This window comes from Colius striatus, chromosome Z (genome assembly GCF_028858725.1).
Source record: "Colius striatus isolate bColStr4 chromosome Z, bColStr4.1.hap1, whole genome shotgun sequence".
Lineage (NCBI taxonomy): Eukaryota > Metazoa > Chordata > Aves > Coliiformes > Coliidae > Colius > Colius striatus.
In genome coordinates this window covers 87,854,816-88,127,948 of record NC_084790.1, presented here as the reverse complement: position 1 = coordinate 88,127,948, position 273,133 = coordinate 87,854,816, and the positions used below count along the sequence as shown (strand labels likewise).

The 273,133-nt window shown below is 49.6% G+C and overlaps 3 protein-coding genes across 7 annotated transcripts; 1 reads left to right on the top strand and 2 right to left on the bottom strand.

Moving 5' to 3' along the window:
• Positions 1 to 13,190: 13,190 nt before the first annotated feature.
• On the bottom strand, positions 13,191 to 19,772 carry ST8SIA3 (ST8 alpha-N-acetyl-neuraminide alpha-2,8-sialyltransferase 3). The gene is made up of 4 exons (XM_062018995.1): positions 19,594 to 19,772; positions 17,115 to 17,237; positions 14,002 to 14,559; positions 13,191 to 13,473 (listed from the first exon to the last, which is right to left on the bottom strand). Exons 1-4 carry the CDS (start codon positions 19,770 to 19,772, stop codon positions 13,191 to 13,193), a joined length of 1,143 nt encoding a protein of 380 aa, XP_061874979.1.
• A 59,750-nt stretch (positions 19,773 to 79,522) lies between these two features.
• WDR7 (WD repeat domain 7) lies at positions 79,523 to 230,676 on the bottom strand. 4 transcript variants are annotated; one of them, XM_062017940.1, is made up of 28 exons: positions 230,557 to 230,673; positions 217,163 to 217,334; positions 215,898 to 216,004; positions 213,668 to 213,746; positions 212,959 to 213,133; positions 211,083 to 211,159; positions 207,828 to 207,947; positions 207,485 to 207,630; positions 207,206 to 207,308; positions 206,146 to 206,287; positions 205,406 to 205,654; positions 204,108 to 204,328; positions 203,037 to 203,232; positions 201,691 to 201,905; positions 193,821 to 194,590; positions 192,814 to 192,902; positions 187,197 to 187,315; positions 184,916 to 185,039; positions 176,911 to 177,024; positions 153,546 to 153,767; positions 132,991 to 133,177; positions 122,131 to 122,248; positions 121,220 to 121,369; positions 120,506 to 120,588; positions 113,268 to 113,367; positions 84,948 to 85,052; positions 82,329 to 82,533; positions 79,523 to 81,247 (listed from the first exon to the last, which is right to left on the bottom strand). In XM_062017940.1, the coding sequence occupies exons 2-27, from the start codon at positions 217,319 to 217,321 to the stop codon at positions 82,330 to 82,332; spliced, it is 4,374 nt and encodes a 1,457-aa protein (XP_061873924.1). In that variant the 5' UTR covers positions 217,322 to 217,334; positions 230,557 to 230,673; the 3' UTR covers positions 79,523 to 81,247; position 82,329. The 4 variants fall into 4 exon arrangements, with proteins under 4 accessions (XP_061873924.1, XP_061873927.1, XP_061873925.1 ...); XM_062017941.1 differs by lacking the exons at positions 79,523 to 81,247; positions 82,329 to 82,533; positions 84,948 to 85,052 and adding an exon at positions 111,299 to 111,453 and having other exon boundaries at positions 230,557 to 230,676; XM_062017942.1 differs by lacking the exons at positions 79,523 to 81,247; positions 82,329 to 82,533; positions 84,948 to 85,052 and adding an exon at positions 112,090 to 112,127 and having other exon boundaries at positions 230,557 to 230,675.
• A 5,462-nt stretch (positions 230,677 to 236,138) lies between these two features.
• Positions 236,139 to 256,950, top strand: TXNL1 (thioredoxin like 1). Of its 2 annotated transcripts, none has more exons than XM_062018581.1 (8): positions 236,139 to 236,330; positions 238,359 to 238,455; positions 240,099 to 240,272; positions 245,845 to 245,967; positions 246,323 to 246,392; positions 247,547 to 247,719; positions 249,955 to 250,059; positions 256,776 to 256,950. In XM_062018581.1, exons 1-8 carry the CDS (start codon positions 236,233 to 236,235, stop codon positions 256,803 to 256,805), a joined length of 870 nt encoding a protein of 289 aa, XP_061874565.1. In that variant the 5' UTR covers positions 236,139 to 236,232; the 3' UTR covers positions 256,806 to 256,950. The 2 variants fall into 2 exon arrangements, with proteins under 2 accessions (XP_061874565.1, XP_061874564.1); XM_062018580.1 differs by lacking the exon at positions 256,776 to 256,950 and adding an exon at positions 256,231 to 256,766.
• Positions 256,951 to 273,133: the final 16,183 nt, after the last annotated feature.

Below are 273,133 nucleotides of genomic sequence, written 5' to 3'. Positions count from 1 at the left end.
GCGCTGTCGGGGCGCGGGGGGGCGCGGGGAGCGCAGCGCCGGGGTCCCGCTGGGCACGGCCGGCCCGGCGTCACGCAGCCGGTTGCGCTGAGCGGCGGTGCCGGCGGCACGGCACGCGTGGCGCGGGGAGCGTGTGCCGCGGGCGGACGGCGGGACTGGTGCGTACGGGCACAAAAGAAGCCTGTCCGTCCACGGCAGGCTCACGGCTGGAGTGGTGCCCTCCGTGATGCGCCCACACGCGGACAGACACGTCCCCCCGAGAAACGCCCGTGTCGCGGCTGAAGGGCAGCGGCAGCGCATCTCTGCTCCCGGGCGGCCGAGCCACAGCCCGGAGCTGTCCGCGGGCGGCCGTGTACTGCTCAGTGTTTGCCCTTGCCGGACCCCTGCGGAGTGTGGCTGCGGAGCTGCGAGCTGCCAGCCCCCCGTGCCGGCCCCGGTGGGGGCTGCCGAGACCCTGCGCCCCATCCCACAGCCTGCGGGGGTCCCGGGGGAGGTGTGGAGCGGGGCTGAGAGGGAAGGGAAGGGAAGGGAAGGGAAGGGAAGGGAAGGGAAGGGAAGGGAAGGGAAGGGAAGGGAAGGGAAGGGAAGGGAAGGGAAGGGAAGGGAAGGGAAGGGAAGGGAAGGGAAGGGAGAAGCCTGCGGGGTCCCGGAGGGGCCTCAACGGCAGCCGCAGCCTCGGCACACGGTGTGGTGTTGGCAAGCAGGCTGGCAGTGGGCAGGGGAGCCAGTGTGGGAACAGGATCCCCCAGCATACAGCTGGCAAGCAGGCCTGCTGTGGCCAGGCCCTGTGCCCTCTGCACACCCGCCTGCAGGGCACCTGTGTCTTAGGAGTCATTTTGGTTGGGAAAGCTCGTTGAGCTGCTGCAGTCCCAGCCCTCCCCTCACCCTGCCAATCCCAGCACTGACCCACAGCCCTCAGCACCTCAGCCCCACGGCTTTGGGATCCCTCCAGGGCTGGGCACTGCCCCAGCTCCCTGGGCAGCCTGGCACAGGGGTGACACCCCTCTCAGGGAAACAGTTCTGCCTCAGCTCCAGCCTCAACCTCCCACACGTTGAGGTGTGCTGGGCTGTGCTGGGGTGTGCCATGCTGTGCCTGAGCCTCGGGCTGCACGGTGCCGTGCTGTGCCGTGCCAGGCCATGCAGCGGCTCCCAGGCCTGTGCTTCCCTCCACTGCTCCCCCGCTGCAATCAGTAACGCGGTGACGGCAGCGCCGAGCAGTCGTGTCCTTGCGTTTTATGTCATCCTTATCTCAGGCCCTGATAACCATCTCTGTGCTCTCACCGGCCCCTCCCCCACTGTGCTTTTCCAGTAACAAAATGCGGGGGAAAATGGGGGGAAATGTCACCTTTTTGATAGGATCAGCGAGAGTTCGGCATGGGTTGGACACTGGAGAGTAAAACTCTAGGAAGGGAGTTGGGGGAGAAGTGTGCAGGATGGTGTGGTGGTGGGAGCCGTGGGCAGCGAGGGGTGGGCAGCGTGCCTGGGCCTGGGGGCAGGCAGGATGAGTGCTGGGCATCTCTCTGCTTCGGGACATGCAGAAGTACCCTTGGGCCTGTAAAGAAAGGCAGCTGGTGAGTGAAAATGTCTGATTCCGGTCCAAAGATGCCTGTGTTTCGTGTTCCTCTGAGGTGAGCCAGCGTGGGCTGGCAGGCTGCTCTCCAGGAGTCTGCTTACAAACAGACTGTGTATGGCAGCACCCACCTTCCCTGCAGATTGTCACGCTGCACCCCAGAGCCTAACCATCCGCTCCTCTCCACGCTGCCATCGCTGCCTGTCTCTGGGGCTCACCGTGTTTTCCAGGCTGCTTTTCAGCACCAAATAAGTGGGTATACAATCAAGCTCCCTCCAGCCCCAGCTACCCCTGCCTGTGCTGGGAAAGGAAACAGAAAGGAAGAAGAAAAAGAAACCCCTGGCGTGAGGTGCCTTTGTTCAGGGCAAGCTGTGCGTGAAATCTTTTTGTCCTTCCTAAAGGAAGGCAAAAGTTGCAGTTGATTTGGGGAGAAGGGAGGCGAGTGCAGCTCTCCGGAGGCAGAGGTGCCCCAGCGGGGAGGAGACGGGGTGAGCAGAGCCTGACGGCAGCCGGGTGCCGCAGTCTGCTGGCCTCCTCTTCCCCTTTTCCTTTTCTCTTTCCCGTTCCCGTGCCCCTTCCCAGGAGAGCTGAGGTTGGCAGGTACCTCTGCGCAGCCGGCGCCCCTTCCCCTGCTCAGGCCGTGTCACGCAGGTGGGAGCTGGTGGCAGGACACGCTTGTTTAGATCCTCAGCTCCGTCCCCTCGTGCCATGCCTGGGAGCTGCCGTCACTCTCTGACAGAGTGGGAACCATTACCTAAAAATTATGAGTAATCATACTTTGAATTTTGGCTCCGTGAGTTCACAGAGACCTTCCAGCACGTTTCATAACTTAAATGAAATACAACTTTTCGTCAAACAAAAAATTGAACTGCACTGTTTTACTTGATTGTGTATTGATCCTCTTTTTCTTTCAGGGAAGCCAGCTGCAGTCAGTGCTCTCAGCAGGCACCGAGCCCCCCAGTCTGCGAGCTGAGCTGGGCTGCAGTGGGCTCTGTGCCAGTGGGCACCAGGCGGAGCTGCATCCCAGGCAGGGTGGCACGGGGTGTCACAGAAACACAGAAGCATGGAATCATTTTGGTTGGGGAAGCCTTGGAGTCCCAGCCCTCCCTCCCCTCACCCTGCCCAGCCCACCACTAACCCGGGGCCCTCAGCACCTCAGCTCCACGGCTTTGGGATCCCTCCAGGGCTGGGCACTCCCCCACGTCCCTGGGCAGCCTGGCACAGGGGCTGACGCCCCTCTTGCCAGGCTGATGTCAAAATCTTCTCACTGATCAACCCATGAGTGTATAAACTTCAGCACCAAGCACAGATGTAACCAATACAATAGGGTATGTCGTGTGCCTTGTCACCTCTGCCCTGCTCAGCCCAGTGTCCCACAGCCACCCCTTCCAGGGGCTGTCACACAGCCCCCAGCCCCACTGCAGATGGTGCCTGCCAGAGCTCTGCCCTTCTGCTTTGGCATCTGCCACGGAGCTCCCTGAGGCCCCCACCAAACCTCTGCCCCGATGGCTGGCGGTGCTGGGATGTGGTTTGTGTCCCACCAGAGACAGCCCCGTGGCTGGGCCGTGCGGCGGGCAGCAGCGTGGGCATGGCTGGCGGCAGCGGGGAGGCTGCTGGCTGCCTCCATCCCCGCGAGCCGTGGCTGCCCCGTGGGCAGTGGCCTTGCCTGCCTGCACAGCTGCCTTTGTCAGAGGCTTTCCCTCTGCTCCTGGGGGGTTTGTTGGCTTTTCTCCCTCTCCCAGCCTGCAGCTGGGAGTGCTGCCAGGCACACTCACTTTCCCTGGGACAGGCAGCAGAGTGGTGCCTGGGCCTGGGGGGAGGACATGGAGGCTCGCTTGGCCCTGCCACATTTGCCCCAGGCTTTCTTGCTCAGCATCCTGCTTCTTTGTGGCTGCAGCTCCCGTGGGTATTTGAATTTTCATTCCTCTCCTCTTTTGTTCCACAGGGGTTGCACCCTGCAGCACCCTCACTCACCTCTGAGCACGAGGAAGAGAAGGGCCTGGCCCTTCAGTGCTGCAAAACTGTCTGGCTGACCTGCAACACCCTTAAAAGGGTGAGTCCAGGGGTTCATCCCCTGCACACACAGTCCTGCAAACCCTGCTCCCCTGGGTGCAGCTCGTGGCCCAGGCACGGGGGAGCCTTCCCTTGGGACAACCAGCAGGAGCTGGCTGGGGACAGCACACGTCATCTCCACCTGGTTTTAAGCAAATATTGCAGTGTTTTCTCTTGGTATTTGGAAATTGCTCTCGCAACCCGTTTCTCCTCTGCAGAGGGGTCAGGTCCAGCCCCCCGTCACATCTTCACCGTGACGACAGCACAGCTGGACGTGGTCCCAAGGCGGCTTAAACCTGGGCTGGGACTAAGGTTTGCTCATGAGAAGCAGAAACAGCTTTCCTGGTGGTGTGGTTTGTTTTTTTCTCCTCCCAGGCAAGACTTCAGTTATTTAGCAGTACAGACAAGGTTGGACAATTTGAGGTGTTTTCTTCTTTTCCCAGAATGTTGCAGAGAGCAGTTCAGAGGGTAAAACAGCCTGAGAAAGACAAATCTTGTTTTATCAGTGCACACTGGTAACAGGGAAAGCAGTTCTGAGGCTCCCTGGGGGAAGCAAGACACTTCTGGCACCCTCCAGCCCTGGCACCAAGGGGCAGAGAGCCTTCCTCAGATCTGGCAGTGGGAAGATGAAGGAACAGATCTTTCCCACTGATACTCTAGAAATTGTATCGTGGGTCAATAAATCCCAGCCTGGGCGACGGCTGTTGGGCTGCACTTGCAAGGGTTCCCTGAGCAGCTGCCAGCCCCAGGAGCCCCTGTCCCTGGGTGTCCTCACAGGGCAGAAGCAGCAGCTCCCTCAGAGATGGGGAAGCACAGTGCCCACGGCTCAGGGTGCGGGGGGTTCCTGCCCTGTTCTGCGCTGCAGGATGGGCAGCGGGGCTGTGCCGGCGTGGCTGATGGCACGCTTGGCTGGTGAGGGCTGTGGTTAAAGATTAAAACTGGGCCCAGTTTGCAATATTTATCTTGTGAGCAGCAGGGCCCCAGCTTGTTTGGTTTGTGGGAAGCGTTGGGAGAGGGTACCAGCCGTCCCCGTGTGACGAGCGGCGGATGCGCCAGGGCAGGACGGGGGGAAAAGCCAAAGCAAGGACCCACGGCAGTGTGTGCATCCCACAGTCAGGATGTGTCTGAGCCCCTTCCATGCTCCTCACAGCGTCCTGCCTCTCAAATGGAGATTGTGGCACCCACCTCTCTCCTGTGAAGGTGTTATATATTAGTGATGGGAAGCATCAAGCAACGTGGAAGGGTGATGCTTTTTCATTTATATAGACATAACCCACTAAAACATTTCCCAAAGATTAATAACAGGTTGCCCAAACTATTATCCCTGCTCTGGAAACACCCACTGAGATGTACAGGGACATCAGACTGTGCAGCTGATGCAAAAGTGTGGAGTTGTAGATATGTTTTGGTGGTGAGAGCGTCTTGATGTGTACAAGAGAGGGACCTGGCAGTGGTGGCTGAACACGAGCCAGCAGTGAGCCCAGGTGGGCAAGAAGGCCAAGGGCAGCCTGGCTTGGATCAGGAACAGTGTTGGCAGCAGGAGCAGGGAGCTGATCATTGCCCTGGACTCGGCTTTGGTGAGGCTGCACCTGCAATACGGTGTCCAGTTCTGGGCCCCTCTCTGCAAGGACATGGAGGTGCTGGAGAGGATCCAGAGGCAGCTCCAAGCTGGGAAAGCATTTGGAGCACGTCTGCTGTGAGGAAGGGCTGAGGGATCTGGGGCTGTTAAAATTACCTGGAAGGAAGCTGTAGTCAGGTGGGAGTGGGTCTGTTCTCCCCAGTGAGAAACAACAGAACAAGAGCAACAGAACAAACGGCCTCAGGTGTCACCAGGGGAGGTTGAGGCTGGATGTGAGCAGGAATGTCTTTGCTGCCAGGGCTGTCAGGCATTGGCAGGGGCTGCCCAGGGAGCTGCTGGAGTCACCATCCCTGGAGGGGTTTCAGAGCTGGGTGGGTGTTGCACTGAGGGCAATGGGCTGGTGGGTGATGGGGCTGGGACAGAGGCTGCACTCCATGGGCTGAAAGGTCTCTGTCAGCCAAAATAATTCTGTAATTCTATGATTCTATGTGATTCTAAGAGTGACAGAGGCTCTTTGGGAGCTGCCCCATGTTTGTGCTATGTGTGCCAAGAAAACCTCTCCAGAGCAATTTGTGCATCAGAAGGAATCTTGCACAAGCTGCCCCAGACAGAGATGTCCTGAGGTGAGCTTGAATACCACCCACACCCAGAGAGCAGAAACGCCTTGAGAAACGGGCTTTGGCCAGTGCCCGAGGGAGGTGACTTTGCTGGGAGGCCTCAGGCAGCCCTGTCCCTGCAAGGCTTACAATGATGCTACTCCTGCCTCGGCAGCCAGCCTTTGTCTGGAGGATCAGATTGAGCCAAGAAGCACAATATGTGTTGTAGAATGCTGATGGTGCATTAGTTGGAGGGAACCAGATGATGTGACAGCTGATTTCTTGGCTTTGTGTATATGATATTACAAAGAGCTGCTGGAAGCTGATTTAGACATTGTGGTTAGCACCTAAGCTATATTTTCATCATTTTGGGGTTTAGGGTCCCCAAAATATCTCGTAGTGACTATTGTTAGGCAGTAAATGCAGACAACACAGATGCATTTGGCAACTGTTGAGGCTTCAGTAGCAGTTGGAGGGAGAAGCCCCACAGCATGTCAAAAGCAGGAGGAGTGGCCTCAAGTTGCCCCAGGGGAGGTTGAGGTTGGAGCTGAGGCAGAACTGTTTCCCTGAGAGGGGTGTGAGCCCCTGTGCCAGGCTGCCCAGGGAGCTGGGGGAGTGCCCAGCCCTGCAGGGATCCCAAAGCTGAGGTGCTGAGGGCTGTGGGTCAGTGCTGGGCTGGGCAGGGTGAGGGCAGGGCTGGGACTGCAGCAGCTTCAAGGGCTTTAACAACCCAAATGATTCTGTGAGACAGGATGGGAAGGGTGCTGGGCAGCACCAAAAAAATCAGAAACACCACCAGAAAGCACAAGTGAAAGGCAGCTGGCAAGGCAGCTAAAAAGCACCATCAGCGTTTCCTGTGGTGAGTGGTGAGAAGGTGACTGAGGAGAGTTGTTCACAGTGGAAGGAGGTATGGAGAGGGTTCTGCAGGGGTCTGCCCTGGGCAGGTATTTCCATTAGCAGCCATCACAGTGGGGCTGGGAGGGAGAGCATTAAGCTGGTGGTCAGCACACAGCCAGGAGGAGCTGTGAGGGCCACGGGATGAGGGGTGGGAAGGATCCTGTGACACCACATGGAGCAGTGCGAGGGTGCACAGCTGGGAATGATCAACATCCTCTCTGGGGCTGGGCATCAGCGCCTGGGCCTGGGGGACAGAGGGTGTTTTTTAATGTTATGAGCCCAGAAAATATATCTGCAGTGTGGGAATTCACAGCTACACAGAATTGTTACAGTTGGGAAAGACCTTTAAGATCAGGGAGTCCAATCCCTCCCCTCACACTGCCAGCCCCATCACTAACCCACATCCCTCAGCACCTCAGCTGTGTCTTTTGCACATCTCCAGGGATGGGGACGATGCTTAACAACCTGGACAGAGGCCAGTGCAGGGCCAGCAAGATGCTCAGGGCACTGGAGCATCTTCCTTGTGAGGAAAGGCTGCGGGACCTGGGGCTGTTCAGTCTGGAGGAGACTGAGGGGGGAGCTCATTAATATTGACAAATATCTCCCTGGTGGGTGTCAGGAGGTTGGGGCAGCACTTTTTTTTCTGTTGTATCCAGTGACAGGACAAGGGGTGATGGGATGAAGCTGGAACACAAACAGTTCCATTGAAACATCAGGACAAACTGTGTCAGTGTTTGAGTGAGGGAGCCCTGGCCCAGGCTGCCCAGGGAGGGTGTGGAGGCTCCTTCTCAGGAGGTTTCAAACCCACCTGGACACGTTCCTGTGTGACCTGATCTAGGTGGGAGCTGCTTCTGCAGGGGGTTGGGCTGGATGGGCTCTAAAGGTCCCTTCCAACCCCACCATGCTGGGATTCTGTGATTACTGTCAGTCAGTAGATCAGGAAACAACCGCAAGGAAGAAGCAGAGGCAGCTGAGTTGTACAGACTTCCAATGCACGAGAAAACAGTTTATTTAAAAACAATGCATTCAATATTGTGTTTTGGCACACGAGTCAATGTTGCAGGCACAGTCACACCAAAGAACCACATTGCTGCGAGATCCCAAATGAATCGCTGCGCTGCTCTCACAGACGATGCTCACAAGGACACGATACTCTGGCACGAGAGGGGCCAGGGCCTGGGGCTGTGCTGGGGGCTGGGGCTGCACTGGGGCTGGGGTCACACTGGGGCAGGGGCTGCTCCCGCCACAGGGACCCCCGGGATTGCGGCCGAGCTCCAGCTCCGCGCCTGCTGTGGCTCACACCTCGTGAGGCTTTGCCCTTCACCCGAGGCTGTGCCCTGGCCCTCTGTGAACACCAGCCACTTAAAATGAGCAATGCTTCCAGTATGGCCGTTAATTAACGAGTCCTCTATTACAGATAGGCGATTGCTTTTTTATCTCTTCTCTTTTCCTGGAAACAACTCCATCAGGCGTGGAACTGCACAGCCCTCAGAAGAAAGACACATCCACTGCCAGAAAACCTGCTTTTCTCTCAGCAGTCTGGTTTTGCAGCCTCCATCCACAGCCAGTTGCTTTTTGGTGTACTCCCCCATCAAAACCAGTAGCCAAAACGACTTTGTTTCCATGTATCTTGCTACCACTCACTGGAAAGATGCAAGCAATGAAAACACAAACCCAAGGTGTATAAAAGAAGAGAAGGTAAGACATGTGTTTCCACGCTATGTACAGCCCCTCATCACACTGGCTGCCCAGTGGCTTCATCCCCGTGGCCTCAGCCCCACGCTCCTGCTGCCGGTCCCTGCCATGGCTGTGGGGCCTCTGTGCTCATCCTGGTGGCAACGGGGCTGGAGAAAGAGGTGGCAACTTGCCAGTGGCTGTGGGGCTGCAGCAGGAGGTGGCCACTTGCCAGTGGCTGTGGGGTTGGAGCAGGAGGTGGCCACTTGCCCACAGCTGTGGGGCTGCAGCAGGAGGTGGCCACTTGCCAGCCGCCCCCATCACATGGGACGCTCGTCCCAGCAGCCCGAGGCTGAGCAGGGCCTGTGTCCCGCTGGATCCGTCCCCCTGGAGCCAGTCAGGAGGAGTCTGTTGATTTTGCAGCCGGGACTGTTCTGTGCTTACACACGCTGATGGCCTTTGCGCGACGCAGACTGGCGCTCAGCTGTACTCGCCTGTTCAGACGCTCAGGGATGGCAGCGAGTATTTCCCCTGCACCATCAGAAATCCACTCAGGAAGACTGAGGTGAGATGATTCGGGGTCAAACAAGAGACAGAGGAGCCCAGCTGAGCTGAGATCAAATGCAGGTGCCAGTTTCTGTCCCGAGCAGGCAGCCGGCACCTCCATGTGAGGACGCCAAGCCAGTGGTGGGTCACCCCACTTTTGCACAGTGGCCCTAACATCAGCCCCTACAGGGAAACCACGAAAAGAACTCAGGAAGACATGAAAATGGGGCACTGGGGGAGCCCCATCGAGGCCCCAGGAGGGTCCCTCCATGCCGCTTTCCCCGCCGCTCTCCCTCGGCAGGAGCAGAACTCAAAGAGCATCTGAGCAAACGCTTTGAGGCCGTTCTCCACCCTGCGAGATCTCAGACAAAAAATATTGATAGTAAGGAGCAATTTACCTTGGGCTGTATTGTGCCATTGATTTTGGGGCAGAACTCCCCATTAAGATCAATGATTCCGAAACGTTCGATGTGGTTCTGAAAAATCGATGCCGAGTTTTGCTTAAAAATCAATGACATGATCTGGCTCCCTGTCGATAATTCCTCTGTATCCCCGACTCCGAGCCTCTGCAGCCCTTTTGGTGTTTCCTCCCCTCCACTCGCTGCCTCTTTGTGCCTCTGGAAGGTTCCAGCTGTGCTGCCAGCGCCAACCCCGGGACCATGGGGTCCCATTCCTCTCCATGGGCTGTTGTTGGGGGCTGCAGAGTGGGGAACAGGCTGCAGGGAGAACAGGAACTCCAAGCTGGCAGTCATCAGGGAGGGGAATCAATTTAAACACAAAAGAAACCCCTGTGAAACATCTCAAAGCTGCCCCAGAGCGATTCAGGTTTGTAGGTTCAGCTTCTAAGTTTTATCTTCTCTCCTCGGTGCTCCAGAGCGTTAGTTTGAGCAGAGAGATGTGCAGCCAGCTGGGCACGTCAGACCCAACTCCCGGTCCCCTCTCATGGCCCCTGGGGACAGGCATTGTGCTGCAGCTCTGCCAGAACCAGCTCCCCACAAGCCCTCGCAACACCTTCTGCAGGGGGAAATCCACTTGGCCACCAGCCGTCTCTGGGGACGCTGGGGACAGGGTTGGTGGCCCATCCCACACGGATTCACAGCATCTCACAGTGCTCCCACAGCTCTGGGGACCAGAGTCCAGTTTCAGCCTGCAGCCACACAGCGAGTTCCTTGGGTTCCACGCTGCACGTGCCAAGGGCCCGTGCCTCAACAGCAGGAGATGTGCAACTAACCATGTCATCTGAGTCCTGTGTCCAGTTCTGGGCTCCCTGGCTCCAGAGGGACAGGGAACTGCTGCAGAGCCAGCAAGATGATCAGGGCACTGGAGCATCTTCCTCCTGAGGAAAGGCTGCAGGACCTGGGGCTGTTTGGTCTGGAGAAGAGGAGACTGGGGGGGGGAGCTCATTAATATTTACAAGTATGTGAATATATGTCAAGAGGATGGGGCAACACTTTTTTCTCTAGTGTTCACTGACAGGTAGGACAAGGGGTAATGGACAAAAGCTGGAACACAAAAAGTTCCACTTAAAGACAAACTTATCTCCTGTAAGGGTGAGGGAGCCCTGGCCCAGGCTGCCCAGGGAGGGTGTGGAGGCTCCTTCTCGGGAGGTTTCCAGACCCACCTGGACACGTTCCTGTGCCCCCTCATCGAGGGAACCTGCTTTAGCAGGGGCTTGGGCTGGATGAGCTCTGCAGGGCCCTTCCAACCCCCACCATTCTGGGATCTCGCCCAGGTTCAATTATCCCCATTGTAAAAAAGGCCTCCTGGAGAGGTGTGCTGATGGAAATATGTTTGTTTAGGCTAATGAATGTTTACTTGTGGCTACATCTAATTTAAAGTGGTTACATGATGTCAAGGCCATGCAGTAGCCAAGCAGGATCTGCCAGTGCAGTTTCCCATTGGGAGCCAGCAGCCAAAAATTGTGCAGAGCAGGTTGGCCCAGCCTTTCATGCCAATGTAATGGTAACAGTTCACAGCTTGCTGGTTAAAAATGGTCAGTCCCTACATGAAACTGATAAATATCACTAGAACACCTGGCATTAACCACAGGGCAGCCCATGCCACTCGGGTTTGGGGTGACTCTCCTCCCCGGGGGGCTCTTTGCCGAGCTGGCTCGCGGCTGCTGGCGCCCCTTGTCCACGCAGCTCCCGAGCGACCTGCCTGCCCTCACCATCACCTGCTGTGCAGCCCGCAGCGGGACTGACTCATTACTGTGCTTCATTAGCAGAACAATCCCTCCATGCCTGGTTTTGGGCAGAAGCAACCCGTGTGCTCCAGCACTTGGAGCAGGGTTCCTGCTGAACTCAGTGGGGACTGAGCCCACAGCCTCTCGCTGCCCACGCAACACCCGGCGCTGGTGCCCAGAGGGTGACGCCACAGCCTGTGCCAGCGCAGCCCACGAGGCTTGGGGCACTGGGTCGTTCCCCAGGGACACAGGCAGCTGTGTGCAGCAGGGACAGCGTGTCCTCCTGCCCCGCAGCACCTGCACGCAGCACGGCCTCACCCCGCTCCCCGCGCTGGGCTCTCCCGCGCGACGGCGGCACAAGCAGCGAGAGATAACAACAACAGCAACTGCATGGCGTGAGACACCACCACTGCACAGCCACATCTTTATAACAACAGCAGTTAGAGGCTGTGCTCTGCGAAGGAACGGTGCCGACGCGGCAGCACAGCCCGGGAACACCAGTGAGGGAAGCGCCAGCGGGGCTGTGCAGCTCTGGAAAAGCAGAAGCCAGGACATGAGGGGTGACTGAAACAAGGAAGAGAGACACCAGCTCTTTCTCCACCCAAGGTGTGGGGGAGAGCTGGGGACAAGCTTCGGGCCGGCAGCGACCGGCCCGGGGAGATGCTCCGCGATGCTCGGGGTTGGTGGTGTACTCGAGATCTCCCGCCTCACCTCTTACATCTGCTTGTGGGTAAAGAGGCTGAGACAAACCAAGAAGTGCCATTTGAAAGCGTGACTTTAGCCTGGACTTTGCAGCTCCCTTCAGTGTGCAGTCAGCCCTTGGTGTCATTCACAGCAGTAGAAAAAAGGTTAAAATACTGGTAAGGATGCTTGTAATAAGAAACAAGTTACTTCACAGGCTCCTTTATCCTGAGACAATGGCCAGCCTTTTCAAACCACAAATGACCCTAAGGCTTGTCCTCTCTACAAACAGCCTGGTTTTGTGTGGGACAGGGGAAGCTGTGCTTCCCTTTGGCTGCCACCGGAAAATGGGGCCACTGATGTAACAAAGTAAAGGGAGAAATCTGGTAACTCCGTCTCCCTGCAATCCCCTTAAAAACCATCTGTAAACATCCCAGTTCCTGGCTCCTGTTGCCAGCAGGTGGGTGCCCAGCCAGCCCTTCTCATGGAGCAGGGGACAGGGGGTCTGGGACCCCAGGGGCTGCAATGGCTCGTTGGGCTGACTCCCTGGTGCCCCATGGATGGGAACCCCACTGTTCCCTGCGCAGGGGGCTCACCCTCCCCAAGGACCCCCAGGAGAGGAGAGCCCGTGCCAGGGTTTGAGACTCTTTTCACCCAACGTGCCTCCACAGACACCTAATGCTGTTAATCACAGTGGCTCAACCTTCAAACCCAAGGACCAAGCAGTGTCACGAGTGACCTGTCAGACCTGCACTGGATCCAGCCCAAACGGAACCTAACCACCAGGCATTCTGAGAGCCACGTAAAGGCCTGGCTAAGGTACGAGCTGTGCTCTGACCTTCTTCCCCATGTTACTCTTTAAAAAGTGTAAAATTCAGTAAATACAAAAATACACAAGCAGGGACCCACACTGAGGAACTTGCAAGTGACAACGAGCTGGGACCGAGTGGCTTCCTCCATCAGTCACAGCAACAGATGTATGCTGAGCTACTACAGCAACGGGTGCCAAAGAAGCAAAACCTTTTACAGTGAGCACTTCCAGTTCTAACTGGGAAGGAATAGCAAAACCAAGACATTCAGGGCATTTAGTGGGATGCTAAAACGTGAGAGTATCTTAAAACATACTTAAGTGGCATATCTGTAATTGCAAAACATTTCGACCTTGCTGCTGCATGAATAGCATCCACAGGGCTTGGCAACTGCTTCTGCACTGATACCTATGCTCAAACCTTTTGATGAGCAGTGACAAGGGTGACCCAAAAGCATCTGTATGTCATGGAAAGCATTTTGGGGTGGGGTTTGGTTTGTTGTTTTTCGTCTCTTTTTTTTAAAGGGTCGTTATCTGAAGAATGCTGAATTTGGTTTTGGGCACTTTTTAGACAATCATTTGGCACTTTGAGATTTAGGTTCTTAGGCACAATGAGACAAGGTGAGTTTGGCCAGTCCTTCACCATGCATCCTGTAGAGCAGCTGGAACTCTGCAGGCAGCTGGTGGGACTCCTGCCACTTGGTCGTGAACTTTGTTCCCTTCTTATCATAGTAGTGGTAAGGGAGGTCCTCCCTCGTGTTGGGATCGAACCCAAAGGGCCAGAATCCATACAAGTGGATCTCTTCGCATATGGCAGAAGCAAGGGTGTACATGAGAATACCTGTGCTCAGCCGCTTAGGCGACAAGTGCTTGTTCTTCCAGTACCTGGGGGAAGAAAGAGAGGCGCGTTGGTGCTGGGTGTGAGCAGCGGCATGGGTCTGCTGCAAGAAAGAAAGGATGTTACTGCTCGGAGACCATCAGCGCAGACAGCTGCGAGCCTGGACAAGGCAAGGGCTGCTCCTCAGGTCGGTCTGAAACGACAGGGAGCACAAAACACTCCCAGCAGCACCCTGGCAGTCTCTGCTGGCGCCCTTCTGAATGGATTTGGGTTTTTAAGCAGGAGGGGTAGCGCCTGATCCAGAAAGGTACAGTTCACTGGCTCCTGATCACACCTGCAGCTGCTAAAGAGGTGGCAAGAGCCAACCCACCTCTGCTCTGCTGGTGGGCAGCTGCAAAGGAACAACTGCAGTGCTCACTGGAGCAGTAACAACCCTGCACGTGGTCTGAAAACAGGCAGTATTGGGTCCTGCCCTGCTGGACAGTGCCTATGGGGTCAGGCATGGGCAGAAAAACAGTGGCACTGGTACAGAGAGGGGTGTTTCGACAAGTCAAACGCAAGGCAAGAACACTCACCTGTTAACGTGCTGCATTATATTTCCTGGCCAAGCCAACTGGACCTTCAGCTGCCCTCTGTGCTCAACAAAGAAGTCAACCAGAGTCCTCGTGACGGTGGCTGACGTGTGGAAGAAGAAGGCGGGGATCCAAAGGATGGCCCCATCCAGCTTCTTCAAACTCAAAAAGAAGTTGTTGCGGTCCTGGATGGTCAGGAGGTTGTTGTAGTACTTCTCCAGGATGCTGGGGTTGAAGGTGGTGAGGTTGGTTTTCCTGCCCACGTCCTTCTGGAAAGCCTCGGTGGGGGCGAAGTTGCAGCGGAACACGAAGTCGGCCCCGTCGATGTCGCGGCCGCACTGGCTGCCCGTCAGGATGCCGCTGTTGCCCACCACGGCGCAGACGTTGTGGTGCTTGTTCAGCACGGGAGACACGTCGGGCAGCAGCGAGCGGAAGCTGCTGCTGATGGAGAACACGTACTTGTGGCTGGAGTAGTCGTAGTGCATCAGCTGCCCGACGCGCACGCTGCTCTTGGTCAGGGAGAAGTTCTTTATCACGTCCACATGCTGAAGGATTTCTTGCCTGAAACAGAAAAGGAAAGGGCTTTGTTTTTCCCTCCCCTCCTCTTTCTGCAGCAGGGGGATCTACTTTACAGCTGCACTTACTGCTTCCTTGGGTTTGTTGTTAATGCATTAAAAGCCAACGGCATCCTGGGGCACTGAGCAGAGTGTGGGCAGCAGGGCCAGGGAGGTTCTGCTCCCCCTCTGCTCTGCTGAGGCCTCATCTGGAGTCCTGTGTCCAGTTGTGGGCTCCCCAGCTGCAGAGGGACAGGGAACTGCTGCAGAGAGGCCAGTGCAGGGCCAGCAAGATGCTCAGGCCACTGGAGCATCCTCCTGTGAGGAAAGGCTGCAGGACCTGGGGCTCAGGTTCAGACAGGACTAAGAGGGGACCTCATTAACACAAATATTTTAAAAGTGCGTGTCAAGAGGCTGGGGCAGCACTTTCATCTCTAGTGTCTCCAGTGACAGGACAAGGGGTAATGGGATGAAGCTGGAACACAAAAACTTCCACTTAAGCACAAGGACAAACTGTTTCAGTGTTGGGGTGAGGGAGCCCTGGCCCAGGCTGCCCAGGGAGGGTGTGGAGGCTCCTTGGGAGGTTTCCAAACCCTCCTGGACACGTTCCTGTGTGATCTGAGCGAGGGGAACCTGCTTTAGCAGGGGGTTGGGGTGGATGAGCTCTGCAGGGCCCTCCCCACCCCCACCACTCTGGGATTCTGCGAAGCAGTTTCCCGAGCAACATCACACAACTTTTAAAGTAATATAAATAGACAGGAAGGATGGAGCTGGGTGCTCAGCCCGAGCTTCCCAACAGCAGCTGCGGGGGTGTCCTGCCTCTTGGAATCGCATCAAGACTGGGTACCTGCACCCCTGGGCCTGGCACTGGATCTTTGGTGACAAGGGGTGCCACCAGGTATGTGAAGCCAAGCCAAGTGCTTTTGCTGATTTTTAAAGATGTGGGGTTTTTTTCCCTGTTGTCATTAAGGACCTTTGTCACTTGGAACACGTGGCAGTTGCTGTCTCTGTCTATGTAAACATCATTCCTTCAGGTCTTATTTGGGCAAGCATGCCAGCTTTGTTATAGAAGTTATTAGGGAAACCCAGAACCCAAATAAAACCAGCATGGCTCAGGAATCTCCCTGGCAGGGCATAGCATTAGAAAACCAATACCACTTTATTGGTTTATGGAAAACAAGCGACCTTTCCTCCAGCTCTCATCCTGCAATGCCTAAGCATTAATGGAGTCCCACTGGGTGCCCTAATTGTGGGTTGTGCCTAAAGGACAAGTGCAAAGGCAGATCCTGGGGCATCATTAGAGGGGTGGCACACAGAAGGATGAACTGCTGGTGTCAGGAATGAAGCAATACTGAGGGGTGGTCACTGTCACGAGCCTGGGGGTGGTCCCAGGGAAAGGATGGGGCAGGCAAAGGGCCTGGGGTTGGACTGGATGATCTCTAAACGTCCCTTCCAACACTACCATTCTATGATTCTATGATTCTCCTCTCTGTGGTCCATGGCTCCTTAGGGGCAGCAAGCAGTGCTTGGTGCTACCAGAACAACATTACTCATCCTGCTGTGCTGGAGGGTGACCAGAGAGGAGGAGAGAAGCCCAAGCCCTGCCTCCCATCACCGAGGGGCTGCCTGGCTGCAGAGCCAAGGGGTCTGGGCTCCTGCTTCTCAGGTGGGATGTATCAGCCAACTCACACGGTGGTCTCTAAACCAGCAGGTGTTTGTCAGGACAAAACTACAGCCCAAGATGGGAGTAGCTGTCTTGAATGGCTAATTGTTTTTACTGCCTTTCCTAGAATGTTTTATATAAATACATGTATCAGGAAATATACATCTATTTAAAAACTGTGCAAAGTACCTGTTTACTAATCAGGAATGAAAACAAATAAAAGAGGCTGGCCAGAGATCACTGAGTGCACAGCACACTGAGAAAATGCAAAAGCACATCTAATTCCCACCCAGTACCAAGCAGCTTTGAGGAAGCTGAAGGAACCCAGAAACCCCTTCAGGTGCCACCCAGCAGGGAAAGTCATTGCAGCCTGGGGACAGCAGGCAGAAGGCGATGCACAACGAGTGTCTCCCGTGGCTCTGGGCTCAGAGGCCCCCCTGCAGCCCCCTTGCTCTGCCCACACCCTCAGCCAGAGTGCTGGCAGGCAGAGCAGCACGGCACTTGCTCAGAGCTTCCGTGTGCTGGGAAGTTTGTCTGGGAGAGCTTGGGCCCCTGTGAATGTGGCATTTCATGGCTGTCACAGCCTGACTGGTTTCAGGTTTTAAAACCCCGACCATTTATCTCGAAGTAATGACAATTTCACTCGTACCCTGGGAAACTGGGTCACATTCTGTTTGGTAAAATAATGCATGTTGCAGCTTGGTGTCCTGCTCTGAAATAATCAATTCTTCCCAGATAGCTGTAACCATCTGGGGAAATGCTCTGATTCAGCCTTTGTCTCTCACTGCTGGCAAATTACTCAGAGTGCAGAGTATTTAGCAGCCCCTGACTGTACGTGGGTTGATCCCTGGGGGAAGGCACAGCCTGGGGGAGGGTGCAAAGAGGAAGCGCGGGCTCACCTCTGATGGGCGAAGGCTGTACGGTTAAAGGCCCACTTGGAGGGCTTCTCCTGCAGCTCGTGGGTCAGGGAGTTCGTGATGGGCACGAAGGAAGGGTCCAAGAACTTCAGCGCAAACTGGGACCTGAAAATGAGGGCATGGGCTCACGCAGACACACACGGAGGGATGGACCCACGGAGGCACACAGAGACCCCTGCACACACACACATATGGCCCTATGCACACACACACACGTGTGCACACACACACGGCCCTATGCACACACACACACACACGGCCCTATGCACACACACACACACACATGTGTGCACACACACACGGCCCTATGCACACACACACACACATGTGTGCACACACACACGGCCCTATGCACACACACACACACATGGCCCTATGCACACACACACGGCCCTATGCACACACACACACACATGGCCCTATGCACACACACACGGCCCTATGCACACACACACACACATGGCCCTATGCACACACACACACGTGTGCACACACACACACACATGGCCCTATGCACACACACACACGTGTGCACACACACACACATGTGTGCACACACACACACGGCCATATGCACACACACACACACACGGCCCTATGCACACACAAACACACACGGCCCTATGCACACACACACACGTGTGCACACACACACGGCCCTGTGCACACACACACGGCCCTATGCACACACACACACACGGCCCTATGCACACACACACGGCCCTATGCACACACACACACACGGCCCTATGCGCACACACACACACATGTGTGCACACACACACGGCCCTATGCACACACACACACACATGGCCCTATGCACACACACACGGCCCTATGCGCACACACACACGTGTGCACACACACACACACATGTGTGCACACACACACACGGCCCTATGCACACACACACACACACATGGCCCTATGCACACACACATGGCCCTATGCACACACACACACGTGCACACACATGGCCCTATGCACACACACACATGTGCACACACATGGCCCTATGCACACACACACACATGGCCCTATGCACACACACACGTGTGCACACACACACATGGCCCTATGCACACACACACACATGGCCCTATGCACACACACACACATGTGCACACACATGGCCCTATGCACACACACACACATGGCCCTATGCACACACACACGTGTGCACACACACACATGGCCCTATGCACACACACACATGTGCACACACATGGCCCTATGCACACACACACACATGCACACACACACAGCCCTATGCACACACAGACACACACTGCCCTATGCACACACACACGGCCCTATGCACACACACACACACACACACATGGCCCTATGCACACACACACTGCCCTATGCACACACACACACACACACACATGGCCCTATGCACACACACACGGCCCTATGCACACACAGACACACACTGCCCTATGCACACACACACGGCCCTATGCACACACACACACACACACATGGCCCTATGCACACACAGACACACACTGCCCTATGCACACACACAGCCCTATGCACACGCACACACAGACGGCCCTTTGCACACACGCACACACAGACGGCCCTTTGCACACACGCACACACAGACGGCCGTTTGCACACACACACACACACACCCCCCTACGCACGGACCCGCAGCCCGTCACTGTCCGTGGGCGACCCGACGCGTGCCGGCCGCGATCAGCACCACGGACAGCGCCGGACGCGCCGCGCCCGCAGCCCCGCACGGGCCCCACCGCGCTGTACCCGGGTGTGCCCGGGTGTGCCGGGGTGTACCGGGGTGTACCGGGGTGTACTGGGGTGCACCAGGCCGTGCTGGGCTGTACCAGGCAGCACTGGGCTGAACTGGGCCGTGACAGGCTGCGCCGGCCTGCACAGCGATGTACCGGGCTGTAACGGGCCGTCCCGGGCTGCACCGGCTGTACCGGACTGTGCCGGGCCGTCCTGGTCTCAACTGCCATGTACCCGCTCATGCTGGGCTGTACAGAGCCGTGCCGCGCCGTGCCGGGCTGTGTCGAGATCCACCGGGCTGTGCCGGGCCGTGCCGGGCTGCTCCCCAGCTTTCGGTTCCCACGCCCGGCCCGGGCCCTCCCCTGTACCGCGGTGCCCGGAGGGGGCCGTGACGCCCCCCGCAGTCCCCGGGGCTCCTCCGCGGTGCGCGGGGCCCGGCCGGAGCGGTGCGGGGGGAGCCGCGGGCGAGGGGCAGCGCCGGGCTCCCGGGCCGTGGCCGCGGGGCCTTGCGGGGCCGAGCCGGGGCCGTCCCGAGGGGCGGCGGGAGGGGAAGGGGAGCGAGGGGAAGGGCTGCCCGCCGTGCCATGCCGTGCCGTGCCGTGCCGTGCCGTGCCGTGCCGGGCCGTGCCGGGCCGGGCCGTGCCGTGCCGTGCCGTGCCGGGCCGTGCCGGGCCGTGCCGGCCGTTCCGCGCCGCGCCCTCACCTGAATCCCGCGTGGAACATGTACATGCGGGGCCCGCCCGGGCCGGCGGCGCGGGGCGCGCCGAAGATGTTGTCCTTCTTGAGCGAGACGTAGCTGATGAGCGAGAGGATGAGCAGCGCGATGCTCAGCATCACCAGCCCCAGCACGCTGGCCACCCGCACCATCTTGCAGCTCCTCATGCCGGAGGCGGCCCCGCGGCTGGGCGTGTGCGGGGGGCGGGGGGGGGCGGCTGCCGCCGGGCTACATGGAGCGGGGAGGGGGGAGCGGCGGGTGCGGGACGGCGATGGGGATGGGGATGGGGATGGGCCCCGCACCGCGCAGCCGGAGAGAAAATGGAGAGATGGAGCGGCAGCGCGAGGAAATGGCAGCCGGGAGCCGCAGCCCCAAGCGCGGCAACCCCGGCAACCAGTCCCAGCAACCAGTCCCGGCAACCAGCCCCTCTCAACCAGCCCCGGCAACCAGCCCCGGCAACCAGCCCCAGCAACCAGTCCCGGCAACCAGCCCCTCTCAACCAGCCCCGGCAACCAGCCCCGGCAACCAGCCCCGGCAACCAGTCCCGGCAACCAGCCCCGGCAACCAGCCCCGGCAACCAGTCCCGGCAACCAGCCCCGGCAACCAGCCCCTCTCAACCAGCCCCGGCAACCAGCCCCGGCAACCAGTCCCGGCAACCAGCCCCGGCAACCAGCCCCGGCAACCCCGGCAACCAGTCCTGGCAACCAGCCCCGGCAACCAGTCCGGGCAACCAGCCCCGGCAGCCCCGGCAACCAGCCCCGGCAACCAGTCCCGGCAACCAGTCCTGGCAACCAGTCCTGGCAACCAGCCCCGGCAACCAGTCCCGGCAACCAGCCCGGGCAACCAGTCCCGGCAACCAGCCCCGGCACCCCGCAACCGCGGCGGGCCTGTGGGCAGCCCCGATGTGCCCCTTCCCCGACAGCCCCCCAACCCGTCCTGGCTCTCCTCAGGGCTACACAACCTGGCATCCCTAAGCTAGCGCAGCCCGACGTTCTTGGGGTGCTTCTGACAACCCGAAGGGGACCAGAGTGTCCTTCCCACCCACGATAACCCCCCACCAAATACCACCCCGGACTGGGGGGGGGCCCAGTCTGGCGATGCCCCAACAGCCCCGGTGCCACCGTGACCCCTGGGCATGGAGGGGCTGCACGTGGCGTCAGGGAGCAGGGGCTGCTGGGGACCAGTGTCTGGAGGGGTGCCGAATGTGCTGCTGCCCCCAGCGCCGGCCCACGGGGCCGTGGCGTTTCCCGGTGACACCGTGGGTTGCCGTACGGTGTGTACGGTGCCGTGGCAGCCCACACCACAGCCGGCGCCTGGGCAGTGCCAAACGCCATGCAGGCTCTGAAGGCCTCTTATTCTGTAAACACCTGGTGTTTAGGGCACACTACCACCTGAAAGACCCTACCAGTGATTAAACTGCCCCATAAATCAATCACACAGCAATTTTCATGAGGAGTCCAGGAGAGCCCGACTCCTGCAGTCTGAGGAATGTCTGTGATGGACGTGACTTCTGCCTGCTGCAATCCTTTCAGTGTTTCTTCAAGCTATGGGGGTTTTTTTTCTTCCTTTCCTTATAAAGCTTGCCCCTATAGACAGCTCTGCCTCTGAGCCCTGAGTTCATAGAAGTGCCTTATAAATAATAAATAGTGTCTTTGTAGCACCATCCTTGCTCTGGGCTATAGCCTACACGCTCTCCATGCGTGAAGCTCTCTTTGAAGAAGAGGAACACGAGGAGCTTGCAGGGTTGGGGTTTATATCACAGCGTGGTTCTTCAGCCTTCAGTGGGAGCTTTGGCCTGAGCACAGCCTGCAGGACTACATCCCAGTCTTGTGGGGTGCCTGTGGCTTTGGTGCAGAGAGAAAAGGCTGGGAGTGCAGGAAACAGCACTGCTTCAGCACCAGAGCTGGTTACTTTACATGACTCTTCACGTGGTTTTTGTTGTTGTTGCCCTCGGTGTCCCCAGGATCAGCGTGTCCACCCAGGCATCCAAAACCTTTCACCTTCCAGTGGCTTGGAAATCGATTCAATAACACTGAACCTTCTTTCGTGTGGTTCCTGACTGTGTGTCCTGGGGCTTGGTACAAACCCCAGGGCCACAGCCTGTACATCTCTCGTGTCACACAGCTTTCTGCTTCCCTTGCACCCCTCAGGCAGACGAATCCCCATCTGCACAGAGCTCCCAGCCGCCTCCATGACAGTTTCTGAGCCAGAACAGCGTGTTTATTGCCAAGGGGCTGCTGGACAAGCGGGGTTTTGCCCCACCTGCAGCTGTCCCACAGCACACTGTGTCACCCGCTCATCAGAGGCTTTTTGTCACAGAAAGGCTGGGTGGGCCAGGCAGAGCAGAGGCAGATGAACCTTGTCAGGAGATACTGCCTGGGCAGGGCTTCCATGCCAGGGGAGGGATGTGTTGGCAATGGCAGGACAGCGGGAGGAGCAGCAGTGCTCCTGTGTCACTGCTGCTGGGGACAGATCAGCTGGAACAGCGTGGAGCTGCAGGAGGGTGGTCAGTGGCATGCCAGACCTGGCTTTTGGACCCATTTTACTCTCTTATTCTGCACAATGCCTGTGCAAAAGAGACCTGAGAGGCCATTGAAAGGGTGCTTTGGCAAGAGATGTTCAAAACCCACGCAGTGTGCCACAGCTGCTGTCCTTCTGGCCCTGCTGTGAGCCTCAGCCCCAGCAGCACCATCCCCGGAGCCTCTGCATGCCAACAAGTTGCAGTGGAAACAAAGGCAGTTCTTGCTTCAGATTCTTCAGAGATAGCAATATGTCAGGAGCCCCTGGAGAGGCTGAAAGTAAATGAATCAGTGCTAGAAAGTGAAGGATATCATCCGCGCTGAATGGTGAAAAGGAGTCCTGAACAGTATCTTCATTGATTTTCCTGTAATTGACACAGAAGCTCGACTTGCCCGAGGCTGCGGGCGAGCGGAGTGGGGAGGCCCAGGTACACAGCTTGCTGCCCTGCACCCTGGCAGCGCTTCTCCTCAGTGAGGTGCCACGTTTGCTTTGTGGGAAGCTTTGAGGGAGGGGGTAGGATCGTACATCAGCGTTTTCCCTGTTCACAGGGTGTTTTGCCAGCTGCATTAGGGACAAGAGGCAGAGCAGGATGTGTCCTCTGTGCTGCTGGCAGATCCTCGCTGCTGCTGCAGTAGTGATGGAATCTGGAATCATTTTGGTTGGAAAAGCGCCTGAAGCTGCTGGAATTCCAGTTCTCCCCTCACCCTGCCCGGCCCACCACTACCCCCTGGCCCTCAGCACCTCAGCCCCATGGCTTTGGGATCCCTCCAGGGCTGGGCACTCCCCCAGCTCCCTGGGCAGCCTGGCACAGGGGCTCACACCCCTCTCAGGGAAACAGTTCTGCCTCAGCTCCAGCCTCAACCTGCCCTAGGGCAACATGAGCCCCTTTCCTCTTGTCCTGTCATTCATTGCTGGGGAGCAGAGCCTGACCCCCAGCTCCCTGCAGCCTCCTGTCAGGGAGTGTCAAAGAGAGCTGCTGTGTCCCCTCAGCTGAAAAGCCCCAGTGTGCAGTTCTTAAGTGAATATTTGCTAGGAAACAGAACAGTGGCAATGGCAGGAAATCTGTAGGAGCTGTGGTTTAGATTTGAGGCTCTCCAAGAAGGAATGTGCCCTCCTCTCTGCCTGCAGCTGCAGTGCCTGTGCAGGGGGTGGCTCAGACATGCTCTCGTGCAAGCAGGCGACACCTCGATCACCTGCAAGGCCATGACTGATCATTGCCTGGACATGACTTCTCTCCCAGCACTCAGAGGAGGAGAGTGGCTCAGGGGCTGCTTGTTGTGAGGAGACACGGAGTTTGCAGTGGGTGCAGCAGCTGGGGGACTCGAGGAGAGGAGAGGAGAGGAGAGGAGAGGAGAGGAGAGGAGAGGAGAGGAGAGGAGAGGAGAGGAGAGCTGTGGATGCTGGGCAGGACCAGCCCTCACCAGCCATCAGCCTGTTACCAGCAAACAACATCCAGCAGATGCATCTAAGGTGATTTTTACCGATATTAGAAAAGACTGAAGAGGAGGAGAGATGTGTTTGAAACAGAGAGAGGGCTTCAAGCAGCTGGGGCAGAGCCGTCGTTGCCGTGGAGCAGCACCAGCACATGAAAGAGACCAGGAGCATCGATTGGCCTTTGAGCCCGGCAGAGGAAACTCCCGTTGGGTTGGCTGTGTGCTTAGGAAAGGTTCCCACTTTTTGACTTATTCATGGAGAAGGGACATGGTCTTTTTAACTCTACAGGAAAGCTGTGCTTTGAAGATTTGCCCCCACTGAAACCAGCCTGTTCTGGGCTATCTTTGTGGTTTCCCCTCCATCCTTTGAAGTTGGTGTTTAGGGTGTCCAAGCGTGAGGGGGGTCTTGGTCTGACTGACTGCACCCAAAACAGTTTTAAAGTCTCTTTAAAACCAGGTTTTGTCAGCTTGCTGGTGTGTGAAGAACTATCAGTTTATTCCCAGAAACATTCTCTCTCCTCAGGCACGCTCAGCAGCCCAGGCTGCTGGTTTGCAGCCCTGTATGGACACGGCATTCCCTGGGGAAGGCAGTGAGGTCAGAGCCACCTGCGCTTCTGTCATGCTGCTGGCTAGCCCACCGCCCTCCCCTGGGGCCTAAAGCAGCAGCAGCAGCAGAGGCAGGATGTCCTATGACAGGACAAGGGGCAATGGGCACAAGCTGGAACAGAAGAGGTTCCAAAGAAACACAAGGAATAGTTTCTCCCCTGTTGAGGTGAGGGAGCACTGGCAGGGGCTGCCCAGATGGGCTGTGGAGGCTCCTTCTCTGGTGACATTCAACCCCAGCTGGATGAGTTCCTGTGTGCCCTGCTCTAGGTGGTGCTGCTCTGGCAGGGGGTTGCACTGGATGAGCTTTCCAGGTCCCTTCCAGCCCTTCAGATTCTGTGTTTCTGTGATCCTGTGATCCCGTGAGCAGAGGCAGCAGCAGCAGTAGAAGCAGGAGCCATCTGCAAGGCAGCGGCAGCGGGTCAGCACCGTGTTGGGTGCTGGGACTCAGCAAAACCCCAGCAAGACCTTGGCAGAACCCTGGTGGGACCCCAGTGGGACCCCAGTGGGTCTCTGTCCATCTCAGCACCAAACCCCTGCGGTTTCCCTGAGTCACTCACTCGCCTGAACCAGGGCCCCGAAGGTTTCTGCTGATGCAGCGCCGGGGTAGCTAAATGCTTTGTTGAACGCCTGCCCGAGTGTGCCTAAGTGCTTTCAGCCTGGGTGGCTGCTGAATTGGGTTTCCTGGGACAATTATTTTGCACATAAGTACCCAAAGTCTGCTTGATTCCTTTTCTAAAGTGCTTAAGTTATTTTGCTTTAAAAATCTGGCACTGCATCCTTATCCCTGCGGTCAGACCAGCCCCACATATGTCTTTATTTTAATTATCTCTGCAAAAATGCTTGCTGGACATAAAGGGCACACTTCTCCTTCTGATTTTACTACCTACAGTCTTTTCTTTCAGCCCTCCCTGCCTTCTCTTTCCTGGCAGCACCAGGATCTTGCTGCCTGTCTCCCCATGCATTGCTTGTGTCCCATGTGGGAGTTCAGCCCCAAGCTCGGCAGGAAACAACATCCAAAGCCAGGAATAATGCTGGGGTGCCAGCGGGGAGCGAGTGGTGTGTGTGTGTAATTGCCTCCTCCACTCACTGCTGCCATAAACCCGAGATGAGGGCTGGTTAAGTGGGGCTTGGCAAGCCTGGCAGGTGAGAGTTAGGCAGAAGTGACGGCCCTGCAGTGCCGGGGAGAAGCTGATGCACATGCAGGGGATGGCAGCAGAATGGCAGCAAGGTGGGCTGCAAGCTGTCATGCCCACCCTCAGGTTACAGTGAGAGCGAGGCAGTGAGAGGGGGGCTGTCCCTGGGGCTGGGGGCAACACAGAGACAACTGCCCCATGTCTGGGGAAATTGCCAGCTCCCAGAGTGTTATTCACACCCCCCAGGAATTTAATGAAGGCTTCAGGATTGAGGCTGGTCATCTCTTTTAACAGTTTACTATGTTTAAATTGATCCCACCAGCCAGTTTGTGGCTCTGTAGTGCAAGGTTCCCATGGCTTCTACTGCACCTCCCTCCCCAGGCAAACCAGAGAGATCCCAGCAGGACAAGCACGAGTGGTCCCACGCCAGAGGCTCCTCTCTGGAGCAGAGCAAGAGGCAGCTGTACCCTGACCTGTGCCACTGTTCACTGCAGGCATGCACAGCACCACAGGGATGCACAGCACTGCAGCCATGCACAGCACTGCAGGGATGCACTCAACACTGCAATTGATGCACATAGCACTTGAGGGATGCACAGCACTGGAGTGATGCACAGCACTGGAGGTGATGCACAGAGCACTGTAGCCATGCACAGCACCACCATCATGCACAGCACTGCAGGTGATGCACAGCACCACAGGGATGCACGTGTGGCACTGTGGGGATCCAGGGCACCTCAGCCATCCAGGGCACCACAGGGATGCACAGCGATGCAGGGTGCTGCAGAGATGCACAGCATTGCAGGGATGCAGGGTGCCACAAGCATGCAGTGCACTGCAAGAGTGCAGGACACTGCAGAGAAGCAGGGATGCAGGCCACAGCAGGTGATGCATGGCACTGCAGGGATGCACAGGACCACAGAGATGCAGTGGTATAGGGTACCACAGGGACGTGGGGAACCACAGGGGTGCATGACACTGCAGGGGTGCATGGCACTGCAGCAAATGCACAGCACTGCAGGGATGCATGGCAGCACTGCTTCCCTGAGCTGCTGCTGTGGATGTTGTCCTCAGCCTGCTGTGCAAGCCCTGTGGGCTCCCAGGGCCGTGGCCCTCGGGCAGTGTCTGACTGTCTGCCTCAGCCTGACCTCACCAAGGACAAACAGCCCTGCCATGGAAAACACTGATGAAAGGGCTAAAGCTGGAAGAGTAAGGGAGCTATTAGTGGTGTGCATGCAGCTGAGCTTCCTGCAGATTACTTGTATTTAGACCTAATCCTCTGCATTGAAAAAAAAATCCCAAATCTCTTCATTTTTTTATGGAGTGATTATCGTAGACTCTGGAATGATTGTGTAAAAATTAATCCCGGGGGATGAGGTGGGTTTTGGAGCTGCAGCGTGGTGCTAGCCAGACATGTAAGAAGCTGGTAAACAATCCTTTCTCAGAGCGAGGGAGTTAAGCTGTGGTGGGGCTCCCGTGGGCCATCTGAGCTCTGGGGGCTTATCTGATGGCTTCAGCCAGGGGCATAGGCAGCTGTCTCGCTCATGGGGTGGGCAGGGGCTGCCCCATGGCCACAGGCCTCTGAGAGGACCAAGTGGTCAAGCAGGCCAAGGGCAGCCTGGCTGGGATCAGCTCTGGGGTGGCAGCAGGAGCAGGGCAGGGACTGTCCCCTGTGCTGGGCCCTGGGGAGGCTGCAGCTCCAGGGCTGTGTCAGTGCTGGGCCCCTCACTCACTGCCACAGGGACACTGAGGGGCTGCAGCGTGGCCAGAGCCGGGCACAGAGCTGGGGAAGGGGCTGGAGCACAAGGGGCTGGGCAGGGGCTGAGGGAATGGGGGTGCTGAGCCTGGAGAAGAGGAGCCTGAGGGGAGACAGCAGCACTCTCTGACACTCCCTGACAGGAGGCTGTGGCCAGGGGAGGGAGGTATCAGTCTCTGCTCCCAAGCTACAAGTGAGAGGACAAGAAATATCCTCAAGTTGCCCCAGGGGAGGCTGAGGTTGGAGCTGAGGCAGAACTGTGTCCCTGAGAGGGGTGTGAGCCCCTGTGCCAGGCTGCCCAGGGAGCTGGGGGAGTGCCCAGCCCTGGACGGATCCCAAAGCCGTGGGGCTGAGGTGCTGAGGGCTGTGGGTCAGTGCTGGGCTGGGCAGGGTGAGGGCAGGGCTGGGACTGCAGCAGCTTCAGGCGCTTTTCCAACCATAATGATTCTATGGAGCCTCTTCCAGGGTTTGCGGGGAGGCTGCGATGAGCGCTGCAGCGTGGTCAGCGGGGATGTGGTGAGAAAAAGCCACACTGCTGCTGCCGTGCTGCCTGCAGCACTGATGGGGACAGGCACTATCTGGTGGCCCGCATCCCCTCCCAGGGACAACCCCTCTTTCCTACAGGAGATCTCAGGTTGGTTGTCCTGGCTGGTGGTGCTGGGGGAAGCCCGGCAGCACCCGGGCCCTGGGAGCCCCGCAGCTCCTTCGGCTGCTCTCCCAGCCAGGCTCCGTGGTCACCCACAGGGCTCTGGTTCAAAAAGGTGCTTAAGCACAGCGTCCTGCCGTCCTGCTGCCAAGTGTGATGGATCTGTAACTATTCTGAAGAGATCCATGAATATTGCATGTGGATCCACTTATTGGAGCCCTGGCTGCATGGATGCTGGGTCTGGTTTAATAGGTGGCTGTCAGGAAATGCAAGCAGGAGAGGAATAGCTTGAGATAAGCCCTTTTGGTGCCAGGAGCAAAGGGCTGGTGAGAGGCAGTGAGTGTGGGGCAGGGGCAGGGGAGGCCAGGGGTCACCCGTGGGGCAGAGCTGGGGGCTCACCAGCAGCCCTGGGCCTCTCGGCTCTTTCAAACCTGTTTTTTGCCCCAGCTGTTTGGTTCCCAGCCTTCAAGCAAATTGCACCTGGGTTTGGGAGGGCTACCTGCTGTCAGAGCCTTGGGTCTGGGAGAGCCTGGTGACCACCAGCATGGTCCTACCCTGAGCCATGGGTGAGGGCGAGGAGGGATAGAGGGTACCAGTGCAGCCCCTGTGCTGCAGGGACCTGGTGGGTGCTCAGCTCTGGGGGTTGTGTCCCACAGCTCGGAGGGACAGAGAGGAAAGGTGGAGGAAGGAGAGGTGAGAGGAACCTCAGAGGCTCGCCGCAAGCTTGTGCAGTTTCTGATCCCACGAGTGCCAGCGGCTGCATCCACCCGAGCAGCGCCTCACTCCCGCCTGGTCCCCCTGCTGCTCTGCTGGGGGCAACGGGAGGGCAGCACAGAAGGTTTAATCCTGAGCACCAGTGGGCAGGAGAGGGAGCGTTGTGTTCTTACAGAGGCGGCTGCTGTCCCTGTGCCCTCCACACCGCTTCTCCATCGATTCCATCAGGCTCTGCCAGGCAGAAGCGAGAGCGGAACTTGGCCCCCCCGTAATTAAGACAACCTATGCTAAAGGCGAACTGATGGAAAATAATTAACCCCGTGACAAACACACGATGCTGAGAAGGAGAAATACATAATTTAGGCATCAGGAGGCCGTTATGCAATATTAATTGCAGCCGGCGTGTCTGAACAGCACGACGTGCCCAGAGCTGCGCCCCTCGCCACGGAGCTGCTGAGGAGGGACAGCCTCGCCCCAGAGATGCGTCTGTAGCTTGCCACGGCAGGCTGGGGGGTCTGGCTGCTGTTGGAGGGAGCTGAGGGTCTGCAGGCCCACCGGCCCGTGGTGTGGGGAGCTTCTGCCTGCCGTCCCAGCCCTCTGCCAGGCCCGTGGGTGGAGGCTCCACCAGTCTCATCAATTAAAGCTCTAATCGTGCTACAGGAGCTTTGACCTCCTCAGAGGACCCCTGCCCTTCTTCTCAAAGAAAATGGGATTATTCCTACTCGTGCTGATTGCCTGTGCCTCCTGTGCTGCTAAAATATTCCCCCTGCTTCCCTAGTCCAACGGCTTAAAAAGGCCAAACATGGAACTTCCAGCAGCAGTAACAAGTGCAGCTATTTATTTAAACAGGCACAGAAACAGTAATTGAATAGGCAATTTCTAGAGAAGACTCTAAATGAATGCAAGCAGAAGGTCCACTTGTCTCTGATGATGCTTTAAGGGTTGGATACTGGGTTTAAAAGCTCCTCCAGTGCTTTCTTTTTAACACAAAAGCATTACTTAGGAAACACAGAAATGCCTTAGAGACTGGGATTGTTTGTCACACCAGGGATGGGGATAACAGCAGCCAGAAGCTGGATAATTTCAGGAGGATATTACCATGGCTGCACGGCAGGCAGAGTGTAACCACGTGTGTGCATTGTATGGAGCAGCATCAGACGAGCACTGAAGGGTGGGTGGGTGCCTGGGGGGGCTGTGGCACAGCCAGAGCTGTGGCAAGCAGGCAGGGATGGCTCCGGGCCCTCTCCCATGGCCATGTCCTGCCCTGGTACTCACAGAGAAGGGTATTGTGGCAGCACTGGGGCTGTGGGGCAGTGTGGGAGCTACAGGTCAGCATAGGGGCTATGGGGCAGAATGACAGGTTATGGGGCAGAATGAGTGCTATGGGACAGAAGGGGGGCTATGGGGGAGAAAGGGGGCTACAGGTCAGCATGGGGGCTATGGGGCAGAATGACAGGTTATGGGGCAGAATGAGTGCTATGGGACAGAAGGGGGGCTATGGGGAGAAAGGGGGCAAAGGTCAGCATGGGGGCTATGGGGCAGAATGGGGGGATGCAGGTCAGAGTGGGGGACTGTGGGGCAGAATGGGGGGACTACAAGTCAGCATGGGGGCTATGGGGCAGCATAGGGGGATATGGAGCAGCACAGAGGCTATGGGGCAGCACAGGGACTATGAGGTAGCATGGGGGCCTGTGGAGCAGCACATGGGCTATGGGGCAGCACAGAGGCTATGGGGCAGCAGAGGGGCTATGGGGCAGCATGGGGGCCTGTGGAGCATCACATGGGCTATGGGGCAGCACAGAGGCTATGGGGCAGCAGAGGGGCTATGGGGCAGCAGAGGGGCTATGGGGCAGCATGGGGGCCTGTGGAGCATCACATGGGCTATGGGGCAGCACAGAGGCTATGGGGCAGCACAGAGGCTATGGGGCAGCAGAGGGGCTATGGGGCAGCATGGGGGCCTGTGGAGCATCACATGGGCTATGGGGCAGCACAGACGCTGTGGGGCAGCACAGGGGCTGTGAGGCAGCATGGGGGCCTGTGGAGCGGCACAGAGGCTATGGGGCAGCAGAGGGGCTATGAGGCAGCATGGGAGCCTGTGGAGCAGCACATGGGCTATGGGGCAGCACAGAGGCTATGGGGCAGCACAGACGCTGTGGGGCAGCACAGGGGCTATGAGGCAGCATGGGGGCCTGTGGAGCATCACATGGGCTATGGGGCAGCACAGAGGCTATGGGGCAGCATGGGGGGGCTATGGGGCAGCATGATGGGGCTGTAGGTTGGCATGGGAACTGCAGAGGCCTGTCTCTTGCTCTGCTGATCTCTTCATGTGGAAGCACACAGGGGCTTCATGCACCGTGTGTACAGCCAAGCTGTAAAGGCAAACTGTGTCACTGTCATGCTGCATAATTGCTTGGCCTGGGAGTTGTTTCACCACAGATGAAACTTTTTTATCACGTTGGCTCCGGTATTATACACTCTGAGGCAGCCCCATAATTGTGGGAGGGAAAGACATCGGGTGAAAAATCAATTAATGTTTCCTGTATCATCATCATTAATGGCAAAACTGATAAGAACAATCTTGTTTAATTGTTAGCAGGTAAAAACGGTTTCACAGGAATCTCTGCTGCCATTTACCTCCTGCTTGGAGAGAAAATCCTGAGGACACGACTACCAGGGAGAGCAGCTGTACATCACCCAACGAGGTGCCTGGAGGAAAAGGTCCTGGGGGGGTTGGTGCCAGGGGCTGAACAGGAGCCAGCAGCGTGCCCATGGGGGTGAGAAGGCCAAGGGCAGCCTGGCTGGGATCAGCAGTGGGGTGGCAGCAGGAGCAGGGCAGGGATTGTCCCCTGTGCTGGGCCCTGGGGAGGCTGCAGCTCCAGGGCTGTGTCAGTGCTGGGCCCCTCACTCACTGCCACAGGGACACTGAGGGGCTGCAGCGTGGCCAGAGCCGGGCACAGAGCTGGGGAAGGGGCTGGAGCACAAGGGGCTGGGGAGGGGCTGAGGGAATGGGGGTGTTGAGCCTGGAGAAGAGGAGCCTGAGGGGAGACAGCAGCACTCTCTGACACTCCCTGACAGGAGGCTGCAGGGAGCTGGGGGTCGGGCTCTGCTCCCCAGCAATGAATGACAAGGGGAAAGGGGCTGGAGTTGCCCCAGGGCAGGTTGAGGCTGGAAAGGGGGCAGAACTGTTTCCCTGAGAGGGGTGTGAGCCCCTGTGCCAGGCTGCCCAGGGAGCTGGGGGAGTGCCCAGCCCTGGAGGGATCCCAAAGCCGTGGGGCTGAGGTGCTGAGGGCTGTGGGTCAGTGCTGGGCTGGGCAGGGTGAGGGCAGGGCTGGGACTGCAGCAGCTACAAGGGCTTTAACAACCAAAGTGATTCTGTGAAGGAAGGAGAATACATGGACTTTTATGCAAGTCTTGGCCTCCGAAGCCATCTCCAACCCGGAGTTCCTCAGATTCAGGTTCTGCTGGCTTGCCAAAATAAGACATCCCTTTACTGTGCTCCTCTGAGCTCACCTCTTGTTCCTCACAGCAGCACCCAGCACCACGCCGTGGGCTCCTGGGCAGCTGCTGACATCCATCTCCAACTCTTTGCTTACATTCAGCAATAAGAGGCCAAGCAGGCAGAGCTGTGTCTGTACATTTAAAACCTTGCCTGTTACCACCTGCGACGTCTTTCTGGCTGTTTTACAGCACAGGTAAGCTCAGAGCCGCTTGGGCCCCGTGAGGCAGCTCACTGTGCCTCCATCCTGCAGCCTCCTCCTGCTAGCCACTAAATCAAGGCATTATTTCTTAAATGACTGTAATTTCATTTTCTTAGCCCTAGCTAACGAGCTCTCTGTGTAATGAATCATAAATTACTTTGAGCAAGATCTTTCTTTTACTTAGAATGGGTAAAAAATCGGTGGCGTCTCTGGCCTGTGCCCACACTGAAGTGGATTTTTCCAGCCGAAGCTCGGATGTGCACGAGCCCTAATTTTGCAGATAAACAGCTTCTATTTCATTAAATGAGCTCTGCACAGAATGTTTGTCTTACTTATTTCCAGAAAATTAATTCATGGGGTTTAATCTGTTTAGCATCTGATTAATGGGATTTTTAATCACCTGTAATAATGACAATAAAAGGCTTAAAGTAATAACTGAGGAAAAGGTGTGTATCTGTCTTTGCTGTTCCCGTTGTCCTGACAGCCATCAGTGCCGTGCAACAACTCATGATGTTTGGCAGTGTTTCTTTCGGATCTATTGATCAGGTGGGGGGCGGGGGGGGGAAGGGCCTTGTTTGAATCTGATTCATTTAGCCATCTTTGTGAAATTACCTGTTATCAGCAGAGGTAGTTCTGAGGCAAGCATTGCAGCCTCCCTGAGTCAAGATACATCTGTACCGCTCACTCCCATGACATAAATACCATTAAGCCCATGTCTCCAATAATTAAATACCTGCTGCATGACACCTAAAATCATATCTGTTGTCAGATGTGGCACGGGGCACAACAGTGATGTATTACACAGCGTAAATTCAGAGTGCTGGGGACTTTTGCCTCTGGAATGTTAGGCTGCCGTGCGTTTGGTTCGTGTTTTGTTGGCCTTCCAAGAAGGGGGTGTGTGCAGTGAGCCAGAGCTCACCCACCCAACGGTGTGCGAGGCCTGGCCTGGCAGCGAGGCTCTGCAGCCCAGCTGAAATCACGCTGGAGGTGAGGAGGGGACCCATCTGTCTCCTCCAAGGGATGTAATACACTGGCTAAATCCCTTCTCTGGGGTTGAAGAATGGGCAGGGTGGCCACTGTGGTGTGCCCGGAGGGGCTGGGGACAGCCCATGGACTCAGCGCTGCCGTCCACCGTCCCTTTCCGTCCCTCCTCTGGGATGGCTCTGCTCCCTGGCCCTGCAGGATCAGCCTTTTTCAACTAGGTGCATATAAATATGGTGCAGAAATGTTCCTGAGAAGCAGAAATAAAGGTAAGATGGAGAAGGGGGGGCAGCTGTGTCCATGGCTGAGGTTGCTGGCTGCCCCTCACAGCCCAGCCGGCGCAGCCGCCAGCCGCTGTCCCAACTGGCACAGCCCCAGCCTTCCCCAGCACAGAAACTGCATCTCTCCCCTTTTTGTCTAGCAGAGAGTCAAAGCTGTGTATTTTTGGCTCTGTGAGGGTGAGCTGGAGGTCAGAGGCTGCTGCACTTTCCGGGGAGAAATCAATACCCGCGACCAGCCGCTCTCATGCGCTCCGGGCGGGGGCTGTGGCGGGGAACACGCAGGGGCATGTGCTGAAAAGCATCCTCTGCCTCTCACCGGGCTCCTTCCCTCTCCTGCTCTGAAATTGGAAAGAAATGGATCGATTTTTTACTCTTTTCGGGGTGAGGGGAAATTGCAGAATGAAGATGACTTGAAAGAATGAGATGGATGGGAGTAACTGGAGCTCATCCTCCACAGGGGGAGAAAAATGCAGCACAAATGATGATGTTAGCGATCCATCCTTCAGTCAGGGGTTTTATATGGAGGTCCATCACGGAAGGACCCGAGCGTGGGATGACTGTGGGCTCTGCTAATGCAGGTGCCTGTGCAACTTCAATAATCCCTTGCCAGCAGTGTGGGAGATGCAGCTGCAGCACATGGACTCTCCCCACTGCACCCTGCTCCTGCCAGGCAGCACCGTGGGACACCGAGGGCTTCTGCTGGAGGGTGCAGAGGTCCTCCCTGATGCAGGCAGTGGGTGCAGATTGGGGGTGGCTGTCCCAGGAGGGCAGTAATCCAGCTTTGGTGCTCACAGAAGCATGGCAGGTCCTTGCCAGGGTGTCCCAGGGGTCCCTGTGCCCATAGGACAAACATCCGCACCGGGCTCCAGGGAGACTTCTCCAACCACAGACACCCACCCCTGCAAGTGCTTCTCCAGTACAAAAGGCTGCAGCCCAGGTGGCACCACCACATCCAGGGGTTTCACAACGCCTCCCAAATGCACTTTCCCCCTGTTTTTCACTTGAGAAGTCCCTTTTGCCCACCGAGGACAGGAAGACGTGTTCCTAACAGAGGTGCTCCCAGCTATTTCCACGGATAGCTGTGTCCCAGCCGGGGCTGGTGGGGAAGCCCATCCCCGTTTTCACTCTGCAGACTCTCCCTCAGCTTCCCCAGGGGGTGCTGGGGGGTAGAGGAGCCCTGCAGTGAGTGTCCTCGGGGGGATGCAGCTCCTGGTGCTGCCTCCTGGCCCCGCTTCTGGGGCTGCTGCTGAACCCAGGGACGAGCTCTCCCTTGCAGAGCAGTTATAAATTCCCAGCTTAGCGGGTTTCAAGCTGATTGCCTTTCCTCACGGTGTCTCTCTGTAAATGAGGCTTTTCACAGATGACGGATGGAGCTGCTCCTCCGGAGCATAAATCCTCACCAGCCCAAAGTACTGCCACAACCTGTTTAACAGCCTGGCTTCCCAGCCAGCCCAGAGTTCAACTCCCATGGATGACACAGTGCTCTGATGGCAATTCCTCATCAATTAGCCCTGCCCGCACTGCTGGGCCTCCCTGTCACAGCCTCTGCTTCGGGACCCACTCTGGTTCCAGCCTCAGCTCCTGCAGAAACCTCCCTCTGAGGGTTCCCCATCTCTTCCTCTGGTCAGCCCAGTGACAGCCACCCTGGAAGGATGGGGTTCCCTTCGTCCCTGAAACGGGGTTTGCCTTTGTCTGTCAGGTTTCCAGGAGAGCTTCCTCACCCTCTTCCTCTCTCTGCTTGCGGGCTGTCAGAGGTGCTGCTTGTCGCTGCTGCTGGCCTCTGCAGAAGGCAGCACAGCCCACCATCAGCACTGCAATTGGTCCTGAGGGCCATCTACCCCAATTAGCAACTTCTTGCACAGCACCAAAACGCTCCACCTCTGCTCTTTAGTTTCTCCAGCCTCTGCCCCAGCCATGCTCCTATTACACTGGGCTGTGGGGGACAGCCCAGCCCTGCTCCCTGCCCAGTCCAGCCATCCTTGCAGACCCCAAAGGGATCCCTGTCCCTTTCCACCTCCTCCACTCCTCTGTCCTTCCCAGCTCCTCTATTTTTCATGCCTTCAGCAACACCTCTGGCTTGGGGGGCTCACGACTAATGACTGCCAGCCCTGCTCCTCCCCTTTGTACCCTAAGCGGGACATGAAGATCAGTATTTCTCCACATTATAATTTACTGCCATAATTTAGACAAGTTTCATCTTTTATTTATTCTTGGAGCATCTTTCCCTCTGAGGATTGCAGGGCATTTTCAGTCTCAAGGCCCATTTTTGCAGGCTTTCAGAGAGCTTTCCCTTTGCTATTGGCTTCATTTATTATCTTCATTTCTTCTACTGGTGCACGCAGGTTTTCCCTGGGGTTTCAAATCCAGCTGCTAGAGAGGAACCCTTTACTTTAAGCTCCAAAGCTGCCCCATCCAGTGCAGGTACCATCCGTGGAGCATGGCCCATACCTCACCCATAGATGTTTTCCCAGCCTCGTGTGCAGGACACGACTACAGGCTGTTCCCAACCTGGGGGCTGCCCATGGAGCCACAGGGCAGCACCGTGGGGGAGGACCATGGGGCAGGACCATGGGGCAGGAACACATCACCCACACACGTACAGCTGCTCCTGTGGGACCGTGCTCGGCACAGGGACCTGCAGCACTGCCTGCTTTACCAGACAAACTGCTGTCACGTTTTTCCCACTCTACAAGACACATCAAGCCTGATAAGACTGGTGTGTAAAAGCACCGTAATTGCTTTATAGCTGAAAAGCAAAGCGATTCCGTTCTGTCTGCGCAAATGAAGCCCCTGTCCTTGGCCAAGGCCGAACGCTGTGAGGTGCAGGGCTGGGGGCTGCAGGGGAGTCTTGCTGTGCATCACTCTGGCTAGCACCACCACAGCAGGGTGAATTTGCACATGAAATCGTGGGGCTGCTCTGAAGAGCAGTCAAGGGCTGCTGGGGGAGCCCACGCAGAGGTGCGGCAGGGCCCATGTGTGCCTCAGCCCAGTCTACAGATGGAGTGAGTTGCTGTTGTTTACCTGAGGTCAGTACTCCTGATTTACACCTAGAAGGGTGTTGCCAAAGACAGCGGACCAGAAGGCACCACACTGCATCCTCCCACCCCATAAACACAAGCCTCAGCCCACCCCGAGCCCTTCCCAAGCCGATGCGGACGCAGTGCAATGCTACTGAGGCACCAGCTGATGACTGGAGGAATCAGCTTTGCCAGTGAATCCTCTCACACTTCCTTCTGCAAAACAGCTCCACACGCAAACTTTGCAAAGGGAGCCAAAGGTTTTGTGAAATCACCTCCCTTTTGAAAGGAGAGCTGGTTGTGAGCCCGTCAGCGAGCGAGCCCGCATTCCTGCCGAGGCAGGAGACACAGCCCCGTGCTCATTACGCTGCTCCCAGATGAACAGTAAGTCTCTGGAACAGTACTTACAGCCTGTAATAATATTACTGCTCGGTCTGCTACATGGTCCCTCAGTCATTTTTTCAATTAAAAAAGGACCAATGCTCTATTAACCTTTTGCCTGCGACTCCATTCCTCATACAGCCGCTGGCCCGAGATTGCAAGCCATGTATTAAAAAAGGCATATATTACTGTAAACCATCCCCAAGTTTTCTGTCATTACAAAGATGAAGTATCATTTTTTTCCTTTAAAAAATACGAGACGGTTTCTCACACCCCTCCCCACCCCGAACTCTTTGTTAGCCACGAGGCACATGGCAGCCAGGGCGAAGCCAGCTGTGTCGTGTCCCGTGGGCTACCAGGGCTAGGCGCTGGGGCTTGTGCTCAGCACTGGTGCTAGCCATGCCTCTGACAGCCTGTCTGATATATATTCTGCCTACTAAATCCTTTGGCAGGAGGTGTTGGCAGCTCCAGCATGTATTTTAAGCACATACACCTATTTCCATTGCTGCTGTGTGTAGAGCCCAGGGGCGCCGGCAGCCATCGGGCCCTTCCCAGCAGCCCTGCCTCACGTCTCTGCGGCTGTTAACTGTGTCACTGATGGTTTGGTGAGGGTTTACCAGGCAGGGTTTGGCACACAGGTGTAGGGGAGGGTGCTGCTGTCCCCTGGGGCTGCGGTAGTGCAGTGGAGACCCCGGCGTCCATCCCACACAGGCCAGCACCCGCCCTCGCCAGGCTGCCGAGCACCATGGGTTTAATTTTGTTTCGAGGCTGATTTGTTGCTTTTATTCCCTTCTCAAGGCACTGGCTGCTGGCTGTAACTACACAGACCTGTTAGACAACTGCTCGTATATAACAGCCCCAAACACAGCCCTGCCGATCCATCATCCCTCTGAGCCAGGCCACTGCGGCCGCGGGGCCATCTTGTCCCCGGCACAGCGCAGGGAGACAGTGACAGCTCTCACCAGAGGCCTTGCGTGGGCACACTGCTGCTCTGCAGTGCTGGTGGGACCCTGAGCTCACACCTTGCTGTCATGAAGTCCCCAAAAACCTGGAGCTAATTCCCAGGGCTGATTTTGCAGAGAGCACAGAAGCTGGTTTGGGGCACACAGGTCACGCTGGGTAGCTTTGCCCCTCAGTTTATAAACACGTTTTACCCTGAGGTTGTGTGTGGTTGCTTTGTGCTTCCTACGGCAGCCACAGCACAGATACAAACTCACTGTGAAACGTTGGGGACTTTTCCCTCTGCTGACACGGGAATGTGTGTCGGTGTGCATTCCTGACCTGGGCTTCTCCTTTTTGCTGATGCTGTTACACCACACCTGTGATTCACCCCGTGTTTTAAGGTCTCTCCTTTCTCTTCCTATAAATCTCTGCTGGTCTCCTCTGTGCTGACCTGCACTGTGAAGCCATAAATGTGTTTTACATGGTGTTGTTTGGGTGTTGTGGGGCCGTGCTGGCAGCCATGGGGCTCTGCCAATGGTGTGGGGCCATGTCCCCAGCCAGCCCTGCCATGGGGCTGTGGTTTCCCTGGACAAGGACATACTCTCCCCTCTTTCCCATGTAATTAATGGGTCTGTCCTGTACTGTCGTGGTTTGCCATGACAGCTATTTCTGGTAATGGGGAAGGGGCTGTAAAGGTGGCTCCTGTAAGAAGTTACTTGCAACTCTCCCCGGACCCACTGCTGGGGCTGGGCCGATGAGATGCCTCCACCATCACAGTTTAAGAAGAAGCTGGAAGAGGAGGCTTCCTCCTCCTTCTTCTTCCTTTTTCTTCCTTCTTGTGTCCCTTCTTTTTTTCTGGTGGGTGGTGGTGCAAGGAGTAGGAACAGTGAGAGAAGCAACCATGTGGACTCCAAGGTCAGTGAGGAAAGAGAGGAGGAGGTGTGCTGGAGCAGAGACTCCCCTGCATTCTACAGAGAGAACTGGTGAAGCTGAGATTTGTTTGCATTTCTTTAAAGACCCCACACTTGGGGCCCCATGTTGGGCGCCAAGTCTACCCCGCATCAGCGGTAGAGACTCATTTTGATAATGAGCCCCCATCAGGGGCAGAGACTCATGTTGCTAAAGCTGGCCCCAGACCAGGGGCAGCGATTCACTTCATCAAAGGCCCCAAACCAGGGACAGTGACTATGGCTGGAGGAGGCCGTGTCCCGAGGAAGGGACTCAATATCCACAGCTGTAACTGTGGGGAGGGACCCACGACAAAGCAGCTCATTAAACTTATGCCCAGAAGAGGCCTTGTCCCGAGAGAGAGACCCTGTAACTGCACAAACTGCAACCGCGGTGAAGAATCCACGCCAGAGATATTCACCAAGGACTGTGTCCCGTGTGAGGGACCCTGTGTGGGCAGAAGCTGCAGCTGCTGGGAACAACCCACACCAGAGAAGTTGGTTCAGGACGGTGTCCTCGGGGAGGAACCCTGTGTTGGAGCAGGGGAAGGATGCCAGGAGTCCTCCTCTGAGCAGAGAGAAGTGGCAGAGCCCATCTGTGAGAGACTGAGCACATCCCCCATTCCCTGCCCCCCTGAGCCGCTGAGGGGGGAGGAGGGAGAGATCTGGGGAACAGTGAGCTGGGCCTGGGAAGAAAGGAGGGATGGGGAGGCAGATCTTAAAGTGCTGGGTGTAATTTTCTCATCAACCTACTCCCTTTCTGCTTTTGTTCTGTTCTGTTTCTTGCAGGATAAACTTTCCTACTGTCCTCCCTCAGTCGAGCACTGGAGGCTGTTTTGCCCAGAACCGTAACTGGCAGCCAGCCCTCCCTGCCCTTGTCTCCATCCACAACAACCTTGCTGGTCTTTGTACTCCCATCTCGCTGGGTCCCCCGCCATCCTCACGAGGGTGGGGGTGAATGGGGCACCGAGCGAGAGACTGTCGTGGTGCTGCTGTGCTGGCTGGGCCAAACCACGACACTAACCCATAGACAAATCCCCTCTTTCCCTTGGTGCTCAGTGGCTTGGGTGCTGCTGTTCCCAATTCTCACATCCAATGGAGGATAAGGGGTTTATTTTCAACTACAGGCAACCCCCTGGGCTGCTCCTGCTACCCTGTGCTTACTGTCCCAGAGCACAGCAGCAGCTCCCATGGAGGGAGATCTCTGCTTCCCTCACCCTGCCTGATCTGAATTTAAATAAACCAAAACCATTTGTGCACCAAACCAAAGCTTTTGTGCTCTGGCAGTGACCAGCTCCTTGTTACCAGAGCCTGCTCTTAAGTAAACGTGTACTAGTGAGGCCCAGATGCTCTGGTTTGATTTCCAGGATCTACAAATAATAGTGTACAATACACTCTTTGCTAGAAATTACCTGAAGCTCAGCCCTTCTGAGACCACTTTGCTGTGCAGAAAAGAGACCCTGTTGCAATCAGTAGGCTTTCCATGGCCTCTGACTGTCCACTGGCCATTACTTCCCTGGTTTTGTTTTGCGTACAGTCAATAGAAGCATTCCAGCTGTTTCTGGGTTTAATTGTGGCAGCCGCTGATCAGGGTGGTTTGGTGGGGTTTTTTTTAAGCTCTAAACCTCTCTCTGGCAAGGTTACAGGTCCTTCATTTAGGGAGGAGGAGGCAGTGCAAGACACAGAGGTCTTGAATGAGCTTTGTCCTGGCTCACAGCGGTTCCTAGTTTCTGGAAACATCCTCCCCCTCGCCTGGCCCAGTGCGGTTCCTCACATGTTCCAATCAGGGGCTGGTGGGAACAAATGAGCCAAGAACACTTGGAAAAGATTATATCCACGCAGTGTTGCCTCAAAATGGTCCAGATATTTTGTGGGCATAATATACATACCCATCCCAGCATCTGAGAGTGCAAAAGAGCGGGTCATTGGCAGCATAACCTGGCTTTTGGGCAGTTCCGACACACGCCTGCATCCCAAGCATGTACAAAGTCACTCAGATGAGATGAGAGCCAAACCAGTCAATCCCATGGAGATAACTCAATATGAATATTGCTATTGAGCTTTTGTCCTGCAGTGTCATACTGAAGCTCATGGATCGCTTGTTTACGAAAGGTCTCTGAATTGCAGTCGTTAGTTCTGCGCCGGGCGCGACTGCAGAAGGTTTGCTGGGGGAGGGCAGGGGACAGCAAAGCCAGCTCGGGGAGTTTGTCCACATGGCTTTAATTTGGAGGCTTCATGAAGCTGGCCTCAGGTTAAAAACATCTTGTGATTCCATCATTTTGTTGTTCCTGCAGAAGTTCCCATAGTCTGCAGTGTGGGCATCTTTCACTCTGTTCTTGACAAGCTCAACATGTCAGGCTCCTTTAGACAGTTTCTGTGCAGTGTATTTTTGGCTTGCACATAATTTTTATGGCTATTTTCTGTTCCCTCCCTGATTTCTCAACCTCTCTTTGAGACGTAAGTACCACAACAGGCTGTAGCACTGCAATATCTGTCTACAAGTGCCACATGCTGAGATAGGAGCAGCTCACCTCCTCCTCACCCACCGTGCTCACATTTACCCAGGCCTTCCATTAGCCCATTTTTCCAGAGCAGCTTTTTGGGTATCATGTTCCATTATTTATTTGAGGCTAAACACCTAAGAGCTGGGTGTTTTCCAGAGCTGTTGCTCCCCGGTCGTTTCCCCTGCGGTACCCATCGCCGCAGGGGATGCCTGAATGCTGTTGCTTCGCGAGACCCCGTTGTGGCTTTCACACAGCAGCTGCCACGGGTCCCAAGGCTGTGCCTGGCGCTCACTGGGGCACGTTGTCAATGTGTAATGGCATCGTGTAATGTCTATTTTCATCTCCAGGTCTTCCTGTTTCCCTTCCAGCCCCTCGATGCTCTCCCTCCTCCTCCTCCTCTTGCCGGCTGGGTGCTGCAGGGCGGGCAGAGCCACTGCCCACGGTCACCGTCTCACCTGCTTTTCGTTTCTCACCCTCTCTGCAGCCGTCACGGGGCTGACTGTGAGGATCAATGCGCCTGAAGGAAATTTTATTTACTCTTTCTGCTGTGTGGGGAGACACTGTAGCCAATACGCCTGGCAATAAATTTAATTCAGATGCTTGTGAGGGCTAACAGTGCTCCTGAGAGGAGCAGCCCACGCTGTGAGTGCTCAGAGGGCCCAGAATCATGGAATCACAGGATGGTGGGGGCTGGAAGGGCCCTGCAGAGCTCATCCAGCACAACCTCTCTGCTAAAGCAGGTTCCCCTGGCTCAGGGGGCACAGGAACGTGTTCAGGTGGGTTTGCAAACCTCCTGAGAAGGAGCCCCCACAGCCTCTCTGGGCAGCCTGGGCCAGGGCTCCCTCACCTCAGCACCAAAGGAGCTTCACCATGTGTTTAAGTGGAAGTCAAACCTAAGACTTGTCTTCTTTTAACTTGCTGCCTTTGGCAGCACCTTGCAGCGTGGCGTTTTACACCCCAGCATGACACGGAGCGAGGCGGCTGAGGAGCATGCAGGGGCATGCAAAACCTTTAATAGAAGTTGTTTCCAGGAGCTGGCACCTACCAGGACCCCCACTGTCCTCTCCTGCCCTGGCAACTCCTCCTCTCCAGTGACCCACAGCCCTGGGATCGTGGCCTGGCTGGGATGGGGACTGTGTCCTGGCTGGGGGGCTGCAGTGCCCGGGGATGCCCATCCCGCACCAGCCTGCAGCCCAGGCACTGCCTGGCCAGCTCGGGCTTTGTTTCCTCACGTTAGTCCTACGCCCTGTCTCCTTCGTAATCCCCTCTCTCCATGAGAGCTTATGTGGATTAGCAAGACCCTTTGTATTAGCTGTAAACCTCCTTGATCCCCGAGTGACTCCTCTAATGGGATTGCACCCACCTTTTCCAGGCTGTGGTCTGCAGGGCAGGTGAGATGCCCTCACGGGGCTCAGCTCTGCCCCTCGCTCCCCCCGGCCTCCAGCCTCCCATATCCCTCCTTTAGCTTCCTCACCTCGAGATTTATTATTCTACAGTGATTGTGTTGAATTGCATTTGAAATCAATTAGCACAGGTACTCAGAGATGAATGTTCGTGCTCTGAGAAAAGGTGATGAAAACATACCATTTAAATAGAAATCAATTTCCCTTTCATGTATTTCTTCCTAGCCGCTGCCCGAAATTAATAGTTTTTAGATATTTGTGGGAAAGAGGAGACTCTGCCCTCATAAAGCACGTCCCTGTCCTCCTCCTGCTCCCTGCTCTGCGGGCCAGCCCACCACCACAGCCTTTTATATCCCACCAAGGCAAGGAGGATGTTTTGTTTGCCTGAGCAAGAGCAGCTCTGTCAGGAGCGGCTGTAATTGCCTCCTCCCTCCTCATCTTTTAGTGACATCATTAGCCATTTCTCCATGGGAAACTGTTTAATTCTAGCAATAATAAACACAGGAACTGCAGCAAATGAACCCCAGGCAGCTACAGTACTTGCCATTACCCGGTGGGCTTGATCTTTATCATAAACCTCGATGTACCAATTAGACTAACAATGAGCAGAGCGCCAAAAAGGAGAACAAGAGAGGGATTAAGCAGTTGTCCCTCTGGGTCTCAGGGGCAGCATCAACCTTCCCAGGCACTGCAGGCACCACCGAGCCTGCAGGATCCTCCCCAGGCCTCCACCAACCGTCCGGGCACCCTCGAGAGTGAGCTGCCAAGGTCTGGGGCTGAGTCCACACCTTGCGTCTAGGTGTAATGGCAAGCAGTGCCACTCAGGCCATTTCTTCACCCAAAGCTTGTGGCAAAAGCGAGGGAAATCCTGTTTCTTCAGGGCCAGTGTCTGAGAGTAAAGACAGACAGGCTGCAGGTGCCCTGTGTGCTGCTGGGGCTGCTCTGTGGGACATGGGGGTCTGAGGGTGTGGGGCAGCTCCTGTCCTTGTTCACTCCAAGCCCCTGCACGGCCTCCCCTGTTCCATGACTCTGGGAAGGTGCTTCCATGTCTGCATGACAGCTGGACACCAAGAATGTCCCACTGAAATGAAATGGCTTTTGCCAAAGCTCAAAGGCCAAAGAGTGCATGAGCCAGATAAAAAGAGGCAAAAGTACCACAGGATGGTGGGGGCTGGAAGGGCCCTGCAGAGCTGCTCCAGCCCAACCCCCTGCTAAGGCAGGTTCCCCTTGATCAGGGGGCACAGGAACGTGTGCAGGTAGGTTTGGAAACGTGAGGAGGAGCCTCCACACCAGCCCTGGGCAGCCTGGGCCAGGGCTCCCTCACCTCAGCACCAAAGGAGTTTCTCCTTGTGTTTAAGTGCAACTTTTTGTGTTCTAATTTATGTCCTGTCACTGGACACTGCAGAAAAAAGTGCTGCCCAGTCCTCCTGACACCCATCATTTAGGCACTCCTGTTGATGAGATCCCCCCTCAGTCTCCTCCAGACTAATCAGCGCCAGGTCCCGCAGCCTTTCCTCACAAGGAAGATGCTCCAGTGCCCTGAGCATCTTGCTGGCCCTGCACTGGCCTCTCTGCAGCAGTTCCCTGTCCCTCTGCAGCTGGGGAGCCCACAACTGGACACAGGACTCCAGATGAGGCCTCAGCAGATGTGGCAGAGCAGAGGGGCAGCAGAACCTCCCTGGCCCTGCTGCCCACACTCTGCTGGATGCCCCCAGGCTGCCATTGGCTTCTTGTCCTGGAAAATGGTGGCAAAAGGATCCTCTTCCCCTGTGCCCTGGAACCCTCAAAGAATGATTGTCACTGGGCTAAAGCACCTCTCTCGCATCTCTCATCTATCATTTAGTTATTTGCATGACCATTCAAACAAGCTACTGAACGAACAACCCCAGAGCCCAGCCCAAGCTTTGGACCTTCAGCTCAAACCTCCCCTACATCTGACGCCTCAAAGCCCCGAAGGTGGCTGTGTTTGATGGCTGTTTGCCTTGCCTGGCAGCAGCCCAGGGCACCAGCGCTCTCCCTGTGCTGAGATGCTCCACCTGGGATGGATGGAAGGCACAGTGCATGTACCTCCATTGCATTTTGGGACCCAGGGCAAGGTAGAAGAGAGCGGGGGGGATGTCTCTGGCTCAGTCACAGCTTTTCTGGCAAACCCCTGCACAGAAGCCCAGGCAGGAAGGTGGTGAGCGAGTGTCTGGGTGCTGCCCACAGGCCATTGCAGGCAGCAGGGAGCAAAGCTGAGAGCGTGGAGGCTCCTGCTGTGTCTCCAGCCAGACTGGCATGGAGCAGGGCGCTGCTGCCAGCACAAGCTGCTGTGGCCAGGCACGCTCGTTCTCAGTGATGGAGTTTAGTGTTTGTCACCGCTGGGGCACCACAGTGCCCTAAAACTGAACCTGCCTTTCCCAAGGACCTGTTTCCCCGCTTCCCCTGCTCTTGATGGCAAGGCTGTTTCTAAACTGCCTGTCTGCTGGAGGACCAATACCTTAATACTGTAATCATTTCATTTATTATCTTCTTTGGTCTACAAAATCTAATCCCCAAATTTAAGCAAGCATCTGTCCTCTTCATTTACCACAGAGGCACCAAATTATTGTTCAGCCCTCTGTTACGTCCTGATCCCTTCGATCTAGTTTCCTATCAGCGTTATGATTAATCTCCTCCAACCATTTTTCCCCACCATCTGTTTTACAGCAGGAGCCCTGCGCTTAGGCGGGTTCAAGAGAAGGACCACGCACCCTGGGCCTCCCCATCTCTAATCCTGCCTGTGCCCAGGAGAGCCTCGGCGCTGCTGGACGAGCCAGCTCCCTGGGCTCCTTGCTGCCCAGATGGAGCTGGTGTGGAAGTAGGACAGCTTGGAAGCGGAGGTGCTGCGTGGCTGCTCAGCTCTCTTGGGCAAGGGAAGTGCAAGGGAGACGTGGGTTAATCTGGGGGGAAATGTGGGGAATTTGGCTGAGGGTGAGGATGGCCAAGGACTGGTGCAGGTCTCCTGGAGAGGCTGTGAGATCTGGAGCCTGTGTGGGGTCTGATCGAGGCCCTCAGCATCTGGCACCAAGTCCTGCACTGTAATCACATGCTGTGTGACGATACATCTCCCCCTCGTTTGGGCTCTGCCCCACTGGCTTTGTTTGAGGCTCTCAGCACTGTTTTGAGATGGAGATTCCTTCTCCATTCCCTAGGCTAGACAGTGTCCACACAGTTGGGCTGTCCTGCAGAGACGCCTCAGGACCACCCTTGCCCTTGTGTCCATCCTGCTGGCAGTGAGAGCAGCTCAGGAGGGCCAGACGCTCCGCAGACAAATTGCAGTCAGTGTCCTCACCTAAATCTGCTTCATTCTTTGACTGTGCCTGGGCTTTGTGAGAACACAGCCCTTTAGAGCAGGCCTCTGGCCGCACGGGTCAGGCATAAACACTGTTCACAGTTCTCTGTTTCTGGTCTTCAGGTATTGATCATCTCCTCTGTTCTCCCCACTCTTGGCTTTATTCCTGCCGTGGCATGTTTTTGGCTTATGCCTCTTGCTAGCAGCTCCTTCCAAAGCTTTTCTCTGGCCCCTGGTTTGCCCCCCACTGTCACTGCAGCATCTCTCAATGCTTCCCAGGAGTTCTTTGCTGGCTGGCCATGCCTCCTGGGTTCATCCCCAGGCTGCTGAGGGCGCAGGTGTAGGATGTTGGTGCCTCAGATTTGTGGTGGCTGCATAGTACACATGCAGACAGCCTTCCATATTTTAATCCAGGTGCCTAATTCATCTTCTAACTTACTCCTCTGTATCGTTGTTCCTTAGGTTTCTGTGCCCTTTTGTTTTTAGATACAGACCTTTGCAAAAAGCATATGTTTTTACCTTGTACTTTCACGTGCCTGGTACTCACTGGTGGGCTTGAGGTATTAAACCTGTGTATACACGTGACACCCCGCTGAAAGAAGGTGGCTCCAGGTAGTCAGCTGGGTTGTGTTTATTTGTAGGGGTGTAAATGGCAAATCAGTATCCAAATCTATGTTTGTCCTCCATCCCTTCTGCTGAGGCTGTGCTCAATGCATTTGTTTTCTCCTGGCTGTAACCTCCTTTCTGAGTTCCTGGTTTCCCCCTCTCTCCTCTGTGTTATTTGTTACCAGCTCCAGCCGAGCGCAGACTGGTAGACTCAGAAATCAATTCAGCGCTGGAGCTTCAGTCTCAGAAGAGCTATATGGGAAAGGCCTGCCACCTTCCTGGGATGGCCTGTGACGGAAGATAAATCAGCACAGATTTTTTTGCCAACATGCCATATTTCAGGCTCATAACCAGACCACTATCACCCTCAGGTTTCCTCGGGCACTCCGTGATCTCCGTGCAGCTCCGTGTGATTTATGTTCCCAGGCACTGTCACCAGTTGTACATTTCTAATCCTCCCTCGTATAATTCCTCTTTGCTGCATTTCCTTAATTACCTTCTTTCTGACCTTCCTTTTCCTATCTTCCCTCTCCTTCCAGCTTGCTCTTGGGCTTCCTTGCCCTCGCTTGACTTCTCTCGGTATGCGGTGTGAGCATGGCTTAGGAGCGCCCTGGAGCCCTGGTGCTGCTCAGGTCTGAGGGCAGAGTGGTCCCAAGGCTGGAGCAGAGACAGGAGCAGCTCAACAGTGACATGCAGCAAAGGGTGTGGAGGAGCAGTGGTTTGGGCTGTTGAAAGCACCACAGCAGCACTTCCCTGCGTGTAGATGCCTCCTGACCTCAGCAGAGCGATTTGCCAGCTCTGATGCCAGTAATTCCCAACCACAAAAGCGATGGAGCCATCCCACTTGCCCGACGTGCAGAGGGCCTGGGCCAAAGCCATCACCGCTCCCAGTGCCCTGGGTTTGCCCCTGGGTCTGCTCTGGGATGCTGGATCAAACAAGACAAGTGATAACAGGGAGGGGAAACAGCACGGTGGCCCTTTCCTGATCGTCCGCAGCGAGGTCTGACGGTGTCCTGCTGTGATGGAGATGTGCATCCCAGGGGAAAATGGGGGATTGGCTGGGAGGGAGCAGCAGCTTTCAAACATCCAGGGCGAGCAGCAGGCTGTGTGCTCATCCTGCTCTCCTCACAGTGAGCGTGGCAGGTCTGTGCTGCCTGGCTGCTGCCTCTCCCCAACGCTGGCCGCGTTGCTTGGTTTCGTCAGGATGAGTGTGGTGATTCCCTCTGTGTTCGTCCAGTGTTCATCCCTCAAAGCACAGAGGTGAGGCAGAATCGTTTTCCCAAGGCTGGCTGTTGGTGGTGTGGTATTGACATCGCCAGACTGGCAGATGTGGGGCAGCACCTTTAACCTGCAGCTCTGCCTCAGACCTCCCGTGTGACACTGGCCAAAGCTCCTTGTCTCTCTGTGACCCTCCTTGGCCTCTCAGCTGGTGTCAGCCCTTCTCTGCCTGTGCAAGCAACTGTGCACACTGCAGCGTGGAGCTCATCTTTTGGTGCTTGACCTTGCCTAGGATTTCCAAACCAGTAAAAAACCCAGCAGTGATGGTGTGGGGAGCAGGGGAGGCTGTGGCTGGAGCAGCCAAAACCTGGGCTGGGAGCTGGGCTGGGCTGTCCAGAGCTGCCAGAGCAGCCCTGGGCTGGGCTGTGTGAAAGTGGGAGGCTTCCTCTGATGCTGTGAGGGGGAAAGGACATGGCAAGAGCAGGGGCAAGGGCAGGGCAGGGCAAGGAGGCTGCAGGGTGCTGGGGTTCGGGCTCTGCTCCCCAGTAATGAATGACAAGACGAAACGGCCTCAAGTTGCCCCAGGGGAGGTTGAGGTTGGAGCTGAGGCAGAACTGTTTCCCTGAGAGGGGTGTCAGCCCTGTGCCAGGCTGCCCAGGGAGCTGGGGGAGTGCCCAGCCCTGGAGGGATCCCAAAGCCGTGGGGCTGAGGTGCTGAGGGCCAGGGGTCAGTGGTGGGCTGGGCAGGGTGAGGGCAGGGATGGGACTGCAGCAGCTTCAAGGGCTTCTCAAACCCAAATGATTCCATGATTCCAAGGGCAGAGCAGGGGCAGGGCAAGGACAAAGCACCTCACAGTACAGTGCGCCCATCATCACAGAGCTGGCCAGGGCTGCTGGAGCCAACACGCCTCCATCCCCTCACCACTCCATCCCCAGCTGATTTGGTGCATCTGTGCTATTGCAGTTGTGTTTCTACCCTGCTTTTCTCCCTCCATCACCTCCTGGCTCCAGCTGTGGACAGGCAAAGGCAGAAGAACAGCATGACTCGTGCCAGGTGCAGAAGAGCAGCAGAAGCTGCTGCTCCTCGTAGTCTCGGGGCGGAGGGCACGGGCACAGCACCACTGCTAACGCTGAGAGATCACTGGAACATCTTCTTCATAATTAATAAATGAAAAATGTTACTGCAGCTAATCAATAACGTTGTTAGAGGGAATTGATCGGAGGGGGGAACTCTTTTTGTGGGTACAATTCTTCACCTATTCAGAACAAAGGGCTCCCCCGGGTGCCATCGCGCAGATCGGCGCCTGGGAGCCTGACCCAAACGGCAGAGAACACAGAGCAGTGATTAATTAGAACCTGAGAGAGGGGACATCCCCCGAGAGCCAGGGGAGGGGATGGGCCCAGGCGCGGTGGCCGGCATCTGGGGCGGTCCCAAGCTGAGATGGGGCCCCGCAGTGCTGCAGGAGCGGGCTCCAGTCCTGGAGAGGAGGGTTGCACGCTCTCCTGTGCCATCCCCAGCCGAGCTGCACTGACCACAGAGCCACAAGGGCTCCCAGTGGCAGTGACCACGTTGCAGGGGCCGCCTTGCCTTCCTCCTTTCCCATCACAGACCCAGCCAGGAAGCATCCCCCCTCCCAGGGAGTTTATAGGGTGATAATGAGCATCAAAACAGCCTTGGGACCGACACTCCCAAGGTCAGATGTTTGCCTGGGGAGGTGTGTAATTTGGAGACCTACTTAAGCTGCTGTGTTTGGGTTCTTTATAAGTGGTTTGGTTGTTTTTCCTCTCGGAAAAATTGCGTCTGGGTCATGACAAAGCTCTGTTTTCGGGTCAGCGTTTCGGGGCTCGTTTCTGCTCTTGCTGAAGGCAGATGCTCCTTGACTGCAGCAGGCACAGGAATAGCTCCTCTTCACCTACACGCTTCCCTCCTCCTGCTCACATACCAGCACCCGCGGGTCTGGAGCCTGTGAAGGTGTGAGGGTACGTGGGGACCGCTCACACCTCACAGGGCAACGTCTGTGCTCAAGCCCCTGCAAGCCTGGGGCTTTGCAATCCATTCCAATGTCTCTGTTCATTTTTCAGGTCTTGGTTTCGTGTTGTTTTAATACACACAACGATGAAGCCCTGGCCCAGGCTGCCCAGGGAGGGTGTGGAGGCTCCTCCTCAAGTTTCCAACCCCACCTGGACACGTTCCTGTGCCCCCTGATCGAGGAGAACCTGCTGTAGCAGGGGGTTGGGCTGGATGAGCTCTGCTGGGTCCCATCCCCACAATGCTGGGATTCTGTGATGCTAAGGCTTTATGACTAGAGGAGAAGTGAAGATTTAGGGTAAGTGTGTAGAGCTATAACATGACACGTGGATTTTGTGATGAACCAGGTAAGCAGGACGTGAGAATCTCCTCAGGCATCACTGTTTCACAGGGGGTTGCTGTGCTGTATTGACCCCTGGGCAGGGGGTCTCCTGCTGCCCCCCGCTCCAGGGCTGCTCCTTGGCATCTAGGCCACATTCCTCTGCCTAAAGCCATCTTCCCAGCAGCGAGGGCAGGCAGGGAGGCAGGATCAGTGTCCCAGCTCCCGTGGCACTCTGGCCCCCCAGCCACCCGCTCGAGCCACGGCGGCTGGGAAGCACCTCGGCAGACTTGCCGTCAACCTGGGGGGATCAATGAACAATTAATTACTGTCATCAAGCAGGACTCTGCTTGGGGAAGACAGCACGCTTACATTTATCAATCAGTAATTAGTGGCTCTTGGCTGGCTGGCAGTTGTCTGTCAGCCAAAGGGAGCGAGGCGGCGGGGCTGGCGCGGGGTCACTTTCTTAGCGGTAATTAAGGATGGATAAAACTTGTTTGGAAAAGGCAGGAAGCCTGAACTACAGCTGGGAGGTAAGGGAAAAAAATCCAGATAATTAAGACCAGGATCTTTAAAGGAGCTTTCAGATGTCAAGGCTGCCAGCGCTTCACTTGGGTTAAGTGCCCAGCTCTTGCAAGATCACGAAAGTCCAGGCCTCAAGTTAACTTTTTAGATGTGTGCTGGCTCAGAAATAAGGGAATTCCTTTGCTTCTGCCTTCTCTCCCCTTTTCCTGAGGAAGGGAGCCCAGCCAGGGCCTCGGCCGTGGGTGCATCCTCCTCACCAGGCTGGCGGGTCTCGGTACAGCACCCTCAGCCCCACGGGTCTCCCTTGGCCCCAGGGCTGGAGAAAAACAAACCCATGTGCATTTTTCTCAGCTTGGTGTCCTGGCAGTTACTGCTGGAAGGAATGTCAGCCTTGCCAAGGACTCTTCTCCCTCTGTGGCATCATGAATAAGTCACCATTTAACCGTCTCCCTCCGGGAAGCCCTGACCTTGCCTGTCCCATGGAAGTGACGCTTCACCTCGGGCTTTGTTGGGTCCCTCAGCTCCACACTGAATTGATTATTGATGGTGATCAGTATTGTATCTGCCACAGGTAACCAACCCCAAACCACAGGCTGAACCAGACAGGAGCTGGTACCTTGGTGACCCTGGGATGTGTCTGATGGCAGCCTGGACAGTGAACTGCTCTTTGCAATTAACTCCACCCAGGACAGCTCCTGTAAATCGGTCACAGCTTGGCTAATCAATAAATCCATGATCAATTGCTACCTGCAAAACGTGTAGACAAGGGTCGGTCTCTCTGGTTTACCACTTCCCTTGTGCTGAAGTGGGAGACCAGAGGCTGATGTGGGGAGGGACAACAGCGATCTGAATGCAAGCTTCAGAGAGGATGCAGTTCCTGAGGAGACCGCCCCATTGGTTTGTAGCAACGGTTCCCCCACTGCATTAGGGGCTTTGTTAATGGTTCTGTACCTCCCCTGACTCCCTGAGCTTCTCTTTGTCCCCGTGTCACTGTCTGTGGGGTGATGGGACACGATCCCACCGCAGCACCTCGGGGCACCGCACCCCCCTGGGCTCATCTCTGCAGCAGCTCCCCAGGCCCGGTAGGACCCCCAGCCCGCATCCCTCAGGCCCTGCTGCAGTGTCACACGTGCCTTTGCTGATTCTGGGGCCTCATTTCTCCATCTAACAACTGATTCCGGGAACCTGCTGGTGCCGTAATGGGCTGCTGCCTCGCGGGACTCGCCGGGGCGGTTGCGCTCGGGCTGGCGCTGAGGCAGAGCAGGGGGGTCTGCCTCCGGGGGAGGGAGGGAGGGAGGATGCTGCCGGGCTTTCAGACGTGGGGGAAGCTGGCCAGAGTTGCCTCATGCTCATTAACTGGCTAATTGCGGGGCGTTTGGTAAAGCCCAGGAAAATTTCCTGGAAGCAGAAGGGAGCACCCCAGGTAGAAGCAGCAAGATCACACATGGTCCAGAGAGGTGGCACGTGTGCTGGGGAGGTCTAAAGAGGGCTTGTCCCCCCATAAAGGGAAATGCACTGGCTGAAATGCAGCTTGTTGACGCTGGTGTGAAGAGGGGCGGTCCCCAGGCAGTCCCTGCTTTGGCCAGAAGCACCGACCTGACCAACTGACACTCAGAGAGATTCAGCAGCCTCACGTGCAAACATGGTGTGTGGTGAGAAATCAAGTGGAGGAACAAAAGAGAGTGCTTGGAGAACAAGTCTGATGAGAAATAGCTGAGGGCCCTGCGATTATTTAGCCTGGAGGAGGCTGAGGGGAGACAGCAGCACTCTCTGACACTCCCTGACAGGAGGCTGCAGGGAGCTGGGGGTCGGGCTCTGCTCCCCAGCCATGAATGACAGGACAAGAGGAAAGGGGCTGAAGGTGCCCCAGGGGAGGTTGAGGCTGGAGCTGAGGCAGAACTGTTTCCCTGAGAGGGGTGTGAGCCCCTGTGCCAGGCTGCCCAGGGAGCTGGGGGAGTGCCCAGCCCTGCAGGGATCCCAAAGGCGTGGGGCTGAGGTGCTGAGGGCTGTGGGTCAGTGCTGGGCTGGGCAGGGTGAGGACAGGGTTGGGACTCCAGGAGCTTCAAGGGCTTTTTCATCCCAAATGATTGTCTGATTCTATGACTCTATGGCTGAGCTGTGTGCTGTAGCAGCGCTGGCTTGTCAAGCCCTTCACACTTGTGACTATCTGCTAAGCCAAGTGCAGGGGCACCACTCCCAAAGGATTCAGTTCCCTCTCATTTGATGGCATTACCACTCTGAGACCCAAGCCATCGGGATCTTAGTGAAGCAGCACCGGGAGAGCATCAAGCTCTTGGAACGAGGAGTGAGGATGCTCCTGGGCTTGCAGCACCTGAGCTGCAGGAGAGCTGGGACAGCTCTGTGTGGGACTGCCTGCCTTTGGCACGAGCTGTTCCTGGCTGGGGCAGCCTTGGGAACACTTCCTGAGCAAGGCCACCACTCCTGTGGGGACCTGTCCCTATCCCTTTCTATCTAGGGGATGCCATGAGACGTGGGGCTGGGTGGCACAGGGGCACGGGGCCAGCGGCAGCACCCCGGGTGCGAGAGCAGGAGAGGCAGCAGGAGCTGTTGGTGCTGGTTACCTCCCCTCCAAACAATGCAGGCTTGGCTCATATATTTTTCATCCCAGTTGAGGGTACAGTGTCAGCTGATGACCTTTGTCACACCCCACTGCTTTCTGGGATGTAAATCAGGGGCTTTTTCTTCTCCCCCCTCCCCGCATCTGGACAGATAAGATGGACTCTTACTTGCACGTCTTGGAAGCAGATATTTATTGTAAGCCCACTGCTACTCTCAGCAGGTGGACAAAGATAATACTGTCATTATGTGCTCAGGAAATGCTTTGTAAAATTTGGTAAAGTATGCAGCGGACTCTGGAGCAGATAACATCTGCCTTAGAGGGCTGGAGCTGCTGTAAACAGGGTTTAGAAAAATAGCACCCACCGCTTCTCCACGGGAGTATTGATTTTTGGTGCTGGAAAGGGTCAAATTCAAATCGCTGCCACAAAGAGTGGCTGCATCTCCTCAACTGCGTGTCTTTTAACAAAGAACAAAGTCCTTGTGAGGGGAGGGCGGCAGCCAGGGGCCATCAGCCCGGGCGGCCGCTCGCCAGCGCCTTTCCCACGGGAGCGGCCGCAGCTGCACAGGGGCTGCCCCAGGGACCCCCAGCCGCGCCCCGGGGCAGCCCACCGGAGCATCCCGCGGCACCCCTGGGGCAGCCGCAGCTCCTGCCGGCCACGGCGGCTGGCTCTGAGGCAGCAGTGTGTTTTCAGCCCCCTTACCCCCAGGAAAGCCAGAGCCCTGTCCCGTGCCTCAGTTTCTCCAGCTGTGGATGGAGATAACTCCGTCAAGGGCTTTGCAACCCTCTGCAGAGATGGGCTGGGTGCACGTCTTGCTGCACATAAAGGAGGAGGCTTATCTGCCCTTGTTGCTGCTGCGTTTCACCTGGCAGACAGCTGGTGATGATGACATTTTACTGCTTGGCTCTGAGGAGCAAAGGGTTTTCCTTTTCTTTACAGGTCAAGATGAGCTGCAAGTGTCTGCAGCAGTGCTTGAGACCCTGGGCAAGCCACTTACAAGCTGAGAGAGAGTGAAAAGCTGGAGGAAACCTCAGAGCTGTGTTGTATGACTCAGGGCTGGCTCAGACAGTGACATCTGTACCTGTGTGCAGGAGGAGGCAGCTCTCCTGGGACGAGCCCGTGCTCATGCTGCAAAGCCCAGCAAGGCAGGTGGAGCCCAGGCACCCCGACACTTCCACACCTTCCCCAGCAGATAGTGTCCTGCTCTGCTTCACCCCTGGCAGCTCTGTGCTGCTGTGGGGGCTGTGCCTGGCCATGAGCATGGCTTCTGACCCAGCCTGGGACCCTGGCCCCCTGCTCAGTGTGAGCCTGGAATCAGCAAATGCTCATCTGCAGCACCTCATTCCTCTCGAGGGTGACCAGTTGAGTCTTCCCAGAACTTCTCAGGCACTTCGAGCTTCTCCTGCAGCAAAAGCATCTGGAGGCTGTGCAAGCAGTGACAGAGATAAAGAAAAGATAACCTTCCCTTGCCAGGAGTGAGAAGCCTTGCTGTGGCCTTGGTGAGGGCTCTCAGCCTGGACAGAGGTCCCTGGGAGTCCTGTGGTGTGGGATGCAGCAAACCAGACTGGTGGCACTGGGAGCACTCCTGTCCCCACACAGGGCATTGGAGAGCCGGCCCAGCTCAGTCCCTTCCCTGCTCACCCTTTGATCCACTGCAGTGGGTGATGGCTGCCACAACCTCTGCCCCTGACTGCATTTGGACACTCATATCTGGCCTGGGAGAGCGACTCAACGGTCCCATTCATTCCCCACACTGGTGCAGACCCATCCTGCTGCGGTGTCAACCCAAGCCCCTGCAGCAAAGCATCACCCTCAGCGCAGCAGCCCCGGGGCAGAGCTGCTCCTCTCCACGTGGCACTGGGCTCAGGACCTGCCGAGCTCCTCCTCAGCCTCAGGCTGGGGCTCTGCAGCCATGGCCAGCAGGAGCCCTCACTGTGGCACTGTGAGCAAGGTGAGACCCGGCTGCGGGTCCTGGAGCACTCAGAGAGCAACGTCAGCGGTGGAAATTCACCAACCAAGTTATCGTCCCACAGGAACATCCTGAAAACGTTTCCTAGACGCAGCCTAACGGGAAGCAATATCCTCTGCAGCAGAAAGCAGAATGCAGAAGTGGCACATGCGAAGGCTAATGTTTAAAGTAAAGAATTTTACCCAAAGAACATGTGGCAGATTCAAATCCCCTTCATCCAAACATCATTATTTATTAATTTTCACGTCGTACATACTGTGGGTTTGTCAGAGAGACAGAATCGATTGCTACCTCTCATAAAGCACGAGAAAAGGAAACCTGCTCTGCAGGGTTAGGCTGGAGAGGGGAGGAAAAACGGCAGCGACGGGATCTTACACACCAGGTCCTGAAAACTGAAAGTGCAATTTCAGGTTTTCTGCAAAACGAGAAACGGGAACAATGATGTGATGTGAAATTTAAAGGGAGCCACAACTGGTGCTGCTGTTCTAAGCATGAGGCCAAATCTGGCCAACAAAATGTACTTTCCCAGACCCTGCCTGGGGCTGCAGGGCAGCTCCTTCAGCGCAGGGCAGCACAGCCACTGCATGAGTCAGGGGGCATGGCAGGGCCACAGCCATGGGACCACATGGCCCAGGGACCACAGCATCCCCAGGGCTTGGGTACCACAGCAACCCCAGAGCTAGAGTGCCACAGCATCCCCAGGCCCAGGCACCACAGCATCCCCTGGCAGAGGTAACACAGCATCCCTAGGACCCGGGTACCACAGCATCCCCAGGGCCTAGGTACCGCAGCATCCCCAGGGCTTAGGTACCACAGCATCCCCCGAGCTAGAGTGCCACAGCATCCCCAGGCTCAGGTACCACAGCATCCCCTGGCACAGGTACCACAGAATCCCTAGGACCTGGGTACCATAGCATCCCCAGGGCTTGGGGACCACAGCATCTCCAGTACTCAAGAACTACAGTAACCCCAGGCCTCAGGGATCACATCATCTCCACAGCTTGGGGACCGCAGCATCCCCAGGGCCTGGGTACCACAGCATCCCCAGGGCTTGGGGGTCATAGTGACAGTAGGTGCCACGGGAGCAGTGTTCCAGCAGCCTTCAAGCCAACTACAGGGAGCAGCAACGACATGCCACCACTCCAGGGTTCCCCACCATCCTTTCCCAGCCTCACTCAGCTCAAGGAGGCACAAGCAGCAAAATACAAGCTGGAGAATCACTGTGTGAAAACCAGACATCTGCATCTAATGAAGGTGCAGGAAATGAAGGCTTTGGGGTACCAGGACTGCTGCTGCCCACCAGCCAGACCCCCGTGCACCACACACAGCAGCAGGAGCACGTGCTGTTGGTGCTGGCAGGGATGTGTCCCAAGCTCACTGACACGAAGCCTCAGGCCATTCTGTGTCCCTGGGCAGAAGCCCAGCCCCAGAGGCAGGCAAGGCTCATGGCCCAGCCAGAGCTGTGCCAGCTGGGGTGGGAAGAGGCTCCTGTCCTGCCCGGAGCAGGAGGAGATGATGCTCTTTGTGGTTTCGTGCAGGAGGGAGTTGGAGTCTTCGAAAGGGAAAAAATAAATGTCTTTCCCACTCAATTAAATGTAACTTAAGGCATTGGAAAAGGAAATGGGCTGCCATTTACAGCTTTGGGATGGCAGGAGGGCAAGCACTTGATAACAAAATCGTGACGGGAGCCCATTTGAGCTGAGAGAGGGCTGTTTGTGCGGCGTATCGATCGACTTCTATCGTGCGAGTAATTAACAGCATTATTCAAACTCCACGCTTTCCTAAAGCAAACTGCTTCGTATGATATTTCCAAGTGATGCGTGTTGGCAACGGGCAGCACACGAGAAGGACGAGAGGGAAACGGCAGTGGGGAGGAAATGAGCTGCCAGGCAGGCAGGGCAGTGGCACGGACACACCGAGGGCTGCTCCAGCCCGGCAGTTCCCCTTCCTTTAGGATACTCACCTCTCAGGTGACAGAGGAACTTTCCTTCTGCCCCTGGCTGTGGGTCTGCACCCAGGGAGCCCAGCTGGGAGAGCTGGTCACGCACCACCAAAGCCAAGAGGAGTCCTCTGCAGCAGAAGCTGCCTTCACCCTGTGCTGTGATGTGAGGGACGGTGTCGGTCACACTGTGCTCCATGTTTGATGCTGGTCTGAAGCCCAACCTGCATCTGCCTGCTCCCTGCCTGCTCCCAGAGCACTGCCTGCTCCCTGCCTGCTCCCTACCTGCTCCCTGCCCACTCCCTGCCTGCATCTTAGAGCACTGCCTGCTCCCTGCCTGCATTCTAGAACACTGCCTGCTCTCTGCCTGCTCTCTGCCTGCTCCCTGCCTGCTCCCTGCCTGCATCCTAGAGCACTGCCTGCTCCCTGCCTGCTCCCAGAGCACTGCCTGCCCCTACCCACTCTGCTCACTCTCTGCCTTCTCCTTATCTGCTCCCTGTCTGCTCCCTGCTTGCATCCCAGAGCACTGCCTGCTCCCTGCCTGCTCTCTGCCTTCTCCCTGCCTGCTCCCTGCCCGTTCCCTACTCATTCCCTGCCTGCTCCCTGTCTGCTCTCTGCCTGCTCCCTACTCTCTCCCTGCCTGCTCCCTGCTTGCTCCCAGAGCACTGCCTGCTCCCTGCCTGCTCCCTGCCTGCTCCCTGCTTGCTCCCAGAGCACTGCCTGCTCCCTGCCTGCTCCCTGCCTGCTCCCAGAGCACTGCCTGCTCCCTGTCTGCTCCCTGCTTGCTCCCAGAGCACTGCCTGCTCCCTGCCTGCTCCCTGCCTGCTCCCAGAGCACTGCCTGCTCCCTGCCTGCTCCCTGCTTGCTCCCAGAGCACTGCCTGCTCCCTGCTTGCTCCCAGAGCACTGCCTGCTCCCTGCTTGCTCCAAGCGACAGTGGGAGCAGAAAATCCTTTTCCAGACGCCCGGAGAAGGGCGATCACTCAACTGCATCAAGCAAAGCCCAGGTGGGTCGCCCCAGCTCCCGCAGCAGCTGTGACGGGTGGGTTTAAGCCGTTTAAAAATCCATCTCCCGGCTCGTTATTATGCAGACCAATTTTTCATTCATTGGGAATCCACGGCAGCATTTTAATGTGAGGAGCTCCCTACCCTTGTTTCTCTTCCCCTGAAGAAAAATAGCTTAATTTCTCCGGTTTGATAGATTTTCCTGATCCTTCAAAAGGTAGAAAAAGACTCTTGAAAATCGGTCGTTGAACTATCCACAGGCATTTTATAATGGCCGTAAATAGGTCTATACTGAATAGCTCTCCAGGCATCAACTTGAATGGTGTCCTTGACACTGTTATTATTATCCCCACTGAAAAATAAAGGGAAAAAAAAAAGAAGAAGAAGAAGAAAAGAAAAGAAAAAAGGCAAGTCTAGGAGCCTCTCCACGCTGCAGTTTGTGTGTGTCTGTGGCTGGAAGAGCTCATTTGCCCACGTCGTGTCCCTGCACCCAGAGGTGGGCCAGATGTGGCATTTTTCACTCCCCTGGATTGTCAGAAATCTCGTGGACTCTCACACACTGAGAAAGAAACACAGCCCATGCATGTGAGAAATTCTGCAAACTCTGGAGTAAATGAAGGACAAGAAGGAGAAGTTTGGAGTGATTTGTTTTCTGCCTTTTGCCCCTTTGTCCATTTTCCACTGTCCTTCGAACTCCCGAATCAATTTCCACTGGAGGTTAGCATAGAATCACAGAATGGTGGCGTTGGAAGGGACCTCTAGACCTCATCCAGCCCAACCCCCTGCAGCAGCAGCTCCCACCTAGATCAGGTCACACAGGAACGTGTCCAGGTGGGTCTTGAAGCCCTCCAAGGAAGGAGCCTCCACGCCCTCCCTGGGCAGCCTGGGCCAGGGCTCCCTCACTCAAACACTCAAACAGTTTGTCCTGATGTTTCAATGGAACTGTTTGTGTTCCAGCTTCATCCCATCACCCCTTGTCCCATCACTGGATACAACAGAAAAAAGTGCTGTCCCAACCTCCTGACACCCACCAGTGAGATATTTGTCAATATTACTGAGCTCCCCCCTCAGTCTCCTCCAGACTGAACAGCCCCAGGTCCTGCAGCCTTTCCTCACAAGGAAGATGCTCCAGTGCCCTGAGCATCTTGCTGGCCCTGCACTGGCCTCTCTGCAGCAGTTCCCTGTCCCTCTGCAGCTGGGGAGTCCAGCACTGGACACAATTACATATTTATATGCAAGTTATATTTGTATGGCTTCTCCTGCTGTCGTGTGCCAATGCTCTTTGCTGACAAATAGCTACTGAGCTCCAGCTTTGGGGTGATTATTCTTTGGGGTAACCATTTTATAGCATTACAATACACAGCCGCATTCAGCAGCTGCAAGAAGTTTAGGGCTGTAAAACACAGCTTGGCCCTCCACCACAGGACCTTCAAACTCAACCCCTAAACCTGTCCTTTTAACCTTAGATCTCGTGGGATTGAGCCTTATGTCGTGAGAGGCGCTGTGGAAAAGCCCGAGGTTAATCAGCAAGAGCTATTTTCTCAGAATAAATCAGAGGCTTTCATTTCTTCAGAGACACTGTGATTTTTCCAGCCCACTCGTAAGGCAAAAATAGCGTGCCCTAAAAATGTCACCGTGCACATATAGATCTCTCTGTATCGAAAATGAGCACAGCAATCTGCTCCTTCTCTCCCACAGCAGACCTGGACCTCTCCCCAGGCTCATCCTCTAGAGCCAGGGGGCACAGGACCCCTGGCCCTGTGGGAACCTGCGTGGCCCTGGGGATAGGGACTAGCAGACAGCACAACCCCAGCCCGACTGTCACACCTCCAGCAGAAGGAGAAGGTGCCCGTTGGGATTACCTGCCATCAGGTTGTGCAGAACTCCTTTATTTGGGGCAGAAAGTAGGTTATAAATTGAAAACATGGTGTGAGGTGAGGCTGCAGGTACCTGCACAGATTGGTGCACCCTTAAAACAGGGCTGCAGTTGTAAATGTGCCGCAACACCCAGACTGGAAAGCCAGGACACTCAGGAGACAGCTGAAATCCTGGGCTGTGCAGTACAAGCCTGCGGAGGAGACTCAGTGGCTGCAGCAGCTTCCCCATCCCAGCACGGTGCTCTGACAGGGCCTGGGCTGAGAGGACTGAGGACTTACTGTTCAGATGAGGGAGCCCTGGCCCAGGCTGCCCAGGGAGGGTGTGGAGGATCCTTCCTTGGAGGGCTTCAAGACCCACCTGGACACGTTCCTGTGTGACCTGATCTAGGTGGGAGCTGCTTCTGCAGGGGGTTGCACTGGATGATCGATCAATAAGGGTCCCTTCCAACCCCACCATGCTGTGGTTCCATGAAGGGAGACCTCATTAACACTTACAAGTATTTAAAAGTTGGATGTCAAGAGGATGGGGGGGGCACATCTTCTGTAGTGTCCAGTGACAGGACAAGGGGTAATGGACAAGAGCTGGAACACAGACAGTTCCACCTAAACATAAGGACAAACTCTTTAGTGCTGAGGTGAGGGAGCCCAGGCTGCCCAGGGAGGGTGTGGAGGCTCCTTCTCAAGAGGTTTCCAAACCCTGCTGGACACATTCCTGTGCCTCCTGATCTAGGGGAACCTGCTTCAGCAAGGGGATTGGGCTGGATGGTCCCTAAAGGTCCCTTCTGACCCCACCATTCTGTGCTTCTGTGTTTCTCCTCCTCCCGGGCCTGACACTGCCAAAGCCACGAGTTACGTTCGTCCCTCGGAGAATAAAGAGCAGGGCAGGTTTCTGTGGCTTAATTTCATGCACCAGTTTTTTCCCTCCTCCCTCCTATCCTACTTCAGCATGAAGCACGTTGCTGGTGTTTAAATCCCGGGCCTGTGCCCGGTCCCGGGGCGCTGAGGCCCTGAGCACAGCCGAGGCCGCCATCGCTGCCGCAGCGCGAGGAGCTGCCCTGGCCTCGTCTGGCTGGGTTTTTTTTACCTCTGCGCAAACCATTTAGAAAGAAAACAAGATAGCAAACACAAATCAATTCAATTGTCCTGGAATATGACAGCTTGACTTGTGACCTGCCTCATCTGGTCCGTGACAGCGCTGTTTGCATCCCATTACAGCGGATGACTTGTGCGCTGTTTGTACAGCGCGGAGCTTCCTCCCCGTGACAGCTTGTGAATCATGGCACTTCTCCTCACCAAACCCCTCCAGCTGACACTGGCACACGGCTGTCACCACACAGAGCCGTTTGGCCCTCGGCTGGTGCGGTTTTGGGTCCCGTTCCACTCGCCAGTCCAGCACCCCACTGCCGGAGGCTGCTGCTGGCCACGTCTCGCTCTGGCAGGCTGCTCTGAGGTTTACAGAAGCACCTCAGGACATGATGTACTGTTTCACCTAAAATCTCTGTGAGCATCTGAACTGGCTTTTACAACCATTGGCCCCGAGCAGCCCCTCCAGCCATTCTCTCGGGCACTGACCATGGGTTGGGTGCAACCTCAGTGTGCAAACGCCCGAGGAGGAGAAACTGCCTCAAGCAGAAGGATTTCAGGGCACAGGCCCCAGCTGAAGGGCAGCTTGCACCAGAGAGCTCACCTTTACACCCATGTGGGACCTCTGCTGTTGCTGTGTGCAGGGCACAGGCTGCAGCCCGGCATCGGGGACCAGCTCCTACCTGAGGAGCAGGAGGTGCCCACCTGCAAGAAGTGCTGTGGGCAGAGGAGCTGCCCACCCCCAGCCCTCTGCCATGGCCAAAGCAAAACTGCTGAGAGGCATCGTCTTTGCTGCGAGGCTGAAAGCAGAGACTCATAAATAATGAAGGTTGGCAAGGGATTCTGGAGGTCTGCAGTCCTGCTGAAAGCTGGGCTGGCCTGGAGCCAGGGTGGCTGTCACTGCCCAGAGCCTGAGGTGCTGGTCCCCTCACCTGGATGGTGGCAGAGGTGTCCTTGGGACAGGCTCCCTGGGGCAGGATGGGCAGATGGGTTTCAGGCTTCTCCCAGGAAAGGCTGAGGCCATGGGCACAGAGGCCATCTACTGACGTGCCCATGGGGACAGGCTCCCACGTGCCATGCATGATTCCCTCAGAACCTCATATTCCTCCTGCTGGGAAATGCATAAACAAGTGATGTGCCCAGCAAGCTGCCCTACACCTGACACCCTACATGCAGCTGCTGGGCAGATGCATCCAAATCCATGCATCTTCTAACTTGTTAACTTGCAGTCCAAGAGCCACATTTTAAAATCTGCCTTATTTTCAGACCTCAGGTTGTGCTAGAAACTTCTGCACTTTGCAGAGTTGGATTAGGTTGGATCTGAGACGGGATCCTGACTCCTTCACCCTTCTGACTCTTGTTTCTGAACCCCGCCTCAGCTCATCAGCCTGGGCTGCCCTTCCATAGCTACCAAAGCCCAGCAAATAACTGATAATCACTGATGACCTGACACATTTGAGCTCCTACTGCCCAGCACTGAGACTCCCTCTCCCACTGAAACCAGTAAGCACCAGTAGCTGGTTAATAGAGCCATGCCAGAAGCACAGTAATGAGGTTAAAACTCTTTCATTGTGTGGATGCCTTCAGCACGCAGCAGCTGAGCCTGGGGGATGCTTCACACCACCCACCCTTCCTGCCAGAGTGTGTAAAATAAATCAGTCTTGATTCTATTCCATGCACTATTTAAGAAAATGAATAAAATCAGCTCAGCCCGGGGATGGAGCCAGAGCCCCAGCCTACCCCAGCCCACCCTCCTGAGGCTCCATCACTGACCCTCCTGCAGCCCCTGGCTCAGGGCAGGAGCTCCCCTCGGGCAGGAGCGTGGGTCCATTGCATTGTGGCTCATCCCTGTGCCCTGCTGAGGGTTTCCCTGTTGCTCTGTGGTTATTCTGCACTGCAGAGAGTCCCCCTGGCTGAGGTTTTGACTTTGCAGCAGCTGCTACTCCCTTGGTTCTCATGTTGACTTTTATTCTAAACAGGGAGTTTCTCATTTCCCTCCTTGAATGAGTTCAGATTCTCCTTTAGCTGGGATCCCCACCACGAGGTGACAGCTCTGTCTTTACCCTCCACTCCCTACGGCCTTTCCTGTCCTGCCAGCACCAGGGCTTGTGTGTCTGTGTCTCGGCTGACAGGAGGGAATGCACAATCCCTTCCCTTCCAGAGGGACCCCCTGCAGCTGTGTGCAGCACCAAACCCTCCTGCCCAATAGGGATGGAACATTTTTTCAGTTGCAAGATGCTCACAGACCTTCTCAAAGCTCTTCCTGCACCTTCCTCCTCCCCCAGCACCTCTCCTGGCTCATCCCGGCTCTCACCGTGGGTGCCAGTCTCTGCATTGTTCTTTCCCAGATACGAGCCCAAGCCTTGCATGTTTTTTTTCAGCTCCATTGGCTCTTTAGCTGCTTTTTTCTCACAGCCAGCTTTGGTTTGATTTTAACTCCTGGTCCCTATCATCACGGTGAACCTGGAGTCCCCAGCAGCCTCTGTTACACTCTGCCTGCTCTGTCCCTCCTCCTGTGCTCCCCGTTGTCTGCAGCCTCTGTACTACTTCTCTCTCCCCATATCCTCCTCAGGTCAGCTATGCCTCATGTTTGGTCTCAGATATTTTGCCTCTCTCTGCATCTGACACCTCGTTGGTCAACAGCACGTGGGGATTCTCTGGTCCCACGGTTTCCACCCCGCTGTTCTCCAGTGTTCTGTGGCCCTACAGAGTTGTGGAAGGACAACCAGTGCCCCTGGTCCCTCGTGTGCCAAGCCCTTCGTTTGATTTCCATCAAGCACAACCCAGATTTGCAGCTTCCCCTGCTACAGATTACAGACTTCCCATGGACAAGCTCAAACCTGTCAACTGGCAGAAGCAGCACAGAAAACTCAGAGGGTCCTGGGGGCGCAGGGACCTGTCCTCAGCTCTGCTCACGGTCAGGGCTCAGCTTTTGCACTCCCGTGTGTTTCCCCACGGCTGACACCCCGTCTTTCCCTCCAGCCCATGTCTGCTGGCGCTGTTGTGATGGCCACTCACTGTGTCTCAGGCAGTGGGGGTCTCCAGAGCCGAGAGCACGCTGCCTGGGCCCTGAGAGCCGGCAGCTGGCGAGGGGTTCGCACCAGCCACGAGAAAGGCAGCAACGCTTACCAACAGCCAAGACCCTTCTCTTCCCAAGAAGCTGAGATCTTGTTGCTGGTTTGGGGTTTTTTTTTCCATAGAAAATGCAAAATCAGCTTAATTTTGCAGCAACAGAACTATCCAGGTTAAGAAGTAACCGAGAAAGGCCCGGCAAGGTGAGAGACACCCAGCCCAGGGGGCTGGTGGCCAAACAGGCAACTTCCACCACTGCCTCTGCAAGCCACGGCTTCATCCCTCCCCACAGGCTCTGGTATGTGCTCCAGCCCCCACAGCACGTCCACCACAGCTCATTCAGAGCAGGAACCCTTCCCATGGGGACAGCAGCCCCCCCCCGTCTGTGCAGCCCTCCCCAGGGCTCCACTGACGCTCTCCCTAGAAGTGTTTCTCCCTGTTCTTGCATCAGCCCACAGCTGGTACCAGGCTGTGAATCCTTGCTGGGAGCTGTGCTCTGATGTGGATGCTGATCCAGGCCATGGTGTGCCCGTGGGACGGGCTGCATCCAGTCCCACCCCAGGAGATCCTCACCGTGCTTGTTGTACGCTCGTGGGCAGCATGGCTCTGTGTGTGTGTGTGCAGACACCCGTCCCCAGCCTGCTGGGGTTAGCAGAGAGCAGGCTGAGAGCAAACAGAAGGAAGCACCTCTTTCATTGAATCACAGAATCATTTGAGTTGTTGAAGCCCTTGAAGCTGCTGCAGTCCCAGCCCTGCCCTCACCCTGCCCAGACCAGCACTGACCCACAGCCTCAGCACCTCAGCCCCACGGCTTTGGGATCCCTCCAGGGCTGGGCACTGCCCCAGCTCCCTGGGCAGCCTGGCACAGGGGTAACACCCCTCTCAGAGAAACAGTTTTGTCTCAGCTCCAATCTCAACCTGCCCTGGGGCAGCTGCAGTCCATTGCCTCTTGTCCTGTCATTCATGGCTGGGGAGCAGAGCCTGACCCCCAGCTCCCTGCAGCCTCCTGTCAGGGAGTGTCAGAGAGTGCTGCTGTGTCCCCTCAGGCTCCTCTTCTCCAGGCTCAACACCCCCATTCCCTCAGCCCCTCCCCAGCCCCTTGTGCTCCAGCCCCTTCCCCAGCTCTGTGCCCGGCTCTGGCCACGCTGCAGCCCCTCAGTGTCCCTGTGGCAGTGAGTGAGGGGCCCAGCACTGACACAGCCCTGGAGCTGCAGCCCCTCAGTGTCCCTGTGGCAGTGCGTCTTTCACCCTGTGCCTCACTTCCAGGGGATGCTGTGGCAGTGAAAATGGGGCTCTAAAAGGACCGTTGGCACACATCCATCTGGGCTGCTCACCCCAACACCAACAGCCCTGTGCCTGGCAGCCACCCTTGATGCCCCTGTCCCCGAATCCCTCCTGTCTCTGTCCTCGCCCCCTCTCAAATGCACATGGGGACAGGGGTCTGACACTATCATAGAACCATAGAGTCATAGAATGGTGGGGTTGAAGGGACCTTTAGAGCTCATCCATTCCAACCCCCTGCAGAAGCAGCTCCCACCTAGATCAGGTCACAGGAACGTGTCCAGGTGGCTCTTGAAGCCCTCCAAGGAAGGAGCCTCCACACCCTCCCTGGGCAGCCTGGGCCAGGGCTCCCTCCCCTCACAGTAGCCCCACTGGCAGCGTGGGGGTGGCCCTGGGGCAAGGGCCAGTCCATGCCCCTCCTGCCCCAGCACCCTGAGCACAGCAGACAGTTTAAGCCAACTGGGATTTAGACTGACCCAGAAAGAAGAGGGGACAAACTGAGAGCGCTAAACTGGGCCATTCAGCTGCAAGTCATAAACTTCAGCCTAAAATCTGTCACTGTTCCAAAGGGAGAAGCCCCCACGCTTGGCAGGTGAACCCCTCTCTATCAGCACCCCAGCAGTGACTGAGGCCGGGTCCCCACAGCATGGGCAGCCAGGCACAGTCCCGGGGCTGGCACAGGGCATGGCCCTCACCTCATGCTGCAAATGTCCAGCATAGGGCTGCTGTCTCTGAAAACAAAGCCCAAACATCCTTCCAGTGCCGTTTCACTGCCAGTTGTTCTTTCCTTTTAACCAAATCTGTGCCGGGGTTTTGCAGCCACCGATTTGATATGTGGCTGGGAACTGAATTTCCAGCCTCGTCAATCCCCTGCCTTGCTGGGAAACCTAATATCCCAAAATAAAAATCTATATTTAATACCCTAAGCACATCCAACAGTTGCATAACTCACATCTATCAGCTAAGTACAGTAATGAGTGCTCTGCATTTTTTAAAGCACCCGTTAATTGCCTCCCTCTCCCTTCTGGCAGCTCCGAAGAGCAGACAGAAAAGGCACAAAATGAATCCCACAAAACCACATCTGACGGGCTTGAAAATCTATTTTCCTACAAGGAAATATGGGAAGGATGGGTGATTAATGAAAGGCTGTGAAGAAAAGGTTTTTATCCAGCAGATTAATTCCGACGTGTGTTTAAATCCTTGGTGGGGCTGGGTGAGATGCTGGGAGGCGAAGCCATGGGGGCTCCCGGGGGCTGAGGGGTGGCTGGAGGGGAACCCCATAAACAGGGTGGGGGGGTGAAAACCATCTCTTGTCACTACACTGGACTTCTGTGAGAGGTCCAGGAAGGAAGTCTGGTACATTTGAGCCGTGCTGCATCGTGTTTGCCGTTGGGTTTGTTCGTAGAGGCCCTTTTGTTTCGCAGCACACGTGTCCCAGAACAGACGTGATCTGCACGTCCCCGAGGATGCCCTCGGCTCCCAGAGCTCGGTCTGCAGCACTGATGCTCCTTCAAGGGGGGGGATTTATTGCCTTTTTCCCATGGGAAGAGACCTGTGAGGCTCACAGTGGTGTTGCTGGGGTTGGTTAAGTCAGGAAGGGGTTGCTTTCGTCCCTCACAGGGTGCTGCTCTGCACGGGCAGCTCTGGGCAGTTTGGACAGATTTTGTAGGACTTTTTAATTGCAAGCACAATGTGGATTTACCTGGCAAACCAAATGAGCATCATTAACAAAATGTTGGCTTTTCAGCCAGCTCCTGTTCTGAATGATGCCGTTTTACCAACAGAGAGATATTTTTAACATCCTCCCAGTTTTCACCCTGCAGAGACAAACAACGAGGAGGCAGGAGAATGAGTCTGCCATCTATGGAGGCCAATCATTTAAAGCTTTCATGTTTAGGGAGCAATTAATTATCCAAACCTGCAGTTTTGGAGAAGAAGATATTTAATCTCTTTTAATCCCTGGTGACTCGGACCTCTGACCTGCAACCCGTGACCTTGGGCATCCCCGGGGATGGAGGCGAAGGAAGGAGCATCGGCTCGTAAACAATCCACCCCAACGTAAACCTGGAGAAATCACCCCAGTACTAGGCTGATCTCTGCTAAAATAACAAAAGATGGCGTGATCAGGGGGGTTTTTGTCTCCTATCCCTTTTTTTCCCTGCATCCTCTTGATGCTGCAGCACCCAAGGTCACAGCACAGGGGGTTTCTTCCAAAGCTGCTGGAAGAGCCTGGCCCGTGCCAGACCCATCCCAGTCCCCTGGGGATCGTGGGAGCTGAGGTGTGGAAGGTCTGCAAGAGGAGTGACCACAGGTACAGAGCCAGAGCTGTCACTCCCTCCGAAACAGGGTCAGTACCAGTCGTGGAGGATGGAGCAAATAAGCTCCCTCTGATGGGTGAGTTGTGGTTTCAAGCTCACGAGTTCCATCTCTACTCTTTCCAAACACCTTCCATCATTCCTAATGCAACAGACTATCAAGGAGTTGATGTTAGTCTTGCCTGCAGGCTTATACATGAAGATGAATTGCTGTACATAGCCAAAGCATCACTTCTGTGTGAGAAACAGCACTGGGACACGAGTGAGGAGGATGGGAGCGATGCCTCTGTCTCATGTAAGCTCCCTTTGACCCTGGGGTGGGATGAGCACGTTAACCACGGCACAGGTCGAGCAGGCTTTGCTAATTGATCTTTGGCTGATGGAAGGGAAGAACCTCCCTCCCTGCAACACCTCGTGAGCAGGTGGATGTCTTTGGTAAACTGGAAAGTACAGCAAATTGACACTGGAACAAGCAATCACGGCAGCGGCGGCTGGAGCCGGCTCCGCTTCCTCACGGCGAGCCTTCCCCCGAGGATGTGTGTGCCTGACCCTAAACTTTCCCCATTTTCCAAGCCAATGCACTTGATGGGAGCTCATCTTGCTGCACTGCCCCTGACCGCATCCCCCGCGGGCCTCCCGGGGTGCCACCGCTGGCGATTCAGAGGCGGCTGATTCCGCTTCGCCGGCGCAGGTTTGCCAAGGTGGGCTCTGGGCTGCGGCTTGTCACCCATTGGTTGCCATTCCTTGCAGCTCAGCAGCCGACCCTGCCCGTGAAACCAGTGTGAGCTGGGGTTGGCTCTCGTGGAAGACACGAGCGGGTTCGTTGTGTTTCCCGTTGAACAAGCCCACGCTGGGGAGCTGCTGCTCAGCACACGGCGCTTGAGCCAACGGCTTCCGAAGGGCTTCAGTGAGCTGGCAGAAGTCACCAGGGCTGTGTTCCCATCTGCACGCCACCTGGCACCCCCTGAATGATCTCCGGGGCTCACAGAGGGTTGTGTGGGGCAGCCAGGCACTGCAGTGGCCACACGGAGCCTGGGGATCTGGTGGCTGCCTCTGGCTCAGCCATTGCTCCTTCCAGGCCAGCAAGCACCTGCACGAGCTCAGCTCCCAGGCAGTGGACAAGCAGGAGCAGCAGCTCTGCATACACACACACACACATCCCCTTCTCAGCTCTGCTCTGGGGTTTTCTCTGAAGCTCTAGAAGCAGCAGCAGGCAATGGGCAGACTGAGTGCACGTGGGCTGGGAGCGAAGCAGTGGCTGTGGCACGTGCTCCGTGGGCTCAGCACGGCCAGTGGCATTCAAACCCAAAAGCCCAGTGAGCTGTGTGGGGCAGAGCACCAGGCTGTGCCACACAGGGCTGGGGCTGAGCACCAACAGGGGAACTGATTCCCAAGTGAGTGCGCAAAGAGCTGGGGGTGCTGCACATGAGGAGGCAATTTGTACTGAGGCTGTGCCAAAAATGGCATCTCAGAGAATCAGCCCATTAGAAAAGCCATTTGAGCTGCTGCAGTCCCAGCCCTGCCCTCACCTTGCCCAGCCCAGCACTAACCCCTGGCCCTCAGCACCTCAGCTCCAGGGCTTTGGGATCCCTCCAGGGCTGGGCACTCCCCCAGCTCCCTGGGCAGCCTGGCACAGGGGCTGACACCCCTCTCAGGGAAACAGTTCTGCCTCAGCTCCAGCCTCAACCTCCCCTGGGGCAACTCCAGCCCCTTTCCTCTCGTCCTGTCATTGCTGCCTGGGGAGCAGAGCCCGACCCCCAGCTCCCTGCAGCCTCCTGAGTGTCAGAGTGCTCCTTTTTCCTCTCAGGCTCCTCTTCTCCAGGCTCAACACCCCCATTCCCTCAGCCCCTCCCCAGCCCCTTGTGCTCCAGCCCCTTCCCCAGCTCTGTGCCCGGCTCTGGCCACGGTGCAGCCCCTCAGTGTCCCTGTGGCAGTGAGTGAGGGGCCCAGCACTGAACAGTATCTCCCTGTCAGGTATCTCCCTCTCAGGTTCCTCCCTCTCACCTTTCTCCTGGCTGAGACACGTAGAGTTTTATTTCTGGAAGCAATTTAATGGTTTGCTGATAACTTTGATTGGTTTCGTGTCAGGTTGGCTTTTAATCTCTGCTCTGGTCCGCTTCATTCTGTGCAATAACTGTGCTGAAAGGCTGCTGGTGCAGCACAGCCCACGCTCAGGGACAGGCTCCGTGTGGGGCTCAGCGCCGGCTCCTTCCTGCCATGAGCCACTGGCACCACCATCCCCTGACCAGCACAGGGACAGACAGCCACAGAGGAAGAAAAGCTGTTTGAGTGGAAGAGGTAGCAGAGACATCAACAGCTACAGCTCAGCAACACACAATGAGGTGTCCCCAGCCCCGGGCTGGGTGGGCCCACTGACCCCATCCCCTCTCACCCCCCATCCCCAGTCCCCCTGCCAGCACCAGCACCAGCCAAGACATCATGTGCAGAAGGAGGGGAAAGAAAACCCCATCGTGCAGTCCCTGGGCACACGGATGGTTTCCTTCACTCGGGAGCAGATGCAGATTTCAATCAATGGGATCTATGCTGAATGCTCACAGGCTGCAGGAGCGGGGAGAGGGCTGCTGTGAGATGGATGACCCACAGCAGAGGACCTGGGGAGGTCAGAGGGGACTGTCACCTCCAGATCCAATCTGCAGCTCGTCCTCTCCACCACAGGTTCAGCCTGGGCTCCTGTGGCAGCTCCTGCCTGACTGCAGGCAGCCCTCGCCTGCCCTCTCCCACGGCCCCTGGCCCTGCAGAGCCACCTCACATTGCATGTGGCATGAGCGAGGGTTTCCCTCCAGTCACTGTCCCCCAGCAATCACCCACTCAGCAAAGCATGCCCTTACCCAAAATCTGTCGCCTCTCCTTCTGCAGTTGGCTTTTACCCTGCCCATCTCAGCTGCCTGGATGCCAGAAACCCTTTGCCAAGTCACCCTCCCCAAAGCCCAGCACCAGGTCCTCACGGTGTGACCCTGTGAAGGGCTGCCTGGCCACGCAGGGCCACCTCCAGATGGTTTGGGAGGATTTCCAGGGCTGGAGGCTCCTTCAGCTCCCCATGGCCACCTCCTTCCACTTCTCCCTTCTTTCCCTGCTAGGCTCTGACCAGAAAGCTCAGCTGCATGTGGAACCTGGGCTCAGACCTCCATGGCCCTGGGAAGGGGGCAAAGACAAACTGGGCTGCCTTGCACTTCAGAGCAAGCACTGGGGGAGGTTTCCTGCAGAGAGTATCGCTGTCTCTCCTCCTGAAAACCTTCCAGCCACCCACTGAGCTCCCTGCCTCTGTTGCTGCATGGGTGCTGCAGCCCAAGTCCTCCACAAGTCGGCAGGAGGCCAAGGGCTCTGTGCTCCCAGTGCTGCACAGGCCCAGAGCATCCCACCCTTCCACAGCTCTGTACCTCCTGGAACACCCCTGGCCAAGTGCTCCTGGACTCACTTCTGGTGTGAATGGTGGGGGTTGGAAGGGACCTTTAGAGATCATCCAGTCTAATCCCCTGCAGAAGCAGGTTCCCCTCCATCAGGGGGCACAGGAACGTGTCCAGGTGGGTTTGGGAACCTCCTGACAAGGAGCCTCCACACCCTCCCTGGGCAGCCTGGGCCAGGGCTCCCTCACTCAAACACTGAACAAGTGTTTCCTTATGTTTCAATGGAGCTGTTTGTGTTCCAGCTTCATCCCATCACCCCTTGTCCTGTCACTGGATACAACAGGAAAAAGTGTCACCCCATCTTCCTGACGTCCATCCTTCAAACACTTGTGTTGATGAGCTCCCCCCTCAGTCTCCTCCAGACTGAACAGCCCCAGGTCCTGCAGCCTTTCCTCACAAGGAAGATGCTCCAGTGCCCTGAGCATCTTGCTGGCCCTGCACTGGCCTCTCTGCAGCAGTTCCCTGTCCCTCTGCAGCTGGGGAGCCCACAACTGGACACACAGACTCTTTGCCAGCATCACCTTGGGCTCCTGCAGACCCTGGCTGCGTGGAGCAGCATTTTCCAGAGAAGCAATGTTTTGCTGAGACGGCTTAGCCTGGCCCCAGGTTTTTTTGGCAGAGCTAACAGGAGGCCTTGCAGCCCGCCCTCATAAAAAAACCATTACCCAGGTTTGTGAGCACGTCTGGGGGAGCCCAGGGAAATGCTCTGTGTGTCTCTGCAGGGCGCGCTGGGAATTGGGGCTGGCCCCGGAGCGTCTGCTGCTCACTACGACGGCTCCTGCCCAGCCACCCGCCCCTGGCAGAGCTCTCTGGGCAGTCAGGCCCCCCTCACACAGACCCTGTCTCCTGGGGTTGGTTCTGCTCCCCATCCTCCTTCCTCTGTCCTCCTCCTCCTCCTCCCTGGGCTGGCAGCTGGCAGAACCAGCATTGCGTTTGTTTCTGCAATAAATCTGGGGCTGCTCTAAAATGGATTTTAATCCACTTTTTGGCTAAATTACAAGCACAGGGATAATGAGCAGCCTGTATTAATAAGTTCTCTGTCCTTAAAGCACAAATAAACACTTTTTGTGACTCAGCAGCGGTGCTGTGTGCTGCTGGACGCGCTCCTCTTTGTCTCCGTATGGTTCTGCATGTCATTGCAGTTCATCACCATACAATCCATGCAATTCATTGCCAAACAGAGGTGGCCACAGGAGCCTGGAGGGGGCTGGAGCACAAGGGGCTGGGCAGGGGCTGAGGGAATGGGGGTGTTGAGCTTGGAGGAGGCTGAGGGGAGACAGCAGCACTCTCTGACACTCCCTGACAGGAGGCTGCAGGGAGCTGAGGTCAGTCTCTGCTCCCCAGCAATGAATGACAGGACAAGAGGAAAGGGGCTGGAGTTGCCCCAGGGGAGGTTGAGGCTGGAGCTGAGGCAGAACTGTTTCCCTGAGAGGGGTGTCAGCCCCTGTGCCAGGCTGCCCAGGGAGCTGGGGCAGTGCCCAGCCCTGGAGGGATCCCAAAGCCGTGGAGCTGAGGGCTGTGGGCTGGGCAGGGTGAGGGCAGGACAGGGACTGCAGCAGCTTCAGGAGCTTTTCCAACCACAATGATTCTGTGATTCTATGAATCTCTGCCTTTAATTATCACAAGATACACCTTTAAGATCCTCCTGGAGTAATATGATCGTTTAAAAAGGGTCAGCATTATGTCTCTCATGACAGAAGGGTAGAAAACACCTTCTCTCCAGCAACCTGCAGTGCAGCTGAGTGCAATGGGCAGCAGCGGCAATGGCCTGTGCCCAAATGCCCCTGCAGGGACCCTGTGCTCCTCCCCAGCACTGCCCATCCCAGGTGCCTCGGGTTTGCACTGGAACGATGATGGAGTGACAGCTCAGACGTATTCCTGAGCCATTAGCTGGGCCTGTTGGCTCAGGGCTGGGTCTGGCAGGCTGCTAGAGAAAGCTTCAGCTTTTAGTAAGACATACATGAAAGAAATATCATTCATAGTGTAATCTGGGCTAAATTAATAAATGGTCTCACTTTGCTCCCTCCAGTAGAGAGGGATGAGGGCTGGGGCTGGGGCTGGAGCTGGTTTTCACCAACTGGCTTATGGTTTAGTTTGGTGTTGGTCTTGGCAGCGGAGGGGAGGGCTTGGACTCCATGAGCTTAAAGGGCTTTTCCAGCCAACGTGGTTCCATGGTTCTGTGATTCACAATGTCACAATGCCATCAGAAGCACCTCCACAAACTCCACCAGCACCCATGGTTGTGGCAACCCCAGCTGTGGGGAAACTTCTGGTGTTCCCTTCACCTCAGGCAGCCTGGGACCGGTGGCCCGACGTCAGGGCAAGGGGCTGTGCTCTGGGACAAAGCCACCACCGTGCTTCAGACAAGCTGGGATGCTCCCTCAAACACCCTGTTCTGGCCTGGGCTGAGCATGGGTGGCCCCAGAGTGCCCACACACAGCTGCCATTATTTGTGGTGCTGCTGCCAGCTGATGAACAGGCAACGCAGACAGAAACTAAGAACAAGGTCTATCAGAGTAACAGAAAACATACAGCCAGAGATCTTTGAGATGTTGAAGATGTGCATGCCACAACAGCGCATCAGGTCCCGAGTAGGCTCTTGAAGGGCACTGTGGGCATTCCGTCAGTCACGGCCCCATTGCTCTTCCCCCTCACACAGAAGACAGAAAGCGTGCAGAAAGTGTGCTCTTCCAGACAAATCACCTTCCAGCTTGCGAGATGTGCAGATCCCACCTTCAGCTTGGTGATGGAAGGAGGCATCACTTTCCTTTGGCTGTGTTGTAAACTGGGAGCAGCTCTACAGGACTGAACAAATGCCTGTTTCAAGCCAGTTACCTCAGTAAATAAACACCCGACCCCCTCCTCCCTCCCCTCCGGTTTTTAAGCTGCTCCAGTCTGTTGCAAACAGGTTTCCAGCTTACAAGGACCAATTACAGCGGTGTGTTCTCACCTAACAACCAGCGGTGATCTTCCTGTTCAGCCTTCGCTTCAGAAACCAGATCAGCATTCCAAGAGCTGTGCTGCTGCAGCAGAAAGTTTCACCTTTTAATGTTTCATACAGGATTAATTTTTAATTGTGAGCCATCAGAGACAGAGGGAAGTTCCCCAGGAGCCCTCCTGTTCAAAGAGCACTCCGGGCAGCTGTTGCCATCAAGTGTCAATTTATCACGCTGAGGGCTCTGATGCAGATTTTTACTGACGTTCCTCGTTCATGCAAAAGCGTTCTCACCAGTAAAGTTTTGGTGTTTGACAAAAGCTGGGCAAAGTTCATCCAGTTCCAACCCCATGCCACGGGCAGGGGCAGCTTCCAGCAGCCCAGGCTGCTCCCAGCCCCATCCAGCCTGCCCTTGGGCATGGCCAGGGATGGGGCAGCCACAGCCTCTCTGTGCCAGGGCCTTCCCTACCCTCACAGGAGAGAGCTTCTTCCTTACATCTCATCCAAACCTTCCCTCTGTCAGTTTGGAGCCGTCACCCCTCGTCCTGTCACTCCAGGCCCTTGTACAAAGCCCCTCATCCGTGTTTCTGAGGGTGTTGGTACGAAACCCCAGTGGCACAGATGTTACCAGGTGTGCACCCTTCCCTGCACGCTGACAGAGCCTCAACACAGAATCACAGCACCATTGGAAGAGACCTTTGAGACCAGCAAGTCCAACCGCTCCCCTCACACTGCCAGGCCCATCACTAAGCTAACCCCCGTCCCTCAGCACCTCAGCTGTGTGTCTTTTGAATCTCTCCAGGGATGGGGGCTCCCCCACCGCCCTGGGCAGCCTGGGGCAGTGCTTAACAACCCTCTCACAGTGAAAAACTCCCTCATGTCCAATCTAAACCTCCTCTGGGGCAACTTGAGCCCGTTTTCTCATCACCTGTCATTCATTACTGGAGAGATCAGCCCCCACCTCACTACAGCCCCCTCCTCATGGTTGCAGAGAGGGCTCATGTCTCCTCCCAGCCTCCCCTTCTCCAGGCTGAACATCCTCAGCTCCTTCAGCTGCTCCTCTTAAAGCCTGCTCTCTGGACTCTTCACCAGGGTAAGACCCATCACCAGAGTCTGAACAGCCCCCTTCACAGGTTTAATTTACACACCGAGGTGCTGCCGAGTTTCTTCCAGAGTCCCACGGTTGAATTCTGCAAACCTCTGAGCTGCCACCTGGGACTGAACACCCGCCACAGCCCGTCTCAGCTTGCTGGGTGCTCACCGGTGCCTGTGAGCTGTCCTGTGCAGCCTCCTGTGTTCACAGCAAACCATCACTGCACGGGAAGGAACGGGGCGGAAAGGGACCTTCTGCCTTGGCCCCGTTTTCCTGGCAGTGAGAACAGGGAGCAAGAGACAAGGGCTGCAGCCAGCCAGGAACTCCCTTTTCCAAAGGGAAAGCAAACTCCTGCAGGTTCTCGAGCTTGAGGTGAAGTTCAGAAGATACATTCAGCTTTGGGCTCTGCACACTGGTCGCTCAGGGAGGTTTCTGTGGCACGTAGAGGACAAAATACCTTTGGGTCCTCCAATTTCTGCCGTTAAGGCAGTGGCATCGGAGCAGGTGAGCTACCGTTAAGCACACTGACTGCCTCCCGTGCGTGCTGCTGCTTTGCTCACACATGGCTCATTGACCTGATGGAGAGTTTTGGCTAAAAACATCCCTAGTTGAAACCTGCTGAGTGTGCAGCTGGGATGTCCTGAGCACAGGCACGTTTCACAGCCACGTCCCTCCCCATGGGACGGGAAGCTTTGGTCTTGGTACAGAGGGATGTGCTGCTCTGAGCAGCTGCCTGCCCGGCCCTCGGGGCACCCTGGAACCCCACAGGCTGAGGTCCCAGCTCTGGCTGGGGCACAGCATGGCCGGGATGCCTGGGCAATCCCACCCAGGCAGGGGGACAGGCCATACCCAACCCTTCACATCAGGCTGGAGGTGGATTTCTGAGTCAGCTGCGAGGAGTGCTGATCGTGGCAAGACACACACCGGGTACAACATAACATTATGCTCCTTGGGGAGAAAAAAACCCCCTCTGATCAATACATTTGATGGAGTTTACACTGACCTCAGTGGTGTGGGATTTCAGATAGCTTTGGCTTTAGGCATGAGTGACGTGTTCTGAGGAGCACACCAACCCACACGTGCCGAGGGCAGCCTGGGCCCCGCAGCCCACGGACGGGCTCCCCGTGCCCTGCACAGGGCAGGAATGTGGTGCCAGCACAGCCCAGCATGACCCCAAACAGCCCCTGGGAGAGGACCCTGGTGTGGGAATGCAGAGGAGCCCTCCCTTATGCTTTATCCAACTGCAAGGAGCCAATATGAAGTGCCTGGTATAATTTTTGTGGTATTTTCTTCTGTAAACCTCAAGTGACCCCTCATTGCCCGTATCTTACCCTAAATAACGCTAATTGGGGGACAGATAAGCTCCTTTGCATCAGCCCAGGCACAGTATTGTGTGACAGCTTGGAGACAATCATGCCTATGCAATTAATAATGTACAAGTCCATCACTGTATCTCAATCAGCTTCTCTCAGGCTGGCTCGTTTCCCTCAGTAATGCGTGCTCTTTCAAGCCAGGGAAGGGAGCTCCTTCCATCTGCCCCTTCCTCCGCTCCTCTGTGCCAGGAGCTGTCGGTCCATCCCACCAGTGCTGCCCAGATGCTCCCCAGCCCCTTCTGACGGCCAGCATGGCCACCCTGTCACTAGCCACGTCCCCCCTGGGCCCTGGTGCTACCCCTCCTCCGGCTCCACGTGATGTGGCTCCTTCTGCCCCAGCCCCTCCTTACCCTGGGAACGATCTCCCAGCTGCTGCCATGGATATCCTGGTTGGGCTGTCACATTTCCAGCCGTGGTGCAGGTACCACATTCCCCCACCTCCTCCTCCCAGGGTCACGCAAGACGCTGCTGGCTTTACGTGACACTTCAGGGTGGGTTTGTCACTTAGGTCAGGATTAAACTCACCCTGTGAGGTGTCCTAATCATTCACATCACTCTGTGCTGTATCCACCATGTGAAACCAGCCCTCAGGTGTGGGTTTGCATCCTGCCCAGGATGTGCACAGGCATCTCCAGCCCACAGCACCCAGTTGAGGTGGCTTCCTCCATCAGCATTAAGGCAGAGGGAAATGAGCCAAGCTGAGAGAGGGTGATTGTGTCCAGTTCTGGGCCCCTCAGTTCCAGAAGGACAGGGAGATGCTGGAGAGAGTTCAGTGCAGGGACACAGAGGTGATGGAGTGGAGCATCTCCCTTGTGATGAAAGGCTGAGGGAGCTGGGGCTCTGCAGCTTGGAGGAGACTGAGGGGTGAGCTCATTCATGTTACAAATCCATCAAGGGTGGGTGTGAGGAGGCTGGAGCCAGGCTGTGCTCAGGGATGGACAATGACAGGACAAGGGGCAACGGGCACAAGCTGGAACAGAAGAGGTTACAAAGCAACACAAGGACAAACTTGTTCCCTGCTGAGGTGAGGGAGCACTGGCAGGGGCTGCCCAGATGGGCTGTGGAGGCTCCTTCTCTGGAGACATTCAACCCCAGCTGGATGAGTCCCTGTGTGCCCTGCTCTAGGTGCTGCTGCTCTGGCAGGGGGCTGCACTGGATGAGCTTTCCAGGTCCCTTCCAGCCCTTGGGATTCTATGACTCTCTGATTGTGACCCTCACCCTTCCCAGAGCCGTGGCTGCAGCGCTGGGATGAGCTGGTCCCACGTGATGCACCAAAGGTGGAAGCACCCCCAGCACTGAGTGATGCCCTGAAGGTGGGAGAGTCCCCAGCACTGAGTGATGCCCCGAAGGAGGAGGAGGAGCCCCCAGCATTCAGCACCAGGGCTGCCATCGCCGCGCCCCAGCACAGCCCACTGAGTCCCAACACAGCCGGCAGAACCCACGGGCGCTCAGTGCCGACGAGACCTCGGGCAAAGGGAGGCCGAGGAGCTTCTGAGCAGGTCGTGTAGCACCCAAGCACACAGGCAGATATTTAATTATCCAAAAATGATGCTGCATAAATGACAAAAATATCGATCTTTTGGCATCAGAACGCAATCACGCCAAACCAAAGCCAATTAATGGCCTCCAATGCAGATTTATGGCAGGAAACAGGCACACGCTTTTTCTCTAGGTAAATTGCTTAAGGGATAATCTGGGCTCTAGTATATTTTCATTGCTATTGAAGGAGGAGACGGCAGCAAACACTGAGCTCACTGCCTTCGACCGTCTCCCTACGCAAATCAAACGGTTTGTGTTTTGCCAACCAGAGCACCTGGTTTTTGACATTCCTGTGGCTTCTCCCGGTGACCTTTGGTATTTGTGTGTATCGATGGTGTCTCTGAACCATCGCACAAAAACACCTTGAAGTGTCAAGATTTAAAAATGAGTCTTCTTTTCTCTTTCTCCTGTGCTGCCTGGATTATCTTGGCCTTGTCAAAATACATTCTCTAGTTAGAGGTTGGAAATATTTCCCTCCCAGCTCCCGTGTATTGATTTTCCGAGGCTCTGCCTGTCAGCAGCAGAGGGGAGAGGTGAGAGTTCGCTGCCATGCTCTGCCTCCCGCCCAGCCCTGCAACGCCCACTGCTGCAGCCAAGGGTGCACCCCGAAATGGGGGTCTCACACCGCGCCTCTGGGGGGTTTTTGCTCCGAAGGCTCATCAGGTCACGTCTGACTCGGCTCCCTGGCTCACCCCACGTGGCCCCAGGGCTGCCTCTGAAGGGGAAACACAGCTCCCACCTTTGGAAGACTACATAAATGGCAGATTGCAACCCAAACACTAAATACGGCTGGTAACGCTGCGTGCCATCTCAGCAAAACTGTGCTCAATCCCTTTAAATGGCTTTCGTTGGGGGAATGCAACCACGGGACCAGGGAGGAGCATCCCCAGCACACACCCCTGTTGGTGGGTTTCTGAAGATTCCCTTTGCCTGGACACACCGGTCTGGGAGTTGAGAGGTTTGTTCTCAGCCCCTCATCACTGTCAGTGGTGAAGGCTGAGGTCCCCTCACCATGATCCTGCTTGGATGGTGACTGACTCTCACTCACTCTGGCTGACAAACGAAAGGGAAGATGTCTCTTGCACAGTGAGAAGACTTCAAATCAGCAGCAGGGAATCACACCCCATCAGGCTGATCCCACGACACCACCGCTCGCTTTCATTCCACAAGCGTGTTTACAGGGGAAGTTTAGTGCACACAGAAGAGGGGAGGGGGTTTGCCAGGAGGGTGCTTGGCAGGCAGACGCTTGAGCCCTCCATCAGACATCGAGCAGAGGGTGGTCCTGGCTGCTGGGCACGTGCTGGGGGGGGTATCCATCGAGGACCACTGGCCCAAAGGCCACAGCCACGCTGGGGGCTGGCGAGCCCTGAGCGAGCGGCACTTGCCACTCGGCCCTTGCTACAGCGACTGACTCAACCACCCCCTCTGTTCTGCGCTGGAGGAAACCCATTACACCTCTAGCTTCAAACAAACACTTTAATGCATATATAATTCAAGACGTTTGCTCAGCACAGCGCAGAGGGAACCGCAGCAGGGCCAGGCACCACATCCCTGCTGCGGTCCCGCTTTGTTTGGGAAGCAGACAGACGGACACAAACGTGATACCTAACGGGGAGGATGCTTGTGGGGCACCTCCACACTCCCCTCGCCAGCCCTGCACTGAGAACCACGGCGTTTCATTCCAAGGATGACAAAGGCTCTGTTAGCTCTCCTCTTGTTCCGTTTTTAATCTCCGAGGTTACACACAGATCTGTATGAACACAATGTACATGCAACGGTGCGTCAGCCCACTTGGGAAAGACCCTGATATTCTACTACAGAGTTCTGCACTAGACACTACATTCCCGCCAGAGAAAAGAGGAAACTTCACGGCAGTTTGTGTGGAAACATTCCCAGTGGTCTGATTTTCTCGCTTTATTACATTTTTGTTCGTAAATGATTTTTAAACAGCAAACAGATATGTAGCTCCTGGACTGTAAATCTCACTGTGTACTACACAGACCACCTACAGGACAAAAAAAAGAAGGAAAAAATCAATGCTTTTTATGTTTAGAAGCCATTTTAGAAACTCATTTATTCCTTTTTGGGGAAGGAAAGACTCTATGAGCATCGTTTCTGCTTTGTTACGTGAAGACAGCCGCCGTAGTTCCGTGCGCTCTTCAGACAAGAACGGCAAAGAAAGAGCTATACAGACATATACATCAATATGTTTAAATAAAATAGCATCTTATAGATTGGGTTTTTTTGTCTTTGCTGTGAGCATAAACCAGCATACCTTCACACTATTAAACATTTCACAAAATTAGATATGTGAGCAGAGGGAAACACAGTCACAGCTAGTGTTACACAGGAATATTCCTACTGAAGACAAATGTTTCACTAGATCCAGTCATATAACTCACCTTCTACACACCTTTCACCATTCTTTCCAGCCAGAATTGCTCCCCACCCATGCCACCCGTGTCCTCCCACGCCGTCCCCCCGCGAGAGGGGAGCTGTGAGGGCACGGGGCTGGCTGCCCCGCCACGGGTGGGAGCAGCTTCAGCCAGAAAAAAAGCCTTTTGTCTTTTTGGTTTTTAAATAAATACCTGCTCTGGTAGCAAAAAAAACACCTTTATATATAAATACTCCTTTTTTTCAAGTTTGCTATTCCATCTTACAGAGATTTTCCTCGTTATTTACATACTACTGTTAGACTATTATTCCTTCGTCCAGGATACAAGCGAGCAGTGGCTGGGCACAGCAGCATTTCCCATCCTCTTGAAAACTGGGACTCTGCATATTGAAATATCCCCTTTAGATTAGAATGCAGGCCATCCACCCTCAGGAGCTCGGTCTCGTCCCCCTCCCGAGGCAATGAGCCTATCCCCAGCAAACCCAAGTGCCAAGCTCCAAGACGGTCACCCGCCGTCATTCAGTGGTCACTAGGAGAAAGTACATGTAAACACCAGCCTTTTTGGTAAACACTGAGATTCGGTGAGAGTCCCCAAAGGAAAAACGTGTTTAATGAGTGTTGTTGCGTGAACTCAACATCCAGCGGAGAAGGACGGGGCCGGGCTCGGCCCAGCTGCAAAGCCTGGTTGGAGTCGCGATGCCGTGGGCCTGGCTGAGGAGCACCATCAGTGTTACCGATCCCCTTTCTGCTGTGACACCGAGGAGCACGTCCCCAGCGCCTCCTGCCTCGTGGCTGCAGGGAAAGATCACAAAGGCTTGCAATCACTTCAGTTGGAAAAGCCCTTGAAGCTGCTGCAGTCCCAGCCCTGCCCTCACCCTGCCCAGCCCAACACTGACCCACAGCCCTCAGCACCTCAGCTTTGGGATCCCTCCAGGGCTGGGCACTGCCCCAGCTCCCTGGGCAGCCTGGCACAGGGGCTGACACCCCTCTCAGGGAAAGAGTTCTGCCTCAGCTCCAACCTCAACCTCCCCTGGGGCAACTCCAGTCCCTTTCCTCTCGTCCTGTCATTCATGGCTGGGGAGCAGAGCCCGACCCCCAGCTCCCTGCAGCCTCCTGTCAGGGAGTGTCAGAGAGTGCTGCTGTCTGCCCTCAGGCTCCTCTTCTCCAGGCTCAACACCCCCATTCCCTCAGCCCCTCCCCAGCCCCTTGTGCTCCAGCCCCTTCCCCAGCTCTGTGCCCGGCTCTGGCCATGCTGCAGCCCCTCAGTGTCCCTGTGGCAGTGAGTGAGGGGCCCAGCACTGACACAGCCCTGGAGCTGCAGCCTCCCCAGGGCCCAGCACAGGGGACAATCCCTGCCCTGCTCCTGCTGCCACCCCAGAGCTGATCCCAGCCAGGCTGCCCTTGGCCTTCTCACCCCCCTGGGCACGCTGCTGCCTCCTGTTCAGCCCCTGGCACCAACCCCCCCAGGCCCTTTCCCTGCAGCAGTTTCCAGCCCCTCTGCCCCAGCCTGGAGCTGCCTGGGCTTGGGGTGGCCCAAGGGCAGGACCCAGCACTTGCCCTCGTTGCACCTCATCCCATTGCCCTCAGCCCATGGCTCCAGCCTGTGCAGGTCTCTATGCAGAGCCCTCCTGTCCTCACGCAGATCTCCTGCACAGTTTCATACCACCTGTGACTTCCTGAGGGTGCACAGGATGCCCTCATCCAGACCACTGACAGACACCGATCACAACAGGCCCTGAGGGATGAGCTGGCTCGGTGCAGCCCCACCTGAGCCCGGCAGCGCGGGCATCCCGCCTGAGGAGCACGGAGACCAGAGAGGGGGAGAACCAGGGTGGCTGGGAGACAGAGGTGCGTCCCTGGCGGGGGGCTTTACCCTAGACCATGAAGCGGTGCTCCTTGCCGTCGTGGGCCATGAGGATGACGTTGCGGTTGGAGGTCCAGATGAGGCGCGCGAGCCGCAGCGCGTTGTGGGAGCCCGGCGAGGCCGGCTGCACCGGCGGCACCTGGTACGTCTTGATGCAGCGCAGCTGCGGCGCCGAGTTCAGCATGCCGATGCTCCCCAGGAGAGACGTGTTCATCTGCACAGACACTCGGGGTCACCTCCCCGCACCTCCCTGCGGCCCCCAGGCCCCGCTGGGGCCGTGTGGGAGCGGGGTGACCGTGCTGTGTGTGGAAGGGGAGCTGGGCACAGGCTGGGCTGTGATGGAAGGGTGGCCATTGCCACGGCCACACACACAACCTGCTGCCCTGCCTGGGGACCTTACACAGGCGTGCCCAGCAGAAGCAGGCACAAACCAGAACGTGGGGAGCACCCGTGAAACATGAACAAGAGGAGGTTTTTGCTGGAATGTTATTTATCAAAATCCTAAGAACACCAGAGAGCTGGGGCAGCATTCCTTTCCTGCTGCATCCAGTGACAGGACAAGGGGTGATGGGACAGAGCTGGAACACAAACAGTTCCCTTGAAACATAGGGACAAACTGGGTGTTTCAGTGAGGGAGCCCTGGCCCAGGCTGCCCAGGGAGGGTGTGGAGGCTCCTTCTCAGGAGGTTTCAAACCCATCTGGACATGTTCCTGTGTGACCTGATCAAGGGGAACCTGGTTTGGCAGTGGGGGTTGGACTGGATGAGCTCTAAAGGTCCCTTCCAACCCCTCTATGGTTCTATGACCAGAGCTGAAGATATACAGGAGGAGCCATCATCACAGACCACATCGAATCACAGAACCACAGAATCATAGAGAATCACAGAATGGTGGGGTTGGAAGGGACCTTTAGAGCTCATCCAGTCCAACCCCCTGCAGAAGCAGCTCCCACCTAGATCAGGTCACACAGGAACGTGCCCAGGTGGGTCTCAAAGCCCTCCAAGGAAGGAGTCTCCACACCCTCCCTGGGCAGCCTGGGCCAGGGCTCCCTCACTCAAACACTCAAACAGTTTGTCCTTATGTTTAAGTGGAGCTTTTTGTGTTCCAGCTTCATCCCATCACCCCTGGTTGGAAAAGTCCTTTAAGCTCCTGCAGTCCCAGCCCTGCCCTCACCCTGCCCAGCCCAGCACTAACCCCTGGCCCTCAGCACCTCAGCTCCACGGTTTTGGGATCCCTCCGGGGCTGGGCACTCCCCCAGCTCCCTGGGCAGCCCATTCCAATGCCTTAACAACCCTCTCACAGTGAAAAAGTTCTTCCTAATGTCCAATCTAGACAATAGGTACAAAGAGAAAAACCCCAACGGCAAGAGCCTTTCAGTTTGCTGTTGCACGGAGAGATGCCCAGAGGAGCTCAGAGGAGCTCTCCAAGCCACTCTGTCGGCAAGCAGGCCACCTATCGTGATGTGATGCATCGCGCCCAGCTCCTCGTTTGAGAGACGGAGATTCCCTATCCAACCCAACGAGACACAGATGATCCTGCTCCTCCTGCAATGCTGCCGCCCAAACCCTTCCCACCCAGGGGCACGGCAGCCCCGGCGAACCTTGGCCAACCCTGGCACACGTGAGGCCTGTTAGTGCTGACGCCACGTCCTGAATCCTGATCAGTGCAAAAGCACAAGCCATTACTTTCTCCCTGTCTCCTCTCGGCAGCAGCGCGGTGTCAGAGGGTGTAAATCACGGCATCTCTCGCAGGGAGCATGCAAGCACCACTGACATTTTCACAATTTAAATCATCCTGAGTAATAACCCTTTTAAGATGACTAATGTTACTGATTTTCCTGCATTAATAATAGTGCCAAATAGAACACAGAAGGGGAAAATCACTAGTGCACGAGGTCACATTTTAAAACCGAGCGTGTGGGTATATTTAACTCTTTATGCAGAAGCCACTTCAACGTGAACATTTATCCGCCCAGAGGAGTGTGGCAGATCACAATTTAGAACTCCTGACCAACTTTCTGGGGTTTTTTTTCTCCCCTGCCAGTTCCAGAAGATCTGGCTTGATTGCTTTCCAGATCGCCCCTGAGCACTTAAATTGAGTAACTGCTAGCTGATGGAGGGGGATTCTGGCTGCTCTCACTTACTGTTTCAGTAAAACACCACACAATATGGGGAGGGATAATAAATTAGGCATTTTTTGTGGCACCTGTAGCAAATGAGGGGAGTGTGTGAAAGGGTGTAAATGGTACTTATGGGCACATTGAGGCCTGTTTTACAGTCTGATTACTGTAAGGCTCAATCATTTTGATGGTGGACTGTGCCTGATCAGGTTGGCTGCTTACAAATAAATTTGTTAAGTCTAAAAACCACTTAAAAGAAGCTGAAAAAAAACAGCTTGGGGTACGCAGGCTTCAGCCCACAACTGACAAAAGGTGTTCCTGCTGCTGCGAGACGGCAAAGAAAAAGACTGTTGAAGAGAACAAACCTCCAGCCACCTGACAGAACGGTGCCCTGTGCTCTGGGACCCTCCCGTGGTCGGCGTTTCCCGCTGTGCTGAACACCGCAGGGCTGTCCCCGGGGGAGCCCCTGCCCCGGTGCACACAGAGCGACGGGCAGCCAGGCTGCCTTACCTGCCAGAAGCAGAGGTGGCTGTCGGAATTGGAGTAGGTGGCGAGGTACCGGCCGTCGGGGGCGAAGGCCACGGCTGTGATCGGTCCTTTGTGGCCGTGGATGGTCTGGTGAGAGGGGGAAAGAACAGCAACACGGGTTCACTACTCGGCACCAGGATGCTGCTGAGCAGCCTGCTAAGCAAACGCAAACACACGAGTACATGAGCTTCCAGAAACCTTTCTTCCAGCACTGAGGGAGACCTTTACCATCAGCAAACATGATGTGGAAACACCTTTTCACTTCCACCTTCCCCTACTCTAGTGCTCATTTTGTGGCTGTAACAGTGTCACTTGTGCCACTGAGGAGCAAAGCTCATTTGCAAAGGGCTGGGGAGGGCAGGAGGGCAGCACACCGAGGGGAAGGCCCAAGGTGGAGCTCCTGAGCTGTACCACACAAGGGGCTTGGGCTCAGCACAAAGAACACCCTTTCCCTGGGGCACTCCCACGCCTTGGACAAGCCAGAAGGTGAAAATACACCACTCAGATGTCTTGTCAGGTGGGACTTCACTCAGTATCAGCCACCAGGACAAATTCCTTCAAGTGTTCTAATAGCTGCTTAGGTGATAAAACAGAACTAAATCATCCTGTGAACACGTTCCCTGCCAAGCCCAGTTTTTAAAGCAAAGTAATTTGTCAAGTATATGAACATAAATGTGTCTTTAACGGGAATCTTTTTAAAAAATGTAATACTTACACTCCCTGAAGGAGGCTGTAAATTGGATGTCCAGGAGCCTGCAGCCGGCTATGTGTCAGGCAGGGAAGGGAGACAAGCACAACCCCCTGCCCCCCAGCCTTTACAAGCAGCCTTGACACAAACAGCACCTTGACACAAACAGTTCAGAGCAGGGAGTGCTTGCCGCAGCTGCTGGCCCAGCCCAGGCAGGCTGAGGCTGCTGCACTCACACCACTGCCCCTTCTCAGGACAGCCATAACCTGCTCCACAGAGAGTGCAGCCAGAAGAACACAAACTCAGTGCCAAAGGCACAGGGAAGTAACTGCAGTTTTCATAGAATCATAGAATCACAGAATGGTGGGGTTGGAAGGGACATTTAGAGACCATCCAGTCCAACACCCCTGCAGAAGCAGCTCCCACCTAGATCAGGTCACACAGGAACGTGTCCAGGTGGGTCTTGAAGCCCTCCAAGGAAGGAGCCTCCACACCCTCCCTGGGCAGCCTGGGCCAGGGCTCCCTCACTCAAACACTGACACAGTTTGTCCCGATGTTTCAATGGAACCGTTTGAGTTCCAGCTTCATCCCATCACCCCTTGTCCTGTCACTGGATACCACAGAAAAAAAAAGTGCTGCCCCAACCTCCTGACACCCACCAGGGAGATATTTGTCAATATTACTGAGATCCCCCCTCAGTCTCCTCCAGACTGAACAGCCCCAGGTCCCGCAGCCTTTCCTCACAAGGAAGATGCTCCAGTGCCCTGAGCATCTTGCTGGCCCTGCACTGGCCTCTCTGCAGCAGTTCCCTGTCCCTCTGCAGCTGGGGAGCCCACAACTGGACACAGGACTCCAGATGAGGCCTCAGCAGATGTGGCAGAGCAGAGGGGGAGCAGAACCTCTCTCTTTGTAGATGCCTCTCCAAGGGGCAGATGATGGGCTGCAGAACCACATCCACCTGCAGCCATATGGACTTTACCCTTACAGCTGCACAATCACTTCACTGAGAGGCCTCTCTATTCTGGCACAGCAGAAGTACTTCCATTGCAATGCCCAGGCATGCTTCCCCAGGACACATCCCAGAAGAGGAGGTGAAAGGCCCTGGGGAAGCAGGCACAGTGCTGATCCTGCCCTCTGAGCAAGGGCACCTTTCTGCCTCAGAAGACTGCAGTTAAAATCCTTTGGGCTGCAGTTCTGGGCTCCCCAGCTCAAGAGACAGGGAACTGCTGGAGACAGTCCAGCACAGGGCTACCAAGATGTTGAGGGGGCTAGAGCATCTCTGTGAGGAGGAAAGGCTGGAGGACCTGGGGCTGTTCAGCCTGGAGAAGAGAAGCCTGACCTTATCAACACTTACAGGCTCACAAAGACAGGAGGATGGGTTGACACTTTTTTCTGTGGTGCCCAGTGACAGGACAAGGGGTAACAGACGTAAGCTGGAACACAAAATTCCACTGAAACAGGAGCAGAAAGTCCTTTGGTGCTGAGGTGAGGGAGCCCTGGCCCAGGCTGCCCAGGGAGGGGTGGAGGCTCCTTCTCAGGGGCTCTTTAAGACCCTTCAGGACACGTTCCTGTGTGACCTGATCTAGGTGGGAGCTGCTTCTGCAGGGAGGTTGGGCTGGATGAGCTCTGAAGGTCCCTTCCAACCCCCCCATGCTGTGACTCTGTGTGTAAGCGGTTTCTTTCAGGACTAACACAACAAGATACCCATTACACCCAGGGTTCTGCAGACCTGAGCGAGAACTATTATTTGAAACACATACTGCTCAGGGCAGCGCGGAGGCATGGACATGCACCACACGCTGTCACGCACACCTTTTGCCATTGAAGGATTTTCCCAGGCCGTGCAATGGACTCCAAGCTCTGGCTGCCCCTGACAATGTTTCAGGTGACACATCCCATTCCTCCAGCACAGCCCTCGGTGTGGGGTTGTGGCTGCAGTGACACAGGCCCTGTGCCCAGGCTCTGCCACTGCTTGCCGTGGCAGCTCAGCACCTTTCACCTCCTCCTGCTCACACACCACACTTACAGCTGTATTCTCACCAGCCTCCAATGCTTGTTTTCAACAATATCCAACAATATAAACACAATTGTCAGAAACATGTCAAATTACTCATTTATTCCACGCTCAGAGTCGCCATTAAGATGTTATTTACTTGTTTCTTGTGGTTACTGTTGAACAACGGCAAACCATATGGTTGCTTTAGGCAGGATAGATGCATTTGTACTGTCTTCTCTAATGCTTTGGAGATCCTACAACAGGCAAACCCAGCTGGCTCACCCTCTCATCATATACCACAGCTGGAAAAGCCCTTGAAGCTGCTGCAGTCCCAGCCCTGCCCTCACCCTGCCCAGCCCAGCACTGAGCCACAGCCTCAGCACCTCAGCTCCAAGGGCTTTGGGATCCCTCCAGGGCTGGGCACTCCCCCAGCTCCCTGGGCAGCCTGGCACAGGGGCTGACACCCCTCTCAGGGAAACAGTTCTGCCTCAGCTCCAACCTCAACCTGCCCTGGGGCAACTCCAGCCCCTTTCCCCTTGTCATTCATGGCTGGGGAGCAGAGCCCGACCCCCAGCTCCCTGCAGCCTCCTGTCAGGGAGTGTCAGAGAGTGCTGCTGTCTCCCCTCAGGCTCCTCTTCTCCAGGCTCAACACCCCCATTCCCTCAGCCCCTCCCCAGCCCCTTGTGCTCCAGCCCCTTCCCCAGCTCTGTGCCCAGCTCTGGCCACGCTGCAGCCCCTCAGTGTCCCTGTGGCAGTGAGTGAGGGGCCCAGCACTGACACAGCCCTGGAGCTGCAGCCTCCCCAGGGCCCAGCACAGGGGACAATCCCTGCCCTGCTCCTGCTGCCACCCCAGTGCTGATCCCAGCCAGGCTGCCCTTGGCCTGCTTGCCTCCCTGGGCATGCTGCTGTTCAGCTGCTGTTCAGCTGCAATGATCCTGGTGGTACAGACCCTGAGAGTTTCTCCTGCTGCAGGTGCCCGGGCGAGAAGCCAAGGGCCGGCTTCTCGCACCCTGCAGGGGAAGCGGCTGCCCAGGGATCTGCAAAGGGTCTGAAGCACACAAATCATTCCTTCCCAAAGACACAGTAGCACCTCTTTCTTCATTAAGGGGCTCTGTGAGAGCTTTAAATTGTCAGGGCTCAACGGTGCAGGAAAAGACTTGGTAATATTCCTTCAACAAAATCAGGCTGTGAAACAGCAGTGCTGCTGCAGCCATCCCTGGGACAGGGCGAGCTGGAGAGCTACTCAGAACCGTACCCTGCACCTAAAGTTAGCTGCACATATTGAGAACCTATTAGTACATTCATTCCTTGTTTATTATGCCACAGGTGAGTGAACTTCAGCGCAGCCCCACACCCGTCTCTTTAATGTAATCACCGCAGCTTAGGATGAGAGCCTGAAAGGGCAATTAATTAGATGATCTGATGTTTAGCCCCATCAAACTCTTTAGCACTTAACAAGCAAGTAAATACTTGTCAATAAAATATGTTTTGGTAATACAAAGGTAGAAAATCAATAGTACCAGCACACTTGTTGCTCTTTTTACTATTGAAAATGTGTTCCAATAAGAACAACCCTTAAGGGAATTAATCTGCTTTGTTATTTAAAGGAAGTGCTTCTCTAATTGATGCTAATCCTTTCAAGCCAAGATTTATTTCTCTGTGCACTGCCTCGAAGTGTGCTTTGCAATGCTTGCCTTGTGTTCCCCAGGCCAATGGGTGAGTGAGCCCTGCTCACTGCAGCCGCCCCGCTTGCACCCTGCCCTTGCTGCTCAGCCTCCCCTCCCACGCCGAAATTAATGGATTACAGCACTAATGCCTCGGCAGCAACACATGCCAAACACTGCCTCTTTGGGATTGCTTTCAAGTGACTGCTTGCTCCAGAGCAGTTACATCAAGGCACACCAAAAAGCATGCAAATGTCTGCGTGATACAGGTTTGGAAAGAGCCTTAATCCTGGCGGGCAGAGGCGCTGGGACAAAGTGCAGCTGTTTGCAGCCTCCCTCTGCACAAGCAATTGTTTTTTAATGGGAGGATGCTCCTGGGAGACTATTTGACTTCTGCACCTGCCACCACGGTTGTCCTGTAACACATGATATACTGAAACTATGACAACCTAATTCTGGGTCCGATATTTGGTAAACTCCACATTGAGCTGCAATATTCTGTTAAAGGTGACATAAAAAATAAGCACTGTATCCCTGCAGCAATTCTGTTTTCATAAACACACCGAAATGCATACTGTAAATTGATGAAGTAACTTGTGTACTCCTAGAGAGACACACTGATGTTTTATCACCTTTATCATGGGATATTTATCTCCCTAATCTCTAGGGGGGTATCTTAACCAAAGGGAAACTCAAAAGTCAGTTATTGAGAAAGCAGCACACCTGATGCATCCCCAGAAGCACTGTCCTTCAAGCACACCCCCCCCCCCCCCCCCAGTGAAAGGCATCTGCCACAGCTGAGCATCTTAAAATGATGAGCCTGCTTTTAGCATGGAGCATGAGGTAAGTATCAGCCTGTAACTACTTCATGGATCAGTGAGGAGTCACTGGCAATGACTTCACGGGCAATTTCAGCAGCCAAGCAGGGGTGATGTGCCCCAGCAACCACCTAGAAGTGTCCTTAGATATAAATGCAACGTGATACAAGTAAATAAATCACAAGCATAAAAGTCATTACGCTAAAGGCAAAGTCTCACAACAGACAGTTAACACCTGGAATGTGAAGCTGAAAATCATCGTGCTGATGGCACTGCTGAAAAAAGAGTGCCTCTCCCTCTAGTTCCCCCTGCCAACTACATAAAAACAATGCAAGTTTAGAATAGATCTTCATAAGCAGAGCTAGGTCAGACAGATCAGTCATTCTCAGAGACCTCTTCTTCTTTTTTTTGTTCAGAGTTGTGTAATAACACCACCAGAAATGATCAGCAAAGGGAAAAACAGGTCAGAAGTGCTCCCCAGGGATGCACATATTCCTCCAAAGTTCCCCAGCAGCGGCTGCAGGTGTGGTCACACACCAGGCGAATAAACTGTCCTTTTAATTTAAGGTTAGATGTTGGATTTTAATGCAGAACCCAGCAGAACACATACAGAGCCCAAACAGCGGGGACTTGGAGACAATGATAAAAATGGCAGACTAGGGAGTGAATATATCAAAAGAAGCACCTTGACTGCAAAGGAAAACCTGAGCCCTGTCAGTGCCTGTGTGGCTGCTCGTGCGTGGGTCACACGGGGGTGGGCAGCACCATCCTGTGCCCAGGATGCAGCTTTTACCTCTGGAGAATGGGTATCTTTTCTTTGTTTGCAGCAGCACCCCTTCCTGGGCTCCTGCACACACATCTTGAGCTATATAGTCCCTCACATCATACTTGCACGCTATGAATTGACTTATTTCAGCATATACGTGCCCTCGTGGGCAAGAAGCCAACGGCAGCCTGGGGGCATCCAGCAGAGTGTGGGCAGCAGGGCCAGGGAGGTTCTGCTGCCCCTCTGCTCTGCCACATCTGCTGAGGCCTCATCTGGAGTCCTGTGTCCAGTTGTGGGCTCCCCAGCTGCAGAGGGACAGGGAACTGCTGCAGAGAGGCCAGTGCAGGGCCAGCAAGATGCTCAGGGCACTGGAGCATCTTCCTTGTGAGGAAAGGCTGCGGGACCTGGGGCTGTTCAGTCTGGAGGAGACTGAGGGGGGAGCTCATTAATAGTTACAAATATCTCACTGGTGGGTGTCAGGAGGTTGGGGCAGCACTTTTTTCTACAGTATCTAGCAGCAGGACAAGGGGTGATGGGATGAAGCTGGAACACAACCAGTTCCATTGAAACATCAGGACAAACTGTGTCAGTGTTTGAGTGAGGGAGCCCTGGCCCAGGCTGCCCAGGGAGGGTGTGGAGGCTCCTTCCTTGGAGGGCTTCAAGACCCACCTGGACACGTTCCTGTGTGACCTGACCTAGGTGGGAGCTGCTTCTGCAGGGGGGTTGGACTGGATGAGCTCTAAAGGTCCCTTCCAACCCCACCATGCTGTGATTCTATGACTCTAAACAGCCTCATATGGAAACACATCTAAAATGTGATCTCATTTTTCACACCTTAAGTAAACTCTTCCAAGATGGCCCGTCAGAGGTTTCTATGAACTCTGTGGAAAATAGAAATCCCTTCTTTCCCAGCAAGATACTGGAGACATCCAAAATACTGTTAACTTAGGACTGTCTCGGTATCTTTAATAATTGAATTCCTACGTTGCTTCCAATCATACCAACAACTGCAGTAAATATATCAGGATTGCACTGAGAAAAAGAGCACACTTCCATCTTCAAATTAATTCTCTCCCTGCCTCTCCAGTGGCTTCTCAGCAACACCAAGATGCAGCCACAGCACATGTATTACATTCTTTTTAACTGAATAAAACAGAGAGCTTAATTTTTAACCTTCCAGCAACAGGATTCTGCATCAGCCATTCCAACTGCTCAGCATTCGAATGTGCTGCACGTGATCTGCCAGGCGGCGTTCAGCGAGAGCAGAAAGTGCCCTTGAAGGGCTGTGTATGGAAATACATTTATCACGGCAGCGTCAGCCTGGCCGTCGCTCAATATGTGCCTCTCATTTGTTAGGAGGTTCTCCTGCTGTGAGCCCCTCATTACAATTTGCTTTTACTTCCTGGGCAAATGACAACCAGAAAATGAGGCAGCTTCTTTCTCCACCGAACTTAATCCACAAAAAGAAATGAGATGACAGCTGCAGCCACCCAAGTGTTACGGGATGGTTTAAAACCAGCCCTGGACCGTCCGACCTCGGCCCCAAACCACCTCACAGCACTGCAATGAGCCCCAAAACCATCGCTGTAATAAAAGTGTGTGGCTGGATCTCCAAAAATCAGCCCAGACTGCCTTTCAAAAGCCTCACAGCCACAGCAATACAGAGTCTGAAGGGCTGGAAGGGACCTGCAAAGCTCATCCAGTGCAGCCCCCTGCCAGAGCAGCACCACCTAGAGCAGGGCACACAGGGACTCATCCAGCTGGGGTTGAATGTCTCCAGAGAAGGAGCCTCCACAGCCCATCTGGGCAGCCCCTGCCAGTGCTCCCTCACCTCAACAGGGAACAAGTTTGTCCTTGTGTTGCTTTGGAACCTCTTCTGTTCCAGCTTGTGCCCGTTGCCCCTTGTCCTGTCACTGGCCATCCCTGAGCACAGCCTGGCTCCAGCCTCCTCACACCCACCCTTGATGGATCTGTAACATGAATGAGGTCACTCCTCAGTCTCTTCTCCAAGCTGCAGAGCCCCAGCTCCCTCAGCCTTTCATCACAAGGGAGATGCTCCACTCCCTCAATCATCTTGATGGCCACATTCAATGGATGCTCTTGCTTTAGGAGCTCTTCACTGGGCAGGTCAAGATTTTCACGTGGACCATCAAAATCCACCTGACAATTAATTGCCCTCAAACATACAAACCACCAACACATACCAGTGATTTTTTTCTGTGAAACTAATGCTGCTGTACTTCAAATAAAGTTCTGTAACACTGTAGTGTAACCTCATAACATCTGCATGAGCACCTGCAGATAAACTTGGGATTATTATTGAAACCCTTATCTCCCTGACAATTACTGTCTTAAAACAGGATTCAACGGCTCCTAGGCTAAGCTTTATGTTTTAACTTCCAGGAAAATAACTCAGCCTATGAATTCTGAGTGGGATTAGGACACAGTTCCAATAGCAATGGAAGCAGAGAGTGCTGAACATTCTTCCAGTGTTTTAACACTATTTTTTGAGATATAATTAATTGAATTGCCTACTCAAGGAACTCTTGACACATTGGACAAACACTGAGGCTCTGTATTTGTACGTGCTCACTCCTGGGAAGCCCTGTTTTAAAGCTTTAGATCTTGTACCACAAATCCCTCAAGGCTGATTTTCAACGGTAGTGAGGAAGTTTGGGCTGATATTTCAGTGCCAGAGAGCACTTTACAGGAAGGAGAGACACTGAATATCCTCCACAAAGTCCCAACGTGGAGCACATTTACCATTTATTACACAGACTTCATCTAACCAGCTATCAAAATGCAAATCATGCCCTTAATGGGAATGGATGTATCAATTGTTAGAAAGATACAATTAAACCACAACAAGTGACAGCAAGCTGAGCAGCGTGGCATGAGGCTGAGGTGAGGCTGCACTGCAAGGAGGGAGGCAAAAGGCAGAGCGTTGGTCAAGTGGAGTGCAAGAGACTTGGTGATTAATGGCATAGAAGGGAGTTGGAGGCCTGTGGGCAGTGGAGTTCCACAGGGATGGGTTCTGGGGCCAGTCTGGTTCAACATCTTCATCAACCACCTGGGTGAGGGCACAGAGGGACCCTCAGCAAGTTCCCTGCTGGCACCAAACTGGGAGCACTGGCTGATGCACCAGAGGCTGTGCTGCCATCCAGTGAGAGCTGGGCAGGCTGAGAGTTGGGCACAGAGGAACCTGCTGAGGTTCAACAAGGGCAAGGGCAGAGTCCTGCAGCTGGGGAGGAACAACCCCCTGCCCCAGGCCAGGCTGGGGGTGACCTGCTGGAGAGCAGCTCTGCAGAGACAGACCTGGCAGTGCTGGCTGATAATAAACTGTCCATGAGCAGCAACGTGCCCTCGTGGGCAAGAAGCCAATGGCAGCCTGGGGGCATCCAGCAGAGTGTGGGCAGCAGGGCCAGGGAGATTCTGCCACCCCTCTGCTCTGCCACATCTGCTGAGGCCTCATCTGGAGTCCTGTGTCCAGTTGTGGGCTCCCCAGCTGCAGAGGGACAGGGAACTGCTGCAGAGAGGCCAGTGCAGGGCCAGCAAGATGCTCAGGGCACTGGAGCATCTTCCTTGTGAGGAAAGGCTGTGGGACCTGGGGCTGTTCAGTCTGGAGGAGACTGAGGGGGGAGCTCATTAATATTGACAAATATCTCACTGGTGGGTGTCAGGAGGTTGGGGCAGCACTTTTTTTCTGTTGTATCCAGTGACAGGACAAGGGGTGATGGGAGGAAGCTGGAACACAAACAGTTCCACTTAAACATAAGGGAAAACTATATCAACTATGTCACTGAGGTGAGGGAGCCCTGGCCCAGGCTGCCCAGGGAGGGTGTGGAGGCTCCTTCCTTGGAGGGCTTCAAGACCCACCTGGACACGTTCCTGTGTGACCTGATCTAGGTGGGACCTGCCTCTGCAGGCGTTGGGCTGGATGAGGTCTAGAGGTCCCTTCCAACCCCCACCGTGCTGTGGTTCTATGAAACTTAAAAAACAAATCTAATGAGCCTCCAATTCTAAAGGCAACAAAGTGAGCCCCTTTGGGTACTATCAAAAGGCTTTAGGGAAAAATACTTGTTTTAATAGCTTTGGCAGAAGGAAGAAAGCCTTTGGAGGCCACCAGCCCCGCAGCAGCACTGTCCCTGCGCCATGGCACTGCATCAGCCCCGAGCAAAACCCCACGACAGCCGCTGCTCAGCCACAGCACCACACACACCCCACTGCCACCTGAGTGGATTCTGGCTACACCATCCAGGCATGACTCATGATTGTGAAAACGGAGAGTACAAATAAGTATGACCAGATTTCAGGAGCAGAAAGGATGGGTGATGCTGTTTCCCAGCAAACACATCAGTTTGGTACAGCTGTCAGCAGGCTGTACCAACCAAGAACAACCAGGAACAGTCTTTTTTAAACTTAATACACTTTGGTAAATAAATCATCACTTGTGTAAGACTGTACAGCTCACAGTGCCAGACAGCAATGAGAGACTACAGCATGTGCTGTCTTACAGACACTTGTTGTCAAAACCTCATAGCTTTTGTTGAAAAAATCAGTCCCTACTGAAAGAAAAAGCTATTACAAATTCTAACTAGACTAAGAATGAAATGCTGCCCTGTCTGAGTTAGCAGGAGATGGAGATGTGTGGAGCATCCCTTCTTCCTATGTAGTTACTTACTGTTAGGGAAATACTGCTTCATAACACCTTAATTTACACCTGCTTAATTTACACCTGCCTACCTACACTGACTTCTGCTTGACAGCTGATGATCAAAGCACGTGGTGCCTGGAGCATGAAGCGTTTCCAGCCTCTAAAACTTCCCTGGTGACCAGCTGGATGTGGTCACAGCAATCCCAGTTTTTCTCCCTTCCTAGTCAAGCAACCACCGTGAGATCTGCTGCCGTCAGTTGCACTCCCACTCTCCCTGGTGAAAGAGCGCTTGGCTAAGGCAGCCTTTGGCTAAGATTCATTCCAAGCGCTGTCAGCACAGATGAAACTGAGAGAGAGATGGGATCATTGGCACAGTGAGCATCTGCATCCTCAAACAGCTCTGGTAAGATGCAGCTCTTCCCTTTCGGCTCCAGCTTCGCTGACCCAAGTTTTAAAGAAAACCATTTAGAACAGTGTCCTTGTCATATTTGAAGCAGCAGAGTATTTTTAACTTGTGAATTCAGAGCCTTCAATGCACTTGCAAAAAAACACAAATCCACAATTCCCAAGTGACCTGAGACTCAAAGCAAAGCACTCAGCCACGCCGATGGAGTAGGCAAAGCTAATGAGATCAGCGTTTCCCGACACCGCCGTGGGGCTTACGGACTTAATTATCCTTCTCAGTGTCTTCTGTTCTGCAGACTCTGTGAAACCAACTCTGCTGTCCTTTCTGAAGCCTATCCTCTGATCCTTGCCACTTCTTGCTCTTATTTTCAAACGGGATCACCTGTGTTTCCAGATCTCTCGCAGTCCCTGTGCAAACCCTCAGCTGCTGCACAACCCCCTGGCCCTGATGGTGCTTTCCAGTCACCACTCGCATCATCTTCCACGGTCACAAGCATCAGCATCAAGATTATCAAACAAGTGGAAACATGGAAGTTGCAGTCCTTGATTTTAAAATTTCAGCAGGACATTTATTTTCACAGAATGATGGCATGGTGGGGGTTGGAGGGGAGCTTTAGAGAACACCCAGTCCAACCCCCTGCAGAAGCAGCTCCCACCTAGATCAGGTCACACAGGAACGTGTCCAGGTGGGTCTTGAAGCCCTCCAAGGAAGGAGCCTCCACACCCTCCCTGGGCAGCCTGGGCCAGGGCTCCCTCACTCAAACACTGACACAGTTTGTCCTGATGTTTCAATGGAACTGTTTGTGTTCCAGCTTCATCCCATCACCCCTTGTCCTGCTGCTAGAAACCATCGAAAAAAGGGATACTCCAACTTCCCGACAGTCCTTACAAGTGTCTTCCTTACAAGTGCCTTGTGTACAATGGTTTTGCACTGTGATGCAACAGCACTGCATTCAAAAAACAGAGCAGCTCCTTGATGTTCTTTTTCTTATAAAAAAAGTAATTTCTGCTTCTTTTGAGACCCACTTTACCTGACTGTGACCACTGGCGAGACCTCTATCGTAATCTCCACACGTGGAGAGCACCCAAACTGCAGTGTGCAAGAGCTTGTCACAACAGCCCAGTGTACTGTGAAAAAGGCCCTAAAAAGAACCCCAGTTTCCCAGTGTCAAACAAGCATACTGGAGGGCTTCAAGACCTGCCTGGACACGTTCCTGTGTGACCTGATCTAGGTGAACCTGCTTCTGCAGGGGGCTGGGCTGGATGATCTCTAAAGGCCCCTTCCAACCCCACCATGCTCTGATTCTATGACATTATTTTATATCATGCAAATCATGGACATTAGCATATTGCACACTACTTTGCAATTAAAACATCCACTGAGCAGCAGCTGGGATGGACGGAGAGGAAGGGGGTGAAGTGCTCTGTCTGGGCCTTGTGTTCAAAATGGATCTGGGTTTTCAGAATGCCTGTGAGTACTCTCAGGGCCATTTGACTCACACAACCCTCTACACTTTAACAAATTAATTCATGATGACAGTAATGACACCTGGTGCATTATGTGCTGTTGTACAGCTATAAAATCCTAAAGTAGTGGTCAATAATTACTCAGTAAATTAACAAAGTATTTAGAGACCATACGTTCACAATTATCTCTGGCAATGAGTTATTAAATATGTTAGGCACACAGATTTTCCTCGCTTGGTGTTCTTTCCATTCCATCCAACGTGTACTTGGATATCTGGATTAAAAGCTTTTGCTTCATCGTGGCCGTTCTGAGTCGCTCCCTGTCTGCAGCTGAAAAGGCCATTCTGCAGCAATGCTGAGGCTGAACCTCAGCCACGTGCTGCCTCCAGGAGAAACGTTCTCCTATGGATTCCACAGGTCTCCCTCAGTCCCTGCTCCAAGGGGATTCCAGCCCTTCCCATGCTTGGGCACCAAACCCATGTTTGGGTCTCTCGGTGAGGCAGAAAGCAGCTGAGCGCAGGGCCCTGAGTTTCCCTGACAGAACAAACCCCTGAGAGCAAAAACGCATTCACAGAGGTCATGTCTAGGTTGGAGAAATAGGTCAGTTAAAAAAAAACGTGTTATCAACAGGATTTCAAACAGTTCTCTGCATCTACAGCGAGAGAGTTGTGTTTAAATATGTGCTTGTGGGCCACGGGCAACCCCTGAGGGGGAAACCCAGATGTGATCGTGGCTAATTAACGCACATCAGTGCTCTGCTTGCACTTCAAACACACAACAGAAACGAAACGTAGTTCTGAGAGTTATGAACTGTAATTTAACATTACACTAGATGCTGTTTTTAAAAGGTATTTGCATACGCTCTTGTTTCAGTTCTTTCGGTGAAGCTCCTTCTGTGGAGGAAGTGATAGTCCCCTAGGCAAAAAGAAGACAATTACTGCACACAGAGGTGATTGAAAAGAATTTATCTGGCTAAATGCTACCAAATCTGCATGGGGTAATCTAGGGATTCTCTCCTACCACGTTAAAAACACCCACCTCACTCCCCTCCCCAGCTGGAGGGTTCCCTGAACAGCTGCTGAAAACTGCTCTAGCTGCAGCTGACGAGAAAAGCTTTGTGTAGAGAGGATAAAGGGGAGCTGAGGCCACTTCTTACGTAGGAAATAGTGTCTGAATAGGAAGTGACAGCTAAATTAGGTATAATTTTAGATACATGGAAACTCAATTTCCTTTGCAGACCTCAGTGTAAAATCTGTATACCCACTTTTCTGTCCCTGCTCCCGGGGAAGCTACCGACTCAGTGCTGTAATAAACCTCAGCGGGGGGCTTGCGGCCTCCGAGGCGGGTCAGTAAGTGTAATATCTTTTTCCAGTCTATTTGACTTTTGTATACTGAATTGTACCACTTCAAAAAGGAAAAAGCCGTCGCTGGAATGGATTACGCTGGCAGCTCTCCACTTCGGAAGCCGACAGCTGAGGCCTAAGAGTTAAGTAGAAAGCTGGAGTTGAATCAATTTTTTACTTGATGTTTTTTTTTAACTAACTGATTGTTCAAGAGCAGTCCTGATTTCTGCTCCTGGGCTCACAGTCCCCACCTGGCATCCATCCCTGCCTTCCCACTGCCAGCAAGATGCTCCTGTATCGCACATGGAGGTGTGCTTGCAAGGGTGGAAGAGGCAAGCTCCTTTAAACCAGCCTCCAAATCAGCTAGAGAGAAAAATACAGAACGAGAGAAAAACCCCGTCTTAGCAAACTGGCACTGCTGATCAGCACGACCTAAAAAGCAAATTTAGTGGTTCCCAAGGACTCATTCCTCCGCCCACTGAGGCTGGGGAGTTGGAGTGGAGTTATGGTATGAATTTACATATGGTATGGAGTTGGAGTGGAGTTATGGTTTGAACTCACACAGCCCTGTGTGCATTTGCTGCTTGCAGCTCAGCACAGATATTTATGTGTGCAAAGCAGATTTATCTGTGATGCACAGAGGCAGATTTGGTGCAGATCAACAAAGTCCAAGCGAAGAGTTAATGCAGAGGAGCTAGTATGCTGTAAATTCACACCTTGGCTGAATCCCCACCAGCCTCCCATACAGAATCATATCAGCACAGTCTACTCTCACAAAATACACTGCTAAATGACCACCAGCTAACCAACTGGGCATAATTAAACGCTGGACTTAAAAGGCATTTCAGAAACTAGGGGAAATGCAGCTGTTTTGTTATTGCATCCCTAACACAGCTGGAATTTGCTGTTGATGGGTTCAGACCATGTCTTGTTACAGCAAAAATGAGTAAAATCCCTCAGCCGTATTATTGGGCATGTGTTGAAAGCTCAGCTTGGGTAAAGCCTATGGGGCCTGTAAGGAAAATGGGTCTGTGACACAGACAGCACCGACTTCTGTCTTCTGGGAGGGTATCTCATACTGGAAATACAATGTGAAGAGAAGCACAGAGTGAGGCTTCCATCCCACGAGGACACGCAAGCGCAGCCCCTGGGACAGCTGAAGCACGTCCCCTTAGGTGCCTGCCCCGCTTGCCAGCAGTGCACTCGCTGCTGCCTCTCGTACTCCATTCCTATGCATTCTCCCTTGTGAGCTTTGCTGTTGCTCACGTGTGAGTGTGACCCCAAGGGAAGCAGAACCCAGCGCAACCGCAGCTCCCTGCGCATCGCCACGGCCCGCAGCAGGTACCACACACAGGGCACGGCACGGTGTTCTCACAGCACAGGTTCACTGCACTGCATGTGCCTCCACAGCTGCTAAGAGCCTGGAGGACAGCACAATGGCACTCACCCTGCAGTCTAATGGGCTCCCTTCCTGCCCCCAGTGCCAAAAGGCTTTTGGCCTGTGAAATGAAAAGGCTCTACCCAGTGATTCATCTGCAATGTGAGGATGCTTGTTTCTACTAACAAGTTTTCCTGCTTCACCTGAACTGGTCAGCTTGCCAGTGCTGGTAAATGCACCCACAGGTTCAGACTGTGGGATAGCTGTCTTTCTACATTTATAATACTGCACCTGCCTTTAATTCAGCAATCGAGCTAGAACAAGCCACCTGACATCAGCAACTATTCATCCCAAATATGCTACAAGATAATTTTCTGCCCTGCAGAAGAATAACAATTTGCAAAGGCCATCTAGGTACTGAAATAAAACAGTACTAAGCCCAGCTCAGTTGCTGCTTTGCCTGCCAAAGCTCTGATTTTAGCTCTGCAGTAAGCCAAATGAAGTGCACCGGACCAGCCAGTATTGATCCTAGACAACGTTTAAAAGCCTCTTTTGCTTTGAAACAAACCAAACCTCCGCCTTCTCTTTAATCTTCCAGCTAAGATGATGGTGTTTTTAGGTACAGAAGCTGGTATCTGCATCATCTGCAGATTGCTCTTGGGGAGGCATTCTGACAAGGTGCAGCAGAGTGATGCTGACTGTGGGACCCCACAAAGGGGGCCGAGGCTCCCCCTGCACCAGCTGCTCTCCCCATGGACACGCCAGGGCAGGGACAACGCCAGGGTAAGAGGTGGTTACAGTGGAAAGTGTCTAAAGAACAGAACAGGACTCAGGTAGGGGAGGGATGCCTTTAGGCACCCAGCTCTGCAGGTGTACAGCAGGGTCACACTTAGCACGGCTCGCTCTGCCATGAGCCACAAACACCTCTGTGAAGTGCAGTTCTAAATATCTGTGATGAGAACCGAGATCTAATCAATGAAAACAGAGTGTTTTATGGCTTTCTGGACTACCCTGTGTGCTTTTCTCTGCGTGCACTTTACCAAGCTTTGTTGTATGCACAGAGAGCACTGACCCCACTGCCAATCCCAGCGGGTGCCCAGACCCTGGGAACCCTTCAGTGCTCACAGAACTGTATCAGAGGCAGCAACAACATTGGCTTCAGCAGGATTTTAACAGGAGGCAAAGCTTTCATAAACTACACATCAAAATATACAGCTGTATATACAACCCTGTGTCATCTACAGCTCAACGCTCGTGGAGAGTTTCTGTTCCCAGAGGGAACTCTCCACACTTCTGAGACTGCAGCCACCAGCTACCAGGAACACACAGACTGGTATGCAAAATAACCAGGCTGAATGCAACAGCCAAGAATCACCTAGAAAATGAGAACAGCACTGGAGGTACATTGATATTTTCCCATAAAAGATTCATGGGCTTGTTCAGTTTCAGCCTGGGAAGAGCAGGTGGGAAGAGCAGAAGATGTATTTTCTGAAAGAGGTTCCACCTCTCACCCTGATCAGAGGCGCAGAAGATGTGGCAGCAGCAGGCAGCTTTAGTCCTCATGCTCTGACTAAAGGTTTTCACCAAACAGTTGGTAAGTATGAATTAACTGAGGGATTTTGGTATGGACTCTGTTAGCCAGTAAGAATCTACCTACGTAACTTTCACACAGATAATCACCCATCCCAAGTTTCTGGGCTCCACGGAGAGTCAGCGAGAGAAACAGATCCTTGAAAAGCTCATGCAGGAGCTCACACTTCTCTCTGTGGCTTACACAAGCTGAATGAAACTCCTGCTGCTTACCTGCACACTGAGGAAAAGCCCCCAGAGAAAGAACGTTAGGTGAGTTAATTCTTTCAGATGACCGTGGCTGGGATTAATGAATAATGACACAAAATCAGTTTGGGCTGTGAAATAGCTGTAGAGACCCTGAAGAGCACAGCATTATTAAGCAACTTTCAGACATTACTATTTCCCTTTTGTTCCAAACCCATCAACAAACACCCATCCTAAAATCTGTTCACCTGAAATGCACCTTTACAGTCTGATAACATCGATTTAGTGTTCAATTTGAAGCAAAGTATCATTGCTTTTCTGTATTACTGCACCCCTGCAGGCAGGAATATCAACTGGAAGTTGATGTCAATGTACAGCATCATGCAAAATACCACTAATTTGGTTTGAACTCATCATCAACCTCTGACCATGTCCAACCTGCCGAGACTGCTTCCAGCCTGGCAAAGACGATGATGCATTTCCCCCCCCCATCTTCTTAATAAACGTGTCCCTTTAACAATGTATTAAGACGAGAACGAAGCAGATCTCCTGGGTCATGGCTTTGCACAGCCAGTCACTTCAGAAAGCCTCAAAACTGTCAGTCTGTGAAGCCAGTGGAAAAGATGGCGTTGGGAAGCTCGGCCTCGGAGAGCAGCAGCGTGGCACGTTTGTCATTAGATAATCACTCCCCCCGAGGATCAGCAGCACACAGACGAACCTCGTGCCACATAACACACTTGGGGTGTCATTAGCTCGTGATAACCCTGCTCCCTGCCATCTCCTATTGCTTAATTAGAGGTTACACAGGTTATAACAGGACTGAAAGAACTTGGGCGAACGGAACTTGCCAGGAGTGACACTTTAATCAATTCAAAACTGGGAGCTGCACATGTGTAAGTCAACACCAGAGCAGGGATCAGAGACCACGAGTGTGCTTTATGTTTTAAACTAATCAGACAAAACTCCAGGAGAATGAAGAAACCTAGGAATAAACTAGGCCTTATTTTCCCTTGACACATCCCAATCTTTTCCAGTAGCATTTTGCTGGTTCAAGTGCCACGTATCATAGAATCACACAATGGTGGGGTTGGAGGGGACCTTTAGAGCTCACCCAGTCCAAACCCCCTGCTCAGTCAGGTCCCACCTAGATCAGGTCACACAGGAACGTGTCCAGGTGGGTCTTGAAGCCCTCCAAGGAAGGAGCCTCCCCAATCTCAGTATAAATGCTAAAAACTAAGAGAAGGGTTTTCAGATGCCAGGTCACCTGAAATAAATCACCGAGTGCAAGGCAAGCAGAGGAAACGGGCTCTCCAGAGTGCCTCGGGAGAAGCGTGCTAAGCTACGGACACGCTCAGGAAACTTCACTGCGACTGCAAAATTGCAGACGCTGCTTCTGGGCTTAAGTGTTTTATTTTTAGTCAGGGATGGCCAGCCCTGCCGAAGCAGGGCGTCTGGTGCAGAGTGCCGTGGCCAAGGGGGTTTAACGGTCTGTCTTCTGCTGTGTTTTGTAAACAAAGGCCACATTTGCAGATGGAGCAGCCCCAGATCTGCTGCGCTCAGAACTGCTTTCCAATTCACTGTGAAACATCAATTATCTTTATCAAATAACAGTATCTCATCTCAGTCCATTATCAAGATGGAGTCTTATTTTAGCTGGACTGCAGCCCTATCTGTATATCAAGGCTGGCCGCAGTGCCAGAGTGAGTGAAAGGCTGTGAAATAATCAATAATCATCATCAAATTGTGGTCGACAGGTTGTGAGGATGGAAGTTTTTTGATGAAACCTCAAACCTTTCTTTGTGCAGCTGATAAAGCTTAACCTTTGCAATACCTGATCACTATGACTCTGTTAAAGGCAGCTCTGCATACGCTTAGAAAGCTTTGACTGCACAGACCCTGCTGGAACTGCCCAGCTGAAGTGGACAGACCCTTCATGTCTGCTACACCTCTCTGGTACTGAGTAGGTCGGCGGACACAGAACCACCCCACCACAGACCTGTTTCGCTCCTTGTCTTCCATGAAGGGAGAACCAGGCTGGGTCCTAAAGCTGTACCAGTAAAAGGTCAGCCTAAAAAGGACAACCTGTGCATAACCACAAACACCAGCGAGAGAAAAACTGCCAGGAAGTGTTTGTCTGTTTAAATGCAGGCAGCTTTCTGTTATCCGGAATAAAAGCAGGATGAGATCATACAGAGGGAGAAAAGCATAAGCACACACATGCATTAGGCTGATGGCATAGCTGCCTTTCTGTTCAAGCTGTTATTCAGCCCTTTAATTCTTTTCAAAACAGAATAAAGGCACAGAATAAGGCTGTAAACATTTTGTACTGGGTTTTCATTTTTGAGCATAGCATGAGTAATCTGCAAACTGAATACAACCTGCCCGTGAAGAATGGAGAGATGATTCAGCCACACATTTCCCCTCTCAGCTACCCATCCTTTTCCCTAGAAACAGAAATTTGAGGAGGCTTGTCCAAAGTCACATGAACAAGCAGAATGGAAAATTTCCTGGGCTGACACAGGTAGAGCACCAAAACAGAAACTCTACCAGCCAAACCACATGTAAGCACAAAGTCACTGCTGCATTTTATACCCACTACCTTAAAAACACACACCCAACCCAACCCAACCCAACCCCACCTCATCCCCTTTGCCAACTCTCTTGGCACTCCAGACAACTGTGGAAGCTCGTTGCTGGTCAAACCAAGCATGCAACACAAAAATCATCTGGCATTTTGATTGGACAGCTGGAAAGTCTTCACAAAGCCTCAACACATTCTGGCAATACCTTTTGGCATTATCCCTGAAAAACCAGTCACTGCCCACCTCAGCTGCAAGAGGGGCAGCTACCCTGCCTGCCTACACAGAACTGTAGCTCAGCTCAAAACCAGACATGTGGCCTCAGTAGAAACAAACAAACAGAAGCACCTCTTGGGCATTAGCTGCTCAGGCTTACCAGGCTGTGAAACCTGATGTAAACACAACAATCAGTTCAGAATAACACTTTAGGCATTTAGGTTCAGCAAAACAGCAAATCTGTGGTCCCTTTCCAACACCAAACCTCTGTTATGGCATTTAGACCATTTCAAGGTCTCAGCTGCAACCTCTAAGAGACACATGAAGACACTGGTGGACTGAAATGATAATTAATGTCTATTTCCTGGCAAAACCAGACCTAATGTACAAGACTAAAGAGTTATTTATACCCATTGCCAGATGCTGTCAGAATAAAACTGATGATTTTTTTCTTCAAGCAAAAGAGATCACATCAGAATCATTTGCTCTTCCAAATAAAAGGCTTCACAAGTAAGATGTTGTAGTGATAACTGCAGCAAAGCTATGAGCTTTGAGTGAAGCAGCCAAAGAGCTCACAGCTCATTAACATGGATAACCGCCCAGTCATTCGAAAAACAGGGATGTTCCAGGGAAAGGAAGAGAGCCTGTGGTACCTTAAATAGCAAAGAGAAGGACCTGAATAATTATAGGCCCACTTACCTGATGCAAATGGCCCCCAAGAATGGTATGGTCCATATGAAACAGCACTAAGGACACGTTTCTATAAAGATCACATGAACACTGTCAATGATGTAGCTGTATAGAAAACAGCATGCATCAAGCCAGCTTACACAAACGCATGGCTGTGATGATCCAAGCCCAAACCCTCACGTGGCAAGGCTTGTGAAAGGTGTTTGGTGCACTCTCACACATCCCTGGCAGAAAGCGAAATGGTATGTAACAGGCAGGTTGGCTGTTAGATGGATTAAGCGCTGGTTAATCAATGTGGTTTGGAATGCAGCTGTAAACAGGAAAACTGCTGAGTCGGTGCATTTCTCCTGGGGTCCCAAAAGGACCTGTCTTAACCTAAAAGCCATGCAAAAGCTGCTGCTGCTGCTGGAGCTTGAAGAGAACACTGAGAGGGACTGGGGAGGAAAAACCTGAAAGGCACAACCCTTGAGAGTAGCCTGGGCTGGCTGGATATAGGGTAGAGGATATCCTCCTCTGGCCTGGAGCAGTCTCATCTCTTGAGGTTATCAGGTGTGATTCTGGCACTTTGGCCACAGGTCTGCAGCACTCACATGTACAAAACAAATTAACAATTTCTTATGCAAATTAAAAGTTAAATGGAAAACAGGACTTGGGTCAGAGGTTGAAGCTAAAGCAAAGTCAAAACTACAAACAAAAGATAGCTTTGATAATAGAAGCAATCAACACCCTGTGGTGAGTCCTGGTGGGCAGCAGGATGAGCCTGAGCCAGCAACATGCCCTCGTGGGCAAGAAGGCCAATGGCAGCCTGGGGTGTACCAGAAGGGCTGTGGGCAGTAGGTCAGAGAGGTTCTGCTCCCCCTCTGCTCTGCCCTTCTGAGACCAGATCTGGAATATTGTGTCCAGTTCTGGGCCCTTCAGTTGCAGAAGGACAGGGAGCTGCTGGAGAGAGCTCAGTGCAGGGACACCAAGATGAAGGGAGTGGAGCATTTGCCTTGTGATGAAAGGCTGAGGGAGCTGGGGCTCTGCAGCTTGGAGGAGACTGAGGGGTGACCTCATTCATGTTACAAATGCATCAAGGGTGGGTGTGAGGAGGCTGGAGCCAGGCTGTGCTCAGGGATGGCCAATGATAGGACAAGGGGACAAGCTGGAACAGAAGAGGTTCCAAAACAACAAACTTGTTCCCTGTTGAGGTGAGGGAGCACTGGCAGGGGCTGCCCAGATGGGCTGTGGAGGCTCCTTCTCTGGAGACATTCAACCCCAGCTGGATGAGTCCCTGTGTGCCCTGCTCTAGGTGGTGCTGCTCTGGCAGGGGGCTGCACTGGATGAGCTTTGCAGGTCCCTTCCAGCCCTTGGGATTCTGTGATTTTGGCAGATTTTCCGTTACTGAGAGACTGAAGATCAAGACGAGCTGATTTTTCTGAAGCCACTCATTGCACAGCGGTGCTGGGTTCCAGTGCCCTGCCCTGGGGCAAGGCCCGCTGACCACAGCGATTCCCTTCCCCTCCCTTCACTCTCCCTGCCCAGCAGCTGCCACTCATCAGCTCCCTCCTGTTACAACTTTGCTTTCCTGAGAAAGACATCACCCGTGATGAACACAGGCTGACGGGCTCGACGCCACGCTGGAGACTGCCGGTGTCACGCTGATGGATGCGGCACCAGCCACTGCTGAAAGAAGGGAAAAAGCTGCTCTTCTGGGCAATGTGGGACTTGGCTGGGTGCAGAGGGGGCCTGGCATCTCCCACAGGGCTGCTCTGCACCACTGGACTGGGGGATTCTCCTGCAGGGCCTCTGCCTCCCATCCCCTGTCTCAGCACACCAAGGATTTGAAAACATTCTGCTCACAAACCTGCTACTTCTCCAGCAATGGAAAACACTGAATGGATGCAATAGTAAAGGCTGTATGACTTCATTCCTAGAAGCATGTGAAAGCTTAGTTAGTATTTGAAAGGATTTTCATTTAAGCTTCAGAACAGAGTTCCTATTGCATTTATAATCATGGAATCCCAGCATGGTGGGGTTCAGAGGGACCTTTAGAGCTCATCCAGTCCAACCCCCCTGCAGAAGCAGGATCACCCAGATCAGGTCACACAGGAACGTGTCCACATGGGTGGAAGGAGCCTCCACACCCTCCCTGGGCAGCCTGGGCCAGGGCTCCCTCACTCAAACACTGACACAGTTTGTCCTGATGTTCAAATGCAACTGTTTGTGTTCCAGCTTCATCCCATCACCCCTTGTCCTGTTGCTAGATACCATAGACACAAGTGCTGCCCCAACCTCCTGACACCCACCAGTGAGTTATTTGTAGAAATGGCTGAACATGCAACAGTGCTATTTATGAAACACCAAAGAAATGCCCCTGTAGTGGCCACTCACAGTAATAACCCAAAGCACAGTGTAAAATAACGTTAGTGTAAAACACAAAACTACTGCGAAGGAGCCCTCCCCATAATCTCCTCCAGGAGGTCACATTTTATAGTAAAACACAATTTAATGGATTTCAAAGGAAAGAAAACCAGAATTAAACCCATACAAATGGTTTGATATCTCAATTTGTCAGAATCATTTGGGAACTTACCATCAAAGCATCACGAAAGCATCCAGAAAGTTCCATTTGAACATCAGGACAAACTGTTTGAGTGTTTGAGTGAGGGAGCCCTGGCCCAGGCTGCCCAGGGAGGGTGTGGAGGCTCCTTCCTTGGAGGGCTTCAAGACCCACCTGGACACGTTCCTGTGTGACCTGATCTAGGTGGGAGCTGCTTCTGCAGGGGGTTGGACTGGATCAGCTCTAAAAGTCCCCTCCAACCCCACCATTCTGTGATTCCATGAATTTAAAAGCCATTTTGCCATTTTTGTCTCCCTTTTGGTAACAGTACTTTTGTGGGTCGGTTTTTGGTTTGTGGGGTTTTTTTCCCCCCTTCTTCTTTCATTTTGTTTCTCCTTGAACCCCTCACGAATCCTTTCTCCTGCTCCCAGGAGCTGACACAGCATCGCGTCACCCTCCTGCGCTGTTGGCAGCCACAAAGCAGAGCTGCAGGAGCTGTGTTCCTACAGGATGGCATCCAGCAAAGCGACCTGGGCCACACTACACCGGGGTACAGAGACAACCTGGATTGTCTCCAGCACCTTGTCCCCAGGAGGGGAACGTCTGTGGGGAGGCAGCGGCTCCGCGGTTGCGGCTCCCGGAGAGATCGTGTGTTTCATTACGAGCGTCATGGAGACGGTGTGAAAAATCAAGAGCCACAGGCAGTGAGCGGCACCGGGTCAATACTGTTCACCGAGACATTGTGTAGATAATCAACAACAAGGCCCCGGGTTCTCTCTGCGCCGCAAACAGCTGAAGGGCGAATCAATACCGCCATGGGAAGGACACTGCCCGCTCTGCTCCCCGCAACCCGCCTGGAAACCAAACCCATCCCAGCCCTGCCTGGGCACTGCCAACACCAACAACGCTCAGGAAACACTTAATACGTTATTTAACCGAGGAGAGAAAGATGGGGGACATGAGCTCTACATTAGATCACAGACAAAAGCCCCCCTGGATTAGGAAAGACGCGCGTTTGGAACGGGCTGCGACACAAAGGGGCCGCGACTGCCGTTGCCTTTCCGTGCTTTAAAAACCAACTCCCTGCCCTCCAAAACCAGTAAGAGATTTCCCTGAAATCGAGACGGAAATGTCAAACACACCTTAAATTTTTAAACAGTTATCTCTTTTAAAGCATCAGGTAAAGTTCACGTGCTAATCAGCACGCCTGTAACAGCGGCAGCGCGGCACAGCAGCCAAGCACTGGGACGCAGCTAACGCTGGCTTCCAGGCAGCGTTTTACTGGCAGTATTAATAATTGACACCTTGTTAAATAAGTTATACTAATACAGTAAATTTTACTGGGGAAAAAAAACCCACCCGACCACGGACAGGTGTTTGATTTATTGTTTGTTGGAAAAAGGGGACGCTTGGCATCCATCATTCTGTTAATCATCAGATGCAATTCTGTCAGCTCCCACTACCACCTCTCTTGGAAAAAAAACCCCACTAAACACGTGCAGGAAGGAAAAAACTCATGCAAAATGTCCCTGTTTCCTATTATCTCAGTTTAAAATGCCTCCCTTTTCAATTCAGCAGATCATGAAATCCCCCTGATCGCCGCCCCGTTCCAGCCAGAGTGGAGACGTGAAGTGACCACGTCCTGGTCAGGACTGTTCAGGCCAGCAGCTTGCTCTGCTGCTCACAATCACCACGGAGTCTCTCAACAGCTATAAACTGTTCAATCCATGACATCATTTCAGGGACACAAGACCCACACTGCTCAGATCCCGACAGAACCCGAACTTTAAGGGGATTTATCTGTTTATTTGTCCGTTCTGGCTGCATGATATGAAAAAACATCACTTTCAGCTTTATTTCCATCACCATAGCTATGTTAGTATGCACAGTGCCAAGTTACCAGATCATATTTTCATGAATTATTCAAGCCAAACATCACAAGATCAAAAGCAACTGCTGGCAAAGAAATCTCTTTCTTTTATGGAGATTTCTGTTTTCTTCAGGCATCTCCTGAGTAACCCGGTGTCGGTGCCATTGCAGCACCCCTTGCCCGTGCAGCACACCCTCTGGGCCTGGGAGCAAAGATCTGAGTGAGGAACTCATCTCACTTCTGCACTGAGCCAGAGGACAGGTCTTACAGCAACCATTGACTCGCCTTGGGGATGAGGAGCCTGACTGCCCTCCTGCCCTCCCTGAGACCCCTGATTGCAGCTCTGAGCACAGAGGGATCCCCAGCAGACGTGACTCAAACAAGGCTCCCACAAGCTCCCCCAGCTCACAAGAACTTGCTTCCTTGATCTCAGAAATGAGAAATGTTGCCCTTAAAGGCATGCTTCCAGTTTGGAGCACCAGAGCAGAGATGCTACACAGTAGGAAGAAAACAGATGTGCAGTTCAAGGAAAAAAAGGAAGCAGAAAGCCCTCCTCCATCTCCAGAAGGGATTGCCTATTTTTGTATGGCACCCAAAGGAATGGGAGCACATCAACACGGGCACAGGCTCCCTCCTGGACAGTCTAATGACCGTCAGTCAGGTGGCTGTTGGAGCATGGTCCTCCAATGCACAGCAAGCCGTTAAAATCACCTCATTTTTGAGACAGGTAAGCACAGGGAGCTTGGGGCAAGCTCAGAGAAACCCCCTGTTCACTCAGCTTTTTGAGAAACATGACGAACAACATTTTTTAGTGACAATGTGTCATTGTAACATGAATGAGCTCACCCCTCAGTCTCCTTCAAGCTGAAGAGCCCCAGCTCCCTCAGCCTTTCATCACAAGGGAGATGCTCCACTCCTGCATCTTTTTCTCTAAGCCATGGTTTTAATTGAAGCTGCAATGCTTTAATTGGTGGAGAGCTTTTAATCCAAAACACTCTTGATAGCTGCTGGTCCCTGATAGTCCCTGGGACCGCAGAGGTGAGGGGGGTTTGGGATGGAGTTGGTGGGAAAGGAAACACATAGAAATACTTCAACTTTTGTAAAAAAGCAACTTAAAATTTGAGGCTTTTCTCCAACTTCAAAACCTTCCCCCCCCCGCCCCCCTCCACGATCCTGAAGCCTTTTCACATCTTCTGAGCAGTCCCGAAACCTGCAACCGTGAGAAATAACTGAAAAGGTCGGATCTGGCAGAAGAAACCCGTATCCAATAGATGGCGTTGCCCCCTAATAATCACTGATCTGGCACTCAGCAGAGTTTTCTGTCCCATGAACAACAACAAAATCTTCAAAGGACCCTGCCTGAATTATCCTGAAGGCCCCTTCGCTCATACCCACCTCTCCTTTCCATGGTCTGTGCAGAAGCTTACAATGAAAGCAAGAAAAGAAGTGCTGTGAATATTCACCAACACGGCAATTGCCTGATAGAAGTCTGGAGTTAGTGCCAGGAGCCTCTGAGAACAGGTTGCCAGCTGTCACAGAGGGCAGCGTGCTCTGGAGGCACGGCTGGCGAGCACCAGCGATGCACAATCCCCTTCAAGCAGCTGGTGGGTATTACACAGAGTCCACTTCTGGGGAACTGAGGGAAAATGTAAAGGTGAGAAAAATAAGGCTTTTGAGCTTGCCTGCCAAATCAAGGGCAAACTGAGCCAGAGTGGTGATTCTCATGGAAGATTTAGCTCCAGCTGCAAGGCAACTTTGCTGTCCTGCCACCAGCACCTCCGGGCTTCTACCGAACTGCTGCACGTCACCAGGCTGTGTAAGATGTGTTACAGAGCTACCCAGAACTCAAACAGCAAAGGCAGCCATGCCAGAACTGCCCCCATACACTGCCAAACTCCTCTGTTCACCTCGGAGCCAGCTCAGTAGCTGAAGCATGAATTAGACAAAGTTAAAAGTGAGAGGATGACAGCGCTGGTTAAATGCTGCTCCTAAATGGAAGACAGGTTTTGCCACCGCTCTCCTTGCGCTCTGAAAACAGAGATGTAAGCGTGTAGCTGTGTTCTGCACCTCTCCCTCTCCAACAGCATCAGAAATTAGCCATTAGTTTGAGATGCCAAGACTTCTCACCCTTATCTGGACCTTGCACTCCCTGTTTGCAGTGCGGGGATGCTCACTGACAGGGATGGTGAGCACCATCTCCTCATGGCCTGTGGGAGATGTTCTGCTGCTTCAGCACACCAGTGGATGAAGCGGTGAGAAAGGTGTCACCCAACCTGCTCAGCCTCCTCACAGACAATCAAGGAAACCTATCTGGAAAGAGGGACATGCATAGCTTTGCAGGAGAGCGGTCAGCTTGGCAAGGAGAGTGGGTCAGTAAAGGTGTGCAGTGACACCAGATATACCAACATACAGCAGCTCTTGTAGGCCCATTAAATTAATAAATCATGTTCCAAATGACTTAAGCTAAAACAAGACAGATCAGTCTGTCTTTTCTACCTGCCTGCATTATACAGCTGTTTGTAACATAAATCTGGCCATCTTAGCTTCCATAGGATGGCTGTGAAAGAAAAGACACTGGAACATACGATCTTGTCAACTACTAGATTTGGGAAATAAACCCCAAACTTTCAGAGCAGAAAGCAAAGTAGTCACATCCACCTAAACACACGCTTCTGCCAACAGATCTATCAGGAAGAAGCCTGTGCTACCTTCTCTATAACACACATTTTGTGAGGGCTAAAGGAAACAGCTTTTAGAAACGTTAAAAAACCCCCCATATTTACCCCCCACACCCATGAATAGGGCAGATCCCAAATACAGGCATTTCATCCAAGCTTCACACACAGACTACTGCCATTCAGTAGGAAGTAACAGCTACTCAGATCGTACAAGGCATAAAGAACACTACCAATGAGCTTGTTCTAAAAGATAAGGCAAACACTTTGTCATTTAGATGTTAATTCCAAGCTCTCATTTCAGCACTGTCCTTAAGGAAAACTTCTTCTAGGTCACTGGGAAATGGTAAGAAAAGATCTTCTTTAACAGCAGAAAACTGCAAACACCTCAAACATAAGCATCATGGCATTCTGTAGAGAAGAGGTCTAGGGGAAGAACCCACGTCAGTGGGGGTTCTCTCTGACTTCTACAGTAGATAAGTATTACTGCTATCAACCCTGACTTCTAAAAACGAGGTTTTTCATTTATTTCAGAGCAGGGGTATCACCTAACTGGAGGCTTTCATTATTAACCCATCTGTGGCACCCATGCAGCTCCAGGGAATGAAGACAGTAGGGCTCTATATACTTTGAGTCCTTCATTAAACTATTGATCTCCTCAGCATTATCCATAATGTTCCAGCAGCTCAGCATGTCAACTGATGCAGAGCTCGCTGCTTTTTCCTTTCAATAACTCGCATCGTTCACAGGGAGGAAGTCACAGTGATTTATTTACCTGACATTTCCCCGTCCGGATGTCGTAGAGGGCCACTGAACCATGGCGAGCTCCCACCGCTATTCTGTGACTCCGCTCGTAATAGCTGACCATGTAGAACCTGCATTGAACGTTAGAACAAGTAACAGGTGAGATCTGACCTGCTCATGTGATGTCAACATTAATTTGCAATGCCATTGGGTAATTAACATCAGTGCTGAAACAGAGATGTGATTTACAAACCCACCAGCGGCTCGTGTTCATACCTGGCACCTGGCAAACAAAGCCAGCTGGTGTCTGGTATGTTGCTGCAGAACCACAACAGATTTGCTTACTTTTATTGCACAGTGTTGAACACTTCCACTGAGTTTGGGAATAATCTCTGTGATAATCACCAGGTCCCTTAATGTCCATGTGTGTCACTCAGCAGAACACCACAGTGCTGGATGTCTGGTGTCAAATGTGACAATCTAACCCCCTGAACGATGTCAAGGGACACCTCTTTGGAAACCAGTTGAGGAAGAAGGAGAGAAAATGTAGGGAAAAATATGCAAACTCAAAATTCATCACATGTTCTCTAATCCAAGGGAACTAAATGGACTGGATGATCTCTAGAGGTCCCTCGCAAACCCCTACCATTCTGTGAGGGGCATCCTTCAGGTGAAAAGGAACCCAGAAGCCTGCAGTAGCCCTTAATGTGACTGTGTGGCATCAATTTCAATTCAAACAACTGCAAAATTGAAGGAATTTCTACACCTTGAAACACAAGACAGTCAAAATATGTATTTCCAAATCAAATCTCTGGGAATATCTTGGGGCCTTCTTACAGAAGGGAGAGCAGACCTGTGAAAACTGCTGCCTGCGTGTCCAATGAAATGTTAATGTTACAGTTAAACCTTACCACAACAAAGTCTGCCAGAGAATCAGTCTATAAAAATATGTTGGTGACGATATTTATGGCTTCAAACAACAAACCTTACAATGACCTATCTCCTCGCTCTTCAGGGTTCCCAGAGTGCTCTGGTAACTGCCCTCAGACAGGTGGGATGCACTTGTGCAGGAGGGTAGTCAGGAAGAAAAACAGCATGAAACATGGTGTTACAGGAAAAAGAATAAAGAGGAAGAAAGAAAATTGGTGGTTGTGGTGCAGGAGAAAGGGCATGACTAAGCAGCTCTCATGCACTTTTGCATCCCTGTCCACCCACCCACCTATCCATCCATCCATCCACAAAGCCATTTGCCATGCCCAACATCCCTCCCTGGCCTGCTGCTTCCAGTTTCCCCCTCAGGCTCCCCAGGGTACCTGCCACAAACCTCCTGCCCTGTGGTATCCCTGGCCTCAGGTAAGCCCCGTCCCTTGGCCCTCTGGGTGCCCAGAGCTGCGGTGCCCTGCCCCAGCATCCCCAGTTCAGACACTGGTGCTGCCACAGAGGGACGTGGGTGACTTCAGGCAAGACCCAGGGGAAGGTGCCAGTGGTGATGGACCTGGTGGCTCTGCTGGGAATTCCTGCTTTAGAAGACAAGACAACAACAAAACCTATGACAGCTACATCAATTCTTTCCTTACCTAACTCTCACTCTACATGGCACAGCCAGCCAACACAGCAAAGGCCTTCTGGAGAGCCCACGAGCCATCAGACATGCTGTCCCTCACTGCCAGGGGCTGTGGCCAGCACAGAGCCCTCCCTTCCCACAGCATACGAGTGGGATGATGGGCAGCTTTAGAACAGCCCCTTCTCTTGGGCAAGGGGTGATGGGATGAAGACGGAACACAAACAGTTCCATTGAAACATCAGGACAAACTGTTTCAGTGTTGGGGTGAGGGAGCCCTGGCCCAGGCTGCCCAGGGAGGGTGTGGAGGCTCCTTCCTTGGAGGGCTTCAAGACCCACCTGGACACGTTCCTGTGTGACCTGATCTAGGTGGGAGCTGCTTCTGCAGGGGGGTTGGACTGGATCAGCTCTAAAGGTCCCTTCCAACCCCACCATTCTGTGATTCCTTGATTCCTGGGACACGGAAATATTTCCAGGCAACACACCATCTGTGCTACCGTTGTTTGCAGCCTGCATCTGCCCCATTAATCTGCTTTTCACATTCCTTTTGTCAGTGGTGGCCACATAACTTATTTATTATTGAGTAATAGTAATAATAATAGTTTCTCATTTATTATTCAGAAGACAAAAAGGGATGCTTAGGGAAAAAAATCAAAAGCCGTTGGTAAACAGCCAGGGAGCAGGAGAGGCAGGAGCCAGTCATGAGAAGAAAGCAGAAGATAAAAGGGATAATGCTGCGGGCAAACCTGGGTCTGAGCCTGCCCTGCATGGTGACTGAGGCAAGGCACTGTAACAGGGGAGAAATCACGTTTTTCACCATTTTGCGTCAACCTGCAAAACACCTGCACGAATAAACGGTGCCTCAGGTGAACAGGAAGGGGCTGCTTTTAGGTCTGTGTTATATAACCAGCAAATCCAGGCTTACATATGCAAACTCACATAAACCACACACACTGATCACTACGAGTAAAACAAACAGCAGAGAGTTTCTGTATAAAATGCCCTACATCCCTGTTAATTCTGTTACGCTACTGAGTGGGCACAGTCCACTCGCCTCCTCCAACAGATTCAGAAAGAGAATATCACATATTGTAAGCAAACACGTGTAAGCAAACAGCATTTCTCTTCTTGTTGCATTTAAATGCCCATTTAGGCAGAGCAGAACGCTGAGTCAGCTTTTTTTTTACTATGAAAAGAAGAACCCATCAGACTACACAATGACAGGAGGCTGGGAGGAGAAAGCTGCAAGGAAATAGATGGTTTTGAGCTTAATTTTCTAAAAACCCCAAAACCACTCCTTAAACTAACAGCTGTCATCTCTTTAGCCTCATGGCCTCTTGGCATCAGCCCTTTTGGCTCAGGCTTAGGCTGATACTGGAAAACCCAGCAGCAGCAACACAGTGGCGCAGTAAAGACCCATCTAGCTGTTTTATCCCTCAATTAGTGACTGCTGAAATATCCGAGGGGCGATTAAACATTAATTTTGTTAAAAGAAATGTTCTAAGTGAGAAGCAGCACAAGGTGGAATGCTGAACGTCCCTTACAAATGAGGTGCTGATTAACAACATGGCTTCATTAGGGCTTAATTTCAAACTTCAGTGTTGTGCAGTAGCCACGGGGTTCTGGATTATAATTTGAGTACTCCAGTTGTGGGCTCCCCAGCTGCAGAGGGACAGGGAACTGCTGCAGAGAGGCCAGTGCAGGGCCAGCAAGATGCTCAGGGCACTGGAGCATCTTCCTTGTGAGGAAAGGCTGCGGGACCTGGGGCTGTTCAGTCTGGAGGAGACTGAGGGGGGAGCTCATTAATGTTGACAAATATCTCCCTGGTGGGTGTCAGGGGGTTGGGATATTCCTTTATTCTGTTGTATCCAGTGACAGGACAAGGGGTGATGGGATGAAGCTGGAACACAAACAGTTCCATTGAAACATCAGGACAAACTGTGTCAGTGTTTCAGTGAGGGAGCCCTGGCCCAGGCTGCCCAGGGAGGGTGAGGAGGCTCCTTCTCAGGAGGTTCCCAAACCCTCCTGGACTCGTTCCTGTGCCCCCTCAGTGAGGGGAACCTGCTTTAGCAGGGAGTTGGGCTGCAGCAGCTCCGCAGAGCCCTTCCCATCCCCCAGCATGCTGGGATTCTATTCTTCAGTCTTACCTCACATCCCAGTTTTTCACATTCCCTCCTGCAGCACGAGGCTCCAGTGCTCCCCTGGGCATTCACACAGCACCTGCACCTCATGGTCTCTCCTTCAATTATACCCTCCAAAACCCCAGAAATAATCTAAAACTTTCTTGTACAACCTTGTTTTTCCCAATCCTGGACATTCTCACTTTTCCTGCAAGACTCCTCCTTAGTAAAAAGCCACGTGAACCACTTGTTATTTCAAATGTAACCTGTCTTCCTGGGTGAGAGGATGCCATTACACAGCCTGCTGTACCTCTGCAGCCTGCACTAAACACAGAACCTGCCCAAGCATGGTCCATCAGGGACCACTCGGCTGCAGTGTGACTGTTGAAGCTGGAAAATGCTCCAGTCAGATAGAATCTTGCAGGTTTTGATATTATCCTTCAGGATTTTAAATGAATGCATCAATATTTCCTATCCATTGAACTGCACCTCGATACTTATTCCCCTTTGATAAGATATAGGTCTGCACAGGGCATGCCAAGAGGCAGCACCCTCCTCTGTGATGAAGAACACTTGGGAGAAAAGCAACTAGACACTGTAATCACACGCTGTAAGATATGAGACCCAAAAATACCCACGGTGATGGATTTACGTCATTGCCACCATCAGGACTGAGTCATGCCCACAGCAATTAGCAGCATGACTGCGTCATTTGTACAAGAGGAAGAAAGGCTGAAAACCCCAGAGGAATGATGATCAGCAGCCTTAACTCAGCACATTGCTGCTCCCAGCCACGTCCTGCTGAAACAGGGACGTCACTTCCCAGAGGCACCGACCAACGTTTGCTGCTTCAGCCATCAGCAAGGCACTGCCATCACATCTGAGGAGGAGGCAGAGCTACGGCACTGGGGCACCACAAGGATTTTGCCACAACAGAGGTAACCACAGAACTACAGAATCACAGAATGGTAGGTTTGGAGGGGACCTTTACAGCTCATCCAGTCCAACCCCTGCAGAAGCAGGTCCCACCTAGATCAGGTCACACAGGAACGTGTCCAGGTGGGTCTTGAAGCCCTCCAAGGAAGGAGCCTCCACACCCTCCCTGGGCAGCCTGGGCCAGGGCTCCCTCACTCAAACACTGACACAGTTTGTCCTGATGTTTCAATGCAACTGTTTGTGTTCCAGCTTCATCCCATCACCCCTTGTCCTGTCACTGGGTACAACAGAAAAAGTGCTGCCCCAACCTCCTGACACCCACCAGGGAGATATTTGTCAATATTACTGAGCTCCCCCCTCAGTCTCCTCCAGACTAAACAGCCCCAGGTCCCGCAGCCTTTCCTCACAAGGAAGATGCTCCAGTGCCCTGAGCATCTTGCTGGCCCTGCACTGGCCTCTCTGCAGCAGTTCCCTGTCCCTCTGCAGCTGGGGAGCCCACAACTGGACACAGGACTCCAGATGAGGCCTCAGCAGATGTGGCAGAGCAGAGGGGGAGCAGAACCTCCCTGGCCCTGCTGCCCACACTCTGCTGGATGCCCCCAGGCTGCCATTGGCTTCTTGCCCACGAGGCCACGTTGCTGCTCATGGGCAGTTTATTATCAGCCAGCACTGCCAGGTCTGTCTCTGCAGAGCTGCTCTCCAGCAGGTCACCCCCAGCCTGGCCTGGGGCAGGGGGTTGTTCCTCCCCAGCTGCAGGACTCTGCCCTTGCCCTTATTGAACCTCAGCAGGTTCCTCTGTGCCCAACTCTCAGCCTGCCCAGCTCTCACTGACTGGCAGCACAGCCTCTGGTGCATCAGCCAGTGCTCCCAGTTTGGTGCCAGCAGGGAACTTGCTGAGGGTCCCTCTGTCCCCTCACCCAGGTGGTTGATGAAGATGTTGAACCAGACTGGCCCCAGAACCCATCCCTGTGGAACTCCACTGGCCACAGGCCTCCAACTCCATTCTGTGCCACTGATCACCAGCCTCTGGGCTCTGTCATTCAGCAGCTCTGCATCCACCTCACCTCCACTCATCCAAGCCACAGTGCCTGAGCTTTCTGATGAGGATGTTACCCTAATGCAGTACAGCAGAAAGAGCAGGGGTTATTAAAAGAATTAACAATAGGATTGTGTCATGGTGCTTCCACTTGGAACTTCTCCAGAGATTTCACCATTTGCTAAAATCGGATGAAAATTTCCACTGGGCTGAACGATCACATCAGTGGGGTGCTGCATCATTTTTACTATGTCTGTAACTATATGGAATGGGAAATATTACAGGCAATTTAACAAAACTCCAAGATAAGGTAGCACTATAAAAATACAACAGCAATGGGGAGATTTTTGCACGGATTTCCTCTTTCCCTTTCATTTACATTTTAAGACAAGCCTTCTAAAGCATCAGGAATAAGTAGGATTATCTCTACCCATATCCTACCTTTCAACAGGACAACTTTTCTTGAAGCTATTCAATATTTTAATAGGTTATTAAATTAAAACTTAATGGTCAGCAGATGATGACCATTTTTGCCATTAATTTGCCATCCCAGTTTAATAGTTTAACTGGGGTATTTATCACTGTCTAAAGACACTGTAAATGTTCCCATTTCATAAATCACATTTTACTATGTAAAAGTACTGTTTTAAGAGTGATGTAGAACTATCCCAAGACAAAGACAACTCATGGTGCTGAAGTGGAACAAAGGGAGGCAGGAGCCACCACGCTTCCCCCTCCCTGTGGTGTTGTGCAGAGTCACACTTGTTTTACTGAGCTGCCTGTCACCACAGAGAGAGTTCCCAACGCTGCCCAGGCTGTTTCCACACACTGCAGAGCGCAGGGCAGCTCCAACTGACCACACTACACTTTGTGAGGATCAATGTCCAGCACCAGCATCCCAAAACTGTTTCTAACCTGGGTGGAGAGGGCAGCCTCTTGCCAGGAGGGTGAGGGGGCTACTCACTGCCTGCAACAACAGTTGTGAAGCACAGCCTGGTTCCTTGGCCAAATGCCTGGGAGACAGCCACAGGGTGGTGAAAGCCAGGCTCTGTTCCAGGAAGGCACTTGGTGCCTTCTGTTTCTTACCTCCATTTCACAGACCTTCCCTATGGGGTGCCATGACTACATGCCTGTGAGAACCCGTGAGCTCAGCAGGACTTGGAAATGCCTGGTGAAGAGATGAACTCATGCAATAACTAAGCCCTCCTGCCAGCTACTAGGTGGGTTACAGCAGTTAGTTGTTGCCATAAAGGAAATAAGTTCATGTTTTGGAGGAGAAAATGGAGTCAGGCCTAAGCTTCCTATGAATGAAAAGTTTCTTTGGTACTTGGCTCAGCTCCTGGTGTGAGAGCATGCCTTGCTGAATCATGAGGTTACATAATCTTTTCCCCCTTTTTGACGTTGTTAATGCTTTTTCTCTCTGATCCACATCTCTGTCAGGTGTGGCAGAGAACTAAAAGCCCACAAAGCCTTACAGGTGAGCTAAAAACACTCTTCACATTTGTTGCTTTAAAAGGCAAGCATCATGTAAAAATCTGTTTCACTCTCAAGTAAGAAATGAATCCTGCTGGTGACCCCACAATTTACACTACAGTAGTGTTGAAGTAAGAGCTCACCTGCAGATGGCTGGAAAGCATTCCTGAAGACCCTTTTTCTTAACTAAAGATCCTTCCAGGCAATACATGATGATGTCCATGACCTTGGAAACAGAAGTTAAAAATCATTTGACATAGAACTTTTATTATGTCACATAAAGTAGAGCAGCAGGTAAAAGCTGTGGATTTCTGTGCCTGACTGCACCTTTGATATCTGACTTTAAAACACATTTTGGATAAAACAAACAAGAACTGTCTTGCTTACGACAGTTCACAACAGTTTGCAATGGGGCTGGCAATGGGAACCACTCAGACCACCCATGAACAGGAACAGAACAACAAACTACTGTTAAACATCAGCTACTGGAGCTCTGTAAAAAGCTTTGGTGTGAAAAAGGCCTCTGGGCATCACTATTGAATTTACAAATCTGTCATCTGTGCTGTTCTTCAACAACACCCATCAGCACCAACGGATGCCACAGACAAAAGCATCCCAGCGTGCCCCAGGACTGGCATGGTGCCTGCACCTCCAGCAAACCCTCTTGCTTGAGGTCTTTGCCACATGCAATTTAACGGCCTTCAAATGCAGTTTGAGCTTTTGAAGTTCAAAAAACGAGCTGGGTGGTATAAAACAAATCCTCTTCACACACTGAAAGGTGTGACAGAAATTCTGTGACTGGACTCCAGACATTATTCCCTGCTGCACCACGAGCAGAGGGGGCAGAACAGCCTTACCTCCACGAGAAGGTCCACGACGTCGGTAGGCATCTTCTCAATCAGAATCTCTATGACTCTCAGGATCTCTCCTTTAGCCCGAGCGAGAGCCGTGGTGTGAATGTTCTGCTGCGACTGTGTGTTGGCTGCCAGGGCTGTGTGTCTGTGCACCTAACAAAGAGCAGGTTACAGGGGGAGACTCAGACTGCCTCGATGTTCCCCATCTCTGCTTACAGCACGTGTGACACAAAGAAAGCCTGTGCTGTGCAGAATGCTTTGCTTTGAGACCTAGGGGTTACCTCTCCCTCCCTGTTACTTATTCATCTTCAGCAGAGCCACTGAGAGTTATCCTTGATGTAGTTTTTAAACACGGGCTTACCTGCTTTCAGTAATTCCTATCTCATAAAACTAAAGGTCAAGACAAGCAAACGCCTGTGTCTTCATTACTTAAGTTCCATCCATATTGTTCTTCAGGTATTGGATGGCTGCTTTACGAAAGGCTTTCTTTGTGCATGGTCCTTCCTCTTGCTTTAACTCAGCCAAAGCTCCAGGCTGTATCTGGGTTCATTCAGTGAGCCCAGCCCACATCAACCTCGCAGCAGCATCCCTTCCTCCTCGCCCTCCAAACCCCACGGCTAAGTCTCCACTCTGTTTGAATTCATCCTTACTGGGGTCGTGTCTGCGTTGCCTAAAGCAAGCAGGATATTACACATTGCCATTGGAAGTTTATACAACTGGGATGCAACAAATGAAGCCAGACACAACTCAACGGACCCAGTTAAACGTCGCTCCTGTCATAAATTATGGGCGGCTCGGATACCTGCAGAGATACAAACATCACACTCGCTGTTCCCCGTTTCGGGGAGGAAGGGAGGGACACCTGATTCTGTCTCTGTTCATGAGGAAAAGCTGCTGCAGCCAAGCTGCCTCACCTCCTTGGCGATGGTGGTGATGAAGGCGGGAGGTCTGGCGGTGGCGATGAGGGACAGAGCGTGTCGTGCAGAGCGGGCAGAGTCAGCGGCGGGGCTCAGGGGCAGCCCCATTGTGATGCTAAACGGGGCACCAGACAAAGAGGGGAGAAAGAAAAGGAGCGTAAGAAATATAGAGTGAAAAGATTAGAAACAGCTTATAATGTCAGTTCAAGGTCAACGGGGAGCACTCAAACAGTTAGAATATAATGGACTCCCAACAATGAGCAGTGATTAGGAGTCAGGGTGTTCTAGCAGCAAATACAAAATCGAATAATTAACCATGAAGATTGAAAACAGTATGTGCATCTGTCCAAAGTGGTAAAAAGGCCTTGTTAACAAATTATCTGTATGTGCTGAATACGTATCACCCAACCCAGGACGTCTTCCCAAGAGCTTATGGTTCATTCTTTCGTGACATTTTAAACGCAGCCTGAAAACCACCCTGTCCATGGTAATTCCCCTTTACTCAGCTAAGTGCTGGTGACTGGAGAGACACGCCAGAGGTTTCTGGAAGAACTAAACCCCCAAATCTGTTTGGTCTGATTTTCTTTCCTGAGTGACTGAGCTGCAGCAGCACGAGGAGGTGACAGAAAACCCCACGCACCCTTCGCTTTCTGACCACTGAAACGACGCAAAAGCCCTTCAGAACACCTAACATTCAGGCTTTAACTGCAGTTCTTTGAAAACAGTAAGAGATTAACTGTGTGGCCTGATCTAGGTGGGACCTGCTTCTGCGGGGGGTTGGACTGGATGATCTCAAGAGCTCACTTGCAGCCCCCACCATTCCGTGCTTCTATGATCTAAATTCACCATACACAATGATTTTATTTGCTGTGATAAGATGCATGCAAGCAGCAGTAAGGCAGGAAGCACCAAAGAACTGCAGTAAGCAAAACTGAGACCTGCAATTTGGTAATTGAGACCATATGTACCTGACAAAGACGACACAGAGCCTGTTTCTTCATGTGAAAGCTTCCTTCTTAAAACTGTACTATTTTAACTGCCACTGTTGTGTATGTCACAGCACAGCCCAGTTTCCTTAGGCTAGCTGCCACAAAGTTTTCCTGTAACACACAGTGGGATCAATCCCGCTGCTGTGACCACACTTTCAGCAAGCAGGAGCCTTAGAAGTTGGGGTTTCTGTTTTGTTGTTTGTTTCTTTGTGCTTGTTTTCCTTTTATTAAAACAAAACAGCCAACAGCCAAGCCAAAGGAAAGGCAGTTTCTTTGGCTCGTTCCTGGTACCAGCACACCATTCAGGCATGTGCAATTCCCCCTGGATTTTACTGAGGACACACTGAGAGCCCTCCTCAGCTATCCCTTCAAGTTATTTTACCTGAACAAGCAACAACCCCCCCCATTAACCTCTAAACAACACGTACAGGTCTACTCTTTTCCCGTGGAGGTGAGGAACAGGCAGCAATCACTGTTTCTGAGGCTCAGAAGGAGCAGTTGCTCCCACACTGCACACAGACCAGCGGTGGGCCTGGCAGTGTGAGTGAGGAGAGTGGTTGGGCTTGATGAGCTTGAAGGTCTTTTCCAACTGAAAGGGTTCTATGATTCGAAACACATGCAAGAGAAGGGCACTAACTGGCCAACACAAAGGCATCGAGTTCTAAAGCCACTTGGACACCACAGCTGGTTATGTTCCAAGCATATGTGAACGCTGGATGTTCATAAAAGTGAAGCTTTTCATTAAGGAAACTATGTCAAGACAAGATAGTGTCCTCACAATCACGTTCATGAGAGAGTATCTGCAGTGTTCTCTGCTGTCAGTGTGGTTTCAGATGGTTTAGTACTTGGACAGAGGTACACAAGATGAGAATGCATTCAATAACATGAGTCCTAGCCCAGTAAACAATCTGAGCTGGAAGTGGCAGTGTCAGGAGAACACCCTGCCCTCCTGGCTGCTGAGGACAGCCCTGCTGTGGAGGCTGCAGCTCACTGCAAGGCACAGCACAGACAGCAGAGCCCTGGGAGCTGTCAGGGGCCCTGCACTGCCACTGCCTCAGGACTGCTGGGTTCAGCAAGGGCTGCCACTGCCAGCTCTCCCCCTGCCTTCGGCTCACACGTTTGATGCTGTTAGAATGGTGGAATGGGAACACACTGTTCCAAGCTTCCAGCCTGCCTTCACTAGTCCTGATCACAGAAGATTAGAATCATTTGGGTTGGAAAACACTTTGAAGGTGCTGCAGTCCAGCCCTCCCCTCACCCTGCCCAGCCCTCCACTGACCCCTGGCCCTCAGCACCTCAGCTCCAGGGCTTTGGGATCCCTCCAGGGCTGGGCACTGCCCCAGCTCCCTGGGCAGCCTGGCACAGGGGCTCACACCCCTCTCAGTTCTGCCTCAGCTCCAACCTCAATCTGCCTTAGTACAATTTGAGGCTGTTTCCTCTTGTCCCATCATTCATTACTGAGGTGCTGCTGGCCAGAGGCTCAGCTGGGTCTGCTTGGCTCAGCACACCTGGGAGGCAAAGGACCAAAAGATCCCTCTCTGTACTCCTCCAAACCCACTGTGTTGGGTGACTTACCCCTTACTTACACCATAGAGGGTCCTCGAGATCTTTTTAAAACAGAAAACTGCCACCAACTTCTACAGCCACCAAGCCAAGGAAAACCAAAGCAGTCATGGAGAGCAGGATCATCATCCTACACCTCCATCCCTTTACCACAGAGTCACAGCATGGTGGGGGTTGGAAGGGACCTTTAGAGACCATCCAGCCCAACCCCCTGCAGAAGCAGCTCCCACCTAGATCATGTGTTTTCAAATTGGTAAAAAACGGTTTATCTGGGTCAACAAAGCTCATTATGCTCTGAGTCAGACACAACCTGAAACAACCTCAAGGAGGTGGAAATCGCAACACGTGTCTTGTTTCCCAGGCTCCCCCTCAGACACCACAGCTCCAGCGTTTCCATCACGCCGTGCCACAAAGCCCCTGTGGAGTCCAAACCCAGGACTAAGCAAAGGTGCCAGTTCAAATGCCAAAAACACGTGGGTTAATATGTCTGTTCTCACTGTGACATTAACATCTGAGAGCTGCTTTTTGGCTAAACAAGTAAAACCATTTACCTTCAACAGAAGTTATTCTGATGTACCCTATCCCAGACTTTACAGGGACGTGTTCAGTGCCAGGATGGAGAGCACAAAAAGTGGGGTTTTTACTCCAACACTTCAACGGGAGACTGCACATGCAAAAAACTCCTTTGGTGCTGAGGTGAGGGAGCCCTGGCCCAGGCTGCCCAGGGAGGGTGTGGAGGCTCCTTCTTGGGAGGTTTCCAAACCCACCTGGGCACGCTCCTGTGTGGCCTGACCTAGGCGGGAGCTGCTTTGGCAGGGGGGTTGGACTAGATGGTCTCTAAAAGTCCCTTCCTACTCCACCATTCTGTGATTCTATGAATCCTTTGTAATATAGAACTTCAGGGTTAAAGCATTCTCTGCCAAATTAACTACTTTTCCAGAGCAGTAAGACCTGAATCCACATAAATACCAACCAAAGCTCATTATAATTTACTTTCCCGTTCCTCCCCATTGTTGTCTGCATTATAACTACCGAATTTTGAAGCCAATAAAGTCTCTGCCACAACAAAGATGTCACCATTGGCCTTTTACTTGTGAATCCATATTTGAACTTAAAAAAACCTGGATGGATGTTACAGGCAAAAGTGATGAAGGGGAAGAAGGAGGTATCACAGGCAGGCTTTCAGAGGGGCTCATTATCTCCTCAAAGCAATCAAACCCCCAGTGCCTCTCTACTCCTTTCTCTAAAAAGGCTTCCTGTTTCTGCCAGCAGCATTTTTCCTTACAAGGTGCTTGGTAAAGCATGCACTTTCCAGAAAAGCAACAGGCTTTTTGTTAACTCATTATCATGGCTCAGCAGTGGTACTATGTGGGCAGGGATTAACCCCCTCCTGGGGCTGGGCCAGCTGCTCTGCATGGGATGGGACAGGCACACAGCAGCAAAACACAGAACAAAACCAAAGCAGATGCAAACCCAAAGTACAGAGGGAAATGCTGGGTTGCACACCCAGACAGCTATTATTGTACTGATGAGTTTCAGTACTTCTGTACGTCCAGCAAGGGTTGGCAGCAAGTGTTGTCCTTCTGGTCCTCACCCCACCCCCTGACTTTCTACTGCAGTGTAAATTACCTTGGAGGAGTCATTTCTGCAAGTGTAACAGACAAAATGGATGCATGGCTTTAACACCAGACACAGTATTCTACCTGCAAACAACAGTCAAAAACTTGGACTTATTACTGTATTTGTGCTCTTGACTGGTGTCCTTTAGCTCGTTTCTAGAGGGCTGATCTCAGTGGCCAGTATCCTGCATCACCAGGGAATTATGCTCTCTCTTCTCACAAGCCCATCACCAGCTTCCCCCACACCAGTAACCTGAACATCCTGAGCTTGTTTGGGAACCAACATACTATTTGAATAAAGTTTCCAATGAGATACAGACTTTTTAACAGGTAACTTGTTAACATGTTCAGCACAAGTTATCACAGCCTCACAGTAGTGTTTATGTACAAAACACAAGGAACGTGCATTTAAAAAGCTGATTCTTAAAACAAATGGAAAGATCCAGCTACCTGGGCAGAGCTGTAGGTCATACCTAGGAAAAAGGTGGATGGAGAAGGTTTTGATGGTGATGAGCAGAAATACAGCAATTAGATCTCTACATTTCCTGACTTCCATAAAGCAATGACAGATAAAAACTTCATGGGACTAAGGATGTGACATTCCAGCATGAAAGGTAAGGATTATGATGAATATCCCTTTGCTAACTGGACACAGAGAGGGAAGCTGAGCATCGTCCCAGCTGTTTGCACAGCGGATTGATGCTACAGGGATCTGTTGGAGGGTGCAGGGACAGAGCCATCCTGCCCTTCGGGACAAAACGATACTCAGCCTCTTTTCTCTCCTCTGACTGGAGACTTCGCTTTGATGCTCTGAGGTCAGCAGGAGGGGGAGGAAAAGGAAGATGGGTATATCCCATCTCATTTAACAGAAACTTCTACATCAATACACCTCAAAACCACTTTTGCTTACATGGGCAGCCTTGAAGTGATGGCTGAAGAAAAGGGAGGAACCAAACTCCCTCTGCAGCTGAAGCCAGCCAGTGTGGAACTCCTCTTCCTCAGCCTCAGCATTGATATCACTGCCCTTCACATTACACAGCTGCAGCTCACCTAGGCTGAGCTCCAGTACCGCGGAATCAAAGGGCTAAACCAGAACCGACAATGACACAAATCCCTGCAGTTTCCAGATTTAAATCAGGAAGAATCTTGACACAGCACCTTAAGGACCATGTACCCAGCTCACATCTCTCCTTTTAAACCACTCTGTTTTACTGTTATAAAAATTACAGAGTCATAGAGTGGAGGGGTTGGAAGGGACCTTTTGAGATCATCCAGTCCAAACCCCTGCAGAAGCAGCTCCCACCTAGATCAGGTCACACAGGAACGTGTCCAGGTGGGTTTGGAAACCTCCCTAGAAGGAGCCTCCACACCCTCCCTGGGCAGCCTGGGCCAGGGCTCCCTCACTCAAACACTCAGTTTGTCCTGATGTTTCAATGGAACTGTTTGTGTTCCAGCTTCATCCCATCACCCCTTGTCCTGTCACTAGATACCTCTGGAATAAGGGATGTCCCAAGCTCCTGACACCCACCATTGAGATATTTGTCAGTATTCATGAGATCCCCAAATATAAATATAAAAATATAAAAGTATAGTAAAGTTTTCCACTGAACACAATCAAAACTAAAGAGGTTATTTCAGTACTCACATACATAAAACACAGGGGTCGATTAGAATGCAATTTGCCAGTTCAGGTATATTATGTCATAATCTATATCAAACTGTAGCTTGTAATCCAAAGAGCAAAACCAACGGACTGCAATGGAACCCACCACCATCCATGCCAAGAAATCAAAGCCTGGAAAACTGCTCTTAATCCTCACAACGGAGTGGTTTGACTCAGCAAGGCAGGCTTGCACAGCCCAGCCTTTGGGGCCCAGGATGGACAGGGGGAGTTACAAATAGCAGAGTTTTGGATAAAAACTCAGTTACTTATTTAATTCAGAAGGGAAAAAAGAGAAAAACTGCCTTTTTTTTTTCTTTTTTGGTCAATAACTGTGAAGTGTTTTTGTTGTTCTGTTGTGGGGTTTTTTTTAAAGCAGAAGCTTGACATAAAAGCTCTTTCATGAAATGTTCTTAACGTCAGGGAGAGAAGCCAGGCAGCTGTGCACTGTTATTGTGTACATGGTAAATCAGGCACAAAAAGGGGCAGCTCAGCAGGGCACCGGGAGGGTAAGATGCACACTTAACCCCCTGCACACATTGTTGCTCTGTTTCTTTCCATCTTTGCCTGTCTACAGTCGGTACTGTATCTGTCATGAACGTAACAGGCCATTTTCAATCTAAATCTTGTTATGGATTAATAAGCAAACACTTTCTCGCTTATTATGCAATTTATCATGATGAAAATTGCATTGGGCTCCTCAAGGCTACATGCTGATACATTCATTTATTCAGTGCTCTGTGGATAGAGAGCCATACTAATCTTTATGACAGCTAAGGATGTAATCGCAGGATGAAAATGACTTTCTGAACAACTGCTGTGGCTTGGCTGCTGCAAGTCTGTATTTACATACAATGGGGCTCAGGAGCTTCTCTGGGAAGGTAAAACATTGTGGTTGCTTTTGCCACACTGTAAGAAATAATTGGAGTTCAGGTAACGATGTTGATGCGGGTTGTGCCCCTTTCTGCATTAACACCCCCCCGAAACACAGCCGTCGCTCCTTCTTTAAAGATCTGGAGGAAACCATAGCTGCTATACAAAATGGGTATTATCTGCCCTGGTATAACGTAGAAGAAAGCCAGAATTCCCAACACCTCCACAGATGGATGATGAAAAGCACAGTGGTATCAGGACAGCCCTGCTCTGTTCCTTCTTGTATGTAGAATGACAGAGTCACAGCATGGTGGGGGTTGGAAGGGACCTTTGGAGATCATCCAGCCCAACCCCCCTGCAGAAGCAGGTCATGTAGCATTTAAAACGAGCATGTTCATAGACCAACATTTGTAATCACGTTTGCAGAGTGAACTTCCCTTGCACCAGAGCAGCCTGCAGCACGGTGAGACCACAAATCAACGCTGAGGTTCCACGCTACGCCCGTGTAGGAGTGCTCCTGGGGTTAAACGTTACCGCTACAAGCTAAAGGCATTCCTGACTAAAACAGGAAAGTGATGAAAAACAGAAATACATCAACACCTGGCTAATTTCTAAGCAGAAGGGTCTTCAGAGCTTCAGAGGGTGAGACATAAAAGAGCAGAGTTTACTGTGGTTCAGCAATCAGCAGCCTTAGAGCAAAGCCTAAAACTGGCCAATTACTAAGGACTTCCTTTTAATACTAAATGTAATTACTAATAACACTAACTAATATGATTGCTGCAATGCTGTAAAGACCTGTGAGCTAAGCAACCTCCCTCCTTCCCTCTGCTCACTGTCTCATGGGCAGATGAACGTCCACCTGACCACTGAAGCAGCTTTAAAACAGCTCTGCTGATACTTCCTTCTCCTCTGACGTACAACTCCCCTCTCCCACCTGCTTCAAGGGTACTCCCAGGAAGCTCCACAGACATCAGCAATGCCATCAGGCAAAATATGACCTGCTGAAAAATGAATCTCTGTGTTTTGTCAGGAGAAATACAGTAAAATTAATACCTAAATAAGCAATTACGATGACCTTGGCAAATTCAGACACTAGTGGGTTTTGGTGGTGGTTTCTTTTCTTCCCCAAGCAAAAACCTTGCAAAGAAAACACCACAGACCATCCAGTGTTTCTTTAGGAATGAAGCTGTTTTGCCATTAGGAGCAGTTCATCAACTACTGAGGGGATCACAAATTAACTCTTAAGGAACGTCACCAGTTAAAACATTATGTGGAAAGCACTACGTAAGGTAAAACTAAAGCACAAAGTGTGTTAAAAGCAACGCCAGGGAATATTCACACAGTGCTGGGGAGGGCAGACATGGCCCTGGTGCAGATCAGGAACGCTCTCCTGGAATCAAGGGCAGCGTCGTGATGTGCAGTGGCTGTTGGTTTGGAAACCCCCGTCAGCACAGCCCATGCACACTTGGCAACAGCCAGTGCATCTGGGGGCAGAAACCTGCTTCAGAACAAAAACCTGTTGAGGTTCTATTAGCAAAAAAACATCCATGATTTCTGTACTTCATGTGATGGAAAGTATCATTAACTTTAAACTTTTTTGCCCCAGGCCAGGCTGGGGGTGACCTGCTGGAGAGCAGCTCTGCAGAGACAGACCTGGCAGTGCTGGCTGATAATAAACTGCCCATGAGCAGCAACGTGGCCTCGTGGGCAAGAAGCCAATGGCAGCCTGGGGGCATCCAGCAGAGTGTGGGCAGCAGGGCCAGGGAGGTTCTGCTCCCCCTCTGCTCTGGTGAGGCCTCATCTGGAGTCCTGTGTCCAGTTGTGGGCTCCCCAGCTGCAGAGGGACAGGGAACTGCTGCAGAGAGGCCAGTGCAGGGCCAGCAAGATGCTCAGGGCACTGGAGCATCTTCCTTGTGAGGAAAGGCTGCGGGACCTGGGGCTGTTCAGTCTGGAGGAGACTGAGGGGGGAGCTCATTAATATTGACAAATATCTCACTGGTGGGTGTCAGGAGGTTGGGACAGCACCTTTTTTTTTCTATTGTATCCAGTGACAGGACAAGGGGTGATGGGATGAAGCTGGAACACAAACAGTTGCATTGAAACATCAGGACAAACTGTTTGAGTGTTTGAGTGAGGGAGCCCTGGCCCAGGCTGCCCAGGGAGGGTGTGGAGGCTCCTTCCTTGGAGGGCTTCAAGACCCTGCTTCTGCAGGGGGTTGGACTGCATCAGCTCTAAAGGTCCCTTCCAACCCCTATCATCCTATGATTCTGTGATTCTATGATTGTTAGTGATGGTGATTTTCCAAGTGTGTGTCTGCAGAACTTCAGTACTCCAGTGTTAATTTGTACTGACAACCCAATAAATACCCAATCTGTAATTACTCCAGGCAATCCTCCACCTGGAGCAGCAGCTACCTGTTCTGTTTGTCCTAACAGCAATAATTTGTTCCATGCACCTATGAAGGCAAACTTTGCCTCAGCAGCACTAACGTACATCCACTTGCATTTTTCAAGCTTTTCCATTAAAAGCAGGAAGCCTGGAATAGCTTTCAAAGCCAATTACAGCAAGCATAGTATCATTGCCTTATTTCGTACAAACAGCCTACTGTGATTGCTTTTGATAGGGGCTTTTTTCCCTTACACACAGAGATCAGAGCCTCTGCTTTTGCATCTTTAAATCATTCGGGGGGGGGGGGTTAGCTAAAAAATCTAAATACAGAAAAGAATGGCTCAGATTGAGATTGAGAATAAATTTCAGACAAGATGATCAATTTTACAGCAAACTAACAAAAACAAGGGCTACGTTGCAAACCCTTCCCTGTGTAAATTGTCCTGCTGTCATTAATCAGATTAATGGTGTGAATAAAGACTGTTCATGTGAGAATCGGGGCCCCAGTTGGAATTTATTACATTTAGGCCTCAGATCATAAAGTTCACGGATAACTCCACAGAAATGCTACTCGTGCCCTGCAAAGCTGCACACGTTAAATGAATCCCAAGTGTTAGTGCTCAAGAATCCCATTATCTTGATATAAAACGCATTAAAAACCAGGCAAGACGCAATCCTTACTGCACAAGTCACCTTAATGTCTTTTGCATTTAGCCTTAATTATTTGACTCAGCCCTAATTATTTGATGGTGTGATTGATAGTTCGTGGCACTACCGAATGTCATAACTTGTGTATATGTAACTCTAAGTTGTGCAGTTACAGGAACTGTCAAGAAACTGAACAAACAGTCCAACTTACAACCCCACCACAACCCAATATATGTTTGCTGTGTGTCTTATGTGGAAGTATCAGACTGTCTCATGAAACCCTCCCCCCACAGCCCCCAATTACAAACCCCTAATTGAAAGAAGATTTTATTTCAAGGTTACAACAGAGGTGCAAGACAGCGTACCGTATAAATCTTGATTTAAGACACTTTAATAAGTTGTTCTCTGACCCTGGAGACAGGCTGTGGTCTACTGAGTTTATGATTTCTGAGCAATCCTTAAATCTAAAGTTACCTTGCTGCTATTAATAGTGATGCTGTTAATAAAATAACCACCTGTTCCAAAATGTACTTTCCAAACCAATTCACGCACTGATGGGATGGCTTGTAAGACCAGGGGGAAAAAAATACCCATTCACTCAGACACAAAGGTGGAAAATACCTGCTGAAAAGGCTATTTTCACAGTACAAAAAGGGTAAAAAAACGCAAGAGTTCAAGACAGGGAGAGATATTTTAGATAGAAAATATGTTTAACTCTCTTTTCTCGGAATGACTATCAGTGTGACTGAGGGATCAATGCTGTGCTCTCCTGGGAAACACCTACCAAATGTTTGATGTCTCCCAGTTGTATGTGGGGTGACTCAGTGCCAAGAGCAGCCAGAGCCACTCTGCACAAGGGCCCAGACCTCTCCTGCTGTGGTTAAACCCTCTCCCTTCTGAGGTGGATCTCTGGCAAACCCAGCCAGACCAAAGCAGACTTTGGAAACGTCACTTTGACCGTGCTGGTTCAAATGCAAAACCTGAAACAAGGTGCCATTCCTCATCCCACCTGCCTCCCAAGTCCCACAGCCGCCAGGGTCCGGAGCGGCCGCTGCGACACCTCGTCCTGCAGGTGGGATGCAGGCAAGCACCGGCAAGGGCACGCTGAGACACCTACTTAGCCAGCTGCTTCTCGGCGTCGGCGCAGAGCTCCAGCAGGCCCATCAGCACGGCCGACACGTCCATGTAGGGCTCCCAGACGGTGAAGCCGCGGCCGATGAGGTCGATGGCGGTTCTGCGGATGGTGCTGTGCGCAGGCAGCTTGGGGCTGGGCGGCTGCAGCAGCAGGAACGTCAGTGCCTTGCCTGCCAAGGGGAACGGGACAGAGGAGGACAGTGAAAAGGGAGCTGCGGAGGTGGGTTTGACTTGTTTACAAACACTTGCTCTTGAGAAACATGTAGCATGGAAATCTGCCCGCACGTCGCCACGTTAAAGCTTTACCTCACCAAGGAGAGGCAGAAGCTTGACTGCAGGGTCTTCCAGAGGCAGTAAGAATGAGAAAGACACAGTTCTGTGGGTATCAGCTGTGTTCATTAACCACAGGGTACACGATGCCCCAAGACTGAGCTCCTGAGTGATCTGATCTAAGCAGACCTGCTTGAGTACAGGGGTTGGACTGGATGATCTTTAGAGGTCCCTTCCAACCCCCACCATTCTATCATTCCATGATGCCCTCTGCCATGGATTTCACACCAAATCCAGATAGAAACCCACAGCAGCCCTGGAGGTTGACATTAATGACCCTCAAAAGGCAGGGGATGCCAGGATGGGCTGCTGCAGAGAAACTGCATCCACGCTCCCCGTTAACCCCTCTTTGCTCAATGAAGAGCAGAGGGTAGAGAGGCTGCTCTGGAATACACAAGCACGGATTAGAAACGTGCACCCCACGAGCAACGCTGCAACCTCATCAGTTGCTGCCTGAGAGAACTTTAAAGCACCCTCAAAGGCAGGGACAGACGGTTTGCTACTGGAACACCTCAGTCTGCACAGCACCGTGACCCGAATCAGCCCCATCACAACACTGACAGTGTTGAGTCTTAAGCCAAGTGTTGGTACTACAAAAAAGAAAAGGCACTAAATGTATTTTTGGAACAAAAAGTAATCTAAGAAGTCCACATGCCTAAACATTCCTGCCTGAAAACTGTGCAAAAAACCCTGGAATAAATGAAAACGGAGATGATAAAATAAGCACAATGGAAATGAGCAAACAGATCCTCCCCCCAACAGGTGTTTGCTCAGCAAATCCTGAAAAACTCTAACAATACTAACACAGGTAGTAAAGCTTTCAGAAGAAAGGTACAGAACTGTGACAGAAAGTCTAAGAAAACCACCAAACCTGGCAGAAGAGAGCACTGGTGGTAACACAGCAAAGCTCCCTGAGCTGCTCAGCAGCACTGCCTCCCTGGCTCAGAACCCACGTACCCAGCTCCACAGCGAGCATATTTCTTCCTTGCAAAGCATACTTCCTACTGACACTTCCTCACTGTCAGATGTGTGGAGATGAGTAATACGTGGGAAGGGAATGAAATCTTTGGTAAAGCCTGTGATGGCTTTGTCCCAGGATGTTTGTGAACGCATCTGCTCCCAGATTTCAGTCCCTACAGAGCCCTGCCTGGGCCTTCTGCTCAAGGGAAAACAGTGTGTGAGCATTTAAATAATAATACCTGCCTACCTAGAGAGCAGGAATCTCCCAGGGCAGGCTCTGGATCCCTCCTACTGAGGAGCTGCACTCATTTTTTCACAGAATCATAGCATGGTGGGGGTTGGAAGGGACCAGAGCTCATCCAGTCCAACCCCCTGCAGAAGCAGCTCCCACCTAGATCAGGTCACACAGGAACGTGTCCAGGTGGGTCTTGAAGCCCTCCAAGGAAGGAGCCTCCACACCCTCCCTGGGCAGCCTGGGCCAGGGCTCCCTCACTCAAACACTGACACAGTTTGTCCTGATGTTTCAATGCAACCGTTTGTGTTCCAGCTTCATCCCATCAATGATCCCCCTCCTTACTGAAACCAGCAGCAGAATCTGGAATTACAAGACAAACGGGGTTTCCCAAATCAAAGAGCAGGACATTGCAGCTGCTCTTAGGAGGAGCACACTGCAGAGGAGCCCAGGCAGCAGAGGACGGCAGCTGGGGCTGGTGGCTCTGCCCTGGGAGCTACCTGCAGCACTGCCTCCCTTCCTGAGGGCTGCACGCCTAACTCTTGCATTGTACCGTGACTGCCTCTCAGTGTCAGCATCCATCCTCATTAACTCGCTCTCCTTCCTCCCCACATCACCTTTTTTCTTCTCTTTTAGAGCACAGAATAGCTTAAGGAGGTGGGGGGAGAAAGAGAAGTGATGTTCTGAACGTCAGCATGCCCGAATGCTAACCCATGCTCCACGTACTGAGGAAAGGAGAGTATTAATGTCACTTGATAGACTACTTTTAATACAATTACACACATAAAAATACACTGAAGTTCTAACCCAAGCAACGCTTCCAGGTGTTTTACCATTATCTCTACATAATTATCTGTTACTTCTTTGTGATGCTCATTTCGCTTGCTGCTGTGAGGAGAACCCCTTGATTTTAACAGCTTTTGGGACGTGTCCTCTTGCTTGTTTTGTTTATGAAATACACTGGCTGTCATTTTGAGCATTCAGAACACACTTTCCCAGTCTGCTCACACTGGCCCCCTTAGATGGGTGCCACGAAACAACTGAAAGTGTCCTCCTGAAGCGCCCAGCGCGTCCTGAAGCTCCAATCTGTGTGGATATAAGACCCTTATCCACAAGCGTCACTACTCAAACATCACTGCAATAAAACACGCCTTTTTCACAGGAACCCTCACAGTGTTGCTCCTGCTGACACCTGCCTCGTGTATATCGAGCTGAAGGAAAAGATGAACTAAACAAAAGTCGTTGTGCTGCCCGTTTCTCAGCCTGAACATCTTTGTTTAAGCTTTGACTTGGTTTAAATGAACGAATTAATATTGACAAAAACATCAACTAAGCTAATGAGTTGTTAGTTAAGGCAATAAACATGTCACATTAGAGTCAGCGCAGTAAAGAGGTAATTAGCCCTGGAAGAGCTCTGCTGATTGGGGTTGTGGAGCTCCCGTGCCCTTCACCCTTGGGTGCAGTGCATGGGGCAGGACCAGGAGCAGCCCCACACCCGTGGGCTCACCCCCACTGCCCAGGGCAGGTCTCTGCTCGTGCCTGGAGCTGACTCAGCACCTTCTATTGAACACACATCCCCTGTGATACCACACAAGCAAGGTTAAATCTACTTAAAGGCATTTTAGTAGAAGTCTGGGCCAAGACAGTGATGTGACAGAAAAGATCCTACTGAAGATGAACACAGCTTGTGACTGCACTCCAGAATGCACCTTCAACGCCTTCATCAACCACCTGGGTGAGGGCACAGAGGGACCCTCAGCAAGTTCCCTGCTGGCACCAAACTGGGAGCTCTGGCTGATTCACCAGAGGCTGTGCTGCCAGTCAGTGAGAGCTGGGCAGGCTGAGAGTTGGGCACAGAGGAACCTGCTGAGGTTCAACAAGGGCGAGGGCAGAGTCCTGCAGCTGGGGAGGAACAACCCCCTGCCCCAGGCCAGGCTGGGGGTGACCTGCTGGAGAGCAGCTCTGCAGAGACAGACCTGGCAGTGCTGGCTGATAATAAACTGACCATGAGCAGCAACGTGGCCTCGTGGGCAAGAAGCCAATGCCAGCCTGGGGGCATCCAGCAGAGTGTGGGCAGCAGGGCCAGGGAGGTTCTGCTCCCCCTCTGCTCTGCCACATCTGCTGAGGCCTCATCTGGAGTTCTGTGCTTCTGCAGGAGCTTTGGACTGGATGATCTCTAAAAATCCCTTCAACCCCCACCATTCTGTGATTCTATGGTTGATTCCTGCCTTCACAAGGATATCCCTTCCATGCATACTGAAATTCCTGCAAGCACGGAATGTTGTCTCTCCTGCTGGAAAACAACATCAACCTCTTCCAATACAAAATGGAATGATACCCATGTACCCTTTGACATAAAATGTCATTAAAACACAAACCAACAAAAGCTCCTTTCATTAAAAGTTAGGGTGCACTTTACAAGGCAGAATTACTTCAAGCAATGACAGCAGGAACGTAGCTCAGGAAATGGCATTTCTGTGTGAATTTGTGTTAAAATACGATCTCGTTCCAGATGTTTCCTTCTGCCTCAGTACACACGTCACAAGTGAAGGGTGTGAGGAGGCTGGAGCCAGGCTGTGCTCCATGATGGCCAGTGACAGGACAAGGGGCAACGGGCACAAGCTGGAACAGAAGAGGTTCCAAAGCAACACAAGGACAAACTTGTTCCCTGTTGAGGTGAGGGAGCACTGGCAGGGGCTGCCCAGATGGGCTGTGGAGGCTCCTTCTCTGGAGACATTCAACCCCAGCTGGATGAGTCCCTGTGTGCCCTGCTCTAGGTGGTGCTGCTATGGCAGGGGGGTTGCACTGGATGAGCCTTCAAGGTCCCTTCCAGCCCTTGGGATTCTGTGATTCTGTGAAGCAATGCAGAGTGAACAAGGCAGCGATTTTTTTTCCCTGGACAGAGCTGACCAAGGGAGGTACCAGGAGCAGCACAACCAGGCTGCATTTTTCTTAATCAGCAGAGAAAGATAAAACTTTGGACACCAATACTGAACTGCTTCAACATTTAGGATAGAGATAGCAAAACTACCAGTCCTCTGGAACCATTTCTACAGGTCCCTACAGGAACAGCCCATGGACACCCACACAACAGCTGTACCCAGCAAACAGAGGCACAGTTACAAACACTTCTGCTTCTTCATGTGTGTACTGAAACAGTAAAATCAAGGTAGGAGTCTTATGTCATTTCTACTAATGAAAACATGACACAAATATTGAGGCTTCCCAGTTATTTGCAACGTGTGTATAGCCCCCTGGACTTCTGGTTTGTCTTTGCTAGCTGAATCTCCAGAGGTCTGGCTGAATTTCACCAGCCAGCATCCTTATCCCCATTTTGCCAATACATTTTAAAACAATTAAATAATTTGCTCAGGAAAATCAATAGCACAGGCATGAATGAGACACTGATAACTCGAGTTCCCACTCTCCAGTCCCCACTAAATAAAAATGACAGACTTCAGGAACGTGATTTAACTTACTTTGCATATTTTTTCTGGTTTTATGTAAAAAAAAAAGTGAAGAATCACAGCTTTAACCCTTTTCAGTCTGCCCATCCCTCCCTGTGTCCATGGGCACGGTGTACAAGAAATTAAACCAAACTGGGATCTTGTCTGGATGATTTTTGCCTGGTTTGATGAATACCTATGCAAAATGGTTACATGAAGACAGAAACATGAATGTGCACAGTTGGGTTAAAAAAACAGCCCATAACCTCTTAATCTCTCCCCTCTTCTCTTGAACTTTTACTACCATCTTTCAGACAGGTATAAAAATCAGGGGACGTTTTTAGGCCTAAAATTAACAAGTTGTATTATTTGAGGATTTCTTCCTAAAGATGTAAGGATGAAAAGATTTTTTCCAGCCCCACTAAGTGCCAAGTTTACTCCTTGTCACAGGATTCACCTTCGGTTTCTTTTCTCCTCTAACATAGTTCTGACACTGAAATGTTTTCAAATCAACTTAGGCTAGGAGAGACATCCTGATGAGCTCTGCAAGTCATTTGAGTATTACTCTCACAACATCTTCCTTGTGAGGAAAGGCTGCGGGACCTGGGGCTGTTTAGTCTGGAGGAGACTGAGGGGGGAGCTCATTAATATTGACAAAAATCTCACTGGTGGGTGTCAGGAGGTTGGGGCAGCACTTTTTTTTTGTGTTGTATCCAGTGACAGGACAAGGGGTGATGGGATGAAGCTGGAACACAAACGGTTCCACTGAAACATCAGGACAAACTGTTTGAGTGTTTGAGTGAGGGAGCCCTGGCCCAGGCTGCCCAGGGAGGGTGTGGAGGCTCCTTCCTTGGAGGGCTTCAAGACCCACCTGGGCACGTTCCTGTGTGACCTGATCTAGGTGGGAGCTGCTTCTGCAGGGGATTGGACTGGTTGATCTCTAAGGGTCGTTTCCAACTCTACCATTCCATGATGCTAGGTGCAATGGCTGCAACTTCTAAGGTAGCTTCAGAATTTACAGGAATAACTGCATTTCTTTTCAGAGGCACAGAGTACACCAAGAAGCTAAGTAGTTACTGTGTGTGAAACTTGTGAGACTGCATCTTAACCACAGAAAAAAACAATTTAGATTTAAATTCGAGTTTCTCCTGTGTGAAAGGAGAAAAGCAAAGAGGCTGAGGAGAAATAATCCCCAATACCTACGTGTCAGAGCGAGTGACACTCCTAAAGCCCTGCGAATGCAGGGCTGGGGCTGCCATGTCCTCACCAACCTGCCAGCTGAGGGGACACCCGGGCAGGGAGGGCAGAGCAATTCTCTCAGACAGCCTGGGCTGCTGTGCAGTTGTTTTGTGCTGCAGATGAGGAGGATTGCTGCTTGGTTTCTCTCCATGGCTGGCAGAGGAAGCGTTGGGTTGTGTTGCTGGCTGGTTGCTTCTCACCGTTTCATTCACTCTGCAATGGTTCAGAATTAATCCTGAATATTCCTGATGCAGCCAAGATTTTCCAGGCTGCTCCTACCTGCTGGTGGCTGAGAACAATAAGCTGTTCACTGTGCAGACAATCAATAGCCTCCACCTGCTCCTACTGGCCACTGCAAAGGGAAGGCAGCGGTCCCCGCTCATGGGGCTCACCATGCACCCACTGTCCCTTTGGCTTTGTTCTTCTGAGGGCTGGAGAACACCCCTATCACAAATACTCCAGAAGCAATACAGGCTTGAAAAACACCAAGAGAAAACTAGTCCCTGTTTATATTGTCAGGAAATTTAACTTACTGTCTGTGGCTCTCATGAGCTGAAAAAAGAGCAGAAGCTGGCACTGGCAAAAGTGTACGTTGAAAATGACATTTATGACTTGCCCTAAGTCCTTTACCTCACTGATACTGAAAAGGTGAGTATTTGCAAATGTAGAAATGCTGAGAGATGAGTAACTGGAGCACAGAAGGGGCAGCGGACACTGGTGGGACATCACCAGGCTGGCTCTGCCAGCCCAAGCCAATATGAAAAGGGTGTCCTGCGATTCATAACAACCTCTCAGCACGTGAAAACCAAATGCTCTCTTAAGTGTGTGTGTTTCTGCAGCACATATTTAACTCGGTGCTTTACTGGTGCTTCATTTTTTTACAAGCCAAAACCAGGAGGTTTTCTCATATCTGACCAGAAAGCAAGTGTTCCTCACCCACTGCGAAGCCTTAAAAACATCAGAAAAGTTGTTTAATCACATGAGGAACGTGTTAATTACCTGTGCAAATTCTGGGGATTTAAGAGAGGTTTAGCAGGTCAGGACAACCAATCCCAGCTGCAGTAAATCCCCAGCCTTTCTATTAGGCAGAATAATAGATATTGCTTTTTACATTAAATGGACAGTGAAGAATATCCGTAAGTGGGGCCAGAGGAGCGCTGCCCCGACGCTGGCTTGAAACTGTCAGGTTCTGCACAACTCCTTAGGAAGGGAGACAAAGGGAAAAGAAGAAAATGTGTGTAACAGCTGGTTTCCCAGTCTTTTCTGTTTTCTGTCCAACTCTGGCCTAGTTACACTGACCTAACAGTGCCATTTTTCTTCCTCTCAAAACCTGCAGCGGAGGAATCAAATGTGAAAGCAAGATCAATTCTGTTCCAAGACAGTAAATGAGTTTTAGATCAGACTTGTTTCAATTTATGAGAGAACTCAGCTATGCTGCCTTAAATGTATTCTTCCTCTAACTATAAAATTATATTACATTGCTATAGAAAGAGTAAACTATCATTATTTTAATCCAAAGTGTGTTTATAATCTATCCAGCAGGAAGGAGAAAGTCAATACGAGTCGAGTCACAGCTGTGCATTAAACTTGATATTTTCATTCCTGTTAATTGCATAATTCCATTAAGCTATGCTGTTTATTTTAACTTAAATTATACAATGCTTTCTAAATAAAGCTATTCCCATAAAAAAGATCCTCGTTTCACAGGAAACACAGAATCACAGAACCTGAAAGCAGCTGCTTTTGCTGTCACAGTGCTAACCAAACTATACCCGAACCTCAGAAGTTTCCTCCTGTTGCACATCACTGTAACAAATTTTCCCAAGTGGTTCAGACAACTCACAAGCCAGCAGAAGATGCACAACAGCAATGAAATAAGTCAACCTCCAGGAGTCAGGGGTCAGAATGTAACCTTCCCCATAGCACCCGAGTCTGATATATGAATATATGCACACAACAGTCACGTGTATTTTACTCCTAACTGCTGCAAAGCCCGATGAGGAATACAAAACCTCACGGCAGCCCAGCTATTTTAGGTTGCTCTCCAGGGTCTGTCATCCCACAGGTGCCTGCTCCCTCAGTTTTGGCAGCACACCTATGAAGCAGCTGATGTCATCGCCATTAGCCTCTTTACACAGCAACCCCGGAATGGATTCAACTGGATTTACCTCTGGTGAAAGTAAAACCCGAGTGACTGGGCACTGCTGGAGTGAGGGGTTATGTTCACGTGCAGTTAAATAGCTTTGAAGATGAAATCAAAGCTCTCCACAGGCCAGGCTGCAGGATAAAACCACCTCCTTTTCTTTTTGGCTGTTGCTACACGTTTTGAATTACAACCCGTTCGAGCCATAGCTTGACACAAAGACTCCAGCAATAACATCTCTTATGCTAAAGTGGTAACTACAGCAACAGAAAGATAACCACAGGAGCAGTGATTGGTTTTCCAAGAGGCAGACCTCAGAACCAGCTCACCAGCGTGTCAGCCCAGTGCTGATGGATTGCATCCCCCGCAGCAGCCGGCTGTGTTACACAGCTTGAAATTGTGCTCCTAGACAATGGGCCATCATCTTCACGCTGTGGGGGACACAAGGACTGGCTGAAGGACTGACTGAAGGAGTTGGGCCTGTTCTCACTGGAGCAGGGAAGGCTCAGAAGGACCTCAACACAGCATTCCAGCACCTAGTGCAGCTACAAAGAGGATGGAGGCTCTCTCTTCACTGGAGAAGGCAAGGGGTAATGGGTACAAGTTGCATATTGATGTAAGGGGTTTTTTTACAATGAGAACAATCATTCCCTGGCACATTCCCCAGGGACATGGTCGAGTTCCCATTGCTGGAGGTTTATGGGGTGCATTTGGACAGGGTGTTCATCCAGCCTCTCTTTCCCACGAAAGGTTGTCCATGTGATCTTTCAAGGTCCCTCCCAACCCAGGCTGTTCTGTGATTCTGTATTTCTGCTGCTGTTCACCACAGGAACGTATTCCAACGAGCTGCAGACTACCACCTCAGAGACTATCCCCAATATGATACCCTAGAGACACATTTTGAAGCTGTGCTATGACATTTCACAAAGATGAATGCCAGTGCTTACAAAGGTAAAACTCAAGAAATTCAAAGTTAGCAAGGGATGTAGCTATTGAAGCAAGATATTTATTCATCTTTACGCTGCTAAGCACAGCCCAGTGCACAATGACACAACTCTGCTGCACTGACACGGTGTTAAATAAACCACTCAGAGTTTACGGTCGTGCATAACACAAAGAGACGGCGTGTAGTTTCACGTTTGATGAAATCACGAGATGCTCATCCAATCTTGTCACTGTGAGCCACTGACAGAGTAGCTATTTTAAAAGTTGCTGTAGACAAATAGATGGAGGGACTGCCCCAACCCTCTGGTCCTCCCCTCCCAGCAGGCTGGACTGCATTAAGGCTCATACCCTCTACCACGCTCTATATTCACGGCAGTTTTCGCTGTTCTTGGTTACTCTATAAATGCTTAATCCTCCTTACATCTTCAAGCAATGAGTTTCCCAGGCCAGTCCAATGTGCCTTGTGCTGGAGAGTAGCACAGTGAGCCTGGGGAAAGAGATGAAGAAGTAGGAGGGGAGCCCTGGCTGAACCCTGAAGTGACTGGAGCTAACACTCGCCTGGCTCTGGCTGCAGGAGAGAGGTTTAAGGTCAGAGCCCACCTGCCTGGCTACTGCTCTGACACACAGCTGAGACTTCTCTGAAGAACAAGAGCGACAGACAGATAGCTATGATTTTCAGGTGTTTCTCACCCAGCAAACCACACCTTCTTCCCAAGGAATGCAAAAGCTCCCAGCAAAGACTATGAATTAGGGGAAAACGGTCAAGAGGAACTCCAGAGGAGTTAAAATAAGTAAATTCCAATAAACAACCCCAAGCACTGATCAACTCACCCACTGTAACCCCAAATCCCTGCTAGTTGCCTCAAAAGCAGTATTCTGTTGATTGTTTTTGTTTCTCCTTCCTAAAATGAGTAAGCCTGATGCCTCACAGGTGTTCTCCTGGCTTTGTGAATATTCTTGTCACACATACACGTCTGCAAGACGGTAAAACTCTGACTCCTCTCCTAGTCTTTTAAGTTAAGGGATGCTTGCCTTGGCACCTACAACCCTAATGAAGGAACAGTGTTAATTTGTATGATGAATTAAATTAGTTTCCAAGTTTCCTCTCGCCTCACTTATTACAAAGGCAAGCACAAGCTGATTTATTGACTTGTCACAGCTTATGAAGCAGCAGTTCATTAAAAAGTTGCTCTGAAGTGTTCTTCTTAAACATGCAAACTATTGATTGAGACTGTTTAGGCACTCCTACCTCAGATACAGACACTGAACAGCATAAAGCACATGTGGCTTTGGTTTTTTCCATTTGACATATGAAGGATAGCTATCTTAGGTTGGTAATGCTGCATCTGGATAATGTAATGGAATCCTCAAACACACCAGTGGTTTGCTGGTTGCTTAAGTGCTCTGTAACATTTAAATGCAATTTACCTGCTGTGTGAAACACCAACTGTACATGTAACATGCGTCTAAATGCAGGTATCAGTCTGGCCCAGGCTGCCCAGGGAGGGTGTGGAGGCTCCTTCCTTGGAGGGCTTCAAGACCCACCTGGACACGTTCCTGTGTGACCTGATCTAGGTGGGACCTGCTTCTGCAGGGGGGTTGGACTGGATCAGCTCTAAAGGTCCTTTCCAACCCCCACCATTCTGTGATTCTATGATTAAACACAGCAAAATAAACCCATAGATTGTGGAGGTTTTTTGGGGGAAAAAAATTCCCCTTAGCACCATTGTCCCAGCTGGAGGGATAACACGGAGGGATAACCTGGACTTTGCGCATCATCTGTCTCCCTAAAGGCTCTTCTTGCTGGTTGTGCCATCAGTGGCACTCAGTGCATTTCATCAGCCTCCCAATGCCCTGGCTGCTTGTGCAAAATAGAAGTTGTAATCAGATTCCAAAAGAGAGGGAACCTTTCAATGCCTGCATCACGAAGGGAAGAATAGATCTCAGACAAACACGCCTGATCACAGTGCTCTGTGGATAGAAAGCATCCATCACAATCACGAACCACAGCCTCAAAACACAAGAACTACCTAGCACAGCAAACAGGCAAGCATCCCTAAGTGGATGCATCCAGCAGAGTGCAGGCAGCAGGTCAAGGGAGGTTCTTCTCCCTCTCTACTCTGCCCTGGTGAGGCCTCATCTGGAGTCCTGTGTCCAGTTGTGGGCTCCCCAGCTGCAGAGGGACAGGGAACTGCTGCAGAGAGGCCAGTGCAGGGCCAGCAAGATGCTCAGGGCACTGGAGCATCTTCCTTGTGAGGAAAGGCTGCAGGACCTGGGGCTGTTTAGTCTGGAGGAGACTGAAGGGAGATCTTATTAACAGTTACAAATATCTAAAGGGTGGGTGTCAGGAGGTTGGGACATCCCTTTTTTCTATAGTAGCCAGCAACAGGACAAGGGGTGATGGGATGAAGCTGGAACACAAACAGTTGCATTGAAACATCAGGACAAACTGTGTCAGTGTTTGAGTGAGGGAGCCCTGGCCCAGGCTGCCCAGGGAGGGTGTGGAGGCTCCTTCCTTGGAGGGCTTCAGGACCCACCTGGACACGTTCCTGTGTGACCTGATCTAGGTGGGAGCTGCTTCTGCAGGGGGTTGGACTGGATGATCTCTGAAGGTCCCTTCGAAACCCCTACCATTCTGTGATTCTATGATCCTTGTGCTCTCTTTGTGTCCTGTCCCTGGAGCTACATCTTCCTTCAGATACGTGTAGTACTGGCAGCATCAGTTCTGGCCCTCTGACAATAAATTTCTTACTGAAAATCAAGCAAAACTGCTGTATAAACAACAAAAAATGAATAGATTAATTTTTGAATTTCCCACCTAAATGCAAAAATGGGTATTGCAGAGAATACTTTCAGGTATCCAGATGCTCACAGGACTGTTGATAAAGACAGTTCCTTCAGGAGTCCACAGGGAGTCCAGCTCACGGTGCAGGTAGCGGCTGCTGCTGCCTCGGGGTGCCACACTGAGCAGCCCCGGCAGAGCTGCTCAGCAAGGAGGAACACTTGCCACTGGACTGTGATCTGTACACCAAAGCAGTTTCTAGGGAGTGCAGATGCAGATACGCTCACAAATGTGTCAAAATAAACATCATCCCAATGGATCCTGGTACATCCCGCTGGCCTGACGTCACGTCTTCTCGGGCAGGTACTCTCCTCCTGAGCTGCTGCTGCTTCCTGCACAAATGCTTCCCTCAGAACATTAAAACACATGGCTGTAAGCTTAAGTCATATGAGCTGATATCAGGAATCAGTTCACAAATACTGTGAGGCTTTCAGCCATGTTACATCTCTCAGTTGGCTTGAGCAGGGGCTGCGAAGAGCAATGGGGACAAACTGGACCTAACCCCAAAGGGCTGATCCCTCGGGTACCCCATGAGACATAAGGCACTCAGTCATGCAAACCACATTTTGGAGAATAAGAGGCTCAAGTGAGAAGTGACTGGGGCTGGGAAAGGGTATGGAGTGTCAGAAAGGAGCTCACATGTGTGGATAAAATAGAGAGCATCCCACTTGAACTGCCTCTCACCATAAAGCACCACACATCCACACTGCCAAAAGCCACTGGGGCTGTGCTCTCTGCACCTCTCCACCAGACATCAACACGAGCCCTGTGCCTGTCCAACCACCCATTTTCATAGGAAATGCAGCAAACGAAAATCTCTGACTGTGCTGGCATCAGTGGCCTTTTCAAAGGGTCCTAGGGCTCAGATCAGCAGCAAACACACACGTTTTGTCTCTGTAGGATATGACTAATGTGTACATCTCCTGTGACACCCTTTGCTCAAACAGGTACCTGAGTGATCCTCGCCTGCTTCCACAAGAATGTGTAACAGGAATAATACTGTCCCCTTTTTAAAACCACTCATGTCTGATGTGTTTGTCCAGCAGGTTTTCCAGGCTATTTGGTACAACACCAAACCCTTAAACCAGCTTCTCCCACGAGCAGCTGCTCCTGCCAACACTCAGCCAAGCGGATTCAGGTCCTGCTGAGAGAAGAGTGTGGGAGATGGGGATCAACCTGCAGAGCTCAGCAGGGCCTCACGAGGCAGCCAGGGCCATGGCACCAAGTAGGGACATGCTTTGTGCTCCAGGTACCAGGGGACACGCAAGTGCCTGCCGTCCCTGCACACTGCCCTGCACACGAGCCACACACACCCTGAGCTTGGCCATCCCCACAGAACTGCACCCTGGGGAGCAGAGCTGAAGGCTGAGCTTTAACTGCCCCACAAGCAGCCTGGAGAATGCAGGAATCCTGGAGAAAGCAGGCTGCTTGGGTTGCTTTTGCATTAGATGAAAACACAAGCGTTCTCTGGTAGAAGTGTTTGCATTTTGCCCAGGATTTCATAAGAGAGCCTGTGCTTGCACCATTGGAAACAGAAAGCAGGTAGAGACAAGGTCTGTGGACACAAGTGCAGTTAGGGATGGCTGTCACCAAGATGCTCCTCAGCAGGTTTGATGCTGTGCTGGGGAATGAGCCAGGGGTCATTCCGGCAGCCTGCAGGACACTGGAAAGCTGAAGATGGAGGCAAAAAGACACTATCCTCAATTTTTATTACTCCCAAATGGGCTGCCAGTCTCAAAGCTGATCCTTCACTTACAGAGGCACACGGGCTGGGAGAAAACACAACTGACAGGGGCTTGTTTGATGCTGAGATGTCCTCATAACCCAAACAGAAAGGAGATTTTAATTCACTGGGATACAATCCATTGCAACAACCAGAATATTAAATACTCAAGGAAAGAGAATCTCTGATTAAAAAAACATAGAGTTCAGTTATCCTCTACAGGGAAAAAGGGGAAGAAATTTTTCAAGGTATTATTTTGCTGCTAAAGCCAAAAGCCGGGTGTAAAGTAGGGTATAATACCTGCCACAAAGACTGATCATTTTCTGCCTGACAGACTGACTATTTTTTCTAAATATTATCTCTGAGGCATAGATATAGATTTTCATAAACCACCATTTTCCTTCTTCATGTTTTTCTTTCCCCTTCAGGGACAAAATTCTGCTGGAGACACTGATCTAATCACACCAACCCAAGGCAGAAATGCACACTTCAGGCTCGCTACTACACTGGATTTCACGGCATGCTGACCAAAACATACCCAGCCAAATAAGGAGAATAAGGTCATGAACCACGGGATTCATGCAAATCTGAGTAGCTTTCTGCATAAACAAGAGGAAAACACAGCCAGGAAGAGGCAGGCACTGGTAGCAGACTCGCTGGGACCGATAAAATCTGGTATTTGCTTTAATCACGCTGCTGTGGTTTTGGTTTTGTTTAAATTAAGTTACTGAGCCAGCTTGCCTAATTTGCTCTGAAAGGCTGCTGTTCAGGTGCTGCACTGATTTATTGCTTCTGTAAGTGATGGTCCTGAGCGCTCGCTCCTCTGTATTAATTGCTGCTGCTGGCTCAGCCTATGGGCTTGGCAGTGGGTGCATACAATTACAAAGGGGTAGCCTCCTCCTCCTCCTCCTCCTTGCTGCAGCTGCGATTTCAACACTTTCACAATACAGAACCAATGGATCAAAAGGCACTGCAAATGGGTTTATCTGATGCAGCAAAACCTCCTGTGTTCCCCAAAAGTCTCCCGACCATCCTGTGTTATATTCAGTTTTGCCATGAAATGGCACCCTGTACAGAAACCTGTGATGCTGCAACCACTGGTCTAATGGAACACATGCAACACTTGACTGCACAGCCCCAGTAATCTTGTGCTCGCTTACTTTGTGTGTGTAAAAACGGACTGCAAAGCCACAGCACGTCTTGAAAGATAAACCTCTCTCTAACACACACAGACACCACTCCAGCAGCATCAGGAACACTGTGAAAACAAAGGCACTGCTTGGAAAAGGCATTTGTGGGCTGTAGTGGTGAGACTTTTAGGAGATACCATGGAGTGGTGAAGCCACCACCAGGCAGTAAATAATGCAAAAGAGCAAAAACCCCAAACTGAGAAAAATAATATGTGCAATGTCTTGTCCACTTTGTCCTGTTAGAGACCTGAACTGTGGTGACTGCATACTGCTTATCCTCCCTGACCCTCCTCCACTTCCAGCCCTGTTCCCACACTGCTCAGCTCACCCGCAACGGGCTCGCCAGCGCTGCCCTTGTCCTCAGGTCTGACAACCCATTCCTGGGGGAGGACAGAAAAGGACAAAGTGGACACATACCTAATGCAAAAGCCACTTTCTTCGTAGCAAATGCTGGATTCAAACACAGATGTGGCAGATTGACAGTGTTCTACTTGCTTTGAAGAATAAATACCTTCCTCATCCTAACCCAGTGACTTAATTCCTTCAGCTGAGGGCTTCCACAGACGTGGCTGAACAGCCTAGAGGTAGCAGCTCAAACATACAACATGTGACAAATGTGCCTCTGTAATGGGAAGAGCATCTTCACAACAGGCAGCGTGAACAACCCGACACAATTACACACATAGGTACGTTTCTGTTTCTGTCCAGAAATTTCACTTGCTTCCCCTTCTAGGCAAGAAGAAGGTCAGCTGCTGTGACTTTGGGACATCATAATTAGAAAATGAAAAACAGCATCATGAGTCTGCATTAAGAACCTAACCGCTGGCTGGCTTGTTTAACCCAGGAGCCAGCAAAACGGGAGTGACCACCCCAAAACTCGCTTGGGAAGGAGGTACAAGGAGCCAGCAAAACCAACATAAATAACTCAATGCCATGAACACGCTGTTGCATGTGACACTGACCGAGGTAAAGGGCAAATCGCTTGTCATTAATAACGATGGCGATGGCAGACGCTGTGGAGAACACACTGCATGAACAACAGAACCGAGCGCTTTCATATTCAGGACAGAACAGTCATTCAGATTTATCAGCCCATTAACTTTATGAACACAGCATTAGCTGCAGTTTAAGTGTGATGTGGTGCATCCGCAATGAGAAGTTCTTTGGGTGGCATTTCATAATTAAATATCTCATGAACTATTTGTAAGGCCAACAGAGATTAATGTAGGATGTCAGGCAAGGTCACTGCCCGGAGCTCCACAGAATTCCACCCTCTCCAAGAGGGACTGTTGCAATTATCATTTCCTGAGGTACAGTAAACCACAATGTGCACAGTTGATACAGCTACAACCCCACACGCACCGAGAGTGTAAATGAAGAAGTGACTTGTTTCGGTAGCTTACTTTGACATTTAAAATACTGCGGCTTCAGGCTGTGTGCCATCGTTCTCATTACTCTGGACAACTCACAGCACACAGCTCAGTATATGGGGAATCACAGAATCTCAAGGGCTGGAAGGCACCTGCAAAGCTCATCCAGTGCAGCCCCCTGCCAGAGCAGCACCACCTAGAGCAGGGCACACAGGGACTCATCCAGCTGGGGTTGAATGTCTCCAGAGAAGGAGCCTCCACAGCCCATCTGGGCAGCCCCTGCCAGTGCTCCCTCACCTCAACAGGGAACAAGTTTGTCCTTGTGTTGCTTTGGAACCTCTTCTGTTGCAGCTTGTGCCCGTTGCCCCTTGTCCTATCATTGGCCATCACTGAGCACAGCCTGGCTCCAGCCTCCTCACACCCACCCTTGATGGGTTTGTAACATGAATGAGCTCACCCCTCAGTCTCTTCTCCAAGCTGCAGAGTCCCTCAGCCTTTCATCACAAGGCAGATGCTCCACTCCATCATCTTGGTGGTCATGTGCTGAACTCTCTCCAGCAGCTCCCTGTCCTTCTGCAACTGAGGGGCCCAGAACTGGACACAATATTCAGATGTGGTCTCACAAGGGCAGAGCAGAGGGGGAGCAGAACCTCTCTGACCTACTGCCCACAGCCCTTCTGGTACACCCCAGGATGCCGTTGGTCTTCTTGCCCACGAGGGCACGTTGCTGGCTCAGGCTCATCCTGCTGCCCACCAGCACCCCCAGCTCCCTTTCCCCTACATGACTCTCTAACAGCTCATTCCCCAGCCTGTGCTGGCACATGGGGTTGTTCTGTCCCAGATGCAACACTCTGCACTTGCCCTGGTTGGGTTTCATTAGATGTGTCTGTGCCCAACCCTCCAGCCTGTCCAGGTCTGGTTGGATGGCAGCACAGCCTCTGGGGTGTCAGCCACTGCCCCCAGTTCAGTACCATCAGCAAACTTTCTAACAGTGCCTCTGTTCCCTCAGCAAGGTCACTAATGAATAGATTGAACAAAATACAATGACCAAAAAGGCATCTCATCTCAGAGTGAAGGGAGAAGAGGAATCACTAGACATGGTTTCTATGATTCTATGATTCTCTGGTTTCTAGAAACAGAAACAACGGGACTAGCAACAGGACAAGGGGTGATGGGATGAAGCTGGAACACAAACAGTTCCACTTAAACATAAGAAAACACCATTTCACTGTTCAGGTGAGGGAGCCCTGGCCCAGGCTGCCCAGAGGGGTTGTGGAGGCTCCTTCCTTGGAGGGCTTCAAGACCCACCTGGACATGTTCCTATGTGACCTGATCTAGGTGACCCTGCTTCTGCAGGGGGGTTGCATGGGATGATCTCTAAAGGTCCCTTCCAACCCCCACCATTCTGTGATTCTATAGCCTTTTGGAAGCAAAGTTAAATGAAACCAGCTTCACCTGTGGAGCATGCCACTAGAAGACTGGAAAAGACAAAGCAGATCTCTGCATCCCCAACAGCATCTAAACAACACAGAGAGCACTCTGCACTGCTTAAGAGTCTAGTAAAAATGTCAGCATCCACTTAATTTAGGCAACTAAAATACAAACAAGATAATCCCTCATGCTGTCTCATCAGAGACATTGAAAAGTCTTCTCCATCCTTTCATCTCCTGGTAACATTTGAAGAGAGGAAAAGCTTAGAAAGTTAAAACTGTGCAATAATGCAGAACACAAGAGAAAACAAAGACACAAAATATCTGTGCAATAATAGCTCCCCAGCTAAAAAGAAATAAAGACACCAGTATTTAAAGCAGAGATCTGTGTGTGTGCAAGAAATTGCATGAGAAGCAACAGCACAGAACTGCCAGGCTTTCATTTCAGCTTGTGCAGTGCTGACGGAATAGTCCTGTTTATTGAAGCAGTGGATCTACAAATGCATTGTATGAAGATGTCAGCTACAAAACGATGACAGACCTCTCCCCTTGGTTTGTGAAGTAGCTACGCAGTCAACCCTACATATCCACACTGTCCTTACAGGGCTGCATGTTTCAGAAGGGAGCACTGTGCTGTCTGCACTCTCCCAGCCAGCCTTTCCTTTGCCTTTATGAAAAACCTGTGGGAGCAGCACCATGCTGCACCATGCACTGTGTTGAAGATGGAGGCTGTGCCTATACCAGTGGCTTCAGCAATGCTCCACGATGCTCGTGAGCTTCTGAACATATTGTCCTACAATTTAGTTGCAATGGATGCTAGCTCAGTGGTGTGTGCCAGTGAGCACCCTCCTGCATGATGCCTGGGCATCACCTCCTCTGGAGGCTGTGGGGATGTGTCAGCAGGGGTGCAAACCGTGCCAGGCCAACAGGCCTGGACAGAAGGGAACGGCCTACAGCGTGTTTAATTGATTAGCATAGTGATAAAGCTGTGTTTGGCAATTGTTGCTGTAGTATTGCATTACTGTGCAGCAGCACTTTCCCTGCACTTCCTTAAAACAAAAACAGAGAATTTATCATTGTTATGAAACTCATTAGCTGCATATATTATAGGAAATGAGCTGCAGTTAAAAATGACTAGGAAAAAAATGCAGAATGGGTTTTGCACCCTTTCTGACCCGAACAGCCTCTGTAGCCTGACACAGGCCCTGGGAGCGAGGCCGCTCTCCAGGACAAGCAAGCACAAACACAATCCAAAGCACGTCCTCAGTCATGCTGTGGCAGACGAGGCCTTCAACACTTCCTATGCTCCTCCAAATCATTTTCAGGTTTGGTCTGCTGAATGGTACACTTTGGCAGCAAACATGTACAGCTCATGTACCCAGGGCTCCAGAAGGAAGCACAGGACCCCTCTTCTATCATTACAACTAGTCCTCCCACCAGAATAGCCTTGAGCTCAGACAATATGCTGGTTTTCAATTATTTGGGGTTTTTTTTCCACTTCTCCTTGAAGGCACTTGGGAGCCTGATGAAGACTGAACTAGTGCAGGAGGAGAAACCCAGTGCTGTGGAATTGTTTTATAGCTAACCAGACAGTGGGTGTCTTTCCAAGCAACACTGGCAATGAGTCTGTAGCATGTCAGATGGTGCAGAGATGACAAAGGGGGCTTTTGCCAGACTCCACGTAAAACAAACAGCATCGCACTCAGGAACCTGGCCAATATAACTGTATGAGGCAGGGTTCTGTAGCTGCATTTGCTTCCATTAGGTTTTCCAACATTAACATAAAACAGTAATGCACAGCTATGTAAGCACTCTCAGGAAGATCATGTTTACTGCCCAGACTAAGGGTAATTACAGCAACACTGCAGTACTAACGTTGACACAGGACCAGAAGGTTACACTTTGTACAGCACACCTTCAACCCCACCACTGGCTGTTACATTTATCTGTCTGTGATTTTCCACCCTGCATGCTCCCCCCTGTCCTCACCTCTTCTCTTCTCCAAGTCTGTTTTTCTATGGCCTACTGATCAACCTCCCAAGATGTATGTGTGAGGTAAGCAAACTCAGCTATGGGGGAATGACTCCACTGAGAGCAAGACCCATCAAGCACTGAAAATGAAGAGGAGTCAATGGGGGAGGCAGGATAAGCACTGACAGCCTCCTCCCTCTTTCCCTACTAACCCACAGGAAGGTTCAAAGCCCAAAAAGAATGAATTACACACATGTAAATGCAGTCTGGAATGCAAGTGTTTAACTGGGAGGAGAATAAAGGATGCCAGAACTGCAGCAGCAAGCACTGGATGGTTGTGCCCCACGGTCGGTGCTTCTGTTACCCAGTAGCACCACGGCACATCCTGCACCCAGTCAGCAGCTCCACCGCTCCCTCCCTGCCTCAGCAACGAGCTCTTGGCAACCTCTTGTCACAGGGTTACTAATTGCACGTTCCAAACCGTGAATCTCTACCTTCTCCAGCTAAAGGACATGTTAAACAAACCAGTTTGTACCGAAATTTGGAGGTTTTCAAACCCACCTGGACACGTTCCTGTGTGACCCGATCTAGGTGGGACCTGCTTCTGCAGAGGGTTGGACTGGATGAGCTCTAAAGGTCCCTTCCCACCGCCACCATGCTGTGATTCTATGAAATTTAAGCCCTGCCCCCAGCACCAGAGCATACTGGGCTACTCACATGTATGCCTTGCCAAGGAATAATTTGACCCTCCGCTGGTCAAACCAAATCCCTCTGGAATTTGACTGGAACTACGTGGCCGAGTGAGAAGTTTAGGAGGTTCGATTTCAGCGCCAAACTCTGCCCCGATGACCCCCAGCAGGACGATGGCCGTGGCTTGCTTCCGTCTCTCTTCGTAGGACGTAGATATCTTTTTCATTTGTGGGAGACCAGACAGACAACCTAAAATGAAATGTTAAGAATCGTGAGAAAAATCAAAAGCAAATCAAAAGCTGTATCTCCCAGAGAAATGAGGTTTCCTGCACTAACCGGGACTTTGGGCTGGTGGAGAAGATCCCATCTTGCTTATCAAAACCCACTCCGCACGATAAAAGTCTAAACACCACCTCTTGCAAAGCCTGTGTTCAACAAAACACAGTGAAACCCTCCAACTAGTGTCAATATCTCACAGGAAAAGACAGCCACCGGAAAACTGACCTCACAGTTTCCTTTGTTCAGTTGGTAGAAGACCCGTGGGATCCTGTGTTTGTCTGCTCTCTGTAAAAGGTGATCGTTGGTTTAATCTTCAGTGCTTTTTTGTTTGTGTAAACAAGCTGTGTTTTGTTTTTGTGAAGATGATTGCTTTTCAGGCTAACTTATCTTTATTTCATAAAGCATCTTCGTTTTAGGCTCCATCATCACATCCAAACCCTGGCTCAACTGCAGCGTAGCAGTACACACCATTAAACCAAACCAGCACTTCTGTACACGGCAGTGGCACGGGTTTATGCACCCTTCAAACAGTGAAAAACTCTCACTGTACCACGGATGTTAAACACAACGAAAATCTACACTTGTTAGCCTAAGCATAGCCCAGGGATTACGGACATCACCGAGCAGATAAAGCAACATAACCTCAGAAGAAATGGACAGGAATGAAAACACTGCGTTCACTTCCTTGCTTTCACCTACAGTGCTAATTCACAGCAACCTAGGCAAGGCCCTATCATGCATGCCAGACGAAAAAATGAAGCCTTACAGCGCTGCTGAAGAAGTTGGAAGGCACCACCTGGCACTGAACGAGACTCACGGGGCTGGTGGACTAACGAAGGGTGAATTAGTGGAGCTGCACTGTTTGTCTCTCTCTCTCTAATGACATTCGCACGGCTCGATAGGAAACACAACGTCACCCACCAGAAAGCTAACCAACATTAAGACTTGTGGTACAAGACCACGCTTGTTCAGACAACCAGGCCGTGGCTGTGACAGTGATGTGCCGAAAGAGAGAGAAAAACAACCGAAAGCTTAACAATGGTAGGGGAGGGGGAAAAAAGAAGAAGAAGGAGGAAAAAATCAATAGTAACTGCCTTCAGAGGAAGAAGGATAGGAATGGGCTGTAACAGACAAAGCAAAATTGCAACAGTTTTAATCGTTTAGCAATCTCTTATCCTGCTCCCACCACCTGCAGACAGCAGCTCCTCGTTAGTATCTGCATATCGTCCCCGTGCAGGTCAGACCCCGCTGCAGCCGCTCCCGTGGGGCGCAGGGCTGGGAGGCCAAGCCCTGTGCAATGGCCCCAGCTCCCTGGGTGCTGAGGGTGCTGTGCCCCGTGCTCCCCAGGTGCTGGGGTGCCTTGTCCTGCAGTCCCCAGGTGCTGGGGGTGCTGGAGATGCTGAGCCCCATGCTCCCTGGGTGCTGGAGGTGCTGGGGGTGCTGCGTCCTGTGCTCCCCAGGTGCTGGGGGTGCTGTGCCCCATGCTGGGGATGCAATGTCCCGAGCTCCCCGGGTGCTGGGGGTGCTGGAGGTGCCGTGCCCTGTGCTCCCGAGGTGCTGGGGGTGCCGTGCCCTGTGCTCCCAAGGTGCTGGGGGTGCTGCGCCCCACGCTCCCTTGGTGCTGACGGTGCTGGGGGTGCTGTGTCCTGTGCTCCCTGGGTGCTGGGGGTGCCAAGCCCCATGCCTGGGTTGCTGTACCCCATATTCCCCACATGCTGGGGGTGCCACGTCCCACACTCTCTGGGTGCTGGAGGTGCTATTTCCTGTGCTCCCTGGGTTATGGGGTGCCAAGCTTCATGCTGGGGTTGCTGTACCCTGCATTCCCTGCACATTGGGGTGCTGGGTGCTGGGGGTGCCATGCCCTGCACCACCTGCATGCTGGGGCTGCTGGGGGTGCCAGGAGTGCCATGCCCCACACTCCCCGGGTGCAGGGGGTGCCAGGAGTGCCATGCCCCACACTCCCTGGGTGCAGGGGGTGCCAGGAGTGCCATGCCCCACACTCCCTGGGTGCAGGGGGTGCCAGGAGTGCCATGCCCCACACTCCCTGCCTGCTGGGGGTGCCAGGAGTGCCATGCCCCACACTTCCCGGGTGCAGGGGGTGCCCAGCCGAGGGGCATCGCTGCAGATGACTGATGGTGGCTCCCGCCCTGCTCCCCGCAGCCGCCTCTAGCCCAGGTGCTCAGACAGAGCCTGGTGTGACATCTTAGATCAAGATGAATTGGCACCAACTCCTGATCCAAGATTGTTTTATACCATTTAATTTAGTTTCTTCCCCTGCTTGGATGAGCACAGCTCTGGTTATGGATTTCTATTCTAATGCGCTGCAGCAGGCGCGGGGAGCAGGCAGCGGAGCAGATGCTGGAGCAGGGGCCGGCGGGATGCTGATCAATAGGCGAGGCGTTGACCCCGCCGTTCGCCCGCGCCGGCCGCGGCTCCCAGGCGAGGAAGAAAGGAAGAGCGAACACATGTGCTGCTTCCAGTAGGAAATTAAACCGCGGGGGCACTCGGGTGCGCTGCGCCCTCCTCCCCCCTCCCGCCGCCTTTCATTTGATTACTGCAATATGAAGTTAACCCTTCATTACACCCTGAAGGACGGAGTTCAGAGCATCCTTCCGACGCTCGGCCAGGCTCAGCAGAACTTCCACAGCACAAGCTGAAGCAGCGCACAGCAGACGAGCAGGCGCCCGCCAGCCGCGCATCAGCCAGCAGGGCTGTGGCACTGCACCGAGCGCCATGCGCTCCGCTCGACTCGCAGCTGAGACAGTTCCTCCTCCTGATCCCACCACTCCTGCACACACATGCCAGGGACGTAACTCGCTTGTTAACCAAACAATACATCCCAACCAAATCGGGGTGGGTAATGTCCTTAGTGTGTTTCATTAGCAAGTGGCCTGTGATAGCCTTTATCCTGCCCACTCACAAGGTGCAGGATTTTCTACCTCAACACAAAAAAAAACCAACCCCACGACCAAACCAATAAACTAAAAAAACAGCCCCAAAACTCGCTCTCCAAAAGCCTCTGAATGAGAAGAGGGGGGGGAAAAAAAAATCCCTAACTTATCATATTTTTGCACTGCCCCCCCCCCCCCGATTTAATTACCAGCAAACCCACAATTAATTGTAATGATTTTCTACAAATAAACTGACAGCCATTTGGGAGATTTTCAAATGAAATGATGTCTATAGAAGTAGCCCTTTCACCGGTTTCATTTGTCTCATGAAAATTTGGTATTTTCTCACAGCGACGTGCCTCCATTTAATCATGCTAAAGGGTGACACACAGATCCATTTTCTTGACAGGACGGTTGATCACCCTATCACAGTAAGAAAATTAATAACCTCAAATAGCTCTATGCGGGAAACAGAAGCCAGTGAAAGGACAAAAAAACACCGTTCTGCAGCCCAGCTGTAAAAATAACACACTTCCACATCCACGTGCCCAAAGACAAACCCTTCCACATCCACACAGATGGGTTTTCTGTGCACAAAAAGACCGTATCAAGCACGCTTTAACACACCCTAGGTTCTGAGAATTAAGCACCCACAACTGCTCAGAGCAGAGGGTTTTACAGATGGCACAAAGGACGCTTACAGAGTGTTTAAAATATAGGTACAAATACTTCAGAAGTTTAAATTGTCTGAAAGGCTGTGGGGATATTGATTGCTTCATTTAAAAAGCAGCCAGAGAGTGCAGCCACGAGGTCAGGATAAATTTAACAGTTTGAAGCACTTTACTAAATAACTGTAAAGATCATGTTAATTGGCTTTGCACAGTTCTTGGGTAAAATTAATTTTATCCTAGCTTACAATAAAGGGATTAAAAGACAAATTAAGTTCTCCAGGTTTAACTGGAATAGGAATCAATGGATTTGAATTAAGGCTGAAGGTGGTTTTATGAGACATGGACTGCTACCAGGTACTTTATATCTGCTATTAGGTGCATACTGATGGCACTCCCGCATTGTATTAGGTATTAAAGCCTCGCAGAAGTAGGTACCAGACCCATTTATTACTATCAAACACACTGTCTGCACGTGAGGGGCTGCTGAGCAGTGCTGAGCACAGAAGGCAGCAGCCCTAGTCCACTAAAACCATGTCCAGCTCTGCTCCATCGTCACAGAGAACCACCCAGCCACAGTGTGCTGCATGGCAACCCAACACAGTTAACTATGGGGTTGTAGTTACATCCAGTCAATTAAACGTGAAGGTAACCACCCAGATCTAGTCACAACATTTAATGTGAATAAAGGAAAGATGTGTCAGTAGCTGCATTTCCATTGCCATAGGCTCTGAGGCAGGATCCTCACCTGAGCCCAGCGCAGCACACTCAGTGCCAGGTAACGCCACAGCCAGGGACAACAAAGATGTGTCGTGCTCTGAAAACATACAGTATATCTGAAATACATAAAATAATTTGCTGGGGACCACAGCTGGCCTCTGTATCAAATGTGGCCAAGAACTCAGACCTTGCGTGCCAAGCTGGTATTTTAAGGGTACAAAGAAAACCGACAACGGAAGCTGTCCTGCTTTTCATCACAGCTCGTGTCTCCCGGTGCCGAACGGACACGGAATTCATCACTCTCTATAAATGAAAGCTTGCAAGCTCAGCTCTGTGAAACCATCACCACTTGCCCCTCCTGTCTGCCAGGTCCCACTCTCTGCACTTCTTTCGACAAGTTTTCTGTTTACTTGTGACGGGGAGGTTTGTAAGTGGGCAGGCTGGGATAAGGGTTTCTGTTCTTTGCTTTTCCTCCCTTTCAGGCCTGGAAAAATACAGAACTACTTAAATTCAGAGAATCCTCACAGTCCTACCATCAGATGCCAGGGAGGAAACAAACACAGGTCAAAATGTGGTAAAGGCAGAACTTAGTGGCAACAACCAATGGAACTGTTCACGTGTGCAACTGTAATCGTTTCCCTGTACTAGGTGGGATACCATAAGAGAATGCACAAGAGCTAAGTGGGTGAAATGCAGTTTTGCTCACATTCATCTCTTAGGTACATTTCTTCATGTCAGTTGTACTATTTTCTTACAGCAAATGAATTTATGTAACACTCTGCCTGTGACCTAAAAAGGGAAACAGCAGAAAACTGAAAGAAATCTATATGCTAAACACGCCTACGAGAGGTACTTATCCTTGCCTCTAATTGCTCAGGATTCTCAAACCAGCCAAAGCCGTGCTATGGGCCTGACAGCACTTCTAAGTTTTAAGAGTATATACAGAAGAATAATTACAGTAATTTCAGCTTACAAAGCCAGAGGGTTCACAATAAATCAGAACTGAGGAATATTATAAAGAAATAACAACAACAGAAAGTGACCACGAGGAAAACGCAGAGAGACGGGAGCTAATCTATTTCATCTCACCTTATGAAAACTGTGCCTACTCATTACTAACCTCATGTTATTACAAGCATTTTGATTGCTTGTGTTACCATTCCTATATACACAGCTCCCTCCACTGGCACAGCACAGAAAGGCCCTTCATGAGCCCGATGGGATGCTCTGGGGACCCTGTCCCACCTCACTGATCGAGCTCCTTACAGCTCACTCACAAGACATTGACGGAAAAGCAGTAAGTCATTCCATACAGTCTCTCCTCTTCTCTACAGTGTGGCTTATTTTGGTTTAACTAGGCTCTTTTGAAGAGCATAGCATCCCATCGTAGCAACAGCAGCAACCAAATCCAAACACAAAGCCCCTACCTCCCAACCCCTCGGAAAAGACAGCACGGATTTTGGATGAGAGACTCTCACATACACGTGGCTTTTGTTACATACACTTCTGGTAATTCAAGTTACATTTTCTTAAATCTCCTTTGCTCCTGCTACCAAGAGTGTCAATGCATACACCTGAGAATATCCGGTCTGACAAAGGGAGAAATAAACTCACGAACAATCTGTGTCCAATGCTGCCTTTTCTTTGACCCTTTCTCATCGTGCACAGCCTCTGCTCAGTGCACGAGGTGAAGCTCCTGCATGGAAGCACCAACGACAATGGGAAGTTCAGGACCTCTCCCGGAGCCCTGTCAGCCCATCCCCAAGACAGTAAGTTCTCACCATGTATTTCCTTACTTCCTCAGTCTCTGCGTGCACTCCGAAGGCTTATGCTGAAGACAGTGCTAAACACCACGGAAAGATCTTTGCAGACAGAATAACATGGAAAGGAAAACTGTGAAAGGACACAGGTCAGGGTGAAATACATCACCACGTGCCAAACTAAAGTTACACCTACCTTTCCCTGAATTTAACCAACACACTCACCATCCTGTCACAGGGAAAACCTGTTTTCTTTGGAACAACTTCTGTCTGATGTCTGTGAAAAGCTACCTGCAAATACGGGAAACTGACTCATTCCTGAGACTGTGACCCGTGCCTCTTGCCAGCCACAGCAGTCTTCAATACAGTGTCTTCAATACATTTATGAGATTTGTATGAATGCAAACTGAAAGCTCCTGTATTTTCTTGAAACTATTTTTTTCTCCCTCCCACATTAACAAAAGAAACCCCAAAACATTTTCCAACTTGACTGCCACCGTGTCAGCTCTGCACAATGCTGAAGAGGCTCTCTGTGGTGGCTAACTCTGAAATCTAGCATTTCTCTGCTACGGTTATTAAGTGCTTTTGACCATTTTCATTTCTGCTGTTTCCACAGTGCTTCGCATGGGCTGTACCAGGAAGCACATCAGAAAAGCAGAATCACACGGATTCCAAACAGTAGTTTCCTCATCACTGCATTTTCTAATTCATCTTTTTGCTGTTACAGTTCTTGCCTTGAGTCTGTGACAAGATTAAAACCGACCGACGCTGCAGCATTTATAGAACACAACAGTTCTATGTTGTATTATGCATACATAGTCGAAATGCACACTGTTTGATATACTTCCTCAATAAAACACAGGCATTTCAGTTTTGTAACAATTAGCCTTTTTAAATTAAATCACTTGTTGTGTTTTTAAAGATGTTTCTGCTGAAAGCACAGTTGGGCAGGAAAGGGAGGAAAAGCCCAACACATTTTACAACCATCTCCTGCAGGTTTCTGTTACTCTCATTGATCAGGTACACATCCTAAGAACAGACACTTCACCCAGCAAAAGAGGACTGGATAAAACCTCTTGAACGTAAATTTAGGTAAGGCTGTGTAAGAGAACTGGTCTGGAATAAAAACAAAAGCTGTTTTGAGGGGGTTTTGGTTTGTTTTGTTTTTCCTCCCCCAAAGGTCTCCTCCCTACTGGCACCCCGAGACAATTCATTTGACAATGCCTGTCTCGCTGTTTCCTTTTTGCGTCTGCAGCAAAGTATCTGAAATAACGGAGCTTTGTTGCCACTGTGAGAACTGGAGATGTTTAAGCCTTATTTTTCTAATATCTCGTCGGATACCTTGCAACAAGCACGTTTAACAACTAAATATTAAGTAAGTCACATAGCTTTATGTTAGTAAATGCAGGAGATCTTTCTGGTTTGCTTTTTGATGACACGTTCCCTTTGTGATGCCAATGATCTTGCATCACACCAGCTGCACCAACTTTGGAAGAGAGACTGATAAAACCTCTCATGTGAATAAGAACAGTTGTTAGGTGAGTACAGACGACTACTTTTTTTTAAAGACTGTTACAGCCACCGAAAGAATTACCAAAACTAAGGGGGGGGAATAAAGTTTGCCTTTGTTAAAGCCTTCATTTCAGATCCCATCTCCAATCAAAGGGTCTGACCCCAGCGACGACCCCGGGTCAGGCAGCCGGGGAGGTCAGAGCCCACATATAAATCCCGGCGGTGTATCCACACAGTGCACCACAAAACATGAGCCTCTGAAGAACGGGGATGCGTTGGTTAATTAAAAAGGGTAGCTTTCAGCATAAGGAAAGCTGTCGGGAATTTGTTAGCCTCCAATCAGAGCAGGACATGGCTGCCACCGGCAGCCTGAAGGGTTAAGATGCTGATTTCCCTCTGCATAGGTGGTGCTATTTTAAGCCAATGGTGTGTTTAAATCCACACCAATGAAATCAATACAGCGCTGCTCTACTCAAGGTGAGACCAAATAAACCTGTCGAAGCTCTGAGAAACAGGCTTTGCAGTACACACGAGTGCTAAGTGCCTTTCAGCCCAGAGAGCTGTCATTAAATAATCATTAGCCATCAGTCATTCTTCCTAAAAAGCTCGACGACTGAACCTGTTGGGTATCTGTTAGGCACGGGGGGGCTGGGGATGCTGCAGGGGCCGTGGGACTGCCGTGGCCACTGTCCCCTGGCCCAAATGCCTGGGACAACAGTGAACCTGCTTCCCCCATCCTCGCCTTCCAGCCTGACCAGCCCCTTGTGCACACTGCCCTTACAAATGATGCCTTTATCTTGCATCAAACGTGTAGTTTGGCTCTCCTTCTGTTTACCTATGCACATAGGATTTACCAAACATACCCAAAGCTGAACAGCACTGTCCAAAGCCCAGGCTGCTCCCCAGGCTCTCAGACTGAAGCTGGCGATAGATGAGATCCGTTAATTACTTTTGTACCGTTACAGATTGTTATCTGGCCTCACTGCAACTTTGTTTTGCAGTAGGAAACATTGACCTGGGTGCCAATTATTACTTCATAATGAGGCTGTATGAGACTAGCAGCAAACTGGTTTCCTCTGTGTAACTGCAAATACTGAGGCTGCTGTTGTCAGTCACTGCCTGTAAGGTACAGATAATAACCCAAGAGACACTTAACAGTTACAGAGTACCTGAGACAAGGAAAACAATAACAAATTGCATTTTTGGAATGCACAGACATAGAGGTTAATCTGTTTTCACTTAGCAGTAAATGTTCCTTTTCTCACCAATGCTTCCTGAACTCTCCTGAAAACAGCCTCTTGCTTTCAAAAAGCAAGCAAAAAAAGCCCTGGCTCTTCTCTTTGGTATTGCCTGGGTTTTCAGCAACATGCTTGACTAAGAAATCATCAAGTTAAACTAATCTAGTGCTGCTGTAAGCCATACAAGTATTTAATAATAGCTTGGGAATACATTTTAGCAGGGTGACATCTGTTTCACACAGCACCCATAAACCACGGACGTTAGTTATCCTGCTGGTAACTGTCCCCTAAGCTTGCTGTTTCAATTTTTAGATGCAGTTTTGTGCTGTAATTTCCAGAAATCCATATTTGTCTTCATTACTGCCCACATGAGTCACAAATAAAAGCATTTTAAACGCTCATCATGCCTTCTCCACATTTTGATTAGAACCCCTTTAATGTCCCTTCACTTTAACGCGTTAACTCGGAGCTTTAAAAACAGCAAGCCACAGAGAACAGAACGTGGCTGATACTTCCCCATCTGAACAGCAGAGAATCCATTTTGTCTTTGACTTTTTCCCTGCTCTCAGCCCTGCAAGGATGCAGCATCCTCACCCATTTTGTGTTCCCAGACGCTGCAGCTGGTGAAATATTCTGTCGTAAAAGGAAGGGAAAATCCCAGCAAACTGCCACAAATTAGAGCAGTGGCTACACAAAGTACTTTATGCAGAACAGCACGTTTTCTAAATGAGCCCAGCAGCTTTAGGAAAATTACTGATGTCTGTCTTGCAGCATTCTAAATGTGCAACAACTCTGAGCGTTTTAAATAACTCTGCCTATAAATTACACACGTTTTGTAATTGGACTGGGGAAACCAGGTATTTCCCAACAGTGAAAGCCTGTATTATTAACATTTGTATTAGAAGCAACTAGTTTGCATGTAACTAAAGCCAGAGAAATGTAAATATAAGCTGTTTTCTTCAATAGCATTTAAAACGTTGCTAATAAAAGACAAAAGAAATTTATTGTGGACTCTAGGTGTAGGTAAGGCTTCAGAAAATCAGTGCAAATCTGGGCTTCACAGCCTGAAGTATGATGATTATTTTATTGAAAGGGACGTACAAGTAAAACTAGTTTAAATTATAGTCATTTTGAAACCGAATGGCAACTTTTTTGATGCTTTATGAAAAGATGTTGTTCCTATTGGAAATCAATAGGACGGCAGAAGAAATTAGATAGCTATGATATGCCAGGAAATCAATAAGAAATAGAGCAGTATCAGAACCCACATTCTTTAACTTTTACATATTAAAATCCAGCTTGCATGTGAGCAGAACTTTAAAAGCTTGCAGCAGAAAACCCGTGAGGTGCCGTTGTGTTCGTGTGACAAATCCATCACATCGTGTCTGACAATTTCAGGTATTTCCTTTGGAAGACCCTTCTGGTTTTGTCAGACTAAAATACACTCCCACTGCTTAAGGACATTATTTAATTTGAAGTGATTTTTATACACCTTCAGCAACGTTCTGCAATACAAAAAGAGTCACTGTGGGGTATTTATTTGCAGGCACCTCTGATGATGATTTTGCATCAGCCCTCACCAAGGAGGGGCTGGGGGAACCTACAGCTGCAAAGGCACCAAACCTGCACTTAGCTGCGGAGGGAGAACGATGGGTAGGGCTGTGCAGCACCCTACAACAAAACACGTTTTTCTACCTAGAAATATCTGGGGAGGAAAGAAAGCTTTTAGCAGCAAAACAGAGAGAACACTGGGTATGATGGGGGTAATATTTCATCAGGATTTTTGCCCCTGACTCAACCTACAAACCGTGTTGGGAGGTGCTTTTCAGCACTGCCCCAGACACTTCCCTCACAGGCTCTGCACTCCAGTACATCCCCATTACCACAGCGGAGGTGCATGAATGCATTTCAGCTCCTGCCCTGTGCCTACAGGTAGAAAGGGGTTCCATGGACACTGAAACACACTGTAATCCGTATCTGTTGCTTGTTTAGTAACACAGAGAGCCTTTAGACTAACGCTCTTCAATGAATTTCATTCAACCTGCAGTAGACTTTAATGTAAGAGTGAGAACAAGAAGATGCAGTTCTCATTTTCTGATGGGCTATCACCTAATACAGCTAAAAGCTGGCAAAACAAAGCCTCTGCTGGAAAGGCAGGTGTGGGTCTGCAGGGCTGCAAGAGTCAGCAGCGGGAGGGAGGAAGCCTCAGGGCAGTGCCAGAGAAGCTGAAGACCCTCATCCAGGGCTGAGGAGCCCCGGGGTAGTGCTGGGGGGATGCAGGACCCCTTGCAGCAGCGGTTCCCACCCCGGCACAGGCAGCAAGGGGCCTGGGACCGCCTTCGGCACGCGTGGTTTACACACGGCTTTATGGCGGGCTCCGGCGCTGAATACAGAACACACTCTATTTGGCTTTCAGTCAATTAAGCTTTAAGCTGTCAGCAAACAAGACTTTTAAGTTAATTTTGAATCACCACAAATCAAGTTGAAGGTTGTGAAAGGGCACGCTCACATGCCAGCATGAAAAAAGGCAGTTTAATTGCCTCTGAATAGCTATTATATGCTGCAATTGGCCTATTGAATCTTAGATGATCTATTTATTTATCAAAGTGCAAAGACTGGTAAAAGATTGAAGGGCACAAACCTTCATCACTGCCTCTCTTGCATAAGGGCAGGTAAAGTTGAAGTTTTTGCATGTAAGAATACTACAATCTTTTAACACAGCTCAATGTGTTGACTGTTCTTCACCATTAACAATTACAGCTGCCCAAACTACAGCTGAAATGCCCAAACAAGCCATTTTTCAGTGCAAGAAGGCATTGCTGTTTGGTTTTTTTAAAGCATCCATCAGGTTTTTATCATACTGTGTAGATAACTGATGTTTTGAACCTGCCAGCTTGAAGACCTAACTGTCCAGAAGAAGGCACACAGAAAAAGGCTACAAAATGCCACGAACCCAGCTGCTATTCACACGTGCCACCGAAAAACGACGCTGTACATTTCGAGTGACACCAGGCAGCACCCACAGGAATGGGCCCTCAGAACTCAAAAGCTCGTTTTCATCACAGTGCTTGGAAAAAAACTGCACCTCGAAATAAGGAAACACCATTTAAAGATCCATGTTCAGAACAGCATCCTCTCACTTCATTTTGGCTAATCCCATGCTGAAAGCACAGTTAACCAGGGAAAGGGCCCAGCTGGTTTCTTAAGACAGTGCACACATTTATATGCCCACACACCTCCTCCCTTCCAAACCAGTAAAATTAAGGGGCATAATTTCTCTTTTTTGTAACTAACTCCAAGAAGATGCTTTTAAACACAAAAAGTCCAACCAGCTGCAATTCCTCACTCGTTAAACGATGAGATATTTTGGTGAGCTGTTCTCCTTCCTTTCAGACCCAGGGTGCAAGACAGCCTGGGGGAATCCACATCAGTGGTTGACGTACCTGAGGGATAACACAGCAGCCTGATTTCCTGAGTTACTGGAAAGAGGTAGGGAAGGAAAGTCAGAACACACGAGTCTGGAGCCTAAAGGGGTAGATTGGTACCTACTGTTTATTGTTTTCACTATCAGCCTGGTACCTTGTACAGCTTTTGTTTTTCATTGCTCCTGTCGCCCTAGGGGAAGATTCACAATCTGAAATTGCGGTAACAGCTCCCTCACCCACTTCACATTGACCTGAGTCAAAGCCCTTCATGTTTTGTATTCTTCCTATCATCCCGTCCTGCAAAACTCGTGTCAAGAAGGGTGGTTTGTCTATAAAAAACAACAAATTGTGCATAGCTAAAAAATGCCTCCAAAAATATCACTGAGAAGCAGTGAAAAAGATCTTCTGCTGATGGAAAAAAATAACTAAAAGTTTACTCATCCAGCACTGGCAGAGACCACATGTCAGGAAATCATGTGGTTATGACTCCATCTCTCATGTCATGGCTGCATTTAGAATCATAGAATCACAGAATGGTGGGGTTGGAAGGGACCTATAGAGATCATCTAGTCCAACCCAGCTACCAAAGCAGCTCCCACCTAGATCAGGTCACACAGGAACGTGTCCAGGTGGGTCTTGAAGCCCTCCAAGGAAGGAGCCTCCACACCCTCCCTGGGCAGCCTGGGCCAGGGCTCCCTCACTCAAACACTCAAACAGTCTTCCCTTATGTTCAAATGGAACTGTTTGTGTTCCAGCTTCATCCCATCACCCCTTGTCCTGTTGCTGAATATAACAGAAAAAAGTGCTGCCCCAACCTCCTGACACCCACCAGTGAGATATTTGTCAATATTAATGAGCTCCCCCCTCAGTCTCCTCCAGACTGAACAGCCCCAGGTCCCGCAGCCTTTCCTCACAAGGAAGATGCTCCAGTGCCCTGAGCATCTTGCTGGCCCTGCACTGGCCTCTCTGCAGCAGTTCCCTGTCCCTCTGCAGCTGGGGAGCCCACAACTGGACACAGGACTCCAGATGAGGCCTCAGCAGATGTGGCAGAGCAGAGGGGGAGCAGAACCTCCCTGGCCCTGCTGCCCACACTCTGCTGGATGCCCCCAGGCTGCCATTGGCTTCTTGCCCACGAGGGCACGTTGCTGCTCATGGGCAGTTTATTATCAGCCAGCACTGCCAGGTCTGTCTCTGCAGAGCTGCTCTCCAGCAGGTCACCCCCAGCCTGGCCTGGCCCAGGGGGTTGTTCCTCCCCAGCTGCAGGACTCTGCCCTTGTCCTTGTTGAACCTCAGCAGGTTCCTCTGTGCCCAACTCTCAGCCTGCCCAGCTCTCACTGACTGGCAGCACAGCCTCTGGTGCATCAGCCAGTGCTCCCAGTTTGGTGCCAGCAGGGAACTTGCTGAGGGTCCCTCTGTGCCCTCACCCAGGTGGTTGATGAAGATGTTGAACCAGACTGGCCCCAGAACCCATCCCTGTGGAACTGCACTGGCTACAGGCCTCCAACTCCATTCTGTGCCATTGATCCCCACCCTCTGGGCTCTGTCATTCAGCCATTTAACCAAGCTGTTGCACATGAGGAGGAAAGTCCAGCTGGAGCTCAGGGGAAAGGGGCCACTACAGCAAATGCTCAAGCTCTGCAGAGCTGGAGAAGGCCAGAGGAGAGGCTGACTGCAGGCTGCAGGCATGGGCCAGTCTGCCCTTCTCAAGCTGTTACATCTACCTCCTGCTTGTTTTGAGCAGCACAGCTCATTGCATGAAAAGAGAAGGGCCATGAGGATTTTCTGGAGAGAAGCAGAGTTCTCACAGAGCACTTTGATTCACACAAGAAGGATGACTGCTTAGGGCAAATGAGACACCAACAGCCACTCCCTCTGTTCAGGTAACCAGAGAAGACACTCCTTGGGCAGAAAGGTGAAGGATGGGGTTTTACAGTGGGTATTTATGATCTCCCTCTGCCATACCATGCAGACTGGTACAGACCACCATCCCCCCCAGCACACATGACTGCCTGGTCAACCACTTCTGCTCAGAGGTTACTGTGCTACTGGGTGCCTGCAGCCAGTTCTGAGATTTCAACACAGAGAAACGTTTTCTTCAAGTCCAACACAGGCTGACTCACTGCTGAGACCTGACACTTCTGAGAAGAAAAACACATCAGAGGAGGTGATAAGGCACTGAAGTCACAAGAGTAGTACCCACAGCAAACGTGTTCTATACTGATGAAGTGGGGACCACTGAAAGGATTACCCCAAGAAATGTAGTCTGTGTGTTGCCAGGGTTGCAGAGAGTGTTCAGATGACACATGAAAGGCTCGTGCACCCACGGGCGAGGAGAGCGCTGGATCCATGCAGACCTTACCTCTTCTTTCAAGAATCAAAGCGAACCCCAAGGCATCAGCAGTTTAACTGTGGGTTGTAAGAGACATTCTGAACCCACACAAGTAAACCCTGCCCGTGTTTCATTCTTTTAATAAGCTATATGCAATTAGAAGGGAACTTGTGGCTCGACGCTTTAAATCTCATTTAAAATCTATGTCATTTTTCACCAGCAGGCCCAAAAATGTAAATTAAAGAAGTGCAGAGGTTTCAGGTCTTTGCTTTCCTTTACTACTTCGTTGCCTCAGGAATTAGTGTATAACCTCAGGGCAACAGCACTCAGATATTCAAGCAATAAACACAGCGACTTGGGAATCGTTATTGCTGCTGTCAATGCGGGAAGTTCGTATTCTGCAACGAATTTAGGGGACTACAGATGGAAAACAGCCCATCTGTGGCATAAAATGGCAGACAGTGATCTCAAACTACAGGTGCCCAGCAAACCTAAACACAAAAACCCTTCCCAAACTTCAGAAGCTTCTTCCTAGACTGAAGGAAGTCGTGCTCTGTGTTTAACAACATGTTGGTCTTTGAGTAAAGCTGCTGGGAACTTTCAGGTGAGGGAGCACTGGCAGGGGCTGCCCAGATGGGCTGTGGAGGCTCCTTCTCTGGAGACATTCAACCCCAGCTGGATGAGTCCCTGTGTGCCCTGCTCTAGGTGGTGCTGCTCTGGCAGGGGATTGCACTGGATGAGCTTTCCAGGTCCCTTCCAGCCCTTGAGATGCTGTGATTGTGTGAAAGTAATCCCATGGTAATTCCCCAACTCCAGCATTTCTTATGGTGACCATTTTCCCCGTGGAAATGGTTAATTTACACAAGCTACCACTGCCCCAAGCCACAGGTGTGGCACAAATTAACAGCACAGCAGTTGCTTAAAGCCTGTGGTCCATGATAAAAGCTTTCATCCTGAGACAATTACACCTTGCCAGCAATTACATTTAGCACATACAATCAAGCTTCAACTGACTGAGGTGGATTAAGGGAAATCAGAGAGATGCTCACAGCTGTCCCCAGAGACCTCTCTGAAAAGCCAGATGCTAAGAGACGTATCTATGGTGCCACAGCTCCCAAAGGCAGCATGAACACATCAGCTGTGTCTCACCAAAGGCCTCAGAGCTGCTGCACTCCTTGCAGCACACATTGCAAGGGCCTTCCCTGCCTGCTGCCTCCTCAGGGTACTATGCTACCTGTAAATCTCCTCTGCCAAATGCTAAAATGCAAAGGCTTGCTTTGTCTCTGAAGGAATTCTTCACATATAAGACAAATATAAAGATACAGACTTTTCTTTATGCCAAACAACTGCTGTAAAGAAGCTGGATAAGGACTGTGGCAAAATTGGTGGCCTTCCCATGCCCCAAAGGCAGCACCCAGCAGGCAGGACACCCAGACTGTATGCTCATATGCCTCAAGCACCAAAGGAAACACTGTGTAGACATTCCTGCCACACATTTTAATGTCATTACACTATTATCAGAAAGGACAAAAGAAAGAAAACTGAGGAAGTATGAGGCCGATGGAGGCTCTGGCTGCAATGCTAACCCAAAATGGAATATGAAAGGGTAAAAAGGAAACAAAAGATGAGGGTTCTTAAAGTCCCCTTTTAATGTGTGGCTTTTACAAATTGGGCCTATTTAAAACTCCACTTCTACTCTTCAAAAAATTGTTCCAAATAAGTTTCTTTGACTGCAATGATCTTCTTTGACTGAGTTTAGGAAAACACCCCACTGCACTGTTTCTGCCTGATGTCAGAGAGAAGATGAGCAGGCAGAAGAGCACAATTAAGGTATAAATGTTGTTCTATGACAAAGAGAACTAACTTTTCCCAAGTTAAGACGATCTTCCAGAGTACCTGGGGCACAGAGGGTGACTGTGCAGTGCTGGAAGAAGACATCAGCCACCAAAACACAGAAGAATTTTGGATAAGATGGGTTTCCACGGTGTGTATACTGTGATGCTGACTTCCCAAAAACCACAACAGTGTAAGGACTGATACTACTTGGATATATTATGTTTAGCATTAAGCTGCATACAAGAATCAGTATAGACACTGGACGGCACACAAAACTAAATGAGAGCGTTATCTTTTCAAACACAAAAGCAAGCATTTGTAGTTGAATGCATATTAAAGGCTGCTTCTCGTGCTACACTAAAGAAATCAATATTTGCCACAGTCTTTATTCAAGCCCACACTGTCTCGATATGGGTTTCATGTAATACACTGATTTCATTGAGATGTGTGATAGATGAAGTAAACATTTCACAATTTGTAAAGTTACTCTGCTCCTGTGCTGCAGGTTCACAGAATCACACAATGGTAGAGTTGGAAGGGAGCTTTAGAGACCATCCAGTCCAACCCCCTGCAGAAGCAGCTCCCACCTAGATCAGGTCACACAGGAACGTGTCCAGGTGGGTCTTGAAGCCCTCCAAGGAAGGAGCCTCCACACCCTCCCTGGGCAGCCTGGGCCAGGGCTCCCTCACTCAAACACTGACACAGTTTGTCCTGATGTTTCAATGGAACTGTTTGTGTTCCAGCTTCATCCCATCACCCCTTGTCCTGTCACTGGATACAACAGGAAAAAAGTGCTGCCCCAACCTCCTGACACCCACCAGGGAGATATTTGTAACTATTAATGAGGTTCCTCTCTGCCCAACTCTCAAGCCAGTCGAGATCCTGCTCTAGTTGTGACCTCTAAATTACTATGATGTGGTGTAAATGCACAGGCACAGAGAGAATGTTAATTAACAGATTAAAATGTTCACTCTCTAGCCACAACAGCTCTGCCAGGCTTCTACCCTCAGCAGACCCACTGCCCTCGTGGGAGGCACTACAGAGGTCAGGCCATGTCCTGCACCCCCAGCCAGCCACTGGCCACCAGCTCAGACTGTTAGTCCCCAGCTCCACAAACCCTGGAGCAGACGGACAACTGCAAGCAGCATTCTGCATCCCTTCTCTGAGGCAGCTTCCCGAGACCGCACCTTCCAGCTGGCAGACAAGCAGCTGCTCAACAGCACAGAGCTGGCACACGTGTCCAGGTATCTGAGTTTTGCTGTCTTCAGCTCCGTGGCTCACCATGTTAAAAAAAAAAAAAAACCCTGATGTTGCTTTCCACAAGGGACAAAGATATTTAGCAATGCTGCACAGCTTAAGGCCTATGTAAATGGCCTTTTGCTAAGCAAATAGCTGTGAAATTTCCCTTCGTGTTGGGCAGCTTTTCCAGACAAGGCACTTCTATTTATCTTTTAGAAATCTACAGTCGTTTCAGAAATGTCACTTATTTCTGAATCAATACAAATGTTACAAGTACACATGAGCTGGCAGCCCAGCCTGCATCAGGTTGTGTGGCAGCCCCTGCTCAGCAACTGCTGCTGCTGCCAGCCTGGCCCAGGACAGACCCCACCACATTCAGCACAGCCTGCGGCTCTGCAGCTGCCCTGCTCCACGCTTCTCCCTTCAGCACAAACCACCACACCTTCTCTGCAGGCCTCCCAAACAAACACACTTTCTTGCAGAGGTAGGTTCCTTAATGAACACATGTAGGTCTCTCCCAAAGCTGCCAGATGCCATTTGAGACAGATGTCACCCCATAACCCTCACGCAGAGTGTGGGGCTCTTAATGGTGTTAACTGGGGGACATCTGCTTTAGTGGCAGATGCCTGGATCTTTTCAAACACGTGCAGCTTGGCTGAAAAACCCACTGTTTTTACATTAATTACCTTCCCTTAAACCTCCCCAGAACGTTACCCATAATTTCATGCTTCCTTGTAGACAGAGAACTACAAACTGCAGGAGCCCGATTCTCAATTATCTTGGTATAACAATATTTCTTAGCTGTATTTTTCAAGGTGCTTCAGAATTTCTGTCAGAATACACAAAAACCCCATTCAAAATTAACTTTTCCATGTTAAAATAACCCGTGTCTGTGAATTCATTCCATTTTTAATTGTAACAGAAAAGATCAGTGACAGACAGTGTGTGTTTTCTCTGTTTTCTTAATTAGCATCTGAAAGGGATGGAGTTTGCTTTAGATTATAAAAACCTCACTTTTCTGGTGTTTCACACAATAGCCAGTGCATTATATGGTAGATGGTTTTCCAATGAGTGAGTAAATACCAACTAAAAGGTTTTTTATCTCCCTGTGGTTGGCTTTGGAGACACAAAACATTGTCTGACAGGGTTTGTAGAAGGTGCTCAGGTTTGGTCTAACCTACTTAAAAGAAACCCAGCAGGAACTTTGTCCGGAGATTGACTCTTTTGGCACACTCATTGTGCTGAACAGTGGGCCACTGGCTCCTTTGCTGCTGATGGCAGATGGTTTCATTTGTTGTGTACCTCCACTCCACCCCAAATTTTCAGTGCAAAGTCTGGCTGGTAATGGGAAGGGACACAATGGGCAATGGCACCTGTCGCTCCTTCTTCAGAGAAGTCCAGTAAGAAAGACAATGGAGAGAAACCACCAAAGTAATCCAGAACCCCAATATGTCATTAAGAAATTGTTAAAAGAAAGAGGTTATAGTGTCTGACTTAACAGATGACTGTCCACAGCTTTCAGTTTGCTGCTGATTGAGAGCTGATTGAGTTTTAAAACATTGAGATGTTTTAAAACTGTAACCACACAGGAGAAAAACACGACATCACCTTGGAGGAGGTTAAAATTACTTCAATTAGTTAGAGGCTACCAAAGCCACGAAGCCTGGACAGCACAGGCAAAACAAGAAATGCTCAAATTATGAGAATGCTGGAAGCTAGAAGTGCCTGCAAATATATTTGCATGTATCACAGCACTTCAGCAGCAGTGATGGCGTGGCACGACACCAGATGAACCACGAGAAACACAATCTCTGCCCTTACACTGTTGCATGTTTAACACAGGAGAATACTGTCACTGATCAGTAATAGTACTTGCTTCTGACTTTGGCCATCACAGGACAATTACTGCTGAAAACACACTACTCCTTACGTACGAAACCAGATCTATGAATGCTGAAAGCATCAATTTAAAGCAGTGAATTCTCAAGCTGACAATTACTTAGCAGCATTCCCAGATTTTGCTCTCAACCTACGTCTTTGTACATGCACTGCTCCACCTGCTTGTATCAGAAATAACTGTGCCTGCACAAATTACACGTTACCACATGCTGGACTAACTCATTTTGGTCACACAGATTTTTAAAGCATCTATTTACAGCCTTATCCTGCTTGTTGCTGTTTTCAAGCAAGTCTTTCTCTCTCTGTGCAAGAGATCACCAGAGGACAAGAAGGTTGACGGTTCCTTCTTCTCATTTTGCACACTAATATGACAGGGCAGCTCACAGAAGAAAATGGACTGGACCAAACAGTAAGCTAACTGCTGTAGCTGAAGCATTCCATGTCTGGTGCAAGGGGCAAGAGCAGAATCCTGCATCTGGGAAGGAACAACACCCTGCACCAGGCCAGGCTGGGGGTCGAACTGTTGAAGAGCAGCCCTGCAGAGAGAGACCTGGGAGTCCTGATTGATAGTAAGATAAATATGAGTCAGCAATGTGCCCTCGTGGCCAAGAAACCAATGGCATCCTGGGGGCATCAAGAAGAGTGTGGCCAGCAGGTCAAGGGAGGTTCTTCTCCCTCTCTACTCTGCCCTGGTGAGGCCTCATCTGGAGTCCTGTGTCCAGTTGTGGGCTCCCCAGCTGCAGAGGGACAGGGAACTGCTGCGGAGAGGCCAGTGCAGGGCCAGCAAGATGATCAGAGGACTGGAGCATCTTCCTTCTGAACATCTTGCTGGCCCTGCACTGGCCTCTCCGCAGCAGTTCCCTGTCCCTCTGCAGCTGGGGAGCCCACAACTGGACACAGGACTCCAGATGAGGCCTCAGCAGATGTGGCAGAGCAGAGGGGGAGCAGAACCTCCCTGGCCCTGCTGCCCACACTCTGCTGGATGCCCCCAGGCTGCCATTGGCTTCTTGCCCATGAGGGTACGTTGCTGCTCATGGGCAGTTTATTATCAACCAGCACTCCAACATGTACTTATGTTGCATGGCTCAGAGACAAGTATTTTGCAAGCTAAAAGTTAGTTCCTTGAAGTTCTCCATTTTCAGAACAGCTCTGTGCTGTGAATTCGGTGGATTTCTGAAGACAGCTTATTTATTCTATTATGTCATTTCCCTTGTAAGTAAATGTGTCAGAGGCAGCGATGCACCAAAATCTGCCTCCTGACAGCATCCATGACACCTGACCCTTTATCCCAGCTCTGTGCTCAGCCACAACCTTGTTTTACCATCCCTTGAGATGCTGCTGCAGCTGTGCTAAAACATGAAGTATCTGCATTTCCATGTATGTTACAGTAATTATGTGGTTTTCTTCTTAAAGTACTTTGCTCTTCCTTCCCGACAAAATGCATTTCAGCTTCTAAATTAAAACACAGACTAAATCACACTGAAAACACTGAGAGATCACAAATTACAGAAAGTCTGAAGAAACCCGTTTACCATCCAGAAGAACTGCCAAATTTTGACAGTTGGCAGATTTTATGCCCAACTAGGAAAGAAATGTTGCTGTCCACACATGAATAATTTAAGCAAAACATTTGCCCTAATTTCAGCTATCCAGAAAAGCCTTTTGAGCATTTCAGACAGCAAGGCATACCCCTGCCACACTGGGAGACAATTTGTGCATGGATTTGGAGTGTATTTGAAGACAGACCCAATTTCCTAGACAGCTTCTGCATGTGTGTTTCTAATTCCAGAATAAGGGTTCAGTGCTTTTCAGCCAGCCAAGCTAAAACACTTTAATCTCTGGAAGGACTGATGTGAAAGTGATCCTTTAAAAAACACATTTGGATAAACGAAGCCATTTGGTGAATCTCAATTTGAACTGCAAAAAAAACCCCAACCCTGTTGACCATTGCACACCAACATCACTTCGTGCAGTCCAATCCATCAACACTCAACAGGACTACTGCAGAGAGAGGCTGCATCATATTTGTTACAGTTAAGTTTAATATGTCCCATAACTTCTGTTTTCCCCCCCTACTCTACCAACACAAAACTAACTATATGCAATTACAGACCAAAATGTCATCTGTACCCAGGGTACTATCCTCAGATTCAGCTGCTTTCAATGACAGGAGCACTTTCTGTAAATAAAACTGTTACTACCATCAGACTCTGGCAACACAGCTGAGAGCTTTCTGAGAGCCTCCAAACTTGGACCAGCACGTAGGTAAAAGCTGTAATTGGGAACTTAATCCATCAGAGTGTCTCATCTTTGGTCCTCCCCAAGAACATACAACAGCTAAGGGGAAGAAATCTGTCCCAGACATAATACACACTCGTTCATAACGCTGCTACTGCTAAAGCTGTCAGAAAAAGAACCAGAAAGCCTGTAACAGATGGGGCCAAGGAGATGGTGTAAGCTCCTGAAGGAAACACTGATCTGATGTCTGTCTGGGCAAACGTGTCTCAGGGTATGCCCACCCCATTCACTCGTGCATGCTGATTTTTTCCTGAGGGTCTATCCTCTGCTCTTTGTTGTTTCTTGACAGGTCCTGCATCGTCCCCTAGCTGCTAAAGGCATTCCCAGCATCCGACTTCCCTCTTGGCTATTTCCAGTGAGCCTTTTGTCCCCACCCCAAGTTAATGCTCCTCACTACAGAAAGGCTGTTCCGTCACCAGCCAGTGAGCCCGTCTCAGGCTCCTTCAAGCAGAGACTAGACCTGTCATACAAACTGTCTAAAGGTCAATAGGAATAACTGGTTCTCTCTTCAGAATTTCACAAAAATCTATACAAAGCTCAGTAAAAAAACACCAAAAACCCAACCTGAAAGACAGCTTTCAGGCTGCATAATATGCTAAAACACACACTGCAATAATTCCAGCCCCGAGGACATTGATGTTGAGCATGTAGCTACTTCTTTTATGGCACTGCATAAACTATCAGGAAAAAACAATCAAAATACAATTACTTATCATTACATTTGTATTTTTGTATGGTCTGTCGGGTCAGGATACGCCTTGCTGGACCAGAACTCCTGACTTCATCTGCAAGTCTACAACAAACTAGACCAAGGGTACAAAGCTATATGAGAGCTGTAGAAATGAAATACATTTGAATTCTCTGCACACTGACCTAGCGACGCTTACTTGTCCAAAAAAGCCTCTCAACTTCACCACACAGATTGATGGCAGTACCCTACATCTTTCACCAAGGTAAATAACTTAGGGGGTAACTATATAGGATCATACAAAGCCTTTATCCTTCCAGAACAAGACAAACGTGTTGGTTGCAGTGAAACTTAAAAGCTCAAGGTGTGTACATTAAAAATAGAGAATAAGTGAGAAGCAACACAATAATTTTGTAGCAGTCACAGTTCAGCAAACCTCTGTCTACAGCTTTTTCCTACTGTGGCACAACTTCATTTCTAATAGCCCACATTTCTTCATAGGCAGCCCTAGTTTTCTCATGAAAAATCATGCTATTTGGCAGGAAGTGTTTCCTCTGCGCAGTAACTAGCACGTAAAAACAAACAGCACGTTGGTTACGTTAATGCTTACCTGCCGTGATGTCATCATCAACCAGATCATGCTCTTCTTCCTGAACTTTTGTTTCTGTTCCCACTGAATCTGGGCTTGCACTACCAGTCTGAATGGCTTCTGTGGTTACTCCAGCTGGAAGAAACAACCAAACACCCACAGAAGTCAGTGATAACATCCTTAGGGCAGGGAAAATAAAATGGAATCAGCTTTTGATACTCCAAAGCACACAATGCAGATCCATGAGACACAGATAAAGCAAAGAGGAACTGTTTTCTGCATTCTCTTCCTATTGTATGAAGACTTTTCACAAACTCATCCTTTAAAAACCTTTCCCACAGTGTAAATGACCCTTCTGTATTTTCTTCTTTTCCTGCTGTCTTTTAGCATCATTAAAAATACCAGATACACATATTACACACCAACAGCTTATCCAGAAAACGCAGGTTTCCAGCAGAACTCCTCTCAATAATTCACCTCTTGTGCTCAGAAAAGTGCCGTTTCTCCAGGTGACCTTCAGGGTATTATTTCAGCCGACCCTTTCCATGTCATTTGGGCTGGGATGCATCTGATAGCTGCCCCTAAAATACCCTACACGACAAACACCAAGTTGTGCCACGTAACACTTTGTAGTTTGTGTTATATTCACCAGTTTATACCCTGCCCAGCTGTAATCTTTAACTGTTCCCTATGTGAGCCTTACCACAACTGAATCAAGGCATTATCAAAAGAAGTACTCTGCTCAGGGTGAAAAGGTACAGCCTCACAAATAGTCTTCCCAAAAGCTAAAAAGCAGACTGAAGGGATACCCTGATAAAACTTCTTTCCTCCCAATACGTGCTCTATGTCAGCCCATACTATCAAAAATCTGATGATATGAAGAGATTGCTGCTTTACTGACTGCCACATGAGGTCTGCAATCACAAGGGCATTAAGTCCCCTTTGAAAGAAAGGCCCTGGCCCTTTGTCAGCACAAACCAAATTTCCACATGAAGTGAAGGCTCTGTAAATGCCTCAGCCTCGTGGAAGACAGATGGCTGCTGTTGCCCTGCACAGGCACCAGCCATGGAAGAACTGCCCACTCTACGTGCTGCTGCCCCTCTCCTGCTTTTACACTGCCCTGTCAAATCATTAACGTGCGTTGCTTCAGCTCTCAGTAGTTTTCATGGGATAACACGCTTGTCTTGTCCACACATATGAGTGTGATGGATAGATGAAGAGACAATGGTATCATCACACATGACAGGGGGGAACCAGCTGTGAATCCACACCTGAAAGTCCTTAACTCTGGGTTATCTGAAACCAGCTCAGAAACATTGTTATCATGAGTATTTTGTCCAGCTGCAATTTCTAACCTGATTCTGCCATGCCTTTGTTAAAAACAAACCAGTGCCTTTTAATAACTTCCCAAACGTCCTTCCCTCTGTGTCAACACATATAAAAACAATGACAATGTACAGCCAGACTGGACTCCACTGACAAATCAATAGCCTGTCACTTCATTAAGCCTTCTGGCATGACTGCACAGAGATCACACACAATTGGCACATGGCCCTTTGTCAGGACCCTTTTCAAAGTAAGGAATTCACTGTTCCAGTGCAGCCGCTGCAGCCCGTGGGCATTGCTGCCTGAGGTCCTCACCAGCTTTGCACAGACACCAAGATTCCAGCATTGCTTTGTCAAAATGCTTTTTTGCCTTCACTCTCAAGCAGTAACTATTTTCTAACACTACTCCTTGTTTATATATATTCCAAATACCATGTATACCCATGGGAGTGAGGCAGAGCGTGGAGAGGGGATGTTTTAAGCACTGCTTCATGTTTTGCATTGCAGTTAGTACAAGCAGCTGATCATCTCTGCACTCATAGCAAGCATCTAGGTGTTGCCTAAATACTCCTTCCATAGCCTGAAATTCTTTCATTTCTTTCCATCCACAGGAAAGAGTTTGCATGTCTTTTTACTACTGTGGTATTGAAGGCTCTGACTGATGACTCTCATCTTGGAGGATTTCCTGTGCTGAAGACCAATCTGGTAGAAGACAAAGGTCTGGCAGCCCTTAAATGGTAGGTTTAGGCTGGACCAAAACTCAAAGCCTTTGATTTATTTAGGTATTACTCAACTCTTTCTCTGCCTTCTATCCCCAAAACCACTGACTGGATAAGGCCAAAAGGGCAGGAAAAATAGCATGAAGTGCAACTATCAGGCCACAGATATCGTTTCCTTCCAATGAAAATCCAGTCAGAAGAAACACGTATTCCTGGCACAAGTGTTTTCTGTGTAAATCACCAAAAATGTCCTCAAAGCATGTTTTAGAACTGTAAAGATCATAAAACCCCAAATGTATTAGAAGTAAATCAGTTCACATGTCAGAAAATACTGGACAACTAAGACACACCTGTATTTGAAACTTATGCCATTATTACAATTTACTATTAACTGCAGCATCCTCAACTCGTTATTTATTTAACACATTGAATTGCTGCAGCACAAAATTATTTGCCTGACTTCTTTGTGCTCTTAAGTCAAACCTTGGATGGGTAAGATTATCAGCCACCTGTATAAATAGCAAAGTCTCCAGGGTCCAATCAAACTAGTCTTACTCAATGAAAACCCCAATTAAACTGGCATTGATTTAAGCTTTACTTAATTAATGTGGTTTTAAATAAAACTTTCTAACAGAAATGTAAGTCTGGAAGAAACATATTCACAAAATGTGAATGATGATCATGGCATATTCATTACCAGAGACTTTTCATATTTATTTGAATCATGGAATCACTTCAGTTGGAAAAGCCCTTGTAGCTGCTGCAGTCCCAGCCCTGCCCTCACCCTGCCCAGCCCAGCACTGACCCACAGCCCTCAGCACCTCAGCCCCACGGCTTTGGGATCCCTCCAGGGCTGGGCACTGCCCCAGCTCCCTGGGCAGCCTGGCACAGGGGCTGACACCCTTCTCAGGGAAACAGTTCTGCCTCAGCTCCAGCCTCAACCTCCCCTGGGGCATCTAGAGCCCATTTGCTCTTGTCCTGTCATTCATGAATAGAGAGCAGAGCCCGACCCCCAGCTCCCTGCAGCCTCCTGTCAGGGAGTGTCAGAGAGTGCTGCTGTGTCCCCTCAGGCTCCTCTTCTCCAGGCTCAACACCCCCATTCCCTCAGCCCCTCCCCAGCCCCTTGTGCTCCAGCCCCTTCCCCAGCTCTGTGTCCGGCTCTGGCCACGCTCCAGCACCTCAACATCTTTCCTGTAGCAAGAGGCTTCTGCTTTACAGTGATAGCAGGGATTGTTACTTGAAGCAGTTCAAAGAGAGACACAGTTTAAGGACAGCTGTGTTTTAAATGTCGAGCTGCTACGTGTGAGACAGTACCTTAAATACAAACAGCAATTTGATACAGACATTTACCCGAAGGAACTGTGTGTTAGCAGTATGGGAAGCCAGCCTTTCCTTAATTTCTGGGCAGAACGCACTGGAAGGCGGTCTGTGCAGAGTGGCCGGCGCTGGCTGCAGCCCGTGACAGGCAGGCTGCATTAATTCACTGCACACTGCTCGGATCGATGCCGGGCAGCTCCCAGCCGCCCCGCGCGCTGCCTGTCTGCCGCCTCCACCGCATCCCGCACGCACACAAAGGCCGGGGAAAGATAACCTTTTGCTTTCCATTAAAGCCACAGCAGCCATTTTTGTATCTGCAGCACCATCACACATTTAAATGTGCATCTGTCCCTCCAGGGCTCGGCAGGCAGACTCAGCACCAAGAGCTTGCAGGGGTCCCGCGGCGCACAGACCCAGGAAGATGCCTTTGGCGTTCTAAAAAGCCACTACCCTGGCCAAGGTAAAACACATACGTGCAGGAAACGAGACAGAAACATAATATTCAGCAAAGGAATGCTTTTAAGAAGAGGATTTAATGTGCAGCATCCACGTGATGCTGAAGATAGCTCTGGCTTTTAAAAGTAAGTAGGTGGAGAAAGGCAGAAGCATTTTCCCCTCTTTTGAAGGGATGGGAAAACACATCCTCATGCAAATGCCCCATGGACTCTGCAACATTTCAGAGACAGCCCTTTGCGGTGCAAATGAGGAGCAGACAAGGCCATGGCAAATATTTACAGTCGCATGACCTAACCTTAGCAGATACAAGATGGAGCTTTGGAAGCTTAACTGTTTTCTTCCCTGTGGGAGCCTGAAAAATACCAACACCTGCAACACCTCTCATAGGTTTAATTCATAGCCTCACTTACACATTTATCCCATTTGATGCGGGGTCAACAAGCTGACATGTCAGTTTTGGATTTGAAGGCCCAAATAAAACCAAGATTTATTGTTTCCCCTTCAAGGCATTGTGAAATGAACCCTAGCATGTCTAAACACCCAGAATCACAGAATGGTGGGGGTTGGGAAGGACCTTTAGAGATCATCCAGTCCAACTCCCCTGCAGAAGCAGGTCCCACACAGGAACAGGTCACACAGGAACGTGTCCAGCTGGGTCTTGAAGCCCTCCAAGGAAGGAGCCTCCACAACCCCTCTGGGCAGCCTGTGCCAGGGCTCCCTCACCCTCACAGTGAACCACAGACGGTGTGACCCAGGAGCTGTTTCATCAGCTGCAGAAGAGGTGCTGGGAGCAGTGTGCCAGAGCCCACCTGAGGTGATCCCACAGCACAGGCTGGCAGGCCACAGAGAAATCACATCTGCCTGGCTCTCCCCCTGCTTCTCCACCCCACCATCTACAGTGGGGAGGGTAATCTCTCTTCCATCAGTTCAAAGATTATTAGAAGATAACCCTGTGCAAGTTTGCCTGTCTTTCAAGTCTCCTGAAGACATTTTATCAAAATGCTGGGAGACGTTGTCAGCTGCCTCATCTGTACGATTAAGGTCACGTCCCCAAACCGCTGCTGGATCTGAGCCCTGAGCACACAGAAGAGGAAAAGACTTCATCTCTGTTCACTAGCACCACACACCTGAATCATTCAAGAGGCAACCAAACGCATATGACAGTGTCTTATACCAGTAGCAAGCTCCTATTAGTGACTACTGCTTGCTTTAATTACAAGAAACCTTCTAATGTGTATTATACAGAAGCACTGCATCTGCATTGTGCACACATGAACCACTGCAGAGTAATCACCTACTCTGGACACAAAGATACACTGATTACTCATTTATGCCCCTATAACAGGAGGCAAAGTGGAGAGAAGTGGAAGGTGAAGGAATCAAAGCAATAGAATCATAGAATGGGAGGGGTTGGAGGGGACCTTTAGAGATGATGATCCAAATCCAGTGTTCAATTATCTGTTCTACTTCTCCTCCTTACCTTTCCAGCATAAAGTTACACTTTTCAGAAGTCCATTGCATCCACTTTGGTCATCCTAAACAATTCTGATCCCCTCCATTCCTCCCTCCCCAGACCTTTAAAAAGCATGTAGTTTTAAAATGTCTTACAATGTAACATATACGCTTTACACCTTACTCACAATGGCAGCATCTGTAGCTCATTTTGCTTCTCTTTTCTGATAGTCTAATTATTATCCTTCTTCAGAGTGTCAGCATCTTTGTCTACATCCATACAGGCAGTAACATTACTCACTGCCTTCTCAGCCCTGCCACTCAAGGAGATCCACAAACCCTTGTAACCTTAACTCACAGAGTTTTCAATGTTGTTCATACATCAAAACAAAAATCGTTCCAATTTGCTAGTCATGACCTGTTCGAAACATTTCCAATATCAGTGCTTTGGCAATATTGAACATACACATTCAGGTCATTCATTCAGCCATGCTCAGACAATTTATCTGCCTTATGTTTTCTTCCTGTGTTTTAAAACTTCCTTGTTCTGATAGAGGCAGCACATCCTAATTTACCACAAAACAAAGCGCTGTGCTTTGGTTTGCTAATAACTAGCAGAAGCCAAAACAGTGCTGCATGCATACTTTAATGCATACAAAACACTCATTTTTCCCCCCCCCAACACCAGCCAGTCCCTGATGACTGCTACAAAAATGCATGCCACGATTCCAACCTGAGCACAAACAGAAGTACAAGGGGAAGAACAAAACATCATGCTTCCTACTGGTGCATATGTACAACAGAACCACAGAAATACAGAACCTTAATGGTGGGAAGGGGGCTTGGAAAGCTCATCCAGTGCAACCCCCTGCCAGAGCAGCACCACCTAGAGTAGGGCACACAGGGACTCATCCAGTTGGGGTTGAATGTCTCCAGAGAAGGAGCCTCCACAGCCCATCTGGGCAGCCCCTGCCAGTGCTCCCTCACCTCAACAGGGAACAAGTTTGTCCTTGTGTTGCTTTGGAACCTCTTCTGTTCCAGCTTGTGCCCGTTGCCCCTTGTCCTATCATTGGCCATCACTGAGCACAGCCTGGCTCCAGCCTCCTCACACCCACCCTTGATGGGTTTGTAACATGAATGAGCTCACCCCTCAGTCTCTTCTCCAAGCTGCAGAGCCCCAGCTCCCTCAGCCTTTCATCACAAGGCAGATGCTTCGCTCCCTTTATCATCTCTGTGTCCCTGCACTGAACTCTCTCCAGCAGCTCCCTGTCCTTCTGCAACTAAGGGGCCCAGAACTGGACACAACATTCCAGATGTTGTCTCACAAGAGCAGAGTAGAAAGGAGAATGTCTCTCCACCTGCTAACCACAACTGCACCCTCTTCTCCAGAACTTTCTGAGGTAATGAGTAATGACAGAAACAGCAAATCATTGAAACCAATACAGATTAGTGTTTGTTTTCAAGTATGTTAAGAATAAGTTCCTTTTTTGGAAACAGCCAACTGGATAAAGCAGGCAGTGGTTTATACATGTTTCACTAACAAACTTATGCCCATAACCTCGCACTCAACATGGTCATTTGGTACCATGGTTAGTAATCATCAGCAGTGACTACAGCAGCTGCTCCGGAGCGTAAAGGACAACTATAGCTGCACTCTACAGACGGAGTGTGACCCACCTCAGAAACAGACCAACTAAAAACCACATCCCAATATGCAAAAAGGCACAAATATCTATCATATGCACCGAAGCTGTTTGGCATGTACCTACATCATACTTCTCAGTGCTTACTGCTTGGCCTGACATGTAACAGTGGAACACTGACCCCATAATAAAGCAAATGCTATCAAAGGAAGGATACCTGATGAATAAGGTGACTGTGCTAATACAAATGACACCAGGAAAAAGGCAGGAATAGGGCAGAGAAACCCAGGAAGAGGAGTGGTAATAGCATATATATAGTTTTGTACTTCAAAAGGGAAAGCTAATCTAGGTAGGGTGGTGAGTGTGAACAGCCAGTGACCAACAGACCATGCAGAGGCTTGTATGAAATGACTTAAGGTTATGTGCATTTTCAAAGTTACAAGAGAGACCAAAAGGGAACAACTCCTGTTCTTGGATGGACTTCTGGTAGTTATGCTGCACTGTATCTTGGCATCACACTGCAAGGGACCTTTCTCTGTTGCTCCTGCACTCTTCTTGCTCTTTGCAAGACCAGGTGAAGCTTCTAATGTCTAAACCATCAACCTTTAATTAGAGACTTTTATGAATTTGATGAGAGAGGAGGAGGAGACGGACTAAATATTCTACCTTTCAGTATCAAGAGAAGTGCTGCAATCTTGTGCTCATCTGATTAGCCATCACCATAAATTGCTGCTTAACAGGTCTGTGCTGAACCATGCTGCCACCTTTACCCAGCATCTCCTTGCAGCACTTGGTACCCAAATGTTTTGAACACGCAACTGGGCAGGAGCAGCATCAAATATTGAACAGCCACTGACGGACATACCCTGCATGAACCTGCATTAGCTTCTTTTATAACCCTTCCATGCTCCTAGAATGACAAGGGACCCCAATACAACAGTTTCTATAATGAAATTACACATTTGTTTTGAAAATTCCAAGACGTTTTTGAGTATAGCCCTAGGCTTTCCCCTTGAATCATCAGTACCACTCACAATTTTGTGTACAAAATGCCCTTTTCCTCTGTTATCAGAATAACCAAGTCATTTGCAGGTTTATCACAGCATTACTTACGTGATATAACACTGTCGATGTACTGTGGTAAATAAGGGGCCCATGCATCAATGGTTTCTTTCCGTCCTGCCTGCTCAATCCTCCTCAGTTCTGCTAGAAGTAAGGCCTGGGCAGCTTCTCTTACCTGTAAAGCCAACAGGGATATCACACAAATTCAAATATCAAATATTTATCAGTATGTTTTCAGTATAATTTAGCAAAAAGCAAAAGGCACCACTGAAGAAAACATTTCCTACAGGTAACTGAACTAAGCTTTCAGAGAACACATATTTTTTCCCCATCCCTCTGTACCTTGAACACAAGCAAAAAAGCCACAAACAGGGCACGTCTCTACTATGGTGTCTCTCACTGATACGCAGCAAAGAGCACAGAATCACAGAAAGGTTTCAGCTGGCAGAGACTTTTAAGCCCATGGAGTGCAGCCTCTGTCCCAGCCCCATCACCCACCAGCCCATTGCCCTCAGTGCAACACCCACCCAGCTCTGACACCCCTCCAGGGACGGTGACTCCAGCAGCTCCTTGGGCAGCCCCTTCCAATCCCTGATAGCAAAGAAATTCCTCCTCACATCTAGCCTGAACCTCCCCTGGTGTAACTTGAGGCCCCTTCCCCTTGTTCTGTTGCTTGTTACTGGGGATAACAGACCCACCCTCACCTAGCTACAGCTTCCTTCCAGGTAATTTTAACAGCCCCAGACGCCTCAGCCCTTCCTCACAGCAGACGTGCTCCAAATCCTTTCCCAGCTTGGAGCTGCCTCTGGATCCTCTCCAGCACCTCCATGTCCTTGTAGAGAGGGGCTCAGAACTGGACACCGTATTGCAGGTGCAGCCTCACCAAAGCCGAGTCCAGGGCAATGATCAGCTCCCTGCTCCTGATGCCAACACTGTCCCTGATCCAAGCCAGGATGCCCTTGGCCTTCTTGCCCAGCTGGGCTCGCTGCTGGCTCGTGTGGAGCTCCATCAGAAAACTCAGGGATGAATGTCACAACTCTCCCTGGCACGAGTGCAGAGCATAAACCAGAGAGCTGCCTCACCTTCTCCTGGCCTGTGGGCAGGTGCCCTTCTCAGCACAGACAGCAAAGCCTACTGAGGCCATCTCCCACCCCGTAAAGCGAACGGCAAGGCAGGTTTTTCACTTAAGGAAGAAATGCTGCTCAGGGAAATAAGGCTGAACCTTCTGTCTGTGCTGATGTATTGAAAGGCCACCAATGCTCTAGTATTCTAGAAGCAATTTCTGATCACCCTTCTCTACAGCATCCAAAGTTGGGCCCAAAATTACACGCAGGCAATGAATGGAGTTTTCTAAATGTCATAAATGTTGCAATATAAAAGCAAAACAAAACACCTTTTTTCCCCCCCCACATGACATTTACTCATTTATTACATATTACAGAAGACTGGTCAAAGAAAGATGGGGAAAAACATACATAAAAAGCTTTCCCAAAGTTTAGGGGGAAAAAAAGTGGCTTTTAACACCAGAAAATGTGAAATTCTGTCTGTTACTGTTTGTCCCCTACCAACACCACTTGTCCCACCTGAAGACTTCATAAATACTCTCATTATTTTTGGTCTAAAAGATGCAGGAAGGAAGGGGGTTTGATTGAAGTAAAAACAAAAATTGTGGACAAACAGAATACCTAAGAAGTACTCTGACACCTAGGGATGTCCTTAGCTGGACTTGTGTTGCTTACAAATTGTAATGAGTTTCAAAGTTAATTACCCTCTCAGGAAGCTATCTTCACTGTCTATGCTACCCTGCAAAAGAAATGGCAATCAGATAACAAAAATCATATTCCCAATTAAGTTCTGGGACTGCTGAGGACCTACAGCCTACAATCCAGCCCTGTCACTCCTCTCCCACCTGGGAAGCTGCAGAGTCAACAACTTTTTCGCCACAACAGCACAGGTGTAGTGTTAAGGCCCACTAGTCATTTATCAAACAGTTGGGTGACAAACCATTCACCGGCTACTGTACACACGCTCCAAAAAACAAAGCAACTCAGCAGTTTCTTGACAAAATATTAGTGTTTTTAATCCCAACAATATTCTTCATGGAAGGATGAAAGACTCTAAGCTAGTAATTTCTTAAAAAAACCCCAAACAGATACGTACAGCACCCAGAAAGTAAAAATATGTAGACGTGATCCCTTTGTCTTGACAGTTAACTGGAAAGTTACTTATTGACTCTGGAATTAAAACTGTATTTAAAATTCTAAGGGAAAACGTCAAGAGACAACATAAAACCCTCAAAAAACTGCACATACAGAATTAGTACTGAAATCACCTCCAAGCATCGATCCTGCCACCTGCGAGCCAGCATCTCCAGAAGTGGGGGTCTGAATTTATCCAGGCCCAGCAGGTCGGGGAGCATCACGCAGTGCATAGCAGCGAGCTGACTCCATCCTGTTAAAACACGTCACAGAGGATGATAAGCATAATGAACACTGAAGAAATCCTTAAGCATTTTTTTAAGTCCAAAATGCCACCAAGTAATAGAACCACAGCATGGTGGGGTTGGAAGGGACCTTTAGAGATCATCGAGTCCAACCCCCTGCAGAAGCAGGTCCCACCTAGATCAGGTCACACAGCAACGTGTCCAAGTGGGTCTTGAAGACCTCCAAGGAAGGAGCCTCCACACCCTCCCTGGGCAGCCTGTTCCAGTGCTTGGCCAGTGGCCTGGTGCAGTAGTTCTTCTGGAGAAGGTGGAAGCGGCCAGGGAAGCCCAGGGCTCGCCCCATCATGGGCTGCACCCTGTTTTTACTGACACCAGCTGGCCTCAGGGCAGCCTCTACAGTGCATGTGCTTTCTGCATCAGACAGGAATGAGCTCTTCCAGGCATAAATCATGACTGGTGAACTAGATGGTCAGCTCTCAAACACATGCAAGAGTCCGATGAGGTATCAGTGGAAGACTGCCTCAAAGCAGTCCTGATGAAACAAACACCTCTCTTCCTCCCCAGACCCTCTCAGACTTCAGTCTCTAGTCACAGATCTGGATTTTAAACCTTCAGCCTTAAGAATTTACTCAGCACACACACTAAATACAGAACCTCCCTGAAAGTATTGTGGCCATTATTTTTTCAAAAGCATGAGCCATGGTTCTGAGTTCAAGACTGAGGTGCCCTTTTCAAACCGTAATTAGCATCACTGATCCTGAGATTTAATGCCCCACATGCAAGTGTGATATCTTTAAGTCACAGAACGCTTGGCACATGAATTATCACTAGAAAAACAGCATAGAATTGTCTGTCTCACTTTCAAAAGTATGCAAAGAGGCACAAGCACATCTTTGCCAGCTATGTTACCCTTCCATCTAAACCTCACTTCAGGTGCATTCGCTCTACAGGCCTGCAATATAACGTAGTTAAAGCACAGTAAAGGCAAGCACATCAAGCTCAAACACACAGCCTGTAAAAATGCTTGTAAAAGTACTCTTTGCAAAAGAATTCCTGTAGTATTATGCTCCACATTGACTTTAGAAACTGGAGAAACACTTCAGGCCGACATATAGATCTCTATTTTTAGATGGTCAGCAACACTGAGAGTAAAAAATCTAAATATTTTAATTAATAAAGCTCTTCATTGTGCTACAAGAAATCATTATGTCAATTTTCCTTACAGAAAAATGGATTAAAAAGAGGAATTTCCAATTTAAGAGAGCGTTGTTTCCAATACTTGAGACGTGTAAAAGCAGGAATTTATAGCTTAGTAATAAGGGCTTAATAATTCTGATTTAAAGCAACTTGCTGACGGGCATAAAAGAGGGTTTTGTTTGCTTATTTGTTTTTTGTGCCCATCTTTTTGGCAGAAAGACGTTCTTTGTAACATGGATAAATATTTATAAGGGAAAAAAGAAGTCACTCTCAACACGAAACCCTGGCAGTTTAAGTAAAACATTAAGTTTTCATAAAGTTGCTGTAAGCACCAGAAAAATCCCCAAAAATGACAGAAAACTGTTTCATTTTAAGAGCATTAAACTTTTAGTCTTTCAAGTTGTAATGTGGAATGAGCACTGGTGCCCATTCATCTCTGAAGTGGAAGATCCATCCCAGGCTCATCCCAGCAGGTCTTCTGAAGGATGCAGATGGGGCTGACCCTCCGTACTGAGCGGCAGCACCCACACCCGCGGTGGAGAGCTGGGACATGGACTCCCTGTGGAACACACCGCTTTTGTTCTGGCCTCTCTCCTTCATATCCTACCAATGAGTAAAGCCAGGGCATGTCATGTCAAAATACAACTCAAACAAGACCTGAAATATCATGTTTGATAGACTAGTTGAGGACTGGATTTACAGACAGTCCAAGACACGCAAAATGGATCTGCTCACCCTTCACCAGCGCCTGTGGCACAGTACACAAAACCCCCTTCATTGCCTCTCTTTTTCACAAAGAAAATTTCCTACACAGATCAAATTAAAGCCATGTCATAACAATGATAAGGGACATTAGTTGAAAGCAAAAGACAAATAGAAAAGTGAGGAAAGAATACCTTCATTGACTAAGAAACAGGTATGTAAAGTAGGAGCAGTGTCAGAGCCAGAGTGACCAGCTTCAGTGCTAGTAGAAACAGCAGGAGCAACTTGCAGAGGAAAGAAGAAATAAAGAGAAAAAAATAGAAAAGTGAGGAGAGCAGCTTCTGAAAAACAGATTAGTATCACTGAGGAATGAAAAACAAAACTGGAGGAAACTGTGATAATATTAAACGAAAAGAGAAACCTCTGATTTTACAAGAAGTGCAATGCCAGTGAGAGGAGGACATGCAACTGCAGAGAAACACAGATACACTAACAGAAACTCGCGGGTTTTGAAAAGACAAAAGTAGCTGTAAATAAAGCAATTACAAACGTGTCTTTCGGTAGAGAGATCGGGTTTGACTGCAGGGTTGACTATGGCTTTGGAAAACAAGAGTTTCGCTGCTTCTTCTTCTTCTTGTGCTCTTCCCACACTTAGATACGTTTGGAATTTTCACTAATAGCCCCACAAATAACCCCTTTCAAACCAGGGCTGACCCATCTGTCACTCTAAAATGGCATGGAATGTACTACTGATGTCTAGTTTTAATACAGGTTCATCTCAGAACGTTCACTCAAAACATTTGAAGCCTATAAGGAACTATGGATCTAAAGCAGGGGCATACAAAGCATACTACCAGCAAGCAACTACAGCAGGGCAAAGTCCATCATGTTACTCAAGGCAGCATCTGTGACATTTATTTGTAAACTGCATCATTTCTTGGAGCAAATGTACTTTAAAAGCAGTTCTAAACATTATACTTCCACTAATGCTCCATGACTTCATATTATCACATGAAAACACGCGCGGAGCTCAAGGCACACACACGCTACAACCCGATGTCAACGTGGAGATGCAGGGGTCACTATCTGACACTTCCTTCCTATAGAGGAATTACCATATGTCATGCACAAGCATCTTCAAATTAATCCCCCTCTTGTATTCCGTTGCAGAACAACAATGGGCTCAAGCTCCTGAACGGATTAAGCATTGTCTCCAGAATGGTCTGTTTGCTTTTCACGCAGTGAACTTCTTTTGTCACTGTGGGACATCTGCATCAAACCTACTTTTTCCATGCTTTCCACACAAGTGCATCACGATGGCACGTGGACAGTGGCAGGATGCCCAGCGCCAATCGTGACAGTAAAACCCAGTTTCAGTGGATGCGTAAAAAAAATCAGGCTATTTCTTCTCTGAAAAAGGTTGTTTTTCACAAACACAAACCCAACTCCAAGCTGAAGTGAAAGCCTTACTCTGGAGTTTCGTTTTGCCTGGTTTTGTTCCAGTCGTTTGTGCTTCCAAGGACAGTAATTACAACAGTGACTGCACTGGAAGCAGCTGGCCCGGCAGCACAGAGCTGTGCTCATCTCGGGACAAACTGACGGAGATCAAGTGTGTCATAAAACGAATTAATTGTACCTGTAACTGATTTTTAAGAATGTTAGCACTAGAAATTTGTGAGTAGCAAGGTACTGCAAGTGGTGCACCATGGGATGCAATGGTAAGACACCAAGGAAACTCATGACTTGGGAAAAATCCATTTGCCCCCAAGAACGCTTCAAGACATGGCACCAGACCCAGAAAAAGATGACATTTCAGTCACAGAAGCCTTCTTCTGTCTTTTCGACAGAATTGCAGATTTATCAAGCAATCGTTTCTCATGGGGTCAGAAACAGTTCCACTGGGTTACCAAGGTATGTCTAGTCCCAAATTTAGCAATGCTATTTCAAAGAAAAATGACATAGCTGTCACTTGGAAAAGAAACACCACAATGGAACCATATCTTTAGAAACAAAACACCAGCACAGATCCTCTCTGGGACCAGCATTTTTTTCCTGCACTGAATTTGCCACACTGGCCCCATCTCTAAGAAACCCTGACCTTTCAAATAATTATTTTCCAAAGAGGAAAGCCAAATGTCTGTTAAAAAAGCAAACAAAAAACCCCCTGAACCCCTCACATCTCACACATTGAGATAAGAGCCCCGATTCTGGTTTCTCCTTTCTGCTTTTTTGTTGCTGACTGGCACTCCTCTGTAGCACCCCTGACAACACTTCTGTAGCATCCCCTCTAATGCAACAGCAGTTCCACAGTTTAAAAGATGTAGGTATGTCTTTAATGCACAGCTAAAGACTGTACATTGTGGTAAACAGCACAAGGACAAACGTATTTGCGTTCTGCAAAATGCAATCATTTTATGAAGTTCCTCTGTTTTATACAGCCTGAAAATCCAAGGTTTTAATAGCTAACAAAAAGCTGAAAATAAAAGATAATTGCAGTCTTCAAAGGAAACTTCAATTAATTCCTGAAGGACACGTGCTTTATACAGTAGTTAAAAACACAACCTGGTCATGGGGAAAAAAGAAGTCCCCTTCCTCCCCGCCCTAGAGTGTATGCATGCAGGTGGGCTCACATCCACAAAACCCCCACAGCACTGTAAAAGAGCAAAGATGTGTATGCTCTTCCTGTTTGAACATACATTCCCTTCAAGCCATAAACCACCTTCCACTGGTCCCACAGGGATTTGTTGCCCTGTCATCCCCATGGGTGACTGCTGGACCTGCTCCTTCAGGTCCCTCTGCTGCACTGTGCCACTTCTGCTACTCAGGTGCCCACACTGGCTGTCTCTCCAGGAGGAGCCCCACGCTCTTCCCAACAGTTCACTAGCTCCTTAGATTTCAGCTCAAGTCAGAATTGGCCACTCATGGTGGTTTATGTTTATTTTCACAGGAGTAGCTCATTTGCCCCTCCTCCTCCTCTTTACCTCTCCCACCCCAGCAGGACTGTTTCCATGTACTCCCACTGCCCAGAAGAAGCTCTAGTCCTCACTCCACCACAGCAGAAAATCCTTGTCTAATCTCATGCACATCCTTCTATTACAGCACTGTTCCACTTGCTATACTTAGCCATTATAATTATGAAAGACTGAACACACACTATTGAAGGATCCTTTGGTGTCAGCTACTGCCACCTTTCATAGCTGGGAGAAAAACAACAGCAGCAGAGCAATGTTAAAATAATTGCTTCCTCCTTCACAAAAAGTAGAGGAAACACATACATACTACTTACTGGTCATTACCTTTATGCTTTAGTTTATAACATACATAAACATTTCTCCATTAGTCTGTATGGTGCTTAGTTAACAACTTTAAACCTCTCACTATCCCCTGAGCACCAGAATGTCTGGAAGCATTCAAAAGATGCAAAAATTCATTGTTTGGGATAACCTCACAGCAGTATCAGACAGAGGCTTTAGTCACTGATGTTTTTACACTACTTTTTCCTCACACAGAAGCTAGCAATATTTCTATCATTTGATAGTAAGGTGATAAGTTCAGTGTCAAGGGATGACATGACACATCAAATGGTTCCAAAAAAAGTGACTTTTACCTTGCTTGATTTGTCCTTGGGCTGCATGACTTGCAACTGAAGGAGCCGCCTTCACTTTTGACATCTCAGGAGTTCCTGGCCTAGGTGGCCTAAATGCAGAAACATAGATGAAAGGAGAGAAGAAGGGGATAGAGGAAGGGGGGTGGGTGGGGGAGAGAAGAGGAGTTTAGTTGCTAAAAGATACTGTGACTAAACAAACTTTGAAAAGCAACCCCATAAAACCCAGTTGGTTTCAAAGAAAAAAAAGAAGCATTTCATTTATGATTCCGAGGTATGCTCACAGAACGGTGGTGGGGGTTGAAAGGGACCTTCAGAGATCACCCAGTCCAACCCCCTGCTAAAGCAGCTCCCACCTAGATCAGGTCACACAGGAACGTGTCCAGGTGGGTTTGGAAGCATTTTGAGAAGGAGCCACCACACCCTCCCTGGGCAGCCTGGGCCAAGGCTCCCTCACTCAAACACTGACACAGTTTGTCCTGATGTTTTAATGGAACTGTTTGTGTTCCAGCTTCATCCCATCATCCCTTGTCCTGTTGCTAGATACAATAGAAAAAAGCGCTGCCCCAACCTCCTGACACGCACCAGTGAGATATTTGTAACTATTAATGAGCTCCCCCCTCAGTCTCCTCCAGACTGAACAGCCCCAGGTCCTGCAGCCTTTCCTCACAAGGAAGATGCTCCAGTGCCTTGAGCATCTTGCTGGCCCTGCACTGGCCTCTCTGCAGCAGTTCCCTGTCCCTCTGCAGCTGGGGAGCCCACGACTGGACACGGGACTCCAGATGAGGCCTCAGCAGTTACATAATTCCATTCAAACAAGATGATTATCTTGGCATAAAAGCCATTACATTCAGGAAAGAAGAAATACACTCAGTTCCATGGAGGCTCCAAAGATTTGCATTGCTATTTAATACAGTAAATACATTTACACAGTAAAATTAAACAAAGTCAAAAGCTGCATTTAAATAGACTCTGAAAGTTACCCAAGTTCAAGTGAATATTTGCCATACCTGGTTGGACCCTTCTTCATGTGGTCTCCAATAAAAGTTGCATTGGTCATGCTCATCAGTGTGTTGGCCAGTGAGATAACAGAGAGGAGATGCTGCGTGGTGACAGCCCGGGATACACCATATGTCCCCTTCCCAAGTCCTTCTGTAACAGACATCTTCCTTCCTACCTCCATGCCACCATATGACGGTTTGCCTACAGGCTGGTTGTAGCCAGGAAGCATCAGAGACATGTGGCCTCCTCTAGACAGGAGGCCAAAGGACACTGAACAGTGTGGCTTAAGCATCCCAAGACGATCCAGGCAAAGCTCATCTAGAACAGAATTCAGGCCCCAGGCGTGAAGGCAGGACATAAAGAGCTTTGCTGTATCCATGGTTAGATTATATTCTAACAGAGTTAAGGGTTTAGATTTGCTAGAGCGATATTCTGGGTCACCGTCTTCCCTCCTCTGTCTTACCGAGTCTTCATCTTCATCTTCATCATCAAGAAGATGCTCTTTTATATTCTCTTTGATTGTTTCCTTGACCTGCTGGAAGAGGACAGCTGCTCGTTTGCCAGTCAGAAAGGAGCCTCCTTTGTCCGCGCCGCCAGAGGCTTTCTGTAAATTCTCTGGAGAAATGAGTGCAGTGTTGGGTCTGGCGGCCTCCTCGGTCAGCAGCTGAATAATCAAGGCTTCCACATCAAAGAAGAGCACGTGGATATCTGGGTCTGTTAAGTTAGTCTTTATAGCTTGAACCATCAGGGAGTTATGTGAATATTTAGGCAAATTCCCCTGAAAAATGAGAAGAGAAAGCGGGTTTGAGGTTTCAACTGGATTCTTTGTTAACATTTCTCACCAAGTTCAGTTCCCAAAATTAAGGCAGCTGGGGATGATCAAAGCCTGAAATCTCACACAGCTATAAAACATGTTATGAGAGAAGTTATGAAAACACTGGCAAAGAATTTCACAGCACTTTTCACAATGTCAGGAATGTCAGACTTGTGATCCAGAGTTATACAGCTACAAACCAGGAATTCCACTTGCAGATGTTTATCAGATAAACAGACCTCTCTAGCCAAGACAGAACCTCACATTTCTTTCCCACACATTCTAAAATACTACAGGGAAACTCCAAGGGATGACACAATTTCAATATTTGGCTATTAAACTCAAAACACAACAAATATGTCACATTTGGGTACCGAAGTATAGCATCATTTTTTGCCATTCATATGTCAATTGTTCACGTCAATACTTCAGTCCATCTTCTTCCTCCTTCTCTTCCTCCCAAGGAGGGAAAGAAAATAGAAGGAAATGGAAAGTAAAATGCTGTGGGATAAAAAAAGAAGTCAGAAATGGAGACTGGACATAAAAACAGTAACACAGGATTTTAAGTACTGTGTGTAAGAACTTTATCCTCTCTGTGATAACTTGGACTCAAGTACTTGAGTTTCTTCCAATAAGGGAAAAAGAAGAACCTTTTAACAGCAGTTGCAAGTAAAACAGTATTTCTCCTGTTTTACAATATAATTATCAGCCTGAAAGACAGAGGTGCAATGTTTGTGTTGACACGCTGAGTCACACAGTCAGAGCAAGGAAAAACAGAGGAGAAGCAGTTACTAGGTTCAGGAATGAAGAAGCATTCCTGACACTGGTACCGGTCACTGCAGAAGTTAAACCCTGCACTCAACAGTCAAGCCCAAGGGAGCACATAAACCCATCACCCTGCACCAGCCTAAGAGGGGCTGCAGGAGGAATTGTATATTTCCTACAACTGATATAGGCTGAATGGTTTGTTCAGAAAACATCAGCCTTTGCTGAGAGCTGAACTACCCCAAAAGTTCTTAATTCATCACCAACAAAAGCAATACAGTCGTGGCTCCAGTGTCTTATCCATAACTCAACAGCTTTAGCATTAATACAAACTCTTTCAGTTTAATAGTCCCTAACATTTCTGTGCTCTCTGGTTGTTTTTAAAGCACAGGAGTACATTTTACAGCAGGATAGTTCTTCAGTAGTTACTGAGGCTCATGGTTTTTATCTGTACACTGTGGACTGGGGGAATCCTGATTGATAATAAGCTAACTATGAGCCAGCAATGCATCAAGAGGAGTGTGGGCAGCAGGTCAAGGGAGGTTCTGCTCCTCTACTCTGCCCTGCTGAGGCCTCATCTGGAGTCCTGTGTCCAGTTGTGGGCTCCCCAGCTGCAGAGGGACAGGGAACTGCTGCAGAGAGGCCAGTGCAGGGCCAGCAAGATGCTCAGGGCACTGGAGCATCTTCCTTGTGAGGAAAGGCTGTGGGACCTGGGGCTGTTTAGTCTGGAGGAGACTGAGAGGGGGATCTTATTAACATTTATAAATATCTAAAGGGTGGGTGTTAGGAGGCTGGGGCAGCACTTTTTTCGATGGTAGCCAGCAAGAGGACAAGGGCTGATGGGATGAAGCTGGAACACAAACAGTTTCATTGAAACATCAGGACAAACTGTTTGAGTGTTTGAGTGAGGGAGCCCTGGCCCAGGCTGCCCAGGGAGGGTGTGGAGGCTCCTTCCTTGGAGGGCTTCAAGAGCCACCTGGACACGCTCCTGTGTGACCTGATCTAGGTGGGAGCTGCTTTAGCAGGAGGGTTGGACTGGATGAGCTCTAAAGGTCCCTTTCAACCCCACCATGCTGTGATTCTGTCATTACAGTGCAAAGATCCCCAAAACACTGTTGGATTGAAAAGTGTAGTATCCCCCACATCATGTCCCATTGTTGTTCCCATGTATGAGGCTGGCTTTGAAATAAGTGTACTATTTCAGTCCTCAAGGTTCTCATTTGCACAGACCTGTCTCTTGTAAAGCACTCTGCCTTTTCTGTGGCTATTAGTTACCGTGTATCCCTGAAGAGAGTGAGATTGCTTTTTTACTGTAAAAAATATTCAGAGGAAGAGCTGGCCTCTGTGTTAGCTTTATGTTTGGAAACAAGTCAGTCCAGAAGAGACTCCAGCACCCTGCCCTGCAGTCAGGAGTGGCCAATGACCCAGCCACAGCTTCCCCACCATTCATTCCTAGAGCTGCTTTGGAGTAACTCCCAAATAACCTTTCCCCTTGACTGTTTCACAGTACGAGGCCCAGGGATAAAAAACAGAGTAAGAAAATGCTCTGTGAACCTTGTCTAAACTTAACATGCACAAGCATATTTGTCTAAAGCCATCCACTGTATTAGTCTTGCTTGACACTGCAGTTTTTTCCACCACACTGATCCTCAGACTGTTAATTTAAGGCTGCTAATGTGTTGCTTAGCTAGAAAGAACACCCATATATATTTTACTGTACGGTGAAGTCAAGAAGAGCACGTACAATTATTGGTGTGCTGGCAGTACTCAGCAGTTCTTTCTCATTTTCAGAGGATGATTCTCAGCAAACATACATAAATACTTTATACTACTCCAATGCAGTCATTTTGGAACAAATGAGCAAACCAGGTACCAAAAGTGCATGCAGACAGAGCGTAACATTCAAAACATATGAAAAGACTCTCAGACAATGAAATGCCAACCTGGCAAGAGCTTCAATGCCTCTGCTACTCCACCACAAGCAAATAATGTTTGTGTCTTTCTTCAAATCAAAATCCAATTCACTTGCTTCACTTGCACTACCAGAAGGGAAAAAAAAAAAATCACATTTGGCCACACGGATTAGGGAAGAAAAATTACCAGAGAGCCCATCCTCCTCGTTCCTTGTCCTTACGTTTCTGGGAGGAGCTGCAGCACAGCACAGCTCAGCGTGCAAGACAAACAGCGTGGGCCTAACGCAATCTGCACTGGAACACACAGACAAATCCTGCTGTGGTCAACTCAGAGAACAAATAAACTATGCTGATTAAATAAATTTGCCATGAGAAGTAAATCGGGGATAATTGGAAGCAGAAAAGAAATGATTAAATGCCAATAAATTACAGCTGCAAAGTATGTTCTGCAATGCACTGATTTATGTACACATTCCTTACTTGTTTTAAAACATGCGGTTATTTGCTCAGAATACAAGGTAGGTAACCTCTTATTAAATGATCTCTGGTAATGGTCACAATGCTAAAGTTAAGAGCTATAGTATAATCAAAATATGTTAGCTATTAATCATAGAACCACAGAATGGTGGGGGTTAGAACGGACATTTAGAGCTCATCCAGTCCAACCCTCTGCAGAAGCAGCTCCCACCTAGATCAGGTCACACAGGAACGTGTCCAGGTGGGTTTGGAAGCATTTTGAGAAGGAGCCTCCACACCCTCCCTGGCAGCCTGGGCCAGGGCTCCCTCACTCAGACACTCAAACACTTTGTCCTGATGTTTCAATGGAACTGTTTGTGTTCCAGCTTCATCCCATCACCCCTTGTCCTGTCACTGGATACAACAGAAAAAAGTGCTGCCCCAACCTCCTGACACCCACCATTTAGGTATTTGTCAATATTAATGGGCTCCCTCCTCAGTCTCCTCCAGACTAAACAGCCCCAGGTCCCGCAGCCTTTCCTCACAAGGAAGATGCTCCAGTGCCCTGAGCATCTTGCTGGCCCTGCACTGGCCTCTCTGCAGCAGTTCCCTGTCCCTCTGCAGCTGGGGAGCCCACAACTGGACACAGGACTCCAGATGAGGCCTCAGCAGATGTGGCAGAGCAGAGGGGGAGCAGAACCTCACTTGACCTCCTGGCCACACTATTCTTGGTGTCCCCAGTATGCCATTGGCTTCTTGGCCACGAGGGCACATTGCTGGCTCATATTTAGCTTATTATCAGCCAGCACTGCCAGGTCTGTCTCTGCAGAGCTGCTCTCCAGCAGGTCACCCCCAGCCTGTGCTGGTGCATGGGGTTGTTCCTTCCCAGCTGCAGGACTCTGCCCTTAATCACCACTGGGCTCTGGTACGGAACACGTTTTGCTGTGTGATCTATCATACCTCTGTAGGCAGCAATGCCTCCAGTAGGTGTGAGGAACCTGCACGAGCCACATTGGCACATCCAGGTGCAAAAGATACTTATGTGTGTGAACAGTCACAGCAGTGTCTCGGCACCAACAGGTCTGAGCACGCAGGTATCCGTGGGAACACCACACTGCTGCTCTAAGGAACGCTCTCTCGACGTGCCATCTCTTCACAGAGAATATAACAGAATGTGGCAAAATAAACAAACAACTGGAAGGGGGAGGCAGCAGGCGGCTGGAGCGGAGCTCTGCTGCTCTCTGCTGGTCCCAGCCCAGGCTGCCAGACCTCAGCGGCTGTGGCAACCAACACAAAACAGCAGCGACAACACAAGCTCTTCGGGTTTGGACTCGGGTAACACTTCTGAATGTCATCAATAGACTAAACAAAGTTAATACCTGTCTACTCTGATAGGTCTTTAACTGGGAAAGAATTACAATGAATGGTTGTGTGTGGGAATCACAAAGAAGAGCAAATGTAGGGAGGACACAGCCACAGACTTGCCCCAGCAGTGATCCCCCAGATTAATCCCCTGCCCAAATCAGGTCCCATGAGAGCAAGCTGCCCACGGCGTGGAAAGCCTCGTACACATGTCTCTGTTACACAGCTCCAAAGAAATTAGACATTTGAAACTAGGAAACCTAGTTTTCTCCAAGATAATTTGACATCTCTTTCTGTTAATCTTTAAGAGAAGAATAAAAACTCAGAAGTCAGGTGTCACATTCTTTCTGAGGTGAAGTTAATAAAACCTCCACAAATCAGGACTTGTCTTTTCTCTGTATTTGGCCACAACAAAGATGAATGATGCAAAGCCCAAGAAAAAAGCTGTCCCTTCAATAAGTTTGTCCTTGTGTTGCTTTGGAACCTCTTCTGTTCCAGCTTGTGCCTGTTGCCCCTTGTCCTGTCATTGGCCATCACTGAGCACAGTCTGGCTCCAGCCTCCTCACACCCACCCCTGATGGATCTGTAACATGAATGAGGTCACCCCTCAGGCTCTTCAGCTCAGAAGCTTCTTCGAACTGAAGGGTCCAGAACTGGACACACTATTCCAGATGTGGTCTCACAAGGAGAGAGTAGAGGGGGAGCAGAACCTCTCTCCACCTACTGCCCACAGCCCTTCTGGTACAGCCCAGGATGCCATTGGCCTTCTTGCCCACAAGGGCACGTTTCTGGTTCATGCTCATCCTGCTGCTCACCAGCACCCCCAGCTCTCTTTCCCTTGTGCTACTCTCTAACAGTTCATCTCCCAGCCTGTGCTGGTACTTGGGGTGATTCTTTCCCCAATGCAACACTCTACAATGATCAGTTCACATACATCAGACTGAACAACAATCAAGCACAGTAAAATTAATACAATGTTCAGAACTAGCTCTTGTCTCATTCCATCCTCCATACTAAAAGGTGCTTAATATGTTACCCCGTACTAGCTTGTACATGCCATACTGTAGTCTATTTGCTCTTCAGAACAATAAAATTAATGCTGAAACGTAAAACTAACTCTTTATACAATTTGAAATCCAGGTTATTTCTTATTGTGAGACACCAATTTGGAAAAAGAGCTAAATACTGGCTGTTAAAAAAGAAAAAGGAGCTTCCCTACATATCAAAATCTTTAATGAGCTTCCAGCCTGTGCAATAATAACCAGAATCATCCTCTGACTCCAGTCCAATTACTGCTCTAACTCCTGAAAACTCTGGTATTGTCAGAAAGGTCTGCCTAACAGAGTTCTGCCAAGGAGCACACACTTACTGCTCAGATTGGCATGCAGCCTGTTGTTGTGCTTAGTAACATCCACACAAGTTGTGAAGGTTTCTTGTCAGACTGAACAAGTGAATGCCATGAGCACCCTCTCTGTACACAGACATACAGTGCCCAGGAACTGCTGTTGACAAGTTACTACGGACAGGTCTATTTGAATTCATCACCTCAGTCATAAACAGTTTAAAAAGTCCTTAAACACTTAAATATTTAGGAATCAGTCAAGCCTATGAATATCTTCTAGCACTAAACACTTTAAGTCTTTCTCCAATCATAACTGATTTTCAGTATTGAAGCTACTCTGGCTCCATTTATATCACTTTGAGCATAGACATCAGTAACATTCTCTCTAAACTGTCACTCTGCAATGATTACTAAAGCACAATAAACCCAAGCTCTAGCTCCACCCTCAGCAAGATCTGCAGGAACATATAAAGTGTGTCTAATAGGGGGAAGGGAAAAAAGGATCAATGCTGATCCCATTCCTCACAGTCAGCACAACGTGAAACGGGTGAGACTTGCTTCCAATGGCTACAGATCACAGGCTGGCTCCTTGTGTGCCTACCAACACTACAGAATGTATACAGTTGAGGAAGTATTCCAGAGTTTGAATACACCCAAAAAACCCCAACAGTAGAAGGCACGCTGAAGTGTGAGGTAGTATCAAGAACAGTAACATGAACTGGGAACCACCACCCAGAGAGATGTGGAAGTAGCTGTGTTGGGTGATACTAATGACATAGCACCAGCTAGAAAGAGAGAAAACTATTTGGTGTATGACTTCTGTTCTTACTCAACCTAGAGAAAAGAGACAGTGGAAGTAGTACAGTTACAAGCAGTGAAGAGGCAGCTAAAAGCATCAGCCTCCAGCAAGGAAAACCACTACCACTGAAGGCACAAGGTAGAAAAAACACAGATGAAATATGTTTTTCAAATGTAACTCTAGATAACACCACGGGCACTGGAAACTGTCTAATGACACTGAAGGAGGCTGATCTTTTTGTTCCAGGAACGTGAACTGCTAGAACTGACCCAAGGCCACATAAAGCTACTTTAGCTCTTACTATTAAAATGTCAGAACTTGGGGTAAGAAGCTTTCAGTTACAACGATGGAGACTTCCCGTATCGCAACCAACTGCTAATCAATTGTTTCAGGTACTGCATTCAGACTAGCTGAAACACAGCCTAACCTTGTCAGATGCTTCAGAAGCCAGTAGGTTAGTGGCAAGGGTCTGCAGTTTCTGATGTGCCACGTTCTTCAGGGCAGCCAGGCTACGTCTGGTCATGGCCTGCTTCAGGTTGACGGCGGGATGGCTCAGGGAGTCCACTGCTGCAGGGACTGCCTCATCACAGGCATTCAGGATTTCCACTGCTGTTATTCCCATTACACACCTGTCCAGTGCACCTGCAAGTGTTTGGAAAAGCAAGAGTTTGATTGGAAACAGAATGTCCAGAATATAGCAAGTACAAAATGTGTGAAAATAACTCACACCACAGGATGCAAGGCATAAAGCCTTCCACTGCTTTAACGCTGTTTTTAGAACTATTCCCAAAGGGACAGACCTTTCTTAGATCTCCATGAAGCTGAAGCACATATGGAAAAACCACACTAAGAAAAAATGAAGAAAGGTTTAAAAACCCCACTGTGTGATCCTTCACTGACCACAGGGTGACTGCAGTCGCTCAGTGCCTTTAATGGAAAGCTGTTTGCACTTCCAACGCCTTTCTCCCACCCAACTACTTGTGTCAAGCAAATTTTACAGGATGGATCTCAGGCTCCTCTTTGCTTCCTAGAGCTCCATAAAAAACAAATCCTCGACCAGTTTTCACAGTAAGCTAAAAATAACATTCATTATAGGCTTGTGAGGTTTCTTCCTTAAGTAAGTTAAGGAGATAGAAGGTAATTACACACTGCATATGCCCTGATGCATTTTTCCTCACTTTCTCCCCTTCAAACGCCACAGAATTTTCTACAGCAAAGCTGTGTTTGTTTTGTGTCTTGTTGCCCATTCTGTTAAAGCTCATTTTAAAGTTCTTTTTCTAAACCAAGCATTGGTCCTGTTAAAAATAAAATAACAAAAGCAAACACACAGCAAAACAAAGAGCACAAAAAATCCCAGGCAAGCACTTTCTTCACTCTGCACATTAGGAAACCATTGTAGATTCAAGGAGTTGTACTTCTACACCAAGCCTTCCAGAAAACTGGTGAGTAAGCAGAGACATTAATAAACTGAGAGGACAATATTTTAACTGGTCTCTCTATAGAAAATTAGGAACACACTTAAGGGGAAGAGAGGCACAGGAAGCTGTTACCCCTCTGAAACTATACGCGTTATCCCAAATACTAAAATATGCATTTGATAAAAGCTTGTAACATCTGTATTGGTGAATCTGTGGAGTACTAAAGTTCAAAACACAAATGTGCAAGAAAACTAACTCTTCTCTCAGATGCAGCTTACACAGAAATACAATCAAACTTGTATCTTTATATATATATAATAAAATGTTTAGTCAACATCTTTGCACTTAACCTTACCAGTGTCCATTTGCCAGACATACACTGATCCATCTGAACATCCCACCACCAGATAGTCATCAGAAGGCCTCCACTTTATCACTTGAATAGGGAAAAGGTGGCGGGATGCCAGCATGATGCACTTTTTCTCCCGCAGACTCAGAAGACCTACTGAGTGATCACTGGCAACGGAGCAAATACAGTGCTGGACTCTTGCCTAAAGAAAAACAGAAGAATGAAGGAAAAGAAATCTTAATCATAATGCAGACACTTTGCATTTAATAATTTCCTCTTCATTGGACCAAGTGTAGCTTGGATAAGTGGAGGTGAGGTGGATGGAGAGCTGGCTGAATGACAGAGCCCAGACGGTGGTGATCAATGGCACAGAATGGAGTTGGAGGCCTCTGGCCAGTGGAGTTCCACAGGGATGGGTTCTGGGGCCAGTCTGGTTCAACATCTTCATCAACCACCTGGGTGAGGGCACAGAGGGACCCTCAGCAAGTTCCCTGCTGGCACCAAACTGGGAGCACTGGCTGATGCACCAGAGGCTGTGCTGCCAGTCAGTGAGAGCTGGGCAGGCTGAGAGTTGGGCACAGAGGAACCTGCTGAGGTTCAACAAGGACAAGGGCAGAGTCCTGCAGCTGGGGAGGAACAACCCCCTGGGCCAGGCCAGGCTGGGGGTGACCTGCTGGAGAGCAGCTCTGCAGAGACAGACCTGGCAGTGCTGGCTGATAATAAACTGCCCATGAGCAGCAACGTGCCCTCGTGGGCAAGAAGCCAATGGCAGCCTGGGGGCATCCAGCAGAGTGTGGGCAGCAGGGCCAGGGAGGTTCTGCTCCCCCTCTGCTCTGCCACATGTGCTGAGGCCTCATCTGGAGTCCTGTGTCCAGTTGTGGGCTCCCCAGCTGCAGAGGGACAGGGAACTGCTGCAGAGAGGCCAGTGCAGGGCCAGCAAGATGCTCAGGGCACTGGAGCATCTTCCTTGCGAGGAAAGGCTGCGGGACCTGGGGCTGTTCAGTCTGGAGGAGACTGAGGGGGGACCTCAACAACAAAGTGTGGTACAGGTTATCAGACATATTATACAAAACTTACACTACAGTTTTCTGGTGGAACTAGAAGCTGTGTAATTTCTCCACCATGTACACAGAAGATATGTTTCATCTCTCCAGAAAATATATCCCATATGATGACTGAGAAATCCACACCACCTGAGATCAAATACCTTTGATCATAACGAGAAGAAACCTGATGAGGATACAGTAAACATGTAATTTTGTTTCGATGGCCTCGGAGAGTCCGGTGAGGTGGCCAACCTGAGAAATTGGGTATGGGGTGAAAGAAGGGAAAGATGAAGAAAAAAAGAGAGAGGAAAAGAATATAATTCAATAGAACAGTTAACAATCCAAAATGCTGATCTTGATTAAAAGAACAAAAGAAGTTAAAACAAATTTAAATAGGAAAACAACTTGTGAACACAGAATAAGAACAGTGAGTCTTCTGCTCCTTGCAACCAAAGACAGTAGTTAAATCATTCTCATTTTCATCTTTGAACTTAGAATGCTTAGAAAAACTGTCTTTGTAGATGGCAAATAAATTAAATACCAGGAACAAGTATTTAATGCAATGCCTGCATGACACAGTGGAACTGTTTTCCTGTACGTGCTTATGCTTTCTAGTGAGCACAGCAAACCTTACACAGAAGACACACCGGTGGTTCTGTGTTTCTGTGACGCAATTTATGCTTATTTGCATATCAACTTTGAGGCAATCCTACTTCACGATAAGAAAGGAATGATTTTTGTGTAAAGTTACATAAGGTAAGTCAGTTACATAAAGGGAAAGCCAGCCTTGCACGTAACTCACAAGCTCATACCTGTACTCAAGGAAAAATACTGATGTGTCTTTTTCATTTATCAGCATTTGTTGAAAATCTAATCCCAAATATTTGTTCTGCAACTATGATCACAAAAGCATTAACCCAGCATTATTTGCTAACCAATTACGCAACAGCAGGCCACCCCACAACACTCAACTAACTACATAATACTCAAAGAGGAATCCTCCTCAGATGTGTTATCTTCCCAAGGAGATCTCCACAGGCACACTCATACCTCAGCTGAACACATTGCTCAGTGCCAGTCTGGAAGACAAGCAGGAGATGGTCCCTGACATATATCCAGAAATACCCAAGGCTTCCCAGTGAAGGGACCTCTCCCAAAATCAATGGTTAATTACTTACATTTCTCACATTGCTAAGGAAACAGTCACATGACTTCTACCTGTGAAATGACTTAACTGCTCGCTTTGTGAAACTGTTTCTTACTTGGGTACAGCTTGTGTCAGGCACACACTGTAACCCAACCCTGCTTTTCAAAAGCTTACTTTCGTACCTCTCCTAAGCATATGCTCTCCTTGCAGCAGCTGAACTATAGCAGTCTGTGTTGCTGGCACAATAACAATGCTTCCATCCTCACGACCACAAACCAGTCGCCCATGTGCTGGGATATACACGCTGGCGGTAACTTTCAGTGGTTCATTGATGTTTGGTATTAAGCTTAGTTGGTCTATAATCCCAGCAGGGCGAGGAGTAAGTTTATCAAAAGCTTCCTGGAGAGATACTGAAGTAGTTGTTTGCAGTCCTGTTTAAAAAGAAAAACAGAAAAAGGTAGGGGTGAGGTGGGAGGAGGATTTAAGAAGAGAAGTTGGGGATCCTTTTCCAAACAGATCTGCAAATTTAAACACATTGTATTGCTACACTTTGAACAAAGTCACAGGTACATACTAGAGACTAAGCTACCAACTGAGTAGAGCTACAGCACCACAGGAAAACAAGGCGTGTGAGAACTGGAGAAGTGTATGAGTTAAGCTACCAAAAGGAAGTTACACAGGCAGAGGGCAATGACTGCAGTGTTGGAATAAAGCAGGTGTTATAAACACCTGAAGAAAGTTCAGAGTAAATGAAGGTTTTGATTATATATGGAGAAAATTAAGTTATTGTAACTAACAAAGCTAACAAAGAAAAACCAACTTCATGGACCTGTAGGGAAAGCAAGAGTGCTTTAGCAAGCAACAAAACAGGTAACAAAAACTCGTTAAAAGATGAGGCAACAAGACTATCAACTAGGTATACCTTTTGCACTATCTTGTTGTTCAAGAGTATCAGGCACACTCCAAATGCACAGTCTCCCTGAAGAGTCTCCTTGGATTAACAGCTTGTAGGAAAACTCCCTGTGCCCACAGAAGAATCGAGTAACTGGAGGACATATTAGTAGCTGTTAAAAAAAGAACATTAACAACATCAGGACACATGCAAATCGTGTACTGACATCACAAGTAACTCTCCTCATATCACCCATTGTGCCTTTAAAAAACAGGACAGAAACTAGCTACTTGATGCTTTATCTTTCTTACGGGAGAAATAATAAATCCAGCAAAATGAATCAAAATGAAGCGTGGTTAGTTACAAACCAAGTCAAAGATTCAGGGGAGAGGAAAGAAGGTTTCTATCTATATTTGGTTTTGTTCTAAATATGTTCATGTTTAGAGTATTTTATATATGTGTGTGTATCCTAAAATTGTTAACCTTATAACTGTAACAGTGAAGTGAAGCTCCAGCAAGGAACATGACCCACAAGAGAAGCAGAGAAGTTTTAATATCAATTCACAAAATAAAGGAAATATAAACTCCCCCCCCCCCAAAAAAAAAATGTAAATGTTTCCATGTCCCACTTTGGCAACAGATTAAATGGTCAAGAATAAAAATGATTCCTACAAGAGTCTTGTAATAACAGCATTTAAATCAGATACTACACCTAGCAGTGTAAGTACCAGCCACATCGCACAGCAGCCTTCGATAGATGAATTTATGGCACACGCAGTTCACGGAGTACAACATAAAAATGAAGTATGGCTCAAAGAGGACTTTGGCCCACAAAATTTGATTGCCTTTATTACTTTGCAAGGGTTTAAGCTTTCAAATCCAAAGTTGTGGTTTTAAAAGCTCTTGCTCAGTTATTGCCTAATCGTCATGCACACCACAACCTGACTTCTAATTCTCCAGGCACTGATGAACGGTAAACTGTTAGGAGAAATCCTAAAGGTCTGCTTTGAAAGAGAGGAACTGGTAATGATGTATGCCTGCTGCAATCCTCTCAAAGAAAAACGCAGCTCATAAAAGAAATATATTTTACCTGTTTATCTGCTCTGTCCAACACACTGTACAATAAAGGCGGAATTAAATTCTCCACAGCTTTCCCCACATCTCTGCGAAATGAATCACTAGCTGGGAGACAGCTGGATTTAAGGACAAAGAGAAATAAATAAAGTCCATAAAAGCCAAAGACAATATTTCTTCAAAGTTGCTCACGTTTTAATCTCAAACACTAAATAAATGGGAGTATTTCATTGTTGAACTAGATGATCTCTAAAGGTCCCTTCCAATCCCTACCATTCTGTGATTCTATGACTACCTGGCTGGTAATTTATAGATGAAGCTTTGTCCATCTTCTGTCCATACAATCACTTTATCAGCTGACACAAAGTCACCACCTGTCCAGGTCTGATCGTTTTCGCTGGGGACTGAACATAAGAGCGAATAGTCGCCAGCATCGAAAACCTGAAAAGAAACAGAAAAGTCTGTGGTCATTAAGTGATTACAGACTGAAATGCCCAGAGAGCAGCTCATTTTGGTTTCAACACAGACACATTAAAAGGACTCAAGAGCATCTTGATCAAAACATCTTACTGGCAATTTAATTAGAGCAGCTTGTACAGTGAAGAGCAGCCAGGTGCTGTTCAGCTAGCTTGCCTTACCCTCCAGTACTTGGAACATACTACCAGCAGCGACCTCTGGGTAAACGCACAGAAGGAGATGCTTTGACAGTTCTGACAATAAATAGGTTTTGACTCCTCTTCAAATACTGGTGTTGTATCCTAAAAGCAAAGAAACGAAATCAACATTAATTGCATTGTTTAAAATTATAAAGCAGAAGTTAAACAGGGCCACACCACCTTCTGTAATAACATCTTAAAAAAATGGCCTGCCTTGGTGGTTTTAAATCTGCCCAAGACATGAGTTTGTCAATGCTTCTACAAACTTTAACTGGAGTAATCACTTATGTTTTAGTCAGATACTCTGCTCCTATGGGTATATGACACCTTGAGCACCAGCTTTCCTGTGATAATGAAATCTGCATACTATGTCACCAGTATAAGAGCATCAATTGTGCAGAAAAGCAGAACTGAAGAAGCAACAGGTAAGACATTGGCTTGTAGAGACAGACAAAAATGACACCAAGAGGAGGTTAACCCTGTATGTACACAGCATACACAGGCAGCTGTAACCAGGCTCCAGCACTGACCAGCAGGTCAGCAGCTGCGGAGCTGAGCCGCTGAACAGACAGATTCCTTCCCTTCCTCATGTCTCTTCATGTGATCACATTTCAAAGCTTTCAGCTGTAGATCAACCCTTGGCCAGAGGTTAAGATTCAGTCACTGCCAACCACATTCTTCGAGGATTCAAGCTAGCACTATCAAATACCGGATCTTACCCATTTGGCCGATAGCCCTCTGCTGAGTCTGAGTATCAAGCTGGTCTATGGCATCAGTGCTGTTACTTGATTAATCTGGGCCTGCCTCAAAGCAAAACTTTCTCTTCTGGTTGTACAGAAGGTGGTCGCTGCTAACCTGTTCAGGCCCACAACACACATAAACTGGCTCCCAAGCTAATCCTCACTTTGACTGACTGCCCATCTTCACTCTGAAGGAAGCAGTGACAGTCATCACAATCATCATCTGAAATGTTTAGCTTACAGTCTTAAAAATCTGGCTGAAATAAGAGAATGTAGACATCCCTGCTGCAGTGGGTATAAACGGGAGACTTGCAGACAGATAGCCCTCCAACCAATTTCACAGATCCTCCCTTTCCTAAAAAGCAATCTTATTTACCCAGACAGGGCAGAGAAAATTAGGATAGCCAGGCAATTAAGGCAGAAGTGGGGACTAAAGATGTCCTAGAGCACAACTTACTCTGTTACAAATCTCTGTGGCAATACAGTATTTTCTCAGCTTCAAAATGGGGAATAAGTGTCCTGTCCTACAGAGAAACCACTTAAGTGTCCAGACAGTGGGACAGCAGCCAGCATCTGAAACCGAGTCTCTACACAGAACATCATATAGATGGAAATCAGATAAAAACAAAATACCCAGCTGTGTTTTTTCTTCCTCAAATTGAACTTTGGATCGTGACTGAGACCACATGATGGAACAGGGACTATGTGGTTTCATAAGATGCCAGATGGCCAACTTCTGAGGAAAAACAAGCACTTGTAGCAGCTCTTATTCTATTATTCCTCATAAGAAGATCTGCAAGAGCACGTGGTATCCTCTTTCATCACTTAAGACTAACAAATTCCCCAGCTAGATAGATTAGTGGTGCCTATTTAGTATCATCACTGTCAATGAATTACCTTGCATGCAGGCAGGCAGCTGAAACTAAACAGATTCAGCTCACATTTCATGCTTTCAAGGTCCCTCATATCCCAAACAGACTAGACTGTGCTAAGTCCCTGTCCAGTTATGTCTGTCTGTTTCTTACTTTCCTAACAGCCACTGCTTTCCACTGCTCACAGCTGCCTTTTCACTTGTTACCGTTGCACTTGTTAAGTACAACAATAGCTAAAAACGTTATTAGTTGCATGACACGGGTCTCCAGAAAATGCTTTGAGAGCCAAGTTCATCAGGTAGCAAAGATAATTTCACCAGGCTCGAAACTATGAACCCAAAAAGCAGGAGTACCACCTCTGTCCCCTGATGGGATGAAAAGCAACGAATCCTATCAGGCTGACCTCACAGGCCAATAAAAATTGTGTTGCTTTTGCATTACAAATGTTCTGGAAATGAACAAGTTCACCAATAATTATTTAATTTAGATATCATAAGGTTGTTCTTCCACAGTTGCTGAAAATCTATGGTAAGGTGTATCTTTTACAAGAGGTTTCTGTGAACAGGTAGTTTAACAGAAATCTACGAGATGTGTACCAAACCTCCCTTCAGGCTTTTGTTCATCAGTGCACAGGTAAGGCAGGAACTGTCCAATAATAGAGAGATGTAGGCAATGCCTAACAGCAAACACTCCTAGAAACCATATTCTCTGCTCAGGAAACGTTCAGGTATCTCCACACCTCACTTCTCATCTTTCCCAAACAGAATACAACATTCAATAACAGGTTTTAAAATTAAATTCAATAATAATATGAATATAGTCTAATGTAATACAACTATTATAAGTGGGTTTTTAAAAAAACCAATTACAGACATTGTAAGAGCTTAAGAAATTGGATAACTCAACCTTAAAATGAGGTGTTACGATGAAGTCACCTCTGTAATGCCATCACCACATTAAAAGGCACAAACTCCCCATGCAGCACAGGGCAAGTGCTGACTCTGATGTATTTCTTCTCTCTGTACTACACAGAGTAAATGTATTTATTTGCATCACTAACGAGTGCTTACACCGCAAGCTCCTGCACATAAAAGTCATGTCTGTACTGAATAAAGTTATTCATGTAGTACAGCACTCACATCAGCCTGTGAAGTTAAGCATCACTGTAACGTTCTTTGTTACTGACATCCCTTTGGAACTCAAAACCCCTGTGGAACGTAGCACAACACTTTTTAGTAAAAGTACAGAACTTCCAGAGAGGGAAAAACTGAAATAAAAACATCTGTATATTAACACAAATTGTTACCTGGAACCAATAAGAGAGACATATTTGTGGGAATTAGACATTATCCTACTCTTAATTTTTAAATAAGCTCTCTGAGCAAAACACGGTTGGACTCGATGATCTTAAAGGTCTTTTCCAACAGTAGTGATTCCATAAGAACAATCAGGAGTTCTGCTGGAAACTCGAAGGATCAGTAAACCAAAAATAGGGAAGCTGATTCACAAATGGCAAAGAGGAAAAACTCATGATATCATTAGTTAGCTGGAAGAACAGGAAACAGCATTAAAACAAGTTCTCCCTTTCCACAACAGGAAATATTAATTCAGAAGCCTTTGTTTACCTGCATCCTACTAACTTCAGAGGTTATTATCCACACTTTCAGGATGCCAGTCACTGAAACTGCTACGACAGTATCCTCTGGGGAAAAACAAACATTAGGCTGATAAGTACAAGGACATCTTGATTTCACTGCACACTTGTGCATTTCCGAGTACAGAAATATACTGAGAGCACCTAAACATCAAAAGTTTACCAAAACATTCCTGAAGTGTTTGCTTCAAAAATCAAACGTTTATTTGCAAAGTGGTATTCTGGGAGCACACCCACACCGATTCCACAGTTTTGTGTTTACATCTCCCAAACAATACTCAGGGATCAAATCAAACGGCGGGGAAATGAAGTCACCGTTGTTTCTAGAATTGCTATCAGACATTGTGGGTTGTGCCACCACTCTCCCCAAAGCCAAGAGGTTACTTTCTCAAGAGAAGAGATTTGTTGCTTGTGCCTAGCTGTCTGCCCACAACAGCCTGTGAGGACACAGAGGTTTCATGGGGAGCACACTGAGCTGCACAGTTGCACAAGCATTTCTGAGCTGCAGGTTCCTAAGGGGCATCTCTGCACAGCTACTCTCCTAGGTTATCACCTTCACAAAAAAACACAGTATACTAAGTACTAGTCAAACTTCCTAGACATTCCTGTTTCTACCAGACAAGTCTGGCTTAAGACCAAAAACCAAGTGGATAACTTCTTGATTACAATATAGAAGTGATTACAAAACAAAGACCAAAATTACAGGCGGTATCCACAAAAACTTAATGCTAGAGTTCACTTCCAGTTGTTCCAGTAACTTAGATGTGTGGGGATAGCGCCTGAGCTTTCCCTTTCCAGGACTTTAAGAACACTGAGTTTACTGCTGTCAGCTTTAATTCAAGATAAAAGCCTCTCCTTTTGCAGGGTCTTCTTCCTTAGTGTGCCAAAACTTAAAGCCTAGCAAATGAACACAAATCAGCAGAGCAAAACGTACTTGTGGACAGGTATCACTTCAAATCATCAACTAATTCACCACTAAACAAGAGTCTACTCACACACCTCTCCACTGACTGACTCTCATCACTTTTAGAAGTTCCTACCTCTACAAGTCCTCAGGTTTCTTAAACCTATTGTGTAATTTAATCAGTACACTCCTTAGGCACACTTCCCAAATAGCTGTGAAAATGTTATGACACTGCTTTCCATAAAGCTACTAATCACAAGAAATATTCATAGCACATATATATCTTCTCAAAAGGTACAACGTTGAGCTTGTCAAACAATCTCAATGTGTATGACACATCACGTCAGTCATGCAGGTGACAGCTTTTGCTTTTAAAGTGCTTCCCCCCCTTCCCTCAGTCTTGTGCCAGTCTCCAGGCCCTTGCTCTCAGAACGCTGTCCAGAAACTCTCTCTCAATTCAAAAGGAGAAAACAAAGTTATCAGCATTTATTCAAAACACACACACACACACAGCCCCCCCAAAAAACACTGCCTGTAGAAAGGTTCCCTGTCCTGCAGGTTTCAGCACATGCACACACTGAAGATAACAGGATCGAATCCATTTACTAGGTGAGCCTGGATCTTGCTGAGCACACCTACACAGAGTGATTTGGCAGGATTTCAGTCTCTGTTCATGAAAAAGCAATTACATTTTAGCTGGAGCCAAAACTCCCTCCCATTTGGTGCAATATCAACAGAGACAATATTGCACAGGTACTGAGCTAAGGTATTCTTCAGGGACTAGACACAACTATGTATACTTTGTGATTTGAAAAGCTTAGTGCTTTCTGAGTGTCGCCCAGAATCACAGGAAAAAACACTGTAGTTCCTCCCCAAGTCCCTCAAAAGCTGAGAGCAGTGCTTCTCTTACAAGGAGACAATTGTAAAAGCAAAAAATACTTGCCCTGTGTTCTGTTGGATCGAATGATAGTCATGGAGCTGATCCAGTCAGGAGATATCTTGGATAATAACGAATAAAGAACTTCAAGGCTGGTAGCATCCATAACAAGAATTTCTGGATAATGTCCATGGCACAACAGCCTCCCTTCACGTTGAGTCCCAACTGTAAACTGGTAGAACTGAGGAGATATTAACAAAATACAGAAGTTACTTTCCATGTGAGGCATTGACTAGTTAATTTTTAATCAAAACCATAATCTCATATTCTAATGCCTACACGCTTAGAAAGTACTACTCTGCACCAATGAGGGGAGCTTTCTGCAGAGGCTCCATTTCTCCTGTTATCTTCCCAAGGCAACACTTACCCTGCACAGTCAGTTCCTGTAGCTCACAGAGGCCTGCCTCAGCCTTCCCCACTAAGAGCATCTTCATGCTCTCACCTCTCCCTGCAGTACTCGAAATTTTTTCTCCTTTTCCTCCTTTCCTTCCAGCGTCTCTCATTAGTTATGACATATTTTTTCAAATGTTGATGCACAGCACGTATTTCCAGCTCTAAAGCATTTGATGATACAACACAAACTACTGCTAAGATAACCCAGTACACACATGATGTCATTATCAAGCTTAAAACCAAACAGCTTTGTTTTGATAACTGATAGTTATCCATGCATTGCAATACCGAACAGGACCTCAAATACACAGAGAGTACTAACCTGTATGCCAGTATGTGTACAGGCTAGTTTAGTAAACTCTATGCATCTCCCATCATTCACATCCCATAGACACATCTCCCTAAAATATGAAAGGTAGATTAAAATTACAATATTTCAGCCTTCCTAGAGTCTAAAAATCATTTACACAGGTAGAAACAGAACCATTTGAAACATGTCAGTGACTAGATGAATTGTATTTAGATAAAGGAAACTCAGAATCAACTTGAATTTCCAGTCCTTCTATCTAATCTACATCACCTCTCCCTCCTTACAAAAATAACAGGGAAACAAGTGAAATGCCAAGGTTCATGATAAACAATCAATGTTGAGCAAACACAAGTACCTGAGAATACCTCACCTCTCTCACAAACGTTTCAAGTCATTACACACTTTGACTGCACCCCCAAAGTTGCCCAAACATTTGCCTGCCCTCTGCACATTCGTAAGGAAAAAAAAGAGCACTGCAGAAAGCTGTGAGGTGCCAGTGGCCCCTGTGAGGCTGTGCAGACATGGAAGCACCACCTGCCTGTTACCATAATGCACCTCAATATGTAGCATTGCCTGTGCTGTTGAGACTTAAGAAAGAGACGCTAGCAATCAGCAGTAACAACAGAAGTGATGAGTAACCCATCTTACTCAGTGCAGTTCCATATAGGAAGATGATTCACTTGTAACTGAAATGCTTGTACTGCTACTTAGAAACTCAGAAGCTAGTCTAGATTCTTGATAACAACAGTGGTTACTCCAATTCCCTGAACTAAAACTAGCCTCACATTTGGGGCATAAAAAGCTCCTGCCTCCCAGAACAGCTCTGTCAGAAGAAGACCACAGCCCTTTTCCTAGAAACTGACTGATGGTAACAAGGACTTGCTTCCATAGAGCCAGACAGAGTATCAGTGTAGCTATAAGGATGTGGGGAATGCACCCCCCCCACTGGTGGGGGCTCACTGCCAACTGTGGTTCAGTTGCTGCCCAGCCTTGAAAAGCTCTTGAGAAAGCTCTGCAAGGTGCCTCGGCAGGGATCTCTGTCTCTGTAGGGCTCTTTAAGCTGAGCTCTCCACCCTGTCCTGCCAGAGCTGTGCTAGTCTGGCCACATTGACCCAAACCCCAGCTCCCGACGGCTGCCAGCATGCCAGGGCATGGTGGAAATCTCTCCACAGTGGGAGGGGAATTTGGACAGCAAAAGACCAAAAGCATGAGACCACAGGTAAACAAGTTACTTAGTTGAAAGTGCTCTCCCAGGAGAGGATGGTCAACTACTAGGGATCCTGTACTCAGCCTGAGGCAGAGCACTAGAGGGGACTTTCATGTGTGAGTTATGAACAACAAAACTAGCTGGCCCCAAGGCTTTGGTGTGTAATTTATCAAATTATGTATCTTCTCAATATACTAGCCCAAAATATAAGATAAAATCTGAGTGTACAAAGTATATTTTAAGTTACAGAGTACAACTTTTTAAATTACCTGACAGCAATCCCATTAATGCCAATTGCATGAGAAATCCTTCCTCCTTCCACCCTCAAAAGAGTTGCTTTGACTAATAAATAAGACCACTTAAAAAATGAAATATATCTGCTAGCATTATGGGCAGTGTGAGCTGAGTGGTGGGACTCGATGCTCTAAAAGGTCTTTTCTTAATGATTCTGTGATTTTTTTTTATTAAGGATAAAAATCAAACACTGCAACAGACCTAGACAGAACTTGGAAAGCTGTTACACAGTTTAAAACATGTATCATGCATCATTTCCACAGTACAACTCAAGCTTGCTCTCACTCAAGGAAAAAGATCTTGGATAAGGAGAGAAAAAGGAGCAGAATATGGACCTACTGTCAACTGAACTGACAAATTTACCCAGGCGAGAGCTGACAGACGCACACAAGTGCCTTGACTGAAGGAAACAACATCTCACTGCTCATCCAAACAAAAAAATCACATCCAGTGCTCCAAGACTGCTTTACTACAGCTGTGCAGTGTCTTGCTGCTTTCTTCCGTGGTACAACCGACCTCAGAGGAAGCCTGCCAGGATCTCAGGCACTTCCCTACACTCCTTTCAGGCCATGAGTCCAAAATTCACCCCACACTCAGCACCTGCAGTGGATTAATCCCATCATTTGGAGTATCTAAAGGTGTTACACTAAGTAAAGGATACTGTGTGTGTAAATCTCTCCCCTGCCCTCGGTTTCCCTTGCTTAACAGATCTGCATATTAATAAAGTCTCTGAGAACTCACCCACTTTCTGATGCGCTCACTATATACTGCTTTTCACTGGAAGCAGAGGCCTTTGATAAACAAGTAATTGAGGCTGTATGGCCAAACAGCAAAGCTCTGGGATTAATCTAGAACCAAGGAAAGAAAATGTAAAGCACAAATAGCACAGGCACTGTTACTCAAATCAGAACATACACATTCCAGATTTCCATTTCATGAGTTATATGAATATATGTGTTAATACACAGACATTTAACTAGCACAGCAGCAGACATATAACCTTGAGGGCTTACACAGGACACTGAGAGAGCGTGTACCTAAAACTGAAATGTAAAATCTGTGGAAAAATACATTTTGCAAACACTAAATGCTACCAATAACTTTTAATCACAAGCTAAATTTGGCCTAATTTGAATGAAGAAATTGTGTTGTGCTGCAACAATGCTTTCCCCCAATCCAGTGCAGCTCACAATCCTTTATATTCATAAACAAGTTCATACAAAGACCATGCATAGATTAAAGAAAACTGCCCCTTATTTGTCCTTTCTAGAAAGAACTGGTTGCTTTTTGCTGTTCTTTCTTCTGCCCAAATATATCAGACAAACAAAATCTAAGGGAGTAACTGCCTGACAGTGAGATTTTTAGGTATTCAGTATAAACTCCTCCTGGAGCATGCTGCTTTTATTACAAGAAAAGATTGTTCTGCTATTCCATGACAAGAATTTAAAACTCTTCATACCAAGAGTAAATTACAAGACCATATTCAAAACAGACACTGGCAGATTTCATCTCCAGGGCAGCCACTGGCAAGAAACAATCATCAACCTTTATCTCTGCTACCAGCCTTTTTCAGTTTTCATGGGGAAAAAAACCCACCAAAAAACAAACCAGGCTGAATAAAATAGTAACCTTAAAAAGATCTCCAAGTACAGTCTTTGATCACGGGAATTTGTTTCCACAAAACAAGATTAAGTAGCTAAACTTGAAAGCAAGAACTAGTTCCGAGCAGCTCCAGAAAAGAGGAAGTCATTACTTTAAACTGCAGGAGCAGAAACCAAGTTCAAGAGCAAAAACTTCTCTTCCTAATCCAAAATATTCTCCATGGGATGCATGGAGTGTCAATCCAGGCCTCAGGAGAGGGATGAGGAAAAGACAATTGGAGAGGGCACAGAAAGAACTGAAGACCAGAATGGATAGCATCATATCAAAGAATAAAATCAGTCTAGCAACAATCATATGCACTAAAAGCTCAAAGAAAATTAAGATTATACAGACTTTGGTCTTACCTCTAAATCCAGAGCAAGGTCCCAGAGACATATTTGTCCGTCGTGGCACCCCGTGACGATCATTGATGCGTCCTCCATGAGCAGCAGGGTGGATATGCAGTGCGTGGGGGCTTTGGGGCCCCACAGGACGATGGGCAGCACAAGGCTGTTTCCTGCCATTTTGCTTTCAAACCTGTCAATTTAATACAGACAACAGATGTCATGTTTTATCAGGTGTGCCACTCTTGCACTTAGAGTATTCTAGGTAAGAGGAGACCAGGGGGAGAACACATTAGTGTTTACAAATATCTCACTGGTGGGTGTCAGGAGGTTGGGGCAGCACTTTCTTTCTGTTGTATCCAGTGACAGGACAAGGGGTGATGGGATGAAGCTGAGACACAAACAGTTCCATTGAAACATCAGGACAAACTGTGTCAGTGCTTGAGTGAGGGAGCCCTGGCCCAGGCTGCCCAGGGAGGATGTGGAGGCTCCTTCTCAGGAGGTTTCCAAACCCACCTGGACACGTTCCTGTGTGACCTGATCTAGGTGGGAGCTGCTTCTGCAGGGGGCTGGGCTGGATGATCTCCATAGGTCCCTTCCAACCCCCACCATGCTCTGATTCTATGGTCCTCACCGGACTTGAAGTTTGAAGTGACTTCATAAGCATTTCATACGAAACAAACAGTCACTATATATGCCATTCTTCAAATAAGTGACATCAGAGAATCCGTTTAACTTCGCGTCTGGATGAAATAACATTCTTTAAACAGTCATAGAATCACAGCATGGTGGGGTTGGAAGGGATCTTTAGAGCTCATCCAGTCCAACCCCTCTGCAGAAGCAGCTCCCACCTAGATGAGGTCACACAGGAACGTGCCCAGGTGGGTCTTGAAGCCCTCCAAGGAAGGCGCCTCCACACCCTCCCTGGGCAGCCTGGGCCAGGGCTCCCTCACTCAAACACTGAAAGTTTGTCCTTATGTTTAAGTGGAGCTTTTTGTGTTCCAGCTTCATCCCATCATCCCTTGTCCTGTTGCTAGCTACTATAGAAAAAAGGGATGTCCCAACCTCCTGACACCCACCAGTGAGATATTTGTAAATGTCACTTGAAATAACTCCAAAATTTTGATTTCTTGCACATTTGGCCAAAGATGCATTTCAGGGGGGCATTTCCCTACATGCACAGGTACCAAACAGCAAGCATATCCCTATGCACACGTGAACTTTTGCCACAAAATCACTCTTTCAGAATAATTTTGACTACTATATGCCCTAAAGTACAGTTCATGCCTATTTGCAAATGCAATAACCTTCAGTGAAAAATAGGCTCTGGAGCTTTCGAAGGAGAACCATGCCCTTTTCCAAACTACTGTTCTGTTTGAACAGCATCCATCCTGTTGACATCGCTTTTTCAAACAGAAATTTAGGTTGGAATATGTAGTACCCTGAATTAGGTGAAACCAGAGGCAGAAAGCACTTTCCAGGTTAATGCGATCCCTCAGTTCACAGTCTTACCCTGATAGTTGATTCCACCCCACACACACAGCCAAAGAGGCTAACTAAATGAACAAAAGCTAATTGAAAAGGGAAATACACTAATTAAAAACATATATTACTTTCTGATTTTGGTTTCAAAGCCTGAGTGGTAAACGTTTTCAAACTCTCCTGGTATTGGTGGCTCAAGATTTCCTTCTCTCACCTGCCCTTCACAGCAGGCAGAGCCACCTGCAAGCAAAAGCTGCTCAGACAGGGTGATGGAAAAGGAATGATAACATGCAATATCAAAAGATGGATTTTGAGGGGAAAATACCCTTACTAGCATTATCTGTGCTATTTAGAACTAAATAAAGCTAGGAAAGAAATAAACACAGCAAGCGCAGATCACTTGTGCTGTCTCTTGTGTCAGCCACCACACACTGGATCTCAAACCAGAGATGAAGGGCTTTAGAGACCGAGATGTGACAAGAGGCACTGACTTATTCCTGAGAGCACTTGCATTAGGACACTGTAAGATCCAGGGTGTCAGCTTTTATTCAGAAAAAAAAGCTGAAAGTCTCATGTAATCCAGCCCTTTTGATGCCGATGACTTTGTGACAGCTGATCTCCTCCTCTCCCCTCCACACAACCTTGAGCCCCAGCCCTGCCAACTCTAGCCACTTTTGGTGGGCTGGCCTCAGCTTCCACCGAGGGGGAAGCATGGCACAGGACATCAACAGGCAGCATGTACACTGTCTTATGGACTTTGCCAGGCTGCTGAAACACAAGACAAGGTAAAGAGCCTTGCAAGTAAAACTGAGTGGTACTGCAGTATCACTGCAGCCAAAGTTGCTGACTCATCAGGTTTCACAATCTTTATGAAATTCATCTGTGGATCTAACATGCTTTTACTCTCCACCCATTTTTTTTCTTCTTTTTATAAGAGTTAATGTATTGAAATGGAAAGCAATGAACGACCAGCCAGCTACTCAAACAGAAGTTGTTTGAGTTGAGGAACTACTGTAACACTAGCTGTGCCTATTTAATATCTGAAGGTAGTTTTGATCACCATGTTTGCCATATGGACTAGATTCTGGCCACTATCCAACAAGAAAGAGATGACACGCTATCCTCACAGCAACGTGTAGTATCTTATATTGACATAAATAACACAAAGACATTTTCGTCTGTCACAAAGCCAAAATTTTCTCTGTGACTGGAAAACGGGGACCAACAAAACACGTTTGAGTCACAACTTCAGAGAGAAGGAAAACATCCTAGAAACTCAAGTTGTAATAATAAAAAAACAGTTAGGAGGATTAGCACAAGATTTAAACACCAAAACAAACCACTGTTTTTGCTAGCAACATTCTGAGCTTGCCAAACCACTTAAATGGTTTTATTATGCACAGTCCTGGAACACGGGTTTGCTTATGCAGGGATGGCTGATGCCTTGTCAATGCTGCAGCTGGGCACTGGCTGATGCAAGCAGCAGCTCTGGGGACTGCCTGCTTGCACCCCTCCCTCCATCTGTCTGCAACCCCCGTTTGCCTGCACATCTCCCCCCCTCACCTGCCTGCACTCCTCCCTCAACCCGGGTACATTAAAAGTCCAATGCAGGGAAAGGAAACTGTAAATACCAGACTTCGTTTTTCTTTCCAGGTAACCAGCTTGAGCTTCAGATTGGTTTTGGGTACATACAGAGGTGTATTGGGGATATATTCTGCATTTAATCAATAAAAATGCTGGAATTTAAGCTAGATCTCAATTGTACCAACAACAGTGTCTTATGTAAGACCCATTCCAGTTAGTATCCTCTCTCAGGAACAGCAGGAAACAAAGTATGTGAAACGACCAAGCGGAGAAAATAAATCAAGAATGAGTAACATTTTCTTACGGATCTCTTTTTCTGGATTCAAACAGAGTTGTAGGAGTTACTCTACCCTGCTGCAGGAGAACTTCAGAGCTGTGTAAAGTTATTGCTTGGAGCCTTTTGTGATAAATGTGTAGGTGAAATAGTTGTGTTAAATAAGTCAATGCTCCTGATGTATTATCCTGTAGAGGTTTATGTCTGAATTTACCACAGCCCAAACCAGGATAGTATTTCTGACTTAGAGGAGTATAAACACACTGAACATGAGCAGGGCTCACTGAAGAAATATTTTTCTAAAATACCTATTTTCCTGTCTTTCTGTAGATACACATTCTACCAGCTTGAGTGATCCAACAATACTTGCATTCATTCACTCATATATAAACTTATTTTACAGGTTCATTTCAGCAGAGGGATAAAATTTTACTGTGAGGGAGCCCTGGCCCAGGCTGCCCAGGGAGGGTGTGGAGGCTTCCTCCTTGGAGGGCTTCAAGACCCACCTGGACACGTTCCTGGGTGACCTGATCTGGGTGGGACCTGCTTCTGCAGGGGGTTGGACTGGATGATCTCTAAAGGTCCCTTCCAATCCCACCATGCTGGGATTCTACAAACATTTCTGAATTATGTCAGAGAAAAATGAAGGTCAACTTGAATGTAAGTAAGGTTCACTGCAACTCCAGTTCCCCACTGCAATAACCAGTTTCCCTTGGTGTCCCTGTGATACTCTAATCAGACAACAGCAGTGGTTATAAAGAACCAACCAGCAAGTGAGTAGCCATGCTGAGCCAGGTCCCAGTTACCGCTAAACACCAGCCCGGACAACAATCCCGCTGTCTTTTCACCAAGGGAAGCACAAGCGTGAGCCCCAGATAGCCATGGAACTCGTGGGAATTTACTCGTGTTATCTTCAGTTCCACTGGAGATTCTCATGCAAAGTTTCGTGGCTTTGTTTTGAGACAAATTTGATATAAACAGAAGCCACTAGAGAGACCTTGACTGAAGTCCTTCACGACAAACTTGATCTTCTGATCTTACATCACCCTTGCCATTCCCAGTGGTGACTCCCACACCTGAACAAGTGCTTTTCTGCACTAAGAATACTTCCTATTTCAAAATGTTGTTCCTTACTGTACTACACGGAGTTCAACGCAAATTATCTCTCATCTATATAAAAACTACAGTTCAATTCCTGAAAGGAACTAGTTTCTTGATAATTTTGACAAATAGTGTCTATACTCTTAGTGCAACCAACCTTTGCAGCCAGAGAAATCGAACGTGATAATGTACATGGAAAAATGGGGGAAGGGAGAACAGCAAGAGCAGAATAATGAATAGCTAAGTATTACAAACTGTAAATCAGCTTAAAGGGCCAGCTGCATGTACCAAGCCTCAAACTTGTGAAAGGTGAGATGTATGAGTGCTTTCCAAACAAACTGCATCACTACCATTCCACTTACTGTGAAGGGTCACTTTATGCCAACTCTTTTCTTGCGTTTGCTTGGACTACATTTATTAACAACTACTTATTTTAGTCAGAGTTGTTATTTAATGAACAAGTACAAACAAAGACCAGCAGTCAACTGTTTGATCCACTGCAACACTGTAAAAGCTACCCTGGAATAATTGTAAACCATGCCCTTAAATGTAGTGTTAATTGTTATGCAATGGTAGATCAATTGTTCTGTCTGGACAGTCACCATACAGCACCATAAAATAATTTAAAACATAATAAAGAATACAGTGATCTTACTATACACTATTCTAAAAATACCTGATTCAGAGAGAAATAAGCATAGAAGTACAGAGAGGAACAGAAATAAAGTGTTGAGATGTCATACAACAATATGCAATCAACAATGACCACCAAACCAAGCAATCAAACAAAAATACCCATTTAACTTACCACACAATTGTTTGTAATGAAATAAACTGAAAAGACAGATTAGGAAAGGTGGGGAGAGATGGAAATGTCTTTGCTTTATGTATATATTAAAGCACTTCATTACCAACCAAGTACAACACTGCTCACAAAGCACTGTTTGCCTGCTACCTGTGGAAAGCTCCTGCCACAGCTCCACTGCTGTGCACTAGAAACACAAAACTGCCCAGGCAAATCTCAAGAGATGGCACAACAGAGCAATCTTCTCATCCTCCAACTAGAAGGCACACTGGTTGGCAGTAATCTCAAAAGCACCTGTTTGACCACACTTGCTCCAAGGTAGTTCATTTCATGACAGTGTCTGAGGATCGGTGTAATCTACACACCGAGTTTTAATGACTAACAGACAATTCCATGCTTGAAAAGATCTCAGAATAAAAAAATGCTGAAAAGCAACATAAAAATCTCTTCTCACTCCTCTCATTTCCCATTGCTCACAGTTCAGGGACCAAGTGCTAGTATTTACATGTCACCTGGTTGTTTCAGTGATGCAAACGCATGCCCTTTTTAATAAACACAGAAAGTCCCCTACCAGGACACAAAATTATTCCTTGAAAATTTCACTCACCTTAATGCTCTTCTAACCTGTTTAAAAAACCTTTAAAATCAATAGCACTGTAAAAACACACTTAAAAAGAATTTTCTCAAAGGAACATATAGTACTACAATCCAACACACAGCAGCAGTAGCACATGTAAGTAACCTAACGTCTTCTACACTTCCCATGCAAAAAAGAAGAGTGAGAATAAGCACTGGCAACATTAACAGCATAATACTTTCTAAAGGCTCACAGATATTTACATTTCAAAGCTTCTACCTAAAGGAAACAGAATTCTCACAACATTTCATATCAACCCTTCAGAGAGAAAGAGCAAAAAGAAAAACTACCTCTTTCCTTCTACTTTTTTATTATGGTACCTCAATGCCTTCATTAAAAACTTCATTTTCAGAAAGTACCACAAGTTCATTTTAACAGCTGAAGAACTCAGTCTACAAGGAACAACTCTGTCTCTGGTGAACACTGAATATATCCCCTGCAAAAAGCAAAACTCACTTATTGTCTGTAAACAATCAATTTTTTTTACATCAGTGATGACAAACTACAGTAGCAAATAAACGCTGTACCATTGACAAATGGCCCTAAAGCCCGCAGTGAGTCATTGCAAATGAAACCCCACATTCTAGTTTGTTAGATCTTTCTAGAATAATCTTGTTTTGCAGAAAAGGGAACTAAAACTTGGACCTGGAAAATGCAGATGTCCAAGCAAGCAGAGTTCGTTCTGCTTAATCCTCACTCTGTCTTCACTGGGATCCTTCAGATTTCCTCTGTGACTTCCACAAGTGCCATGATACAAGTTTCCTTCCTCCAACCCACCAGCCAAAGACAGGACGAGTTGGTGTTATTGCAAGTACCCAGGGGTCTATATGTATATATAAATACATGCATACATACAAGTATACTTGTACCCATTTTGTTTCACCTTTGGATGACCTCTCTCAAAGAGACAATAAATGTACAGATGCAGACATGTGGGAAAAGATCTTTCTGAAAACACTTGCTCAAAGTGAAGGCTTTCACTCTTGTTCTCTGCCCTACAATAAAGGCGTTTATTTTTCTTATTTGAGCTAAAGTCTCTCAGATCTCCATTTTCCTGCTGCTGTATCTTTACCCAACTGCATGCACAAAAGCTGAACCACCCCGATAGCCCTTCCCTGGATCACTCCAAGATGTCAAATGCTTCCTTGCCCAGAGCAGCCCCAGACTGCACACAGTGCTGCACTGCAGCCTCAAAGTCCTTCTTCCCCTTTTCTTCACTTGCTGGCTACAGCCCTGCTGACACAGTCTGGCACACAAGTCTCTTGGCCACAAGGACAAACAGCTTCTTATCTACCAGGATACCCAGGACGCTTTAAGCAAATCTGCTGGCCAGTCCCTTGTCCTCAAGGCCACTTCAGACACAGGACTTTCCACAGTCATCAGGAACTTCCTTCCATCACTAGGACACTCAGCCTTCCAACCACATTAGCCACTATCTGATCCCATGCATTTTCCTCTTCATTGTGAAAACCAAGACAAAAATGGCATTATGAACTCCATCCATCTTCATGCTTTTGTTGCCAAGTGCACTATACCATCAATACATAAGCCAGTTACAGACACATACATCTCAGCTATGTTGCTAGTATTTAAGAGAAAGCCCTTCTTTAGATTAGCAGATGATCCAAAAACCCTAAAAATAATAACATAACCTGGTAGAATAGTTAAGTGACTCTTTCAACACCACTGCTTTAGTCATTTAGGGATAAACTTCTATTTGAGTAAAGCTAGTAAACTGATTTCTTAAATGCAACGTATTAATTACGGAATCAAACACTCTCATAAACATCTTTATCAAGTCATAGTCCTCAATACTAACTAGCACTTTCAGGACTACTAAACTATGCTGAACTATTCGCAGCTTACTGAACCAAACTACAGCCAGAAAATTTGCTGGTAACTTCCAACAAGGTCTGATGATGAAGCTACAGGGCAGAGGCATAGAAAACAGAAAAGTTAACAGGGTTTATAGCCAGGGGAATGAGTAGGTGGGATGGCCACGGGAAAAGGACAAAGCGCAGACGCACAGAGAGCTTTCTAACAATTATTTCTATAACAGATTAAAGGTAGAGTCATGCAATTTTTCTGGTCTCTGCCTCATCTGTCATACAAAATAGACCCAACATGAACCAAATCAGAATAACGTGTACACAAAGATTCTGCAGAGAAACCACAGCAGGACTCAAAAGTCTTTATCATATGGGTTATTACCTTCTGCCAGAATTCACACTTGGAAACTCATTCCAGTGTTTAAAAAAAATTATTAGCATTCATGTCTGTTTGGTTTTTGCATACACTTTTATCTTTCCAAGTGACAAAAACAGACAGGCAAAAAAATTCCAGAAACCTTCCTCCTCCTGCGTACAATCTGTTCCTGAAACAGGAACAGTTTGCCATTTCCTACAGTTGTCCCACAACTTTCAGTCAAGATGGGAAGCCTCAGGAACCTCACCTTGTAAGCCCCAAGTTACTTACCCTGAGACAGTTAACCATAATAAGGATTTTAACAGACAGAAAAACAAAGCAAAGCAAAACAAAACTAAGGCAGAGTAGCAAGCCCAGCAGCCAGCAAGAGCTACTTTTGCCCTCTGTATTGCCCCGGGACAAAATAAACCCCAGTTTCCTTTAGTGCCTGTCACTAACAAGTGGATATAGTCTTCTCGCTGTTTTATTTGCATGCCTTCTGTGCAAGGAAAGACAAACACTTGTGGCCAGTACAGCATCTGAAGACTTCCTCAGCCTCAGATGTTTCAGTGGGTAGGTTTACAAGGAAAGGTTTAAGAAGAAACAAGGGATGATGGTGTTGCAGACTGCACAAGCAGAAAACAAAGAGAAAAGGGAAAGAAGGACGAGCAGAACACGGGACTGGAGATGTCTCCAGGCGAGATAAACAGAAGGTACAATTAACATCATTCTTCAGTACAACTAAACACAGTGCCCAACACATTTGATCCGCTGATGACTTTCAAAGCACAGACAAGGGAGACACAAGCACACAAATTCTTCACCCTCCCACAGCACTTAGGCCTAACAGTTTGCACATAACTTTAAAACATCAGTTATGTTGCTAGAACCAAAAAGGCAGGAGAGTAACTTCAGTTCTACCACCAAAAAGAAACTTGGTTCAGGTTTGGTTGGAGCAACACTGTGCAAGCATCACGGTGCTGATCTGCCACAAGTCACCCTCATGGAACTCACAGTTACCTGGGCATGCTCAGAAGCTCTGCACACCCAAGTGCTGTGGATTGCTCTGGTTTGGAGCAAATCACAAGAGTATCTTCCAGAGACAGAGAGTTATCACCTGTACACAAACCCAGTCAGATTCACAGAACACTTCAGGACTTCAATGTTCCGTGACAGTATTGTTGCATGACTCTGCCCAGACTGAATTCAGTGAGCCTCATGCTTAGCTGGAGCCTGCTTCCCTGGGGAGAGGGATCCAGGCACATCAGGCATGTGGGAAGGATACAAGACAGGCCAGGGGAAAGGAAGGCTTCTTTGGGGAAAGAGGTAAAAAGATAAGTGAATCTACCTGTGTCTTAACGGAACAAAAGCTAAGAAGAGCACTTTCCAAGCACATTTCTTTCAATTAAAGCACAGGTGTATACAGAATAAATATGTGGGGACACTAAAAGAATCTGACAAAAAAAATAACCAACCTATGAACTGACTGTTTCTTTATCATATAAGCTCTTAGAATTTAACAGCCACAAAACAAACCATCAGAGGCTGCAAATGAACATCTGCTTTTAAATAACTGTAACTGTGCATATGTTTCAAACGAAACAACTTGGAAAGGTTAAGAATAAGTCATTCCTTTCCCTATCAACGTCTGCCACACGTTAATGCCATTTTTCTGTACTTTCAGCGGAATTTCAATTATGTTATTACTCAGATTAGCCACCAATAAGTATGAAGATGGCTGCCATCCATGACATTACGACAAACCTTCTAAGTGGATCGTCTATTTTCAAGTGAACTGCAATTTTTATGCCTGGTATTTTTCATGCATACAGGATCTTTCATTCAAAAAGACATTAGTTAAGCATTGTAACACTCCTCCTAAAACCATTTACATAAAGACAATCATACATTTATGGTAATTGCTCATTTCTGTTACATCATGGCTTCCATTTGATTAGTCCAATGCACTTTATAAAAATCTGATGGTTTTAAATTGAATCACAAGTTACCTTCTCCCATGAATACTTGGAGATGGAGAAAAACTATTAATAAGCTAGGGAGAAGAAAACTAAGTACTTATGCAGAGTTGCAGAAATCTTCCACTGTTAGAAACCCACATATTTAGACAATTCCACCTTTCTTTAAATAGGTGATAAATAAACACTGTGCTATTAAATACAAATCATCAGTAAAGCTGTCTATGCCAATTAAATTCTGATTGTTTCTCAAGGTCTGACAGTGACTGAAGGACTCTGAAAACGAGTCTTGTTGAATTAGTTCTGAATCATTGCAGAGGGGTTAAATGCAAAACCTTTTTGCTTTCTTAACCTACCACTGATCTAACAAAATGAGTTTGACTTGCAGAAGAGCTGAGCTTGGCAGGCACCTCGGAAGATCGTGTCCTCCCACCCCCTGCAAAAGCTGACGCAGATACAGCAGGTTGCCCCTGACTGTGTCAGAGCTCTGGGTTTCTCCAGGGATGGAGACTCCACAGTCTCACCCTGTGTTCCAGCACTCAACTACTACCCTCCTCCTGGACTTTGTGCTGTCAATGGCAAACCCTTTGAGCCTGACCACTCTGTGGGTTTTCAGTCCACTTGTCCAGACCCACGAGCCAGCTTGTCTGTAACGACCTTAGGGGAAACGGTGTTGAAGCCTCACTATGATCGAGATCCACAATGCTCACTGCCCTTCCTCATGCACCAAGCCAGCCCTCTCATCGTGGGAGGCCTTCAGGTTGGTGGTCCAAAACTCACCCTTTATAGATCCATACCAGCTGTGAAGTCTGAGAGAGCTTTTAAAAAGGTAACACTTTTTCAGCAAATAAATGCCTGATTTTTTTTTTTCCTTAACAGCTGTAGAACATTTTGGACCATACCTGCAGAATGTAAAACGCTATAAAGCAATCTACCAGGTCAGCATGCAGCAGATCAGTATCACTTCAGTCTGCATCTGATAAGCACTGAATAAGAAACTCTGAGAACAATAACCGTACCTTTATACCTCACTGAATTAACAGCATATCTTTCTGACTTGCAACTACAGAGAGATTATTGCAACACCACGCTAAAACTGCTTAAAGAAAGAAGTCTTTAAAAAGATGATTTCTCACTGAAGGAGCAGTATGAGTAAAAAGGTGAAGGCTGCAATCATTTTTCTTGGTTGTACAATCAAGAAACAGTTTGTGATGGCCACAAAGTCAAGGAACTGGCGTGGCAAAAAGTGGTGGGTTTTAAATGTCACCCCATGCACGCACACAAAAACACACAGACAAAGTGAGGCAGAGGTGGGGAGCTGCACTGGCGACTATGGTCACTGTAATACTCAAGTTCACTCATTCCAATATACACAAAAAGAAATCCCTAACATCTCTCAAGCAGAACTGCTGTATCCCTACACAAGCAGGAGGTGCAAGGAGTTCCCAAGGGCCACAACACAGCATACCTGATTTTACTGCTGTGAATACTCACACCAACCTCACTAACCCTACTCATTAAAACGTAACTGAGCGTGTCTGCAGGACAGAACTCATCTGCTATTTTGAACCTGGTCAGAACTGTCAGGTTACACTGAAGATTACGGGAAGTGACAAGGTGATTTTAATCCAGGTGATGGTAACAAACCAAGAATTCTCAGAATGCTGATCAAGGATTAGCACAATAACGGTGCCCAGCCTTCTTTTATCCTCCTGTACTTTGCTGATTCAAAATTAACCACTTCAGTTCTTGACTTTTTCCTAAATCAGCGGCTTCTACATCACATTGCCCAGCCAGTACCTCTACGCCTCTCAAAGTCAATGGGTCTGTGACAGCTATCTCTAAACTGCAGTATCTCCTCCTCAGAAGGTTTCCAAACCCACCTGGACACGTTCCTGTGTGACCTGATGTAGGTGGGACCTGCTTTGGCAGGGGGTTGGACTGGATGATCTCTAAAGGTCCCTTCCAACCCCAACCATTCCATGATTTCTATCATACAACGTACCTGCACTTCAAGCACCCTGCGACAACACTTGTCACAGAGCTCCACGTCTTGAGCTGGCCGTTACATATTTCAGTAATTTAAATGAAAAAGCTCATGCCACTGTCAAAACCTGCCCAATGCGCTCAAGATAAAAATCAAATTCACTGGACACAAACTTGTGTTCTAAAGCAGAGACTGGGAAGCAGCTACTCCAGATCCAGGCTCTACCTTCTGCTCTGGCAACAACAGCTGCAATCCAATCAAAGATTATTGCTTGTCCCTTGCATCAGCTGAGGGAATGACTACCAAGCTCCGATTTAATTAACAACATGAAGGTAAGCGTGGTTATGTATCCCTCTCCCCAAACCATCACTCCCTGTATATGTAAAAGGTTACAAAATACAAAAGAAGATGAAATAATCATTTTGGACTCTACACACTTCTTCACGGTTCACAGATACCTCTGAAAGCTGTTTGCAGGGTTTTTTCTGGCACTTGATGACACACTAAATCCACATATATTTTTCCTGTTTAAAACTGTCATGATCACATGAGGGACAGTTATCCAAAGCAGCTGCAAAGTAAAACTAAAACGTTCACCCCAGTTGCTAATAATACCATGGCTGTCACAGAAGAAGGAAATGGATTAGAGAGACTGTGATGTAACCCAAAATCTGTCGTTAAAAGTAATTCGAGTCCCTACAAAGGGTTACTCCTGCATGAAGAGTCATTGCTCAGATAACTTCCCGTTAACAGAGACAGAGCTCGCCATCCCATTAACAACCGGTGCCCTGTCAGCGCCTCCGGTGACCCGTCCTGGGCATGACCAGCGGCGCAAGCCCACGCCGTGCGCAGGTCGCTGATGCATTTTGCGGTGGAACTTGTTTAAAAGACAAGCTCAAGACCAGCCAGCGTTCTGGGGGAGAAGCAGTACCCGCACCGCCCGCCCAGGTGAGGCCCCCCGGGCCCCTCGCCGCAGGAGACCGGCGGCCCGGAGAGGCCAGTGGGGAAGCGGCGGCAGCGGCCCCCTCCTCCCACTGCCAGAGCCCCGCGGGGAGGGCAGCCCGGGCTGAGCGCTGCGGCCAGGCCCGCCCGCGCTGCCGCCGCCGCAGCGGACAGGGGACGGCACCCGCAGGTCGCCGCGGGGCCACCACTGGCCGCAGCGGGGGCGAAGGCCGCCATCACCCCCACAGAGGTGCCGCCGCCGCCCCCTCCCGCGCAACATGGCCGCCCGCGCCGCCGCCCCGGGGACCCGAGGGCCGCCGGCAGCCCGCCGGGGGCCGGGGCGGCGCGGGGGCCGGCAGCGAGCCTCGCCGGCCCCCGCCACCGCCCGCCAGCGGGAGAGCGGCTCCGCGGCCGGAGGCGCCGGGCAGCCGGCGGGCACTCACCTGTCCGCGCCGCGCCGGTGCGGCTGGGCCCCGGCCGCCGCGCTCCCGCACCCGCGCCCGGTGCGGCGGCCAGCTGACACCGCCGGCTGCCGCGACTCCTACCACTGTCGCAAAGCCCCCGGCCGTCGTGACTGACGGCAGGCTGAGGCGGCCGGCGTCGCCATGGAAACCGGGCGGCGGAGCGGCGCTTTACCGCCGCAGCGGGGGCTGCCCGGCGCGGGGAGCGGCGGCGGGAGGGCGGGGGGGCCGGGAGCCGGCGGCCCGGCGTGGCGGAGCAGGCAGCGGGCTCGCCCTTGCCGCGGCGGCGTGGGCCCGCGTCCCTCCCTGGCCGCTGAGGGGGAGGCCGGGCCCGCCGCGCCCACGGCGGCGCCCCGATGGCCGGGACGCGTCAGGGGAGAGCTGCGAGGAGTGACCGGTGCTGAGCGGTTCTTGAAGGGCTTCGTCAGTGGCGGAAGCTTCGTGAATGAGGCGGGATGGGGGAATACTTGTGGGTTTGAGCATTAAAACGTCGTTCTCTGCCGCCTGCTCGAGGTCAAATGTACGCGAAAGCACGTGTGGGGCGTGTAAAGCGTGTTGGTAAGTTGTCAGTAATGACACTGCAGAACGGGGCGGAGAAGATCCTCAGTTTATTTGCTGGTTTTATTCAGTTTACCCTAAAACGTGGTAATATGATCATTTCACTCATCTGGCTTTCATTTTTCCACCTTCCTGCTTCTGAGCATGTACAACCTGCTGATTTTTTAAGCTATCACACCGTGTTGAAAACATAGAATGAGGAAACTGGGGGGAAAAAAAGTAGTAACTTTTGTCTGCAGGATTGTCCTCCCCATCATGTCACAAAACCTAATTGATAACAAAACCAGGGCGATTTTTAATGGCATTGTTACATTTTGAGGCAATTCCTACTTACATGTTACGACTTTTAGGTGAAATAAAGAAGAGCTCTTGCAGATAGTGACCTACATAATACGGACTTGCTCTCTGGGCCTTGTCAATGCACTGTGCAAAGAAGGTGTGGCATGTTAAACTGACTTCAGTGCTTTATTTTCTTTGCTACCAAATAATTTTTACTGTTAGCTTTATGAGTGAACAATTAGATTTGGTTACATACAAATCACTAAAGATGCTGAAGCCAAGGGCAGTTCAGTGGTTGTTTCCTTGATCAGCTGTTTAAAAATGTACATCAATACATCACAGCTGTTCAGGACAGAAAGGGAAAATGATTTCTGCAGTTGAAACTAGAGAGAACATTTTCTCTTGGCCAGAAGTAATTCAAATAGTGAAATTAGCCCACAGCTTGCTTTACTGTGTGTAGGCATGTGGCACATCACCTGCAGGAGCACTTGGTATCAGATATGCTCAGTACCACCAGTACAGGCAAAGCAACTCCACATTCCTCATGCTGTTGGACCTGTAAGCATTTTTAGTTCAACTATGGGGTGTAAGAGTATGGATAAACATTGCTCCTACGTTGGTATAGATGTGATGGTAAAAGCAATGCAGAGATAAACCAACGTATCTGCACAGAAAGATGCAAACGGCACACAGCCACGTGAGCCCTGGCAAGGGAGTACAGACACCCTGCCATCCAAGAGGAACAGATGCCTGTCTGTAACAGCAGCCTATTTAGCATGTGAATTACTTTCAGCTGGGAGAATGGAGATTCTCCAGTTGTCCTGTCATCATAAATTCCTGAAGCCAACGTTGGTCAAGGTCATGTGGCATTCTGTCACAACAGGAGTGGGTATTTTTTCTTGCTGTCATGTTTAGTGAGATTGTTTCAAACTCTCTGCTATAAAAGGTTCAAGATGGTTTTTTGAGTTATGGGAAGGTGTTTTCTTACAATAAGGTGCTAATAAAAATGTTAAACATATTCATTCTTTTTGCTTTAAACATTAATGATGCTGTTTTATCTGTGTCACCACATTGACAAGAAAGCTCAGGAGACCTTTGCTGAAGGGGAACTTCTTTACCCTGACAGTGGTCAAAGACTGAGGCAAGTTTCCCAGATGTCCATCCTTGGGAAAGGAAAGATCTCCATCCAGGCATCCAGGCTGGGAAGTGCTTGGGCATGCCCATGGATGCCAGGGCAGGAGCTGCCTCCCTGGGTGCCTTGCAGCCGCAGCAGTACCTCAGTTCTATGATGCTGCAGTATACAACACATGTTGGTGAGCTTCACAGTGACAATGCCTGCTAGGCAAGTGTGAATTCTGGGAGGCAGTAGTCTGGGAGGCAGCCTCAGCAGCTAGCATGGGTCAGTGCTGCTCCACTCAGATACCCAAGCAGAATGGTAAGACCTACTTTGCTCAGTAACAGAAGACTTGGCAGGATAAAACACAGCTTACTTTTAATTCCCTGTTTCTAGAACCAGTCCTAGCCAAAACATTAGTGTGGGCCCTGGGGCAGGAGGGCTGTGTGCAGTCTCTCCGTGTAGTTCCTTAGGGGAGGATGGCATCTAGCCCCTGACCAGCCTGGCAGACTCCACAACTGCTCCCAGTAGTGATGCCAAACATTTCTCCACAGGTGGGCTCTACACACCCTCCATCTCCTGAACTGCCCCTGGCCCTGTCTGCCCCACACAAATACGGTGTTGTTACCACAGAAGTCGGTAATTTAAAGAACCCTCCAACACTCTGTGCTGAGTTTTAGAAGACGGCAGCAATGGATGCACGGGGAAAAGTTCCTCCTAACGTGCATCTCACATGCTGGGTTGCAGGAATTTTGTATTCCTTGTTACATACGTGTGCAGTAGATTTCCCAGACATGTGTGTGCCTTTCCCTGGGACTAACTACCACATTTACTGACTTATCTGGCTGGGTCTCTGATGCTCCTCCAGCAGGCTTCCATGCAGCTCTTTGATGGTCTCTGGTAGTCCCATATGGTTGTGGAAGAGGTGTCTTGCAGGTTTCTTGAGTTCTTTCCATGAAGTCTGTTCCTTCCAAGGACCAAAGAAGTGACTGTCCTTGTATTTGGTGCCGGTGAGGCCACACCTCCAATACTGTGTCCAGTTCTGGGCCTCTCACTGCCAGAAGGACACTGAGGTGCTGGAGTGTGTCCACAGATGGGCAACAAAGCTGGTGAAGGGGCTGGAGAAGAGGAGGCTGAGAGCAGACATGAGCTCTCTCTACAACTACCTGAAGGGGAGTTGCAGTGAGGTGGGGGTTGATCTCTCTATTAATGAATGATAGAACATGAGGAAATTGATTTAAGTTGAGCCAGAGGAGGTTTAGATTGGACACGAGGAAGAACTTTTTCACTGAGAGGGTTTTTAAGCACTGGACGGGGCTGCCCAGGGAGGTGGGGGAGTCCCCGCCCCTGGAAATGTTCAAAAGATTGATAGATGAGGTACTGAGGGCCATGGGTTAGTGATGGGCCTGGCAGCGTGAGGTGCGTGGTTGGACTCAATGATCTTAATTAAAGGTCTTTTCCAACTGTAACAATTCTATGATTCTATAATTCCTTCTTCTATATATAGTCTTTGTCTGAGCTCATTGTTATACCAGCCTTTAGAGCTTTCTCATTTATAAACCCTGAATCGCTATCCTCACTTGCTATTTCATACAAGCGTGACTTGGACTTTGAGTTGAATGATGAGAGAATTGCAAGCAAAGGGTTAAAAGTGTTTAGAAGTGCCAGTAGCCACTCATCTGCTGAGCAAATACCTGTGAGCAGGAGGCCTTCCAAATCAGCCTGGGAGGCAGCTGAGGGAGGGAGCCTTATGGCCTATGTTTTTGCTACAAATCCTGGGACCGAGCAGAAAAACGTCGTCAAAGCAGTTTCAGCATGGCCACAGTGCTCAAAATAAGATAAATGCTTCATGTTTTCATTTCTCTGTGACGCATGCAAGGAGTGTCCCTTCACTGGGTGTGATAAAGCAGTGCCTGCTTCTTCATGCTTCACTGGTGTTAAGGAGTTCATTCCTCATTTCAGTGACCTTCACTCTGTGGAGTTCTCAGGTTCCTCATCTTGGTTTTGCTTGGTTATCTGCACTCCCCCCAAGACGTCCAGGACACAGTTACAATCTTATCTAAGACACTCTGCGATAGCTGCAAGTCAATCCACATGGCTTGTTTCTTATCTGTGCATACAGAAAGTCTTGAAACTGAGCAAGCGCAGCAAAACCACCACAAAAGACGTGGCAGATTTGTCCATCTTTCAGCCTTTGTTCAAAGCATCAGTGTGTTACTGAAAATCGTAATAAAGAGAACTCTCCAGACCAAATGAGAGTTTAGAAAGCCAAGAGTACTGTATTGCAGCGCTGGGTGCATGGGGGAATCTCCTAACACAGAGGGACAGCAGCACACTCATCATGTTCATCAAGAGAATGAGTATTCACAGAAATCTAATGCACATGTTACTAAATGTGGGGAAAGCTTTCTCACGGTCATTTGAGGAATTTAAAAGATGTATATCAAGAGGATGAGTTGTCTTATTGTGTCCAGTGACAGGATGAGGGGTAATGGACAAAAGCTGGAACACGACAAGTTCCACTGAAACATCAGGACAAACTGTTTCAGTGTTGGAGTGAGGGAGCCCTGGCCCAGGCTGCCCAGGGAGGGTGTGGAGGCTCCTTCTGGGGAAGTTTCCAAACCTGCCTGGACACGTTCCTGTGCCTCGTGATCGAGGGAAACCGGCTTTAGCACGGGGGTTGATCTACATGCTCTCTAGAGGTCTCTTCCAACTCCAGCCATCTTTCGGATTCTGTGATATGATCACAACTCAGTGTGAGAAATATTGATGTTGCTTTTGCAGAATTAGAAAGAAGTTAGGACAAGGAATTTTGACTGCTGTCTGCCTCTGTGTAACGTAGATCAGTGGACTGACCATGACTACTGTCTGCCTCTGTATAGTGTAAATCAGCGGACTGACCATAAGACTGTTATCTGTTTGTAAGGTTAACTAGAGTTTTAAGTCTCAGGACTACGGGGAATGGGTGATAATATACAAAAACTAGACATCCCCTGGGGGGATCGTAGGCGCCTCGAGAAGTTGTAAACCTTGGAGTAGCTAATCAGTGGGGAAACGAGGGAGGGAACTTGCAGCCAGGATAGGGAATAAAAAGCCAAATGTTGTACCTGTCAGGTGTGCCTACTAACTAGGACACCGCTCTTGCAAGAACGCTTAATAAAAGTGCTTCCCTGCAGAGTGTGACCCGAGACTTTAGCGAGAAAGCTTGTTTTGTTTCTCACATCACCACTTCTCAATTTCTGCTTTTGTCACTCAAGCCAGCACAACCGGCGTGCTCAGTATAGCTCTGATTCGTACGCAATCTCCCTTTTACCAAGCAGCCTCGCTTATCCTGCTTGTGCAAAGTTCACACCAAGGGGTCTTTCCTTCCTGCCTTTCTTCGTGTCCCACCGACGCAAAGGCGGTCAGTTTCATGTGTCAGGGGTGTCCGTCCCTCCGTGGCGCGGCCGCCATTCCCTGCCCCTAACTAAAATGGCCGACGGCCCCGCAGCGGCGTCATCTTTTCTCTCGCTGCCCTCTCCCTAAATGGCGGCTCCTCCGCTCCGCCCTCCGAATGTCCGCGCGGCGGTGGCGGGGCCGCGCCGTGCGGGCCGCGCCTGCGCCCTGGGCCGAGCGGTGCATGCCGGGCGGCCCTTTCGCGCCGTGACGCTGCAGATAGCAGGCCGGCGCCGCCGCTCCTGCCGCCGCTGCCCCTGCGCCCCGGGAGGATGGTGGGCGTCAAAGTGATCGCGAACGACACGGAGTTTCAGCCCGAGCTCGGCGCCGCTGGATCGCGCTTGGCCGTGGTGAAGTTCACCATGCGAGGGTGAGTGAGGGAGGGCGGGACACGGGCTCCCGCCTGAGCTGGCGGCGGGTGAGGCGTCCCGAGGCGGCCGCGGGCTCCCGCGCTGCCGCTGCCCTCAGGCGCTTCCCTCAGCCCCGCCGGGGCAGCGGAGAGCGGGAGCAGGGCCCGACCCAGCGCTGCTGTGGAGCTCTGGAGGCTCCTGGGGAGCAAGGGAACGTCGGGGGATTTTTGAGGTGTTTTTATGCGGTTTATTTTGAGGTGAGGTTTCAGACCCGAGTTGTGCAGGCACTGACGGAACGCTGTGTCGTTTTGGTCACCAGCCAGCTGGTGCGGGCAAGGGCTGCGTGCTAACTGTTGTTTTTAGGATTAGTGACACTCCCTGTCTGTAGCGTGTGAATATACTCACGGAGTCAGAATGGTCAAATCGCAAGTTTAGGGAGTTAGATTCACTTTCTTTTTGCAGCCGAACCAGCTTCTCCTCCTGAACCTGTCATTTTGCAGGTGCTCTGAACAGATCAGAGTCCTGTGTCCAGCTGTGGGCTCCCCAGCTGCAGAGGGACAGGGAACTGCTGCAGAGAGGCCAGTGCAGGGCCAGCAAGATGCTCAGGGCACTGGAGCATCTTCCTTGTGAGGAAAGGCTGCGGGAACTGGGGCTGTTCAGTCTGGAGGAGACTGAGGGGGAGCTCATTAGTACTTAAAAGTGTTTGAAAGGTGTTTGTCAGGAGGTTGGGGCAGCACTTTTTTATCTGTTGTATCCAGTGACAGGACAAGGGGTGATGGGATGAAGCTGGAACACAAACAGTTCCATTGAAACATCAGGACAAACCGTTTCAGTGTTTGAGTGAGGGAGCCCTGGCCCAGGCTGCCCAGGGAGGGTGTGGAGGCTCCTTCTTGGGAGGTTTCCAACCCCACCTGGACACGTTCCTGTGTGACCTGACCTAGGTGGGAGCTGCTTCTGCAGGGGATTGGACTGGATGAACTCTAAAGGTCTCTTCCAACCCCCGCCATTCTGTGATCAAGGTCTTCAGCTCCGATTGCAGGTCAGGAAGCCAGTGTTGGAACAGAGAGCACAGACAACCCAGTTCATCGGGTTCCAGTTAGGTTAATAGCTGGATGTCTCATCGTGTAAATATCTGAGTTTGCTTTACTGCGCTGCTGTGGGTCTGTGCTCTCTGTGAAGAGAGGCTAGGAAAGGTGGAGCAGATCTTGTCTGTGCCGTGTCACACACAGCAGTACCCGCTGGCAGATTCAGGCTGGCTCAGCCTCCTGGTTTAGGTACAGCCTACGTTGATATACCATTGGAGGGACTTTCTGCTGGGGGTTTTTCCTAACTCACTTTTGAACTACTGCTTACACCGTGCGATAAGCTGTGAGGATATTCCTTCGCAGGAATAGTTGCGTCTGTACAGTTTGTATGTGCAGAGGTGTAGTAAGGAACAGCTACACCTCTTTTAGCACAGGTGACAGTTAAGTCAGCAGCATTCAAGTCTCTTCTCCAAGGTGGTTACAGTTGCAGTGAGGTTTACTGTAGTAAGACTTTTATGATTCCTGCTAAAGTTTTGATACATTACTGTGAAGTATTTCAAGTTGTGTGTAGGTTTGACTGTGGATACTGTTATGTCACAGGAGATAATGCGGAGTGCTACAAGTAGTTTTCTGTCAAGGGTGGGGGTTTTTGCTGTTTCAGGAAAAGCAGGTAACTCTTTGCCCTCCCTTTTGTCACTGTATTTAGCAGGACTTTGGCTTGTGACAAAAGATGGTGGAGCTAAACCCATTAGATGGGAAATATTAAGTTAGTATTAATTAATAGGTAACGCTAATCATGTGACATTGAAGCTGTCTGAGGAAGTGGGAATTAACACTTATATGTTTCTAAATGTCATTCTTAATTGTATCACCAGGATTGCTTACCATCTGTCAGCCAGGTAGGAAGGTTATTTTTACGTGTACCAAGGATATTGGTGAGAACTCGAATGTGCTAATTGTATTGGGGGCAGGCTTTCTGCAAGAAAATAGTAGGTGAAGTTAAACTCTCTTCTGTCTGCACAGGTGTGGCCCTTGTTTAAGAATAGCCCCAGCTTTCAATGCTCTGAGCAACAAATACCCCCAGGCAACTTTTTTGGAAGTAGATGTGCATCAATGCCAGGTTGGTATTCCAAAACATATTTTCAGTTGTAAGAGAAAAAGGAGATATTGTGTGAATGGGAAATGTGAAGAACGATTCTCTGCCCTTGTGACACCGCATCTTGAATGTTGTGTTTAGTTCTGTGCCTCTCAGTTCAGAAGGACAGGGAGCTGCTGGAGAGAGTTCAGTGCAGGGACACAGAGATGATAAAGGGAGCGAAGCATCTGCCTTGTGATGAAAGGCTGAGGGAGCTGGGGCTCTGCAGCTTGGAGAAGAGACTGAGGGGTGACCTCATTCATGTTACAAACCCATCAAGGGTGAGTGTGAGGAGGCTGGAGCCAGGCTGTGCTCAGTGATGGCCAATGATAGGACAAGGGGCAATGGGGACAAGCTGGAACAGAAGAGGTTCCAAAGCAACACAAGGAGAAACTTGTTCCCTGTTGAGGTGAGGGAGCACTGGCAGGGGCTGCCCAGATGGGCTGTGGAGGCTCCTTCTCTGGAGACATTCAACCCCAGCTGGAAGAGTTCCTGTGTGCCCTGCTCTAGGTGGTGCTGCTCTGGCAGGGGGTTGCACTGGATGATCTCTAAAGGTCGCAGAATCATAGAATGGTAGGGGTTGGAAGGGACCTTTAGAGATCGTCTAGTCTAACCCCCCTGCAGAAGCAGGACCCTTCCAAACCTTAAGATTCTGTGATTCTGTGGCAACTGTGCAGACAGGATATTAAAAGTACCGTCCCATGGCTCTGCACCTGTTTGGTGAATCACAAATAGCCATGTTTTGCAATTCTCCAAAGCCAAGAATGCATAAAGATAGGAACAAACAGTGCTTTTGTTTAGAAGACATTCTTGCAGTTGTCACTGTGATGTCCTTCACTTAAGCAGTGTGCAGGCAGTCTAACAGTCCCTGCTGCTTGCACTGATTAAATAATGCTATTAAATGTAGCCGTTAGCACCAGTATGAACTAAAGAGAATCTTGCTACATTATGAGGGTGATCATGCAGCAGAATTAAAAATGCAATGAAATGGTATTGTTAGTGGACTAGATTCCTCTCAAGTACTACTCGACTGTTAAAAACAGACAACAGTGTTGCAGGTGAGCTGTTGATTGACTTAACAGTTGTTAAAAAAATTAACAATGGTATGTTGAAAGAAGTATCTTGAATTACTACAAGTTATAATGGGAAAAGGTGAACATCAGAGTGGTAACAATGTTTGCAGATGGGAATACAGATGGAAATGGAGTGGAATTCACCTGCAGCAGCAGGCTGCAGCTCCTGGGTGTGCACGAATGTGACTTGGAAGAGGATGGAATGCTGGTGTAAAGAAAGCTGCTAAAATAAAAGGGTCAAATTAAGCTGTCTTCAACTTTCGAGAGCAAATGAGTAATATATTTGTGGTGTACCAAACAAGTCAAGTCCACTGAAAGCATGACCAAACATGTAAATAAGGTTTGGAGGATCTGAAGGATATAAGTGATCTTAACATTGTTGTCTGAATTAAAGCTGTTTATGCATCAGCAAATCTTCGTGGCGATGTTTAAGATGAGGTGGCTTGGTTGTTAATGTCTACAGTGTACATCACTACAGGGGTGAAGCAAGCTGGTGTTTTGGTCTAATGTTGGTAATACTCTGTCAGGTAACACTAACTGATTTATGCATTGCAGGGAACAGCTGCTACCAATAATATATCAGCAACACCAACGTTTCTTTTTTTCCGAAACAAAGTGCGAATCGACCAGTATCAGGGAGCAGATGCTGCGGGTTTAGAAGAAAAAATCAAACAGCACCTGGAGAACGATCCTGGAAACAGTGAAGATACAGACATCCCAAAAGGATATGTATGCAACTCTTATCTTAAGATAATGCTTTCTACTGTTCATGTAACTTAAACACTTAAGACCTGTTGCTTTCTAAACAGACTCTTTAAGTCAATACTGCTTTGGGCAAAGCACAGATTCCCTGTGGCTTTTTGGTGATCACTTATCTGGGTTTCCTTTCACAGACAAAATTTGAAAACTAACATGATGAAACTGTAAAATGCTTTAAGAAACATCTCCAGACATAGCCTTGAGTCATTACAGTGATCAGTTTAGTGTTTTATGATGTCCATTTTGCTGCAGCTGCCTGTTCTGCTTCTTTCTTTCTCCCAGACATCCCAATCTGTCTTCACAAAGTGTTTTCTTTAAGGTCTAAAAGTGTCAACAGGAAAAGACATTGTTAGATTGTCAAAAATGCTGAGAAGCTGCTCTAGTTATAGAATCATAGAATGGCTTCAGCTGGCAGAGACCTTTCAGCTCATGGACTGCAGCCTCTGTCCCAGCCCTATCAGCCACCAGCCCATTGCCCTCAGGGCAACACCCACCCAGCTCTGAAACCCCTCTAGGGACTATGACCCCAGCACCTCCCTGGGCAGCCCCTTCCAATGCCTGACAGCCCTGGTAGCAAGGAAACTCCTCCTCACATCCAGCCTGAACCTCCCCTGGTGACACTTGAGGCAGTTTCCTCTTGTTACATTGCTTCTCACTGGGGAGAGCAGACCAACCCCACCTGGCTACAGCTTCCTTTCAGGTAATTGTAGAGAGTGAGGAGTTCTCCCCTGAGCCTTCATTTCTCCAGGCTAAACAGCCCCAGGTCACTCAGCCCTTTCTCATCTGAGGCATGCTCCAAAGGTTGTTGTGGCCCAAGGGCAGACCCCAGCACTTTGCCTTATTGACACTCATGGTGTTGGCTTTGGCCCAGCCATCCAACCTATCTAGATCTCTCTGTAGAGCTTACTACCTTTAAGTATACCACTTCCACCCAGCTTGATGTCATCTACAAACTTGCTAAGGATGCACTCAATCCCTTCGTCCCGATCATTAATAAACATGTTAAACAGGAGTGGCCCCAACACAGAGCCCTGGGGGACACCATGTGTGAGAGCAGCTGGATTTAACTCAGTTGACCATAACTTGTTGGACCCAACCATCTACACAGTTTTCACCCAGGAATGTGTCTGCTCATCCAAGCCAAGAACAGACAATTTCTCTTAAGAGAACACTGTGGGAAACTGTGTCAGATGCCTTACTAAAGTCAGGGTAGACAACATCCACAGCCTTTCCTTCAAGCCAACAAGCAAGTCACCTTGTCTTAGAAGGAGATCAGGTTTGTTGAACAGGACCTGCCCTTCATAAACCCATGCTGACTGAGCCTGAGCAGCTGATTGTCTTGCCTGTGCTGCAGAATAGAACTGGGGATGATCTGATCCATCAGCTTCTTGGGTGCTGAAGTCAAATTCCCAGGCCTGTAATTTCCTGGGCCATCCTTCCAACCTTTCTTCTATATATGTGTTATATTGACTGACTTCCTATTAGATGGGATCTCCCCAGTCAGCCAGAGCTGCTGGTAAATGATGGACAGTGGCTGGGTGAGCACCCCTGCCAGTATGTAGCCCATCTGGCCCCGTAGATTTGTGAGCATTAGGGTGGCTCACTCACATGGAGCTGCTGGTGGCTCTCAGCCCTGCCGTGGCCCTGCATGGGTTGCAGGGGTACAGCCTGTGTTCTCACTACAGCTTGCAGAGGGGTCTCTGGTCTGGTGCTGCTTCTTCCTTCTCTGACTATGGGGTCCACGTGGTCGCCTCCATCTCGTATCACTCTGACACCTCCTGCCAGCACTTCAAATTCCCATCCCTAAATAGTGCTGGCAGAGGCGCCAGATTGGCCCAGCTGGGCCGAGGGTGGGTGTGAGCCCAGGAGCTGGGGGAGAGTCCAAAAACTCTTTACTGGGTCTGCACTGCAACCCGCTCCCCCTGGTACCAAGCAAAAGCTGCTCCTTGCTAAACCATGACAAGGATGTTTTGCTTCTTGCCCCTGTCTCTTCCTTGAGAGGCTGCCTTTCCCCAGTGAAAATGCTGCTATAACTAAAGACTGAGGCAAAGAAGGCACTAAGCACCTCAGCCTTATCCTCATCTTTTAATGTCAAATTTCCTTCTGGATCTAATGGGGGATGGAGACTGTCCCTGCTCTTTCTTTTATAGGAACTTTTCTTAGTACCCTTTACCTTTAAAGCCAGTTTGACTTCTAGCTGGGAAAACTTCTAGTTGTCCCTTGGGGAATTCTCTGTTGGTTTTGTGGTAGTAGCATTATTTGGGGTTTTCCTTTTTCCTTCTTACTCCCTGCTCTTTCTTTGATCCTCTTTATTTCCTCTCCTAAAGATAAAAAAAGAGGGACAGATTCTGTTGCTGAAGGAATTAACCTTTATAACAGTTCAGCTCCATCTTCCTCTCTAGCGGCTTGCTCTGAAAATAGGATGCCTTATAGAGGATATCTTTAGATAAACAGTATCTCATGCTGTCTTTCCTTTTGCCTCGTGGCTAATGTTTGCAGAAATGGATGGTGCTATAAAGTGTTCTCTTTTGATCTCATCCTGCCTGTAAAAGAATGACAAGGATATAAAAAGACATAAAGGAAAAAATGTCCCAGGAATGCTTAGAGAAGGTTCTTGTATGCTCTGCAGACCAAGCACAGAATTACTGCTTGCTGAGCTTGTGTTCAGTGTAATGCTTAAGGCACATCATTTTGCTCTTTAGGGATATGGTTTAGTGATGGGCTTGGCAGTGTGAGGTGAGGGGTTGGACTTGGTTTTATCAGAACTTCGACTTCTATCAGGACTTGAACTTTCTTTTATCAGAAAGGTAACAACTGGTATTCACCAACAGATTTGTTTGTGATTGCATGGCTTGCCCATGTCTTCTAGGTTAAATCAAAACTTCATAGGGAGATGACTTGAATTTGTGGCCAGAACTTCAGTGAGGGAGTGATCCTCCTGGAAATACTGGCGAGTTCAGGACATGCTTCTCAGCAAGTTCTGTCTGTTTTCATGTTAACTTCAAGGCAGTTGTGCGCTGCAGATCATAAGCCTGTCTGACAGCTGCACCACTAAACACGTGTAAATGAGAGCTCTAATGTGACAAAACACTTCCCTAGAACTGTCCTCCTAGGTGGTGTTCTCCAAGCAATCCTTGGTGTAGTATTACTCCTTAAATGCAATTGCCTGTTCTACCACAAGCACAAGCACAGTTAGTTGGGTGGTATGTTACATCTCCCCTATGTTGCGTGTCGGTTCAGTGCTTAGCTGGCTGCTGTGGTGTGCACTTTACTTCGCATTAACAAATCTAATGCTTTAAGCTGAGCTGCCCTGAGTGTTTGGAACACAAAATCACGTTGTTCACTGCAAGCACAGTGTTTTTTGAGGTTAAATGTTTGAAATTCATAGCTAGCTGTATCCGACCAGGCGAATGTAAGCAGGATGCAAATCCAGCTGAGTATTTCTTGTTCGAAGAAACTGAGGACACAGGTCACTTGAGTTTGTAGCAGTTCAACTACTGGCTAACTCCTCTGTGGAGCTGCACTTCACTTTGTGTGTGAATGTTTACATTTATAATTGTGAAAGCCTCTGGATCTGTGGGGATGGGAGAAGACAAAGGTTCAGCTTGTTAGCTTTGGAGCCCTAAACACACTGCAGATCACTTACGGAACAGGTTCAAGTCTGCTTAGTTAGATTGATTTGAGATGAACACACCATCTTCTATGAAGAGTTAACCCCGTAGGAGGTAGTGTCTTACTGCTATGAATCAAGTCCTTGGTGTGTTCGAGGCTGTGTGAACCAAGCAGCAATTCCCTTTGACCTGTAAGTGCTACAGGCTGAAATGCTGCTTTGGGACACACTCGACACAAACTGTTGATGCCAGGAAAGCACCAATATTCTCTTATGAGCTGTGCATTCCTTCTCTTTTTGTAACCTTCTCTCTAAAGTGAAGCCTTCCTTTGGGTGTTGGGAGGGGGGTAGGTATTCTTTGCTCTGAGTGACACGGTTGCAAGATCTGAGGGATGTGTCATGGAGAATGAGTTGTATTCTCCCAGCAGCCTATTTTCAGATTCTCTTGGTACCCCAAATCTCTATCCTGAGTTGTGGTATGCAATAATTTTCAAGCCAGTGTGCTTTCCTATTTAATAGTGGTATATTATTCTATGGGAGCTAGTACATGCCTTTAAGAAGGGTATTTTGGGTTGTCATCCTAAAAGTTCCTTTAATTTCTTATGCCTAGACTGGTTGTACACTGATCTTGCATCTGTATTGTTATGATATGAGATACTAGTACTCAGTGTTCAGGCCTTAAGGTGTTAAATACTTCATTTTTAGCCTGGATTATTGTGCTTCTATTGGACTTGGGTTACTTCAGTTGCAGGCAAAAAATTAGGGTTATCTGGGAATTGGTACAGATTATTCTGCTGCTGCAGTAGTACCATGGTTTAAATGGCTTGGAGCACAGGTAGCAGTCTGTTGTCATCTGTGAATGCATGCAGACTCTTTGCAACAGAGCTGAGCAATAAACCAAACTGTTTCATGGTGAGTAGCATAGCTTCTGTTTTCTGTTAATGTGTGTTTTCTCCATAGAAAGGAAAAGGCAAAGGTTTCATAAAGTTGATTTGTATACACTACTGAAAAATGTAACATAATACCAGCTGGGCATATGAAGCCTGGTGAGAACTTTGAGGGGACTGGTGAGAAGCCTGGTGAGAACTTTCAGGGGACTGGAACATCTTTCATATGAAGAAAGGCTGCAGGAACTGGGACTGTTTAGTCTGGAGGAGACTGAGGGGAGATCTTGTTAACATTTATAAATATCTCACTGGGTGGGTGTCAGGAGGTTGGGACAGCCCTTTTTTCTGTTGTATCTAGCAACAGGAAAAGGGGTGATGGGATGAAGTTGGAACACAAAAAGTTCCACTTAAACGTTAAGAAAACACTATTTCAGTGTTTGAGTGAGGGAGCCCTGGCCCAGGCTGCTCAGGGAGGGTGTGGAGGCTCCTTCCTTGGAGGGCTTCAAGACCCACCTGGACACGTTCCTGTGTGAGCTGATCTAGGTGGGAGCTGCTTCTGCAGGGGGTTGAACTGGATGAGCTCTAAAGGTCCCTTCCAACCCCACCATGCTGTGATTCTATGAGCTATAGTAGTGGTCTTTTAGTTTCTTGTGTGATACATGGTATATGTTGAGGGAAGCTTGTTTCAGTTACTGTTTCTATTAAGTTGATATAGCTCCAGTCTAATGTCAATTTGCCTGTGTTGTGATTTGACTTCTTTATCAAAAGTCTTACCTGAATACTCACCCTGTGCCCATTTTCTTGTTGTCAGCATGTTCTGGGTGTACAGGACTTTGGACTGAGGGGAAGGATGTCATTCAGTCATGAACAGGAGTACACTAGTATTCATAACTCTTATTTGTAATGTCTTTTGATATAAACCCCTGAGGTTTTCTGTGTGTCTTGTTACTTTAATCTGTTGAAGGAAGAGTTTAATTCATTGCAGTGCTTACTAATCCCAGATGACTGATGGTGCACTCAGTGATGCGCCTGCCTTTACTTACAGATGGATTTGATGCCATTCATCAATAAAGCTGGCTGTGAATGTCTTAATGAGAGTGATGAGCATGGATTTGATAATTGTTTACGTAAAGACTCTACCTACTTGGAATCAGACTGTGATGAGCAGGTACAGTAGATGCCTTTAAATGAAATGTTTTCATTGATGCTCTGATCTAAGCATTTGCTTTCTGTGGTAACGGTAGGGTAAATAAGAGTGGGAGATGGAAGTAGCATGTAAACAAAATTAGTATAGAAAGGTGGATGTAGTATTCCCAGTTTAACATCCCTTTGTGTATGGGAACAAAATCGAGGCAGAACAGCATTTGCTGGTGGTTTAAAGTGACAGACCAGTGCATGTGCAGAATTCAGGGAAGGCTGGTACTTAATTTTATTTCAAAGCTCAGCCTCAGTTAGTTATGGTGTTATGTTTGCATCTAAGAATTAAGAAAATGGTCTTTAACAGCAACAATTTTTCTCCACAGCTGCTTATTACTGTAGCTTTTAGTCAACCTGTCAAGCTTTATTCTATGAAGCTTCAGGGACCAGATAATGGTGAGTAAAGTGTCTGTTTAATTGCCTCTTTGAAACCAAAACTTTGTCCTGGTTTAGCTGAATTTTCTAAGAATGACAGTGTTGTCCCTGAAACTTTTTACCTTCTGAGAATCCCACAGCAGCTTCAGTAAATGTGGTGTTAAAGAATTACCTAACTGTCTATTCATTTCTGATTGGCCTTGTGTGTGGGTATTTAGAGTGATGCAAATGTAAGCGTTGCAAAGTTTGATTTGCTGCAAAGAGAAAGGTAGGTTTAATTCAAGAGTTCATGTGACAGTTACTGAAAGGTAGAGCTGAGTTTTTATGGTAGCTCAGTTTACATATATTCCCCTCTGCTCTGGTGAGGCCTCATCTGGAGTCCCGTGTCCAGTTGTGGGCTCCCCAGCTGCAGAGGGACAGGGAACTACTGCAGAGAGGCCAGTGCAGGGCCAGCAAGATGCTCAGGGCACTGGAGCATCTCCCTTGTGAGCAAAGGCTGCAGGACCTGGGGCTGTTTAATCTGGAGAAGAGGAGACTGAGGGGGGATCTCATTAATATTGAGAAATATCTCACTGGTGGGTGTCAGGAGGTTGGGGCAGCACTTTTTTTCTGTTATATCCAGTGACAGGACAAGGGGTGATGGGATGAAGCTGGAACACAAACAGTCCAATTGAAACATCAGGACAAACTGTTTCAGTGAGGGAGCCCTGGCCCAGGCTGCCCAGGGAGGGTGTGGAGGCTCCTTCCTTGGAGGGCTTCAAGACCCACCTGGACACGTTGCTGTGTGACTTGATGTAAGTGAACCTGCTTCTGCAGGGGGGTTGGACTGGATGGTGTCTAAAGGTCCCTTCCAACCCCACCATTCTGTGATTATAAAATTACATCAAGTGTTCAGGTGTGTTATGACACAGCAAAACTATTCTTTTTAGACCTTGTTATTGGAAAGTTTTTTTGGTGGAATTGTGTCTGTTCTGAAGTGTAGAAGAGTAGCACAACTTCGGATGTCCTTCAGTATCCAAGGTGGTGATTTAGGCCTGACAGATGAAATACTGCAACTGCAGAAGCTCGTGACTTCCTTGAGCAGTGTCTAGAGGCTGTGATAAGCTTGTGTTTCTCAAGCAGTGTTTTGAAAAGATACTTGAACAACAGAGTACTCCTTCTGTATCTTAACACAGGGCAAGGTCCAAAGTACATAAAAATCTTTATCAACCTTCCCCGATCTATGGATTTTGAAGAAGCAGAAAGGAGTGAGCCAACTCAAGCCTTGGAGCTCACACCAGATGATATTAAGGAAGATGGTGTTGTCCAGCTTCGCTATGTAAAATTTCAGAATGTTAACAGTGTAACTGTAAGTAAAGTTTCTGTTCTGAGGTCTGTGCAGGCTGAAAGCTTCACAGGCTTTTAAAGCACTGTGTGTGTTTGTTGGTCTCATTGCTGTTTCTCTAAGTGTCTCTCTGCTGGCTGTTTACTGTATGTGTGTGCTAAAAGTATTTCAGGAATTGGAGGTGAGATAAGGCCACGTGTGTGCAATGTCTGGTTTGACCTGAGACATAAGGTTGGCTTTCATCTCTGCATGAGTTACTGTGCTGTTTAACACAACTGGCACCTTGAAAGGCATCTTGTCTTCCTTTGAAGAGCTGTGGAGACAAGGAATCCACTCTGTCAGTCATCTGATGGCAGAAATGACAGGTTTCTCCTAGTATCAAGTGAACTACTTGTAATGTCTTTAAACTCGGTACCTGCTCTCTGTGAGGATTTTTAAATGCTGTAATCAAATCACCTTTGTCTTTTAATGAGTTTTCTAATTCCCTTGCTTAAAGAGACTTTCCACAGATTTCACAGAATTTTTTTACTTTTAAATGCAGGTGCAATTTCTCCTTTTCCATTTGAAGAACACAGATTCTAGTGCAGTATGTGGGATGACTAAATCGATGCTGGAATTGCCTTATGTTTGACATCATCCTGGTGTACTGCACTGGTGCTCTTTCCTGAAGTATTGGGTTGAACTGTTTTTCCAGTATGGCTGCTGGATTCTTTTCCATGACAATGCCTTTTGTGGCCTGAATTATGCCTTTGCAGGTGTATAGACTTACAGTTGATTGAATTAAACTATACTTTAGGGGGCTGGCCACAGAAATCACCATCTGATTATGAGTTACAGGTGACTCCAAGATATTGCTCCACCCTCAGTCTTTTCATTACAAAGGTTTCTAGTAGATTTCTAAATGACTATTTGTGGACCAGTCAGCTACTTCTGTGTTTAGCACTGTTTGACTAACAGTTATTTTAAGGGTAATGGGAGGTAAAGCTAAGTGACTCCTTTTTATGTCTATTAATTCTGTTTCTATGGAGTTTCTTTTGCAACCAACTTTATCCTCCCCCACTGATGTGGAGATGGGTCACATGGTCTACAAAGTTGTGCTAACAAGCACAAGTTATGTATTCTTTAATAAAATCCCGTGTCAGCTTCAGACAGGATGATGTGCAAACACTAGGCAAATGATAAGGTGATTAAATAGATGTTCTGCTTGTTCGCACTTTTTGCATGCAGGCACTGCAGTAGCACTCCCCAGGCTTCCTAGCTAAACCTGGATTCTGTGTTTTAGGCTTCCTAAAGTGAGATGGCCAGTCATCCACCACCTGGCTTTTGGGTTCAGGTGATGAAATTCTTGGTTTCTTATACAGTCCTGTGGATAAAAGTCTTGCACTTGGTTCCTAATGAACTGGGGGAGGCAAGGTTGTGATAGACACATATTGTCTTGCTTTTCTGTTGTGTGTAATCAGAAATACTTAATGTTTCCATGTTGGTGTTGGCAAGTTCACACTTTACATATAAAGCACTGCTAGGCTGGTTAGTTTTAACTTACCTGGTTTATTAATCCTTTACCCTGTAGTTTCTAATCCATGTAACATCTATTGCTGTTTTCCCTCATTTGTTGTGTAATTCTCTTCTAAGGTCTCCATGCTCACAGTTAAGTGTGGAAACATCCACCAGACAACCTCGTTGCTCTTCTAAGTCCTGAGTTCCTTACTAACACTGTGTCACACAAATAAAGTTGTTCTTTCATTTGTTTGCTTTTTTAAGTGTAGTAGTTCTGGCAATAGTTCCTTAATCCATGCCTCAAAAGAAGCTTGCTATTTGTTTGAAACCCCCAAATCTAATATTCGTGCTGTAAAGCACATAGTCAGGCGAGGTGAAGTAATAAAGTACCCAGGAGTAGTCTGAGGGTCTTCAACAACAACAATTAAATTGATGTTTCACTTCGCTTGAAGTCAGGTTTCAGTGAGAAGTAGATTGTGGTGTCTTCAGTCCTGTTATTGCTTGCTGAATGTGGTCTCGGGTCAGAAGTGGAAGCTAGCAAAGTCCAAGCTGTGTGTTTTTTAACAAACTACCAGGAAAATTACAGCATTCAGTATACTCATAATTTAAAGTGAGAGGACAGGAACTTCTCTGAAGGGTACAGAGGCCTTTTTAAGTGGGGAAGGTGTTAATTTGGTGAGCTCAAAAATCATGGGCACCTGTGGTTATGTGTTAATTCGGGGATGGACAGTTTACCTCCACTCTTGTGTTCTTTTCCTTTAGTTGTTTGTCCAGTCCAATCATGGTGATGAAGAGACAACAAGAATTACGTACTTCACATTTATTGGAACTCCAGTCCAAGCAACAAATATGAATGACTTCAAGCGAGTGAGTCCTCTTTCTTAAAAGCACTTTTGAGTGTTTTAAACCTACTGGAAAGTGAGTTGATGGAACAAATACACTTGGCTGTTACTACAGTTCCACAAGTTACCCAAAAGAAGATCTGTAGCTTTGTCTTACAGATACTTGGTCTTGCTTTACAAGATGTTGTTGTCAGCTGTGTAAAAATAACTGGTAATAATGCATATATGAAACCTTGGAGGGCTGTCAGGTTACACAGACTATAGACAGTGCTGGGCTGTTTCAACAGTTGTGGGATTCATGTCTGTGTTTTGGAACTTGCTTTCTGATGGTGTTTAGGAAGCAGAGAAGCAATTGCACGTACCGTTTCAAGACCCCTTGTGGCTGACGTGCCTTGTACTGTGAAGGGTTTTTATTCACTGGACAGCAAAAAGGTTGAGATCTGAAAACTATTTGGTCACAAGGTGTCTGTTACTGAAATACCTGCTTTCTGAAGAGTTAATGGAGAAGCAAACATCCTGTTACAGTGTGACTTTAGACACAGCAGTGCTGAACAAGACACTCTCAGTTCTTGATTTCCTTGTTTTTGAGAATGTGAAATGGGTTTGAAAGGACCGAAACTTTAAAACTACTTGGAACTTTATAAAAAACATAATACCTTTTATTAAAATGGCTTTAAAACTTGTTGGCCTCTGTGAAAGGGCAAATACTGCTGTAACATGTGCCTACAAACTACCGTGTAGGTGACCAGTAACATGGAAAGCACCGCAGAGTTTGTTACGCATAACCTGTAACTTCAGAAGGCTAAAAACACTAATGCTCACCAACATGACACAAACATGGAACTTGTAATGTCAGACCTTGATCTTAACATAATATCTTTGCAGTTAATAAGTTAATCAATAGAAGTTTAACAGGTTTTGCTGCCTTTCAGTGCAATGAGTTGTGCAACTACTCTTTTAACACAATCTACAGTGCTTTCTGGTGGTGGTGTGAGGGGAGTGGGACTCTGGGTGTGTGACCTTGGTCTCACTTTCAGTTCTCTATAAATCAGTTTTGCTTTCAGAAGTACTCAGTTTGTTTTCAACAAGTGCACTTTTGAAGTCTTTGTGATAGCTGAAGTAGCAAGTCACCTTTTTTTTTTTTTAGCTGATAATCCTGATTGAGGTGCACTTGGTGAAGCAATTGCATTGTTTTGCAGAATGTTAGACAGGTTTGGTTCCCACTGAGCCTGCAACATGTGTGTCCCCTTTGGTATTTGAAGCTGCAAGGACAAAATGTTAGTTTGGTGGGCACAGAACTGGGGTACTGCCTTAGCCTGAGTCTGATTGCTGTAATTGATTGAGCTCCAGCTGGCATTTGTGTGGGTTTTGTAATTCACATCTGCCCTCACCCAGCCCTAGAAAGCCATCACAGACAGTGCCTCAGCGCTCTCCTGTGGTTGGAGGGAGTTTCATAGAATCACAGAATGGTGGGGGTTGGAAGGGACCTTTAGAGATCATCCAGTCCAACCCCCATGCCAAAGCAGGTCCATCTAGATCAGGTCACACAGGAACGTGCCCAGGCAGGTTTTGAAGACCTCCAGAGGAGACTTCACACCCTTCCTCCACAGATCTCCTGGTTCCAGATGTAGTGTGGATGCTTGGAAGCTGCTGTATGGCCTGGGAAATACTATGGCAGTTACCAGTTTTGGTTTCCCTGATGTTTACCGGTGGCTATCTTGACAACACCAAGGCGTGTGCCTTTGTGTGTTGTGAGACCTGTCAACACAGGAGAGAGGGAGGGTTGCAGACCTGCCTGACACAAAAACAGCCCTGTGGGATGTGCATGGTGCTGGGCCCCTCAGGGTGCAGGTGACCTTAAGGGAAGGAGCAGGCCTTACTATGTTATGAAGTGGGTAATGCTCTCTCCATTCAGACACTCTTCGACATGGTATGTAGTATCCCTGTTTTGCTTCCTGAACATGTAGTTCTAATCTTAGACTGTTAAAATATTTCATTATAACAAATGGGAAGTGTAGTCTGGCAGAGCTGCAGTGCTCTTAGGAGTTTCAGCAGTTTTATTTCCTCTCTTCCAGTGATCCTGTCAGTTATGAAACCTTAATATAGCGTTGGGCATTAATTATATTTAGGTCTGTAGGTTAACTGGGAAACATCATTTTTCTTTTCATCTCCTTTGAGTAGTTACCCACACTGCTCCTCACTGCTTTCATCTGTGTAACTCCCTCAGCTACAGTACCTACTGTTCAAAATTATCTTCTCACATGATAGAAACAGTATTGTGATGCAGCTGATGAGTTGGGGGGAATGCTTTCTTTCCTTGAGTTTGAGCAGCGCTTGTAAGAATCTATTGGATATCTTAACTTCAAAAGCTTGTATGAAGAAATGGACACAAATGTCCAGTCATGATTGTGTGATCACTTTGCTGCTCAACTGGTTGGTTGTATGCATGTTGAGTTTCAAAGCACAAAGTAAAACCAACACGGTAGTTTGAGTGACTTCTGCTAAGGGTATTTTGCTTCCCAGTTGGAAAGGGGTGGGATCTGAATGCATGCTTTTAGTTACAGCAGCTTACCAGCACCAGTTGGTTTTTGGGGTGAATAGCTGCAGGTCCCTTGGCCTCCAGATGGTTGAGGAAAACTCAGGTTTGCTCATGTGGTGCTTTGCTAACAGCAGCAGGGCTGGAAGAATAACGGACCCTTCTTGGCCAGGGACCCTCAGTTAATGTGTTTAGCATCAATGAGACATTGCTTCTAGTACTTAAACTATCACAGAGTGCTGAAGTTCCATCTACTCTGAAAAAGAAGTACTAAGCAGGTGTAGCTATGTCATCCCTTCATTAGGGGTTTTGGCCTCAAGTTAGTTTCAGATTGGTTGGATCACAGAACAGCCCAGGTGAGAAGAGCCCTCAGGAGGTCACCTGAACCAGCCTTGCATGGGAAAGGGAGCGCAGATGAGATTAGCTAGCACCCTGTCCAACTGCATCTTGAAAACCTCCAGCAATGGGAACTCCACCACATCCCTGCAGAGGTTATTCCAGGGATTGGTTGGTCTCACCGTAAAAGAAATGATTCCACTTTCCTGCACACAGATGGTGTTGCTGGATGGAGGGGGTGGAGTTGTATAAGCTGCTTTCAAACTTCTTGTAATTTGTTGTGTGTATTCTGCACCTTGTTTTTTATGCTCTGTGGAGAAGGGAAGTCTTCAAAGTGATGGAGAAGGGTGGCACCAAGGAAAAGAACTGTGCTCAGAACTGGGTTAAACCCAGAGAGTAGTGGCGGGGGAAGCTGGTCCTTGCCCTGTTTAAATGAAGAGGCCCTCAACAGCAGATAACTAGGATGAATATTCCCTTCCTGTTAACTGTTTAACATATTCTGAAATGCTTTTGGAAAAGCTTGATTTACAGGGGAGGGGTGTGTGTGTGTTTATAAAAACACTGGAAGTGTTGAGGCTGCTGTTTCTTGGCCACACAGGGTCTGACGAGGCATAACTGGTCACACAAACTCCTGCGGTGGCTGCATCTGAGTTGTAGTAGATTGTGTTTGAGATTTGCTTCTGATGCTCGAAGGGACTCAGTTAGGCTTTGGGCAGACAGCTGAAGGTACAGGTTCTGTGGGTTCTTTACATCTTGATTGATAGCTTGGTATTTAGGCAGGTTGCTGCGAATCTTCTGGTGAGCCTGCAAACATGCCTTTGTTTTCGGAAGCGCATGGAACTGGTGATGTCCACCATCGTTCTTCTTCATTTCTGGTATTGACTGCTGCAGAGTTGTGAGAGTGGTAGATGAGCATTGACAGATTGTGGGATGTTTTGTTTGGGGTTCTCTTCGTCCCCTTTTGAATGAAGTCTTCCTTTCTACTCAGAACTGCTTATTTGCACTATGCTGCTGCTTTCGTTTTTCTGGTAACATTTTGTTTGTTTGTTTTTCAGCTTAACTTCCCATTTCTAAAGAACTAAAAAGGCAGAAGAAATTAAAAAGTAATAATAAGATTGAAGTGGTCTTGCGCTACTCCCTTCCTTGCTCCCTCTGCTCATCTAGCATCTCTTTCACCCCTTCCACAATCTCAGCACTGATGCAAGAGTCGCCTTCTCTGCACCGCCAGGAAAAGCCTTCTCTACCTTCTGGCTCATCAACTCATCTTTCCCCTCTGCTCCCTGCTCCAAATCTTGCCTAAACACTTCTCTCCCCTCTCAGTCTTACCAAACTTCTGTCCCACTGTTACCCTGAACTTGACATTTTGAAGTTATCCCCTGTCACTGAGTTGTGAGCCCGAAGTGGATTTTGTGAAGCTGTTTGAGACGCAGCTTGTGAAATGCTCTACCAGGGCCTGACTTTTTTTAATATCCTAGTGTAGCATTAGTGTTCTTCTCTGTTGTGACCCTTCAGTAAGAAGTAGGCAAGCCACAACTGGCTGCAAAGTACTGTTCTTTATTGTCCCTCTAATGGCACTGGGCTGCTGCTCAGGAAGACACAGTGAGGAGATGGTGAGTGTGTACATGTGTGTGGCCTCGTTAGGGGTCTCCGACAGCATCCTACTAATTTTGCTTGCTCGGCCTCTTTATATGTCTTTGAAACAAACCAACCCAACTCTGCTCCAGAAAGTTCAGTCATAAATTGTCTCCAGCCCTAGTCTTGGTAATGAACTATGGAGTTGTTTTGAGTTTTGGTCAATCAGACTTGGACTGATGCTTAGGACTGCTCCAAACCCGGCACCTCTGGTGTGGGAGTCGCGGGCTGGAGCTGCTGCCTGGGGGTGCAGGACATGGCAGCTGCTCTGAGGGGAAGGGAAATGGATCTGCTTCTAAGGATAAAGCCAGTTGTTTGGTTGAAGTTTAAGTAGCCCGTTTCAGTTTGGTGTGGGATGGTCAGAAAATGGGTTTCTTTGACCTGTGATGACAAATTGTCCAAATCAGTGTGATTGGTTTTCACAGATAATACACATGGGCGAGTTGTCACTTTCTGCCTCAGACTGGTATACCAATACTTTTCATGGATGTTCCACACTTGCTAACACCTAATCTTTAATCTTTTAATCTCATAACTGTGGTTTTTTTTCTTCTTTCTTTTTTCCTTGTTTGTTTTTTTTTCCTGTGGAGGGTTTTTGAGTTGTTTCTTAATCAGTGTGTGAACACAGTTTGTTGCTTTGGAAACCCACAAAGAATAAACACTGCTTCTTGACAAGTTTAACTGTATTTTTTTTTTTTTTAACTTAATTAATTTGATCTTAATGCAAGTGATTGGGCTTCTGGTTTTGGTTGTTTTTTCTTTTTTTCCTTTCCTCATGTTCTCAGGTTGGACTTTTCCCGACCTTAAACATTAGGGTTCGATTTACAGCTCGGTGAAATGTTCCTGATCGGGGGTTCCTTGGGGGTGAAACTGGTCTTCAAACAAAGTGAAAATGGTCTAAATGTCAAATACTTTGTGACAGTGATAACTCAGATGAGCAAAAGCATTTGGATAGTGACTATTTATCTCTGTGGAAGTCTGACAAGAAATGAAGACAGAGGCAGGATTGGGATGGATCCTTCCAGGGGGTCCGTCAGACTTTCCCAGTTCATGGCTGTGGGTGTTTAGAATGTTTTTGTTTTGTTCTCCCCCAGTTCTGTGTTTCACCAAGGACTGAGTGAATCTTGTGCACTACCACTTCACTCTGACATAGTTACCACATTAGCTACAGCAGCCAGTCGCTTAGAATACAGGAAAAGTTCTGCTCCACTGTCACTGTGACTCTGAGTAGGAATGGGAAACTCTGTGCTCCTTTCGTGTCATCTTGAAATCTCTGTTCATGTGAGTTCTGACAGCACCTTGTCAGCTCTAAGTGCTGCTCTCGGGCTAGATGGAGACAAGTTGGGTATTGGTGCCTTGCCCATGGTCCCTCTTGCAGTTTCAAGTCTGAAACTTGAAGACTTGATTTGTCTTCTTTTTCCTTAGGCTTATAAAGGGGTATTTTTGCCAAGCAGCAGGAGGGGTTTTGTTCTAGTGCAAGAGCACTAGAATTATGTCTGAATCTGTTCAGGAAGGTGACTAAAGATGGCATCGTTTTCTGCTCTCAGGATTTTGTGTTCAGGTACCTGAATGCAAGGTGCTGAGCTCACTGTGACCACCCTTTGGGGTGCTGCTGTCAGCTCCCAAACCAGTGTCTGGTGGCAGTGGTGATCCATGCAGAAAAGGGAAGCACTAATCTGACTTTGGTTCCAGGTGCAGTTTGCAGAGTTGGACATTGGAAGGAGACTTGGTAAGGAATAAGGTTCCAATAAGGAGTAACTGAAAATCAGGTGACTTCCAGGTTTCTTTATAGGTTCGAGCTGCACTGTAAGGTAAATGCTCTCAATGAGCTACACAGCAAGGAAATGGCAGGGGAAATGGGCAGACTTGTGTGTGAGCACCCCGTATGTGTCTCCTCACTGTATCTGATGCCGTGTGCTAAGGTTGAGTGCTTGGCATATAACACCTGTTTTGAAGTGTGGTCTGTTCTGCTGCAGTTACTGTCTTCTAACTTCTCAAAGTGAGACTGCTGCTTTGCTGTCTGTATGAGTGCTAAAGACAAGGCTTCTTGTGTCTGGCATCCCTCTTCACCTTTTGGAGGGGCTTGCAGCTGCTGCAGTAATGCATGAGTAAATGCATTCACCGAGTTGGAAGTTCAGTTGCACTTGTTTATTTTTGAGACTTACTTTTAAAAACACGTGGCAGGACGTTCTTGGTTAAGTATTACTTCTGGGTTCTTTTTTTCTCTCCTCTTACAGGTAGTTGGCAAAAAAGGAGAGAGCCACTAGGACGCAGAAGATACTGGAAGGCCTTACTGCAGTCACAGAGATCTCCACTTTTATCTGCAGCTCCTGGATAATTGCTTGACCGTAACCAGAGACTGTCAGTCTGTTTCATTTAATGCCATTACCAATAAACCATTGCTTTTGTTGAGATGGAGTTTCCCCAGTGTGTTTCTGTTGTAATCCTCGCCCATGTATTTGTAAATAAAATTCGTTACTTTTGCCAAGCTGAGCTTTGTTATTCTGGTAACTCTGCCTCCTCTTCCTTTGTTCCACTTAAACTTCAGGACTCGACTGGCTTATCTTTAGAAACAGAAGACACGAGCAGCTCACGTTTGTGCAGAGGGTTTGAAGTGCCAGATGTAAGTAAAACCTCAGTGGCCTGCAGAGGCTAACAGCAAAATCCGAGCTGCTTTGCTCTGTGAGCGAAAACAGGATGGTTCTTCTCACCAACTACAGGCTTCCTCCTGTGTGGGGAAACTTCCCTTTCCCTCCCTACCTCAGAAAGCAGAGGTCGAGGAAGCATTTTTGTAGCTACCCTCCCTTTAGCTTGCAGGTTTGCCTGAGCTGCTGGGAGCTGTTGGTCACGCAGAGCTCCCGCGCCGCGTGGAAGTGGTGTCGGTGGTTCCAGCGTGGTTACGAGGTGCTGACCTCGTTTCCCAGGCAGAGCAGCGAGCTGTGCAGCATGCAGGGAGATGGCTGTGCACCCCACCTGGATGCAAATTCCTCTTTTATTGGGTGTTTTTCCTCTCTCTGGATCTTGATAAGGAAATGTTTACTGCAAATATTAATTTTACATCTTAATTGGAATTCCTTCACTACTTTGGTAAATTTTCTTGGAAGTGTGCCCTAAGTAATTTTAATAAATTGGGCATTGATCAGCACCATATACAGAGAGCACTGTATAAATTCCCAGTAAAACTTGCTAAGTGTTTTAATTGGCATAATTAATTTCTTTGTAAAGTTAAATTTGTTACGTTTCTAATTACCATAAATCCCACTAAGGCTTAAATCCTGCCCTAATTGGCATTCCTCCCTTGCACACAGTAGGGTGGTTCTCTTCTGGCTTGGCACACTCCGATGTTAATACCAAGTCAACTTGCTGTGAGCAGATACTTGCTCCAAACAGAGAGCTGGGGATTGTCTGGAGGAACCTTTCCGAGAGGCAGGGTTTGTTTAGCCCCGCTGTCTCCCTGTGTTCTCCCCAGGTACCTGTCTGCTGGTGTGACATCCACGGCGTGCGCTGGTGGCTCGGGTTCTTTCGTACCTCCTTCATGCTGTGCTTCCCTGGAGGGTGTAAGGTACGTGAGTCGCTGTATATAGAATATAAATCATTTTTAAACAGAACTGAAGACAATGTGAATAACTGTTGATCGTTTTGCACACTAATTACTTTTCTGGTCCTTGTTTAAGTGCCTCATGTTAAGTATTGCTTAGCTCACAGTATTTATACCTGAGAGATCTGATAACCTAGTGGGTTCCCATCTTTAAAAGAGTAGTCAAATGTATGTTGTTTATGAGACTCTTCTGCAGTGTCTGTGGTTGCATGACATCTACCTTCCACAGTGATACTGTCTGCACAGACCTAAACAGAGGTAACTGTCACATATTTCACTTCATGGAAGATTGGGTAGAGTTTTGCATGAGGAGCTGAGCATCCCAAAGGTGATATGTTTGATGCAGTGCTGTCGTTTAAGGGACGCAGCCTGTTGGTGTGTTCCTGGGTGCAGGTGGGTCCCCCAGGATGGATCCTGCAGGATGTGTGCTGGCTTGCCCTGAGGCTTTTGAGGTTTGTTCTTAATGGGAAAGTCACACCGAGGAGTTGATCTTATTTAGAACTGAGTAGGAGCCCTAAATGGGGACCATAATGCTGCCTGTCCAAATAACAGCTATTGTAATGGAAACAGGTGGCTAGTCCAAGCTGTGGATGGCTAACACTCACTGTTCTTGGGTTAAATCAGTTCCCTCCTCAGTTGGCTACTTTCAAGTACCCTGAGGCCGATGTTTGTTTGGGATAGGTGGGTGAAAGAAGCTGTTGCGGTGTTCAGAAGCCTTTCCGAGGCAAGGGACACAAATGGGCAGCAATTATTGATGTGCTTTGATGCACGTGGAGGGTCTGGCCCATCTTTGACACCAGTCCTGTCCCTTCATCCTTCTCCAGCTGTCCCACCCATTGCTGCTTTGTTTTTAGCAAAGGTTCATCTGTTGAATTTCCAGTGAAAATCTGTGGGTGCACACGTGGTTTATAGCAAATGTCCTAGTTCCACTAGTAGCCTTAACAACAGCTTTAGTTGGAACCTTCCTTCAGGGCTGCCAAGCTGGTTGTGAGGTTTACTCAAGTGTCTTTATATGCCAAAAGGCTCCTTGGTCATGGGCTTCCCCAGGACTGAGTGTCAGGCTGGGGACTGCAGACCAGAATCAATCCACAGTGCAACACCTTAATTAGGGTATTGGCATGGACAGTGTTCCTGTGTGGACACGGGGAGAAGGCTGAGAAGCAGGACTTGAATTGCCAGTTGATACTGTATGCTGGGAGCCTTTGGTGTGGGCTCATCTCATCTTCACCCTCTGCATTCCTTGTGTATGGACCTTAATAAGCATATGTTACCAGAGAGCTGCTGGACTTCATCTAGAGAGAGCAAGCACAGCACTGGGGAAGCTGTTTTCCTGTTGATAGTCCTCAGTGTTATTTCTTGTGAGAGTTTGAGGTATTAGGAGATGAATCTCTACATATCATCTGGCTTCTAAATTGGTGGGGAAAGAGAAGTAGTAATGACAGTGGGAAACTGTAGCGTGGAAAACGTGTTTGTGGTCAAGGAGGTGCTTCTTTAATCTGCCTGATTCCTTCAAAACACCTCATGTCCTTCTTCTGTCTTCCTCTCTGGTAGCTTAACGTGCTTGTAAGGTGGTGTAGGCAGGAGGAGATGTAATGCAACACATCCTGCTAAAATCCGGTGAGGAGGAAATCGAGAATGTGGTCAGAGGTGACACAGAAGCAGCAACGCAAAGACCCCTCCTCTGCTCGTTTTCCTCAGGTCAGCTCTTCCTAGCAGCGCTTCTGTACGTGTGGCTGACATGGGCTTGGCCTGGGGCACATGTCCTGGGCTGGTTAAATCCTGCGAAGGGGGAAATAGCCGTGTGGAACTGGCAGAGCTGCTTTTGTTGATGTGGGGATTTTTTTAGGCATAGTGTTCAAAATACTCTGTATGTGCAAGGAGTGTCAGAAATAATGAGAGAAGACATCCCATCTCCACAGCTTCACCTGCAGCAAACTGGGCTTTTGAAGAAGTTAGAGGGTTGTCTCTTTCTGTAACAAGCAGTTTGTAACTGGACTTGGAGTTTTAGTGATATGCCAATGGAATACTTGGCCACTGACTCAAACATCAGCCCTTTGCATAACACAGAAGTCACTTGTGTTAGGCAACGTGAGTGTTTATGACTGGGTTTAATCCCTAGCCTACTTAGCGTGCACTCAAGTGCATTCTGTGTATCTTAACCACACACTCTCAGGTTTCTTAAAGGTTTGACTCTGATCCCAACTCTGTCTCTTCCTGGGGCTGAAACTTTGATGGGTTTTTTCTACTTGGGTGTTTCTTAACAAAGCGTCTTCCTTCATGCCGTGCATTTTCACTGAAAATAAAGTGACTGTTCTGTCTGTAATTCTCAAAACAGGACTCTTAGAGTTCAGGAGAGTGCTCTCCTGCAAAGGCCGTTTGGAACATACCAGCATGCGCGATTTCTGTAGCCTTTAATGACAAGATGACTGAGTTGGTACCGAATCTCCAGTACAGTTCCCTTAAAGAACGGTGCAAGGTGTAAACACTGAGTGGTGGAATAAGGTTTCTTCTTTTGGAGTGAGTGAGAGGGTACATTTACGTTGTGTCAACACCCAGGGGATGCACTGCTGCTCCTCTGCCTCTCTCTGCCTTGCTGCCACCTTCACAGCTCAGCGTGCTTTGTGCCTGAAACGATGCACACGAGGCTGTCGTTCAAAATGCCCGTACAGAGCCATGCTGGAAAAGTCCTGTCTGAGGATGAGTTGTGTATGAGGAAGGGTTTTGCTGCAGTGATGCTGAGCAGCCCAGTTCCTCCTGTGCTTCACCCCCAGGCCAGTTCCTCCTGTGCTTCACCCCCAGGCATGTCTCTGTGCTTTCAGTTCCCCAGTGGTGTCACCGGGGCTGAGCTGGGCTGAGCTCGGCCTCACCGGTCAGGGCACGGTGCAGGGCCTCTGGACAGCCCTGTTCTGGGCAGCTGCTCTGTGATGGGTGCCGCAGGCCACGAGGCCATGGCAGATACTTCTGCACTATTGTTTAAAGGTACTGAACATGTTTTGCTGTTAGAATAGCCTTTTAACAGAAATCTGGGCAGGACAGATGAAATAATACCTAAATGACCCTCCTGAGTACAGAACCTTGCTAAAAATCATGTGTGTGAACTAGTTTGTGTGACAAGGTTGTATTTTTGATGAAACTATGATAAAACTATGTGCACTGGCATTAAGGGATGGGTTCTGGGGCCAGTTTTGTTCAACATCTTCATCAACTACCTGGATGAGGGGACAGAGGGACCCTCAGCAAGTTCCCTGCTGGCACCAAACTGGGAGCACTGGCTGATGCACCAGAGGCTGTGCTGCCACTCGGTGAGAGCTGGGCAGGCTGAGAGTTGGGCACAGAGGAACCTGCTGAGGTTCAACAAGGGCAAGGGCAGAGTCCTGCAGCTGGGGAGGAACAACCCCCTGCCCCAGGCCAGGCTGGGGGTGACCTGCTGGAGAGCAGCTCTGCAGAGACAGACCTGGCAGTGCTGGCTGATAATAAACTGCCCATGAGCAGCAACGTGCCCTCGTGGGCAAGAAGTCAGTGGCAGCCTGGGGGCATCCAGCAGAGTGTGGGCAGCAGGGCCAGGGAGGTTGTGCTCCCCCTCTGCTCTGCCACATCTGCTGAGGCCTCATCTGGAGTCCTGTGTCCAGTTGTGGGCTCCCCAGCTGCAGAGGGACAGGGAACTGCTGCAGAGAGGCCAGTGCAGGGCCAGCAAGATGCTCAGGGCACTGGAGCATCTTCCTTGTGAGGAAAGGCTGCAGGATCTGGGGCTGATTAGTCTGGAGGAGACTGAGGGGGGAGCTCATTAATATTGACAAATATCTCCCTGGTGGGTGTCAGGAGGTTGGGGCAGCACTTTCTTTCTGTTGTATCCAGTGAGAGGACAAGGGGTGATGGGATGGAGCTGGAACACAAGCAGTTGCATTGAAACATCAGGACAAACTGTTTGAATGTTTGAGTGAGGGAGCCCTGGCCCAGGCTGCCCAGGGAGGGTGTGGAGGCTCCTTCCTTGGAGGGCTTCAAGACCCACCTGGGCACGTTCCTGTGTGACCTGATCTAGGTGGGAGCTGCTTTGGCAGGGGTTGGACTAGATCAGCTCTAAGAGTCCCTTCCAACGCCACCATTCTGTGATTCTATGATAACTATACTCCTGCAATAATACTCCTTTCAATAATGTTCAAACTTCTGTTGGGGTTTTTGGTGTGGTTCTTTTTTGTTGGCTTTTCTTCTGTCAGGACTGATGTCAGAGCAGCTCCTACTTCATCGGCCCTGAATACTGACAGAGTTCTGTTAAGTTTTTTTGCTTCCAGTTTTTTCTCCATGGAAATGCCACGGGGGTGCACAGATAACGCACCACAGCACTCTTTAATTGATGTGTTGATGAAATGTTGCTTCGGAGCAGCTACCTACTGTCTGTGGCTGGCTTAATTGAGATCTGACTTGTTCATGCGTGATTCTGGGTGGGTGCTGCTTTACTAAGTTTGAGTAGCAGCTGCTTTCTTACACAGCCTGACCTTATTTAAACATTAAAGGCACATTGGGTTTTTTCTTTTCCCTCCCTTTTTCTTACTGGAAGTTTATTTGAAGAAACACTCTTTAATCGCACACGGTGTGACAGTGGAGGGCAGCGTTGCTGGCAGTGAGTGTGTGATGGCCCTCTTGGTAGCTGTCCCAAGGCCTCATGCTGCCCTGGCCTGGAGCTGGCCTCTGCAGCTCTGCTCGACCCTTGTTCAAAAGGCTTCGGGGTCAAGCCTGTAGCGACAGGGCACGGGGTAATGGTTTAATCTGAAAGAGGGGAGATTCAGACTAGATGGGAAGGGAAAAGATGTTTCATGCTGAAGGTGGTGAGGCCCTGGCACAGGCTGCACAGAGAGGCTGTGGCTGCCCCATCCCTGGCAGGTTGGATGGGGCAGCCTTGGAGCAACCTGTTCTAAGTGCCAGGACAAGGGGTAAGGGGCAGAGGCTGGAGCACAGGCGGTGCCCCTGGCACGGGAGGAGAAACTCCTTTGGTGCCGAAGCGAGGGGGCCCTGGCCCAGGCTGCCCAGGGAGGGTGCGGAGGCTCCTTCTGGGCAGGTTTCTGGACGCTTTCCTGTGCCCCCTGAGCGAGGGGACCGTGCCTGCGCAGGGGGCGAGGCTGGAGGAGCTGTGGAGCTCCCACTGCCTGGCACTGTGAGGCTGGCGGCAGACCTGGCCGAGCGTGCAGGCCGCCGCCGCCTGGCTCAGCGTGTGTCGCGCAGGGCCGGCGCTGCTGCCCCGGGTCCGGGAGGCCGCGAGCTCCCTCGGTGGTGCGGGCGGCGGCCGGCGCGGTCCCGGCGCTGAGGGGAGGCGCGGCGCCGGCCGCCGCCAGCAGGTGGCGCTCGCCCCCCAGGCTGCCGCGGGGCCGGGCCAGCGCGGGGCCGGCTGTGGCGAGCACAGGCCCGCGTGGGCGCCGGGACCACGGGCCTTGGCCTCGGCGTGTTCCGAGCCGGGACGGACGGCGGCAGCGGCGGTGGCCGCCGGGCTCCACGCGGAGAGGCCGCTGGCCGGGTCTGTGCCTCGATCACATGCCTGTCGCCTTCGGCTGGAAGAGCAGAGCAAAGGTTGAGGTGCTTAATTTCAGGTCAGTTAATTACGCTCCCTCAGGACAGAGTTCTGTACGCCCTGGGACGTTGCAAGTCTTGTACGAGTCGCCCGTTGTGCTGGCGTTTGTGTTGGTTTGTTCTTATTCCCCGACACCTCCTGGATGGGAACGCCTTAAAAAAGCCAAACAAAGCACGAGCCCCAAACCCATCCCGCACAACATCCCAGGGCTGTGGCGAGCTGGTCAGACGACAAACCCCTCGGGAGCGAGCGCTCTGCCTCGCCGCTCTCGCCGTGCCACTGACCCAGTGCCAGCCGCCCGAGCTCCGCTGTTCACACGGAGGGGTTTGGTCGCTGGTTGCCATCCTGAAAGCGTGCTCCAATCTGAAACCAGTGCTCCGACAGAGACTTGCCAAAACGACGTTTCCCCTGATCAAGTGTGTTCTGTACGCTGTCTTTAATGTTCGGAGCGGTGCAGAGTGTAAAGGGGCAGCTGGATTCAGTAGGCAGAGGGGTTCGGCCACGTCTAATTTGGTCGAAACCTGAGTTTTAATCCAACAGAAGCTATCACAACTAATCCTTCCCGTGGTGTGCGCTTGCACAGCTGAAGGAGCTCGCCCAGGTGCCTCTGCACAGCCGTCGGCTCGAATGGAGACACAGGTGGGAGTCAGGAGCCACCGCTGCTGTTCGGTTACCCACCAGCTACACCTCTCCTCACTGACAACCGGGTCGTTTCATGAGGCTTGAGCATTGTTTAGGATGGGGTTAACTTAAGGCCATGATCTGTAGTGAACGTGGGCAGGGTGGGGGTGTTTGTGTGAAGGTGAGCGTGGACACAGCTAGCACCACCAAAATTCCCGTGGTCAATACTTTGTTGTGTTTAAGGTTCAATTTGTGAAACTCAGTCTAGACAGCACGCAATTGTAGAGGATGCATGTTACAGGGGGTTTGAAGTGTTGAATGTAGTCCCACATTGGATACTAATGGTGCTGAGGAATCTGCAGCTGTCGGTGTTGGATGCGAGTAGAACCAGTCCTCAGAGAGTGGGAAATGGCAGCAACTGCCTCTAACTATTTGTAATCGACAAGATTATCCCATTAATCATGTTTGTCTCTGGGAGTACCTTAGTTCTAACTCTTAAGTGCTGTTTTTCCCTTGGTGCATCGCATGCAAAACAAAAAGCCTTTAGTTGCAGGCGACGCAGAGCCAAAGCCACATGGCTCGTGGATGTGTGTGTGGGGCTCTGGCTGGGGATGGGATGGATGGTGCACGAGGGCACCGAGCCCACGGCATCGCCACCCTCCCCACACAGCTGCGAGACGCGGGTTTGGACGTTGCCGATGTTCTCAGTGCGCAGTGGGGCTGACGCTGCTGTCCCGGCAGAAAAAGGACCCGGGTTAGGAGGGGGAGGCGATGGAGATGCTTTTTTCAGGGCCTGGCCTCTGTGCAGGGCTGAAAACAAGTGTGAGATGCAGGTAAATCTGTGGCGGTCCTCAGAGCTACAGAAGGGTGAGAGCCAGAGCTGCTGTCGGTGAATGAGTGCTGAAGCAGCCCTGGCTCCATCACTGTGCCGTTTCCTTGCAGCCGTGCTCTGGCAGCTACATCTGATCCTGGAAACTTCCTCTCCGTTTGGAGATGTGAAAAAGAGAGGAAACTATTAAAGGGCTTAACTCATCTTATTTTGCATGTCTGTGCTGTTTTAAGTGAGTTCACCTAAGCCGCAGAGGTGTCTGAGTTCTGTGTCAGGCACTCTGACAGAGGGTCGTCTCATGTTTAGATGGATGATCCAAAAGCTGCCTCCTGCTGCTGGCAGGACCCTCAGTGAGAGGTGGGGTGGTGGAAAAACTTCCTTTTTGTTCCTGTATGTGCACAGGTAGCCATGAAGAATGGCTCTTTCTGCTGATCCCTTCCAGCCCACCTGCTGCCTTTTGTTTTGCAGGTTGCATCTCCAGTTTGAACAGTTCCTCAGGAGACTGACAGCTCAGTCCTGGCATTCTCTGACTGCCTGCACAGGCAGCACTGCTTCTTCACCACTCCTGTGCTCTGACAACGGGCTCTGACAGTTCCCTGTGCCTCAGGACTCAGGATGGAGTGGGAAAGGTCTCCCCAGGTTCCCAGCAAGGCCTGCCTGGCTCTGGTGGTGAATGCTGAGTGTCCAAGGCTCTGTTGGAGGGATGCTGCTGGGGTTATATTGCAATTGCATGAGGAGAAGGGGGAGTTGTTCCTCACCTTTGCCAAGCAGAAAAGCTTTTTGTTACAGGATTGCTGCTCCCAGCATTAAAAAATTGAGTTAACCCCTAGCAAGTAATAGGTAACATCTAAAACCCACACGCTCTGTTTTATCTGGCCCTGTCTCTGTAGGTAGAACAAGCTTCAACTTCCATGTTGTTTCTCTTTGACCCATGAGCAGATGTTTAAGGTGGTGATGTGGGGAGTTGGGGCTGTAAAGGGCCACCAAAATACAGGAGCCTCTGCAGCTGTGAGTGGCTGATGCTGCATTTGTGTGTGTCCTGCAGCGTAGCTCGAGGCCTGTGCTGCTCCCACCTGCCAAGGTGAGGTTAGAAACCCAGCCAGACAGAGGCTGTTTGGAGGTACGTGATGCATTTCAACGCTGCTCCTCCTAAACCTTCACCCTTCCATCTCTGGTCAGGGTGCTCCAAATTTCGTCTCCTCGGCTCCTGTCCTAATCCACCTTTAACCACAGTCACAGGTGCTTCAGCAAAGTGCATATTTCACTCATAAGCATCCCAGAGGCTGAAGATTAGTTCCGTGGGCTGGAGCTTTCCCTGCTCTTCACTCCCCACGAGTCATCTGCATCCTCCACCTCTCCCCACAGTGTGCACACACTGCCCGTGCAGGTCTCTTGTGGGATTTCTCTCTGCTGCAGCTCCTCTCGTGCCTCAGCTAGCAGCAGGAGAGCAAACTCACCTTCCTGCCAGTCCCAGTGCTGCTAGCCATGGAGCAAATGGGGTCTGGCAGGTGCCTTTGTACTGCTAATGGTAAGTTGTTCATTGACTCATCCCATGTGGATGATGCTGTTTTCTGTAGTGTCCAGCAACAGGACAAGGGGTAACAGGTACAAGCTGGAGGACAAAGTTCTACTTAAACACATGGAGAAACTTCTTTGGTGCTGTGGTGAGGGAGCCCTGGCCCAGGCTGCTCAGGGAGGGTGTGGAGGCTCCTTCTTGGGAGGTTTCCAAACCCACTTGGACACGTTCCTCTGCCCCCTGAGCAAGGGGAACCTGCTTTAGCAGGGGCTGGGGCTGGATGAGCTGTGCAGGGCCCTTTCCACCCCCACCATCTGTGATCCCAGTGACTCACTGGGCCATCTCTGACACAGGGTCCAAAGAATTAAGTGAGGCTGGGCAGGTACCTATGTCAGTGTTGGGTCATCAGTGTGTTCTCAGCTAAATCCAGCCAAAAAAAACCCAGACTCCACAAACTGCTATTAATACTGTCCTTTTCCATTCCCAAGCCCAAGTTCTTCTAACATAGGTCAGCTTTCCCTTCCTTAGAATTAGCAACATGAAAACTAACTTGGTACATGCATGTGAGTTTGTGGAGAGCAGAGTACTTGTGTAACGCTGATACAACAGGTGAAACACAGCTCTGATTGTCAAATGCTTCTGTATGCAGAGGGTTCTGCTGAAATGACACCTCTGTAGCTGTTGGGGATCAGACAGAGACATTTATGGGTGAGCTCAGGGCCTTGGATCACAACCAGGACCTGAAGCAAGAGCTGACAGAATGGTGCAGCCTCAGTCAGGTGCTCATGTGAGTGTGAAAGTTCTGTGTGCACATGTACACACACACATATCCATGTGTGTGTTTGCAGTGTATGTGAAGAATTAAGTTTCAGGAATATTTGTAGATGGTGAATAAGCCAAGTGCATTCACACAGAACATGAGCTGATAAGCGTTAGCAGACAGCCATCGTGGCAGCTGAGCTCTGTACGCTGTGGCTCGGGGCTGCATCAGTTGTGGGCTCTGCCTGAGCAAGAAGTCTGCGTTGTCCTGAGGTTTGTGATGGAACATAGAAAATGGGCAGAAACCCCCAAGTGTCCTGAAGCTGAGGCCCATGCAAGGAGGTGATCCTGGTTCCTCCTGTGTGTTCTTCCTCAGAACACCAAAGAGGTGCCACGTGGAGCCCTTTCCAGGTGCAGAGACATGGTTACAAACCCTGCTCTGTTTCACTTGTGCTTGCTGTGGGTTTGGTCTTCAGTTCATCCCGTGTGTGTTGGGTGAGCTGCTGGAGTTGGTAGCCCAGGAAGGGATGAGGCTAATATGTGGATCATCTCTATCTTTCTTGACAGTCCAGCCCAAGGAGCAGGGTAGGCTGCCTGCAGTAACCAGGTTTTGGCAGCAGGAGCGTGGATTCCCTCAGCAGAGGAGAGAGTTGTGGTCTTGGCTTGCTCTGCTAAGTGTTACCATACTTCTTCCAACTTCCATTTCCTCTGGGCTGGGTTTCAGCTGAGCTTTCTTCCTCCAGATGCTCGTATCTCACAGACATCTCATTCCTTGTGATGAAGCTCCTTGAACCAGATGAGAAGACACTGTGTATTCAGACACCCATGTCAACTTGGTGGCATTGGAGATTTAGTCCCAGATCTTGAGAAAGAGGAGGAGCAGGGGATTGCAGCTCTTCACACGTCTCTGGACAGTAAAAATCACCTTCTGTTCCCTGCAGTCTGTCAAGTGGAAAGTGAACCAATGGTGTGCCATCCCCTTCAGATGTGTCTTGTGTGAGAATAAGTAATGTGCAACCGTGCTGGAAAGCCCAGGTCAGGCTCCATTTAGCTCTGAGAACTGCCTGTCCTCAGCTGTGAATTGCTCACAGGATCCAGCAAGTGAGATTAAAGGATCCTTCACTCTTGGGTGTGAGCAACCTGGAGTGTGCCAATACACAGGAATAACATTATGAAACACTAGTGCCAAGCCCTGAAATGTGTGTGTCCTGCTTGGGTGCTCAATTCAGGTCCAGTGAGCTGAACTGTCCCAGGTTACTAGTTTACCCACCTTAGGGCAATTTCCCGAGTGCTTGATCAGAAGGGCAGCTCTGGGCTGCCTCCATGTGTTCCCCTCCTAAACCTAAGTTGGTTCCCTGCACTTGACAACAAGCTGGAACAGAAGAGGTTCCAAAGCAACACAAGGACAAACTTGTTCCCTGTTGAGGTGAGGGAGCACTGGCAGGGGCTGCCCAGATGGGCTGTGGAGGCTCCTTCTCTGGAGACATTCAACCCCAGCTGGGTGAGTCCCTGTGTGCCCTGCTCTAGGTGGTGCTGCTCTGGCAGGGGGTTGCACTGGATGAGCTTTCCAGGTCCCTTCCAGCCCCTGAGATGCTGTGATTTGTGATTCTGTGAGTGGATGTGAAGTATTGAAGTATTGGAATGTGACGATGGTGGTGATTCCGGATGTTGATTTCACAAAATTAACACATTTTGAGGGAAATTAGCACTTCATCAGATGCCATCATTTGTCACAGTTGTTTTTAAAGCCCCAATCCAGCACTTCATCAGATGCCTGCCATCCACTGGCACCTCAGGGCTGCAGGACAGTGCCTTTGCCCAGGGCAGTGTTACCTGCTCCACGGAGCCCTCACTGCTCTGACTGAGCAGTCACACACTTAGCACTGCTGGTCTGGTCTCTCCTCATGCTCTGTAAAGCACTGACTGTGCAGTTCTGTAGCTACCAAGAGTGAATCTCCTTAAAAACCGAGCACGGAACACGTTCCTGATCTCACTGTGGTTTTCTACATTCCAAGTACACTGTTAGCCCAAATTTGGGCAAAAACAACCCAAATTTCCTGTGAATTGACAAATGAAGGGAAAAAAAGTGGAAAGACTTAGTGCTTGATTTTAATTTTGCCTTTATTTAGAGCAATAGAAAAGAAAGTTGATAATCAAATGGCTGCAAAAGCTGTTGATTTGAAAAAGGTGAAAGCATCAGGTTCCCTGGAGGAAGAAAAAAATCCAGCCAGGAAGCAGCTTGTATCTTGTGACTTGTTCCTTTAACGATGACATTTAGTCATTCAGTGATCAAGGACCTGGGTGAGGGGACAGAGGGACCCTCAGCAAGTTCCCTCCTGGCACCAAACCGGGAGCACTGGCTGATGCACCAGAGGCTGTGCTGCCATTCAGTGAGAGCTGGGCAGGCTGAGAGTTGGGCACAGAGGAACCTGCTGAGGTTCAACAAGGGCAAGGGCAGAGTCCTGCAGCTGGGGAGGAACAACCCCCTGCACCAGGACAGGCCAGTGCAGGGCCAGCAAGATGATCAGGGCACTGGAGCATCTTCCTTGTGAGGAAAGGCTGCGGGACCTGGGGCTGTTCAGTCTGGAGAAGATGAGACTGAGGGGGGATCATTATTGACAAATATCTCACTGGTGGGTGTCGGGAGGTTGGGACAGCCCTTTTTTCTATAGTAGCTAGCAACAGGACAAGAGATGATGGGATGAAGCTGGAACACAAAAAGCTCCACTTAAACATAAGGACAAACTTTCAGTGTTTGAGTGAGGGAGCCCTGGCCCAGGCTGCCCAGGGAGGGTGTGGAGGCTCCTTCCTTGGAGGGCTTCAAGACCCACCTGGACACGTTCCTGTGTGACCTGATCTAGGTGGGAGCTGCTTCTGCAGGGGGGCTGGACTGGATGATCTCTAAAGGTCCCTTCCAACCCCCACCATTCTGTGATTCTATGAACAAGCTCTCAGCAGTGATTTTCGTCTCTTGGCCAGAGTCTCCTGCTTGTGTCCAGCCTCTGTGGCTTTCGATGCATTGGAGAACGGCTCCTCATCATGAAGCTGACTAAGGTGAGCTGCTGCAGTCAGGGGGTGTCTGCTGAGCAGGGGGCTGCTGTTGTCCTGGTGCTCGTGGGGAGATGGAGGCTGTAGGCTGAGAGGCGCGAGGTCTGACGCCAGGGCAGCCTGGGTGGGCCGGGCATGGTGATGGCTCACTGATCACGAGATGCAGCTCTACAGACCTGCTCTGTACTAATCCCTCTGGTTTGCTCCTGGGCCTATGGGCTGAGCAGGCTTTTACCTGGCACATAACTGATCCATCCCCTCAAGGCTGTGTGTGAGGGTCCAAACATCCTTTATCACCGTGGAATGAAATGAAGAAGTCGTTTCCAATGCCATACTTTGCGTATTCACATGATGTAATTTAACTGAATTCTAGACTAGAGGCAGAGGGGTGGGTGGAGGGGAAGAAAAAGAGCTGTGTTCATAAATTCAATCAAACAGCTTGATTTTTCAAAGGCACAAAGCACGTGAGAGTTTCCAGTGACTCCTCATCTTAGCAGACATCTTCCCCCAGATAGAGAACCCATGGTAACCAGCTCTGAGGCTGAATGATTAGAACAATTATCCCCAGGAAATTCCCAGAGCTTTTCTTTCAACAAGTCAGAGCAGTTAAAGGTGGCAGGAAAGAAGTAATTTGCACAGTTTTTCACTGGGAAGTGTGATTTTGGCGAAACCGAAATGTTTGACAGGAACTTGGAGGAATGCAAAATTACCTTTATGATTGACTTCAAGATCAGATTTTCTACTATCTAAAAGAACATACAATGGTCAAAGTGGTTCATTTCCATAAGGTCACGCTGGTATGTTCAAACATGTATTTTTGGAGCTTCTGTGACACAAATGTTTTCGGCATTTGGATTTCCCTGGTTCAATACAAAGACAACTTTTGCCACAGATAATTCCTCGAAAAGCATCTTTTTTCTGGATGCATTTCATGATGAGGGTGTTGTGTCACCTGCCCTTTGGCCAGGTGTTGTGGGAGCCTTGGCTTGGTGCTCTGAAGGCAGGCGCAAGGTGGGCTACTGTGATGTGGTTACTGAGCCCCACTCTGCAAGCACTCGTGGAGAAAACGAAAGATCTGTCCTGCAGGTGTGTTCTTTAGTTTAAAAAGAAATAGTAAATCAAGAATGGGAGTTCAACAAGGGCAAGGGCAGAGTCCTGCAGCTGGGGAGGAACAACCCCCTGCCCCAGGCCAGGCTGGGGGTGACCTGCTGGAGAGCAGCTCTGCAGAGACAGACCTGGCAGTGCTGGCTGATAATAAACTGCCCATGAGCAGCAACGTGCCCTCGTGGGCAAGAAGCCAACGGCAGCCTGGGGGCACCCAGCAGAGTGTGGGCAGCAGGGCCAGGGAGGTTCTGCTCCCCCTCTGCTCTGCCACATCTGCTGAGGCCTCATCTGGAGTCCTGTGTCCAGTTGTGGGCTCCCCAGCTGCAGAGGGACAGGGAACTGCTGCAGAGAGGCCAGTGCAGGGCCAGCAAGATGCTCAGGGCACTGGAGCATCTTCCTTGTGAGGAAAGGCTGCGGGACCTGGGGCTGTTCAGTCTGGAGGAGACTGAGGGGGGAGCTCATTAATATTGACAAATATCTCCCTGGTGGGTGTCAGGAGGTTGGGGCAGCACCTTATTTTGATGGTATCCAGCAACAGGAAAAGGGGTGATGGGATGAAGCTGGAACACAACCAGTTCCATTGAAACATCAGGACAAACTGTTTGAGTGTTTGAGTGAGGGAGCCCTGGCCCAGGCTGCCCAGGGAGGGTGTGGAGGCTCCTTCCTTGGAGGGCTACAAGACCCACCTGGACACGTTCCTGTGTGACCTGATCTAGGTGGGAGCTTCCTCTGCAGGGGGTTGGACTGGATGATCTCTAAAGGTCCCTTCCAACCCCACCATGCTGGGATTTTATGATTCTAAGAAATACTTTAAACCAGCAGTTGTTTGTGTTTCATGTTTCTGCCCAAGGGAGTGCATCAGCTTGGATGTAACACCCAGCTGATCATGAGTCCACTGCCTTCAACCAGACTCCGAACTGGGCAAGTGCTGTCCTGTACTGGGTGAGTACTGTCCCATACCAGGTGCTAGCAGATGGGTTTTTGTTCTTCTGGATCACTTCTTGGTGCTCCAACTGGATTGCCAGCTTTCAGCCCCTCTTGCTCTGCCTTTTGCCAACATGTTATTTGCGTTAGCGACACATTACATGTGGAAATAAAATGGTTTCCTTTGAAATCAGTGTGACTGCGTAGAGTCTAGAAGCAACAGTGCAACAAGGAAACCGAACTGCCTGCTTCCAAGCTGTGTGATTGCAGAAAAAGATGCTAACAGGCCTCCGAAACGCGGGCTTTTGCCTAAATGACATGCTTTGTGGGAGTAATTAATTTGTATTTAATTATTATCTAGCTTGTGAAGGAACGTTCTGAAGAAGTCGTATCATCAGCACGAGTCTTTCAGCTGGCTTTTTTCCTTTAAGATAAATTCCTCCTTTAGCCTCACAGCACTTTTATCCTTTGTATGATCACAGCAACAGGGGATTCCTTAGCAAAAGTCACCCGTTACAATTTTTTTGCCTTTAAGGCCATCTCGTAATTTTCTGTTTAACTAATCGACACTCCAGAACTTCCAGATGCAACAGATAAAGGGTTTGTGAATGATTTCCCCATATACGCCTTAATTTT

Coding starts and splice junctions, on each gene's coding strand:
- ST8SIA3 (XM_062018995.1), bottom strand. CDS start 19,772: ATGAGGAGCTGCAAGATGGTGCGGGTGGCCAGCGTGCTGGGGCTGGTG. Junction 14,560..17,114: donor ACAGCCTTCGCCCATCAGAG/GTGAGCCCGCGC, acceptor TTTCTGTTTCAG/GCAAGAAATCCTTCAGCATG. Junction 13,474..14,001: donor ATAATGCAGCACGTTAACAG/GTGAGTGTTCTT, acceptor TTCTTCCCCCAG/GTACTGGAAGAACAAGCACT.
- WDR7 (XM_062017940.1), bottom strand. CDS start 217,321: ATGGCAGGAAACAGCCTTGTGCTGCCCATCGTCCTGTGGGGCCCCAAA. Junction 194,591..201,690: donor CTTCTGAAGCATCTGACAAG/GTTAGGCTGTGT, acceptor CTCATTTTTCAG/GGGAATTTGCCTAAATATTC. Junction 187,316..192,813: donor CCAAGGACAAATCAAGCAAG/GTAAAAGTCACT, acceptor GTGTTTTAACAG/GATGGAGTCAGCTCGCTGCT.
- TXNL1 (XM_062018580.1), top strand. CDS start 236,233: ATGGTGGGCGTCAAAGTGATCGCGAACGACACGGAGTTTCAGCCCGAG. Junction 240,273..245,844: donor CAGACATCCCAAAAGGATAT/GTATGCAACTCT, acceptor CTTTACTTACAG/ATGGATTTGATGCCATTCAT. Junction 246,393..247,546: donor GCTTCAGGGACCAGATAATG/GTGAGTAAAGTG, acceptor ATCTTAACACAG/GGCAAGGTCCAAAGTACATA.